At 56.3% G+C, this 209,816-nt stretch overlaps 13 protein-coding genes across 23 annotated transcripts; 6 read left to right on the top strand and 7 right to left on the bottom strand.

Moving 5' to 3' along the window:
• The first annotated feature begins 1,534 nt into the window (after positions 1-1,534).
• ADAM11 (ADAM metallopeptidase domain 11) lies at positions 1,535-15,965 on the top strand. Of its 4 annotated transcripts, XR_008508860.1 has the most exons (29): positions 1,535-1,677; positions 2,378-2,410; positions 2,916-3,115; positions 4,334-4,410; positions 4,747-4,813; positions 5,176-5,261; positions 5,339-5,405; positions 5,527-5,575; positions 5,665-5,732; positions 6,183-6,257; positions 6,347-6,418; positions 6,911-7,077; positions 7,153-7,237; positions 7,320-7,410; positions 7,508-7,559; positions 8,187-8,286; positions 8,553-8,624; positions 8,708-8,800; positions 8,906-8,986; positions 9,067-9,117; positions 9,864-9,927; positions 9,997-10,096; positions 10,783-10,902; positions 11,000-11,168; positions 12,356-12,470; positions 12,896-12,986; positions 13,378-13,395; positions 13,710-15,353; positions 15,554-15,965. XR_008508860.1 is itself a non-coding variant. In XM_054517444.1 (28 exons), the coding sequence occupies exons 1-28, from the start codon at positions 1,620-1,622 to the stop codon at positions 13,723-13,725; spliced, it is 2,337 nt and encodes a 778-aa protein (XP_054373419.1). In that variant the 5' UTR covers positions 1,535-1,619; the 3' UTR covers positions 13,726-15,965. The 4 variants fall into 4 exon arrangements, 3 of the variants coding, with proteins under 3 accessions (XP_054373419.1, XP_054373418.1, XP_036254611.1); XM_054517444.1 differs by having other exon boundaries at positions 13,710-15,965; XM_054517443.1 differs by lacking the exons at positions 13,710-15,353; positions 15,554-15,965 and having other exon boundaries at positions 13,378-13,703.
• Positions 15,966-32,489: 16,524 nt separating this feature from the next.
• Positions 32,490-61,847, bottom strand: GJC1 (gap junction protein gamma 1). Of its 4 annotated transcripts, none has more exons than XM_036398723.2 (4): positions 61,765-61,847; positions 36,262-36,375; positions 34,247-34,316; positions 32,490-34,133 (listed from the first exon to the last, which is right to left on the bottom strand). In XM_036398723.2, the coding sequence occupies exon 4, from the start codon at positions 34,112-34,114 to the stop codon at positions 32,933-32,935; it is 1,182 nt and encodes a 393-aa protein (XP_036254616.1). In that variant the 5' UTR covers positions 34,115-34,133; positions 34,247-34,316; positions 36,262-36,375; positions 61,765-61,847; the 3' UTR covers positions 32,490-32,932. The 4 variants fall into 4 exon arrangements, with proteins under 4 accessions (XP_036254616.1, XP_036254617.1, XP_036254615.1 ...); XM_036398724.1 differs by lacking the exon at positions 61,765-61,847 and adding an exon at positions 59,523-59,665; XM_036398722.1 differs by lacking the exon at positions 61,765-61,847 and having other exon boundaries at positions 34,247-34,319; positions 36,262-37,654.
• A 5,148-nt stretch (positions 61,848-66,995) lies between these two features.
• On the bottom strand, positions 66,996-90,802 carry EFTUD2 (elongation factor Tu GTP binding domain containing 2). Its single transcript, XM_036398918.2, is given in 29 exon segments — positions 66,996-67,540; positions 68,062-68,169; positions 69,014-69,167; positions 70,645-70,739; positions 71,096-71,214; positions 71,545-71,632; positions 72,071-72,197; positions 72,440-72,526; positions 74,099-74,181; positions 74,741-74,842; positions 75,275-75,415; positions 76,640-76,751; positions 76,859-77,052; positions 78,054-78,181; positions 78,458-78,593; positions 79,302-79,392; positions 80,129-80,192; positions 81,734-81,858; positions 82,841-83,007; positions 83,473-83,523; positions 83,525-83,556; positions 84,388-84,478; positions 85,361-85,396; positions 86,307-86,372; positions 86,892-86,967; positions 88,655-88,733; positions 89,325-89,490; positions 90,102-90,207; positions 90,716-90,802. Coding segments are annotated over 28 exon segments (2,919 nt in total). The 5' UTR covers position 90,207; positions 90,716-90,802; the 3' UTR covers positions 66,996-67,444.
• Positions 90,803-91,050: 248 nt separating this feature from the next.
• On the top strand, positions 91,051-94,341 carry CCDC103 (coiled-coil domain containing 103). The gene is made up of 3 exons (XM_036398917.1): positions 91,051-91,475; positions 92,295-92,427; positions 93,812-94,341. The coding sequence occupies exons 1-3, from the start codon at positions 91,327-91,329 to the stop codon at positions 94,247-94,249; spliced, it is 720 nt and encodes a 239-aa protein (XP_036254810.1). The 5' UTR covers positions 91,051-91,326; the 3' UTR covers positions 94,250-94,341.
• A 3,656-nt stretch (positions 94,342-97,997) lies between these two features.
• FAM187A (family with sequence similarity 187 member A) lies at positions 97,998-99,242 on the bottom strand. Its single transcript, XM_036398637.1, has one exon. The coding sequence runs from the start codon at positions 99,240-99,242 to the stop codon at positions 97,998-98,000; it is 1,245 nt and encodes a 414-aa protein (XP_036254530.1).
• A 929-nt stretch (positions 99,243-100,171) lies between these two features.
• Positions 100,172-110,590, bottom strand: KIF18B (kinesin family member 18B). Of its 2 annotated transcripts, XM_036398853.2 has the most exons (11): positions 109,959-110,590; positions 107,773-108,271; positions 106,708-107,069; positions 105,201-105,355; positions 104,655-104,759; positions 104,310-104,420; positions 103,592-103,780; positions 103,343-103,519; positions 102,318-102,436; positions 101,562-102,073; positions 100,172-100,763 (listed from the first exon to the last, which is right to left on the bottom strand). In XM_036398853.2, exons 2-11 carry the CDS (start codon positions 107,796-107,798, stop codon positions 100,174-100,176), a joined length of 2,346 nt encoding a protein of 781 aa, XP_036254746.1. In that variant the 5' UTR covers positions 107,799-108,271; positions 109,959-110,590; the 3' UTR covers positions 100,172-100,173. The 2 variants fall into 2 exon arrangements, with proteins under 2 accessions (XP_036254746.1, XP_036254745.1); XM_036398852.2 differs by lacking the exon at positions 109,959-110,590 and having other exon boundaries at positions 107,773-108,898.
• Positions 110,591-111,886: 1,296 nt separating this feature from the next.
• Positions 111,887-118,051, bottom strand: C1QL1 (complement C1q like 1). The gene is made up of 2 exons (XM_036399139.2): positions 117,299-118,051; positions 111,887-112,498 (listed from the first exon to the last, which is right to left on the bottom strand). Exons 1-2 carry the CDS (start codon positions 117,860-117,862, stop codon positions 112,319-112,321), a joined length of 744 nt encoding a protein of 247 aa, XP_036255032.1. The 5' UTR covers positions 117,863-118,051; the 3' UTR covers positions 111,887-112,318.
• Positions 118,052-125,180: 7,129 nt separating this feature from the next.
• DCAKD (dephospho-CoA kinase domain containing) lies at positions 125,181-134,463 on the bottom strand. Of its 4 annotated transcripts, none has more exons than XM_036398844.2 (5): positions 134,207-134,463; positions 130,662-130,784; positions 128,542-128,745; positions 126,674-126,761; positions 125,181-126,231 (listed from the first exon to the last, which is right to left on the bottom strand). In XM_036398844.2, the coding sequence occupies exons 2-5, from the start codon at positions 130,771-130,773 to the stop codon at positions 125,946-125,948; spliced, it is 690 nt and encodes a 229-aa protein (XP_036254737.1). In that variant the 5' UTR covers positions 130,774-130,784; positions 134,207-134,463; the 3' UTR covers positions 125,181-125,945. The 4 variants fall into 4 exon arrangements, with proteins under 4 accessions (XP_036254737.1, XP_036254740.1, XP_036254738.1 ...); XM_036398847.2 differs by lacking the exon at positions 134,207-134,463 and adding an exon at positions 134,042-134,150; XM_036398845.2 differs by lacking the exon at positions 134,207-134,463 and adding an exon at positions 134,047-134,150.
• Positions 134,367-157,274, top strand: NMT1 (N-myristoyltransferase 1). The gene is made up of 12 exons (XM_036398843.1): positions 134,367-134,754; positions 141,134-141,248; positions 142,395-142,539; positions 146,788-146,906; positions 147,910-148,001; positions 148,592-148,708; positions 149,379-149,549; positions 150,458-150,566; positions 151,557-151,727; positions 152,739-152,906; positions 154,028-154,165; positions 155,930-157,274. Exons 1-12 carry the CDS (start codon positions 134,552-134,554, stop codon positions 155,948-155,950), a joined length of 1,569 nt encoding a protein of 522 aa, XP_036254736.1. The 5' UTR covers positions 134,367-134,551; the 3' UTR covers positions 155,951-157,274.
• Positions 157,240-170,880, bottom strand: PLCD3 (phospholipase C delta 3). The gene is made up of 16 exons (XM_036398842.2): positions 170,728-170,880; positions 167,990-168,151; positions 166,121-166,349; positions 165,913-166,042; positions 164,750-164,975; positions 163,692-163,893; positions 162,970-163,114; positions 162,631-162,783; positions 162,407-162,556; positions 162,138-162,173; positions 161,390-161,549; positions 160,497-160,613; positions 160,265-160,413; positions 159,197-159,332; positions 157,904-158,053; positions 157,240-157,823 (listed from the first exon to the last, which is right to left on the bottom strand). The coding sequence occupies exons 1-16, from the start codon at positions 170,828-170,830 to the stop codon at positions 157,735-157,737; spliced, it is 2,337 nt and encodes a 778-aa protein (XP_036254735.1). The 5' UTR covers positions 170,831-170,880; the 3' UTR covers positions 157,240-157,734.
• Positions 170,881-176,646: 5,766 nt separating this feature from the next.
• Positions 176,647-183,875, top strand: ACBD4 (acyl-CoA binding domain containing 4). Its single transcript, XM_036399138.2, has 10 exons — positions 176,647-176,756; positions 176,825-176,945; positions 177,439-177,523; positions 177,603-177,723; positions 179,874-179,978; positions 180,761-180,858; positions 181,348-181,498; positions 182,462-182,610; positions 183,391-183,426; positions 183,657-183,875. Exons 1-10 carry the CDS (start codon positions 176,687-176,689, stop codon positions 183,765-183,767), a joined length of 1,047 nt encoding a protein of 348 aa, XP_036255031.1. The 5' UTR covers positions 176,647-176,686; the 3' UTR covers positions 183,768-183,875.
• A 1,472-nt stretch (positions 183,876-185,347) lies between these two features.
• Positions 185,348-186,596, top strand: HEXIM1 (HEXIM P-TEFb complex subunit 1). The gene has a single exon (XM_036398977.2). The coding sequence runs from the start codon at positions 185,496-185,498 to the stop codon at positions 186,402-186,404; it is 909 nt and encodes a 302-aa protein (XP_036254870.1). The 5' UTR covers positions 185,348-185,495; the 3' UTR covers positions 186,405-186,596.
• An 11,433-nt stretch (positions 186,597-198,029) lies between these two features.
• On the top strand, positions 198,030-204,122 carry LOC118696708 (myosin light chain kinase, smooth muscle-like). The gene is made up of 10 exons (XM_036398976.2): positions 198,030-198,177; positions 198,494-198,637; positions 198,966-199,056; positions 199,158-199,361; positions 200,278-200,495; positions 202,565-202,688; positions 202,770-202,922; positions 203,063-203,183; positions 203,555-203,645; positions 203,928-204,122. The coding sequence occupies exons 2-10, from the start codon at positions 198,622-198,624 to the stop codon at positions 204,050-204,052; spliced, it is 1,143 nt and encodes a 380-aa protein (XP_036254869.1). The 5' UTR covers positions 198,030-198,177; positions 198,494-198,621; the 3' UTR covers positions 204,053-204,122.
• Positions 204,123-209,816: the final 5,694 nt, after the last annotated feature.

The following is a 209,816-nucleotide window of genomic DNA, read 5'->3' as shown; positions in this document are numbered from 1 at the left end:
TGGGCACCCTGTAGGCCTTGGATGAGATGTTCAGGCTGGAGATGGAGAATCTTGGAAGAGACTTAAAGCTCATCCATCCCCCTGCCCGGGGCAGGGACATCTTCCAGTGAACAGCTGTTCCCTGCTACCAGGTATAGGTGCACCCTGCTGAGCACCTCATTGTCCCTGTGGTGCTGAAGAGCACCAGAGGGGCACCGGGAGGGACTGTCCCCCTCGGGCTGGCAGCCTCAGAGCTCCTGAGGAGCCAAGCAGGTGCTGGATCATCTCTGCTGCACCTGATGCTGCAGTTCCTCCCCTCGCTGCATGGAGGAAGAGGAAGGTCCAAGGGCAGCAGGTCCCAGTGTGGGAGCCCTGCCTGCCCCATGCTGATCTGCCTGGAAAGGACCATTTGCCAGCCAGAAACCCCCTGAGTGTGGCTGAGAAGGTGCTGGAGCCCCTCTTGTGCAGCTGCCTCTCAGGTTCCAGTTCCTGATGGCTCTGCCAGTACTGGGGATAACAGGCCGAGCTCAGAAGGGCTTGGAACCATAACACAAAATGGGCCAAAAAGGTCCAAAAAAGTTGTCCTGGAGGAGGGTGAGGGATGTGAACTGGGAGTTCAGCCCCGTGTGCCCACTGCTGTGGGCACCAGCACTCCCTGGCTCCAGCACCATCCCCTTGGCACAGGGGGCTGCCACAGCCAGCACCAGCCCTGGCACCAGGCAGGGCTCAGTTCCAGCTGGGAGGGTGGTGCTGGTTGGGGGCTTCAGTCCCATTTGGGGGGGTCTAATAATGGTGTGGGTCCTGGTACTGGTTGGCAGCACCAGGACAATCTGCAGGGGCTCTGGGACTGGCTGGGGACCAGCTGGGGACAAGTCAGGGACTCGGTACCAGCTGAGGGGGCCACGGTGCAGACTGGGGGCTTCCAGTCCCAACTGGAGGCCCTGAACTGGCTGGGGAGCCTGGTACTGGTGTTGGGAGGGTTGGGGCTGGCTGGGGAGCCTGGTACTGGTGTTGGGAGGGTTTGAGGCTGGCTGCAGGGGCTGGTACTGGTGTGGGGATCCTGCACTGGCTGGGGGGCAGCAGTGGCTGAGGGGGATTTGATTCTGTCCTGGGGTTCCAGTATTGGCTCAGGAGCTCTCGTCCTGGTGTCCCTGTGCCGGTGGCTGTGGGGGGACACAGTCTGGTCCGGCTGGGGGGGGTCTGACACCGGCGGTCGCTGCTGGTGCGGGATGCCCAGCGCCGGCCCGGGGGGCTCCGGTACCATTCCGGGGGGTGATGGCACCGGCTCCTCCGGTACCGGCCGGGGTGCTGCCGGTTTGGGGGCGATGCCAGCGGGGCTCCGGTGCTGCAGTGCCGCGGGTGCCAGCGGCGCTGCGGCAGCCGGGGCGGGGAGGGTGGAAGGGGCCGGTACCGGGGGCGGCGGGGCCGGGCGGGGCGGGGCGGGCCCGGGGCGGCGCTGCCGGTGCCGCTGCCGGCGCTGCCGGTGCCGGTGCCGGTCCGGTCCGGCGGGCCCGGGGCCGCGTGCGGGCGGGGCGGGGGCGGCGCTGCCGGCCCGGCCCGGGGCGGGGGGGCCGGACGGGACGGTGACGGTCCCCGGCGCGGCGGGCCCGGCGCGGCCGCTGGCGGAGCATGAGGGAGCCATGAGCCCGCTGCGGGGGTGGCTGCTGGCCGCGCTGCTCTCGCTCGCCCCGCGGGCAGGTAGGTCCGGACCCGCTCCCGCTCCCGCTCCGCCATCGCCCCGGTACCGGCTCCGGTACCGGCCGCGCATCGCTCCCGCCGCGCTCCCGGCCCCGCATCGCCCCGCTCCGCTCCCGGCCCCGCCGCCGCCGCTGCGGCTTTTTCGCTGCATCGACACATTTTTCCGCAGCGCCGCCCCGCAGAGCCCCGGGAGGGGCCGGGCCCGCGATCCCCCCGCACCTGCTCCGGCCCCGCAGCCCCGGCCCCGCACCTGCCCCGGCCCCGCACCTGCCCCGCAGCCCCGCGTTCCCCCCCGGCCCCGGCCCCGCGCCCTCCACCGCGCTGTCCCCGCAGCGGCCCCCGCCGCGCTCCCTCTCCGGAGGTGGCCGCATCGCAGCCCCCCGTGTCCCCTCCGGGATGTGTCCCCATCTCGCATCCCCCGTTCCCTGCATGCCCCATAGATGTCCTCGGAGCAGCCCTCCACGTCCCCTTGGGATGTGTCCCCATAGCGGCCACGCACCGTGTCCCCTGGCTGTCACCTCCAAAGGTGTCCCTGCACCATTCCTGCTGTCCCCTCCTTGTCCTCTCTAGGGGGATGTCCCCATACCAGTCTTCCATCTCCCACTCGGTGGGCCCATCCCGGCCCTCTCTGTCCCCTGGGTGTCCCCTCTGAGATGTGTCCTCATTCCAGCCCCCTCTTTTCCCTGCATGCTCTCTCTAGGATATGCTGATCCCACCCCAACCTTTCCTCCAGGTGTGCTGGCATTTCTGAGCCCCCTCTCCCCTGCATGCCCCCTTCCGGAATGCATCATTTTATCAGCCACCCATGTCCCCTGTGTGTCCCCTTCAGGACATGCCACTGTATCTGAGACCTCCTGAGCTTCCCCACCCCGCTGTGTTCCCCTCCTGGTCACCCCCATGCCCTGGGCACCCCTCCCAGCCCGTGCTGCCTGGCTGTCCCCTCCTGGGCACACCTGGATGTTCCCCAGCTGTGCACCCTGGGACAATCCCTGTACCCATCCTCCATGTTCCCTGGCCATCCCATCCAGGACACGAGTGTCCCCTTCTTGGGCCACCTCCTGAGCACCTTCACCAACTCTGTCCCCTCATGCTCCCACCCCTGCGTGTTCCCATCTCCCTGTCCCTCCTCATCCCCTTGTCCCCAGGCCGCTGTGTCTCTGTCCCTCGTCCTCCCCAGGTCCATGTCCCCCAGCCCTCCCAGGGTGGCCGTGACCCTGTCCCTGTCCCCTGTCCCGCAGGTCCTGCCTTGCAGGCCGGAGCGCTGCCGCGGAGGCTCCCGCGGGCCGCATGGCAGGAAGGGCGGGTGCTCTCCCAAATCACCCACCCCAGCAGGCTGGTGGGGCAGAGCTCGGGAGGAGAAGTCCCAAAGCATCAGCTGGACACCAGGGTCAGGCATGAGCCCGGAGAAGGAGGAGGAGGAGGAGGAGGAGGAGGACCCGTAAGTGAACGAGAGCCCCCAACCCGCTCCCTTTTCAGGGTCCCTGGCAGGAGGTGGCACCTCCAGGTCCCCAGGCAGCGCCGTCGCTGGCCCAGCCACACCCCAGCGTGTACCAGCACCCCGAACCGGAGCCCTGATCCCCCCAGGGACCATCGCGCTGCCGTGCTCCCCGTGGGGACACGGACTTGTGCCGCAAAATCCCATTAAATCTGGGAACGGGCGGCGCGCGGGTGTTGGGAGAGACGAAGCCAGGAACAGACTCGTGGGTCCGGCAAGGACGGGCTCAGGCCCCCAGATCCCAGCCGGTGCCGCTCCCCAGCGCAGCCCAGGCTCGGGCAGTGCCCCCCACCCATCCCCGCGTTTCGGGATTTGTTTCGGGGAGCAGCACACGCGCCCCATCCGGCCCGGGGGAGTTGCGGCGCTGGCAGCCGCGGAGGCCGGCGCCTATCGATCCCCGTGCGCGCCGGAGAAAGGCGAGAGGAGGAGCTGCTCTGGCCGCAGAGGTGATTTACACCGGGCTGGAGTGAAACCTCCGGGAAGCGCCGGCAGCCGCCGCGCTGGCGAGGGGCCAGGGCCGTGTTAACCCGGGGTGTCCCGGCGGGAGGAGCTCGGGGCTGGCTCCGGTGTCGGAGCCCTCTCCGGCAGTGCTGCCGGGATGCGAACGGGGCCCGGGACATCCCTTCCCTGTGATGACAGACAGCTCCTCGTCCCGAGCTGCGCCGGCTTCCCAGCAAGGGCACGGGGCACGCCGCGATGAGTTTGGCTTTTCTGCCGTTTCCCCGGTGCGCGCCGAGTTTGCCGGGCGTGAGGCCGCGCCGCAGCGCTCGGCTCCCGCTGCCGGCGGCAGGAATCGGGAATTAGGAATTGGGAATTAGGTCAGGAGCGGCGGCGCCGCAGGGCGGGAGGAGCGGTGGCTCCGCTGCCGCGGCCGGGCTGGGCCCAGAGCAGGGGGGACCCTCCGGAATCCCCAACACGGCAACCGGGACGCAGGTGCCACCCCAGGGCTCCAGGGGTGATGGGTTTAAACAAAAAAAAAACAAAAAAAAAAAAAAAAACAAAAAAAAAAAAAAAAAAAAAAAAAAAAAGGTTTTATTTATGCTGAATTTTTCGGTTAAAAAAAAAAAAAAGCATCTTCACAGGCTGCGTATTTGGGTTGGGGTTTTAATGATTATTTGAGTTATGAATTTTTTTGGGGGTTGACTGCTCTGCCCCCTGCAGGGGCTGCACCTGGCACAGGTGAGCTTCATGGTGCGTGCCTTCGGCTCAGCCTTCACCCTCGATCTCCGGCTGAACCAGTGAGTGACCCGGGGCTCCTGGCAGGGGAGCCGGCACCAACCAGGGAACCAGGGGGCTGCTGCTGCCCCCCGGGCGGAGGGGAGGAGCTGGGGGTGCCCGGGGATGGGGGAGCTGTGCTGAGCCATCCCAGCAGTGCGGGTGGAGCAGAGGGGACAGGGAGCCCAAACCGGGGGGTCCCGTTCTGGGGTGGTACCTTGTATGTGGGTGGTGGGTGGTCTCCCACACCGGGGTGGTGCCCTGCACGTGGATCGCTGCTGTCGTCTCCTTCTTCCTCCTCTTCCTCCTCTCCTTCCTCCCCACCCCACGGCCTCTTACCCCCCACCCTCTCCCGGCAGCCACCTCCTCGCCTCCCACTACGTGGAGCGGCACCTCGGCGCGGGCAGCAACGGCAGCCACAGCACGGTAAGATGTGTGCCAGGCCGTGCCAAACCGTGCCGTGCCAAACCACGCTGTGCTGTGCTGTGCCAAACTACACCATGCTGTGTAAAATGTGCTGTGCCAGTGCAGGGGTTGTGGTGGCCAGTTCATAAATCCCACAAAAGCCCAGGAATGGTCCCCAGCAGCTCATTATCCCCCCACCCACCCCTGAGTGCCCCTGGGTGCCCCTGGGTGCCCAGCCCTGCCTGGCAGGGTGCTGACAGGGTTCTGGGGGATGCTCCTCGAGCAGGGCATCCTGAGGGTGCCTGGCACCGAACCCCAGAGCCCTGAGCCCGGTGTGGGGCAGGGCGGCACCCCCGAGGCTCAGCGCCTTCCCCGCTCCGCAGGGCGCAGGGGAGCACTGCTACTACCAGGGCCGGATCCGGGGGCAGCCCCGCTCCTTCGCCGCCCTCTCCAGCTGCCAGGGCCTGCGGTGAGTATCCCCCGGGCCGGCAGGGGGGCCGGGGGCTGCACCCCTCTGCACCCCGACACGGCCGCCTCTGTTTGCAGCGGGGTCTTCTCGGACGGCCGAGCCACGTACCTGATCGAGCCCCAGGAGGGCGCCGAGCGCGGGCAGGTGAGCGCTGCCACCGCCCCAAGGTGGCTCTGCCTGTGGCCTGGGGACAGCCATGGGGACACGGGGACATGGCAGTCCTCCTGTCGCACGCATGGCCGTGACACGCCTCTCCCCGCGGCAGGGTCTTCGACCGCACATCGTGCAGCGCATCCCCAGCTGCCCCCGACTGGGTGAGCGTCCTCACAAAGCTGTCCCCCCTGGCGGCCACCTCGGTGGCCCTGTGTCCTGCTGTGCCACCAGCTCTGTCCCTTCCCTTCAGGCTGCCTCTTCCCTGCGCTGAGCCAGCGTGTCCCGGCTGGGATTCCAAAGCTGCGGCGGCGGCGGCAGGTCAGTGGGGACAGCGGGGTGCACAGGGGACAGAGGACACGGGCAGGGGACCGTGGTTGATCTGTGCTCGGTGGCTGAGGGTACAGCCAGACGCCTCCACCACGTCCAAGAAAAGGACCAGCTAGCGTGGCAGAGCTCGGAAATGCAAAAGGCTTAAGTCCTTTAACTCAGAGTTCAAACCCTCTCCCTAGCTTAACTCAAATCATCTCCCATGACTAACTACCCTCTCTTAACCAACCTCATCACAGCCCTCTCCTGTGCCCTCCCAATGTTAATTGCAGTAGCCTTCCTCACGCTCCTCCGTGGGTGTTTGCAGAGTGCTGTTCCTGCCGGGAACACTGATGGGGCCGCATCCCAACCTCCCCGTGGCTCTGTCCGCTCCCTGCATCCCAAACATCCCCGGAGGGCTCGGGAGCTCCATCCCAGCTCAGCCGCGGGTTCCCCCTGCAGGTCCGCCGAGCCCAGCACACGGTGCACAGCGAGACCAAGTACATCGAGCTGGCCGTGGTGAACGACCATGAGCTGGTGAGCGGGGGCGTTCCGGGGCTGGCGGGGGCGGTGAGGGGTCGGCCTGGCCCCCGTCCCAACCCCACCTGGCCCTGCTGTGCCCCCAGTTCTTGCAGCTCCGCAGGTCCGTAGTTCTCACCAGCAACTTCGCCAAGTCTGTGGTCAACCTGGCTGACATGGTGAGGGGGGACTCAGGGAGGAATTTGTCCCTGGGGGGGTTGTCCCTGGGAGGATAATCCCCGGCATCTGAAGGATTTGTCCCTTGGGGGCTTCATTACCCTTCATTCCCAAGGGATTTATCCCCAGTGGGCAATTCCTGGGTTTATCCCCACCCTGGTGGGTTTGTCCCTGCTGGGGTTATCCCTGAGGGGACTGTTCCCAGCAGCTGGTGGATCTATTCCCAGGGAGTTTGTCCTTAATTCCTGCTGGTTTATCCCGGGGTTTGGTCCTCAGCACCTGCTGCGTTGGTCCCTTGAGATTTTGACCACAGGGAATTTGTCCCGCTGTTGTTTTTCCTTTGGCACCTGCTGAGTTTGTCCCTGGAGAATTGTCCCTGGTGACGGATGTGCGTGCCCAGCTCCTGGAGTTGTCCACACGGGTTTGTCCCCAGGAGTGCTGGGTTTGTCCCTGGGAGGGGTGGCGTCCCCCGCACCGTCCCTTTGTCCCCGCAGATCTACAAGGAGCAGCTCAACACCCGCATCGTGCTGGTGGCCATGGAAACGTGGGCGGCCGAGGACCGGATCCGGGTGGGACAAGACTCCCTGGAGATCCTGAACGAGTTTGTGAAGTACCGGCGGGAGGGGCTGGCAGAGCACAGCGACGCCGTCCACCTCTTCTCGTGAGCGCTGCGCCCACGCGTCCCCCCCGGGGCCGGGGACAGCGTCCCCCGTCCCCACCATCCTCTTCCTCGCAGGGGTCGGACGTTTCTGAGCAGCCGCAGCGGCACCGCCTTTGTCGGGGGCATCTGCTCCGCTGCCCGCGCCTGCGGCGTCAACGAGGTGGGTGCGGTGGGACCCCCCCGAGGGGCGCTGGGGACAGGGACGGGGGTGCCCGAGGTGACACCGCGTCCCTCCCGAGCAGTACGGCAACGTGGCTTCCATGGCGGTGACACTGGCACAGACCCTGGGGCAGAACGTGGGCATGATGTGGAACAAGCACCGCACGGCCGCAGGTACCGCGGGGACAGTGGCGACAATGGGGACACGCCGCGGTGCCACCGGGCTGGCAGCGGGACATTGTGCAGCCTCAGCCCTCTCCTCTCCTCGCAGGGGACTGTCGCTGTCCGGACCCGTGGCTGGGCTGTATCATGGAGGACACAGGGTGGGTGCCCGGTCGGGGTGGCGCTGCCACATCCCTGCCACATCCGTGCCACATCTGTCGCATCCCTGCCACATCCTCTGCCACATCCCTGCCACATCTCTGCCACATCTCTGCCACATCCCAGCCACATCCGTGCCACATCCGTGCCACATCCTCTGCCACATCTGCCACATCCGTGCCACATCCGTGCCACATCCCTGCCACATCCGTGCCACATCCCTGCCACATCCCTGCCACATCCCTGCCACATCTCTGCCACATCCCAGCCACATCTCTGCCACATCCCAGCCACATCCGTGCCACATCCGTGCCACATCCTCTGCCACATCTGCCACATCCGTGCCACATCCGTGCCACATCCCTGCCACATCCGTGCCACATCCCTGCCACATCCCTGCCACATCCCTGCCACATCTCTGCCACATCCCAGCCACATCCGTGCCACATCCGTGCCACATCCTCGCCACATCCTTGTCACATCCCCTGCCACATCCCTGCCACACCTCGTGTCACCGCTGCCGAGCTCCTGCCCGGGTTGTTGTGTCCGGCAGTGCCCCCGGGCAGGGTGTGGCGGTGTGACAGTGACAGTGACAGTGACAATGAAGTGACAATGACCCCACCCCTCAGGTATTACCTCCCGCGGAAGTTCTCCCGCTGCAGCATCGATGAGTACAACCAGTTCCTGCAGGACGGCGGCGGCAGCTGCCTCTTCAACAAACCCCTGAAGGTAAAGCGGCCCTCCCGGCCCCTCTGGGGGTCACAGCGGGGACCGATGCTCTGGGGGCGCCTCCCGGGGTCCCTCGAGGTGTCCCCAGCCCCGGCTGAACTGGCGGAGCGGGGGAGCCTCGTGCCTGGCAGCAGTTTGGGGGTGCTGCCATTCCCGGGGATGTGATGCCCTTTTGGGGGGCTCACGGCAGGGGATGGCTCGGGGTCCCCAGCAGCTCCCGTGTGTGTGTGTGTGTGTCCTGTCCTGTCCCCCCTCGGTGCCGGCAGCTCCTGGATCCCCCGGAGTGCGGCAATGGCTTCGTGGAGGCGGGCGAGGAGTGCGACTGCGGCTCGCTGGCGGTGAGCAGGGCCAGGGGCTGCTCCCCCCGCCCGGGGGGGCTGCAGGGCTGCCCAGGGGCTGATTCCAGCCGCTGTCCCGGCAGGAGTGCGCGAGGAGCGGCGGAAACTGCTGCAAGAAATGCACCCTGACCCACGACGCCATGTGCAGCGATGGGCTCTGCTGCAAGGGCTGCAAGGTGAGGACATGGGGGCACCCGGGGGGCTCGGGGGGGGCAGGATCCGGATGTGGATCCGCTGGGGTCTGTCCCCTTCCTGCTGAGTGGGGTTTGTGCCCCGGGCAGTACGAGCCACGTGGAGTGTCCTGCCGGGAGGCTGTGAACGAGTGTGACATCCCTGAGACCTGCACCGGGGACTCCAGCCAGGTCAGTGGGGCCAGGGGACACTGTGGGACACGTTGTGAGGCCTTGTGGCATCACCCAACCTCTTCTCCATGTCCCCACAGTGTCCCCCCAACCTCCACAAGCTGGATGGGTACTTCTGTGAGAACGAGCAGGTGAGTTCAGCCCAGGGCTGGGCTGGGCACATCCCCACAGGCTCCTTGTGCATGTTAAAAGTGCATTTGGGACTGTCCAAGGCTTGGGGCAGCCTGGCCTGGTGGGAGCTGTCCCTGCCATGGCAGGGGATGGAACTGGATGGGCTTAAGGTCCCTTCCAACCCAAACCAGTTTGTGACTTTTTTGTCAGCAATTGCAGCCACAGCTGAGCCATGCACGCACGCCTGGGTGTGGGTTTGGGGGTTTTGGGGGTCCTGAGCCCCTGGGTGTGGGTTTGGGGGTCCTGCTGTCCCCTGGCTGTGCACACACGTGGCTTTTGATCCCTACACCACATGAGCTGGGGCAGTGCTCCTGGGACCAGGCATGGGGGGATGTGTGTGGGGGCTCATTGTCCCTGCAGGGCACGTGGGTGAGCCCCTCTGCAGCCTCGACACCTCTCCCCAGTCCCCTGACCCCTGTCCAGCCCCTGATCCTCCTCCAGGACCCCTGACTGCTGTCCTGTCCCCTGAGCCCCTTCCAGGATCCCTGACTGCTCTCCAACCCCTGAGCCCTCTCCAGCCCCTGAACTTCCCCCAGCCCTGACCCCTCTCTAGCCCCTGAACCTCCTCCAGACCCCCGATCCCTCTCCAGCCCCTGAGTCCCCTCCAGGACCCCTGTCCCCTGTCCAGCCCCTAAACCTCCCACAGCCCTGACTGCTCTTCTGTCCCCCGAATCTCCCCCACCCTGACCCTGTCCCCTCCCCGCAGGGCCGATGCTACGGCGGGCGCTGCAAGACCCGGGACCGTCAGTGCAACGCGCTCTGGGGCCGCAGTGAGTGCGGGCGGGGCCGGGAGGGGACGCGGGGGTGACGAGCGGGTGACACTCGCTCCTCTCTGCCAGGCTCGGCCGAGCGCTTCTGCTACGAGAAGCTGAACGTGGAGGGGACGGAGCGGGGGAACTGCGGCCGCGAGGGGCTGGGCTGGCTGCAGTGCAACAAGCAGTGAGTGTCCCCTGTCCCCTCACACCGCCCCTCCCGCTGCCACCTGCCCGCCCTGGTTATTGGAATACAATCCCAATATTGCTGGATGGAACGTGCCTGGGCTTGGCTGGCCCTTGCTGCTTGGCCAAGGGCAGCAGCTGTGGTGGTTTCACCTCAGAGACACCTTTGGCTGGCTGGATGCTGCAGCCGGCACTTGGGACAAGTCCAGGCCTGCAGGAGCTCAGGTTTACCTCTGGAGGAAAGGCTTTAGGCCATGGGGAAGGAAAAGGGAGATGGTTCTGCTGGAGGGTTTTGATCCAGAGCTTTATTCCTGGCACACAGGCCTCTGAATCCAGCAACAGCTCCAACAGAACGGCCAAACCGTGTGGTTGCTGTGTCTTTTAACCCAGGGAGAGGGGGAGGGAAGGGGTAGGGATCCCACCAACCAGGTAAAGGAGGGGAAGTCTCAGGGGACAAATGACACCTGGACGGCCCAATGTCCCCAGGGCTGAGAGGCATCTTTTGAACTCTGCCAATCACACGATGCCCTTGCTGCCATACTGAGACTGATGGACAGCTCTCAGCAGGAGGCAATGGGAGGGGAAGGGAGAGGGTATTGGCACACCTGGGAGAAGAGCTGGGATAGCTGAAACAGGCAATTACATCACACTGCAACACCTGGTGACACCACGCTGTCCCCCTTGAAGGGACGTCCTCTGCGGCTTCCTCCTGTGCGCCAACATCTCGGGCTCGCCGCGGCTGGGGGAGCTCAGCGGGGAGATCGCCACCACCACCTTCTACCACCAGAACCGCTACGTGGACTGCAGGTACCGGCAGCGCTGGCACCGGCACCGGCCGCGGCTCCTCGGGGCGCCGGTGTCACCCGGTGTCACCCGGTGTCACCCGGGGGCTGTCCTGCCACAGGGGCGGCCACGTGCAGCTGGTGGATGGCTCGGACCTGAGCTACGTGGAGGACGGGACGCCCTGCGGGCCCGGAATGCTCTGTCTCGACCGCAAATGCCTTCCAGCCACCGCCTTTAACTTCAGCTCCTGCCCCGGCAGCTGGGACGGGAAGATCTGCTTCGATCACGGGGTGAGGGGCGCGCTGGGGACAGGGGACACCCTGGGGGTGGCACAGTCCGTCCTTACGAATGGGATTCGTGATGGTTCGTGGAGCGATGTCAGGGTGCAAAAAACCGACACGGCACAAGGGGGTTTGCAGTGATAATCAAAACAAATGCACCTTGATTGAATGACCAGAGCAAAATGCGATAGAGGGATTAAGGGAGAGAAAAAGATAGAGAAGAAGAGAGAAAAAAGGGGGGGGGGGATATAGCTACCAAACATAGCAATATCCCCACACTCATGTGGGGATAGTTTTTCTGAGTCAGGGTTTATTTGGGCGAGTGAAAAGTTTAGTGCAGTCAGGAGGATACTTAGGGTTAGTATGAATAAGGTTATGTTTATTATTCTTCTCTGGATTTAAACCAGATTCTAAGGATTGGAAGTCAATTGTAATTAATATACTAGAAGAGTAAGATCCTCATCAGTAGATAGAAATGTAGAGGAACAGACCTTTGGTCCAGTCCAGTCAAGGATCCACCTGTTATGTCAGGGAGATCTCAAAATCTCTCACTAACTCAGAGGTTTTTATTATGATAACTCTATTGCAAATTGCTGTGGGTGGAGGGGGGAAACAGATACAATAAGGAATAGATGTAACAGGTAGTCCATGCTCTCAGCAGTAAACCAGAGCCATTGTGTTCTTGGTCCAGCGGTCACAACCTGCAGGCAAACATCTCGCTCTGGTCAGCTTGCCTCCCCCACACACCTGCCCCGGGCTGGGGGTTTCAGTCCCAGTCCTTGGAAGGAGCAGAGGGGCCTTTTCACATGGGGGTTTCATGTCTCAGTCCTTGATGGAGAGGCTCCTCACATCTCAGTCTGTCTGTCACGGTGGTTGTAAAACAGGCGAGGGTCTTCTGTGGGGGGACCACCCAGAACTCAGGAGAATCCAGCCAGGCCGAGAGGTGGGACAGCTCCCAAGGCTGTTGTTGAAAAAAGGGCACAGTGCCCCCTTCTTTGGGCTCATACAGCAAACAACACCTGTGAAAACAATAACTTAGCAATGCTCTCAGGTCTCTGGGCCTTGCTGGCATGTGACTTTGTCCTTCAGAGCCAGAGATTTTAGACAGGGGGTTTTCTCTTCAGTGATCCCCAAATGAGGCAGATGAGGGAACATTCGGACAGACTCTGACAGGGGGTGGCACTGTCCTGTCACAGGTTTGCAGCAACGAGGGGAAGTGCATCTGCCGGGCGGAGTGGACGGGCAAGGACTGCAGCGTCTACGACCCCATCCCGGAGCCGAAGCCCACGGGGGAGACGGAGCGATACAAGGGTCCGTGTGCCCGCGGGGACAAGGCTCCCTGCTGTCCCCAGGCCACACAGGCTGTCCCGCTTTGTCCCCAGCCAGAGTGTCCCCCACCCGCCCTGGTGCCGCAGCTCAGCCGGGCAGGGCTGCGTTTGTCCCCTCTCCCAGGTGCCCACAGCTCTGGGCCATGCCTGGGGCCGTGTCCCCGTGTCCCCGCATCCTGTCCCCACTGAGGTGGGTCCCTGTGCTGGGTTTGCCTCCCTCCTGGGTCCCCACAGCGCTGGGGCTGTGTCCTGGTGTCCCCATGTCCCCTCCCCACTGACGTGTTCCCTGTGGCTGGGTTTGTCCCTTTCCCGACTCCCCAGGGCTATGTCCCCATGTCCCCATGTCCCCATGTCCCCTTGCCACTGACGTGTGACCCTGTCCCCTCCTCCCTGTCCCGTCTGTCACAGGTCCCAGTGGCACCAATATCATTATCGGCTCCATCGCGGGGGCCGTGCTGGTGGCTGCCATCGTCCTAGGGGGGACAGGCTGGGGATTTAAGTAAGCAGCCACCGCATGGCTCGTCCCCTCTGCTGCTGCTGTCACCGGCCACGTCCCCTCCGCACAGCGTCACCGCCGGGACACTGCCAGTCCCCCCGCGGTGTGGCCTCGGCTCCCCTGGCCCTGCCTGGTCCCCTGGCCCTGCCTGGTCCCTTGTCCCATCCCCTGCCTGCCCCCAGCCCTGCCTGCCCTGCCTGCATGTGCCATCGGGGTGTCACTGTCACCCCGAGCCCGTGGCTGTGTCCCCAAGCATGGGGTGCTGGGTCGGGGCCCCCCCTGGGACACTGCTGCTGCCTGTGGGGGGACCGGGGACACCGGGGTGGGGACACAGCGGGGACACGGGGGTGGTGGCACTAACGCTGCTCTCCTCTCCCCCTGCCACCCCCCCAAGGAACATCCGCCGAGGAAGGTACGACCCGGCGCAGCAGGGAGTGTAACCGTGTCCCCCCCATCGTCCCGTCACCGTCCCTGTCACCGTCACCGTCACCGTCCGGCAGCCCGACGGCGTGGGAGCCTGTCTGTCCGTGTGCTGTGTGTCCGGCCGTGCTGTCTCCATCTCTGTGCCCCCTCGGCTGAAGGGGAGCAGCCCCCAGGGGAGGGGGCCTGACAGCTTCCCCCCCCCCCCCCCCCCCCCGGTGCTGGCTCATTTCAGCTCAGTGTCCCCCCGTGTGTCCCTCCCGTGTCACAGCCCCCCACTAAACGCTCCCCACTTCTGTGTTTCAGGTCCGGGGGGGCCTGAGCGGGGCCGCTCTGCCCCACCCCCCCAGCGCCTCATTAACACCAATTAAACGGGGCGGCGCTGCCGAGGCTCCGGCCGAGGAGGAGAGCGCGGGGGGGGCACCCGGGAGCGCCCCCCGGCCCCCCCAGCACGGCCACGAATGTACGGGGACCCCCCGGCCCCCCCGGCAGGCGGCACGGGAGCCATGAATGTACCCGCGGGGCCAGGGGACCCCCGGCCACATCCCCACATCCCCCTGCCCTCCAGCAGCATCTTCCAGCTGGGCCCTGGCACCCCAAAAGGCAGGGCAGTGTCCCCAGGACAAGGCCAGTGTCCCCAGGATGGGGCCAGTGCCCCAGCACCTGGCCAGTGTCCCCAGGACAATGCCAGTGTCCCCAGGATGAGGCCAGCATCCCCAGAATGGGGCCAGTGCCCCCAGGACAATGCCAGTGTCCCCAGGACAATGCCAGTGTCCCCAGGATGAGGCCAGCATCCCCAGAATGGGGCCAGTGTCCCCAGGACAATGCCAGTGTCCCCAGGACGAGGCCAGTGTCCCCAGGATGAGGCCAGCATCCCCAGAATGGGGCCAGTGCCCCCAGGACAATGCCAGTGTCCCCAGGACAATGCCAGTGTCCCCAGGATGGGGCCAGCATCCCCAGAATGGGGCCAGTGCCCCCAGGACAATGCCAGTGCCCCCAGGACAATGCCAGTGTCCCCAGGATGGGGCCAGTGCTCCCAGGACCTGGCCAGTGCCCCCAGGACAATGCCAGTGTCCCCAGGACAATGCCAGTGTCCCCAGGATGAGGCCAGCATCCCCAGAATGGGGCCAGTGTCCCCAGTACCAGACCAGTGCCCATCCCCAGTTCAGGGCCTGGAGTTGTGCCCCCCCTGCCCAGTGCCCAGGCTGGGTCCCACAGGGTCCTGCACCCCAAATGTGCCTCCCCACCCCCCAAAGCAGTTCAGTACCCCCACGTGGGGTTTGCCCCCTCAGATTGTCCCCCCATCCCCCAAGCCATGGGACTCTGAAGTCCCCAGTGGTGGGACAGGCACCCAGGGGTGTCCCCCAAGGCTTCCCCCACTTCCCCAGCTCAGGCAGGTGAAACCCAAACTGGTGGCACTGGGGTTGGGGAGGACAGAAGGGTACAGGTGAGCCCTGGCCTGGGGACACGGGGCAGCTTGCTGGGTGGCACTTGTCACCCCAGCCCCAGGACAGGCTGGTGGCACCCCAGGCTGGCTGTCCCTCACCCCCTTGGCAGGTCAGGGGGAGGCATCACACCCCCCATGGCACGTGGCACTTGTCACCCTGCATGGGGTGGCTCTGCAGGGCCACCCAAAGCACAGCACCACGGAGCACTGGGGGCCACACTGGTCCCTGTAACCACTGGTGACACTCAGCATGGAGGGGACATCCCCGGTGACACTTGGTGACACAACCCAGTGTGTGTGGGGACGCTCCTGGGGACACCCAGCACGGGGACAATGGGGGACGATACCCACTGTCCACAGCAGTGTGGGGTGTCCCCTCTGTGTCCCCTCCCTGCCCACCACCAGGTCCCTTTGCCATGGAGAGTGACCAAAGGTGTCCCCAAGCCCAACCATGGCCGTGTGGTGGCACCCAGGCTGGTGTGACACCCACTGGACACCCACGGGTGCTGTGGCTGTGGTGGCACCCCAGGGGACAGGGTGGGAGGTGACAGCCGGACAGGGGGGGGCTGGACATCCCCAGGCTGGGATCTTGTCTGGGCTGGGCCACCTGGGGGCCTGGGACCACGGTGGGCATCAGGGTCTGGGATCAACCCCCATCTCTATCACTGTCACCAGAGTGTCCCCACAGCTGCCACAGCCACAGCGCCGGGGCGCTCCCTGCGGCGAGGGGACACCCCCGGTTCAGAGCAAGAAGCCACCGTTGTCACTGGGTTTGGGGACATAAATATATATATATATATATAAATATAAATACTGGGATTTTTCTTAATGATTTTAACGCTCTCAGGGTGGCGGGGGAAGGGCGGGGGGGGCACCCGGTGCTTCCAGAGCCAAGAGAGCGAAGCCCCCCCGGCCCCCGCTGCTGCCACGGGCCCGGCCCGGCCCCGGCGCCGCCGCCACCCCCGCACCGCCCGCTCCGTCCCCGGCCCTGAGCCCCGCTTTGCACGCGCTGGGAGCCGCCACCGGAGCCGCCGGAGCCGCTCGGCCCTGGCTCCGGCCTCGGCCAACTCCTGCAATGTCGCAGAATTTATTTACAATAAAGATTTGGAAAAGGATGGGGCTGTGCTGCTCACCCGAGTGGGGAGGGGGGGACGCGGCCAGGGGGGCGGGAGGGTGCCCGGATTTCATCCGTGAGGATGCTGCGGCCCTTGGGTCCCTCCAGCTCATCCCAGTGATGTCCCCAATGTCCCACATTCCAGCCTGGCCTGTCCCCCACCATTGCCACGCTGAGTCAGGAGCATGGAGCGTGTTAACTCGACTTAGCCATAGCAAATGTAGTGTTGGTAAATCCTGTGCCAGCCCCCGCGGTCATACAGGAACCCAAATTAACTTTATAGCGGCCTAAAGAGTGGTCACAGGTTATCCAAGTATCCTCCCGGCATGGAGAAGATGGCACATGGTGAGTGTCACCCAGCTCCCTCCTTCCCGCCTGGCTGGGGACCCTGTCCCACCGTGGGGACACGTGGCTGCTCCTCGTCCCAGCACAGGGATGCTCAGAACCTGTGCAAGGACACGGATCCATCTGTCCCAGCACAGGGACACTGCCACCCCTGTCCCAGCACGGGGACACGGGTCCATCTGTCCCAGCACAGGGATGCTCAGAACCTGTGCAAAGACACAGCTCCATCAGTCCAACCATGGGGACACCGCTGCACCTGTCCCAGCACGGGGACACTGCCACCCCAGTCCCAGCCCAGAGACATTTCTCCAGCCCTGTCCCACCATGGGGACTCTGCAACTCCTGTCCCAGCATGGGGACACTGTTCCATCTGTCCCAGCATGGGGACACTGCTCCATCCCTGTCCCACCATGGGGACACAGCTCCATCCCTGTCCCACCATGGGGACACTTCTGCATCCCTGTCCCACTATGGGGACACTGCTCCATCCCTGTCCCAGCTCGGGGACACGGCTCCATCCCAGGAACAGCACCGTCAGCTGAGCGAGCACCCTGCAGGTCCTGGCAGGAGGGGATTTGGGACAGGTCCCGGCAGGAGGGGATTTGGGACAGGTCCCCAGCCCCCAGAGGGACCCGCGGGGACGGAGCACGGCAGCAGCCCGGGGCAGCGCGGTCACCGGCACGGCCAGGCTCGGGCACACCGGGCTCATCTCTGGGAACACAGGGCTGATCTCTCCCCTCACACCGGGCTGATCTCCGAGCACACCGGGCTGATCTCTCCCCTCACACCGGGCTGATCTCTCCCCTCACACCGGGCTGATCTCTGAGCACACCGGGCTGATCTCTCCCCTCACACCGGGCTGATCTCTCCCCTCACACCGGGCTGATCTCCGAGCACACCGGGCTGATCTCTCCCCTCACACCGGGCTGATCTCTCCCCTCACACCGGGCTGATCTCTCCCGTCACACCGGGCTGATCTCTGAGCACACCGGGCTGATCTCTCCCGTCACACCGGGCTGATCTCTCCCCGTCACTCCGCTCTCCTCGCACTCCGACCAGGAGAGGGCTCTCCCAGCACGGCCCAGGGACGCGCAGGAGCCGCTCCAGGTCCCCAGGACGCTGCAGGGACACGCGTGTCCCCGCGGTGCCATCCCCGCACATCCCTGCTCGGGGTCCTGCGCTGGTCAGAGGGCACCACACGAGCGTCTCTGCCCGCCGGGCACAAGGGGCAGCATTCAGGACAATTCCTGCTGTGCCACCTCCCCCGGAGCCCGCAGAGTGGGGCTGGCGGTGCCCCTCTCCCTGCGGGTCCCTCGGTGTCCCCGGTGGTGGCAGGAGAACGCACCGGGCCCAGCTCCTGGCGGGGATGAGCTGAGCTCCAGGGCTGCTGGGGGTTCCGAGCATCTCGAGGTGCTGGGGGTGCCCGAGCGCCTTGTGGTGCTTCTGGGCGTGCCCGAGCATCTCTGGGTGCTGCTCCCTCCGGAGGACACCCAGCCCCGGGCAGGGGCCTCTCTCTGGCTCCTGCCCACCTTATTAAAGCCATCACCCTGAGCCTCTTCCTCTGCCCCCGTGGCAGGACAGGGCAAGGTGTCACCCTCTGGTGACAGTGACCAGGGGGTGAGGGGGGTCCGCACCAGGACCTGCTGACCCCTGTGTCCCCCTGTGTCCCCCTGTGTCCCCCCTATTCCCCCCTGGGGGGGCTGCAGGGGCAGCTCTGCCCCCCAGGAGGGGTTTGGTGCAGTTTTGCTCCATCCACAGCAGAGCTGTGCCACAGCACTGAGTTATTTTGGGCTGGTGTCGAGATACCAGCGCGATGAGTGAGTCAGAAACGTTCCAGATGCACTGGCTGCTTCTGAATCTTGAGTTATTCAAAATCTTTGGGGTCAGGAGGGCAAAAAACAAGGAATTCAAGTGGGCCCAGCTGAGGCTGCTGCCCTGCAGGGTCACACAACACCCACAGCTCTTGATCAGGGCAGGGCTCCTCTGCCAGGGGCTGGGACACAAGGACACCACAACGTGTTGGATGTGCCTGGCAGAAGGGAGATGGTCCTTGGCAACTGCCCAGGGCCACAGAAGCTGCAGGAGGCAGCAGGTCTGGTGTCCAGAGACACCCAGCACCCCAGGCTGCCCTTTCTCTGCATCACAAACTTTCCTTTCCTGCTGCCCCCGTGGCTGCCCCAGGCACAGAGCATTCCTGCCTGTCCTCAAGCTCCTTCATCCTCCTCATTCACCGCTGCTGTCAGGGATTGTCCCCGTGCTCAGCTCTGATCTCGCTCCTCACCCTCTGCTCTCGCTGCACCTGCCAAAGGCCAAGCACAGCAGCCCATGGGGGAAGCCACAGTCTCCTGTTCCTGTGCTGAAACCAGGGAATTGTTCAGCTGGAAATTCCCTCTAAGATCATTGAGTTGAACCATTCCCCGCACTGCCAGGGCCACCACTCACCCCTGTCCCCAAGTGCCACATCCACATGGCTTTTAAACACAGCGACTCCAGCACTGCCCTGGGAAGGTGTGACAATGCCTGACACCTTTCCACAACGCAATTTTCCCAAGATCCAGCCTAAACTTCCCCTGGCACAACTTGAGGTAATTTCCCTTGTCCTGTCCCTGTTGCTGGGAGCAGAGCCTGACCCTCCCAGCTGTCCCTTCCTGTCAGGAGCTGTGCAGAGCCACAAGGGCCCCCCTGAGCCTCCTTTTCTCCTCAGCTTTTCCTCATCAGACTCCTGCTCAAGACCCTGAACTTGAGAATCAAAAATCCAAGCACATCCCTCATTATTAGTAAACCCAAAGCAAGAAGGAGCCAACGCCTCCCCCACGCTGTGTCTGTGCCATTGCATAATGGGAAACCCTCAAACCTAAAATATCCCAGCTCCTCTGGTGCTTGGAGCTCATGATTGACCATCTGGCAGGAGGCAGGAGCTGCTTTGGGGTGAGCTCGAGGACAAAAGGCCCCAAGGAGTCCCCAGGAAGGTGTGGGGGGCCAGGCTGGGGGTGCTGAGGGGGCTCAGATGAGCAGAGGGAGGCTCAGGTTGCTCCCCCATCTCGGAGCTGGGAGATTTGGGGCACCCCAGGAGCATCAGATGGTTGGGAAGCACCTCTGCAGTGCGATGGGGAAATGTGAGCCATGGGGGACATCCACGGATCCTTGGGATTACCTGTCAGGTGAGGGAAAGAGCACCCCAAAAAGATTCCACAGCCATGCAAATAAAAGGAAATTCTGAGCACAGAGAAGGACAAAGGGGTTGATTGCAGCTGAGAAACCCTCCCAGGGCTGGCACCTGCCTGGCACAGAGCTGCCACAGCACTCACACCTGGAGTAATGAGAGCTTCCTGCTCCAGGAGGGATCCTGGAACACAGCAGGGCTTCACCCAGCTGTGCCAGCTGTGCTCCAGGTGAAAAACAGGAGAGGAGAGGTCAGGACAGGACAGGACAGGACACTCTGATCTCTCCCAGAGTCCCAGCACAGTGTGCCCTGTGATGGAGCATCTTCACTGAGCCTCTCTCAGTCGAGGCCTTTCTCTGACACATGGCAGATTCAGGGAAATGGATGGGTTTGTCACCATGGAGAAGCTCAGCAGGAGGAGTTTGCACACCTCAGGTGGAAGCAGATCCCAGCTCTGCCTCGCCCACGATGGGAATTTTGCTTTTTAGGTTCCAGATGGAAACAAGACACAAAGCCAGGCATGGGGAAGAGGCCATTTGGGGAAAGAGCTGGCACTGCACAGGGCACTGCAGAACAAACAGCCACGGGGGCAAGGACAGAGCCAGCCCCCACTGCCAAGGCTCTGCACATCCCCAGGGGCGGGGGCTCCACCTCTGGGTGCACCAGGAGGAGCCAGGCAGGCTGGACTGGAATGAGGAAGGGTCACAGGAGCTTTAGGAAGGGCAAACCCAGCAGGTCCTGGTGGCTGCAGGGACCTCCCAGGCTCTCCCTGCTGAGCCATTTGGGCTGACCAGAGAATCACAGGAGATTAAAATCAAACCCATCTCACTCCAGCCCCCTGCCAGGGGCAGGAGCACCTTCCAGGCTGCTCGGAGCTCCATCCACTTGCAGGGATGGGGCAGCCACAGCTTCTCTGGACAAGCTGTGCTATGCCTCAGTAATAAAAATATAGTAGTAGTAGTAGTAGTAGTAGTAGTAGTAGTAGTAGTAGTAGTAATAATAATAATAATAATAATAATAATAATAATAATAATAATAATAATAAATGTAATTATAATATATAATTATATATATTATAATTATATATGATATATAATTATATATATAATTATATATAATATATATTATATATAATATAATATATTATATTATATTATATTATATATATGATATTATATATTATATAATGTATATAATAATATATATAATTATAATATATATTATATATAATTTATATAAAAATTATATATATATAATATATAATTTTTATTATATAGATAATATACATGATATATAATAAAATTATAATTTTATTTTAATTATTATAATGAATATAATTATTATATTTCTTATAATAGTATAATTATATTACAATTATAATATATAATAATATATGAGATCTATTATTATATATAATATCTACAAATATATATATAAAAATATAATAAAATATTATAATAATAAATAATATAGTAATAAAATTCTTCTTTCTTAAATTTAATCCGAATCCATCCTTCTCCAATATAAGGAGGAGGATCGATTTAGATTAAATTTAAGAAAGAAGATTTTTATATTCCTTGTCCCCCCTCATCCTGTCACAACAGGCACCACTGAAGAGTTGGTCCCCATCCTCTTATCCCCTTAAATGCTGAAAATCCCAGAGTTCCCCAGTGCTCAAGGAATGTGCAGGGGGATTGTTCAGCTTTTAGGTAAAGATCCCTGAGCTGAAACCTTTGCTGACCCCTGACTCGATTTCTATCAGCAGAGGGGATCCCACAACAGCAGAGAATAAGGACATCAGCAGAAATTTGGGTTTCCCACAAAACAGACCCAGGTCCAGCACCAAATCCCTTGGAAGGATTTTTAGAGGCTTGAGGAGCTCAGGGGAGGGACCAGGCAGGAGCACTGGGAATGGAGCATCCCCCTCCCAGAGCACTGAACGTGGGGGGAAAGGGAAAAGGAAAGTGTAGGATTGAAGGGGGTGCATGGTGGGGATGGACAGAGACCAGAGATCTCTGCAGCCAGGGCTGGAACTTGGGGTTTATTGCAAAGGGCCTGGGTGCAGGGCCCTGCTGGGAGCTGCCAGGCACAGCTCAGAGCAGGGCTGAGAGAAGAGAGGGGGAGAGAGGATGAGAGGATGAGAGGGTGAGAGAGCAAAAGGGCAACAGAGCAAAAGGCAAGAGCTGAGAGACAAGAGGTAAGAGCATAGAAAAGTAAGTGCTAAGTTCTTGTTACAACACCATAAATCTTCTTCTGTGTTGAATATTCTGATTCTCACTAACCAATCTAATACAAGATACAAATCCTACAGCATTTCCATACAGCCTATAAGAATCATTACATTACCACACTGGGTTACATTTTAAACCCTAAAAACTCCTCTTTGGGCCCCTTCTGCCAAGCTGGCAGGGTCTGCTCTGCCCCTTGGGCCTGTCTGCAAGCAGAGAGTGTTGTTCCATCAAAAGGGGATCACCTTCAGTGGCCACACCATTGTTTTCCAGCTGTTCAGTAACTGAGGGATCTCAAAGCTTGTTTTCATTTCAATCTCACTGATAGTTTCTATATTCTCAAAATCTTTTGCCAGACAATCATATTTATAAGGCTTTCCTGTTTCATATTCCCCAACAGGAAAGAGGAGCAGAGCCCCGGGGCCAGCTCAGGGACTGAGCAGGAGGAGGAGCAGCCCCAGGGCACCGGGGATCCCACGGGACAATGGGGAGGGAGCTCGGGGGTCAAAGCTCAGTCACACCAGCGCTGTTCCAGCCCAGACGATCGGGGAAGGGAAGGATTTTCACCAGGCAATGGCCCGGAAACAGCACTGAAGGCTTTGGTGTCCTTTAACTTCGCCAGCTCCGGAGGGAGGGCGCAGAATTCCCGGGGAAAACGGGGGAAACCCAATTCCCTGGCTAGAGCGAGCAGCAGCATCTCCCAAACGCCCTTTAAGGAGCGCTGTCCTGCTGCCAGGCGTCCCTTGGAGCTCTTTTCCAGCTCTTTTCCAGCTCACAGCCCGTGGCATCCCAGCTCGCTTTAACCCCTGCGCTGCCAGGTGTTGGGAAGGATGAAAGTTTGACAAGAAAGTCTCACAGATACGGATGCTTAGCAGAAAGATTTTGGAATATAGAATATGAAGAAGGAATAGAAATGAAAGCAAGTTTTGATAGAGAAGAAAAGAATTGCTGAGCCAGTCTCACTGGATAACCAAGGAGGCAAAGAATCTGTAAGTTATAAGGGGTTTTTATGGCTTAGAGCAAAGGATAAACCCACCCCAAACAAGAAGATGTTTTTACCAAGCAGAAAGAGAGCACAGGCAAAGCTGCAAGTAGAAAAAAGGTCTCAGAATTTCCCACTGCAGGAAAACTGAAAAACAACTTCTGGCTTAAACTGTGATGTACTGACTTTGAGTGATTGGAGAACAGTAACAGGAATATGGTAATTACAGTAGTTATGATGGGCTATAGATAATAGTTAAGGTATAGATTGGTTCTACTGTATGGATATGCTCAGCAAAGAAAAGTAAATAATGCATTGTGACCAAAAGGAAAGTATAGAATGCAATGTAACCTAAACTAAGGGTCTCTGGAGCTGACAGCTGTGGGCACAGCTCTGTCACCCACAACCCTGGGCTGCTGTAACCTCTTGGATGGAATAAACTGCATTTTGTATACAATAAACTGCATTTTGGTTGGAATAAACTGCATTTTGTACACAATAAACTGCATTTTGGATACAATAAGTTGCATTTTGGATGTAATAAACTGCATTTTGAATACAATAAACTGCATTTTGAAGAGCCACCTGGAGTCCCACATCTCTCATTTAGGCTCTTACAGCCAGGCATCCCTTGGAGCTCTTTCCCAGCTCCCAGCCCATGCTATCCCAGCTCGATTTAACCCAAAGGGAGGGTTTGTTTTCCCCATTTCCTGGCTTTTCTTCCTGGTCTTTGGCGATTTAGAATGAGCAGTTTGTTCAATCAGGTCTCCTGAGGTCCTGGCTCTCCTCTCTGGGATGTTGGTGGTGCCTCAGCCTCCAGGTCAGAGAATTTTATGTAACTCTCTCCTCACCCTGCTCTGACTCTCCTTTCTTCACAGGGATCCTCCCCTTCCTCCCCTGGATAGCCAAAACCCCAAAATGGCTAAATTTGGGCACTGCAGAGCATCCTAATGCACTGTTTTGTTAAAAACCCAGCAGGCTCCTTATGCTGCTCCATCCAGCAAGGGGAGGCAAGAGGGGAAAAGAAAGCAGATTTCAGAGGCAACAATGAAACCAGGATTTCATTTCACAGAATCACAGAATCACTGAGGCTAGAAAAGACCTCTGAGAGCATCAGCCTTGGACCCAGAGCCACACAGGGTGTGCCCCTGAGTGACATTAATCCCACCCTGCTGAGCCATGGGCTGTCCCCCTCCTCTGTGCACAGGGCACAAGCCCCAGGGACAGTGTGGCCTCTTGGAGACACTGCCAAAGGGAACTTTGGGGCAATCCCAGGTTCTGGGTGAGCCAGGGGATATCTCTCACCACAAATCTCCATCCTTTAGGGTGAGGTGGTTGATTTATTCCCGTTCCCAGCCTGCCCAGCAGCATCCATGAGCCCCTGGCAGCACCAGGTGGGATTCACTGCTCAGCATCCCCACATGGGCTCATCCTCTGCTCCCCTCTCTGCACTTTTCTCCCTGCCTTTCACCCAATAAAGTCACTTTTTCTGAGATACAGAGAATGCATCTGGGTTTGTTCTCAGCACTGCCCAGCCCCACTCCCAATTTCCTCACTCTCTTCTTACCTGTCTGCAGCAGCAGCTCTGGTCACCACCACTTTTCCTGGCACTGGGAGGGTCCCAAACTTCCCATTAACTCTCTTTGAAGGCAGCAGCACCTGCAGGAGAGCTGGAGATTATTATATTATGTATAATATATAGATAATATAAACCCATCAATATACATATAGCATGTATGTTATATATGTATATTATATTATATTATAGATCAATGTAATATTATATAACCACCAATATACATATAATATGATGTATATTATATAGATATATAAAACCATCAAAATCAGACTGGTTTGTGTTGAAAAGGCCTTTTTAAAGCCCATCCAGTGCCACCCCAGCCATGGTAGGGACACCTTCCACTGTCCCAGGCTGCTCCAAGCCCTGCCCAGCCTGGCCTTGGGCACTGCCAGGGATCCAGGGGCAGCCCCAGCTGCTCTGGGCACCCTGTGCCACCCTCACAGGGAAGAATTCCATCCCAGTATCCCATCCATCCCTGCCTTCTGGCAGTGGGAAGCCATTCCCCCTTGCCTTGCCACTCACAAGGGCCCTGCTGTGTTCCCAAAGCTGTTTTCAGTACAGAACAGGCTTTTTAAAGAGTTTGTTGATCACACTTTTTCAGGTGATTTCAATTTAAATGTTATGAAAAGTCTGGCAAACATTCATAAATGGGAACATCAATTTTCTAGGATAAAAAACACTCGGGGGGGGGGGGGGAAATAAATAACTCCCCTCAGTCATTACACATCTTTAAATGAGAGCAAGACAAGAGCTGAGGAGCCACCCTGGTGCTCCTGAAGCAGAGCAGGGTTTGTTTGCTGGCTGAAGGAATCCCACTCCTCAGCAGGGCTGGGACCCTCAGTGCCATGGGAACCCCCAGAGGAACCTCCAGGCTGAGCACACCCAGACCAGTCTAACCAGACAGCCCCACTATTAGATTGAGTCAAAACAATTCACATGAAACCAATCAAACAACCTCCTGTTGGTAAAGAATGTCCAAACTACATTCCAGAGCAGCAAAGCACAGGAGAAGCAAATGAGATAATTATTGGTTTCATTTTTCTCTCAGGCTTCCCAGGAGAAACATCCTGGGCAAAGGGATTTGTCACTATCCTAACAACAGCTGGGGCTGCCCCTGGATCCCTGGCAGTGCCCAAGGCCAGGCTGGACAGGGCTTGGAGCAGCCTGGGACAGTGGAAGGTGTCCCTGCCATGGCAGGGGTGGCACTGGATCATCAAAAAGGATTTCCAACAGAAACCAGTCTGATTTCTATGGTTTTATAGAAACAGCTCCCAGGAGGGCTTCACCCCGACCTCACCCACCTCTGCTGGGGCTCCAGGGGAACCCAGGACATTGCTCTGGCTGCCCTGGAGGACTCAAGACCCTGGCAGGGGGCTCAGAGACCTTGGCACAGAGTCACAGACACCTGTGCCTTTGATTTTAACCCATGGAAACAATTCCCAACTTTGTGTGAGGAGTTACAAGCCACAAGGGTTTGAGTAGAATGAGAGAGAATTTATCACAGGGTGAAAATGTGGAATTTTGGGGATTTAGAATGGGGGTTCAAGAGGCAAGATGGAGGAATCTGGGCGTGTCCTGTTCACCTCCTCCTCCTCCTCCTCCTTCTTCTTCTTCTTCTTCTTCTTCTTCTTCTTCTTCTTCTTCTTCTTCTTCTTCTTCTTCTTCTTCTTCTTCTTCTTCTCTTTCTTCTTCCTCTTCTTCTTCCTCTTCTTCTTCTTGTCCTCCATCTTCTGCTGTGATGGTGGCACTTCTGGATTGGTTCAGAGTAGAGACAGACTGTCTAACATAGGTGATGGGTATTGGAAAATTATTGTAAATAAAGTACAGGTAGTTTTTAGTATAAAAAGTTAACACCACCTCAAGGGCAGGGACTGTGCCACAACCCCAACTGCTGGACAGATCTCAGCAGGTCAGAGAAAGAACGGAATAGATTAGAGAAAATAAACAACCTTGAAAAGCAGAACTGATGAATCTCGACTTCTTTGGTCGTAGGGCTGGGTAAAAAGAGACTTTAACACCTCAGGGGTCATCTCAACACAAAACCCAAGAGGGCTCCAGGAGAAAAGTGGGCTCCCTGTTCTGCTCCTGCTCCTGCTCAGCCATGCTTCACCCCACAGAGGGAACCCAGGCCTGGGGCAGCCACAGTCACAGCTCAGGCACAGCAGAAGGGCTCAGTGTCATCTTCCCAGGGTCCACGTGGAAGCAGCCACAGGCGTTCCACTGTCTCTGTCACATTTTCAAAAAAATCCATTCGCCAGGATTTCTTCTCCTGGGAAGATGAGGAGCCTCAGAGAAAAATGAAAACAATCATTATCTGATTGCTTCTCCTGTGTTTTGCTGCTCTGGAATGTGCTTTGGATATTGTTTACCAACAGGAGGTTGTTTGATTGGTTTCATTTGAATTGTTTTGACTCAATGACCAATCAAGCTGTGTCAGACTCTGGAGAGAGTCACAAGTTTTCATTATCATTCATTGTAGCCTTCTGCCTGTATCCTTTCTCTATTCTTTAGCATAGTTTTATAGTATATATATAAAATATATAATTATAGAATACTATATATTATATATATATAGTATATATAATATATAGTATTATATATTATATATAATATATATAATATTATATTATATATAATATATAGTATATATATATTATATATATATAGTATATATAATATATAGTATTCTATATATAGAATATATTCTACATATAGAATATATAGAATACTATATATATATTTTATATATTCTATATAAAATATAGAATATTTTATATATATTATATATATAGAATATATTTTATATAAAATATTCTCTATATTATATAGAATGTATAAATTATATATTATATAGTATTCTATAAATATAATATAATATAATATAATATAATATAATATAATATAATATAATATAATATAATATAATATAATATAATATAATATAATATAATATAATATATACAATAATAAATCAGCCTTCTAAGAACATGGAGTCAGATTCATCATTTCCTTCCAACAATGGGCACCCCAGAAAATGCCACAGCACCACTCCTTGGGTCCTCTGCCCCAGAGTCACCAGAACATCCTGTGCAATAAAAACAACAGGGAGGAGGACAGCAAATCCTGGCCTGCACAGAAATGGCTCCCAAGTCCCAAAAAGCACTGATCAGATGTCTTTAAATCCTCCTTCCAAGGCATTTTGCCCAGCTATCAACATGGAATTTACACAACAGCGATAATGTCACGTTGCAGAAAACAAAATGTCATTTCCCCAGCAATGATGAGCTGGTATTTGGAGCCTCCTCTGATACACAGAAAATGAATGACAATTTCCCTGGGAGCAGAAGCCCTCAGGCTCCTTCCCCTGCTGCTTTGGAGGGTGGATTACAGCGAGTTATGGATTAACAGAGCATCCTTTAACTCATGCAAACGGCTCTGCCCTTCAGGAACTGCTCCACGCTGTCCCATTCACAGGGATCAGGCTCTGAGCACATCTCAATGAACAGCTCCTTTGGATGGAGCCTCACAGCAGCAAATTGTGTTCCTGGGAGCAGGAATTCCTGAATTATTAACAAATCAAGCTACAGGAATGTAACACACTTCCACACAAGCGTAGCTGAACTACAGGCAGGAACATTTAACGTTAGCAATATTTAACACCCAACCTATGCCTCCAAAGGGAAAATCACTCTGCAGAGAGAATCTTGTACTGGCAATACCCTCATCCTCACTTCCCAGCAGAGGAAAAGCACGTGGAGCTGTCAGCAGGCACCACAAAGGCTCCTCTGGGACCATGTCTAGACGTGTGGTGCTGGGAGAGCTCCTCAGGCACCCCAGGCATCCTCCCAGGGCTGGCAGATGTGACAGGGACCCCTGGGAGCTGCTTTGCTCCCTCCTGGAGCTGCAGCTGGAGGCCACACAAACACCCAGGGGCACCTCCAGCAGCTCTGCACATCTGCCCACATCTGCAGTGCTGGGTGTGATCCCAGCTTTGACCTCTGCTTCTCCTCCTGACACAGGATCAAACACAACCACCACAGGATGGGCTCCTACCCAACCATTGTCCCCCAAATGTCTCACCAGGGCAGGGTGCTGGGGCTGTACCCACATTTCAGCTGTGGTTAAAATAATTTCAGTCCTGCTCACTGTGAATTTGCTGTTCCACAGAGGCTTCTGACCCTGAAACCAAGAGGCTTCTGTACCTAAAACCAAGAGGATTCTGTACCTAAATCCAAGAGGCTTCTGATCCTAACACCAAGAGGCTTCTGACCCTAAAACCAAGAGGCTTCTGTATGTAAATCTCACCAGGGCAAGGCTGAGCTGGGGGCTGTGGCTGCCTGCAGGGACTCACCCAGGGATAACCACGAGTGTAAAGGGGGGTCTGGGAGCAGCAGGAGCCCAAATCCTGGTGGTCCCTGCACTGGTCCAGCAGCAGCCCTGGCCACAGTTATCCCTGTACTGGAACCATGGCTCAGGTTGGTGCTGCCCTTCCCAGGCATGGAGCTGGCAAAGGTACTCCCTGACCCTCTTGGTTTTAGGGTCAGAAGCCTCTTGGATTTACGTACAGAATCCTCTTGGATTTAGGGTCAGAATCCTCTTGGTTTCAGGTACAGAAACCTCTTGGTTTTAGGGTCAGAAGTCTTTTTGTTTTAGGTACAGAATCCTCTTGGTTTTAGGTACAGAATCCTCTTGGTTTCAGGTACAGAAACCTCTTGGTTTTAGGGTCAGAAGTCTTTTTGTTTTAGGTACAGAATCCTCTTGGTTTTAGGTACAGAATCCTCTTGGTTTTAGGGTCAGAAGTCTTTTTGTTTTAGGTACAGAATCCTCTTGGTTTTAGGTACAGAATCCTCTTGGTTTCAGGTACAGAAACCTCTTGGTTTTAGGGTCAGAAGTCTTTTTGTTTTAGGTACAGAATCCTCTTGGTTTTAGGTACAGAATCCTCTTGGTTTTAGGTACAGAAGCCTCTTGGTTTAGGGTCAGAAACCTCTTGGTTTTAAGGTCAGAAGCCTCTTGGTTTTAGGTACAGAAGCCTCTTGGTTTTAGGTACAGAAGCCTCTTGGTTTTAGGGTCAGAAGCCTCTGTTGAACAGCAAACTCACAGTAAGAAGCTCTGAAATGATTTTAACCACAGCTGAAAATGTGGGTAGAGCCCCAGTACCCCCTCTCCCAGGCTGTGCACTCTGTGGGCTGCCCCGGCAGTGGAGAAAAGGGAATTTGTCGTTGCTGGAGCTGGCCCGGGTGGCCGCCACCCCTCCTGCCCAGCAGGCCGGGAGCAGGGCAGGGACAGCCCCGCTGCCCTTTCCTCCCTCCGGACAAACAGCCCTTGTTCCAACCTCCGGAATAAAGCCCAGCTCCCTCCCAGCTCCCTGCCAGCTGCAGGCAGGACAAACACCCCGTGCCTCCTTCCGCAGCCCGGGTCAGGCTGGCAGCGAGGGGACAGCGGGGACACCGAGCGGAGCCACCCTGTGACAGCCACAACCGGGGCAGCAAATCCTGCCCGGCCCGCCTCTCATCCATATGCAGAAATGCACATTTCCCTCTTTGCCGCCCTTTCCAAGGTCTGGTTTCCCAGCTTGGTGGGTTTTTCCCTTTTCTAATGTGGTTGTTCTCATCCCATTCTCATCTCGTTCTGAGCTAAACAAGGTCACATCTATAAAAATTCCAAATTGTGGCTTTAAGACAAATTGTTAAATATCCCTCTCCCTCCCCACCCCCCCATATTCTATTGCTGGAAAAAAGAAGTCATCTCACTCAGACTGGAGTAATCCACTGGATTTAATACAATTTTTTTTTTTCAAACCCAGAAAATGTCACCACAAATCCAAATTCCATCCAGCATTTTTTGTCCCAAAGTCTCTCCTGGATGTTTATTTCAAAATGGTCTAAATTAAGCCAAAGCAAGAGCATTTTAAAGCAAATTATTGTTTCTTCAAAAGGAAAAGCAAAGTCTGATATTCCAAAAACAGCCACAGCCAGAACAGAGCTGGGACAGACCCCACAACCAGCAACACACGCTCAGCTCCAACCCAAATGTGCACTTTGTACACAATCAAAGTGAAAATAAAAAGCAGCAACAGAAACAACTCCATTACTTGGGATTTTCAGAATGAATGCAGCGCTGGGATTGGAATATTGTGGACACTCTGGTCATTAACAGGGATTTGCTGGGTGGGCAGAAGCCCACAGGATTGCCCTGAGGCAGCAACTTCACACAAAATAACAGGAGAGCAACAGGTGGGAGCCTCCTTTCAGTCCTTAACAGGAATTTGCTATAGATTGGGAAGAGAGCAGTGAGATTTCCCTGCTCTCACTGGGGAAAGGCTGCTCCCAAAGCACCACATGGGGTTAAATGTCACCTTTTTGGGCCACTGAACAGAGTTCAGGACACTGAACAGAGGAACTGGAATGCTGGGGGTGATGAGTGCCCTGTGGCCTCCAGCCCTGCTTCTCTCCAGGCTCCAAGCTCCCCCTCATATTTTCAGACCTGGTTTCCACCCAGCTCCCCAGCCACGCTCAGCTCACTCTGGCAGAGCCCCTGCCCATCACTGTGACTTTCTTCAGGCCAGTTCAATCAGAGGAGCACAAAACACAACAACTGAGCTGCCCTGGACCACACAGCTCAGCGGGCCACCCCTGCCCACATCCATTTGCCACACACGTCCTGGGCCACTCACACTTCCTTGGAGCCACCACCCTGGCACTCCTCCACCCCCGGAGCAGCCCGGGGGCAGTGCCAAAGGCCAGGGGGGCAATTCCCTTCCCAGAGTCCTCCCAGCTCCAGAGGGGCTCCCACAGGGGCTGTGCTGGCTCTGGGCACAGCAGGGTTGCTCAGGGACAGTCTGGATCCATGCCTGGCCTGCATGGTGTCCCAGAGGGAAAACAGACCAAAACAACTCAGCACAACACCCATTTACAGGAGGTGTTCAGGCAGAGGGGAACAGCAAGGACATGCTGATGTCCCCTTGGAATGAATTTAATGTGGGGACTGCCCCTGGATGTTCTGAGGGACAGGAAGAGGGCAGGGATTTTTCTGTGTCCTCATCCCTCACTGCTCCCAGGCTGCCCAGAGCAGCTGTGGCTGTTCCTGCATCCCTGGAAGTGTCCAAAGCCAGGCTGGACATTTCTTGGAGCACCCTGGGATAATGGAAGGGGTCCTTGCCCATGGCAGGGGGTGGAATGAGATGCTCTTTAAGGTCCCTTCCCACCCCAATCCTTCTGGGATCAATCCTGCTCCTGACCCAGATCTGATGAGGGACAGAGGTAGCCTTGAAAGAGAACAATCCTGCTTGAAACAGGCCCCCAAAAGATATTTAAATGCATGGAAACCTGAAAAAAAAGAAAGGGAGCAGAGCAAGGTCCTGAATCCCTTATAAATAGCAGCAGAAAGCAGAGACATTTATCAGTGTCTCTCCCAGAAGAGCCGGCTCCCTGCCAGAAAGACAGAGCCAAAGGCATCAGTCCCTCACTCCCCTTCTGCTAATTGTAAATTCAAGTTTAATGCCAAACCCACAGAATGCCAGCTTGGACTGGTCTGTCAAGCAGAAAGCTAAATTATACATATTGCTCTGTCTGAACAAAACTTGGACAGAAGGGAAGGAAGAGGGGTCTGGAATAAGGCAGAATCATTGATATTCTGAGAGGGCTGGGAGTCCCCAGCCAGCTCGTGTGTGCTGCTGCAGGAGAGGGAGGGGATTCCAGCCAGACAGAGCTACCAGGGCTCCATCTGACCCCATTAGTTTGGAAAGCACAGGAAACCTCCCCAGAAGGTACCATGGCCTGCCCTTGGGCACAGGGTGTTACACAACAGGAGGCCTCACAAATTTCTCTTCCCATCACTCTCACAGAAACACGCTGAGTTACTGAATCCAGTCATTTCTATTCAGTTTTTTCCTGGATGTTTTGTAGGAATTTGAAGTGTCTCCTCCCTCCTGCTGCACAAAGTGTGTGAGGAAACCCGAGCCCTCTCTGCCCCACAACTGGCACTCCTGCTCCCTACACACACAAACACACACACACACACACACACATTTTTCCTCTAAGTCATTTTCCATAAAGGAAAGAGCCTGTAGGACACAGGAGCTTCTGGGATGACACCTCCAGGTTGCAAGCAACACATGAATTTAGTAAAGAAGCACCACTGACAGAGTTTTCCCAAATCTTTCCCCACCCATGAGCTGCCCAGAGACTCCACTTCTGCACGTTCAAGGCACTTTGGAAACGCAGCATAGAAAAGTTTTATAAAAAGTTTTACTTGGAAAACAAGGAAGAACAATGACATAACTGCAGACAACAATAATAAAATTAACAAAATGCTAATGGCTATCCATTGCTTTGTCCTTGTTGATATAAAAAGTGTAACATCAGATCCAGTGTACAAATACAAAAAAAATTGTGCATAATAAATGTACTATAATACTGTACATACAGCATAAACCGTTCAATGAGAATGAATTAAATATAGCTATTTGTCTCCTGACTTGGAAGACAAAAGAATAAAGTTCTAAAGTCCTAGAGTCAGTGTATAAACCCTTTCTTGGGCTGAATCACGAGCCAACGGTATCCCTGAAAATCAGCAGAGTCAAATATTCCCTTAATGGAAGCCATTATTCATGGGACTGCTGGTTATGATAAACTAGGGGGAAAAAAACCACAGCGTATCAACTGAGTCAACATTAAATCCAGACCGAGTTCTTCCCATCTCCTGACTTGCTACTGGCACTGCTTTTGTTGGAGCCCGCTTTGGATTTCTTCCCTCTGGAACTGCTGGGGTTGTTTTGGTTGTTGTAAGCCTGGATGGCAAGGTCCAGGCGGTCCTGAGCCACTTTGATTTCCCTCTGCAGGATCTCCAGGTCGCTGGGAATGTTCCCCTCGTTGCTGCCATACTGCTGTTCCTGAGCTATGTTGGCTTTGTTCTGCCTGTAGGCCATCTTGGCGTTGGACAGCTCCGTGCACTGCATCTGCTCCGGCTTCAGCGCGATGTTGTAGCCCGGGGGAGCCGAGGGCGTGTTCCAGGTGAAGGGGTAGTTAAAGGTCCCAGAGTCAACCAGCTCCTTCTTCTTGGCATTCAAGGTGTCCCGGATGGTGCCAAAGCCCAAGTGCAGCATCTCCCAGACGTTCAGGAGCAGGCACATGCAGCTCACCCCGTACATTATCAGCAGGAAAATGGTTTTTTCCGTCGGCCTGGAAATGAAACAATCGACGTTGTGCGGGCAGGGCTTCCTGCTGCACACGAACACGGGGCTCACCTGGAAGCCGTAGAGGAAATACTGCCCCACCAGGAAGCCAACCTCAAACAGGGCCCTGGCCAGGAGCTGCAGGACGTAAATCCTCATGAGCCCGTCCTCCCGGATCTGCCGCCGGCCGTCGTGCTTGGCTTTGGCCGGGCTCTGCTTCTCTTTGCTCTCCCTGACGCTCTCCACCTCGATCTCCGGGTACATCATGGGATCTTCCTCGTGGTCACCCTCGGCTTCCTCCAGGCCCCGGTGCTGTTTCCAGCGGATGGGCAAGCTCCTCCTCCTGGCTCTCCTGCTGGCCTCGCTGTGCTCCACCATCCTGGCGATTTTATGGATGGCATAGCCTAAGTAGAGCACCGAGGGAGTGGCCACGAGGATGATCTGGAACACCCAGAACCTGACGTGCGAGAGAGGCGCGAAGGAGTCGTAGCAGACGTTCTCGCAGCCGGGCTGCTCCGTGTTGCACACAAACTTGCTCTGTTCGTCGTAATAAATGGATTCTCCCCCCACGGCAATCAGGACGATCCGAAACACAATCAACACTGTCAGCCAGATTTTGCCAACAAAGGTTGAGTGGTTCTGGATCTCCTCTAACAGGCGGGTCAGAAAACTCCAACTCATGGTGGTCAAATGAGTTTATCTAAAAAACAAACAGAACCCCCACATATTTATGAGTTTATCAGCTCGAGCCTCAATGGTTCAAACTCAACTTGACTTTTACACCCAACACCCCTCCACGTTTGTGACCACCACCTGCTATCGGGATCCAGCTGCCAGAATTTGCTTGAAGATCCTACGTCTCCTCTGCAGGCTTTTGAGGAATCTGCTGGAAGAAAAAGTAACAGTTCAGTATCATTTAATTTAAAAAGTGCTCCCAAAGCTACTCCCCAGCCCAAGAGAGAGACAAGGCTGTTCTGTATGTCACAGGTTGATAAAAACATTTTAAGTGGAAGCTGAAGACTCCAAAGCACAATGGATGGGAAGACAAGTGGCCACGAGATTTTTGGGTACTGTTGGCTACATTCCACCACTGACAAGAGCATTTATTTTAATTTGTTAAAGCCTGGGCTGGTGATCATGGTCTCAGCCACAACCCACGGGACACACTGCTGTGTCCAAGGGCAGTACCAGCTGTCCTAATTCAGGAAGGGATGGCTCAGCCCACCTGTGATGCAAAGGCAGGACAACCTGGTGGCCTGAGCAGTGTCACCACCCTGCAGGGCCAGCCTAAGGACAGGGCTGGGCCAAGGAGCTCCTCACTATGCTCAAACCATCCTGTGGATGGATTTGGGTCCAGCCTCTCTGGGAGGCTCAACACCTTCCTCCCAGGGTCAGAAAAGGTTTCAGTGTGGACTTTGTAGTGAAAATCTGGTCAGAAAGAGTTACCTGTCAAAACTTTTAGAAGAGCAGGGAGTGGTGGGGGGTGAGGGGAGAAGGGAGGGCGCTGGCAGGAGCTGAGCGAGCGCCGGAACTGCCGGGCCTGGCCGCGCTCCCAAGCGGGGCTGGCACAGCCTGCCAGGGGCAGCCCTGCCAAATTCCAATGCCCAGGTTGCCCAGAGAAGCTGTGGCTGCCCCTGGATCCCTGGAAGTGTTCAAGTGTTCAAGGTTGGAGCGAGCTTGGAGCAAGCTGGGGCAGTGGAAAGCGTCCCTGCCATGGCAGGGGGTGGCACTGGATGGGCTGCAAGGTCCCTTCCAACCCCAATCATTCCAGGACTCCAGGATAAATCTGCAATCCTAACAGTAAAATCCCATCCTTGGAAACTCCAGCCTGGCAACCCCAGGTGCACTATAGGCTCTCCTGGAGCTCCAAGGAGTGAAACTGAGAAAACACTGTTGGACACTGTTAGAGCAACAGGGGATGAGGCATCTTTCAGACTTTGGATGATGTCAAGTATCAGTTTGACATAAAGATTATTAAAAGAAATTATTACATCAGGAAAACATTTGGTGACAGATCTTGAACCTAGACCTGGACAAATCTCTAGCACTCTGATCTTAACCTGAAGAAATTCTTATTTTTAGAATAAAAATTAAGAATTCTTATTCTTAACCTGAAGAATTTCCAGGATACTGGAGGAAAACTAATTCTTGGAACTATTCAACTTCTTCCATGTAATTACAGAGTTGTTTATAGGCAAAATAATGAAATGTGAGGAGATGCAAGCAATGCAGAATTAAAGGATTTCAATGTGATCTCCCTCTGGTGGAATTCAGTGTTTCACTGAAAAGCCAAGAGCAGGGATATGGTGTGGATGGGCTGTACAGGACATTTGATTTATCACTTCATGACAGTGGGAGAAAAAAAATAGCACAGGAGAGTATTAAAAAAGGCCATATTAAGTGATCAGAAGTAACACAAGTCTTGACAAATGATTCCCATATTAGGTCCAAGATCAGTTCCATAATTACAGCAGTTCTGAAAATCCCTGGCAGCCAGGCTGATCTTCCCAAGCTCAGCTGGGAAATGGGCTCATGGGACACGAGTTTGCAGGCTAAGAACTGGAGATGAGAGTTACCAGTACAGGAAAACACAGATTGCTGGGGAGGCTGGAACAGCCCCACTGCCTGAAGCACACTCGGGGCAGCCCAGGACCAGCAGAGCAGGGTTTTGTAACAGGGGGAGAGGCTGCTGTGGGTGTTCTGTGAACAGGGAAGGGAATGAGGCCCCTGAAGGATCAGGGTCTCAGGGAGGGCTGTTGATAGAGGGCAGGGGATGGATGGACCCTGCCTGTGTCACCTGCAATCAGCAGCCAGGGGGGTGATCTTACCTCCTTGTTAGCGAGACAGCCCCGGGCGCCTGCGGCTGCATCCTTCAGCACTTGCTCCAGCATCAGAGAGTGGGGACAGGAGGCTCAAAACCAGCTGAGGGACAGGGAAGATGCCTGAAAGTGAGTGATTTACAAAGATCAATTTGTTTAGTTGGGAAACATAGGAGGAAGATGAAAGTGAATCCCAACAGCAACGAGTCAGGATGATGATGTGTCATTAAAATTACCAATTAGGACAAAAATCCCCAGCCCTCCCTCAGGTGTTCAGGCCACCTGCACTCAGCCCTGAAGAAGGACATGTTTGAATCAGATGTGTTCCATAGATAACAGCTATTAGAGCTGCATGCAATCCTCCCAAGGCTTCCTTCCAAGCTCTCCCTGCTGCCACCATTCCATAGAGCACTGGCTGAAATAACACATTTTTAACAGGCAAAGGGACCAGAGGTTCCAGTCCCATTGCAGCCCCTTCCTGCAGCCAGGGCTTGGCACCCCCATTTCAGAAAGGCACCCAAGAGCACCTGAGCTCTGTGTTAGTGGGATGAGACAGTGCTTCAGACACCCCACAGTCAGCATTTCCCACTTGGATTTGGGGTCCAGATGAGGGGCACGTAAGTGTTGGGGTCCTGCACGTGTCTGAGAAGGGCAATGGGCAGCAAAGGCAGGTGAACCCCACATCTGGAACAGGAGGTTAACAGAGGGGAGGAACCCCAAAACTCCTCTCCCACCCCACCGCATCACCCTGGGCACTGACTGGACAGGCACTGGCACCTCGTGATTCATCAACTAAAAAAGAGACAAAATCCAAAGGAGTTTTAGAGGCTAATTCTTATTCTCTGAAAATGTCAGGGCCACACTTTTCACTGAAAGTAAACTACTAAGTAAATTTGAAATTAATTAAACACTGTTGCCAATGTAAATTTGGAGTAACAGCAGGAACCAGCCTTTAAATTTTCATATACTGTCACATTCCTCAGGAGTTAAGGACAGGGAAGTTTGAAATGAGTGCAGATTTCAGTAAGAGAATCTTTACTTTTAGACAAGCTGCTGCCTCCCATCTAAGACATTTCTTCAAGGTACGTGCCAGCTTTTCACAGTGCATTTTCTACCTGCAGACAGGTACCAAAAACACCACAGGAATCATTCCTGTGATTCCCAACCTGAATTCCAGCAGTTGTATCAATGCACAGGGTGCCAGATCTATGTGCAGACATATGCTGGGGCTGCCACAGCTCTGGGATGCAGGAGGATTTACCCAATGTGTGTTAACAACCAGGAGCTGCCAATTAGTGGGTCCTGGCAGTGGAGCTCTGAAGCTGCCCAAGAGCTGATTGTCTTTGCCAAGAAAGTGTCACTTTGTCCATTTAGTCCTAACCCTGAGCAGAGCTGCTGGGACAAACACAGGAGGACCCATGAGCAGGCAAAGAACTTCCTGGTCTTTAAGGAAATGTTTTGGTTCAAGCAAAATGACAGTCATTAAGTCTTGGAAAGGCTCAGCCCATCCAAATTCAATGCAGTACAAACCCAAGAACTTCCAAGTGGAATTCCGGTGGTGTCCTTCCGTCCTGTGGGATCAGCCAAGGTCAGAGGGGCACATTGTGCCTCTCTTCTGTCAGATCCTCCTGTCCTGATCAGCCAAGGTCAGAGGGGCACACTGTGCCTGTCTGATCCTCCTGTCCTTGGATCAGCCAAGGTTAGAGGGGCACATTGTGCCTGTCTGATCCTCCTGTCCTTGGGATCAGCCAAGGTCAGAGGGGCACATTGTGCCTCTCCTCTGATCCTCCTGTCCTTGGATCAGCCAAGGTCAGAGGGGCACATTGTGCCTCTCCTCTGATCCTCCTGTCCTGGGATCAGCCAAGGTCAGAGGGGCACATTGTGCCTGTCAGATCCTCCTGTCCTTGGATCAGCCAAGGTCAGAGGGGCACATTGTGCCTCTCCTCTGATCCTCCTGTCCTTGGATCAGCCAAGGTTAGAGGGGCACCTTGTGCCTGTCAGATCCTCCTGTCCTTGGATCAGCCAAGGTTAGAGGGGCACACTGTGCCTGTCTGATCCTCCTGTCCTGATCAGCCAAGGTCAGAGGGGCACACTGTGCCTCTCTTCTGTCAGATCCTCCTGTCCTTGGATCAGCCAAGGTTAGAGGGGCACACTGTGCCTCTCCTCTGATCCTCCTGTCCTTGGATCAGCCAAGGTGAGAGGGGCACACTGTGCCTCTCCTCTGATCCTCCTGTCCTTGGATCAGCCAAGGTGAGAGGGGCACACTGTGCCTCTCCTCTGATCCTCCTGTCCTGGGATCAGCCAAGGTTAGAGGGGCACATTGTGCCTCTCTTCTGTCAGATCCTCCTGTCCTTGGGATCAGCCAAGGTCAGAGGGGCACATTGTGCCTGTCTGATCCTCCTGTCCTTGGATCAGCCAAGGTGAGAGGGGCACATTGTGCCTGTCTGATCCTCCTGTCCTTGGATCAGCCAAGGTCAGAGGGGCACATTGTGCCTGTCTGATCCTCCTGTCCTTGGATCAGCCAAGGTCAGAGGGGCACACTGTGCCTGTCAGATCCTCCTGTCCTTGGATCAGCCAAGGTCAGAGGGGCACACTGTGCCTGTCTGATCCTCCTGTCCTTGGATCAGCCAAGGTCAGAGGGGCACACTGTGCCTCTCCTCCACTGTGTGCTGCAGCACCCAGACCCATCACAGTAACCTTCACCCAATGTACACCCACGCTCCTGCAGCTGCTGTTTCTGGCAACATTTAACTCAATAATTTTCCAATGTTTGAAAGGAAAGTCTATGGACACTGACACGCATCTGAGAAAGGCAGAATGTCAGCAATTTCAGCTAATTTAAGTCATGCCAGAAAGTGCATTTGAGAGAGACTTTCATTTCTTGTATTTGTCATAGGTTCATTTCAGCACTTCCAGCTGAGGAGGGTCCTTGGAGCAGGCAGATCCATGATGAAATATCAGGAGGCTTATCTCTGACAGTGGGCTGGCTCCTGAATTAAAGCTTTGTAGGCATTGACATCCAGAGAGAATGAAGAAAAATTTGGAGCAGGTACATGGGAAAAAAGAAATCAGCTTCAGGTGAAGAATTTCTGCAGTTAACACAGCCAGGGAATGGCCCCTCAGGTGTGCCCCCTCCTCTACCCAGCCCATGGGGGGCTGGCTATGAATTTAAACATTTTAACACTCAAATTTTCACCTCCTTTCAGCTTCCTTCTCAAACAGAGATGACCTCCTGCCACTCAGGGTGGGAAGAACTGCAGTGTGGAGCAGCAGTTATTGTAAAATGCTCCAAATCCAGCCCTTGGATGGGACAGCTGAGGTGTGGCAGGGACAGCAGTGGGGCAGGAGGAAACTAAAGCTGCTCCAGCAGTGCCCCCATTCCCCTGAGATGGAGGGCACCTGGAGGGCAGGACAGCCAGCACCAGGTGGGTGCCAAGGCAGCCTCAACACCTTCAGAACCATCTCCTGACCTTGTCTTGGCACAGACTGGGCCCAGCCCAGCACAAACTGGAGCCCCTTAGCCCCAGCCCAGTACAAACTGGAGCCCCTTAGCCCCAGCCCAGTACAAACTGGAGCCCCTTGGCCCCAGCCCAGCACAAACTGGAGCCCCTTGGCCCCAGCCCAGCACAAACTGGAGCCCCTTAGCCCCAGCCCAGCACAAACTGGAGCCCCTTGACTCCAGCCCAGCACAAACTGGAGCCCCCTGACTCCAGCCCAGTACAAACTGGAGCCCCTTAGCCCCAGCCCAGTGCAAACTGGAGCCCTTGACTCCAGCCCAGCACAAACTGGAGCCCCCTGACTCCAGCCCAGTACAAACTGGAGCCCCTTGGCCCCAGCCCAGTACAAACTGGAGCCCTTGACTCCAGCCCAGCACAAACTGGAGCCCCTTGACTCCAGCCCAGCACAAACTGGAGCCCCTTAGCCCCAGCCCAGTACAAACTGGAGCCCCTTGGCCCCAGCCCAGCACAAACTGGAGCCCCTTAGCTCCAGCCCAGTACAAACTGGAGCCCCTTAGCCCCAGCCCAGCACAAACTGGAGCCCCTTGACTCCAGCCCAGCACAAACTGGAGCCCCTTGACTCCAGCCCAGCACAAACTGGAGCCCCTTAGCCCCAGCCCAGTACAAACTGGAGCCCCTTGGCCCCAGCCCAGCACAAACTGGAGCCCCTTAGCTCCAGCCCAGTACAAACTGGAGCCCCTTGACTCCAGCCCAGTACAAACTGGAGCCCCTTGACTCCAGCCCAGCACAAACTGGAGCCCCTTGACTCCAGCCCAGTATAAACTGGAGCCCCTTGGCCCCAGCCCAGTACAAACTGGTGGAAGGTGTCCCTGCCCTTTGATGGCAGGCAGTGGTGGAGGGTCCCTAAATTTTCATATTTCACCAGCAGCTCCTCAGACAAGGCTTCTCTGAAGGCTTCATAGCCTCCAGGTAGTTGTTAAGGAGAATGAATATATCTACAGAAGACTTTTTTCCTCCCTAAATTATGTCTTCCCAGGTCATGCTAATGAAATTTGATTAATTTATTAATGATTTATTTGTTTTGTTTTGTTTTGCTTAAAAAGACATGTGCTGAGCAGGGAAAATAAGAAGAAATGCATGGCAATTCTGTTGTTAATCAAAAGAGGTTTCATGCTGCATAAAAGTGAAATTGGGCCTACAGGCTAATTAAAATAGTATTTGAATTAGGATGAATGAATAATTAGCATTATTCATTCAGATCTCATTTACATTGAAAAGTAAGAAATTACATGATTTACAAGTTCTTTTGAGGAAGCAGGGGGGTTCCTTTTCTTTTTTTTTAACCTGGAAAATGAGTAAGACTTTACAAGGAAGCAGAGAGCCATGGCCAGACCTGGCACTGGAATGGTGCCAACAGATCCTGAATCCTGGTGAGTGCTGTGCTGATGCCACCTGCATTCCCTGAGCAGCAATTCCAGTGTCCATTGTCCTGAGTGACACAAGAGCAAGGATGTGGGGACATCCCTGGGATAACAGAACTCACAGCCACCGCCCTTCTATGCTCTGTGAAGGAAATGGGTTCAATCACCACCAATTTTACTCCTATTTTCAGCAGTAAAGATAAAAAGGAATAAGAAGAGTGCACTGAATTTTATTTTTAATCTTATAAAATACTTGGGAAGGAAAAGGCTGGGACTTTTTGGAGAGCACACAGTGCTCTTTCAAATAAATCCTCTGTCATCTGGCAGGGCTCACGTGGCAACAGCAGAGAATGGTTTGGAAAAAGCCACAATGTCAATGTCAATTTGGAAACCATTTCTGAATGGTGCCTTCCAATCCCAGGCATGCTAACAAGGCTCTGCTGATTCCCAGACCAATCCCCCGAGTCTACAAAACCCCACGCTGAATGATGAGACCACAGCTCCTATGTGGGATATAAATAGAACAGCAAAATATGGGGAAGAGGTAGGGATATAAATAAGATTCTTGCGCTGTCAAAAAAATAAAGATGTCAAGTACGTATCTCTTTGAAAATCAACATATACCCACTGCAGCATGCAGCTCACAGATAAACTGGAATTTGCAGCTAAGACACGAAGCTCCGGCCGCCCCGGCGTGCCCTCTAGGTACTGCTAACATGGGAAGCCAAGTGACAATTTTAGCAACACTCCCCCGCAGTGACAAAATTCAGATGAAATCACGACGTGTTTTGTGCTGGCCCAAACCAGCTCTTAGTGCACCTCCAGCAAGAAGAGTGCTGCTGCAGGAGGCAGCGTGTGCAGGGCAGGGCAGAACCCGGGAAATCTCAGAGCCCAGGAAATTCCTCTGGCTGCCCTGCAGGGCTCGACACCCTGACAGGGGGCTCAGAGTCAAAGACACCTGTGCCTTTGATTCAGCCCTTGGAAAAAACAATTCCCAACCTTGTATGAAGATGCACAAGCCATTTAAAAAGTTTAAGTAGAATGATAGTTTGTTCCGAGATAGAAAAGTAGGATTTTGAGTTTTTAGGATGGGGGTTCAGAAGCCAAAATGGAGGGATTTGGGCATGCCTTGTCCTTCTTCCTTCTTCTTCTTCTTCTTGGCCTCCCTCTTCTGGGTGATGGAGGCACTTTGGGATTGGTTTAGAGCAGAAACTCACTGTCCAGTGTGTTTCTACTCTAGGTGAAATTGGTGATAGGTATTGGGAAATTATTGTAAATCAAGTACATGTAGTTTTTAGTATAAAAGACAACACCAATGTGCCTCAACCCAACCTGCCAGACAGACCTCAGCAGGTCAGAGGAAGAATGTTCTAGATAAGAAATAATAAACAACTTTGAGAATGAGAACAGAAGAATCCTGACTCCTCCTTCAGCTGCCAGGCTGGGAAAAGAGACTTTCTAACACATTTTGGGGTCATCCTGACCACAGAGACCCCTGAGACTGGCAGGGACAGCAGGACCACCCCAGCAGCACCAGGACAGGACGAGCTGAGCCTGACTCGAGTTCATCTGAGAGCAGGAGCCTGCAGTGCCAACAGGCCCCAGGGTGTAAGAGCCTGAATGAGGGATGCAGGACTCCAGGTGGCTCTCCAAAATGCAGTTTATTGTATGCAAAATGCAGTTTATTGTATCCAAAATGCAGTTTATTGTATACAAGATGTTCCAGCAATCCAGGGTCATGGGTGACAGAGCTGTGCCCACAGCTGTCAGCTCCAGCTGCAGGCAGGCCTGGAGACCCTTTGGCTTTGGTCACAATGCATTCTATACTTTCCTTTTGGTCACAATGCATTCTATACTTTTCTTTTGGTCACACTGCATTATTTACTTTTCTTTGCTGAGCATCTTCATACAGTAGAACCAATCTATACCTTAACTGTTATCTATAGCCTATCATAACTACTGTAATTACCATATTCATGTCACTGTTCTCCAATCACTCAAAGTCAGTACATCACAGTTTAAGCCAGAAGTTGTTTTTCAGTTTTCTTGCAGTGGAAAATTCTGAGACCTTTTTTCTACTTGCTTGTTTGCCTGTGCTGTCTTTCTGTTGGTAAAAACATCTTCTTGTTTGGGGTGGGTTTATCCTTTGCTCTAAGCCATAAAAACTTACAGATCCTTTGCCTCCTTGGTTATCCAGTGGGACTGGCTCAGCAATTCTTTTCTTCTCTATCAAAACTTGCTTCCATCTCTATTCCTTCTTCAGATTCTACATTCAAAATCTTTCTGCTAAGCATCCATATCTGTGAGACTTTCTTGTCAAACTTTCATCCTTCCCAACACCACAGGAAATGGACACTGGGCTCCACAGTCTCTGTCACCTCATGAGATTTTTGGAGGCCCACGGTGGGGTCTGTGTCAGCCTGAATCCCTTCACACAGGCTCAGCAATCAGCATCCCTCCAAAGGATGGGAATGAGGTGTTCCAGCTCAGAGGCTGAGAGAATGAGCTCCCAGTTTTGGCACTTCTTGGAGCCTAACACCAGCCTGAGGCTGCTCCTCACCCCATGCTGCAGATGCCAGGGATCAGGAGGCAGAAGGAGCCGCAGGTGATGGCAGCGCTGTGGTGATGTGAAATGTGATCGAGGAGGAAACAAAGTGATCAGAGCCCTGCGTGCTGCTCCAGCCTGCACTGAAACCTGGCTCCACAGGCAGCCTGGGCCACTCCAGCAGCAAACCTGGGCATCAGCACAGTGCTGCCACTGCAGCCTGCAGCAGGAACCAACCCTCTCCTCCACAACCTGCTGGCAATGAGGAATAATCCAAGGAAGAGCTCAGAACCAACCCAGTGTTTCCCAGCGCTGCTCCAGCCTCACACATCTCACAGCTCTTCCCCACCACAGTTTGACCCCACTGAGCTCAGGGGGTTTGAGCAGCTCCTGGAGGAACTGGGCTCCTGCAGCCCTGGGTCAGGCTGGAACTGCCAGGTGCAGCCTGGAGAAAAGGAGACTCAGGGCTGCCCCCATCACTCTCACAGCTCCTGAAAGGTGCCTGTGCTCAGCTGGGGCTGGGCTCTTTCCCCAGCAGCACTGACACAACCAGAGCACACAGCCTGGAGCTGTGCCAAGGGAAATACAGGTTGGAGAGCAGGAAAAAGTTTTTTACAGGAAGAGTGATAAAGTTCTGGAATGGAAGTGGTGGAGTCCCCATCCCTGGGGGTGTTTAACAAAGCCTGGATGTGGCACTGGGTGCCAGGGTTGAGTTGAGGTGTTGGGGCTGGGTTGGACTCGATGATCTTGAAGGTCTCTTCCAACCCAGTGATTCTGGGAATTCTGGGAATTCAGTAAAGCACAGGGAAGCTCTTCCCATGTAATTCAGCTGGATGTTGAAAACAAGGAATGACAGGGTAGGTAAAAGACAATTTTAATTTTTTTTAAGAATTTGAATCTGAAGTTCAAGCCACACTAGGGAAAACACCCAACACTGCTGTTCTGGAATCAGGACCAGGTGTTTAACCAAATGGCAGCAAACAACAGGTCTGGGGACTGATACCCTTAAAATCCAAAGATCCAGAGGGCATCCTTGAGAAACACTGCTCCCACCAGCTGAAGTGACCATCAGACTGGGTGAGAGTGGCCTCAGGTGCACAGAACACTCCAGAGTGTGAGCTGGCAATTCCCATTCTCCCACAGCACAGGCAGCCTGCAGGCTTTTCCATGATCACACCCAGTCAGCACCATCTCCCAAACACCAGAGTTCTCCTTCCCAGGAGCAGCTCCTGGACCAGGCAAACATCTGCTGAGGCACCACGTGCTCCTCAGTCAGGGCCACTAAACCCTGGCTCACACACACATTGTGCTACCTCTACAAAACATGAGACCAAACACCCCAACACTGACTGCTCTGAGGCTCTGACAGCCCCTTGCAGTGACAGAGCTTTATTTCAGTCACTTCTGAAGGTGCTTAACCCCAAAGTTCCCTTGTGCCAAATGCTTCCCTTTCAGAAATGTGCAATGTTCTGGTAACTGGTAACATATTTTACATCCCAGAGCAGGTTGGAAGGCTCAGGTCCAGCCAGGGTTTAAATAACTCCACACAAGCTCTCTGGGCAGCCTGATCCTATTAAACTCCTCCAAAGACAGAAGAATTGAAAAGTCAGATTGGGCAGTCTGATCCTACATCTGATCATGCTCACAGGAAAAAAAAGGTTTTCTTATGTTTAAGTGGAATTTTCTGTGTATCAGTTCCCTGGGCACCATGGAGAACAAAAAAAAAAAAATAGCAACAAAGCAATTTAGCAATTTTTCCTGTAAGAATGAACATAACAGAGAGGGGACAAGTTGCAGGGACTTGAGAAAGAAAAGAAAGAGAGAGAGAAAAGGGAGGGAGGAAGGGAGGGAAGGGAGGGAAGGGAAGGGAAGGGAAGGGAAGGGAAGGGAAGGGAAGGGAAGGGAAGGGAAGGGAAGGGAAGGGAAGGGAAGGGAAGGGAAGGGAAGGGAAGGGAAGGGAAGGGAAGGGAAGGGAAGGGAAGGGAAGGGAAGGGAAGGGAAGGGAAGGGAAGGGAAGGGAAGGGAAGGGAAGGGAAGGGAAGGGAAGGGAAGGGAAGGGAAGGGAAGGGAAGGGAAGGGAAGGGAAGGGAAGGGAAGGGAAGGGAAGGGAAGGGAAGGGAAGGGAAGGGAAGGGAAGGGAAGGGAAGGGAAGGGAAGGGAAGGGAAGGGAAGGGAAGGGAAGGGAGGGAGGAAGGGAGGAAGGGAGGAAGGGAGGAAGGGAGGAAGGGAGGAAGGGAGGAAGGGAGGAAGGGAGGAAGGGAGGAAGGGAGGAAGGGAGGAAGGGAGGAAGGGAGGAAGGAAGGAAGGAAGGAAGGAAGGAAGGAAGGAAGGAAGGAAGGAAGGAAGGAAGGAAGGAAGGAAGGAAGGAAGGAAGGAAGGAAGGAAGGAAGGAAGGAAGGAAGGAAGGAAGGAAGGAAGGAAGGAAGGAAGGAAGGAAGGAAGGAAGGAAGGAAGGAAGGAAGGAAGGAAGGAAGGAAGGAAGGAAGGAAGGAAGGAAGGAAGGAAGGAAGGAAGGAAGGAAGGAAGGAAGGAAGGAAGGAAGGAAGGAAGGAAGGAAGGAAGGAAGGAAGGAAGGAAGGAAGGAAGGAAGGAAGGAAGGAAGGAAGGAAGGAAGGAAGGAAGGAAGGAAGGAAGGAAGGAAGGAAGGAAGGAAGGAAGGAAGGAAGGAAGGAAGGAAGGAAGGAAGGAAGGAAGGAAGGAAGGAAGGAAGGAAGGAAGGAAGGAAGGAAGGAAGGAAGGAAGGAAGGAAGGAAGGAAGGAAGGAAGGAAGGAAGGAAGGTCCTGCTGCAAACCCTGCCTGTGTAGGCAGGCCCAGCACCAGCTCTGTCACTCAGGGCTGCACTTGGGGACACACAGGGGTGAGCAGAGCCTGGACAATGCAAACCCTCCTGTGACACCCAGGGAATGGCAGCACCTGGGCCCACCCCAGGCCTCACAGCACAACCCTGAGGCTGCAGTGAGGCAAGGAGGAACAATCTGCTTCCCCAGGAGGACCCACAAAGGTGCAAAGGGAAGGAGGCACAGAACACAGAACTCTGGGGGCTGCATCCCTGGGAAGCACTGAGGGACAGGAGCCTTTGGACAGGCTGCACATCCATGTGCTTACCTGGATCCCTGCAGCTCTCTGGCCATCCTCACTGCCAGACCCTTCCAGTCAGGCATCCTGGACACCTCCCTCCCTGGATGTGATCAGAGACTCCAATAACCACAACACCCCTGTAACTACACCCGATTCCAGCGCAGCCAACAGCTCCACAGCGTTTCCCCAGGGCTCCTCCTCTGTGCTCACAGGGATGAGTGTCAAAAGAAAATGACACACTGGAGGCAGCTGACCCAAATATCACTCTCATGGCCATTTCAGGGAAGGAGAGAGAAGCCAAAAGAGAGCAATTCTGTCGGCTCCTGTACATCAAAATCCAAGGCTCTCACTTGGCTGAGCAGGATGGGGATGAACACCTAATGCTCCCACCACCATCTTATGGCAGTCAAGAGAAACCATGACAGTGTTTGCTCCATAGATAAGCCTCAAAACCTCCCATGAACAGCTTGTAAATGAAACAGATACCACAGAGCCCGACACAGTCCACCACAACCTCCCCAGTCACCCATCCTGCAACATGGCAGCTGCTTCTCTGTGACCTACATTCAAAAAAAAAAAGAGTTTTATTCCCCAGCTCTGTCTGGTCTAGTGGGAGCCACCGCCTCAGCCTGCAACTCCACCTAATCCACATCACATTTTCTACAGGAGCAGCTCTGCAGAGAGGGAAGGATGTTCAGAGGCAGAGGAGGACACTGCAAACCCTCCCTGCCCTGCTGGGCCCTCCCTTCAGGGCACCCAGCACTTGGAACAGCTCTGCTAAACTGGGCCTGGATTGCTCCCATTCTGGGACAGGGAGGAGCAGAGAGCCCTGCAGCCCCTTGGGACTTCACCAAACTGTGCATGTCCCCAGGTGGAGAGCACTAAACTGAGCAGAACAGCAGCCAGCTGTGCCAAATGGCACAACAATCCATGAGGATGGTGAGAGGAATAGTGGATTTGTCTTTCCAAACAAGCTGTGGGTCTGCTGGTAGGTAAAACTAGCACTGGGAGACAAAAGAAACAATGGAAGGATTCCACTGATTGATGAATGGAAAAAGAGATTTGCTTTTACAAATAAACTTTAGGTTTGCTGTAAAAGAAATTAGACATTGAAAGATGAAAGAAACAATGGGGAAGAAAAACCCCTAAATTCAATAAGAATTAAAAATTGAAAGGGAGTGTTAGGAAAATTAATCCACAAACAACAGAGGTTTCTGTCCAAAAAGGAGACAGAGGAGTCCTTTCTGGCTTTATTGGAATAAAGGGAGAGATCCCAGTGGAATGTGCCATGGCCTCTCCCTTTATTCCAATAAAGCCAGAAAGGACTCCTCTGTCTCCTTTTTGGACAGAAACCTCTGTTGTTTGTGGATTAATTTTCCTAACAGGAGGGTTGTACATTAGAGGGAAATCTTTGGTATCAGGTGTGCTGGGAAGTCTGAACCTCTCAAGTACCTCAGAAATGGGGAAAGAGAGAGGGAAATGTGGGAAATTGGGATAAAAAGGAGGCTGCACCCTCCAAAAATTTGAGAGATGCCAGGGGAATGCCCCATGGCCTCTCCCTTTATTCCAATAAAGTCAAAGGACTCCTCTGTCTCCTTTTTGGACAGAAACCTCTGGTGTTTGTGGATTAATTTCCCTAACAATGGTGTTGGGACAGACAGCCAAGGACAGCACCTTACCAGAGAACCAAAACAAGCCAGCACCTCACTCATTTTACAGCTGCTTCAACTTCTCCCAAGTTGCTGCTAAAGCACAGAAACAGCTGAAGAGTTTTGTTTCAATAAAGTTGGTTTTACACACAGTTTATTCTGAGACAAGGAGCAGAGTAAGGCAGCAGATTGCCATATTGGCATTAAAATGTTACTCCAGCTTGAGTTCAACAGGAGTCTTAACAGCTTTATTTTGCCAAAGATAAAATTTAGAATATAAATATGCATAGATTCACTAAGTGACTTATTTGTTGGGAAAAAAAATATCCCTGTAATGAAATAAGAAACATAAAACTGTCCATTTCTGAAAGACTTGAATACTTTGAGACTCCCTTGGGAAGAGACCTGAAGCACTGATGAACTCCATCACTCCAGCTGGGAAACACACACACCAACTGGGGCTTTTCCCCTGAGAACAGCTGGAAATAACTCCTCTTTTATCAGAGGAGGCCAGAAGCCCTTTTCCCAGTGACAGGCGCTCTGCACCAAGCACACAGTGGCAGACGGGTCAGTTTTTCCACCTGACTGCCCTCCCTTGGCCAAGGATTTTATCTGACTTCTTATCGACACAGCTTGGGACAATCAGCAGCAAATCAGCCTCCCTGTGCTTGAGCCAGCCGTGAGACTCGACAGGGGAGCGCCGAGGGACCAGGGCATGCTGTGCACTGAGCTGTGGGGCTGCTGGAGGCAGGAAAAAGCCACTGAGCCACTGCAGGCACAGCTACGGTCAGGGCAGCAGTGCCAAGCTTCCCCCAGCTGCTCATTTCCAAGAGTTTAGGAGGCTGGTGACATCTTGTTAATCACGGAGTGAACTTCATGCTCCAACCAGGAGCCAGCAGATCACCTCTACTGGGTGACTTCCTAACACAGAGCCCAGCAGGTCTGCTCGCAAAACCACCCTAAAAACAAAGGGTAATGGAGCATCTGCCGTGTCACAGCTCGTTCACCCTCACAAAGGGGAATCAGCTGCAGATAAGATCGTTCCTGATAAGGAGCCGCTGCCTGTTTGGTGGATTGTCTCATTAAGGCCATCGCACCCACTCTGCCAAGCACAAGCACAGACTGGGCTGGGAAGGGGCTTGAGAGCTCTTGCTCCTCCTCCTGCCATGGCAGGGACACCTCCCACTGTCCCAGGGGGCTCCAAGCCCCGTCCAGCCTGGCCTTGGGCACTGCCAGGGATCCAGGGCAGCCCCAGCTGCTCTGGGCACCTGTGCCAGGCCTGCCCACCCTCATGGTAAAATATTTCATTTTAATGCCCCATCTGTGGGCACTCAGGGGGATGTGACAGAGTGACCAGAGCCACACCATGGGTGAGCCGTGGGCACTCAGTGGGGACACAGCAGAGTGACCAGAGCCACACCATGGGTGAGCCATGGGCACTCAGTGGGGACACAGCAGAGTGACCAGAGCCACATGCCATGGATGCATGTCACAGGCACATGGTGGCACAAAGAAAAGTGTTGTCCCTTGTCCTGTCACTACAGGAGACAGCAGAAAGTGCCCATTTTTATTCTAAGCCCCTTTATAAGCTGGAAGGCCACAGTAAGGTCAGGTCTCCCCAGAGCCTTCTCTTCTCCAGCTGAACCCCCCCAGCTCTCCCAGCCCATCTCCAGAGCTGTTCCAGCCCTCAGACCACCCCCACTTCAGGCTCCCACCTGCACCTTGACGGAGTCTCCCTGCAGAAAGCCACCATCAGGAACAGGCTCAGCTTTAATGTCACTGAAAGAGATGACAAACCCATCCAGGGAAAATGATGTGACTCCTTTACACACAACTCACAGCACCAGGAGCAGTTCCAGGCTCTCTGTCAGCCCTTTCCTCTGGGATTCACTGGGAAACTGGTTCCCACTGCTGGAGGGACTGGAGGGGAGCTTACAGAGAGCCAAACTGAGGAGTCACAGCAGGAAGGGCTGGATGGATCCACCAAGGGGTTAATGGAGCATGGAGTACAGCCATTCCTAAAATTATCTTGGGACAGGGAAGCAAATGCCATGTCAACTCTGCAAGACAGGGGTTGTGGAGAAAATCCTGGCAAAATGTAGCTGTCCAAACCCAACATTCACACAGGACTAATTACACAGCAGAATTAGTGGGCATTGATTCTCCGTATAAATACAATAAACCAGGGGAAAAGTCAGCATGGCTTCTGGAAAGGCACCTCCAGCCCCACAGAGGGCTCCAGATCTTCTGGGTTTTAACCTCTGTGAGTCTCCCTCATCTGAGGCTTTCTGTAGGGACCCCAAAAGGCCACTGGAAAAGGGATTGTCCCTGTATGGAGACGGCTGGGTGGGAGGCAAGGGAGCAGGAGTAAAGAATCATTTCCTGCAAGGGAGGGAAGGCAGGGCAAGGGTCACAGGGAGGGGCTGGCTGTGCCACCCTAGGACACTGTCTGGATGTGACCCAGCATCCTGAAGGAAATATTCAAGGGGGGGGTGGATAAGCAACCATGAAGAGCAGCACAGGGACCATATGAGTCTATGCAACCTGGAAATAAAATGGCAGATGGAATTCCACATGGATAAAGTGATGCATACATCGAATAAAAAGAATAAATCTCAATTTCACCTAAAAATAGATGTGCCCTGAGATGGCCTCAGCAAGCAGGAGGTCTTGGGGCTGTCAGGCTGCTCTGTGAATGCTCTGGCAGTGCACAGCACAGCCCCAAAACAGCGTTTCACCAGTGTCAGAGGACAGGCACACCCAGCACACGCTGCTGTGCCACCATGTGCCTGTCACATGCATCCATGGCATGTGGCTCTGGTCACTCTGCCATGTCCCCAAGTGCCCATGGCTCACCCATGGTGTGGCTCTGGTCACTCTGTCACATCCCCCTGTGTGCCCACAGCTCACCCATGGTGTGGCTCTGGTCACTCTGCCATGTCCCCAAGTGCCCATGGCTCACCCATGGTGTGGCTCTGGTCACTCTGTCACATCCCCCTCAGTGCCCATGGCTCACCCACGGTGTGGCTCTGGTCACTCTGCCAGCTCCTATCATGGGAACAGAGGAGAACAGGAGCTTGGAGAAGAGGTATGAAGTGGCTGGTGGGGGAAGGACAGTGGAAAAAAGCCAGAAGGCTGAGGGGGGAAACAGGCAGGGATCTGTGACACCTGGAGCAGCCTGGAGAAGGAAAACCCCTCAAAAAAAGCCAGAGCAGCACCTGAGACAAGGGTAAGTCTGTAGGCACAAAGCAGAGCATGTTGAGAGTCCAGAACTTCTCTCCTGCTCTGCTGCAGCCCCACACGGGGCAGGTCAGGAACAGGACCCTGGAACAGGCAAGATTCCATCTGACCCACGTGGCTGCTCCAAAGGAGCCAGGAGGGAGTGGCTCCAGGTGCTGGGGAAAAGCCCCTCCGTGAACCAGCAGACACCAGAGAGAACAGAACTGGCTCAGGGGCTGGTAATCACTGCTCAATTCCAGCCCCCTGGAACTCTGCATGTGCCAGACAACCCTGGGCAATGGGAACACCTGAAGGACAGCCACGATTTATTTCTGTCCAGCACAGCCCTCCAGGGAATCAGACTCCACCCGGATCGATGGGCTTTGGTCACAGATTGCAAAGAGAGCAAGAGCAGGCGAGGAATACAAACCAAGCTGGGGACAGCACTGAGGAGGAGGCTCCAAGTCAGCTCCAGAAGGAGCAAAGACTTCACAAGAACCATGGAATAAAGATAAATTCCATATGGCTCTGTGGAAGATCGCCATGTGCTTCCTCCCAAACACTTCAATTTTATTTTGCTTTATAATATCTCAGGAATCACAGTTTCCACCATGAAAATTCTTCTCATTTCAAAATAGTTTAACTCCATATCTGAGCACAAGCTGAGTAACTCCTGCAAATGAATGTGCTGCAAGTAAAATCCAGTCATTTCTCAACTACTTCAATGTTTACCCTGAGATTCAGGAGATTTTTAGATTTTTAGGAGGACATGCTGCATGCAGGGCAGCACAGCTGCAAGACACATTAGGAACTTCTACTATTTTTAATTTTATGCCATTAAAAAATGTACTGCCACCAAGGGCAGCCCCACGTGGGCTCCACCCACCCCCTTGCCTGCCTACAGACACATCTCTAACCTCAGGATTACACAGTGCTGGGTGTCAGCCCTGTCCCTGCATCCACAGCAGAGCCAGGCTTCCAGGAGTTAACAAGGAGTCAAAACTCCCCCTCAAGGGAACATGGGCACACACAAGACATACAATCACCCTTCCAGGCTCTTGACTATTTTAAGCATGAGAGAGAGATACAGAACTTCACAGGCAATGGCTCGTTCTGAGTCTGGCAGGGCTGCACCACTCATGCCAGGATGTCACCGCAGGCAGGAGCTCCATCCCCTGCTGCCACCAGCATCAGCCCTCATCCTGCAGGAGCTGCATTCCCCAGCCAGACCCACGTTCAGACCCACAACTCATTTTTCTACATCCCTTCATCAGTGGACAGCGTTCCCAAGATGTGGCACTTTTGGGGAAGATTTTGGGAATGTTCAGAGGAGATGGAATGCTGTGCACAGCCACCTCCAAGGCAAACCCTGCTGCCACCAGCATCATCCCCCATCCTGCAAGAGCTGCATTCCCCAGGCACACCACAAGTCATGACCCACAAGTCATTTTTCTACATTCCTTCATCAGAAAAGCAAAGTGGACAGCATTCCTAAGATGTGGCACTTTTCAGGAAGAGGTTCAGAGGAGAGGGAATGCTGTGCACAGCCACCTACAAGGCAAACCCTGCTGCCACCAGCATCATCTCTCATCCTGCTGCATTCCCCAGGCACTCCCCAGCCAGACCCATGTTCAGACCCACAACTCATTTTTCTACATTCCTTCACCAGAAAAGCAAAGGGGACAGCATTCCTAAGATGTGGCACTTTTGGGGAAGACTTTGGGGATGTTCAGAGGAGAGGGAATGCTGTGCACAGCCACCTACAAGGCAAACCCTGCTGCCACCAGCATCATCCCCCATCCTGCAAGAGCTGCATTCCCCAGGCACACCACATCCAGACCCATGTTCAGAACAACAACTCATTTTTCTACATTCCTTCATCAGAAAAACAAAATGGACAGAAGCATTCCCAAGATGTGGCACTTTTCAGGAAGATTTTGGGGATGTTCAGAGGAGAGGGAATGCTGTGCACAGCCACCTACAAGGCAAACCCCGCTGCCACCAGCATCATCCCCCATCCTGCAGGAGCTGCACTCCCCAGCCAGACCCATGTTCAGACCCACAAGTCATTTTTCTACATTCCTTCATCAGAAAAGCAAAGGGGACAGCATTCCTAAGATGTGGCACTTTTGGGGATGTTCAGAGGAGAGGGAATGCTGTGCACAGCCACCTACAATGCAAACCCTGCTGCCACCAGCATCATCCCTCATCCTGCAGGAGCTGCACTCCCCAGCCTGACCCACAACTCATTTTTCTACATTCCTTCCTCAGAAAAGCAAAGGGGACAGCATTCCTAAGATGTGGCACTTTTGAGGAAGATTTTGGGGATGTTCAGAGGAAAGGAAATACTGTGCACAAGGCAAACCCTGCTCCCCAGGAGAGCAGACGAATGGCTCAGAGGAACACCAGAGCAGGGACTCGATGGAGAATAATCCAATGCAGTCGCAGCCTCCTCAAGCGCCACCGCCTGTGAATTCGACATTGGGACTGGAAAGGACACGAGGCACAATCTGCTGGTCATCCATATGGATGTTCCCTCCCTCCTTCCCTCCCTCCTCAGACCTCCTGAGTATCTCAATCGAGGTCAGGCACGCACACTGAGACTTGTGTTCTGACAAATTTGTAACTAAAAAGCTGGAACTAATAACTGTAAGAGCCCAAAGCTGGTTTCATGGACTTGTTTAGGTAAAAAAAGCTGCCTGACTCCACCAATTTCCATCTAGGCAAGGTAATAGAGAGAAATCCTTCATTCCCGTGTAAAAATGTAAATCCCAGCTCAGTGAGTCATTTAAACACATGCCTAATGCAAAGCTTGAAACAAATCCTGCTAATAATCCGGGATGCTCACTTATTTACAGCTAGGCATGGCTTAAGTGCCTATTTACAGCTAGGCATGGCTTAAGTACCTGGATGATCTGGGGTGCTTATTTAAAACTAGGCACGGTTTAAGTGCCTGGATGATCTGGGGTGCTTATTTAAAGCTAGGCACAGCTTAAGTACCTGGATGATCTGGGGTGCTTATTTAAAACTAGGCACGGTTTAAGTGCCTGGATGATCTGGGGTGCTTATTTAAAACTAGGCACGGTTTAAGTGCCTGGATGATCTGGGGTGCTTATTTAAAGCTAGGCACGGCTTAAGTGCCTGGATGATCTGGGGTGCTTATTTACAGCTAGGCACGGCTTAAGTACCTGGATGATCTGGAAACACCCCGGAGCCCCTGAAAAGAGCCTAAACCAGGCTGGTCTGGGAATTAATCACAGTGGTATGAGCAGAAGTGCTAATATGAACCGGGGGACGACTGTGTGTGTGTGTGTGCTGAAGCATCTGTTCAAGTTTAGGCATATAAAACATTTTTCAGCCCAATGACTCCAGAGGGAAATGCTTCATACATCAGCTCATCTGACTCAATTTTTCCATCACATTTCCTTTAATACAGTTTTGTCCATAAATACGCTATTTGTTTTTTTTCCAAATATAGATTTTTTATTTATAGCTAGAAAACCTTGTAACTTGTGTTATTGCTTGGGTTGTGCCTGGGTTCTGCTTTGAAACAGAATCACATTCTTCCTTAAAACAGAATCACTGAGGAATTAGTGGCCAGTACTGAGCTATGAAACCAAGCTCTCTGTGTTTGCAGAAAGAAAAGAGATTTCTTTTTGCCATTCTCAGTATTTCCTTCACCAGGAATCACCAGGAAGATCACAACTGCCCAGCCACACGTTGAGTATGTCAATTATCCCACATCACATGCAGGAACTTTCACCTGAAATCTTCATTTTACACCAAAATGAAGTCAAGTTTTTAAAAATCCCAGCCAGATCTTCCAGACAGTCCTGAATTTGGGAAGAACTGTGTGTCACTAACCAAGCAGCAATAACAATTCACATTTATGGTATGAGGAGGTCAGAAAAGGAAATGCTAACATTGCCCTTTCCCCTCCAAGAAGCATTTTGGAGATAAATTCTTTTTTTTGTAGCTTTTAATGGAAAGCAACGAGCTTCCCAAAACCAGGACCAAGAATGGGCAGTGAATGGGAAATTTGATGATATTGGCATTTTAAAAACATGGGTTTATTCCAAGAGCGGAATTTACGTACTGAGCAACACTGAACACAGCAAGCGAAACGCGATTTAATAATTTTGACCATTATTAAGCACAATTTCAGTCAATTAAAAGCACAGCCTGTTATTCCATGGCACAAGCACGGGACAGTGTGGAATTGCACTCCTGCTGCTCGCAGGAAGTGCCCGAGAGCAGCTGCAACCACTGATAAATGCTGCAGAATAAAACCTTCACTCCCTTCCAGAGCAGGGGACACAGAGGTGGCCGTGCAGCCACCCGTGAGAGGCTGGCAGCAGCGCCCAGGAGCCATCTGCAACTCGGGGAGTCTCCCTGCTGGCTGGGCAGGGATGGGCTTCCTCTGGACAGATAACGTGCAAGTGATGCAAATACTGGTAAATAACTGGAAATTTGGGTCAAGGACTGAGAGCACAGGGTTTGCTTTGAACAAGGCACAGAGGGTTGGGAATGTGAGGAATTCCTGGGGTCCCAGCTCTTGGTAGGGGGAAAGTTAAAACTCAGAGGTTGGGGAAATTGAGATCAACTTTAAGAATTTAGCAAATATTATGGTACACCCTGGAGATTTTTAATTATAGGCACAGTTTTTCTAAAGAATTCTGTGGTTCTAAAGGTTGTTGGTGTGGAAATTATACTGCTTAGGTGAAACTTCATCTTAAAAACTCTTTTCTGGGTTTGGATAGTCCTAGAGTTTACAAGAACAAATTTCTTTAAAGCTCTGAAATTTAATCACTCATGGAGAGTTTGTGATGAATTTTAACACCTAAATTTGTTGATTTAGTAATTTGCTGACTGCCAGCAACTTCTGTGAGTCAAAAACAATCCCCAAACTTTCCTCATCCACCACTTTTGCCAAGGAAAGGATGAGATCCAGTGCCTGAGGTTGCACCTAGGGATAATCCAGAGGATCAACAGAGCAGTTCAGGAGCACCCAGTGAGGAGCTGGATAATCCAGCTCAGCAGCTGTGCAGCTCAGCAGGGACACAGCAGAGCCACCATAAAAATCAGGGAATTGCAGTGGAACTTTTTCAACGGCAGTAATTTCCTTCCTATGAAGCAGATGAAAAATCCCGAAATCTGGAGCACAGGTCAGCTCCGTGGCAGCACAGAACACAAAGTGTGGAAACAGGATGGGAACAAAGGATCACCTTCCCCCTAATGAGGCAGCAGTGCCCATTCCCCGGGGGGACAACAAAGGGTTGTTGTTTATCCATTATCCACCAGGGTTTCACTCCAAGTGTTTAATGATCACCACCCTCGTCCCAGTTCCTGCTGGGATTCAGGGAATCCTGTCCCAGCAAGAAGGGAGAGGCACAAGAGAGGTGCATTGTACAAGGCAACGTTCCTTGGGGTTTCCACCTTTAAAAAAGGGGCTGAAAATGTGAAGTGGTGAAAGGAAAGAGCCCCAAGATCAGCCCCCTCTGATGGTGAGGCTGCAGCCTGATTCCTGAGAGTCACAGAATATCCTGAGCTGCAAAAGAGCCACAGAAATCATCCAACTCCTGATTCCATCACTTCTTTACTCAACCAGCAGCGCCGTGCAGGTGCCAATGACCACAAATCCCCAAAATTCACCCCTGTGTGAGCAGGGGCTGCCTGGGCTCACACACTCTGTGGGGCTCCATGGAAAGCTCAAGATTCCATAAGGACTCCTCACTCTCCTTGGAAAAGTCTCCATTCCACAGCTCATTCTCCAGCATCACAGCTGGGTCAGGAATGAAGCATCAGCATCCCCACCAAGCCCTTGTGGCTCTGTGTGGAGAGCTTTGTGGATAATTGGCTAGCTGAGAAAGGCCACTTCCATGTGATACCGTTGGATAAGGTTAAGGGAAACAAGCTGGGGATGAAGTAGTCAGTGTCCAATCACTGACAAAGGTCATGGTGACCTTGCTGCAACATGAAGATGGGGGAGAGAATCTTTTGCCAGAAAAATGAAGATAGCCTAGGTAGAATAGCCACAGGAATGTAAACGTAGAAACAAAATAATCATTAGAGCATAGAAGTAGGTGTGGTTGATTCATGTGTGTTTTAACCAATAATGAGCTCAGCTTTGCAATATGTACAAGCTTCATTAACACCAATATAAATATGTGTGAGCTGTCAATAAACTTTGGGATTTGTTGTTCACACGTATTGTGTGCTGCAATTCTTCCGCCGTTCCCGACAGCTCTGGATGCTCCAGCTCCCCAAAGCACTGGATTTTCAGTGTCCCAATCCCAAAGAAGGAACTTTCTGGATTATCCAGCTCCTCACTGGGTGCTCCTGAACTGCTCTGTTGATCCTCTGGATTATCCCTAGGTACAACCTCAGGCACTGGATCTCATCCTTTCCTTGGCAAAAGTGGTGGATGAGGAAAGTTTGGGGATTGTTTTTGACTCACAGAAGTTGCTGGCAGTCAGCAAATTACTAAATCAACAAATGTAGCTGTCAAAATTCATCACAAACTCTCCATGAGTGATTAAATTTCAGAGCTTTAAAGAAATTTGTTCTTGTAAACTCTAGGACTATCCAAACCCAGAAAAGACTTTTTAAGATGAAGTTTCACCTAAGCAGTATAATTTCCACACCAACAACCTTTAGAACCACAGAATTCTTTAGAAAAACTGTGCCTGTAATTAAAAATCTCCAGGGTGTACCATAATATTTGCTAAATTCTTAAAGTTGATCTCAATTTCCCCAACCTCTGAGTTTTAACTTTCCCCCTACCAAGAGCTGGGACCCCAGGAATTCCTCACATTCCCAACCCTCTGTGCCTTGTTCAAAGCAAGCCCTGTGCTCTCAGTCCTTGACCCAAATTTCCAGTTATTTACCAGTATTTGCATCACTTGCACGTTATCTGTCAAGAGCTGGGTGTTTGCTTTGAAGTGAGGGGCAAAAAGAATCCCTTAATGAAGGGCTGAGGGTGGTACAAACCTAGAAAAGAGATATTTCATGACAATTCCTTGTCTAGAATCCTGCATTCAGACTTATGAGTTGTTTTTAAAAAACCAAAAAACTGTAATATTGTTCTATAAATTAAGAAAACACTTAGATTTGTACATGGAAATGTTTTCATTAGCAATAACTCAATAGTCTCCTCCATCAACGGAAGGACAAACTCACAAACTCTAGTCTAAAGCACTAAAGGCAGTCAGACCCATCGGCAAGGGGTCAGAAAAACATTTTAAATAACTTTTCATCACTCCAACTGATCTAAACCTTGATAAAAAAGACAAAAGGTGCTGGGTGACAAACTCCAAGGAGCAGCTGTGTTTCCAACACAGTCCAAAAACCAGAGATGCTCCTGTAAAACACGTTGCTTTAAAAAACCCCAAAAATTGTAATTTTGTTCTATAAATTAAGAAAACACTTAGATTTGTACATGGAAATGTTTTCATTAGCAATACTCAATAGGCTCCTCCATCAATGAAAGGACAAACTTACAGACTCTAGTCTAAAGCACTAAAGGCAGTCAGACCCATCGGCAAGGGGTCAGAAAAACATTTTAAATAACTTTTCATCACTCCAACTGATCTAAACCTTGATAAAAAAGACAAAAGGCGCTGGGTGACAAACTCCAAGGAGCAGCTGTGTTTCCAACACAGTCCAAAAACTAGAGATGCTCCTGTAAAACAAGTTCCGTGTGATGTGACACCTCCAAAGGGACCTGTCACCGTGCTCCTGCTGGCATTTCCATCTGGCAATTGAAATTGAATTGAATTGCAGTTTGGAAATGTCAGACAAGCTCCTGGTTCTGGAGAAACACCCTGCAAAGGGCTCTTCTCAGCAGAGAAAGGCTCAGAGACCCCCGGGCCAGCCCAGCCCCAGCCCCTCAGCTCTTACCTGGCAGCCTCGGTGCCCGCAGACATGCCCAGAGCCCCAGCCCCGGCAGCCACGGGGACAGCCAGCGCTCCACTGCTGCCACCTCCGTGTCACCCAGGGCCAGCCCCTCGCTGGAGCTCTCTGTGCATTCGCCAGGCACAGAGTGTGACAGCTCAGCCCACCCCCAGGAGCCACCAGTGACCACAGAGCTCCGTCCCTGCTGGAAATGCAGGACTTGCCCTCCGAGTCAAACAGCACAATAAGGCTCAAATTCCATTTTCAAACTCCTTACCCATCCTGCTTTCCAGTGAGCTGATCTGTTCCTTCAAGAAAGCATAAGCAGAACTTTGGAACAGAATTGAAAGTATCAAAAATACAGAGTATTTGAATTGAAAGTATCAAAAATACAGAGAAAGGCACCTTGCATTTTCCTAAATACAAGTCTTGACAGAAAGCAACATTTTCCCTTAAATGACCTGAAGAAGGGAGGGTTTGGTAACTGCACTGACAGCTGGTTCATTGAACATCCCCAGGACACAGATTTCTAACAGGAAGGGACAGTTTGGGGCTTTTTTTAACCAATTATCCTGACTTAGAGCAGGCAGGAGACATGGAAATAATAACAGCAATCAACGGTCTGTCAGATAGAAGGGTTTTGTTCTCCCTCTCATCTCCAAATACCAATCAAACACCCAAAGAAAAATCAGAACCTGGTGGTACCAACTGTTGCTCCAGAATCCATATGGTACATCCATGCCCTAATTAATCCCTATGAACCATCTCCTATTTGTAATTAATTTGACGGTGCAACAAAATCAGTAATTCACTAGGAAGCAAGGTCACACTGACCAGAAAGTGTCAGGACTAATTCCTACCAACAGAAATGAGAATTGCCTTTAAAAGGCCAGTAAAAATAGCTGCACAAATGTCACTCCTGTGAAATTTTATGACGCTGGGTGAAAGTTGGGCCCAACGGAGGCCAAACCATCTGACACAAGAGCAGGATTCCTCTGATGGTGCTCAGAGAATCACAGAATGTCCTCGGTGAGAAGGGACACACAAGGACACCAAGCCACACTGATGGCCCTGCACAGAGCACCCCCAGCAGTCCCCCCACGTGTCTCAGAGCTTTGTGCAAACACTCCTGGAGCTGCAGAAGAATTTCCTCAAGCAATGCCAAACCGCAGGGCTGCGGCCCCTCAGCTCCAGGCAGGGCTGGCTCCGGCTGCCAGCGGCGCTGGGGAGGCTTAACCGGGCAGGGAATTGGGAGCAGGAGCTGCTGCTGCTGCTGCTGCTTCAGGGACCGCGCTGGGGACCCACTGGGAGCCCCGTCCTGCCCGGAGCCGGGAGGGGGACAGGGTGACACCGGAGGGGAGGTGGACATGGGGTGACACAGGAGGAGAGGTGGGCACGGGGTGACACTGGAGGGAAGGTGGGCACGGGGGTGACAAGGGAGGAGAGGTGGGAACGGGGTGACAATGGAGGTGGGAACAGGGTGACACCAGAGGAGCGGTGGGCACAGGGGTGACACCAGAGGAGCGGTGGGCACAGGGTGACACCGTATGGGAGGTGGGCACGGGGGTGACACTGGAGGAGAGGTGGGCACGGAATGACACCGGAGGGGAGATGGGCACGGGATAACACCGGAGGTGGGCACGGGGTGACACGAGAAATGGGCACAGGATGACAATGGAGGTGGGCACAGGGTGACACTGGAGGGGAGGTGGGCACGGAATGACACCGGAGGGGAGATGGACACGGGGGTTGACACGGCGGTGACAGAGGTGGCGTCTCCCGGTTCCCGCGCTCCGTTCATCACGGAGGGGCTCGACACGTGCAGCCGCGGGCGGGCACCGGGCGCTCCGCCCGGGAAAGCCCTTCGGGATAAACACCCCGGGAGGCCCGTCCGGAGCGGGGAAAGCAGCGGGGAACGGGGAGGACGCGGGGACCCGGGGGTGACACCGGCCCCTCGCGGCGGCACCGTTGGCGGAGCGCGCCCGGCTCATCCCGGGATGCTCAGGGATTCCCCCGGAGCGCCCGGCTCGGTCCCTCGGGGCTCCCGCCTCCCTCAGCCCGCCGCGGCTCCGTCCCCTCGGGGCCCGCGGCTGCACTCCCGCCTCCCGGTGCCCCCGGAACGGCCGCTCGGTCCCCCGAGCCCCCCGCCGCCCCACCCCGTGGCTCCGGCCCCTCGGGGGGCGCCGCTCGGAGCCCTCAGGCCCCCGCCGACCCGGCCCGGTCCCCCCCGCCCTCAGCCCCCACTCACCGGGTCCGGCCCGTGGCGGCGCCGGGGCCCCTCGGCCGCCGAGCCCGGGCGGGGGGCGCGGGGCGCATGCGCGGAGCCCCCTCAGAGCGCGCGGGCCGGGGCGGGCGGGGACGGGGGGAGCGGGACAGGGACGGGGACAGGGACAAGGATAGGGACACAGGGACAGGGACAGGGACACAGGGACAGGGACACAGGGAGAGGGACACAGGGACAGGGACACAGGGACAGGGACACAGGGACAAGGATAGGGACACAGGGACAGGGACACAGGGACAGGGACACAGGGACAGGGACACAGGGACAAGGATAGGGACACAGGGACAGGGAGAGGGACACAGGGACAGGGACACAGGGACAGGGACACAGGGACAGGGATAGGGACAGGGACACGGGACTGGGATAGGGAGAGGGACAGGCATAGGGACAGGGACACGGGACTGGGAACCACGGGGGACAGGGACCAGGCACAGGGACACGGGACAGGGGACTGGGGACAAGGACACTGGGGCCAGGAGAGGGTACAGGGACAAGGACACGGGACTGGGGACAGGGACACAGCGGGGACAGAGACAGGGACACGGGACTGGGGACAAGGACACTGGGGCCAGGATAGGGTTCAGGGACAAGGACACGGGACTGAGGTCAGGAGAGGGGATAGGGACATGGGACACAGTGGGGAAAAGGGACAGGGACACGGGACTGGGGTCAGGATCGGGGTCAGGGACAAGGGCACGGGACAGGGACACAGCAGAAAACAGACAAGACACACGGGACAGGGACACAGCAGGGAACAGGGACAATGACATGGGACTGGGGTCAGGATGGGGTATAGGGACAAGGACACGGAGTGGGGTTAGGATGGGGACACAGCAGGGGGATAGGGACAAAGACACAGAGCAGGACAGAACATGGGGAGCAGGACAGGAATAGGGAGAACGATGGATCAGGGCTGTGGACAAGGACACCATAAACAAGGTGGGGACAGGGACATTGGGAGCAGAATAGGGACAGGAGCAGAGTGGAATGGGGACAGTGAGAGCAAGATGGGGATGGGGAAAGCAAGAATAGGATGAGGACAGGGACACAGGGAGCTGGACAGGGACAGGGGCAGGCTGGGGATGTGGAGACCAAAACAGGGTGGGATGGGGTCATTGGGAGCAGGACAGGGACAAGGACACAGGGAGCAGGACAGTGATGGGGACAGGAGCAGGATGGAGGCAGTGGAAGCAAGAAGGGGACAAAGATACTGGGAGGGGGATGGGGACATAGAGAGTGGGACAAATATGGGGGCACTGGCAGTAAAATGGGTGATGGGGACACTGGGAGCAAGATGGGGATGGGGAGAGCAGCAGGATGAGGATGAGGACAGGGACTGGGGCATCAGGAGCAGAAGGGGAACACAGGAAGCAGGATTGGGACAGGGACATGGAGAGCAGGATGAGAATGGGGACAGTGGGAGCAGGGCTGGGGACGGGGACAGCAGGAGCAGGATGGGGACACTGGGACAAGTGTGGGGATAGGGGCATCAAGAACAGGGTGGGGACAGGGACATGGAGCACAGAAAAGGGACAGGATGGGGACAAGGGACACCAAGAGCAGGGTGGAGGTCTGGGACAGGGACCAGGACACTGGGAGCAGGATGGGAACAGGACAGACACACCAGGAGCAGGATGAGGATGGGGACATCAGGAGCAGGGAGGAAACCAAGGACATTGGGAGCAGTAAAGGGACAGGAGGAGGGTGGGATTGAGAAATCAGAAGCAGGACAGGGACACAGGCACTGCAAGGAGGATGAGGTCAAGGACACAGGGAGCAGGACAACGATGGGGACAGTGTAAACAGGATGAACAACAGGGGCAGGATGGGGGCAATGGGATCAAGAAAGGGACAAGGACACTGGGACATGGGGAGTAGGAAAATTATGGAGGCACTGGGAGCAGAATGGGTGGTGGGGACAATGGGAGCGAGATGGGAATGGAGAGAGCAGGAGCAGGGTGGGGACAGGGACATTGAGAAGCAGAACAGGGACTGGGCTGGGATGGAGACAGGGACACCAAAGCAGAGTTGGGAATCAGGAGCAGGACAAGGACACAGGGAGCAGTGGACAGTGGGAATGGGGCTGTGGACAGGGACACCAGGACCAGGGTGGAGGCACTGGGGACAAGACAGGCATGAGGAGAGTAGAAGCAGGACTACAGCCAGGGTTTCCAGGAGCAGGATGGAGACAGGGACACGGCACAGGGTGGGGGCTCATCCCCCAAGGATGCTCAAGGTGCCAGATCCTGTGGGGACCTCCCAAATCCCTGGGAATGGGGGCGAACGGGAACAACTGAGGGGGTCAGCACAGGGTCACTCATTGTTGATGACCCTGCTGAGGGTGGGGGCACGTCCCAAAGCTGAGCTCAACTCGTGCCATAGATGGAGCCCCCGGTTTCCTAGGGAGTGATTCCACGTGCCTCAGTTTCCCTGCACCACGCCAGGGCGGGCACATCCCAGGCACATCCCCTGGGGCATCCTGCACCCGCACAGACCCTTTGTGTGGGGAAATTCCAGCCGCACGGCAGGAGCTGGGGTCAGGGCAGAGCACTTTCCGCGGAAAATCCCCAGCTCCCCGGCGCAGGGCCGGGCCGGGCTGGCGGCCCCGCTGCGGGTCAGCGTTTTCCAGCTGCTGGGAAAAGCCTGCGTGAGAACCGGCTCCTTCCCACGGCCGCGTCCCGCCGCCCCCAGCGATGCCCGCACCCACGGGCACCGCAGCCTCGGGGCTCTGCTCTCCCAGCGCAGGCGCGATGGCACCGATGCCCATCCACGGGTGGCTCCAGGGCTCGGTCCCGTCCCTTATCCAGCCCTGGAGAGCCCGAGGCTGGGATGACGGATGCGTTCTTCCTATAAACCCAGCCTGAGCAGCAGCCGGCTCCGGAGGCAGAGCCAGCCCCGAGCCCCGGTGTTGGAGAAGATGAAACAGGAAAGCCTTAGAAATATGATTGTCTGGCAAAAGATTTTGAGAATATGGAAACTATAAGTGAGATGGAAATGAAAGCAAGCTTTGAGATCCCTCAGTTACTGAACAATTGGAAAACAATGGTGTGGCCAGCTGAAGGTGATCCCCTTTTGATGGAACAACACCCTCTGCTTGCAGGCAGCTCCAAGGGTCAGAGCAGACCCTGCCAGCTTGGCAGAAGGGCCCAAAGAGGAGATTTTAGGGTTTAAAATGTAACACAGCATGGTAATGTAATGATTCTTATAGGCTGTATGGAAATGCTATAGGATTTGTATCTTGGACTAGATTGGTGAGTGAGAATTAGAATATTCAACACAGAAGAAGATTTATTGTATTGGAACGGGAACCTCACTCACCCCTTTTACTCTCTCCCCCTCTCATCCTCTCTCCCCTCTCTTCTCTCAGCCCTGCTCTGAGCTGTGCCTGGCAGCTCCCAGCAGGGCCCTGCACCCAGGCCCTTTGCAATAAACCCCAAGTTCCAGCCCTGGCTGCAGAGATCTCTCATCTCCATCCATCCCGACCATCCTACCACCCCCCAATGCTCCGACACCCCAGGACCAGAGCTCCAGAGGCAGAGCCACCCCCGAGCCCCGGGACAGGCAGGGCAGCACCACAAGCCCCGGAGGCTGATCCCGCTGCAGCACCCCAGGGTTTGCTCCAGGAGATGCCTGGTCTGATCTCTGGGGGCCCAGTTTGGTGCTGGGCTGTACTGGGAGGTGACAAGCACCCCCAGCGTGGCCATGTGTCACAGACACATTTTATGAAAAATCCTTTCCTTGGGATTTTTGTCTCCTGAGAAGCTGAGAGGCCTCAGGAACAAAATGTAACCAATGGTTATCTGCTGCTGTGGAATGCAACAGGTGCATCTGGGATTGGGCTCATGTGGTTGTTTCTAATTAATGGCCAATCACAGTCAGCTGGCTCAGACTCTCTGTCCCAGACACAAGCTTTTGTTATTCATTCTTTCTTTTTCTATTCTTAGCCAGCCTTCTGATGAAATCCTTTTTTCTATTCTTTTAGTATAGTTTTAATATAATATATATCATAAAATAATAAATCAAGCCTTCTGAAACATGGAGTCAGATCCTCATCTCTTCCCTCATTCTCAGACCCCTGTGAACACTGTCACAGCCTTGGGGGTGCCAGGGTTGAATTCTGCTTGCACCAAGCCACAATTTAGCCTCACTTTACCCCAGGACAGAGGGGGGACACGCCATCAGTGAGGCCACGGTGCCAGGGCAGACGTGGGAGGTGAGGGGCACTGCCAGCAGGAAAGGCTGAGCCTGGTGCCAGGGCTGGAGAAGCAGATTGCATCCCTGGAAAGGCTGAGCCTGGTGCCAGGGCTGGAGAAGCAGGATTGCATCCCTGGAAAGGCTGAGCCTCCTGATGAGGCCAGAGCCCTCCTGCTGGCCATGGGGTGGGGCAGCAGCACGGCCTGGGGGGTGATGCCCATGTGGCTGGCAGGAAATCCTTCCCCTCCCTGCTTTTGATGCTCCTCTGGCCTGAATTATCCCCCACAACATGCAGTTTCCACAGAGAGCCAGCACCTGCTGGGATGGCTGGATGTGCTGTCCCATGGATGTTTCCTATCCCGTGCTTATGTCAGCCCAGTGCCTCCCAGTTTCCACCAGCAGCTGGCAGGTTCTGGGAGTGGGGGAGGAGGTTGTCCTCAGGTTGTTCTGCTGCCCCAGAGCCATCTCAAGCCCCTCTGAGCACAGGGATGCTCTGGGACAGGGTCCCAGGGGTGTTGCTGAGATGAACGGGGCTGTCAGGGCCAAACTTGGCCAGGCCAGCCCAGGCTGGGGGCAGCCAGGGGACAGGGAGGGCAGGAATGTCCCCAGCAGACATTCATCCCCATAAATCAGCCCTGGTTTCACAGCACACACTTGGGACAGGACTGGGGCAGAGTTCAGAGAGAGACAGAGCAGGGGAATGGAGAGGGAGCACCAAAAAGCTCTCAGAGAATGAGCAGCTGAAGAAATCCCTGAAAACTCTGCAAGATTGAGCGAGAAAGGAAAAAAATAAGCCTGGGCTGGCTGGTCCATTCACTGCCACAGGCAGGAGTGGGATAGCTGGGAGACAGGGAGTCCTTGGGAGTGGCACAGGGCTGAGGGCAGGGGGAACTGGGGCTGAGAGTGGGAGAAATCCTGGCAGTGTGTATTGGAAGCACTGGGAAAGCAGAGCCTCCCCCAGCACTGCCATGTCTGGGCACAATCAGACCAAGCCCAGCCTGGAAGTTTGTACTAAACATTTTAAAGGGTTCAAAAAAAGGGTACAGAAAGGTCAAAGCCACATTTCTCCTCCTGGGGAGGCTGGTAAAGCACTGCCCCCCCAGCATCCCCCCTTTCTCAGCTGCCTGAAATGCTTGACACAGTTGAGGCCCAGTCCTCAGGAATCCACACTGACACTGCTCAGCTCTGGGAGCTGGAGAGCCCATCCAAAAGGAAAACCTGCCTGGAGGCAACAGCAGCTGGAGACCAACAATACAAAATGGATCAGGGCTCTGGCTCTGGGCTGCTCACAATTGGTCCATGGAGACTCCTACAGCCATGGGAGTGACCTGAGGAGCAGCTCCCTGCCTGCCCTGGAGCCTCCAGGAGCCAGACTGGGCAAGCAGGGATGGGGAGGGACCAGCAGGTGCCAGCCAGGGCTCGGGTCAGCCCCCATGCCAGGGCAGCAGGGTTACATGGGGTAGTTGAGAACAACGTCCTGCTTGGCCAGTTCCAGCAACATGGGGTCATCAAAGAACTTGCTGATGCTCACGTCCTCACTGAGGCCCTGCAGGTAACACAAACCAGGGTTATTCCCCACACAGCCACTACCCAGACCTTGTAAGATAAATTTTCAGGCTCCAAAAAAGGCATGAGGTGCTTCTCTGCAGTTTGAAGGCATCCAACACTCCTCAGGAACCTGCAAACATGTGGTTTCTGCTGCTGAGCACATCTGCCAGCTCACTGCTCCCCACAGCAGAGCTTGATGCCCTCTGCAGCCCCTCAGTCCAGCTCACTAAACCAGCACAGAAAGCAGTTCTGCTGTTTCTGCTGGACAAGGGGGCTACACCAGGCCTCTGAGGGCTCAGAGGGGCTGGGGAGGGAGCAGGGCTCAGCAGAGACCACAGGATCCTGTTCTGGACTGGAGTCACTGGTGGGACTGGCAGGTTCTGACGGGCAGCACGGGGGAGGTCCTGGGGCACAAAGGCCACCAGACCACAGAGGGGATGTGGCACAGCCAAGGGACAGCACAGCAACAGCTCAGCTGCTGGGACAGAGTCACAGCACAGGGATTTGGCCCAGACACACCTTCCTACGCCTGGTCTTGATCATGAACTCCCTGGCCAGGTGTGGGGCTGGCTGTGGCTCCAGCGGCCGGATGACGATGCTCTTGTCCAAGGGGTCCCCAGGCACGATCTGAAACACAGGGCCAGGGTGTGAGAGTGATGCTGGGGCTGCTTCAGCCTCCTGGAGACACATCCCTGGGTCCCACAGACACCCCAACAGCCCACCTGCTCTCCTGGCACACAAACCCATGTCACTGCTGGTGATCATGCCTGTGAGAAGTCAGTGCTGAGAACTCAGGCCAAGGACACGTCCCTTCCCCAGGGAGTACTGCAAGACCCCACACCACCTCCTAACAGAACAATCCATGCAAGTCCTGCTCAGCACAACCCCCTCCACAAAGCAGGAGTGCTTATTGTTTCAGAGCTGAGCCTTGGGCTTTGACACACCAGCCTTTAGGGCAGGGCTCAGCCTGCAGCTGCTGCTCTCATGGAGCTGCACCCCAAAGCACTGTGCACCTCACAGCCATGGCTCCCACAGGACCTGATCTGCCCCAGACACAGAAGTGGCCAGAGAACAGTATTTTGTCCCAAACTTTGTTTCCTACAGGTTTAAAACACCATCTCTGAGAGGCAAAGCTGAAGTGTGGCACAGATCAAACTTCCTATGGCAGATCAGTGAAACTGAGCCTCAATCCAAGACTTCTGCTGCATGAAGTGGACCCAAACAGGTTCCTTCCTCCCAAGGGGGATGTCCTCTCTCCAGGCACTGCAGGACCCTGACACTCAGCCAGCAGCAGCTTCCAGGGCTCCCTCACAAGGACTGGGAGTGATGGGACTTGGAACAAAGCCTGGCAGACATGGAACAGCTGGTGCACAAAGCCTCCCCAAGATCCTCCAAGGATGCTCTCCAGAGCTTTCCTGCTCTGTTGGTGCCTGATCCTACCTGTCCCTACCTCCCCAGGGCATGGACTCACCTGCCAGTGGTGGAAGACAGAGAGAGAGAAGGCTTGTCCCTGCGTGTGGGTCCTCAAATCTGTCTCAAATCCAAAGGAATCAATGGCTGGGATGAAGGCTTTGATGGTGTAGAGGGGAGAGCCTGGGATTGGAGCATCCTGGGTCACGTGGCCTCTGCAAAAGTGTTAAAGGATCAGCATTCCAGGTGTCACAGAATCATGGAAGGCACCTCAAACCCCACACAGTTTCACCCCCTCTACCATGGGCAGGGACACCTTCCACTGTTTCAGGTGGAATCCAACCTGGCCTTGGACAGTTCCAGGGATGGGGCAGCCACAGCTGCTCTGAGCAACCTGTGCCAGGGCCTCTCCACTCTCACAGCCAAGAACTTCTTCCCAAAATCCCATCTAACCCTGTTCTTTGGCAGTGGGAAGCCATTCCCCCTTGTCCTGGTGTGGCAGCAGAGAAAAACAGACAAGTTCCCCAGGCATCATTCTGGGAAAGGCTTGAGAAGATCAGAGAAAAGAATGAGAAACAATTCTTATCTTAACTTGCTGCACCTGGTGTTGTGAACATGTGGAATGTGTCATGGAGATTTGTTTACCAAAGGGTGGTTTCTTAATTAGCTAATGGTGATGGTGTTTTAAGTAAGGACCAATTTATATTTTTTAAACTTGGCTATAAGAAACCCATTGCTTTTTTATACCCAGGCTCACCTGTAGTGAACTAGGGTATAAAAAAGCAATGGGTTTCTTAATAAAGAAAATGATCAGCCTTGTGTAATACACAGAGTCTCTGTCAATCATTACCCAGCTGGGGACTCATTGTGCTGACACCCTGGCACTCCAGGCCCTTTCCAGCTCTTTTGGAGCCCCTTTAAGCATTAGAAGGGGCTCTAAGGTTTCCCTGCAGCCTTTTCTTCTCCAGGTTGAACCACCCCAGATCTCCCAAGCTGTTTTTAGTTGCTCCAGCCCCCTGGGCATCTTGTTTGGAGCCACTGAAGGAGGTCCAAGTCCCTCCTGAGCTGGGGCCCCAGGGCTGAGCACAGTGCTTTGCACATTCTCCTCTCTGACACTCAGCAAGAACCAGGCACAACCCAAAGGCTGCGTGTGATCCTCAACATCCCTCCCCACACTGCTCAGGGCCAGGATCAGTCAGGAAGCTTCCAACTGTCACTTCACAGAGCCTTCACCCTCTGCACCAGTGGCAGGAATTCTCCAAGAGCCCAGATGCCAACAGCTTCACCCCCTGCACCAGTGGCAGAATTCTCCAAGAGCCCAGATGCCAACAGCTTCACCCTCTGCACCAGTGGCAGAATTCTCCAAGAGCCCAGATCCCAACAGCTTCACCCCCTGCACCAGTGGCAGGAATTCTCCAAGAGCCCAGATGCCAACAGCTTCACCCTCTGCACCAGTGGCAGGAATTCTCCAAGAGCCCAGATCCCAACAGCTTCACCCTCTGCACCAGTGGCAGGAATTCTCCAAGAGCTCAGATGCCAACAGCTTCACCCCCTGCACCAGTGGCAGGAATTCTCCAAGAGCCCAGATCCCAACAGCTTCACCCCTGCACCAGTGGCAGGAATTCTCCAAGAGCCCAGATGCCAACGCTGCTGCTCTGCAAGCCCCCAGTGCTGGCAGCAGGAGCAGCTCACCTGCGCCGGGCCAGCACCGTGTACACAGCAGACACACAGTCAGCAGGAGCCTGCACCTCCACAAAGTAGTAGGGCTCCATCAGACGAGGGGTGGCCTGTGAGGGGACAAGGACATGAGTCTCTCACAGCTCAACAGCACAGTCAAACTCAGCACTTGATGAGATGACAGGGTTCCTGCTGTCCCATGGCTGCCCAAACCAACAGCACAAACACTGCAAGGACCTTTTCTCCCTCTGGGCATGAGTCACACGCCTCCCTCTCCCCCGTGCCCACCCTTCCCAGCAAGCCCAGCAGGAGCAGGAAGGGGAGAGCGAGCAGATGCACACCAGGCCTGCAGGACTCGTGTGCCAGCCCACAAGGGTATGCAGACATTGATGGGTGAATGAGTCAGAGTGCACCCAGAGCCCCAGGCAGGGCTGTGGGGATCAGCCCAGCTCAGGCAGGCCCTCACCATGAGGAAGGCAGAGTACACCACCCTGCGGGCCGTGGGGATGATCTGCCCTCCACCCCTGTGCAAGGGCTCCTGAGCAATCACTGCATCCAGGATCTTGAACTTCACGTTGCGGATCACTGCAGAGGGAGAAATGACAAGCAGTGACCTCGGGGGATGTCCTCTGCCAGCACCAACCACATCCCCAGATGCCCAAACACCCAGCAGTTCTCCTAAATTTAATTCCAGCATCACCACATCATAACCTTGCATATCACAGAATCATGGAGTGATTCGGGTTGGAAGGAGCCTTAAAGCTGATCCAGACCAACTCCATGCCATGGGCAGGGACACCTTCCACCAGAGCAGGCTGCTCCAAAGCCTGCTCAGCCTGCAGCACCTGAATGCTTAGAGATGGAAGAATTTAACCAATCTCTCATTGTTTCAATTTCCCCACAGGTCCCACTTACATTCATCACAGAGGGGCCCTTCCCTGGTCCCCCACTGGAAGCCCTGCACGATGCTGTCCTTCACTGAGCCCAGCAGAGACTTGTCCACCTAGAGACAGACAGACAGCTTCAGAGAGCACCCCTCATCACAGCCAGCATCACCCAGTGTTTCAAAGCCAGTTTCCAAACCAGCAGCAGTGTTGCCCTGTGCCCCCATGTCCACCCCTCCCTCTCACAGCCCAAGAGCATCAGCACTATGTAATTTCTAGAGCACTAGAAATTAAGAGCCCACATTTTGGGGATTCTGAAAGGCAAGGCAAAAAAAAAAAAAAAGGTTTTTTTTTTTGCCTTTTGGCTCAAACAGCAACACCTGAAAAATAACAGGTGACCTGGTAACCAGTGTAGGATCATTGTGGGGAAAGTGCAGCAGATCTGAGGCAAACAATGAACACCCCAAAGGCACCAGGGCCTTGCTGAAAGTTCTGGGAGCAGTGGGCACCTCCTGGCACCACAAAGGTGTCACTGAAGAGTGGCCCCCACTCCTCACCTCTGAGGGCAGTGTGTCATCTACCAGGATGTTTGGGCCAGTGGCATCTGGCCCAAAGGCCCAGATGGAACGGGCAGCCAGCAAATCCCAGTCGTATTTGGTCTGGAAGAATTCACCCAGCTTCTTTCTGAGAGAGAGAAAGGGAAGAAGCTTTAGAAAACAAGAATCTGACCTGAACTCACTATGTATTTACAACCCTGTTCCCTTCAGGCACAAAATAGTCTCAGCCAGAGATGCTCACAGACTGGCTGGCAGGAAAACCAAAACAGGATCCCTGCCTGATCCTGTGCACCCTGCAGGTTCCAGCATTCCCTTTTTCCCCAGTTCTTTACTTCCAGCTGCACTCCTGCCCTCCCAGATTGCTCATACCTGTTCCATGTTATCTGCACCACTTCGTTCTCAATGTCCTCTGCCAGTCCCTTCTCCAGGGGCTCAGCAATCATTGTGATCTTGTTCCTGAGGAGAGACAGTCATCATCAGCCACAGTGATGGAAATGGGGCTGACTGGGAAGACTGGCAGCCCTGGAGGGGCTGGATGTGTCCAGAGAAGGGAACAGAGCACCAGGAGCAGCTGAGAAGCTGGGGGAATCAGCCTGGATGGAGAAAAGGAGGCTTAGGGGGCACCTCTGGCTCCCCACAACTCCCTGACAGGAGGGGGCAGCCAGGGGTGGGGGTCAGACTCTGCTCCCAGGGAACAAAGGACAGGGTGAGAGGAAGAAGCCTCAAGTTGAGCCAGAGGAGGTTTAGGTGAGATATTAGGGAAAATTTTACACATAAAAGGTTGCAAAGGCCTGGCACAGCTGCGCAGGGCAGTGATGGAGTCATCATCCCTGGCTGGAACTGTTCAAAAACCATGTGGATGTGGCACTTGTAGATATGGTTTAGTGGTGAACACAATGGTGGTGCTGGGTTGACAGCTGGACTTCATTTAGGGTCTTGTCCAACCTTAATAAGTCCACAATTCTGTGATTCTCTCACTGCACCCAGCTTGGATGCAGCTGGGTTGATGAAGCCACCTGCAGCCACTGCTGTTCCTGTGTCCCTGTGAACACAGCCCAGGTGCTCCCCACAGCCTGCTCAGCCCCAGAAGGGGACAGCTGAGGGACAGAGTGGCTCCAGCCCTCCTGTCCCACATCCAGGGCTGCAGGAGGGAGCCCATGGGCTGGGGAAGGTGCCCCTGGGAGCTGCATCTGACACAGCAAATGCTACCTCAATGCCTGAAACCTGCCCCCAGCACAGGTCATCCCATGTGCCTAAAAGGTGCCTGACCTAAGACTGGGAACAACCTGGTCTGGTGGAAGCTGTCCCTGCTCACAGAAGGGCTTGGAACTGGATGGTTTTTAAGGTTGCTTCCAAGCCAAGCCATCCTGTGATTCTGTGAAGATTGGAACATCTCTGTTCCCAGAAATAAGGCTGCCAAACATGGTGAGATTGTTTCAGAATAAAGGAAAGCAAGAAGAACCAGAAACCACAGGGGAACACAGGAGAGGAGAGTCCACCTCAGCAGACCATGATTTCTCTGAAAATTCAGGTATGGGAACATGCTGTGCACACAGATCTCCCCCATGGTCCCTGCCAGGCCTCCCTCTCCAATCACATGCACTGTGAGGGGCTGGAGGAGGAGATGGGAGCAGCTGCAAGGCTCCAGGGCATCACCAGGAGAACAAACCCAAGATTACATATGGATAAGAGAACACACAGCTCTTGCTCATGAAACTCTTGGGGGAATTATTGAAGGCAGCACTTTGGCACTTGCTCCAGGATCCCAGAACACCTCTCAGAACTGCTGAGAGGGTGTGACACTTAGGGAAAAGGAGGATGTGGATCTGGCTTTATTCCCTTCATTCTCAGAGCTCCTACACAGCACAGGAACATCCCTGGGACTCTGCTGTGTCCCTGTGAGCTCAATGGGACATTGCTCACTCAGGAATGTGTCACTTGGTGGACAACAGCCAGTGGGAACAGCCCCCCTGCAGGGATGGACCCTCCCTCTGCTCCCTCCCATCCCAGCTCACCCACAGCCCTTACTTCTTGTTGGGTGTCTCAGCAAAGCACTTCAGGGAGGATGTTTCCACCACTGTCTCACAGAATGTCACCACTGGATCAGCCACCTAAAAGAACAAAAGGTTTGTAAAGTTTTCAGTACTTTTCTGCTTGTAAAACAACTGTTTGAAACCTCTGAACACCTACAAGGAAAAACAAGTTCAACTGGCAGTGTTTTAATCAGGGTTGTGCATGAAGCACTGAGGCTTTCAAATGAGACAGGAAAATTTAAATCTAATTCCAGGTATGAAAAATCCTGCTCAATTTATTTATTTGATGCTAGCTAGGCAACAGCTAGCATCAAATGAATAAATTGAGCAGGCAATGCTCTGAGCACTGGGAAGTCTGGAATAAATAAATTGCTAGCCAGGCAATGCTCTAAGCACAGGGAAGTCTGGAATATGGAAAACTCCTCTCCAAGCCAGTGTGCCACTCTCAGTCCCACTGGTGTGACAGCCATGCTGGAAGAGCCCCTTTTACACACAAACAACTTTTTCTTACTTTTATAGGAATGTGACAAAATCCATGCTGTGTATTCAGGCAAGTTCTTTTTCTCATCCTTCTGAGAGAAGGGACCAAAACCCTGTCCAGGGTTTCCAGTGGGAAATCCCTCTCAGATTGCCTCACCTTGATGTCAATCTCAGAGTACATCTTCCTCAGGTCGTGCATCACACAGTCCAGGTACAGCTCTCCTGTGCCCAGGATCACATGTTCCCCAGATTCTTCCACCTGCAAGAGAAAAGAGGGATTCAGTTGGCAGCCCCCCTGCTCACAGCTCCTTCCTACTCAAGCCTGAGGAAGGATCAGCTTTAAATAGACTTAGTTAGAGTCAGAACACCCCAAGGAAAGCCCCCAGAGCCTTGTCCAGCAGGAAGTGCTGCTGGGATCTTCCCTGGCACAGCAGGGTGTGTGTTTTTCTGCTGGATTTACATTTTTCTGCTATTTCTACATAATTGATGAGATCAACTGAAACAGCATGAAAAGACCCACAACAAACATAACAACCTGTGGTAAAAAACCTGATTATTTTGAAGATCAGCCCAGAGGCTGTCCCCAGCACTGGCTGGAAACAGCCACACACACCCCCACAGAGAAATCACAGAACAGTTAAGGCTGGAAGGGAGCTCTGGAAATCATCTGATCCAGGTGCCCCAGCAGTACCTTGGTTGTAAGTGAGGGGTAGCTCTTGTTGACTTTACGAAGACCATCCAACATTTTGGGCAGCTCTGAGGGGTTCACTGGCTCCACAGCTATTTTGATAACAGATGTGGTGTTGAACTTCAGGGGACGAAAGATCTGAGCCTGGAACCAGAGAGGACAAAGAGCTGAAACTGCATCCCTGCACGTCCTCAGGTAATACACAGCATGTGGAGCTCTTCTCTTTCCCTCAGCGTGTCACAGACACATTTCATGAAAAATCCTTTTGTTAGGATTTCTTCTCCTGAGAAGCTGAGAGGCTTCAAGAACAAAATGTAACCAATGGTTATCTGCTGCTGTGGAATGCAACAAGTAGATCTTTGATTAGTCTATGTTAGTTGTTTCTAATTAATGGCCAATCACAGTCAGCTGGCTCGGATGAAGAGATGAAGCTTTTGTTATCATTCCTTCTTTCTTATTCTATTCTTAGCTAGCTTTCTGAAGAAATCTTTTCTTCTATTATTTTAGGATAGTTTTAATGTAATATATATCATAAAATAATAAATCAAGCCTCCTGAAACATGGAGTCAGATCCTCATCTCTTCCCTCATCCAAAAACCCCTGTGAACATGGTCACAGACCAGAGTTTGTACCTTTATCAGATGATTAAGTAAAATTCTCTATTTTATTTAGCAAATTTCTGTAAAATGGTGTTGACTGGCATCAGTTTTGTTCATATAATTTCCCAGAATTTTATCCTTTGGAAGTTCAGTGGTTATTTTGCCTGAGATTAGTAATGGCATAGAGCTCTATAATTACTGAGATCATACTGCTTACCATCCTCAACCATTAGCAGAAAATGCTAGCAGCCTTACTGAATTTCTCTGGTGCTCCAAAATGTATTGAAAATTAGCATCATTGAAATGTTCCTCTCACAAACATTTTGAAGAAGGCCTCAGAAACAAAATGTACCCAATAGTTATCTGCTGCTGTGGAATGCAACAGGTGCATCTGGGATTGGGCTCATGTGGTTGTTTTTAATTAATGGCCAATCACAGTCAGCTGGCTCAGACTCTGGTCAGTCACAAGATTTTATTATCATTCCATTCCTTTTCCTTTCAAGCCTTCTGATGAAATCCTTTCTTTTAGTATAGTTTTAATATAATATATATATCATAAAATAATAAATCAGCCTTCTGAAACACGGAGTCAAGATTCTCATCTCTTCCCTCATCCTGGGAGCCCTGTGAACAGCACCACACTCAGTGGCTCTTGTGCCCTGCCACCATGTCAGCCAGGGATTCTTTAACCCCACTAGAGGAGCTTTTGGGCTGTACAGCATCACCCTGCCTCCCTGGAAGGCTGAGCAATAGCAGCCATGCCTGGTACCTCCTCATTGCCCCGAGGCTCTGTCACAGTTGCTGTCTTCACTATGGGCTGGTCCACGCCCTCAATCAGCACCCAGTTGCCAGCAGGAACTCTGTTCACCTCAATGTGATATCTGAAAGGCAGGAGAGCACCACTGCAGCCTCAGACCTTCCAGGACCTTCTTCCTCCCTCCCAGTCCCTCCCCAGGTGACTCCTGTCCCAGTAAACACATTTCTGTACCTTGCAACTGAGATCCAGAGGCGTCCAACGGTGCAGATCTGGGAATCCTCCTCATCTTCCAGGGTGTAGTTCTCCCCAAGGACCTTCACAGGCTGCCCAGCATGGATGGTGCCACTGAGCACCCTGCCAAAGGCGTGGAACTGGACACCATCATCAGTGCTGTACATTTTGGTGGTGTGACACATCAAGGGACCCTTGCCGTGACACAGAGAGACAGAAATGAGCTTCTTGCAAAACAGAGTAAAGAAACAGACACAGATCTGGCAGGACTGGACTTTGATGATCCTTGTGGATCTCTTTTAACTCAGAATATTCTATGATTTGTGGATGAAAGGGATGAATGGGCTGGAATTTAGAAATAATTGCTAAGTCCTTCAGTTTCTGCCACTAGAAGCCCTACATCTCCTTGCCCTGTATGGAAAGCTCTGGAATGACCATGGTGGACTGTTCTGGAGCTCCTGTAGAGCAGCAAATGGTGGGTGGGACAAAGCCATGAGGAAAAATGTCACCTGCTGGCCTGCAAACCTGCTCAGGGCAGAGCACCTGAGCTCCCCAAGATCACAGCTTCCAGTGCCACAAGGTCACTCCACACTGGTGATGTGGTGACAGTCACCACTGTGGAGTTTTATGTGGATAATCACAACTCATTAAAATAAATTTTTCTGCAGACATCAGAGCAAAAGTCACAGGCAAATTTCTCACTCAGCTGCCAGCGTTGGTGGCTCCAGACAACTCCAAATGACAGCTCAGTGCAAGCTGTTGGAGGAGGAAGGGTTTGCAGGGCTGGGAGAGGAAAGGTGCTGACTAACTAACACAGGGTTATTTTTATCAGCACCATGCAGCTTTTTAGAGTTTGGAGAGAGAATTAAACTTCAAGGAAAAGAGACAAAAAGACTGCAAAAGGACACAAAACTACCCTGCAGCTCCCACGTGCTCTGGAGTCCTGACCTAGTCCTGTTCTTCTCTGAACACAGTGAAACAATTCCCTCTCTCCAGGGCTGCCCTGGCAGGCAGTTGAAGCTCCTTGGAGTGAAGAGATTTGTTCCAGTGTCGGATGAGAGGTTTCAGAGTGCTGCAAGTCAAATCTGTGCAGATATCTATCTGGCTGGGAGGCAGCAGCCCTGGCAGGGCAGGGGGAGCAGAGCCTGCTGGAATTGGTTCTGCACACTCAGAGCAAAGACAGGAGTTTCCTTACATCAGGGTCACACTCGCTCATGGCCTCGCCCAGGTCGGAGTCCACGCCGCCGGTGTAGGTGTGCTCAATTTTGGTCTTGGCCCCCACTTTTGGGGAGGGAATGTGCTGCACACACATGTCCACAAAGCCTGCAACAGGAACAGGGTTAAGCAGTGTGGAGGAGAGAAATGGACTCCATAAACACAAGGCAAGCCACGGTGACTGCAGCACCCAGAGCAGCAGGGAGAGGTGAGCAGTGCCTCAGGCTGTCCTGTGGGCAAAGTGGTGTCACAGTTTAGACTTGGGAAGCTGAGCAGGATCTGTGCAAGTTAGCACTCCTTGGCCAAAATATAACCCTCAACTCTTGGTGTGAGGCTACTGGGGATCTAAGGAGGATTGTGGAGGGGAAGACAAAGAGCTTGTACCTGTGAACTCCCCAAAGAACTTCTTGCAGACGAGCCGCAGGAGGGGCCGGATGTTCAGTTTCAACTCCTCTTTGGTCAGGTGGATGCCAAGTTCATCCAGAGTCCTGGGCAGGGTTGTGTCCACATCCCCCACCACCTGCAAGACAAGTCCCACTCTCAGGTTCACTGTGGGGGTCTCAGTCAGCATCACACACCAGCCACCACCCGCAGGGCTCTGGACCTGCACTGGGTTACAGCTCACACAAGAGCCAGATGGGTCAAATCATAGATTTGTGGAATTATTAAGGCTGGAAAAGCTCTCCAAGATAATTTCCCAGCACTGTTAAGGCCACCACTAAATCATGTTAGTCCCCAAGTGCATTTACATGGCTTTTAAATCTATCCAGGCATGGTGACTCCACCACTGTCCTGGGAAGCTGTGCCAGGACTGGACAACCCTTTGCGGGAAGAAATTTTTCCTAAACCTCCCCCTGCACAATCTGAGGCCATTTCGTGTCCTCCTGTCTCTGCTCCCTGGGATCAGAGCCCAACCTCCCCCAGCTGCCCCAAGCAAGAAGGTCCCCCTGAGCCTCCTTTTCTCCAGGCTGAGCCCCCCCCAACTCCTCCTCATCCGACTTGTGCTCCAAGTCCAAGCTCTGTCACTTGGCTGCTATCAGAGCACACAAGGAAGAGCAAGGACTGTTCTATACACTGCAAATACAGCACTGCACTTGCAAGAAATAATGATTACTGTGTGCACCCTCCTGTGCAGATCCCACTGCAGAACAGGACAGGACCAGACCCAGTGCCCAGCCCCAGCTGCTCCTGCCTGGAGCTGGGGGAGGCAGAATGACCCATGACAGACCTGAGCCAAGATCTTGTACAGGGGCTCCAGAATGAACTCCACGAAGCTGCGCTGGGAGCTGCTCGTCGGGGCCTTCTTGGTGAACTTGCGGCTGTTGGAGAGCACAGAGGTGAGGAGCAAGAACTGCAGCCCTGCACAGCCTCTGCTCCTCCCAGCTTCTCCTCTCCTCCCTCCCATCCCCTGGGAAGCTGGCAGGGACACATGGGCCAGGTTTACTCCAAATGAAAGCCAGAGGAGCCTCTTTGCTGCTGCTTGTGGGATTCAGGTGTGAATCCACATGGATTCACATGAGCCAGGAGGGCTGACTCAACCCTCCCCAGATACTACTCCACTGTCACAGACACATTTTATCAAAAATCCTTTCCTTAGGATTTTTCCTCCTGAGAAGCTGAGAGGCCTCAGGAACAAAATGTAACCAATGGTTATCTGCTGCTGTGGAATGCAACAGGTGCAGCTGGGATTGGGCTCATGTGGTTGTTTCTAATTAATGGCCAATCACAGCTGGCTCAGACTCTCTGTCCGAGACAGAAGCCCTTTGTTACCATTCCTTCTTTTTCTATTCTTAGCCAGCCTTCTGATGAAATCCTTTCTTCTATTCTTTTAGTATAGTTTTAATGTAATATATATCATAAAATAATAAATCAGCCTTGTGAAACATGGAGTCAGATCCTCATCTCTTCCCTCATCCTCAGACCCCTGTGAACACTGTCACACTCCACCACAGGATCACAGGATCAGGGAGTGACCTTGGGTCCACATTTTACAGGGAAAGGAGGAGAAAAACCCAGGAATAAAGCAACATTTAAACATTTAAACAGGGTTCTTACGTCTTCGGGTTGAAGTAGATGTCGCCCCAAAGCCGCTTGGCAAACTCCTGGTAATTGATGTCTCCTAAAGGAAAAAGCAAATGAAAAGGCCTCTCAGATGTCACTGCTTTTTTCTTAGCTTAGAAATCTTTGTATTTTGGCTTTTAAAACAAGCCTGAGGATTGAATTTAATGAACTGATGCTGATGAGTGAATGCCTCGTCCCAATTCTGAGTGAAAGATTAAGCACTGTCCTGGGGAGAGCAGGCAGAGATGAGCAGAGAGAGTCCAGTGGGGATGTCCCCAGCAGCCCAGGGACACTGCAGCTCACAGAGTGACTGCCCAGCTCTCTGCTACCCACAGGGTCAGAGCTGGGAGTGCTGCAGGAGCCCAGCCTCATCTGCTGCACCTCCAAACAGGAACGCTGTGACTGCTGCTGCAGTGCAAAGGTGCTGGGATGGCCTCCATCCCTCAGCCCTGCAGGCTCAGCACCAGCATCTTCTGCCCTTCTGAACATCTCCAGGCTCCTTCCTCTTTCTCAGGGAGCACACAGCCAAACACCCAGCACTGAAGGTCCTGTCATGGTGAATTCACAAATCTCAGGATGGAATGAGAACCTACAGCAGGTTCCAAACAAGCTTTTGCTGTGGGCAGGTGTGTGAACACAAGGAATTGCCTGGTGGCTCCAGTCTGGACACTGATGCTGCTCTAACCCCTGTCAGTGACACGTGGTGGCTGCACACCCAATTCCTGGGGACCAGAATTCACTATTCCCAATTCCAGGCTCCTGCCTTCCCCACCTGGTTGGCATCTCCTGCCAAATGTGCTGTCCTCAGCTCCCTAAGGATGGGTGTCACCCTAGCAGGCTCTGAGTTAATGCTGTGACACTCAGGGAGCTCATTTATTGCTCCAAACTCTCAGGACACGTGACAGTCCTGGCACCATCAGTCCCTGACCTCAACAACTTCATCCTCCCTCAGGCCAAGTGCTCTGCAAGAGCTGGCCCAGCTGCTTTACAACCTCCTTCTTCCCCTGCTCTCAGCTCCTCCAGATCCCCAAATTCCCCAGTGGGGCACTTCAAAAACCTGGGCTGTGCAGCTGCTAATGCCAGCACAGAGCCCACTGCTACATGCAGCAGATTGCCTTGAGTGGGCACCTGGGGAGCAGAAAATTAAATCCAGGCCAGAAAAAGACAGTTTCTTAAAAAAGAAAGAGGGCAAGAGTGCAAAACCTTGTGGGCAAAGCTTGTGCCCAGCTGCAGCTGTGTCTTGGACTTTTGGGAAAAGGCAGGAAGAGCTTAACTGCTTCACTCCTGAGCTGCTGACAGGGAGGCAAAGCACAACACACACACACCTGCCTTCAACTGCTTGCTATTTCTGCTCAGGGTATGAAAAAAATCTTGGCTTCTGACTCAAGAAACATTTATCAGGAGAAAATATCTTTGCTAAAACTGTGCTTGTGCTTTTTAACCCCCGAGGTTCAGCTCTGCAGCACCACTCAACTCTCAGCAATTCCAGAACACAAACACTGGCCATGTGCAGGGGAAGCTGAATGGCTCAGAAAACCCCCACAAGAAAGGTTGGGAAATGAGATGTTGAAGTGCACCAGGTTTCTGGCTAATCCTCACCATATGTGTCTGCATAAATCTTTGCAAAAGACCCCAGTGTGAAGCAGATGCTGTACTGAGAGCTGGAGAAGCACACATTCCCCAGAAGGGGAGACAGCACAAGGTTCTCATCAGTGGAATACATGCTGTGAGGAGAAAAATAAAATCAAATCAATGTTATGAACCACAGAAGACACTTCAGCCCACTTCCCACACCCTACAGCAGTGACAGGCAAGGAGGCTGCATTGCCAAAAAGCATCTTTAAACAGGCTACAGCTTGCTTGCCATCAGAATCTCAGGGTCAGGAACATTTTCTGCCTATAAATTTCAAGCATTAATGCAAAGATTTAAAGATTCTAGAAGTAAAAAGTCACCAGCACAAATGCTTCAGATTTTTTATCTGGGATAACTTTTCTTCCTCTAAAAAAGCAGCCAAGTTGGTCAACCAAGTAAGGGAAAAGATAATAGAGGGATATAATTTAATGCAAACTGGTTTAATGAGCTCACAGCCATGCTAGGCAGGGTGAATTACTCTGCTCCCAGCACACACTGAACAGAACAGAGACATGCCAGGGAGCTTGTGTGCAAACACACACACACTTGATGGGCAGAATGCTGTTAAAAAACCCCTGGGTGCAGAAGAACCCACAGAAATGTCTAAGATGTCCCTCCCCTTCCTGAGCAGGGCTGCCAAGGAGATTGGACTGTGTCAGGTATCATAATCCTTGTCCAGGAGTTGAGACAGCAAATCCTCTTTTAGTTTTGTAGCAAGTATTTAGGAGCTTTGAGACATCTCAACCTCCAATTTGGAATACAACCTGGATCATTTCAGTGTATTTGAGACATCTGGGAGCACAAATTCCCTGCTCTGGTCATATGTCCACCTTCTCTATTTTTTAATGGAGGAAAAATGAAATGGGGCGGGGGAAATGAAATCCCTGGAGTTTGCCAGAAGAGCCAATCCTGCTTAATTCAATGTATCAGCTGAGATGAACTCCCAGTGGTTTTTCCTGGCCCATTTTCTATGACTCAACACATCAAGAGACAAACTGATGACTTTTCAGGCACGTGCAGGGCTCACAGAGAGCCATGGGACAGGGACAGCAGCACTAACAATGCAGCCTCACCTGATCAGACCATTAACTTCATCCACAATGTGTCTGAGCTTGTAGTAAGCATCTGTGGGGGGCAGTTTGAGCTCCAGGATGAGTCTGTCAATCTTGTTGATGCACACAGTCACTGCCAGCCTCTCCTGCACAGCGTGCTTGATCAGCCTCTCTGTGTTCAGCATCACCTGCAGGGAGCAGCAAGCTCAGAGCCCCAGGAAAGGACCCCCAAAGTGTTATCTGGGGCGTGAGGGACAACCAGTGACCCTTACTCTGCTGCCAGGCTGCAAAACAGCCCAAGCTCAGCAACCAGCTAATCCTCCTGAATTTCACAAATAGGTGCTAACCCAACCAAATTCCTTGAATCCAAGCCTGGGGACATCTCTGATATAAATAACCTGCTCAGTTTTAGGTATCATGGGGATGGAGACGCACACAAGTCACACAATCAGCCTGCAGGCCACAGCATCACATCAGTCTGGACACAGCAGCCACAGGCTTGGCTGCCTGTTCAGATGGAAAACACCCTCAAAACGTCCTCCAAAAACCCTTCACCCAAAAAAGCTGAACCCAGCCCAGGCCTTCATGCTGAGGCAGGAGCACAGAGTGCAGAGGCAGGGATGGAAGCCCCAGGAGGAGGAGGTGGCACTCACCCCCTCGGCCGCGTCGATGAAGAGCACGACGCCGTCCGAGATGCGGAGGCCAGGCCGTCACCTCGTCAGAGAAATTCACATGACCTTCAAAACCACACAGAGGGGGGCAGTGAGAGGCACAGAGAGCCCTGGTGCAGCAGCAGCAACACACAGGGTGGGAAGCCATGGGGCTCTGCAGATTCCTCTGGTTGCTGGTACCCAGAGAGGCAGAATGGAGATGGCTCCTCCTCAGACGGGGACCTGGGAGCAGCTGCCACAGCTCCCCATGGAGGTTTAGCCTCAGCTGTTTTTTGAGAATGCACACAAGTTGTTTAACAGGCACTTTTCCTCACGTTTGTGACTGTTTTTCTCACAGCTCTGTGCAAGGACTTTGGGAAAAGGAGGAAGATTTCTTCTCAAAGACAACAGATGTCTCTCCCCCAGCCTCCTCCTGTGCTCTAACCTCCCTCATCCTAAGCTGTAGCTCAGCAGATGTGTCCCAAGACCCTCTTCCCTGAAGTTTCTTAGAAATTCATCTGTGATCATGTTCCCTCCACAGAAGCTTGAGGAACTTGCTGAGTCTCACTGTGGGGCAACAGCATTTGAGCAAAGCAGGGTCAACACTGCACATGGCAATACCTGGGAAAGAAAATTCTACCTGTGCTGCTTAAGAAACATCTCTGCAGCCCCACCAGCCCTCAATCACAGACATGAGCCTGACTTGTCCCTGCCCAGGGCAGGGGGCTGGAACTGGATGGACTTTAAGGTCCTTTCATCCCAAACCACCCTGGGTGATTATGGGTCAGTACTGCTGGAAGTGACTTCACAGGAATGAACTCGGCTGAAGGCTCAGGACTAGGCTGGAGTCAGCATACAAAAAGTACAAAACAAAGGCAAGTGCTTCCCACAGCAGGATTTTCAGGACTGCACAATCACCTGGAGTGTCAATGATGTTGAAGAGGAAAGATTTTCCTTTGGTGTCTGGCAGAACAATCGTCACTGGGGTGCTCTTGATCCCCACGCCCCTCTGAAACACAGGAAATCAGGGTTACAGGTAAAAAAAATAAACAAAAGCATCAACCTGTACAGAAACACAAGGATCACCCTGTACAGAAACACAAGGATCAACCTGTACAGAAACACAAGGATCACCATCTAAAAAAAGATCAAGGAAAAATCAGAAAGATGGAAAGAAGTGAACATTCATCCTGGAAGAGAGTAATAACTTCAGCTCACCAAAGTAACAACCTCAGATCACCCAGCCCAGCTCCCCCATCTGTACTGGTCAGACTGGGGAGCCACCACTGCACCCTCCACAGCTGATTTCAGCTGAGGAGGAACTACAGGCAACACCTGAGACAGAATGTGGGTGTTTGTTTGTGCTTTCACCCTCTGCTGCCACCAAGTTACACCTCAAAGCACAAGATTTGATCACATAGAGTATAAAATATAAACATTGAGAGGAGAAAAAAAATGCTTCAAAGGATTGTTCTGGTCATGACACAAAATAACATTCCCACTCATGCCCAACCACATGGAGTCAGAGCTAAGGAAAACAAGCAGAAATGTATTTATTTTGAAATATTTTTTTCCTCATCTACCACTACTGCAAATCCCTTCCTCCTTTTTCTCTTAAAGAAAGTAAGAATTAGCCCCAGACTGGGGTGACTCTGCTGTAGATTTAACATTACACAAGTTATAAAATCATACATGGAGATGAGGGAAGGAAGAGGAAGTTGGATCAGGAATCTTCCTGAGGCAAACAAGAGGAGCAGATTTTTTTATTGATAAAGAAAATAACCAAAATGTGGAAAGCACAGAAAGGCATTAAATGGACAAGGAAACTGCCTACAAAAAACTGTGAGTAAAGCATGAGACAACTGCATAAAATCACTACAAGACCACTCACCTCCTGCTCTGTGAACAATATATCAGTGTAGCAGAGCTGCAAAGGCAAAACAAAAATCAGACTTGCATTTTGGTACCAGATACTCAGTTTGAAGCAGGACACAAAAACTCTGACACCTCACTAAGGTGACAAGTAAGGGACAGAAGCAGGAACATTCTCATATAATTCATATCTTCATTTTCATATAATTCATATGTTCATTCATATAATGCTTTATGTGTATATTATATACATTTCACATATTTATATACATTTTCATATAATTAATATATTAATTTTCATATAATTCATATATTCATTTTCATATAATTCATATACTCGTTTTCATATAATTCATATATTCATTCACATAATGCATTATGTGTATATTATATAGATTTCACATATTTATATACATTTTCATATAATTCATATACTCATTTTCATATAATTCATATACTCTAATATAATTCATATATCCATTCATATAATGCATTATGTGTATATTATATAGATTTCACATATTTATATACATTTTCATATAATTAATATACTCATTTTCATATAATTCATATACTCATTTTCATATAATTCATATACTCATTTCATATAATTCATATTCATTCATATAATGCATTATGTGTATATTATATAGATTTCACATATTTATATACATTTTCATATAATTAATATATTCATTTTCATATAATTCATATACTCATTTTCATATAATTCATATCTTCATTTTCATACAATTCACATATCCATTCATATAATGCATAATGTGTATATTACATACTCCCTTAGGGTGTATATAACACATAATGCAGAGCTAGGACTGAGCTCTGCCTTCCCAATCCCACATTCCAGTCACAGAACCACCCTGTCCCCATGCAGTGTCCCCTCCCTAAGGGTGCAGAAGCCACCCCAGGGTGTCCCCAGGGTGGGAATTCCCCAGCTCACTCACGTCCTGATCGTCGCGTTTCCGGATTTCAGGGTGCGTCTGCTCTATCAGGCAGTCAACAAAACACGTCTGGAAAAGAGCACAGAGAGGAGCTGCCTCTCTCCAGACAGACACAAACACAGCCCCATCCCTCCAGCAGCAGCACAGAGCACGCTGAAAATCTGCTCATTCAACCTACAAAAAGATCTGTACAATTCACAGGGAAACCTCCTGCCAGGACAAGGGGGAATGGCCTAAAGCTGGAGGAGGGCAGGGTTGGGTGGGATATTGGGAAGAAATTCCTCCCTGGGAGGGTGGGCAGGCCCTGGCACAGGGTGCCCAGAGCAGCTGGGGGTGTCCCTGGACCCCTGGAAGTGTCCAAGGCCAGGTTGGAGAGGGTTTGGAGCAACCTGGGATAGTGGAAGATGTCCCTGCCATGCCACTGGATGAGCTTTAAGGTCCCTTCCAACCCAACCCATCCTTGGATTCTGTAAATAAGTGCAGGAGCAGAAGGTGCTGCTGCAGAGAACCAGGGGCCAGGAGGGCTGGCAAAGCAGCAGGTCACCCTCACTACTCCTGATTTTGGATTCTTTTGGACATTGACAGCACCTTGCCGTGGTGCAGGTGCCCACACAGAGTCACATTCCGGATCAGCTCCGAGTTGTCCATCAGATCTGCCAGGAAACTGCAGGAACAAAAACACAAAAGGCTGTTGGAGGGCTTCTGCTGTGTCTAAGAAAAGTAGGTGCTGCTTTTCAGCTCCACTTTCTATCCAAGGTGCCCCCTGAATCTTTGCCAAACTTTTATCCTGGCAGTGCCCTGCGGAGGAAGAATCCCACTTTCCAGATGGGGAGGACAAGAGAGTTGGAGTCCCAGACAGATGGCAGTGGGTGGGAGGATACAGAGCTGGTAAAGCTGCCAGCAATTGAATATTATTGAATATTTTTCTTCTCTTCTAGTCAGTACTGGAGCAAAAATCACATCCATGTACTCAGATGATGAAGCACTTCCACTCAAACCAAGGCAGACAATCAGTTAATGGTGGTGGTGGATAACAAGCACACCATGGAGCTCTGAAAGCAACCACAAACCATTAATTCTGATTTTCAAGCCTTAAAACAGTGACATTCCAGGGACTTAAAGAATTAAGTCTTTTTCAAATTAGCAGCTGAGCTGGGTAATGATGAGCTGGTCACTTCTGGATGGATGCTGGCCAAGAAATAATTGAGATCCTAAATTACCACCCCTAAAAAATAATGGGAGGCTGTAAAACATGCAGCCACTGCCAAAGGCCTGCAGAGAATAAATGCTGTCAAATAATTTCCTTTTTAAACAGATTAAATTTTCACTGATACAATAGACTTCTTAATGTAAAACATTTTGATTAAGAGCTAAAAAATACAGCAATCAATACTAACCCCGATTAGAACCTTCCTAATTGGTCTGAAAATAAGGCTAAATGGGAAATCAATACCAAGCTTGCAGGTTTCTGGCTACATCCCACAAGGAATTTCTCGTGGCCCATCCTAACCATTTCTATCAACAAATAGGATAAAAATGAATTAATTACAAATGGAATGAGCAGAGCACACAGGGATCAGGGAAGTGGTGGATAATGCAGAGCCCAGGTCAGGGACTGAGAAAAACCAGCCCCAGCAGCTCCTGGGCTCTGCTCCAGCTCTGCTGAATTCCCCCTGGGCAGCTGAGGAACCCCTGAGGGAACACCAGCTCCAGGAACATCTCCAAATTTTAATGTAAATTTTTAAATGCATTTGGGATTTTTTCCAGGAGGTTTTCTCCCAGCCCTGGTGTCCAAGAAGCTGCTTTGGGACACAAGGAATGGACCCACCCAGCACAGCTGCAGTGTCCTGCTGACTGCACAGCACTCTGCACTCACCTAGAAGCAGAAAAATTCCCAGTGGAAACTGGAATAGATGGGATCTAACCTGGGATGTGCCAATATGATGTGTGCTACACAGTGAGCATGTGGATATTTAACAGGCTGTCCAGAGCAGCAGATGTGGCTGCTCCATCCCTGGAAGTGTCCAAGGCCAGGTTGGACAGGGCTTGGAGCCACCTGGGACAGGGGAAGGTGTCCCTGCCATGGCAGGGGTGGCACTGGATGGGTTTTAAGGTCCCCAAACCATTCCAAGAAGGTTTCCTGAGCCACAAGCTGTTGCTATGGAGCTTGATCTCAGCCCCTGAGGTGAGATTCCTTTTGTGTCCAACCTTACCCTGTGCTCATTTTCCATGGGGAGGGAAAGTGAAATACTTTGACCTGCACTTCTCTTGTTTTGGGTTCAGAACCTGGGAACTGGCTGCTCTCAGGTCAGTGAGACCCCCAGATCTGCCTCCCCCAGCCCCACACTCACTCCATCTCGTAGACAGTGACTGGCAGTGTCTGCTCCATCAGGGAGAACTTCTTGGTTTTCACAGGTTTGATAATGGGCTCTGAAACAAGAGACAGAACAACAAACTGTTCCCAGAGCCCCTGAACCAGCAGGGTCAGGAATGGCCCCAAGGAATGGGGACTTCAGCTGAGCTGAAAGATTCTCTCAGCTGTTTGTCAAAGCTGCAGGAGATGGTCACTGCAGGGCTCTTCCAGCTGAGCCACTCCAGCATGCAGGAATAAAGAAGACAATTTAAATGCATTTATTTCTCCCTTAAATCAATTTCCCATCTCTGCTGATTCCTGTTCTTCCAAAGACACCTTTGTTTGTGGTTTTTGCAAACCAAAGTGCCCAAATCTGCACACACCAGGCAGAGCTCCTGAGGCTATGAGGGGGTTCCAAAGGGGCAGGACAGAAGGGAAATTATATTATATTATATTATATTATATTATATTATATTATATTATATTATATTATATTATATTATATTATTCTTATAATATATATAAATACAATATATCTTACAATACATTATTATATTATGCTATGTTATATTATATTTAAATACATAATAATTATGCATTAATATTAAATAATATTCTATATTATTTCCCCTTTCTAAGGATCCATGAAGAGCCTTCTCCCCACTCACCAGTGAGTGGCTGTGTGTCCTCCTCCTGCACAATGGTCTCCACCTCAGGCCCATAGACCTCCTCTGCTGTGGGGTAGTACTTCTTGTCCTCATGCAGCACCACCTCCATCCCAGGGTGCTCCTCGTCGTGCTCTCCCATGTCATCATCATCATCATCATCCTCCAGCTGCAACCAAGGCTTGCCCTGAGCTGCTGTGGAGCCTCCCAGGAGGACAGGCCTGGGCTTACCCAGGGACCCCCAGAGCAGCCCCAGCACCCACAGGGGTGCCCTGGGAGCAGCTCCTGGGTCAGGAACAGCCCCTGGGCTTGCAGGGACACCACACAGCCCAAGAACCACACGTGGTAACACAACACAAACCCCACCCACAGACCAGCAGGACACGGGAAGGGGCTCCCCCAATCCCCCCTGTCCCTGGGGTCTTGCTCTGCCTCCCCTGTGGGGATCTGGCTCCCTGTGGCAGCCTCAGCTCCCTCCTGAGGGGTTCCCAAGGGGACACAGACCTGCCATGGCCGTGGCACCAAACCCAGTCCAGCCAAACCCAGTCCAGCCAAACCCAACCCAGCCAGACCCAGCCCAGCCACAGCAGCTCTCCTTCCCTCTGCCATCCCAGCAAGATCTGGGTGTTTCTCTTTACCACAGGCACAGATTTTGTGAATTCTTCAAACACCAGCCCCACTCGGACCCTCGGCATTCAGGGCCCCGCTCCGAGCGAGGCGCGCGGGGCGGGAGCAGCTGCGGGCCCGGCTCTGGCCCCGGGGGTCGCTGCCCCTCCTCACCTCGTCCAGATCTTTGGCCTCCCGGCCCAGCTCGTCATCGTCATCGTCCGAGTCCAGCTCGGGCCCGATGTAGTTGCCAAACTCGTCGTACAGATCGGTGTCCATGCTGGGGGGTGGGAAGAGGCTCGGTGGGGGCGCAGAGACCGGGGCCGTGACAGAAACCCACCGAGGCCGTGACAGAAACCCCTCGTGGGCCGTGACAGAAACTCCTCAGGGCCTGTGGCACCGGGGGCTCGGCCCTGCCCCAGCCCCAAGCCCCGCTCCCGCTCTCCCTCCCCGGCCCCTCTCCCCGGTCCCGTCCCCGCTCTCCCTCCCTGGTCCCCATCCCACTCTCCCTCACCCACCCCGGCCCCAGTCGCGCTCTCCCTCACCTGCCCCGGTCCCGGTCCTGCACTCCCTTCCCGGCCCCGGCCCCGGCCCAGCCCGCTCTCCCTCTCCCGCCCCCCTGGTCCCGCTCTCCCTCCCCGGCCCCGCTCTCCCTCCCCGGCGCCTCCCGGTCCCGCTCTCTCTCCCCGGTCCTGGTCCCGGTCCCGCTCTCTCTCCCCGGCACCGCTCCCGGTCCCGCTCTCTCTCCCCGGTCCTGGTCCCGGTCCCGGTCCCGCTCTCTCCCACACCTGCCCCGGCTCCGCTCCCGCCGCTGCTCTCGCCGGCGCCGCCGCTGCCGAAGGTCCCCGGGCTGCCCTCGCCGCCTGTCGCGACAGAGCGTCCCGCGCCGCCGCCACCGCCGCGCCCTCTGCAGAAGCGCCGGGTGGGTCCAGGGGTGGGTCAGGACCGGCTCCGGAGCGTCCCGGGGCCCGCGGGGCGAGCGGGGCAGCGCGGGGCCGGTTGTGCCGGGCGCGGCCGGGGCAGCCCCGGGGGCCTTGCGCGGTGCCGGCGCTCCGGCGGCGGGAGCGGCGCTGTCGCGATAGAGAGCGCGGCCCCGGGGCCCGGGTGTTCATCACCGGGCGGGACTATCACGATAGAGAGAGCGGCCGCGGGGCCAGCAGCGTGTCAGGGGGGTTCGGACAGTGGAGAGGCTCCCAATTGTCACCCACGTGCGCGGCCTTGCGCTATCACAGCGGGGGTTACAAGGCGGGACTGTCACGATAAGATCGGGGCGGTCGGGCCCGTCCTGGCAGCGCTGTTGTGACAGAAGTCTGTCCTCGAAGCCATCGCAGGCAGGGCTGTCCCACAGGGGTCCCTGTGCCCCCGCGGCCCGGGCACGGAACCGGGCACGGAACCGGGCATGGATCCGGGCATGGATCCGGCCGGGGCGTTCCCGGTGCTGGAGCGGGAGCTGCGGGCGGCGCTGGCGGAGGACGAGCGGCGGCAGCGGGAGGGCGAGGCCAAGCTGCGGGCGCTGCGCCAGGGCGTCCCCGACTACGGCCAGTTCAGGTCCGGGGCTCGGGGACCGGCCCGAGGGGGCTCCGGGACCCCGAGCGGTCTGATGGCCCCAGCACGGCTCGGGGGACCCGAGGGGCAGCAGCCTCGGGGGGCCAGACAGCCCGAGGACAGAGCCCAGTGGCTGAGATTTGTCCCAGAACTCCTCAGGTGGCTCCTTGTGGGCTGAGATCTGTCCCTGCTCCCGTGGTGGCCTGGCTGTAGCCAGCAGTGGAGTGGCACTGTCCCCTCCCCAGGGCACTGTCAGCTCCTCCCAGTCCCACCCCAGCCCCCGTTTCTCCCCCAGGCCATGGTGAGAGTGCAGAGCAGAGGGTGACTGTCCCCTGTGTCCCTGTCCTCCAGCCTGTCCCTGCTCCCAGGTGTGTCCCTGCTGTGCCCAGGGGGTGTGAGCAGGCTGGGATGGCAGAGCTGCCCCACAGTTGGGCACTGCCAGTGCCCTCCAAACTCCAGGAATCCCCAGGGATCCCTCTGGAGGCTCCTTGGCCATCCAGGTAGATCCAGGACTTTGCCCTCACTTGGGACATGGTCTTAGATGCTGGGACCAGCTCAAATTCCATTCATGAGTCACATCTGTCTCGTTCCCCCTTGCCACTGATCCCTGAGGGGCAGGAAAACACCTTCAAGTGGCTTCTCTCCCAAATACCTCGATGGGATTCCTGAGGGATTTCAGGCTGGTTTATCCTTGTGCTGCTCAGGACCTGCTCCTCCAGCCTGTCCAGCCCCTCTGAGTGCTCACACAGCCCAAAGTCAGAAATTGGCCCAGAGCAGCAGCCTGGAGCCTCAAAGTGTCCCTCCTGTCCCTGTTCCCTTCAGGGAGATTGTGCTGGCTTCTCACCTGAAGCCTCTAGAGAAGAAGGACAGGCTGGGACAGAGGAGGAATGTGCTGTGGAATCCCTGTGCAGCCCCAGCTGAGACAGCGCCTGCCTGCACTGTGGACATCCCACAGGTGAGGGAGACCCCACAGGTGAGGGAGAGGCTGCTGGGGCCTCACCCACAGCTGGAAATTCCTCAGGAATCACCTGGTGTTAATTGGGATGCAGGAGTTACTCAGGATTCACTCTGGGTGTGAGCCAGCCCTCCTGGCCCCTGGAATATCAGGGTTTGGATCAGGCTGGATTCTCTGGCTGCAGAGATTCCCTGAGCACAGGGATTAATTTAACGGTTTAATGAGCTGGGTTGGGTTAATCCTGCCCAAGCCTGATGAGCTCACTGGGTCCCTCAGCAGTGGGAGACAGGGACAGGATATTTTCTGTCCCTTCATTTATGGTTGGAGTCACCTCAGTCCTGTCCCTGCTGTGGGCTCTGTCCATGCTGGGGTGTCCTGGTCACTGAGTGTTTCCCATGGGTGTTTCCCATGATAAGGAAATTTCATGGATTGCCTTATAAACAATCTTAGGGGTTGTTTGTGATGCTGGGGTTCACTGACCTCTGTTTATTGTAGCATCTTTTGCAACTCTCCTGGCTGGGGCTGGGGTCACTCCACAGCCGTCTGTGCTCACACTGGGTGTCACAGCTCATCCACACTTCCCTTCCCCCTGGGTTTTCCTGGTTTCTCAGGGTTAAAGGCACCTGGCATTTCCTTGTCTCCCCTTTCCCCCCTGGAATTCCCTAGTTTCTCAAGGTCAAAGGTGCCTGGCATTTCCATGTGTTTCCCTTTTCCCCCTGGATTTTCCCCCCTGGTTTCTCAGGGTTAAAGGCACCTGGCATTCCCTTTTACCTCTGGATTTTCATGGTTTCTCAGGGTTAAAGGCACCTGGCATTTCCTTTCCCCCTGGATTTTCCTGGTTTCTCAGGGTTAAAGGCACCTGGCATTTCCTTTCCCCCTGGATTTTCATGGTTTCTCAGGGTTAAAGGCACCTGGCATTTCCTTTCCCCCTGGATTTTCATGGTTTCTCAGGGTTAAAGGCACCTGGCATTTCCTTTCCCCCTGGATTTTCATGGTTTCTCAGGGTTAAAGGCACCTGGCATTTCCTTGTGTCCCCTTTTCCCCCTGGTTTCTCAGGGTTAAAGGCACCTGGCATTTCCTTGTTTTTCCTTTCCCCCTCTGGTTTCTCAGGATTAAATGCACCTGGCTTTTCCTTGTCTTCCCTTTTCCTCCTGTTTCTCAGGGCTAAAGGCACCTGGCATTACCTTATCTTCCCCTTTTCCCCCTGGATTTTCCTGGTTGCTCAGGGTTAAAGGCACCTGGCATTTCTTTGCCTTCCCCTTTTCTCCCTGGATTTTGCCAAAGCCCTGGTAAAAACATCCCAACTATCCATGGGCTGATTGGGGTGAGGGAATCAGAGTCTTCAAACAAAACAAAAGGAGCTGAGTGTCCCTTTCCCCTCTAGGAGCTGGATCGGCTGCCCGGCACCGCTGCGGAATTTCACCGCGATTGGCGCCGATGCCTGAAAAGTGGGACAGAGAAATACCAGTTTTTGCTGGAGCTTGGAGGGGAAGCTTTGGGCAGGATTTTCCAGGCTGATGTGGGCTTTGGCCTCCTGGGGGAATTCCTGACAGTGCTGGCAGAGAACATCCATCCTGGGGACAGAGCTGCCATCCTTCAGATCCTGCAGAGCCTGGCGGGCACCGAGCGCTTCGGGCTGAACGTGGCTCTGCTGAGCCAGGCAGAGAAGGAGAGCAGCCAGGATTTGTTCAGGAGGCTGCAGAGCAGGGATGGGCAGGCTGCTGGCCAGGGGGAAGCCCATCCCATGGAGACCCACCTGGAAAAGGAAACTGAGGAGGAGAGGACAGTGGTGGAGCTGATGAAGCGTTACCAGGTCAGCTGAGGCAGCAGGAGCACCAGGATTGAGCAGAAACCTCAAAGTTGCCTTTGGCATCACCCAGGGCACAAGTTGTGCACAATAAAGTTTAGCTCTCAGGCTGTGGTGCTGTGATCTCTGAGCTGGGTGTCCTCACAGATGGGTATGGAGAAAACCAAGGGAAAGAAAACAAGGTGGTAGTTTTGAAGGAGAAACCCAAACCCAAATAGTCCCTTTCTTCTTCCATCCCTGCCCACCGTTACTGAGGGGTTTTAGGAGATGTAATCAATGACAATGACAACTCAGGTCCAACCAGCAAATGGCAGAGCCACCACAGCAGACTGGAGGCACCTCTCCCACCTGCCCTGGAGACACCACCAGGCACCTGATGGCAGGTCCAGGTTCATCCCTGAGGTCTGCAATGGGAATATTGGCCTTTGTGGCACCACTTGAGGGGACATGTGTGTCCCTGCACTCTGCCGTGGTGCAATTCCTCCTCCCTTTGCGCACCTGATGGCAGCTGAGCACTGCAGACTTCAACAAAAAAAGATCCTGGAGTTACCCAAGATTGGGATTGTCTTGGTTTGGAAAGCCAGGAGTCTGCTAAGGAAGGCAGGAACCTCCCCTGAGATGGAGAATGTAAACCCTCCCCACCCCTCCGAATTGGTGTAAATTTTAAATTAAGGGGCTCTCAGGCAAAAATATGGGAGCAAGAAATAACAGTTCTTTAATAGGGAAAAGAAAAAAAAAAGGGTAAAATAAACAATGCAGTACAGTAGAACAACAGTGCCAGAGTCAGAACCCAAGCTGACACCCTGTGGGTCAGGCTGTTGGCACAGTCCCATTGGAATTGTGGCTCAGCCCTCCTGCAGTGTCAGGGGTGGCTCTGTTGGAGCAGGGATCCTGTAGAGAAGGATGGATTCTGCCTCTGAAGATCCAGTGGAGGAAGAAGCAGCTGCTGTTCCTCTGGGGAATCCAGTGCAGAAGCTGTGCTGGTGTCTCCAAACCTCTGGATTATATCTGGGTAGGAATGCTTGGCTCCTCCCTCTGGGATCACATCTCCCAATGGGATGCTGTAGTTCTTATCAGCCATGCAGTGACATTCAATGGCTGTTATCAGCAGTGTCCCCTCCTGAGGGAGGTGTGAATGTGGTCACTCAAAGGCAAACTGCCCACTTGACAAAGATAATCTGCCATACAGAAACAGGGCTGGAAACAAAACCTGCACACCTGGGCCAGGACCAACACCCCAGGGCTGCCCCCCTTAGCCCTGAGCTGGGGATGTGTGGATGCCATGGGACAGAGAGAGAGAAACAGGAATAGTTTCTCACAGCGACTTGTGAGAAGTTTTAGGGAGCTGGAAAGATGTGATAACTTGTTGAGTATAAACAATTTGCAGGTGGTGTTTTTCTACTTTATTTTTCTGTTCCTCTCAAGTGTCACAGACATCTTTTATGGAAAATCCTTTCCTTAGGATTTTTCCTCCTGAGAAGCTGAGAGGCCTCAGGAACAAAATGTAACCAATGGTTATCTGCTGCTGTGGAATGCAACAGGTGCATCTGGGATTGGGCTCATGTGGTTGTTTCTAATTAATGGCCAATCACAGTCAGCTGGCTCAGACTCTCTGTCTGAGACACAAGCCTTTGTTATCATTCCTTCTTTTTCTATTCTTAGCCAGCCTTCTGATGAAATCCTTTCTTCTATTCTTTTAGTATCGTTTTAATGTAGTATATATCATAAAATAATAAATCAGCCTTCTGAAACATGGAGTCAGATCCTCATCTCTCCCCTCATTCTCGGACCCCTGTGAACACTGTCACACTCAAGGACTGCATGAGAAAGATGTTTCTGTTACTTAGCCAATAGAATAGTGTTGGGGAAGATGAAACAGGAAAGCCTTATCAATAGGATTGTCTGGCAAAAGATTTTGAGAATATGGAAACTATAAGTGAGATGGAAATGAAAGCAAGCTTTGAGATCCCTCAGTTACTGAACAACTGGAAAACAATGGTGTGGCCACTGAAGGTGATCCCCTTTTGATGGAACAACACCCTCTGCTTGCAGACAGGCCCAAGGGGCAGAGCAGACCCTGCCAGCTTGGCAGAAGGGGCCCAAAGAGGAGTTTTTAGGGTTTAAAATGTAACACAGTGTGGTAATGTAATGATTCTTATAGGCTGTATGGAAATGCTATAGGATTTGTATCTTGTATTAGATTGGTGAGTGAGAATCAGAATATTCAACACAGAAGATTCAAGGTGTTGTAATGGGAACCTCGCTGTTTTACACTTTTACTCTCTCACCCTCTCATCCTCTCTCCCCCTCTCTTCTCTCAGCCCTGCTCTGAGCTGTGCCTGGCAGCTCCCAGCAGGGCCCTGCACCCAGGCCCTTTGCAATGAACCCCAAGTTCCAGACCTGGCTGCAGAGATCTCTCATCTCTGTCCATCCCCACCATCCCAGCCCCTGACACTCCTACAGACAGAATCTATAGCACCACTCTATAAAAACCGCGCGGTTCTTTTGAATAAAACCTTCTTTGCCTTTTCTACCATCCTGCCTCTCGCCTGTTCCTGCCTCAATCTTGGCACAAGAGTGACAGGGATGTTGCTCCCCAAGGGCTCTGTTCATGTGCTCTCTGCTGCCTGGCTGCAAAGCTGCCCCTGGATTTCAGTTCCAGACAGGTCCTTGCCCAGTTCCAGGGCTGTCACAGACGGAGCCTCTGGCTGTCACTTCAGCCCGTGCTGCTGCCAGGGGAGCAGCCCAGGTGGCTTCATGCTTTTCCAGCCAGCTCCCAGCTGGGCTCCTTGGTGGCTCCTGGATTCCTGCCTGCACAAATCCCTGAGCTGTGCTGGAATTCTGCCCTTCCTGCTGCCAGCTCTGCCTCCCAACAAGCAAACCGCGGCTGCAGAGGGTACAGGAGCAGCCCTCAGCTTCCAGCACCTCTGGCACTGCAGGGGTTAATCCTGGGGGGTGAGGGGGTTACAGGGCAGTGGGGGAAGCACTTTGGGTTCTACTGGAGATTTTTAGGGATTCAGAGGGGAAGGCACGGGGCAGTGCTGCCAGGTGAGTCTTGGTGGCTGTGCTCCCCCTGGCCTGCACCCACAGCCCTGGCTGGTGCCACCCTGGGGACACTGCCACCATGGGGACATTGTCAGGCTCTGTCTGGGGACTGAGTTTGGTAGCAAAATCTCCAGGCCTGGAGCTGCCTCTGTGTGTGAGCCCCTCCCAGCTCATGCTGGGGCTTTGTTACCCTTCAAGGACCCAACCAGCTGCACCCTGCTCCATCCTGAGTGTGGGAGATGCAGATTGTTTTCCATAGCTCTGTCCCTCCCTGGTTTTGCTTCTCATGTCATCACCAGGTGTTTGGCTCACCATCATCGACAAGGTTGAAGTGCCAGAGCATTGCTGGCACTCACAGAGCCCTCCCAGACAGCAGGATTTCCCTTGGGAATGCTGAAATCCTCAAGTCACATCCTCAAACAAAGGAGATGAACCTGGAGGTCACATCCTGCTCCCTGCTGAAACCCTGCAGAGATGCCACCACCTTTGGGGAATGTGTAAGATAATTCTGGTAGGCACAAATATTGACTCCCAATTCTGTGCTGTTAAAAACACCTCAAAAACCGAGACAGTTCTGAAAAAAATTGCCAGATTATTAAAAAAGAAACCCAAAACACTTTCCCTTCAAAAAGTCAGAACCAAATGTTGAAACTAAAATGGTCCTCACATTGGACATTTCCTGCACGAGGGTGAGCCAAGGTGTCCCAGTGTGGAGCTGCTACAACCTGGCCACTTTCCTGAACACCTCAGATCTGCAGTGGGACAGGTGGACGAGGAAGAAGATGCCAACAACGACAGCAAAGCTGATGCCCACAGCCCTCATGACGAAGATGGACTCGGGGTCGCTGGGGCTGCGCTGGCGCCGGGGCTCGAAGGTGACAGTGAGCTGGAAGCCGGCCACCAGCTCGCCCTCCCGCCAGCAGAAGTAGGTGGCTTTGTCCCTCCTGCGCAGCCGCTGCAGGTGCAGGTGGTTCCCGTGGTCGATGAAGAGCCTCATGTCCTTCCTCACCCCCACCAGGTAGTGGGAGCGGTAGAGCCGGACGGAGCCCTTGTCCCAGGCCACGGCGTGCTCCGGCCGCGCCCCCGGGCACGAGATCACCAGGTCAGTTTTGGGGGGCTGGTTGTGGTACTGCATGGGGACACGGGGCAGCTCCGGCTTCTCGCCCAGCTTGTAAACGACGTTGGAGATGGACTGCACGCCCTCCTCGGGGGCTTCCTTCTGCGGGCAAGGGGCCAGGCAGCTCCTGACGGCCACCTCGGAGCTGCGGAGGCGGATGAGGCGGCCGAAGGGTTTGGGCACGGCCCTGGAGCCGCAGGAGCTGACGTTGGGCAGCGCCGTGCGGTAGCGGGGCTTCAGCTGGGCACTCTGCACGTAACAGAGCCCGATCCGCCGCTGCTCGCCCCGCACCCCGCAGCGGTCGCAGCGCGTCCAGTCCCAGAAGGTGGTGAACAGGGTGAATTCCTTCTCTTTGTGGTCCTCTTGGACGTGCTGGTCTTTATCCAGGAAAGCCACGGTGATTTTCCTGGTGGGCTGCACGTCCACGTCGTAGCCGTAGAAGAAGAGCCCTTCCTTGGTGCCGCACAGGTAATGGCCAGAGTCCCTCACCTGGGCTCGGAACACGATCAGGCTGAACAGGCGGATGCTGAAGCGCTTCAGGAGGTCGCTGCCCGCGCGCACCTGCTTGGAATCCACGATCACGGTGCCGTTGAAGTCTGTCAGCACCGTGGTTTCGTGGCTGTGCAGGTTCTTCTGGAAGTACCAGACCACAGAGGAGGCCTCCTCGGGCTTGCACTTGCAGGGCAGCTCGAAGGTCATGTCCGCCAGGTAGGCGACGTTCTCGAACACCAGGAAGGCGGGACACGCCGTCTTCTTGAACACATCCCCTTTCTTCTCAATGGCAAAGGCCTGGAGAACATCCAGCAGGGAGAGGAGAATGGTGGCTCCCAGCAGCCTCATCCCCATCACTATGGGTGCTCTCTGGCCCAGCAGAACTCTCACAGCCCAAGCAGGGATCTGCTGGGAGCATCCTGCCCTGGAACAGCCCAGCCTTTGTCACCCTCTCTGAAAGCAGCTCTGGAGCGTTGTCACCCATGTGCCTGGCAACAACGGAGCTGTGCTGGGGCCAGTGGAATCCCCAACATCTCATCATGGTTTGAGTTGGATGGGAACTTAGAGGGGATCTCTAGTGCAGATCAACATCTTCATGGCTGGTGCCATTGGGAAGGTATTGGCTTTTGGGGCGGAGAATTTTTGGGTTGTGCTTTAATGATGAGGTCAAAGAGAACCTTCAACCATGGGCTGTGGCCAGTCTGATGAGAGGGAAGGCTTGGGGGGTGGGTTCCAATGTGGCAAGGTTTGTGCCATTGCTTCCTCCTGGGGAGGAGACCAGGCCAGCCTGATGTTCCTTGGCCTGAGATGAGAATCACAGGGCAAACCCCATCAGTGCTGTGTGTGGCTGTGGTGGAACCTCTCACACCCCACACAGCTTCTTGATCCCCTCTCTGAAGTGCCTGGACACAAAAAATCACAGCATGGGGAACAAACAAGAACTAGAAATGTGAGTGTGCAGTGGCAGGGCCATGACCCCACTGCAATGACAGTGACACAGAGGGACAGCTCACCTGACTGGGATGTTGTCATGGATGGCTATGGCCATGTGCCCCCACAGCCCTCACCTGCACCCTGGGACACTCAGGCTCCAGCCCTGGCCCCCTGCCCAGGCCCCTCACAGCAGAGGCACCCACAGGCCCTGGGATGATGGAGAAGGAGGACAGAACCCAGCCTCAGAGCCAGAACCTTTTCCAGGCTCCCCACACGAGGAGGAGGCAGGAGAGAACAGCTGCGTGCTGGCCCTTGGGTTTGGGACAGAACAATTTATTAAAAACACAATAACCTATCTCCTAAACCCACTCATCACCTGCAAACACACATACAGCACTGAGCCAACAGAGGGGGCACAGACGCCGGCACGCTGCTGGAACCACGGCCAGAAGGGCGGCACGGGACAGGAGGGGATGCTCGGGGAGCTGGAGGAGGAGCTGGAGGCCTTGGGGGTTTGGGCGCTGGGAGAGGAGCTGGGGGGTGGGCTCGGGGAGGCTTCCCGGAGCTCTGGCTGCTGCTGCTGCTGCTCAGCGCTCGGGGGAAGCAGCTCTGGAGCCGGCCCGGGCAGGGGGCTGGGGGTCCGTGCTGGTGCCGCGGTGCCCGGGCTCTGGGTGCCCGGCGGAGGGGAGGGCTGGCGGCTGGCACAGCGGGGCTCCGGGGACACGGGGGAGCTCTGCTCTGCCTTCCTACAGCCCCGCTGGCGCTTCCTCCGTGTTCGGGAGCCGCAGGAGTTTTCTGATTGGGAATCGCTGCTCGACTCGAGCATCCTCTTCACCGGCCAGACAGAGATGGGCTTGGGAGTGGAGCACGGAGAGAGCTCCTGGCTGCATTGCGGGGCCGTGCTGGGCACAGGGTGGTCTGGCATGGTGACAGGAGCCTCGGCTAAAAGAGCAGACAAGAAAGAGAATCACCTCCGTGTCTGCAGCTCGGGAGCACCCCCAACCCCCGGGGCACCCCGTGTGCCCCCAGCTCAGTGCAGAGCCGCCCTCCCAGCCCCGCAGGAGCCCTTTGCCCGCGGCTGTTCCATCAAAGCACATCCAGCCCCGAAGAAAAGAGCCAGCACAGGCGCCGGGCCAGCCCCACAGCCAGCGCCCCGGGGCAGTGCCTGCGCTGTCCCCGGGTTCTGGAAGGTCCAGGGGGGTCCAGAGGGGTCCTGGAAGGTTCAGGGAGGTCCCGAGTGGGTTTGGGAGGTCCCGGAGAATTCCGGAGGGTCCGGGAGGGTCCAGGGGAGCTCCCAGGGACTCCCCAGGGCTCTGCAGAACCGCAGCGCCCCGCCAGGACCGCGCCGTGGCACGGAGGATGAGGAGGAAGAGGAGGAAGAGCTCAGCCCTACTCAGAGCCGGCTGAGGCTCCATCCCGGCTGGCTCGGGCAAGGGAACCAGGGAGGAGGAACGGAGACGGGAGAAACGCGGCTCAGAGCGGCTGCTTTGGGCTCCTGGGGCCGGGACAGCCCCTCCCGTGGGAGCTGCCTCGCACACAGGGGCTGAGCTCCCCCCGAGCCCCGGGCTGCTCCCGGCTCCTCCCGAGGAGACCGAGCTCGGATCGCTCTGCACAGCGAGGCCACTTGGTGACACTGGGGACACGCCCGTCCCCTGCCCCCTGCCCACCGCGGGCTCCTCCAGCCCCCATCGAGGCACAGGAGAGGGGCCAACCCTCACTGTCCCCATCCCAAATCCTCACCTGTACAGCTCAGCTGCATTCCTGGGGCTGGGGCAGCCTCGCTGGGCTCTTCGAGGCAACAGGGGAGTGCAGCTTCCTCCAGCCCCGGGGACTCCTCCAGCCCTGGGGACTCCTCCAGCCCCGGGGGCTCCTCCGGCCCTGGGGACTCCTCCGGCCTTATGGATTCCTCCAACCCTGTGGACTCCAGATCTTTGGGCTCCTCCAGCCTTGTGGTCTCCTCCAGCCCTGTGGTCTCCTCCAGTCCTGTGGTCTCCTCCAGCCCTGTGGTCTCCTCCAGTCCTGTGGTCTCCTCCAGCCTTGTGGTCTCCTCCAGTCCTGTGGTCTCCTCCAGCCCTGTGGTCTCCTCCAGCCCTGTGGTCTCCTCCAGATCTTTGGGTTCCTCCAGCCCTGTGGTCTCCTCCAGTCCTGTGAGCTCCTCCAGCCCTGTGGTCTCCTCCAGTCCTGTGGTCTCCTCCAGCCCTGTGGTCTCCTCCACATCCTTTGTCTTCTCAGTAATTTCATCAGGGCAGAGGCTGTGAGTAGAGATTTGGAGTAAGAGTGTCAAACTTGGAACATGGGACATTGCCAAGCTGCAAATCCCCTCCTGGAGAGCCTGAGCTGTGAGGTGTGTGTGCACTTGTGGGTGACAAGGGACCCAGGGACAGGCCAGCATCTCCAAGCACAGCCGTGGTCCCACATCCATCCAACCATGGACAGCCCGGTCTGCCCAGGCTGAGAGGAAGGAGTGGGACATGGAGAGGACACAAGGACACTCACTTCTGCTCCTGGTCCTGCAGGTCCTGCTGAAGGGGACTTGGTGTCCTGGTCTGGAACTGCAGATTGGGTGGGGAGGCTGTTCTGGAGCTGCAGGGAGACACCCCGGGGTCCTGCAGGGACTGGGATCAGGCAGGGGTTAAAACACAACGGTGCAGCACAGACCCATCTCCGGGGCTGCTCGTCAGCCTCCTCCAGGCTCCAGGGCCCCTGGTGACGCCGGCAGGGGCTATTTACAGACCATGAATGGGATGGGGCTGCTGGGAAAGTGCCTCGAGCTGGTTTATGTTTCAGCATCAGTCTCATTCCATGGGTATGACAATGGGAAGATGCCAGCAGCTCACACTCCAGGCAGCAGGCCGAAAAACTTAATGTTCCAACTCACTTTATAAACTTCTTGAGCAATCACACAAAGCAAAAGCACATTGACAGTAGTTCTATCCAATCACCATAAGCACAGGTGGCTTTAGTTACAACAATGCTTGCTTATTTCGAATAATACCTGCTTGCAAGCCTCAACGCACAGAGCTCCATTATGAAGCTTTAACCTTCCTAATATCTTGCTAGATAAACTTTCTGCAGCTTAGAGAGCTATTCAGACAAGCATTAATACACAGGCTTATTGTTCCATTTACCCTTGCTTTTTCTACAGTTTAAATAATTTTTCTGCTGATCTATCTCATGGCTGCTGCTTTAGCTCTACTCACAATTCTGCCGTATCTGAGGCCTGCCTTTTGCAGCTTTCCCAAACCCCTCTGATTTTATGGATTCCCACACCCGGGTGGCCGCAGGGGACACGATCTGTGCCCAGAGACCTGGCAAAAGCGCCGCGGGCTGTGGGCTGAGCAGCTTCAGCAGCAGCGCAGGCACACTCAGCTGCACCTCCATCGGCACCTCCTGCCCTCAGCGCACCCCCGCGCTGGGAGATTCCCTCTGGATATGGAAAGCACCCACCAGTGCACCCCACCACGGCCCCTCCTGCCCGCAGGCGGCAGCTCCCGAGCCCGCGGGGCCCTCGCGGTGCTCACCGGCAGCACGACGTGCCGGGCGCGGCTGGCGAAGCGCAGCGTGCTGTAGGTGTCGGGGCCGGCGGGCGCCGCGGGGCTCACGGCAGCGATCACGGTGCTGCGGAAGCTGCCCACCAGCGAATCCTTCAGCAGCAGCGTCAGTTTGCTGTCCCGGAACGGCACATGGCACTGCCCGCCCTGTCCGAGACAGCGCTCAGCTCCGGGCCGTGGGGACACCATCCCGGAGCCGGCCCGGGGAACCAGACTCACCTTGGCTCCGGCCAGAGCACGGACGACGCTTTTGAAGGCCAGCAGGGAGCGGTTGATGCTGGTGCCCTCCCACATCCCCTCTCCCCGGCCCGGCGTGTCCCAGGCTCGCTCCGAGCCCGCCAGGTCGATGAAGCTCAGCTTGGCCACGCGTGGCTCCCCACCGGTGAGGTCCCAGTGCTTCACCTGGATCTGGGGACAGAGGGGGCTGAGATGGCTCCACGCAGGTGCTCTGGGCTCTGTGCTTTCAGGGCAAGAGCCAGGAAATCCAGAGGGAGGAGAGGAACTTGGCATGTTGAAAGGATGAGCCAAACACCCGGTGATGACACAAAGAGCAGAGCCAGGGAAGGGATGTGGCAGGGAGGGACAGCTATGGGAACAATCAGCACCTCCCAGACTCGATGGTAGAGAGGGGTATGGCTGGGCAGGTCCTCAGAGGGACTGGAAAAGCTGCCCTTTCCCAGCTCCACCTGGGCTGCTCCCCTGGCAGCAGCAAGGGGCGAGGCCGCAGGCTCAGGTTGGAGCGACAGCCCTGGAACTGGGCAAGGACCTGGCTGGAACTGCAATCCAGGGGCAGCTTTGCAGCCAGGCAGCAGAGAGCACAAAACAGAGCCCCTGGGGAGCAACATCCCCAGCTCAGGGCTGGGGGGACAGCCCTGGGGCTGCCCAGGTGTGCAGGTTTGTTTCCACCCCCATTTGCAGCAGAGGCAGCAGCCCTCACCTGGAAGATGGCGTGGGAGCGGGAGGAGGCGGCGTTGGCCTTGGTGGAACGCTGGGCCCGGTTTTTATTGCCTTTGGCCAACAAGTCCAGGAGCTGCTCTGGTGTCGTGGGCTGGGGGAGAAGGGGCAGGGGCTGGGTCAGCACCTGGGCAGGGCAGCCCGAGGCTGAGCAGCCCCAGGCAGTGGCAGCTCTGTGGGGCCCTGGCAGCTCAGGGCCACCTCTGCTGCCAGCCAGGAGCCAGGAGCACCTGGGACCTCCCCAGCCATGTCCCCAGGGCTCCCAGCTGCTCCCAGCACCGGTGCAGATGAGTCTGTCCCAGCCCTTGTGCCTTCCTTGTGCCCAGACCTGGTGCAAGGAGAGGCCCTGTGCCACGACTCCTTTCCCGGGCTGCTCCCAGATGTTCAGAGGGCCCTGGGGCTTCAGCAGGTCATAGACACGCTCCTTGTACACCTGGAGCAGGAAATCGAGGTCAGGCTGAGGTTTCATTCTCTGGGAGGGAGCTGGGTACCCCTGCAGGATCTGGCACAGCCAGGGGTTCCCCCTGACCCCACCTCTGGCACCTCATTCCACCAGAGCAGCTGATGGGGCTCAGAAGGCAGGGCCAGCTCCCAGAGCTTTGCTGGGCACTTCCCCCAACCCTGCTCCTCTCCAGCCCTTCCAGCCAAGAGGCCCTCACTGCTCTGTGGAGCACAGCAAGGGAGAGAAAAGCCCCAGCTCCAGCTGAGAGGGAGGAACAGCAGCAGTTCTCTCCTCCAGGTCCTGCTCCCAGCCTGGCTGTCCCCAGGCACAGCAGGGGACACTGCAGGTACCCCGAGTGTGGCTCTGGATCAACCCCAAATCTCTTCCCTGGGGACCCTGAGGCAGGAGGGGACACACTGAGCCACAGCAAACCTGCTGGTAGGAGACAAGGACCTCACAGCTCCTGTCCTTCATGGCCTCGAGCCTCTTGTAGAGCTCCACCGTGGCCAGGTGCACAATGCCAGGAGTGCTCTTGGTGCCCATCATGGTGTGGGTCTTCCCAACCCCTGAAGCACCGTAGGCAAACACTGGAGGGAGAAGGGATGGGAGGTGAAATGATCAAACAGCAGGAGAGGAGAGGAGAGGGAGGAGGAGGAGGAGGAGGAGGAGAAGGAGAAGGAGAAGGAGAAGGAGAAGGAGAAGGAGAAGGAGAAGGAGAAGGAGAAGGAGAAGGAGAAGGAGAAGGAGAAGGAGAAGGAGAAGGAGAAGGAGAAGGAGAAGGAGAAGGAGAAGGAGAAGAGAGGAGAGCTTATCTGCTTCCCACAGAGATAAGACACAAGGTAAAACTCCTAACTTTCCCCACTGCTCCTCAGGGCAGTTTTTCTCCCTGGTTCCAGCCTCTCCAGTGCAGCAGGGACAGAAGGAGTCTCCAGGTGAGTGCTGCTCCCTTGCTCAGGTCACCTCTGACCCTCTCCCCACGAGGCATTTCTGTTTCCTCTCTTTCACCCCCATCTTCCAGCACCTCCTCTGAAGCCTCCCCATCAGGGTGGGACGCACTGATCTGGATTTTCAGCCCTCTCCCAAGAGCAGCACTCAGTGCTGGGGCCTGGGGACAGGGGCAGCCCTTCAGTGGCTCTCAGGAACCACCGGGAGCTGGAACAGCATCCCCTGGTGTGAGCTCCTGGTGCAGGGAGAGCCCGGGGAGTGCTGGGCTCCTCCTGGGAATGCTGCTGTGATGTGCAGTGCTGGGAACAGCTCTGGGGCTGCAGCAGCAGCAGCTCGGGGCTGTGGGAGCTGTCCAGAGCCTGTCAGACCCAGCTCTATGGAGCCATTCCAGCCTGGAAAGGGATGGCAAAGCCAAGGGGCTCTTTCTCCATGCATCCACCACATTTCTACCCATCCTTCCTGACCCAGGACACACAAGAGCAAGTAATCCTTTTTCTCAAAATGCCTGGCCAGCTCCTGCCCAGGGAGGAGGGCAGGCTGTGGGAGGGGGCTGTGTCTCAAAGGGATTTAGGGTCCTTGGGGAGTCTCTGGGGGTCCAGGGGAGCAGTAGGAGCATGAAGGGGTTTGTAGGGTCGTATGGGGTCCAAAGAGACCCAAAGAGAGGCCAGGGTTTGGGGAGAGGCTGTGGGAGTCTGAGGGAGTTCAGGCTCATGGGGAGCTCCAAAGGGGCACCGGGATTGGCACAGGGAGGGGTGGGCACAGACCCTGGGGAGGGATCTCTCTCCTCCAACGCCCATATCCATCCTCTGCACCCCATTCCCAGAGTGCTGAGCACTGCTGGAACCAGCTCTCTTCAGGCTGTGTGATTTTGGGGTTGTGGCACCCCATTCCCAAAGACACACGGGGGCTTCCAAATCCAATCCTGAGCGCCCCCAGCCCGGGAGGGGATGGGGCAGGAGCTCCTGCAGGGATCAGGGCTGTGTGAAGGACTCACCGGAGCAGTTGTAGCCAGCGAGGAGCGTGTCCAGCAGAGGGAGCGTGGTGTGCTGGAACACCTCCTCCTGCGTGGCCCTCTCGCCAAAAACGTGGTCGAACTCAAACTCGAGGTTCCTGCGGCGGCGGCCGGGGCCGGTGCCGGTGCCGCCGGGCTCCTCGGAGGTGAAGAGCACGGCGTGCTGGTTCAGGACGTGCAGGATGGAGGCTGCAGCTCGCTCCCGGGGGTTGGGGGGCCTCACACGCAGCACCACGGCCACGGAGCCCTCCTGGGGCGGGGGCTCTGCCCCCCAACAGGCACCTGGGGCTGGGGCATCGGCCTGCTCGGGGCTCCCCATCCACTGATCCCGGTCCTCGTGTGGTCTGGGGGGGATAATTTCAGCTGTAGGGTGCAGTGGGGGAGAGAGATCCCCAGGCTGGGCGAGGTCTCAGAGCCTTCCGCCCTCCTCAGGGTCTGTGCCCACCCCTCCCTGTGCCAGTCCTGTGCCCCTTTGGAGCTCCCCATGAGCCTGAACTCCCTCAGACTCCCACAGCCTCTCCAAAACCCTGGCCACTCTTCGTGTCTCCTTGGATCCCAAACGACCCTACAACCCCCTTCATGCTCCTACTGCTCCCCTGGACCCCCAGAGACTCTCCAAAGACCCTAAATCCCTTTGAGACACAGCCCCCTCCCACAGCCCAACATCCCACTTCCAGCCCTCTCAGCCTACCCCTCTTTTGGCCCCCACGGCCCCTCTCACGACAGAATCCCAGAATCCCAGAATCCCATAAACACAGAATCCCAGAATCACATAAACACAGAATCCCAGAATCCCAGAATCACAGAATAATGAGGTTGGAAGAGACCTCTAAGATCATCAAATCCAACCCATGCCCTCACACCTCACCTAGACAATAGCACCATGTCCAGTCCTTTTTTAAACACATCCAGAGATGGTGATTGTGCCACCTCCCTGGGAAGAGCATTCCAGTATTCATTACTCTTTCCACCCCCCTATCACTCCTCAGAGCCCCATCCCACAGCCCTGCAGACCCCCGTGTCCCTGTCCCGGCCCCCAGAACTGACCCAGCACCCACGCCTGGGGTCGGCATGGCCGGGCAAGGGACGAGGCAGAGCCCCGGTCACCGGGAACGCCGAGAGCGGAGCGCGGCTGAGCGGGGACAGCCCGGCCGTTGTCACTCGGGATCCGCCGGTGCCTGGCAGCCCTGGAACGTTGTCACTTGCGCCGCTGGTGGCCATGGCGCCGTGCCGGGAACAACGGAGCCCCCGAGGATTCATTGCCGTGGAATGACAGCGTCACTGACGCTGGGTTTTGGCTGGACCCTGAGCGGTGATCTCGGCACCCCCTGCCTCGCCCTCCTCTGGCCGCTCCTCTCCTGCTGCAGCCCGGGATGTGTTTGGTGTTTGGCTCGGGTGCAGCTTTTCCTCCACCAGAACCCCCCAGTCCTTCTCTGCAGGACTCTCAGCTCTTCTCCCACTCTGTGCTGGTGCAGCCCCTTCCCTTGGCTTTACCGAACATCCCTGCGTCCTCTTGGTCCCACTCCTCGAGCTTGTCCAGATCCCCCTAGATGGCACCAGCACTGCAGCTTCGTGTCACCTTTGTGAACGCGCTGAGGGTGGCCTTGAGCCACTGTGTCAGTGAGGAAGGGACTGCAGGGACACCCAGAGCCCTCAGGGACATCCTTGTCACCAGCCTCCCCCAGGACAGGGAGCCACTGCATCCAGCCAGTCCCTGACCCCCCTCTCACAGCCGTGTCCCCCCAGCTCGGGGATGAGGATGGATTTTTGAAGGGGATGAAGGCAGCTCCAGGCAGAGGGTGCAGCTGTGGATTGGGGTGCCTGGGGATGGGGATTGGGGTCTCTGGGGATTGGGGTGCCTGGGGATGGGGATTGGGGTCTCTGGGGATTGGGGTGCCTGGGGATGGGAATTGGGTGTCAGGGGATGGGGATTGGGGTGTCAGGGGATAGGGACTGGGGTATCTGGGATGGGATTGGGGTGTCAGGGGATGGGGATTGGGGTCTCTGGGGATAAGGATTGAGGTCTCTGGGGATTGGGGTGTCTGGGGATGGGGACTGGGGTCTCTGGGGATTGGGGTGTCTGGGGATGGGGATTGGGGTGCCTGGGGATGGGGATTGGGGTGTCTGGGGATGGGGATTGGGGTGCCTGGGGATGGGGATTGGGGTGCCTGGGATGGGGATTGGGGTCTCTGTGATGGGGATTGGGGTGCCTGGGGATGGGGATTGGGGTCTCTGTGATGGGGATTGGGGTGCCTGGGGATGGGGATTGGGGTGCCTGGGGATGCTGCTCTGTCACAGTTTGGGGTGTGCAGTGAGGGTCCCTCGTGCTGAGGAGCACATTTAGGGCACAAAGCTGGTGGGGCAGCTGCCCTGGGAGCTGCAGGGAAATGCCAGAGCCCCCAGCAAGTGGGCAGGAGCTGGCACTGACCCAAAGGGCCCTGCAGTGCCAGGCAGGGCACTGGGACACAGCAGGAGAGGATGGCTCAGCAGGAACACCCCACTGCCAGGAGGGGATGGAGGTTCTTTGTTGGGATGAGCCCCAGAGGCTCCATCTCAAGCTGTTACTGAGCTGCTGCAGCACAATAAAATTCCTTAAAGGAGCCAGAGCCTGGGACTGCTCTCTGGGAGCCCTGGGGCTGAGCTGGAGAGGAAACCAGGAGCAAATGTGGGATGGGGTGTGGGGGAACCAACAGGGCCCCCAGGGCAGTCTGGGGAGGGAGTGCAGCTGCCAGAGCAGCTCCAGGATGGGTGACAGGGAAGTTTCCTGAACAGTTTCTGACCCAGATGCACCTCAGGTCACCTTCCTTCTCCAAACATCCAACTGCAGCACCAGGTGACTGACCCAGTATGTCGATATGGAGGGAACAATCAACTTTTTTTTTGTGATTTTATATTGATAATCTTTTCTGGCCTATGGCAACCCTGTTGACCTTAATTTTATTGCTTGGTACCTGCAATAATGATGTGTATCAGGGCAGTGTTAAATCCCTTGAAACTTTTGCTTTTGACTATATTAGCAGGAATGCCCTGTTAAAAACAATGGAGGAATTCCTGGTGAGGAATCTCTGGAGCTGCTGCTGTGAAGGGGCTTCAGTCCCAGTCTGGAGGGGCAGGAATGTGACTGCCAGAGGGGCTCTGGATGGATGGATGGATGGATGGATGGATGGATGGATGGATGGATGGATGGATGGATGGCCAGAAAGGTTCCTGAACACTTGCTGACCCCAGCCCACCTTCCTTCTCCAAACACCCAACTGCTGCTGCTGGATGAGTTCACCTGGCATCCTTGAAGCAGGGAGGAAACAAAAGGAGAGTGTTAAAATTTCCTGAGCAGATTCCACACGAATTCTAAGAGCGGCTCTGAGTCTCTCCATTGTGCAGCATTTTGCTGCAGTTCTGCAGTGGATGGAGCACAGGGCTGGGCTGTGGGTTCGAGGGAGCAGGCTCTGAGGCAGGCTGGAGCGAGCCTGGAGCTCTTTAACCATTTTATAGAATGCAGTATGAAATGTTTACAATCCTGGGCTGTACCGTGTGCTGGACACTGTGTTTGGTGCGCGGTGATTCCTTCCCGAGGCACGTCCAGGGAAGAGCTCCCGGGCCGGGCTGGGCTGGGCACAAACCCCGGGGAAGGAGCCGCTCCCTCGGGAATGCTGCCGGTGCTCAGGAAGGGGGGAAGGGGATCCCAGGGCAGGAAGAAGGGGATCCAGGGCAGGGAGAGGCGCCCCGGCTCCAAGCCGCTCCTGTAACTATTCAGGCCATAGAGGTGACACCGTCCCCTCAGGGCCCGCTCAGCCCCTCACGACCTGCCGCCCCCTTCAGCCACGGCCTGCGCCTCTTCTGGGGCCCCAAAACACTTCGCACTGTACCCACTCAGTGCACTAACACTAAATCCGGCCCCGGCCCCGGCCCCGGCCCCGGCCCCGGCCCCGGCCCCGGCCCCGGCCCCGGCCCCGGCCCCGGCCCCGGCCCCGGCCCCGGCCCCGGCCCCGACGTTTTCGGCGGGTTCCCGCTCCCGCGCCGCCTTTAAATTGCCCGCGAGGCCCCGCCCTGCTTCCTGATTGGCCCCGCGCCGCTCTCCGGCTCCCATTGGCTGCGCCCCGCGCGGTGCCTCATGGGGGTTGTAGTTCCGAGCCCCGCGCGATGCGCTATGGGAGCTGCGGACTCGGCACCGCTTGCGCTCCCTGCTGGCGACTGCAGCGGCTGCAGCTCCGAGCCCCGGCGGGCGGCGGAGAGGGGAAGGTGCCGGGGGTCCCGGGGGGGTCCTGGAAGGTCCAGGGGGATCCCGGGGGTCTTGGAAGGTCCCGAGGGGGCTTGGGAGGTCCCGGAGGGTTCCGGAGGGTCCGGGAGGGTCCCCGGGTTGCGCTTCGGTCGTGCCGTTCTCGGGGACCTTCTGCTCGAAGCTGCGATCCAGCCCGGCCCCTCCGGCGCCTCCAGCCGGGATCGGTGCTGGGGAACAGCGCCGGGAGCCGCAGGGGCTTGGGACACACACGGAGAGCTGGGGGAGGGAGCACAGCTGGAACACACACACACATCTGGAACGAACATACACATCTGGAACAAACACACACACATCTGGAACATACACACCTCTGGAACACACACACCCCTGGAACACACACACACATCTGGAACGAACACACACACCTGGGGGCACGCACATCCCCGTGACACAGACAGACTCACCTGAGGGACATACGCACACACCTGGGGACATGAACACTCATTCTTGGGGACACACGGACACACACATACAGCCAGGAGGACACCCAGCCCCGTCCTGTCCCCAAGGCCACTCCGTGTCCCCAGGGCTTCCATCCTCTGTCCCCACCACAGCCGCTGGCCCCAGGCTCCCGCTGTCACCTCGAATCGCTCCACGAGGCAGCGGTGACGGGCGCGAGTGCCCGGGGGTCCCGGTGGCTCCATGTGTCCCTCCCCCAGCAGTGGCCGTGCTGTGTTTCGCAGGGGACACCCCCTCATGGGGACAGGGCTGGGGTGAGGGCGGCACCCAAGCGTCGCCATGACGTCGGTGCAGGGACACGGAGCCGCTCGTGGCTGGGCCGGTTTGGTAAAGAAGCGGCCTCGGGATGGGAGGTGTTGGTGGTGGCACAAAGACCCCGTCCCCCGCTGTTGGGGACACTGGGGACACACACAGCAGACCGGGACAGATCACAGCTCTGCTTTACCATGTTGTCACCCCGGCGGGCGCGGGGGGGGCAGGAGGGCGGCTCCCCCCGCCCCAGCACAGCCCCCCCGGCCCGGGGAGCCCCGAGAGCCCCTGGCAGCGCCCCAGGGCGGGCGGAGAGCAGCGGCGGGACGGGGGGCACAGCTGGACATGGGGGGCAGCGCGGGGGGCACCCCCAGCCTCCTGCCACCCCCAAACCTCTGCAGCCCCCAGCCCTTGTGCGAGCTGACGGGAAAAGGAGGGCTTGGGGCAGCCGGGAGCGCGGGGAGGGGGATCCGGGGGTAGGCAGGGGGTGCCGGAGGGGATCGGGGGGAGCTGGGGGGCAGCAGGGAACAGAACCACGGCCCAGGGACGCCGTGGGACTGCGGGGTCACTGCGGGGAGGCCGGGGGGGATGCGGGGGGCGCCGGGCTCAGTCCGAGTAGATGATGAAGCCGGAGAAGGTGCTGTACTTGTTGTTGTTGCCGCCGTGGGCTTTGCCCCCGTCCAGCTTGATGAACACCTCGTCCCCCGCGTCCAGGTGCAGGATGACGCTGTTGCTGGCGTAGTCGTAGTTCTGGTCGGCGTCCTGAGCGATGGCGCTGGCCCGGACCTGCCCAGGGAGGGGACACGGCGGGACCGGCTCAGGGCACGCCTCGGTCCCGCCTCACGCACACCAGATCCACCCGCCCCGGGGGAGCCAGGGGTGCCCGGGATCCCCCCCGTGGGTGAGCGGGTCCCGGGGGGAGGCGGCTCCGCCAGCACCGCCCGGAGCCCCCCCGGACCCGGCGGGCACCGAAACGGGAGCGCGGCGCTGGGTTCGACGGGGACGGTGCCACTGGCTGTGACTGCGGGTGTGGGGTCAGGTGCGGGATTACAGCCCAGACACAGGACCCCACTGTGGTACAGGAGCGCAGCTCTGACACAGAACCCCAAATGCAGGTTTGGATCCAGGATTGTGGGTCAGACACAGCACCACAGCTCTGACACAGAACCCCAAATCCAGGTTTGGATCCAGGACCGTGGGTCAGGCATGGGACCATGGTCTGACACAGAACCCCAAATCCAGGTTTGGATCCAGGACCGTGGGTCAGGCATGGGACCATGGTGTGACACGGAACCCCAAATCCAGGTTTGGATCCAAGTTTGGATCCAGGTTTGGACACAGGACCGTGGGTCAGATGTGGGACCATGGTCTGACACAGAACCCCAAATCCAGGTTTGGATCCAGGTTTGGACACAGGACCGTGGGTCAGATGTGTCACCAGAGCTCCACATGGGACCACGGCTCTCCCACAGGACCCTGACTCCAGGTTTGGATGCACAGCTCAGACACAGGACCTGGTCTCTGGGTTTGGATCCAGGGCCGTGCCTGGGACACAGCACCCCATCTCCCAGCCCAGCCCCGACCCAAACCCTGAACCCTGCACCCCGCAGCGCTTCCCGGGAGCTGCACGGGGACCGTGAGCGTGTGGCGAGGGCTGAACCCCCATCCCCGTGACACAGACCCGCACCCACCGCGGGACAGGATGCTCCCCCCAGAAACCCCCAAAGGTTTCCTGGGTGCCGGCAGGGCCGGAGGAGCCGTCACCGCCCGCAGGAGCGGTTCCGTGGCTGGAGCCGCTGCAGAATTCTTTGGGTAATCAAATCTCCGCCGGAGCCTCGCGGGGAGATCGCGGCGCTGGGTGACAGTGACAAGGCGGCTGCTGAAATCCCAAGTGAAATGCAGAAGCGCTGCGCCGGGAGAAGGTGCCGCTAATTACGAGCGACGAGAATCGGCTCTTAATTGGCTCGCATCGGCGAGCGGCTGCGGTGTCCCGGAGCGGTGGGACAAGGACGGCTGTCCCCTGCAGTCCTGTCCTTTGTCCCCAGGACAGGAGTCCCGGGGGATCACTCCTCACCCAGCTGCACCTCACCCGCAGCCTGCCATGCTGGGGCGGGACGCTGCAAACTCTGGAACCTACAGAGGGCCAGGCTGGTGGTGCCACAGGACTCACTTTTAACATTCACCCCGTTAAAAGTCACCCTGTGCCCACCCTGCCACCGCTGGGTCCCCATTGCAGGTGGGGGACCCCGAATCCCGGTCAGTCACAGCGCCCCAATCTCCTGGGCAGTCCTGCTGCGGAACGGGAGCGAGGGAAGAAGCCGTGAGGAAGAAGAGCCAGGAAAAGCCATTTGGCGGCGTCCCCCCCGCCACAGCTGGAGCTGCCCGGTGCCATCCGTCTTCCCTCGTTAAGGAGCCGCCTCATCACGGCGCGCCCGCCAGCCCTCGCTAACCAGGGAAGATAAATGGCAGCGCTGGGCCCGGGCTGAGCCGCTGCCGGCACCGCAGTGGCACAGGAGGGGCGCTGCCACCACGGCCACCCGCGATGGCTTCACCCCTTTGTGCTGTTCTGTGCCTCAGTTTCCCCATGGAGCAGGCGGGAGCTGGGGGCGGCATGGCCCCAGCCTGGGCTCTGACCCCAGTGACAATGCTGGGGGTGTCCCCGGCGCTGGGGACACTCTGGAGGGGTCCCCAAGGTGGCTGCACCCGGGAGCTTTCAGCAGCCAGGGGACAGTGGGGCGCTGCCATGGGCGGTGACACCTGGGGCCTCGGGGACACCACGTGCCCCATGTGCCACCATGGCCCAGCAGCTCAGGGTGTCTTTTGAGACCTCAAATGCAGCGGCAGATGCTCCTCAGGATCCTCGGGCCCAGCTCTGGGTGACCCCCAGGGCCCTTGGGTGCACCAGCAGCTGCCCCCCCACCCCCGGACAGGGCAGTGGGAGCCCCCAGGGACCCCCCAGCACATCCTTGTGTACCCTTGGGGACTGTCCCCAAGAGTCCCCTGGGGCTGTGACCCTCCCTGAGCCTTCTGGGGGATGGCCTTCTGCAGCATGGGGACCCCAAAACCACCTGGTACCAGCCCTGCCCATCAATCAATCAATTAATCAATCAATCAATCAATCAATCTGTCCCTCCATCCGTCCACCTCTCACTGCCCTTGCCTCAGCTACGGGCTAATACAAATAATAATTAATGCTAATTAACCACCAGCAGCAGCTCCCCTGGCTCTCATTAACTCCAGCCCCGACTCAACGGTGATGGGCAGCCCCCAAACCGGCAGCACCGAGGGGATTTTTGGGGGGCCAGAGGGGGCCCCCCAAATTCTGACTGGCTCTGAATATGCCAGGATCGACCTTTATCTGCAGGGAAACCCACACCATGCCAGGAACGGGGGATTTTTGGCAGCAACCCCCTAAATAACCCCGTTTTTCAATTATTTGGGCCATTGAGGGGGGATCTTCTTTCTAGATATCGATGCGGCAATGCCTTGTTAGTAATTAACAAGCCGTTAATTAAGTTGCATCGCCCGCCCGAGCGCAGCTCCTCTTGACAAGGGGCTCCATAGCTCCTGGAAATTCATCCAGAAATGTCGATGCCCCACAGATCTGAGGGGGTAGGAAGATTTGGGGTGGTCCCCAAAAAGATTTTGGGGGAAGCCAAAGGGTTGAGGGGACTTTTTGGGGTGCTCAGTCCGGAGTGCCTGGGAGAAAGAGTCAGAAGTGCCAAGCGGTGCTGGAACCCCCCAAAATTTAAGGCTGGAGGGCGGGGGAGGACAAAAATAATCTCAATAAAAGGAAATTGGAAGTGTTTGGATGGAGAAAAGCTGCCGAGCGAGCGGCTCCTGCTGTGCTCCCGCTCGGAAGGGCTCGGGGAGGGTGACAAAGCTCCCGCTCCTCCTCACAGCCCGGCTCTTTTTGGGGTGATAACTCAGTTTTGGGTTAATGCGGGGTCCTGGATCCTCAGGACAAGATGCATCGCGGGCTGTGGCGCCGGAGGAAGCGCCGGGAAGCGGGAGCAGAGTGGATGGACCCGCGGGAATGCCGGCTGCGGTGACATCCAGGGGAACTGAGCCCGGTGACATCCCCGGGGGGACACAGCCACATCTCGTCCCTCGAGTCGCGGCCGGGAGGGGGACGCGGCGTGGAAAGGGGCACCCCAAACGCGTGTGGATGGCGAGGCTGAGTCCTGGCATTGGGGGTTCCAGCGGGATGAGGTGGTGGGGATGCGGGAGAGGGGAGGGGAAAGGATGGAGCCACCCTCGGGGTGTCCCCGCGGGGTCCCCACGCAGCCCCTGGGGTGCAGCCCCCCAAAACCGGGGCAGGCGCTGCCCCCCTCGAGCCACCGCGGACGCTGTCCCTGCCGAGGAGCCCTGTCCCCGCAGGGACCTCCGTGGGGACAATGGCATGGCCGGGGAGGGACACCCCGGGGACCCCAGGGAACATCTCCGTGGCCAAGGAAAGCGCTGAGGGAACCCCTGGGGACACGCCAGGGTGGATGGTGACTGTCCCCAGCACTGGGAGAGGGACAGGGCACACAGAGCAGCATCTGGGAACGGGAGGAGGAGGAGGATGGGACACCCCAGGGTGCGCCCAGAGCCCTGCTCTGTCACTGGGAGAGGGACAGGGCACCCCAGGGTGCACCCAGAGCCCTGCTCTGTCACTGGGAGAGGGACAGGGCACCCCAGGGTGCACCCAGAGCCCTGCTCTGTCACTGGGAGAGGGACAGGGCACCCCAGGGCTGCTCCTTCAGGGCGGGGAGTACCCCGGGGACACAGCCAGAGGCTGTCATTGTCACTGGGAGGAGGATGGAGCATCCTGGGGGAGCATCTCCAGCACTGGGAGGAGGATGGGGAATCCTGGGGATGCAGCTCCAGAGATGGGAGCAGGACAGAGCCCCTCGGGGGCGCACCCTGAGTCCATCACGTCACTGTGAGGAGAACAGGGAACCCTGGGGTTACACCTCCGTGCCCAGGAGAAGAACGTGGCACCCTGGAAACGCACCCAAATCCCATCATTGTCACTGAGAGAGGGACAGAACATCCCGGGGTGCATCCCTGGGGGTAGGAGAAGGACAGGGCGTTCTGGGGGTGCACACAGAGCCCATCTTCAGCACTGGGAGAAGGATCAAGCACCCCAGGGGTGCGTGGCAGTGTCTGGGAGAAGGATGTGCATGGACCCAGAGCCCATCACTGCCGCTGGCAGAAGGATGTGACACCCTGGGGATGCATCTCTGGGGCTGGGAATAGGATGGGGCCCCTGGGGAAGCACCCAGAGCCCTTAATCTGCCCTGGGAGAAGGATGTGGCACCCTGGGGGTGCATCCCCAGGGCCAGGAGAAGGACGGAGCACCCAGGAGCGCATCCAGGGGCCGGGAAAAGGACGGGGCCCCTGGGGAAGCACCCGCGGTCCATCATCAGCACGAAGAGAGGATGTGACAACCTGGGGGTGCATTCCCGGGGCCAGGAGAAGGATGGAGCACCCATTCCGAGGCCAGGAAAAGGACGGGGAAGCACCCATCGCCCTTCTCCCGTGCTGGGGGACGGCAGAGCTCCCGGTCCCGCGGAAGGAGCCGGGATGGGCAGCCCTTACCTGCCCGTTCTTGCAGAGGTCGGCCCACATGCTGGTGCCGTCTCCGCCGCGCATGAGGACGTGGTAGGTGAAGAAGTAGGTGCCGGGGATGGCGCAGGTGAACTTGCCCGAGGCGGCGTCGTAGCTGTTGCCCAGGTTGGTGACCACGTCGTCGAACTTGAGCACCTCGTAGCCCTCGTGGGGGTTCTTGAGGCCGGCGTAGAAGGCGACCCGCGGCACCGTGCTGTAGGTGGCCGCGCTCACCGCGCCCGTAGCGCCCGGTCCCGGTAATCCCGGGGGTCCCGGTCTTCCTGCTTCACCCCGCGCCCCCACCGGCCCCGGCGGTCCCGGTTCTCCGGGCGGACCCGGCGGTCCCGGTTTGCCCGGTCTGCCCGGTTTGCCTTGGGGACCCTGCACCAGGGTGGAGGGCGGCGGGAGGGGGCCGCGTTCGGCCGGTTGCTGGGGGGGGGCGGCGGGGCCGTAGGGCTCGCAGACCATCCGGCAGGTGCCCAGCATCTCGTACCGACCATCGGTACCGGCGGAGCTCACCAGCACCGGGATGAGCACCACCAGCACCAGAACCATCACCACCCCCGCCGCGGCCGCCAGCAAAGTTTTCCGGCCCAGGCTGAGCCGCCGCCCGGCCGGGGCGCGCTGGCGCCCGGGGGAGGGAATGGTGCCGGCGGGGGGGAGCAGGGCGGCGGCGGCGGCGGCGGCGGCGGCGGGGGGGGGGCTCGGGCTGGCGGCGGCGGCTCCGCTGCGCTCCGCTGCCTCCGGTGCGCCCCGCGCCGCACGGGCCACGCCCACCCCGCCGGAGCCCCGCCCATCTCGCGGCAGGACACGCCCCCTCGATGCCGCCCATCCAACCCAGGACACGCCTCCGTCGGTGTTGACCACGCCCCGGGAGGGAAACTGAGGCACGGAGGTGGCATCGGCCCCGGCTGCCCCACTGACCCCTCTCCTCCAACGGGGGGATCCCTCGGTGACTCGGCCCCGCGTGTCCCCACGCCAGACCCCGAGCACTGCGAGCGTCCCCGTGGAGCTGGGGACACTCCTGGAACCCGTCACTTGTGTCCCCACAGCAGAACACCCCCGGGGGTGATCCCCAGGGCCCGCCCCTATTCCCTGCCTCAGTTTCCCCTCCCACACTTTGGGACAGCGCAGGTGACACCCAAGCGTCCATCGCGGTCGCGGTCAGCCGTGGCTCCGTGGGATGGGATGTCACCGCTGGTGGCACGGTGACAACGGGACAGCCGCAGGTGCCACTGCCGGCGTGGCCGGGCTGCCCGAAAGAGCCGTGCCCGGGGCCGAGCCCCGGAGGGCTCATGGCACGGGGACACGCGGCTGCGCCCGCTCCGTCGCCTGCCATCTCCATCAGCCTCGGCGGGGACAGCGGGACGCGATGGCAAGTGACAGGCGCCGCCAGCGCCGGGGGTGAGCGAAGGACGCGGGGATGGGGGAGGGCGACACGGACACACGGGCAGAGAGCGGCCCGGGGCCACTCCCAGTGCCGTCCCCCGCAGCGCTTGGGTGACAACGCCGAGGTGGCATCAACCTCAGTGGCACCTGTGAGCTCCATAGGGTCATCAACCCCCTGCCCCCAAAAACGAACCTGGGGGTGCATCCCCTCATCCCCCTCGCTGCCAAAGCCCAGGGGACACACGGGGGACAAGCCCCAGCCCCGCCCCGAAAGAGGGGGAACCAAGGGGACTTTTGACAGCCATCGATCGCCCCCGCATGTCCCCCGGCTCCCGCAGAGGCTTTAATCAGCGAGCAGAAATCAATTAGCTACCTTTAAGGAGGCAATTATTCCTGGGGGCTTTACAAGGCTGGGGAGGGGGAGAGTATTTTGGGGTGGGGGTGCTGCCAGCTCTGTATCCCCTCCTCAGAGTTTGTTACCATTGTGTCACCAGCTGTTTCCCTGATGCTTTTCTCCATCATTTTTTGTCACCCCCCCCCCCCCCGCACACCCCCCCCATTCCTCGTTATCTTTCTGTTTTAACAAGTGCCTAAAAATACGCCTGGCGAGGTCACGGGCTGCGTGAGTCACCAGCAGCACGGGGACAGGGTGGCCCAGGTGGGCAGGGGGCTCTGCGTGGGGACAGGGTGGCTGTGGTGGGGACACAGAGGGAGGACAGGCCCACTCTGGCTGCATCAGGGCACTCGTCTCACCTGGAGGCTCAGGGGACATCCCTGGTCCTGGCTGCTGCATCCTCGTGGTGGGGACACAGCCCCAGGTCACCTTGTTGCCACAGGACATTGTGTCCCCTTGGCATAGTCACCACCCCAGGACACTGCATCACTCTGGGCCATCCTGTCCCCATGGCAAGGCCACCACCCTCGGCCACCATGTCCCCAAGCTGTGGCCCTACAGCCACAGAGCCTGTGGGACAGCAGCACTGTATGGGGGGTACAACACCCCGGGTGACACTGGGGTGCTCCCTGTCCCCAAGTCCCTTGAACCAGGTCATGGGCACAGGGAATGGATGGCAAAGCTCCAAATGGTCACGGTCGGGAGTGCAGGAGGTGAGAAAGGGACAAGGGACAAGGAGGTGGCAGCAGCTGTGGCTGCCGTGGTTGTGGTGGCAGCGATGGCAGCAGCGATTGCAGTGACAGCAGTGACTCCAGTGGGAGTGGTGGTGGCCACAGTGGCTGTGGTGGCAGTGGTGACAGCAGTGGTGACAACAGTCAGTGGCTGTCACAGCTGCAGTGGTTGCGGTGGTGGCTGCAGTGATGGTGGTGGCTATGGTGACAACAGTGGCAGCGGTGGCTGCAGGGCTGTGGTGGCAGGGGTGGCTGTTGCAGCGGTGGGTGCAGAGGATGTGGTGGCAGCAGTGACAGCGGTGGCTGCAGGGGTTGCAGTGGTGGCTTCAGGGGTTGTGGTGGCAGTGGTGGCTGCAGAAGCTACGGTGACAGCAGTGGCAGCAGTGGCTGCAGCTGTTGCACTGGTGGCTGCAGAGCTGTGGTGGCAGTGATGGCTGCAGCAGTGGCAGTGGTGGCTGCAGAGCTGTGGTGGCAGTGGTGGCTGCAGCTGTTGCACTGGTGGCTGCAGAGCCGTGGTGTCAGTAATGGCTGCAGCAGTGGCAGTGGTGGCTGCAGAGCTGTGGTGGCAGTGATGGCTGCAGCAGTTGCAGTGGTGGCTGCAGAGCTGTGGTGGCAGTGATGGCTGCAGCTGTTGCAGTGGTGGCTGCAGAGCTGTGGTGGCAGTGGTGGCTGCAGAGCTGTGGCAGTGGTGGCTGCAGAGCTGTGGTGGCAGTGATGGCTGCAGCTGTTGCAGTGGTGGCTGCGGCGGTGGCGGTGGCGGTGGCTGCGGCTCCTCTCGACGCCCGCCGCTCCTCTGCAAAGGTTAAGCAAACAGCAGCTCCCGCAGAATCGATGCCGGCCCAGCCCTCGGCTGTTTGCTTTGGCAACGCGGGCGGGGGCGGCTGGGCCGTGCTGGGGACGCCGGCAGCGGGGACGGGGACAATCGATGCTCCAGGGGCGCAGCTTGGGCCGGGGGTGGCTGTGCCCGGCACCTCCTGCTCGCTGTGGAACTCATGGAGGAGGATTTGGGGAAGGGCACGGGTGGCCGGGCCAGGGCAGGGGGTTTGTGGGGGCTGGCACTGTGCCGTGCCTCAGTTTCCCCTCCTGGCATTGTGGCAGATGCTGCCCATAGGATCACGCTTGGCCAGGGGGGACGGGGACATTGTGCCACCGTGGCTCAGCCCAGGCGTGGCTCAGATGGAATTAAGACAGAGCTGGACACAACCAACGAGCCCAATGTCGTCTCACGGTGACGAGCAGCCATTTGCAGGCCCCAAGGAGTTTGGATGATGCCCCAAATTCCAACTGTGTCCTCAGGATGGGCTCTGGAAGGACATGGGACAGGGGAGAGGGGACATTCAGCTGTGGGCAGGGAGGCCCAGCTGCCTGCTGGCCTTGAAGGACACGTGGATGGCCGGGTGGTGAGCTGGTGCTTGGTGGCCAGCTGGCTCACCAGCAGTGAGGGGGCTCGTGGGACATCCAGGCGGGCTGGGCTGGATGGTGGCTCGGTGTCCTGGCCGGCCAGTTGGCTGATTGGCTGATTGGCTGGCTGGCCAGTAGGCCACCAGTCTGTCCAGCTGTCCATCTGCTTGTCTGGCTAGCTGAGCAGTTGGCTGGTGGCCAGCCAGCACCATCCCAGCATGTCCCAGCCCAACGCCAGGCACTGTCCCTTGCCCAGCGGGGAGAGCCCGGCCGCAGGCAGGGGGAGGGCACAAGGTGTGGGTGGCACATCCCCGTCGCTGTCCCCGTCACGCTGCCTCTCATTACGGACACGGCGGGGCTGTCACCCTCCCACCGCGCGGCAATTAAGGGCTGCCAACACCGGCAGTTAATTAGCGCCGGCGGTGAGCGCTGCGAGGGGACGGCGCACGGCTGGCGGAGGGGACGGGCTCGGGGACGTGTCCCCAGGGGGAGCAGCCCTGGGGGATTTGGGGTGCTGGGACAGCTGTGCTGTCGCGGGGGCGGGGTGTGACACGGAGGGGGTGCGCAGTGACAAGGGGGTGCCGGCGATGGGGTGTGCAGCGGTGGCACCGGGAGCGTCCTGCACGGTGACGGTGTGTGGCACCCCGGGCTGTGCAGTGATGGTGACAGTGGGTGACACGCCGTGGGCCGTGCAGTGACAGTGAGACTGGGTGATCCACTGTGGGCCGGCAGTGACGGTGACAGTGGGTGACACCCCGTGGGCCACGCAGTGACATAGCATTGTGTGACAGCCCCAGCACCAGGCGCTGACGGTGACTCTGTGTGACAATCCACAGGAGCTGCGGTGACACTGCGTGGCACCCGGCGGCCCCACAGTGACAGTGACACCCTGTGCACTGCGCGGTGACAGTGACACCATGTGACACTCCGGGGAGCAACAGTGAAGCTGTGCAGCACCGCAGGGCTGCGCAGCAGCTCCGTGTGACACGAGTGGGGCTGTGCAGCCACGGTGACACTATGTGCCACCCCAGGGAGGTGTGCAGTGACACTGACACTGTGCCACACCTCGGGGGCCGTGCAGTGACAGTGACACCTGTGACAACAGACGCCATGCAGTGACACTGGTGACACCACACTCACCCCAGCCCGACCTGTTCCCCCTTGTGGCTACTGAGGCGCCCGCCCAGTTCACACCTGGGGACATGTCCCATGGGGGGACATCACCCTGTACCTGCAGCTTCATGAGGGGACATCTGACCCCACCCTCTGCCCCAGCGGCTGTCCCATGGAGGGTGTGCCAAGGGAGGGGGGCTCCAGGAAATGGGGTACACCAGGGAGGGGGGATCCAGGAATGGGGTACAGCACGGAAGGGGGGCTCCAGGAATGGGGTACACTAAAGAAGGGGGGCTCCAGGAATGGGGTACAGCAGGGAAAGGGGGCTCCAGGAATGGGGTACACCACGGAAGGGGTGCTCTGAGGAAGGGGGTACTCCAGGGAAGGGGGATCCAGGAATGGGGTACACCAGGGAGGGGATGCTCTGTAAAGAGGGTGCTCCAGGGATGGAGCTCCAAGAAAGGGAGGTTTCAGGAATGGGGAAGGGGATGCTCTGAGGAAGGGGTGCAGAGGAGAGGGGGTGCCCCAGGAGAGGGGTGCACTGGGGAAGGAAGTGCTCGGGGGGGCTGCTCCGGTTCGGAAGGGGGTGCAGGAGCAGGGGTGCGGCAGGAGGAGGGTCCGTCTGTCACGAGCCCCCGCCAGCCGCAGCAGAATCGATCCAATTTGCACAGTCAAATATTTGGCTTCGCGGCGCGGGGCCGGCTCTGCTCGAGCTGCCCCGGTGGGCGCGGGCCCGCGGTGACGGTGGCGGCTGCTCTGCGATCGATGGCGGGACCTGCGGGGAGCTGGGGCGGCCTCAATGCGCGGGACCTGGGGCTGGGGCCGTGGTGCAGCACCCATAACCCTCCATCAGCACCCGTGATCTTCCATCAGCACCCGGGATCCTCCATCAGCACCTGGGATCCTTCATCAGCACCCGACAACCCTCCATCAGCACCCATGACCCTCCATCAGCACCCAGGGGCCTCCATCAGCACCCGGGATCCTCCATCAGCACCCAGGATCCTCCATCAGCACCACGGTCCTCCATCAGCACCCGGGATCCTCCATCAGCACCCAGGGATCCTCCATCAGCACCCTGGGATCCTCCATCAGCACCCGGACTCCTCCATCAGCACCCGGGATCCTTCATCAGCACCCAGGGGCCTCCATCAGCACCCCGGTCCTCCATCAGCACGCAGAATCCTCCATCAGCACCAGGGGCCTCCATCAGCACCCGGGATCCTTCATCAGCACCCACGGTCCTCCATCAGCACCCAGGATCCTCCATCAGCACCCAGGGGCCTCCATCAGCACCCATGACCCTCCATCAGCACCCAGGGGCTTTGGGAGCCCACGTGGAGCCCACTCAGGGGGCAGAACCTGTTCCAGGAGCGCAGGGCTCAGCCAGGGTGTCCTCCAGGCCCCCTCATGGCCACTGATCACCGGTCCAGGGAGCTGAGCCATCTGCCACCGACAGTGGATGGCTGAGGCTTGGCCACACGGCCACTGTCACGGCCACAGGTGGCCATGGAGCTCCATCCCTGGAGCACCCCCTCCCTGGGGAAACCCCTTCCTCAGAGCACCCCTTTCCTGGAGCCTCCTTCCTTAGTGTACCCCATCCCTGGAGTCCCCCCTTTCCCTGGTGTACCCCATTCCTGGAGCCCCCCTTCTTTGGTGTACCCCATTCCTGGAGCCCCCCTTCTTTAGTGTACCCCATTCCTGGAGCCCCCCTTCTTTGGTGTACCCCATTCCTGGAGTCTCCCTGGTGTACCCCATTCCTGGGGCCCCCCTTCCGTGGTGTACCCCATTCCTGGAGCCCCTCTTCCTTGTGCTTGTCCCCGAGGGGGTTTGGGATGTGCAGGAGTGGGACTGGTGCAATCCTGGGGCAGCTCCCACGGACACAACTCCAGAGCCCTTCCCCGTGGGTGCAGCCCACGCAGGGGGCTCAGCCCAGGCTCCCCCGGCCTCAGCGAGGCCCTGGATCCGCTCGCTCTCCCGGCCCCGCTAAACTCGTTAGCGGCGGGTGAACGTCAGCCCAGCCGGGCGGGAGCGAAGCGCCAAATGCGATTACGGCTCCGTCTCGCTCCATCCTTCCACCCCGGGCTCCATTTATCCGAGGGAGGCGGAACTGGCTCTTATCTCGGCCGAGAAATCGCGCTCCGGCTCTGATTGATGGCTGGCTGCGAGGGACTCCAGCGGCACGGCGCAATTACAGAGCGTTTAGAGCAGGAGGGGTCAGCGCTCGGGTACAGCTCAGGGAGGCTCCCTAGGGACTGCACAAGGACCACCAGGTCTCTCCTCCCTCCAGGTGGGTGAGACATGGGAGCTGTGGGTGCACACTGGGGCTCAGGGGAGGATGGAGGTGGATGAGTGCCTGGCCCCAAAAAGGGGCACATGGTGGCTGGGGACACCCCGGGCTAAAGGATGGCACAGGGGACAGGCAGGACAGGCCCAAGGCCAGGCAGGAGGGTGGGAACACCTCTGGAGAATCCCAGGGATCACCATAGTCAGGGGCTGGCAGCACCCATCTTTCTCAAAGTGTGGGGACAAGCAGTGGCACTGGGGACAGGGGTAGCCCAGAAGGAACAGAGAACCACAGCAGATCCAGGATCACATCCCAGCAAGCCAGACCCACCCCGTGGGGTGCCCAGAGCCAGCACTGAGCCACAGCCCCCCCAGAGGAAGGCCATGGCAGGGCTGAAGCTCCAAGCAGCTCCTGGAGCAGCTCAGGGATGTTTACTGGGAAAAGCAGGAGCAGCCAGCAGCTCTTCCTGCGTGTGCTGAACTTTACAGAGTGCAGCCGTGCCCCGGCATAGGAACAGCCTGGGAGCAGGCTGGGAAGAGCCACGGGATGTGGAGCAGCTGCTTTCAGTGTTTTATTAAAACAAAAGTGAAGACCCAGCACCCGCCTCGCCCAGGCTCGGCTCTCCCACCGGGGAACTGCTGCCAAAGGAAGCTCAAACAGCAGGAAATGAGTTTGAATGAGGCAGAGCCCAGGTCTCAGCCTGCTCCAGGGTGGATCACACCCTTGGATCCAAAGCCAAGGGTGACCCATGAGTGATGGCCACAGAGGCAGAGGGGAGGAGCAGCAAGCTGAACACCCCATCCATGTGAATGAGGTGCTGTCCTCCCCCTCGCTGATTTTACAGCTTTTCTTTAAATCAACATCAAAGAGGGGAAATCCAAAATCTAAATCTGGATGAGGAGGGCTGAGCTATGGGGAATCACCCCAGGGGACACTGCAAGCAGTAACAGGGCCTGAGAAGGCCTCAGCCCTAGGGAGGAGATTGTCCTGGAAGACATTAAAGTGAGATTGTACCTGATTAAAGTGAGATTGTACCTGATTAAAGTGAGATTGTGCCTGATTAAAGTGCCTCAACTCAGTGAAGTCCCACAATGGACCCACATGGGAACAAGGGCATCATCCCACAGGCACAGCTGGTGGGTGAGAACCTGAGCAGGGAGAATATGCCTGAAAAAAACTCTGGATGTGTTCACCTTGGGAAGTGTGCAAGGAGACACCGCTGTCTGCATTCAGCTGGCAAAGCTCATTAACAGAGGTGGCCTTTCACTGCCCTTTTCAAACGGGGAAATTCAGGCCCCTTCCCTGCCTAAGAGAAAAGGTGAATTAAGAGATGAAATGCCGGATGAGGAGGAACACCAGCCCGCCGAGCCCGGCAACGGCCGTGCCCACCACGAGCCGTGCCCAGAGGAAATCCAGGGAATCCTCGAGGCGGGTGTGCAGCTGCAGGACCTGCCGGCGAGTGCTCTCCCAGTCCCCGGAGTTGTCGATGACGTGCGTGGCCCACCTGCGCTTCTCCTCCAGGGGCAGCTGGGAGCTGATCCGAGCTTCGGCCTCGGCCACGCCCAGCCCGCTCCTCTTCATCAGCCGCGCCAGCTGCGTCGGGGGATCACTGCCGGGGGGAGCACTGGGCTGAGCTGGGCGTGGGAGGGAGGGAAAGGGGGATCTGCCCTCCTCGGGCACCGGGGGGAATCGCTGGGATAAAGTGGGAATGAGAGAGGTGCCCCCTTGTCATTTCTGACACAGTCAGCCTGCACTTGGAGCAGCAGAGCCACTGCTGCCTGGGCTGTTCTCAGCATTCACAGAGCCTGTAACAGTGCCCCAGATCCTGCCCTGATAGAACATGGGCTGTGGAAGGCCCAAAGGCAGTGAATTCCCCTCTGTGATGGTGCCAGGGAAAGCTCAGGAAGGCCCTCATGCACTATAAAGGGAGGAGGTATCACTTCTCTCAATTGCACCAGGGCTGAGGCTGAACCTCCAGAGTGGAGGCACATGATGGTCCCATCTGAGAGAGGTGGCTTTGTCCCTGTCCTCGTGGCTCCTGGAGCACTTACCAATAAACCAGCACTGTGTATTTCATCAGCCTGGCCAAGCCACGGGTCTCGAAGAGCAGAGGGATGTCGAGGATCACGTAGCGGTAACCTGTGGAAATGGCAACATTCCCCAAAAAAGGGAACAGAGTTAACCCCCATTCCCAAATCCCTCATGCTGCACACACACCATGGTCAGCAAAAGCAAAGCAAGCAGGAGCTCTTCAGCTCCATGATCACAGCCAAGCAGAGCAGAGCCTGCTGGCCCGCCTCCCTCTCACAGGGAGGAAATGGTTTCATTCCAAGTTTCCAGAGGAAAAAAAAAAAAAATCAACCCTAACCTGGCTGCTCCAGACCAAAGGTGAAACTGCAGAAATATAATGAGGAGCTGAAACGAGGAGCTGAAATGAGAGCAGCAGTGCCTGGCTGGCAGGAGCAGCAGCTGTGTGCTGTGCTGGCCTCTCCCGGGAAGCAGTGCCCACAGCAGGATCTGCTCTCCTCTCCTTCTCTTGTCCAAGACTTCACCAGGCTGCAGCCATCTGAGCCAACATTTCCCAGCTCAGCTTTCCTCCCTTTATGAAAAGCTTTGGCTAAACAGCTCCATTTTTCCAAGGGGAGCAAGGAAATCCCCACAGACCTCCTGCAGCTGTGACACTGAAATGTGAGGGGAGCCTCCAGGCACAGCCCAAGGGCTGAACTCTCACCAAAACGGGCTGAGTTTGGTTTAAAACCTCTGACAGCACAGGGAGCAGAGCTTCTCACAGTCAATCACTGTCCCCTGGTCCTCTCCATGCCCCTGCCCTTGGCCAGTGTTTGGGGAGGTGGGAGATGCCCTGCTGAGTCTGGGGGAGAGGGGAAAGCTCTAAGTCAGGACTTCACTCTCTGTGTGTCCCCCAGTCATGGGGACATCTCAGGCTGGTGTCCCCTCTTTATAACCCCCCTAAAACCAAGCTGCCCACAGCAAGTAAAGTCTTGACAAAGACATCCTCATCCAAGGAGCCACCATTCCACCGGCACCTCCATCCTGAGGGGCTTCTGGCTGCCCTCTGATTGGATCGATCAGAGCTTTCCTTACACAGCCATCCTCAGAGACAACATCCAGCTATCCCAAATCATTAAATCCTGACTAATGAGGACAAAGCAGCCTGCTGAAGCCACACAGAGCTCTAGCCAAGGGCCAGGACAGCATCCGCCTCCTCAGCCCGCAGCCCCGAGTTCAAGACTCCATCTCTGGCTCCTGGCATTCCTGCCTGTTGCTTCCTTTGTGCTTCCTCCTCCTCCTCCTCACCCCGCAGCAGAGCTTGGCCCCGTGGTGCCCTAGCCTGTTCAGCTCTCTCAGGGCTCAGCTCTGATAAGCACCACCAATCCAGACTGACTCTATTAAGGCATCCTTCTGTCTACATGGAGACCTCTGGAACAGCTGGTGATCTTATCTGGCATTTCCCCAGCCCAGCCTGACAGCTGCATTTGTTCCTTTTATCAGGGGGAATGTGGCACTTTGGAAGCCACAGCTGTCAGCCCATTCCTCACCTTATCGACACTCAGAGGGCTCCAGAGCTTGCAGTGAAGCTGGAGCAGGCAGGGGGCAGGGAGGGACATGTGGCCATGTCAGCAATGTGGCATTATCTGGTGGGGAATCTCAGCAAAGCTGCTCCCAGGCCCTACAGATACACTTGAAACCACAGAGGAAAGCAGTGAAGGGCAGCAGTGAAAGGCAGGAGTGAATCAGGAATGAATCCTCCAAACACTGACACCAAAGGCCACGGCAGGCAGAGCACAAAGGCTGTCACTCAACGTCCCTTCCCTTCCCCTGTCATCCCTGCCCCTCTCCTCACATTCAAGGGAGCAGGGATGGCTCCTACTTGGGCAGGAGCCTGGACAAGGCCTCTTACCAAGTACAAAATACTTCAGGATCTGCTTCAGCATCTCCTTCAGGATCTCAGGGTGGGTGATGGAGTTCAGCAGCCGCCGTTTCTCTGGCTGGGAGAAGATGATGCTTCCGAGAGCCTCACGATTTATCTCGCCGTTCTCCAGGAGGATCTCGGTGCCAAAGTGCTGCAGGATCTGCTGATGGGCCTTGGAGTGGGGCTGCACCACTGAGAACATCAAAGAGCTGGGGGTGAGAGCCAGTTTTACAGCACAGTTGGTGTTGTATCAGCAATCACCCTCAGACGGGGTTTGCTCATTCACCACAGAGCTGATGCTCGCCGTGGCAGCACATCTGCCTCTAGCACATCTGTCCTGGCACCACCTCTGCAGCTCCTGCCAGCCCAAGGTCCCTTTGAGGGCTGACACCTGGAAGATGGAAGCCCTGCAGACATTAATTCAGCAGCACAACCCTGGTGGCACGTGCTGCTGCTCAGGGTGACCGGTCAGCAGGGAGGACACGGTGACGGCCACAAGCCAGGGCTGGGGGAGCAGCTGGGCTGAGCCAATTCCCACCAGGGATGGAGCAGGGAGATCCTAAAGGAACCAGGACCAGCTGGAAACTTCAGCACTGTGTGGATGTCACTGCTGTAACGTGGCCCTGGATGCTGCTGATGTGGTTTTTTTTTATTGTCTTTCACATCAGTCACTAAATTCTTCAGGAAAATGAACAGAAAAAGATTCTGAAAGCTCAATCCCCAATCAGCCCTTGCAGGGGCTCTGACGTTACAGGAGTGTATAAGTTGAAAGCCACACACAAAAAAAAAAATCCAACAAAAGGGATGAAGCAATAAAACCATAATTAAGCTCCAGCTGAGGGTAACCACAGCAAGGACAGACCACAGATAATCATCTCTCCCAAATCCAGGAACATTGCCACAGGTTGTAACCTCAGGCCAACCTCATAAAAGTCTTTAAGACCAATTTTTTTCTCTGTGGAAGGCAGTTTCAGGATGGGTGAAATCCATACAGTAAACAAACACATATAAAAAAGGAATTGGTGCAAAACAAAGTGATTGGCAGAAAACTTTCACAGAGTATCTGTAGTGTTTTCCTACCGTCTCCGAGGGCTTTTAGCACCTCCAGCAAATTTCCTGCACCTCCAGGGGAATTACAGTGCAATAAAATGTTAAAGCATCACAGCTTTGAGTGGCTACACAGTAAGTTCTTCACCAAACAGAAAAGCTCAGGCACTTCCAAATGACACCACTGCACCATTGTTCAACAGCAGACCCCAAACCTGCTGCATGCAGGGGCCACAGCCCTCAGAAACCCAGACTGGTTTGGGGAGAAACCTCACCCAGTGCCACCCCCTGCCATGGCAGGGACACCTTCCACTGTCCCAGGCTGCTCCAAGCCCCATCCAGCCTGACTTGACACACTCCCAAGCATCCAGGAGCAGCCACAGCAGCTCTGGGCACCCTCTGCTCTCCTCATTGTCCTGGTGGGGTGAAGGGATTAACACCTCACAGGTAATCAGGGAAAACAAGGTCTGCTCTGGTCCTACTGAGTCAACAGATCTGGGATTTTGGGGTTTTTCTCCAGCCCAAGCAGCACAAGCCTTTTTTTTGTTGTTGTTGTTTGGGGTTTGTTGTTTTTTGTTGTTGTTGTTTTGTACTTTTTTGTTGGGTTTTTTGAGCACATTAATTTTGTGCTCTGATCTCTCAGTATCACCAGAAAAACAACATCCAGCACAGAGGGACATTCTCTTTCAGCCACCAGTGTAACTGAGTGACAGGATGGGTGTCCTGGGGCTCAGGGGGCATGTTGGACTCACCAAGGGATCCCACTTGACAGGGAACCACATTTCCTCTTGCCCAGAGTTGGCTTTCAGACCTGGGAATCACCACACTCCAGGGGATGGACACTCAGAGTACAACATCCCCACGGTGTTTATTAGGTCATGATCTTCTTTTTTTTTCCTTTATTAAAAATACATCCCCGTTCCAATCCCCCCTCCCGGGGCAGCTGGGACTGGGAAGCAGGAGGGAAAACCTTTCTGCGATGTACCCAGAGCACCCTCTGCCGTCAGCGATCCCGGTTGTCAGGGGAACCTCAGGCAGCGGGAGGAGCGCTGGAAACTCACCCTGCCTGGCGATAACATCGGCATCGACCACGGCACAGCCCAGCTCCCGCAGCACGGCCACCACCGCGCTCTTCCCCGACGCGATGCCACCCGAGAGTCCCACCAGGAACATGGTGCCCGTCCCTGCAAGGCAAAGAGAAAAGCTGCAAAGCATGCCAGGATATCGTCTGAATTCTGTTCATGCTGAGCACATCAAATATTTAGTCCCAAACAGGCAACTTCATTCAAAGCTCATTTTCCTACTTTCTCAGGGTGTCACTGAGACAGCAGCAGGATTTTGGCAGCCTCTGAGCTGGGTGTTCCACAGGCTGGAGGACAGCGTTGGATTAAAAATGCTGCTCTGGATGTGCCACTTGAGCCAGCCCTGAGTTCCTCCAGCTGGTTTATCTGCAGCTCCAGCAATTCATTCCCCTTTAGCATCTCCAATCATCAAACCACAGCCCCACCTACAGCACCTGTCACAGGCATCTTTTATGGAAAATCCTTTCCTTAGGATTTTTGTCTCCTGAGAAGCTGAGAGGCCTCAGGAACAAAATGTACCCAATGGTTATCTGCTGCTGTGGAATGCACCAGGTGGAGCTGGGATTGGGCTCATGTGGTTGTTTCTAATTAATGGCCAATCACAGTCAGCTGGTTCAGACAGAGAGCCCGAGCCACAAACCTTTGTTATCATTCCTTATTATTCTATTCTTAGCCAGCCTTCGGATGAAATCCTTTCTTCTATTCTTTTAGTATAGTTTTAATATAATCTATATCATAAAATAATAAATCAGCCTTGTGAAACATGGAGTCAGATCCTCGTCTCTCCCCTCATCCTCAGACCCCTGTGAACACGGTCACAAGCACCCTGACCATGGAATTATGGAATTGTTTGGATTGGAAGAGATTTTAAAGCCCATCCAACTCCACCTCCTGCTATAGACAGGGATTTCCACTATCCCAGGGTGCTCCAAGCCCTGTCCAACCTGGTCTGGAACATTTTTAGGGATGGGGCAGCCACAGCTGCTCTGGGCACCCTGTGCCTCTCCACCCTCACAGGGAGGGATTCCTTCCCAATATTCCATTTCCCCTTATCCTGTCCCTCCATCTCTTGTCCAAAATCAGGGAGGAATTCCTTCCCAATATTCCATTTCCCCTTATCCTGTCCCTCCATTTCCTGTCCAAAGTCTCTCCTGGAACCCCTTTAAGCCCTGGAAGGGGCTCTGAGCTCTCCCTGGATCCTTCTTTTCTCCAGGTGAACACCCCCAGCTCTCCCAGCCTGGATCCAGAGCAGAGGAGCTCCAGCCTTTGATGCATCTCCAAGGCCTCCTCTGGATCTGCTCAGAGAAATCAGGAAATTTCTGGGCAGGTTTGTTGTGGGTGACCCAGGAGCAGGGAAATAGGGCAGAATTCAGATCTGAGCCAGGACTGGGACACAGGAGGAATAAAAAAGGGGCAGAATTCAGAAAATATCTGAACCAGGACTGGGACACAGGAACAGTGAAAAGGGGCAGAATTCAGACAATATCTGAGTCAGGGACAGAGAAGCAGTGAAAAGGGGGAAATTCAGACAATGTCTGAGCCAGGACTGGGACACGGGAGAAGTAAAAAAGGGGTAGAATTCAGATCTGAGCCAGGACTGGGACCCAGGAGCAGTGAAAAAGGGGCAGAATTCAGACAAAATCTGAGCCAGGCCTGGAAAAAGGGCAGAATTAGACAATATCTGAGCCAGGGACACACAAGGCCCAAGAGGGAGAGCCCTGCTCAGTCCCTGCAGCCAGGTATCAAAGCTCAGCCACCTCTGACACCACCAGAACCCACAAGGCACTCAGGAAATCCCATTCCCACACCAGTGGCAGCCCTAAGGACAGGGCACTCACAGCTCTGAGCAGCACACTGGTGTCTGGGAGCTGCCCTGAGCACACATCTGTGATTTTGGGTTTTTGTTTGGTTGGTGACACTGCACAGACCCTGCAATCCTCTAAATCCTGCTTGTGTGCTCTCCAGATCAAGGGATTCAGCCACACAGAGGCAGCTCTGGGGAGCTGAGGGCACTGTGAGTATCTGAATCCCACAAACAGAGCAGCCCCAGCAGGGTACAGAGCCCAGTGTCCCTCCTGCAGCCCAGCCCAGAGCCCTGCAAAAAACTCTGCCCATAAAAGAACCAGGTACAAACTGCCCAGGTGAGCACAGAGGATGGCTGGGAACACAACAAAACAGAAAACAACAACAAAAAAAGACATTTCAGTCACAATTCAGTCCTCAAACAGGAGCCAAACCCACAGTTTGGAGGGAGGAGGAGGAGGTGGGTAAGGCCTGTGGCAGCTGGAGGCAGAGGGAAGGGGCAGAGCTGGAGCAGACACCAGGACAGCAGATGGGAACATCTTCCCTTTTCCTTCCCTTTTCCAGACACCAGGACAGCAGATGGGAACATCTTCCCTTTTCCTTCCCTTTTCCAGACACCAGGACAGCAGATGGGAACATCTGCTCCCCTGCAGCAACAAGGAAAAACAGAGGGCCAAAATATGACCAGCAAACAGTAGAGACTGTGGAGGTTTATCTACATCCCAAACAGGACCTGGCCCCCATGAAGAGCCTTTCTGGTGTCCCAAGGGGCTTGGAGTGACACAGAGGCTGGTTATTTATTATTTATTTGCCATCCCACCAGGATTTTATCCTCCCACTGCTGCAGCCTGTAGGAGGAGGAACCAGGAGGAGCTGGATCACGGCAGTGCAGGCGCCTGCTTTGTAAAAATACCCTGACATAAATACAATTTGTAAAAATACACTGAAAATTCTCCTGCCCTTGTAAACAGGGTTTTAACTGCAGTAATGCCAGAGTTCTGGCCTCCAGCCTCAGCTGGGACTTGCTCCCAAAACCCTGCTATTTCTGTCCCTCCTCCACAGGAATCACTGCAGGGGAAAGCAGCCCTTGGAAGGGTTGTCCTGGAAAGCAGGGCCAGGCAGGGATCTGAGCACTTGTGCTGTCCAAGGGCCTGCACAGATCTCACACATCAATATTTAACAAGCTCTGGTTTGAACTGTACACGAGGGGAGAGGGCAGCTTGCTCCTGCAGATGTTACTGGCAGGAGCCAGAACTAGTTTTCCCCAAAATACAGCATTTTTGGGGGATATATTTGGCCTGTTCCAACTAAACCAGACATGGGGAAAAATCAGAACACCACCCAAAGAGGTTGCTCAGGAAAACTTGGTGAGCTGTTATGGGGAGACGCAGCCAGAGCATTGAGGAAATGTCTTTCAAAGAATTAAGTGCCCAAAAAATTCTCGTGCCCCAGCTTCTAGAGGGTTTTGAGCACAACACAAGCTGCCAGCCTCAATCCATCCACGAGGCAAGCACAGGGAGTGGGGATGAAGCTGGAGCGTGTCCTCCAGCACCAACCTCACCCGGCCCTCCTCATCTCTGCTGGGGCTGAGAGCGCTGGTGTTTGGTTGGAGGATGCTACAGCCAAAGGGAAGAATCATCGTTAATTAGCGGGGAAAGAACCGCCGCAAACACCGTGACCGACCCCGCGGGCGCCGCCATGGCCGCCGCCCTCACACTCACCCTCCGCCCGGCTTCACCCACGCCGCAGTGTCCGGCGCGCCCATTGGCTGGCGGGAAGAGGGGGCGTCTCTCCCAGCCAATCAGCGCCGCCTTCATTAGACTCGACCCATCCCTCAAGCATCCCTCCCATCCCTCGCGGCTGAAGACGCCACCACCGTGGCTTCAGCGGGGAACGGGTCGCGGCTCTCCGTCCGCCGGGGCATCCACGCGACTGCCCGGTTTGAGGGAGCCCTCCCGCCAGCGGCGGTCCGCCCCGAGACACCACCTGAGATCTGACGGGAATTGTAGTTCCCGGTCCCAGCGCAGCCCGGCCCCCGCAAGCCCACGCGGACTACCACTCCCGGCATGCCTCACGGCCCGCCGGCCAATCGCGGCGCGCTTTGTTGCGGGGGCGCGGCACGCGCGGAGGCCCCGTTCAAGATGGCGGACGACAGTGAGACAGCAGTGAGGCGGCCACCGGCGAGGCCTTCGCGGCCGACGGCGGAGGAGAACGACCACGAGCATTGCAGCGACTGCGAGAACGAGGCGGAGCATGGCTCCAACCGGGGGTGAGCGGCGGCCGGGACCGCGTGCCACGGCGGCGGCCGGGCCCATTGAGGCGAGGAACGGCCGGGAAGTGAGAGGCGCCCCGCCCCTTGCGTGCGCTGATTGGCCGCTAGGCAGCATCCCGGGCAGCTATTGGTCGAGGCGCCAGTCAGTCTGGCGGGGGGGCGGTGCCGCTGGCGCCCATTCACGCCCGCTGCGGGAGCGTGTCCGAAGCTCAGCAGGGTCGGGCGCGGCCCGGCGTGGATGGGTGACGGCTGCGGTGCTGCAGGGCGGCCGGGATGGGGCCGTGAGCGTCTTTTTGGGGCAGAAATGAGCCCATTTAGCAGCTCTTCCTGCCCTTGCGTTAGGGTGTGTCTCCCCGCATTCCCTCTGCCCTCCCGCAGGAGCCTCAGCCTACTCGTGGCATCTCCATCCCCGCGGTGCCACCCAGGGTGGTGGCACGCGTGATGCCGCTTTCCGGAGCATGTGGCATCCCTGGAATAATCCCGGCTTTCTGCACACTCATCCCGTCGCTATCCTAAACACAGCCCAGGGTTTTGAACAGCTCTGGCTACATTGTCTCGTGGTTGGAGGAGCGCAGCCTCCAGGGCTATGGAATGGTGGAATAACAACAACAAGGCAGGGAGCGAGCACAGGCAGCCAGGCAGGTCCTTATCTCAGCAGGGAAGAGCTGGGATGCTTAACGTAGCACCCTCGTTACTCACTGCCTTAATTAATACGGTGCAGAGCTGCCTCACTATGCTTGGGATTTGGGGGAGAGGCTCTGTCCTCGTTCCTGCTGGGAACCCAACACCGATGTGTGGCTTTCCAGAGGTTCCCGGTGGTTTTCACTTTGTTTTTCCTGCAGCTGAGCCTCCTTGGGCTCCTCTTTCTCTCCTGGTGCTGCTTCCCCAGCCCTGCAGAGCAGAGACCACAGGCTTGGAGAGCCATTCTCCCTCCAATCCTGCCTGCCCAGGAACCAAAGTGAATAAAAGGTCACACAAGAAATATCACAGAGGCTTTTTTTTATGACAGCACAGCTGCCCATTTATATTTCATTTGCCTCCCGGGTGTGGCACCGTGTCTCACTTTAATCGGTTTAGCTGTGCTTGGGGGAGATTTTTATTTTCTTTCCCTCTGACATGATTAGGTTTGTGGAAGCCAGAGCTGAGCACAGGAGACACGGTGCTCAATCACTGCTGCTCCTCAGCCCAGCAGTTCCTCCTGCCCTTTGCCAGGAAATGGTGTGGCCTGGAGCCCTCCTGGGATTCTGGGCACCTCGAGGAGCTGGGCCACCACAGGCAGCCTGGGGAATATCCACTAGGAAATAGTTTGAATGACTTGGGAAATAACACCAAAAGTGTGGCTGGTGGTGGGCACATAAGGAGCACGAGGCAGGGAGGCTTTGGAGCTCTCTGGCAAACCCCCAAAAACCACCAGGGAGAGACCAAGTGGTGGGAAGGAGGATGGATTTCTCACTGGGTGCATGAATTCTGTTGATTCCATACCATCCATCCCATTAGAGCAGGGTGTGGGAGTGTTTCCTGTCACCCCAGTGACACTGTCCCCAAAAACAGGGCAAGGGAAGGGCTTTGAGCTGCCAGGCTTTGCAGAGCCACACTCAGAGCCCTTCCTGTGCCAGTTTGTGCTGGGACTCACTGGATTTTGGCCCTGAGGTTTAAAACATAAAAGTATTCCTCAGTGAAAGCAATACTTCCTTTCCTTTTAAGGACAGGAAAGAGGAATTGAGTTTCCTCAGCCTCAGTCCTGTGTCAGCACGGGGAGGTGGCTGCAGTGCTCTCTGCTGTGCCTATCCAAGCTGATTTTCCAAAGAAAATAATCCCACTCGGTTGTTTTTCATATTTCCTTTTGTGTGGAGGGAGCTTCTGCTGTGCAGGATTTATTCCCTGGTTCTGGAAGGGCGTGGGCTCAGCCTGGTGGGGTTTGTCACCTCCCAGGCACTGGTGACACCAAGGATGGGAGTGTCCCAATCCCCTGAAACAGTCCAGAGCCACCTGGGGAAGCTGTTTCAGGCTGGAAGGGTTTGGGAGTGCCACTGTGTGAGGGGGCACAGGGGCTTTTCCAGAGGGGTTTGGCAACCCCTGCCTGCTCTTAGCCACAAGAAAGGGTTCCTGGGACAGGCACTGGTGGCATGCTGGGCTCTGGAGCTGAGCTCTGCCATCTGGAGATCCTCCCTGCCACAGCCCCTAACGAGATTACAGAGATTACAGCCTAAGCACTGTGCCTGATTAGCCCCTGGCATGGCTGAAGGATTTGCCAGCACGTAAATACAGAGCAGGGATCTTCTCATCTGACACTTTCAGCCTCCCACCAGGCTCAGGGAGCTGCCCACAGCTGGGGCTGTTCCCCTTGTGCTCCCTCCCTCAGCTTTGGGGGCACCCAGGGATGGATGAGTGGGTGCTGATCACCAGTTTGTTACTGGGTGAGTCTAGAGGCTGTTTTCCAGTTTGCACCAGTTTGTTACTGGGTGAGTCTAGAGGCTGTTTTCCAGTTTGCACCAGTTTGTTACTGGGTGAGTCTAGAGGCTGTTTTCCAGTTTGCACCAGTTTGTTACTGGGTGAGTCTGGTGTTTTCCAGCCTCTAGAGGTGCTGAGTCAGTCTGAGCAGGTCTCACCCTGAACAAGCCCGGTTGCTGTCTTTAAATGCTTCCAAAAATCAATTTTCAAGTTCACTCTGTTCACAGGGGTTGTTTGCTGGGCAGTGGTTGGGGCTGGAGCCTTTGCAGACCCCTGGAAACAGAAAAGGAGGGATTGGAGCAATGGCCATGGTGGTAGGGATGCCTTTCTCAGGAGAAAAGTGTTTTCCTTAGCCAGAAAAGAGACCATGGTGATCCCACAGGGAGCTGGGAGATGTTTGCAGCCAAGGTGCCTTTGTCCTGCTACTTCATCTCTCAGTGCACCTCAGAATGCAAAGGGATATGAGAGGAAAAAAAGGGCCTTAAATGCAGCTGGGAAGGCTGTGGGATGTGGGCTGTGGGCTGTGGGATGGGCTGGCAGCTCACCCCTCCTGGGGATGAAACTCCTCCAGCCCTCTCAGCTTTGTCAGGCCACCTGCAGATTTTGGGTGGTGGTGATTTGTCCCACACATTGTCATTAATTTGGGGAGTATCTGGGTGGTGTAGCTGGAGAAAGAAGATATTTGCTTTCCTTTAAATAGAAGATATTTGCTTTACATAGATTTAAAATAAAAAACACCTGTAATTGTTGCTTCTCTGGGTGTGGTGAGTGGGGTCTTTGGGTTTTCCAGCATTTCCCTACATGCTGGTGCCTCCTCTGCCAGCTTGGTTTTCATCTCCTGGCTGGAGCAGGGCCCTTCCCCAGGCCATGCCACCTGGAATGCAAAACCTCATCCCACCTTCTGCCACCCTGATTTCTTCCAGGTCACGACAGCTTTGCTCATAAATCAGGGAGGAATTTTCTCAGAGATTTCACCTGCAAGCTTGGGCTGAGCTCATTAGCACCAAGCTGGGAGTTGGCAGCTCTGATTTATGAAGCAAAGCAATGCTGACACAGTATGAGGGGAGCATTTTGTCTGTCACAGCTGACACCTGCAGCATCCCAACATGCAGGTGAGCTGGGAACTCGTGTCCCTCCCCTTTGGAAGGGGCAACTTCCAGTGTCAGCCCTTGAGGTGTGCTCAGGAATTCTCCCGGTGCTGTCAAAATTGATAGGAAATTGTTTGGATGTGTTTATTGCAGCTCCAAGGTGGCTTTGCTCATCCCAGGACTTCAGTGTGACCAGGATTTGCCTGTGCTCCTCCCCAGAGAGTTAAAAAAGCCATCACACATTTGTCACTAAAATCAATAGTGGTGTCAGCAGCGCTGTGCTGCCATTGCTGCTGCTGTCATGTCCAAGCAGCATCTCCCAGGGGGAGCAAAGCCCTTTCCTGGCAGTGGGAAGGAAGGTGAGATTCCCCCCAGGGCTGCTGGACCTTGGAGCTTTGTTCCTGCTCCTCTCCCTTCTTGTTCTTCTGGAGAAGAAGGGGGGTTTATCTTCACCCCCTTTTGTGGGGCAGCTTGCCCTGAACCACTGCTTGTTCCCACACCAGGAATGCTCCATCCCCAGGTGTCCCTTCCATCCCCAGGTGTCCCTTCCATCCCCAGGTGTCCCTTCCCTCTCCAGGTGTCCCTTCCCTCTCCAGGTGTCCCTTCCCTCTCCAGCTGTCCCTTCTATCCCCAGGTGTCCCTTTCATCTCCAGGTGTCCCTTTCATCTCCTGGTGTCCCTTCCCTCTCCAGGTGTCCCTTCCCTCTCCAGGTGTCCCTTCCCTCTCCTGGTGTCCCTTCCCTCTCCAGGTGTCCCTTCCCTCTCCAGGTGTCCCTTCTATCCCCAGGTGTCCCTTTCATCTCCAGGTGTCCCTTCCCTCTCCAGGTGTCCCTTCCATCCCCAGGTGTCCCTTCCATCCCCAGGTGTCCCTTCCATCCCCAGGTGTCCCTTCCATCCCCAGGTTTCCCTTCCATCCCCAGGTGTCCCTTCCATCCCCAGGTGTCCCTTCCCTCTCCAGGTGTCCCTTCCACCTCCTGGTGTCCCTTCTATCCCCAGGTGTCCCTTCCACCTCCAGGTGTCCCTTCCCTCTCCAGGTGTCCCTTCCATCCCCAGGTGTCCCTTCCATCCCCAGGTGTCCCTTCCCTCTCCAGGTGTCCCTTCTATCCCCAGGTGTCCCTTCCCTCTCCAGGTGTCCCTTCCCTCTCCAGGTGTCCCTTCCCTCTCCTGGTGTCCCTTCCCTCTCCAGGTGTCCCTTCCCTCTCCAGGTGTCCCTTCTATCCCCAGGTGTCCCTTCCATCCCCAGGTGTCCCTTCCATCCCCAGGTGTCCCACACAGGCTCTGCTGGTGGATGAGGATCCTTTTCCCCAGCATGTGCTGTCTGCAGAGTCTCTGCTGCTGTTCAGGTGTTATCCAGAGGAAAAGCTTCCCCAGTGTCCTGCAACCCCTTCTCTGCTCCCCATCATGTTGGCTTTCTATTCTACATCCCATTTCATCCTTCCAAAACCATTTCTCCATCCACTTTTCCCCAGTTTCATAACCTTGCTGCTCAGCCCAGGGATTGCACAGAGTGGTTGGGTTGGAAGGGACCTTGAAGATCATCCAGGCAGAGACACCTTCCACCTTCCAAGCTCTGTTTTCCTCCCTGGCCTTGCTGAAATAAATAATTGGATGCTGCTCCAACACATTTTCCAACACATTTCTTATGTTTTTTTCCTGCTCCACCCTCTTTACCACTTCTTGTGTTTGTAAAGACATCAAACTGTGCTTTTGTGGGGGGATTCCAGGCTGGTGCCTCTGGGCAGGTCAGATCTGTGGGGTTTCCCTGTTTTGGGGTGCAAGGAGGGGGACAGCTGTGCTGTACCCTGACCCTGCTGGGCAGCACTGAGGGGCAGGACAGAGCTGAGCCATGTGCTGGCAGCTGGCAAAGCTCTCCTGACCCTGCTCCTTCCCCTCAGACCTGCTCCAGCCTCTCCAGGACTGCATTTCCCCCTGAGCCCTGAGTGCCTCAGAGGCTCCCAGCTCCCCCATAACGCTGAATGTCCTGTGTCAGGTCATTCCATGCAGGATCACAAGACCATCATCATCATCATCAGTTGCCCTCTGCCATGCTGGGAGCAGGAACCTCTCCTGGGTTTTGGCACCAGGATGCCAAACAAAGGCCAAGCTCAATGAGGGGACAAAGCTGGAACAAAAGCCAGGTTCAGTGAGGGGTTTCACACCAGCAGCTGTTTGGGGAGGATGATGATGATGATGATGATGATGATGATGATGATCTGGATGTCCAGGGATGCCCTGCAGCTCTGGAAGGAGGAGCTGTGCCCTGGTGTGGGCACTTCCCACCCTGCACTCCCAGAAATTTGCTCTTCACTCTCAATTTTCCAGCTCCAGCATAACAATATGATAATTTTCCAATAAACAGCTTCATCTCCTTAGAGCATCACCTCTGCAGGAGAGGTGACACTTGGCACAATGTCCTTGGCCAGTGACCTCTCTGTGGTGCCTGAACCTGCTCTGGGGCCTCATCCCTGGGGCTGGATCAGTTATTTCTGCTTCCACATCCATCCTTGGGCTTGGAAAAGAGGGAAAAGCCAAAGCTGAGCACCCCAGCACTCCACAGGGTGGGTTTGGGCACGGGTGGCAGAGCAGGGATGTGGTCACCTGCAGCACAGGGCACAGTCCCCACTGCCCAGCACACCTGGGGGTGGGAGGTGTTGGTGCTGTCCCTTTTTGGGGACTCCCAGGGAGTTCTGTGCCATGGAGTGTGCACAGAAGATTCCCCTTCCTGGAGACTTGGACTCAGCAGGAGCCTGCATTTTCATCAGAGTGCCTCAGAAACCAAAGAAATGTTCTCCCAAAAGAAAACCCCAAGGCTCCAATGATGTTTCTTTTGTTCCTCAGGGGCCTGAGTCCAGCAAATGACAGCGGAGGCAAAAAGAAGAAAAAGAAACCCAAAAGGAAGAAAGAGAAGGGAGGAGGAGACCAGGCTGACCAGGCTCAGGACCAGCCAGTGAAGGTGAGCACCCCCTACCCAGAATCCAGGCCCCTCCCAAACCCCTCCTGTGTTACTTAGGCCCAGGAAGGAGTTCCCAGCCCTGGTTTTAGGCACTTGTTTGCTCAAAAAACTTCAGATTTTGAGCGATTTCTCCATGTGTGGGAATTCCTGTTGGTGCAGAAGGTGTTTGCAGAGCACTCCAGGGGTAATGCAGTCCTTGGCTGGATATCTCAGCCAGTTCCAGGCTCAGACTGGCACCTCCAAGTTACTCTTCCCAGAGAGCAGCTGCTGTCACAGGCAGGAGCTGCCACTGCCAGGTGGGTCCTGCCTTCAGCAGCACAGAGGGGACATCTGCTGGTGTTGATTTTTTGCTTGATGATCCCAGGAACAGCAGCTGGAGAGAGCAGGGTCTGTTTTATCCCTCTGGGCTTTGCCTGATCCTCTCCAGCAGCCACTGATTCAGGAATGGGACACACAGGGTTTGACCCTCCTGGCCCACTTGTCCCCTCTGGTCCTGTGGCAGAGGGGACACATCAGCAGAGGCTGTTTTCTGTCTGATGCCAGTACCTGTCCAAATATTTTGAATATTTTGTCCATCTGACACTGCAGAGCTTTAAATTGGGGCTTTGTGTTTTTCAAATTAAATTCCTCAGGGAACAGAGAGGAGCTGGGGTTGGGAATTCAGTGCAGAGCCATCCCCCCTGAGGAAGAGGAGGATGAAAGTGTCTTTCATCTTGACTCAACCTCTCTGCCTTGTCCCAGTCCCTGGGGTCCAGGGACTCCTCTGGAAGCTGCAGTTTGTGGATACAGATCCAGCTTGGAGGGAGGAGGCTGAACAGTGAGAGAAAAGCCACTGAAAGCATCTCAAGTGCTGGGTGTGGGTTGATCCATCTGTCTCTGCAGGATGTCAGGTGGGGAGGTTTGCTCCTGGGGCTCACAGCACCCACTTAAAGCATTTTTCAGAAAATTCTGCCATCCCCTTTGTCCTGGGAGTGCCTGGAACCAGTTCTAGATGAGGGGCAGGGGGCCTGTCAGGGACTGAGGATGGGAAGGGAACTTCCTGCCTGCTCTCCATGACAGGATCAGCTCCACATTCCCCTAATGAGGAGGAGCCCTGCTGGCTCAGCTTACTCATTTTGCCTTTCCACCCTCCTTCTGTGCCCTCAGGTGAACTCTTTACCTGCTGAGAGGATCCAGGAGATTCAAAAAGCCATCGAGCTCTTCTCTGTAGGTCAGGGACCTGCCAAAACCATGGAGGAAGCCAGCAAGAGGAGCTACCAGTTCTGGGACACACAGCCAGTGCCCAAGTTAGGTATGTGCAGCCTCTCAATGTCCTGTGGGCCCTGGGGGAGGCCCTGTGGTTTCCAGGAAGCCCTCAGAGAAGCCTGGAGGTGCTGATCTGTGGCCACCAGGTGAGTCCCTGCCTGGCCTGGGCTTCAAAGGCACCAAAACCACTTCCCCACCATTCAGCAACGTGGGCTAGGAGGGTGGGGAGGGTCTGAAGAGCTGTGCAAGCACTTCAGGGGTACAGAGGGACAAGGAACCCCTTCAGACATCTCACCTGATGCTTCCTGCATTTGTGCATCCCTTAATCCCAGGCCTGGTCTGGGCCTGGAATCACCCAGGGCAGCCAGAGCAATGTCCTGGGTCCCAACAGGTCTCCTCCAGCCAGGTCTCATCAGCTCTTGGAGATCTATTTCACACCCAAGATAGCTCAGCTACCTTAGAAAACATAAAATCAGCAGCATGGCTTCTGTGGTAGTGTTGGAAACAAAAAGGTTTTAATAAAAGGCAAAGTAACAAAACTCTTTACAGAGAAAACCTGAGCCACCTGCTAGAGGTTCTCGCTCCTGCTAAAACACCTCACAAAAGCAATTTAGTTCCTTTGTTTTCTTATTTCTCTAGTGAATTGCTCAGGCAGGACTTTTTGGCTCCTGTCCAATTGGCCATCCTTAATTTTGAGGTGAAGTCCCCAAGGTCCTATGAGGTCTCTTTTTCACTCACTGAGGAAAGAAACTTCTGAGCTTTTTTCCTTTTTAAGGAGACAAAAGACAGTTTTGTCAGTCTGTCACCATGGGCCACACTCCTACAGGAGTTCTCTGCTGTGTGAGGCCTCCACAACCCCTCAATCTCACCTCTCCCACCCCTGCAGTGGCAGACAGGGATTGTCACTTCACCCACCCACTTTGGGATGTGACAATGGGCAGGCAATCAAAACTTCCAGGGCAAGCCTGGAGCCCATTGGGTGAGCAAACACAGCCACAGCTGCATCCTCCAGCTCCACACTGGTGGTGCCTGATCCTTCCCCATCCCCACCGTCCCAGCCTGGGCCAGCATTTCCCTGGGAGCCCCTGCATAGGACAGTGATCTCCTGTCAGCCCTGCAGTTGTGTCTCCCCAGCCTTCTGTACCCAAGTTTTGTGTGTGGTGTTGCCACATCCTGAGAAGGGCTCAGAGCTGTCCAGCTCTCCCTTTCCTGGGGGTTGGAGCTTCCCAGACAGAGATCCTTGGTGGGGAAGGTAATTTGGGGTGAGTTGGGGCAGGGAGCAGCTCTGGGAAGCAAATCCAGTGCTGAGCTGCCACATCCTTGTTCTGCTGGGCTCACATCCCTCCCTGGCACAGGCAGGAGAGGGGAAGCACAAACATAAACAGCTCCACCCCAAGCTGCCATGGGCATCTAAGGATGGAGAGCCCCATCTCTTGTCCCCTGTAAATATCCCAGTGGTGCTTCCCAGCTCTGGGCCTTGCTCCTGACAGCCTGTGGCAGTGATCTGCCACTGAAAGCATGGCAGGAGCTCTCAGAGCAGACCTGCAGGAGAGCTGCCTGTCTGGAAGGCTCATTCCCAGGCTGATTGGGGTGCCTGGGATAGCTTTGCTTCAGTCTCTCCTCATCTGCATCCCCCAGAGCTCAGGGGAACTACAGAATGAGTCCAAGCCCACAATTTTCTAGATTTATCTAAAACTTGTCATGGCTTCAGATTTGCTGCTGTTCAGGATTTCCCTTCATGAGTTGTGACCGTGTTCACAGGGGTCTGAGGATGAGGGAAGAGATGAGGATCTGACTCCATGTTTCACAAGGCTGATTTATTATTTTATGATATATATTACATTAAAACTATACTAAAAGAATAGAAGAAAGGATTTCATCAGAAGGCTGGCTAAGAATAGAAAAAGAAGGAATGATAACAAAAGCTTGTGTCTGGGACAGAGAGTCCAAGCCAGCTGACTGTGATTGGCCATTAATTAGAAACAACCACATGAGCCCAATCCCAGATGCACCTGGTGCATTCCACAGCAGCAGATAACCATTGGTTACATTTTGTTCCTGAGGCCTCTCAGCTTCTCAGGAGGAAAAATCCTAAGGAAAGGATTTTCCATAAAAGATGTCTGTGACAATGAGTTTGTATCCCCTTTGCTGCAGGTGCAGTGTTTGATTCCCATTCCATGTTGTCCACACCACTTTTTTGAGGCTTTTTTGGGTCTCAAAAATTTTCCTGGGAGCACCAATCTTGGCTTTAAGTTGGGAAAATCCCAGTGAGATGGGACATGGTCATGTGAGACAGCAAAGTCTTGCATTTGCCCTTTTTTCCAAGGATCCTGGGCTTGGAAAACATAATTTCTGCTTGGGAAAACCCTGGGGAAAGGGTGGAAAGTGTCTCCTGGGGTGTGGGGGGCACACAGCAGCTCGTTACTCCCAACACCAGGCTGGTGGCTGTGCCCTGGCCACTCACAGTGTCCCAGTGCTCCTGCAGTGCTCTGACACGTGGGCATGGGGCTATTTAGGGCTGGGATTTTTGGGGCCAGATCTCCAAACAGTTCAGCACCTGCTCAGAACAGAGAGGGTAGCCAGGGGTGAGTGTTTCTGGAAGCTGCCTGGGGTGGGTGTGATGGGGGAAGTTCTTGCTCTGGGCTTTCATCACCTCCCCATTGCTTGGAAACCTTTTCAAAGCCTTTTTAAGGGAATTCCTAATTAGCACAACTCGCTTTTCTTGACAGCACTGAAATGATGCTGCTGGACTGACATCCCTGAGACAGCCAGAGCTCGAGCTGACACCTCCTGGCTGAATCAGGGCCTTTAGGAGTCAGTGGTTTTACAACAAAAGTTGTGTTGCTCACTTCTCTAGGCACAGTGGGCAGGAAACCCTGACACTTGCCAAGTGGCAGTGGCCAGAACTGACAGGAGATCACTGTCCCATGCAGGGGCTCCCAGGGAAGTGCTGGCCCAGGCTGGGATGGTGGGGATGGGGAAGGATCAGGCACCACCAGTGTGGAGCTGGAGGATGCAGCTGTGGCTGTGTTTGCTCACCCAATGGGCTCCAGCCTTGCCCTGGAAGTTTTGATTGCCTGCCCATTGTCACATCCCAAAGTGGGTGGGTGAAGTGACAATCCCTGTCTGCCACTGCAGGGGTGGGAGAGGTGAGATTGAGGTGTTGTGGAGGCCTCACACAGCAGAGAACTCCTGTAGGAGTGTGGCCCATGTTGACAGAGTGACAAAACTGTCTTTTGTCTCCTTAAAAAGGAAAAAAGCTCAGAAGTTTCTTTCCTCAGTGAGTGAAAAAGAGATCTCATAGGACCTTGGGGACTTCACCTCAAAATTAAGGATGGCCAATTGAAAAGGAGCCAAAAAGTCCAGCCTGAGCAATTCACTAGAGAAAGAAGAAAACAAAGGAACTAAATTGCTTTAGTGAGGTGTTTTAGCAGGAGCAAGAACCTCTAGCAGGTGGCTCAGGTTTTCTCTGTAAAGAGTTTTGTTATTTTGCCTTTTATTAAAACCTTTTTGTTTCCAACACTACCACAGAAGCCATGCTGCTGATTTTATGTTTTCTAAGGTAGCTGAGCTATCTTGGGTGTGAAATAGATCTCCAAGAGCTGATGAGACCTGGCTTGAGGAGACCTGTTGGGATCCAGGACATTGCTCTGGCTGCCCTGGGTGGTTCAAAACCCTGGCAGGAGGCTCAGAGACCTTGGCATGGAGTCACAGACACCTGTGCCTTTGATTTTAACCCATGGAAAAAATTACCAGCTTTGTGTGAAGATTTACAAGCCACAAGAGTTTGAGTAGAATGAGAGTGAATTTATCACAGGGTGAAAATGTGGAATTTTGGGGTTTTAGAATGGGGGTTCAAGAAGCAAGATGGAGGAATCTGGGAGTGTCCTGTCCTTCTTCTCCTTCTTCTTGTCCTCCATCTTCTGCTGTGATGGTGACACTTCTGGATTGGTTTAGAGTAGAGACAGACTGTCTAACATAGGTGATTGGTATTGGAAAATTATTGTAAATAAAATACATGTAGTTTTTAATATGAAAATTAACACCACCCCAAGGGCTGTCACTGTGCCACAACCCCAACTGCTGGACAGATCTCAGCAGGTCAGAGAAAGAATGAAATAGATGAGAGAAAATAAACAACCTTGAAAAGCAGAACTGATGAATCTCAACTTCTTCTTTGGTCACAGGGCTGGGAAAAAGAGACTTTCTAATCCCTCAGGGGTCATCTCAACCACAGAAACTCGAGGGAGACCCCAATTTCAAACTTCTTCATGCTCCCTGCTGTGTCTTACAGGAGAAGTGGTGAACACCCACGGCCCAGTGGAGCCAGACAAGGACAACATCCGCCAGGAGCCCTACACCCTGCCCCAGGGCTTCACCTGGGATGCCCTGGACCTGGGGGATAGAGGTGTGGTGAGTACAGGCAGCTCAGCACATCCATTCTGGAGTGTCTTGGGTGGCAGCTCAATGCTTGGGCTGTTGGAGATGCTTTTGGGGATGGAAATCCCCAGCACAGCAGGTGACTCTGTGGCTCTGTCACATCTTGGGCTTGGGTGGGTCAGGCAGCTCAGCACAGCTCCACACGTGGTGCCTGATCCTTCCCCACAATCCCAGGCAGCTCAGCACATTCGTTTTGGAGTGTTTTGGGTGACAGTTCAATGCTTGAGCTGTTGGAGATGGTTTTGGGATAGAAAGGGTCCTTCAGCACAGGAGGTGACTCTGGGGCTCTGTCACACCTTGGGCTTGGATGGGTCTGACTCTCCCCTCTGCAGTTCCCTCCTACACTGGGCAGCTTGGCCTGGTTTTTCCAAGGGGATGTAAGGATGCCTGAAGCCTGGAGTTCTCCTGTGAGGGCCCCTTTTAGAGCATGTCCCACCTCCCTGGGAGGTGACACAGGGCTTACCTCACCACCGGCCTCCTCCTATCCACTGTCATAAAACTCCCTCCAGTCACACTACTCTACATAACCTCACCCTCATTAAACCCTACACTCCTAACTATCCTGGCTATCCTCTCAGCAGCCCTGGGAGGATGAATAGGACTCAACCAAACACAAATCTGAAAAATCCTAGCCTTTTCTCCCATCTCCCACCTAGGCTGAATAGCAATCATTATCATCTACAACCCTAAACTCACCCTCCTCAACTTCTACCTATACATTCTAAAAACTGCAACCGTTTTCCTCACCCTAAACACAATCTAAGCCCTAAAGCTATCGACCCTAATAACTGCATGGACCAAAATTCTGTGTCCTGCTGCTCCCCTGCTCTGTGTGGCACCGCTCCAGCACCCCGCAGCAGGGCCATGGCTGCACATGGTGCCCCAGTGCTGTGGCCACACGTTCAGTGCTCAGGGTCCTGTCTGGGGGCAGCTGATGGCTGAGTAAACTCCTTAACCTGAGTGTTCTCTGCTGCAGCTGAAGGAGCTGTACACTCTGCTCAACGAGAACTACGTGGAGGATGATGACAACATGTTCCGCTTCGATTACTCGCCCGAGTTCCTGCTGTGGTGAGTGGCAGCAGCACTGCAGAGCAGGGGTGTGGGGTGCTGACAAGCCTGATCCCTGTGACAGAGCTGCAGCTGCCTTTGCTTATGCCATCTCCCTTCTTCCTGAAGTGTCCCTTCCCCATCTGTCACTGTGTACGGTGTCCCAGGGACACGGTGAGAGGGGCTGTCACCCAGCCCCGCCTGCTTCTGGCTCCTTGGAGATGTGGGAGCTTAAAAGTGGATTTTTCTCCTCTTTGGTTTGATCCCTCAAGTGTTTGTGAAAATCCCAGTAGCTGAGGGACTCCTCAGTGCCCTGGAGCTGTGGGATGAAGGCAGCTGCCAGCAGTTCCCCTTGGAGTCCAGTTGCAGCAGAGCTGCTGTTTCCTCAGGGTGTTCCTAAATCCAGGAACAGATTTCCTCTTGTGTCCCTAGTGAGGACTGGCTGTGGGGTGCAGGAATTGCCCTGGATCCCAACAGTCCCTGTCACATCCCTGTCACTCTCTCATCCTCTTGCTGGCCAGCAGGACTCAGGGTGTCCCAGGGCAGGGTGGGAGGCAGGAGCAGGTACACCAGGGACCTTGGGTGTGTCCTGAGGTGTGTCCCCTCCCCAGGGCACTGCGTCCTCCAGGCTGGCTGCCCCAGTGGCACTGTGGGGTCCGAGTGGTGTCCAGCAAGAAGCTGGTGGGATTTATCAGCGCCATTCCAGCCACCATCCACATCTATGACACGTGAGTGCTGCTGCATTTCTCATCCTGCCCCTTGCTGGGGCTCTGGGAGTGCTCAGGGGCTCTGGCTGCATTGTCTTCCCCAGCACACAGCCAGACCTGCACCCTGCAGCTTTGGAGGTGTTTTGCTGCTTGGAGGGGAGGGTGGGGGATATTTAAGGGTTGGCAGGGGGGTTCTGGGCAGGAATATCTTGTAGTTAACCATTGTGAAGGCTGTTTTCCTCAACGAGGTGGGTTAACTTAGGGCTCTGCCTTACATAAATCATCCAGGGTTAGATGGAGATGTAGAATCATAGAGTATCCTAAGCTGGAAGGGATCTCCAAGGATCATCCAGTCCAGCTCCTAGCCCTGCACAGGGCAGCCCAACAATCCACCCTGTTCCTGAGAGCATTGTCCAAACTCTCCAGCAGCTCTGGCAGCCTGGGGCTGTGACCATTCCCTGGGCAGTGCCCAGCCACCCTCTGGGGCAAGAACCTTTCCCTAATATGCAACCTGACCCTCCCCTGACACAGATTAAGGGTGGGTTCTCCAAAAGCAGCCCCTGCCCCTTCCCTGAGGTGTTGGTTCCTCATTCCCTTGAAGGGGTTTGGAAGTAGATTGCCCAGGGCGTTGGTCTGACCCTCCCAGGTCAGGACAGTCAAGCCTCATGCTCTGCATTGTTTCTTCCCCAAGAGAGAAGAAGATGGTGGAGATAAACTTCCTGTGTGTGCACAAAAAGCTGCGCTCCAAACGGGTGGCTCCGGTTCTGATCCGTGAGATCACCAGGAGGGTGCATCTAGAGGGAATCTTCCAGGCTGTTTACACTGCAGGAGTGGTGCTGCCAAAGCCTGTGGGGACTTGCAGGTGAGTGTCTGTGGCTCTCCCCAGGTTTCTGTCTGCAGATCTTCCCTCTGTGGGATTCCCCAGGACAGGGGAGTGTAATCCCAGTCCAGGTTTCTCCTCCCAGCATTAAGGGCAGTGGCTTTGCTAAAGCTGCTCATGTAACACAGGAGAGGAGGCTTTGGCAGCAGAATCATATCAGAACTGTTGAGGAAGATGAAACAGGAAAGCCTTATAAATATGATTGCCTGGCAAAAGATTTTGAGAATATAGAAACTATAAGTGAGACTGAAATGAAAGCAAGCTTTGAGATCCCTCAGTTACTGAACAACTGGAAAACAATGGTGTGGCCACTGAAGGTGATCCCCTTTTGATGGAACAACACCCTCTGCTTGCAGACAGGCCCAAGGGTCATAGCAGACCCTGCCAGCTTGGCAGAAGGGGCCAAAGAGGAGTTTTTAGGGTTTAAAATGTAACACAGGATGGTAATGTAATGATTCTTATAGGCTGTATGGAAATGCTGTAGGATTTGTGTGTTGTACTAGATTGGTGAGTGAGAATTAGAATATTCAACAGAGAAGATTTATTGTATTCTAACGGGAACTTTGCTCTCTTAGCTCTTACCCCTTTTACTCTCTTACCCCTTTTACTCTCTCACCCTCTCATCCTCTCTCCCCCTCTCTTCTCTCAGCCCTGCTCTGAGTTGTGCCTGGCAGCTCCCAGCAGGGCCCTGCACCCAGGCCCTTTGCAATAAACCCCAAGTTCCAGCCCTGGCTGCAGAGATCTCTCATCTCTGTCCATCCTACCCCCTGACACTCCCACAAGAACTGTGTTGCTCTCTGTGGGGAGCTGCTGGCCTGATGTTCTCACTTGCCCCTGCAGCCACCCCGCTGCCCCAGGACGAGTGTCCCACTGCCTGTTTGTGTCTGCAGGTATTGGCACCGCTCCCTGAACCCTCGGAAACTCATCGAGGTCAAGTTCTCCCACCTGAGCAGGAACATGACTATGCAACGCACCACGAAGCTGTACCGCCTGCCCGAGGTGGGTGCCAGCCAGCCAGGGCTCAGGGCTTGCTCCTTCCTGGGCAAAACACACAAAGGAGGTCGAGGTCAAGTCCTCTGCCTGGAAACCCAGGGTTTGTTCCATGTAGTAAATGGCTCTGTCAAGCAGTTGTGCTTTATTTAATCTTTATGTATTTTTGCCTGGGTACCTGCATTTTAAGGGCAAATTCTTGCAGTTAGAGGAGCCTGTGAGCTTTTGTTTGCTGGTGAGTCACAGCCTGTCATTCTGGTAAAACAAGCAGGCAGATGTGACAGCCTTCATCTGTCCAAACACAGCCTCAGTGTGACCTTGCATCGAGTTAGTCCCTCATTCTTCAGTCACACTGATCACTTCTGGCACTGCAGTTGTCCTGCTGGGGAAGTTCCCCAGCTGGAGATGGAAGAGAAAGAAGCAAACTGCATTAAAATTGCCACCACCTTCCCTGACCTTGTTGGCTCCTTTCTGTCACCCCTTTGGGGTGGGAAGTGCTGCTTTCATGCTGGGCAGCTCTCAGCTCCTGCCTCCCACAGCCACACAGACAGCAGTTGCTGGGCTGGAGCTACTGGTTTTTGCACAGAAACTCAGCCCCAGAGCAGATCTGGGCTTGCTGAGCCATCCCAACCCTAAATTAGTAATTGAGGCCAACTGGGAATAACATCTTGTGGAGCCTGGGACACATCTCCCAGCCTGTGCCTGCTGTGAGTGGGAACAGGAAGCTGCAGGGAAGCAGAGTTTGTGTTGTTAGTGGGTAGGAGCACTTCCACTGGGACCTGACCTGGCACCTGGGGCTTTGGGATGTGCTGTGCTTTCTGTGATCTTTGCCATCGGTGTCACAGCAGATCTCATCCATCCTTTGCTGGGCACACAGGGCTGGGGGGCTGGAAATGGGCTGATCTAAGCACAGAGTGTCTCTGTGCTGCTCATTGGAGAGCCCTTGGGTGATGAAAACCACTGTGCAAGCAACAAAACATCTTGTCCCACTTTGTGCAGACTCCCAAGACTCCTGGCCTGCGGCCCATGGAGCACAAGGACATCCCTGCTGTGCACAAGCTCTTGACTGAGTACCTGAAGCAGTTCCACCTGACACCTGTGATGAGCAGAGAGGAGGTGGAGCACTGGTTTGTACCTCAGGAGAACATCATCGACACCTTTGTGGTAGAGGTGAGGGCAGCAGCAGCATGGGAGGGGTGTTCTCCTGGGCTTTGGCCTCTCCTGGAGCTGTGGGAGCCATCAGGGAGCAGCTCCTTGGCCCTCCAGGATGGGAATTTGCTGGAGATGGTGCCTCCATCCTGAGCCAGGAGTCTCCTTGCAGCCACCACTCCAACTGGGAGCCCCTCTAAGGCTCTGGCCAGGCTTTATCCCAGCCTGACATGTCATGAGTGGTATTTTCAGGATCCTCTGTGGCAGGGAGGAAATTATGAATCTGACTCCATGTTCTTAGAAGGCTAATTTATTATTACATTACATTACATTACATTACATAATATCTTATCATATAATCTCATACTATATCATCTCATACTATACTATATCATACTATACTATATAATATCATATATCACATATAAATTATATCATATCATATCATATCATGCTATATCATATATTATATTATGCTATATTATATATCATATTATATGATGCTATATTATAATGTGTTATGTTATAATATGATATAACATATATTATATCACATAATATCATATATCATATTATGCTATATCATATATTACATTACATTACGCTATATTATATATTATATTATATGATGCTATATTATATGATGCTATGTTACATTATAATATGATATATATTATATCATATCATATTATATCATATTATGCTATACTAAAACTTTACTAAAGAATAGAGAAAAGGCTTAACAAGATAATAATGAAAAAACCTGTGACTCTCGCCAGAGTCCCAACACAGCTGATGGTGATTGGTCATTAAATCAAAACAATTCACATGAAACCAATCAAACAACCACTTGTTGGATAAACAATCTCCCAACACATTCCCACGTGAGCAAAACCCAGGAGAAGCAAATGAGATAATATTGTTTTCCTTTTTCCCTGAGGCTTCTCAGCTTCCCAGGAGAAGAATCCTGGGCAAAGAGGATTTTTCAGAAAATGTGACAGTGACAGTCATGATGTCACTTCTGCCTTCCAGAGTGCCCCAGGAGAGGTGACAGACTTCCTGAGCTTTTACACCCTGCCCTCCACCATCATGAACCACCCAACTCACAAGAGCCTGAAAGCTGCTTATTCCTTCTACAACGTCCACACCAAGACGCCTCTCATCGACCTCATGAGCGACGCGCTCATCCTCGCCAAGTCGGTGAGTGCTGCACTGAGCCCTTCCCCGAGCCACAGATGGGGCAGCTGAGGAGTGTTTTAAAAAGCTTTCATTCCATTTTCAGTCTCTTGTGGAGGGTGAGACAATACAGATGTTAGAATTCACGCTATTGCAATTAGAAGCCAACTATTTCCTAATTACATTTTAAGTGTATTTTGGCCTATCAGCTTTTGTCACATCATGCTGTAAATGCCTTAAAGCCAATCATCTCAAATTACCCTCAAAGCCTTCTTTCAGGCTTTGAGAATTCTCTACAAATCCATTTTTCACAGAGGTGAGGGATGCAGAGATGGGCTGGCACCATGGGACACTGGGCAGCTCACAGGAAACTCACTGCAGGCTGGCCACCCTTGGGTTTGTGGGAAGGGCTTGATCCCAGCACTATAAAACCCCAAATCCAAAAGGATCTGCCACCCAGGAGAGGGATGCTGGGGTACCTTGAACCTTCCAGCTTGTGGTGGTTGCTGATGTCCTACAGCAAACAGTCTGTGGTGGTTGGATTGAGGGTGAGAACACCAAGGCATTATAATTCACGCCATCACAATCAGAAGCCAACTATTTCCTAATTACAATAAACTATAAGTGTTTCTTGGCCTATCAGCTTTTGTCACACCATGCTGTAAATGCCTTAAAGCCAATAATCTCAAATTACCCTTCATGGGTTCTGCTATGTGAGCCTTCTGTCAGGCTTTGAGAATCCTCTACAAGTCCATTTTTCCCACAGGTGAGGGATGCAGAGATGGGCTGGCACCATGGGACACTGGGCAGCTCACAGTAACTCACAGGAAACTCACTGCAGGCTGGCCACCCTTGGGTTTGTGGGAAGGGCTTGATCCCAGCACTATAAAACTCCAAATCCAAAAGGATCTGCCACCCAGGAGAGGGATGCTGGGGTACCTTGAACCTTCCAGCTTGTGGTGGTTGCTCATGTCCTACAGCAACCAGTCTGTAGTAGCTGGATTGAGGGTGAGAACACCAAAGCTGAGCTCTTCCATTTTTCTGGGATTCAAAACCAGTCAGGAAAGGGGGCCAGGCTGCTCACAGGTGGGAGGAGCTGCCCAGCACAAAAGCAGGAACTGATGGCCTCATGTCTCCCTGTGCAGAAAGGATTTGACGTCTTCAATGCACTGGATCTCATGGAAAACAAAACCTTCCTGGAGAAGCTGAAGTTTGGGATCGGGGATGGGAACCTGCAGTATTACCTGTACAATTGGAAGTGTCCCAGCATGGCACCAGAGAAGGTCAGTGCTGTGAGGAGGGGTCTTGTCCCCACAGCCCTGGGGACAGGAGTTTGCTGTCACCTCAGCTTTCCAGCCCAGCTGGTGTCCTTGCAGTGTCACACACAGTGAGGGTGGATCCCTCTGTCATCTGTGCCTGCAGAGTGTGTCCCTGGGGAAAACCCCTCCACATTCATCTTCCAAAGCCAATTTTATTCCTGGACTAGTGCAGGTTCAGTCCTCCAAAGCCAATTTTATTCCTGGGCTAGTGCAGGTTCAGTCCTTCACACCAATTCTTTCCCTCTAAGGAAGGAAGCCAAGCACAGAGGAGACAGCAGAGGGCTGCAGGGTGACAGATGTGACACTGGGGGTTGTGACAGTCACCTGTGATCCCTCATGGGTGTCACTGTGTCCTGGTGGGCTGGGAGGAGCAGCCACCCCTCTGGAGAGAGCAGGCAGGCTGGAGCAGGATCTGTGACAAAGGAGCTGAGCCACAGGATCCCAGGATGTCCTTTGTCCCCAGGGCCAGCAGCCTGTTCCCCACTGCTCCCAGAGCTGTGCTGGGTCCCCACCTGCCTGCCCTGGGCCATTCTGAGGCAGCCCCTGGTTGCTGCTGTCCCTCCACACCAGAGATGTGATTCAGCCCCTCTCCAGTCCACAGGCACCTTGCAGACCAGAATCTGTCCAGCTACATCACAGCTAATTAATGCCTTGATGGCAGTCACAGGGCTTTGGGTTCTCTGGTGTGAGGCCAGGTCTGTCCCTGGGCACAAGCTCTGTGCCCTAAACCAGCCTCACTTGCCTGCTAGGAAGTCCCAGGAGGTTCCCTGGAGGTGTCCCACCTGGCCTTGGACACTTCCAGGGATCCAGGGGCAGCCCCAGCTGCTCTGGGCACCCTGTGCCAGGGCCTGCCCACCCTCACAGGGAGGAATTTCTTCCCAATATCCCATCTAACCCTGCCCTCTGGCAGTGGGAAGCCATTCCCCTTGTCCTGTCACTCCAGGTCCTTGTCCAAAGTCCCTCCTGTGGCCCTTTTGGCACTGGCAGAGGCTCTGAGGCCTCCCTGCAGCCTTCTCCAGGCTGAACAACCCCACCTCCCAGCAGGGATGTTCCATCCCTCTGCTCATCATGAGCTGAGAAACACCCTTGGCTCATGAATCGAGGCTGCCTCATAACCTGATGGGGCTTGTCACACCCCAAACATTGGTCACCTCCCCAGATCAGAGCTGGGCAGGGCCTGTGTGCCCTCTCAGCCACAAACCCAGGGCTTTGCTGCTCTCAAATACCCCACAACCAGTGGGGAAACCTGTGACAGCATTCACAGGGGTCTGAGGATGAGGGAAGAGATGAGGATCTGACTCCATGATTCAGAAGGCTTGATTTATTATTTTATGATATATATTACATTAAAACTGTACTAAAAGAAAGGATTTCATCAGAAGGCTGGCTAAGAATAGAAAAGGAGAGAATGGTAACAAAGGTTTGTGGCTCAGCTCTCTGTCTGAGCCAGCTGACTGTGATTGGCCATTAATTAGAAACAACCACATGAGCCCAATCCCAGATGCACCTGTTGCATTCCACAGCAGCAGATAACCATTGGTTACATTTTGTTCCTGAGGCCTCTCAGCTTCTCAGGAGGAAAAATCCTAAGGAAAGGATTTTCCATAAAAGATGTCTGCGACAGAAACCAACACAGACAGCACCGAGCTGGGCACAGAGCAGAGGGCACCTCCTGAGCCCAGTTTCTGTCCTGATGAGCCCAATCTCTGTCCTGATCCCTATTTCCAGGTTGGATTGGTGCTGCAGTAAGGGAGCCCTTGCCAGGAGAGCGTGGAGGAGCCGGGCCTGAGGAGGTGCTGCCCTCATCCTTTCTGCCAAAGCCGGAGCCACGCCGGGAGAGAGGGGCACCAGAGCCCCCCTGCTGCTGCCAGCCACCTCCTTGTTTGATTTAACTGCATCCTCCTAAAGACATGATCAAGGGAATGTAACTGCTGAAACTAGATCATGATTGGCATATAATGGATTTAACGGGTGAATAATAAAAGTATATATTATATATATTTTAAATCTTTCCTGTTCCCAACTGCCATGAGTTACATTCGGCTGCTGAAGGTCACCACTGGGCTGCTGGACTGGGACTTTTCTCCGTGGGGACAGCTGAGGTTGATGCTGATGGTGGCTGCTGGTCAAAACCCTCCTGCCTGCCCCGAGGGTGCTTCAGGCTCTTTGCCCCAGGTTTGCTCCTGACTCTGTTTAACAGGGGGAGATTCCTTTCCAAGGGCTATTTGTGCAAGAGATGCCTTGTCCCACCTCCTGCCCAGCCACAGAGACTCCAACCCTTCCTGCTGGACAGCAGTGCCCGAAGATCCAGAGGGGTTCAGCTCCAGGCACACCCTGCTCTGCTCAGGCTCCTGGGGCTCCTTCCCCTCAGCCTCCCCACTGGGGATGCTCCACTGCCACTGCCACAGCCTCTCTGCTCAGCTGCTTTTCTCTGGAAGCATGGAAATCTGGATACTCCATTGGCATCATCCTCCCCGGTGCCTCCAGCACCAGCTCCCGGTGTCACCTCGTGCTGTGGGATCCTCTGAGAGAAAGGAAACGTTGTCATGGCAACCCTCCATGCCATCCAGGAGTGCCAGGACATCCTCCTGCCATGTCCCGAGCCCAGAGCTCCGAGATGCTCCTGCCCGCCCAGCCAAAGGTTTCCAAAGCTGCACACCAAGGCCAAGACCCCGTCTATGCACTGTCACACCTCCCTGTGCTGGCGTGTCCCTGTCACACCCCGTGGCACCACGGACCCTGAGAGCCTGTGCCCGCCCCAGCCTGGACCTGTGGGGCCTCAGAGGGGACCAGGAGCCCATCACATCCCCCCTGGCAGTGCCATCACATCGCCCTGCTCGGGGTCCTGTGTCACCTATGCAAGTACCTCTGTGTCCCCCGCTGTGTCCCTGCTGTCCTGGGTGTGGGTGGGGGACCCTCCCCTTGTCCCCATGGCAGGTTTGAGGGCTGCTCCCCAGGGCACTGCTGGTTTGGGGGTGGGCTCAGCCCTGATCCAGCCACGATGGGCCCCGGAGGGTGACAGGGACACTGGGACAGGCTCTGTTAAAATAAAACCTTTATTCCACTGGCTTGATCCCAGGCTGTAAATCTGTGCCTGTCACTGGTGCCAGAGCTTGGCAACGTGTGCCCACCTGGGCACAATGGAGTGTGTGCTGGCAGGGTCCCCTCAGGGACTCCAGGGTGATGATGGCACCATCCTTGCACCCCAAGAGAGGGGCTGGGGTGGCCCATCCTTGCACCCCAAGCGTGGCCAAGACTGGTGAGATTTGCTGGTTGCTGTCACCCATGTCACCCCTGTGTGGCTGTGCTGGGCTGTTGGCCCAATCCTGGTTGTCACAGCATCTCTGTCCCCTCAAGGACAGGACTGGGACACCAGTGGGTGGCACTGGGTAGGGGAGCCCCCACCCCTCTGGGTCCTCCACAGACAGGTGAGCAGTGTCCTCGGGCTGTCCCCACGCAGGGAGGAGCCTGTTGTCCCCACAATGTCCCTCATGGGCACCTCGGGGACACCAGGCTGTCCCTGCCGTGCACCCTCACAGGCTCTTGGCTCGAACGTGCACGAAGAGCGTGGCAGGGGCCAGGGAGGCGCCGTCCTTGGAGAGCAGGTGGATGTGGCGGTACCCTGGGGACACACAGGGGGCTCAGCCCGTGCCAGGCGCTGTCCCCATGCCCGGGGGGCAGCGGGGTGGCACCTGCCCCCACCTTGGCGCATGCTGGGCAGGGGCAGCGTGAACTGCCCCACGAAGTCATTGCAGGAGGTGCTGTCGTAATCCTCCACCACGAAGCGCACCAGGGCCAGCTCGGGCACCCGCACCTGGAACCGCAGCGTCTCCTCCCAGCGCGGGTTGAAACCTGAGGCACCGGCAGGGGGCTGGGTGGGGCCACCGGGGACAGGCAGGACCCCCGGGCACTGCCCCTGCCCCGGCTGAGCTGCCGCGCTGCACTGGGGGGTGTGGGGATGGGGGTGATGCTGGGGCTACAATGGGCTGGGCTGGGGCAATGGGGGTCATACTGGGGCTGGACTGGGGCAATGGGGGTCATACTGGGGCTGTACTGGGAGAATGGGGGGTGATACTGGGGGTGTACTGGGGAAAAAGGTGTCATACTGGGGCTGGGGTATACTGGGGAAATGGGGGTCATACTGGAGCCCTGATGGGGTATACTGGGGAAAATGGGGCCAAACTGGTGCTGGACTGGGTTATACTGGGAGAAGGGGGGTTGTACAGTGACTGTGGTGGAGCAGACTGGAGGGATGGGGTCATACTGGGAATCTGATGGGATGTACTGGGGGAATGGAGATTATGCTGGAGCTGGGCTGGACCATACTGGGAGAATGGGGGTAACACTGGGGCCATGGTGGGGTATACTGGGGTAATGGGGTCATACTGGTCTTGGGCTGGGTGTACTGGGGAAAAGGGGGTCATACTGGGGCTGTAGTGGGGTGTACTGGGGTAATGGGGTCATACTGGGGGGAATGAGGATCACACTGGGCTTGGGCTGGGTGTACTGGGTACCATGAGGGAGCAGCACTGGGAGAACTGGGACATGATGAACCCTGCCACTGGTGTGGATCTGGCTGTGCTGGGGAGGGGACTGGGATGTGCTGGGCACTGGGATTTGCTGGGCACTGGGATATGCTGGGCACTGGGGTGTGCTGGGCATTGGGATGTGCTGGGCACTGGGGTGTGCTGGGCACTGGTTCAACTGGCAGTGAGTGCTGGGCTGTGGGTACCCATGTCCCTCATGGGGATTAGGGTGCCCCTGGTATCAAGGTGTCCCTGGATCAGGGTGCCCTGAGGTGTCCCTGGAGCCCCCCTGGAGATCAGGTTCCATGGGGTGTCTGCAGGGATCAGGGTGCTCCAAGAGACCCTGGCTTGTCCTTGGGCATTTCTGGGATTGGGGCAGTAATGGGGTTGTGACTGGATGTCCCTGGGGGCTGGGGTGTCCCCAGGGTGCCCAGGGGTGTCCCCAGGGTGCCCAGGTGGCAGCACTCACCATTGTTGAGCTTGTGGTGGGTTTGTTGCTTGGCACAGTCGGCCGGGACCCCGTGGATCTCCACGCGCACGAAGGGATCCACGATGGAGCTGCCCTTGTCCCTGTTGAGCTTGGGCAGCTGCTGGGCTGTGATCACCTGGGCACAGGGACCAGGGCACAGGGGACATGTGGGTGTCCCCAGAAGGGACCTGAGTGGCACTTGGCTGGGGCTGGGGACACGGTGAAAGGAGGGAGGTGGCTGATGCCACCCAGTGGTTGGCAGCAGCTGGATTTGGGGACAGGGGTGGTGTCACCCAGGAGATGTGTCATGGGTGGCACAGTCAGGAGTGGGGATGGGATGAGGAGGGGGGAGATGGCTGGTGCCATCCAGGAGAAGGTGACACATGGCTGGGGACAAGGTGGTGTCCCCAGAAGGGAGCAGATGGCACCCAGCCAGGAGTGGGGATGGGGTGAAGAGGAGGGACATTGTTGGTACCACACAGGAGAAGGGACATGAGTGACCTGTGGCTGGGTCCTCAGGAGGAGGGATGTGGGTGGCCCTTGGCTGGCACTGGGGACATGGTGGCTGATGCCATCTCAGAGAAGGGACATGGCTGACACCAGCTGGATTTGGGGACAGGGGTGGTGTCACCCAGGAGATGTGTCATGGGTGGCACAGTCAGGAGTGGGGATGGGATGAGGAGGGGGGAGATGGCTGGTGCCATCCAGGAGAAGAGACATGGGTGGCACATGGCTGGGGACAAGGTGGTGTCGCCAGAAGGGGATGGAGGGAGGTGGTTGGTACCACACAGAAGGAATATGAGTGACATGTGGCTGGGTCATCAGGAGAAGGGATGTGGGTGGCCCTTGGCTGGCACTGGGGACATGGTGGGGAAGAAGGAGGTGGCTGATGCCATCTCAGAGAAGTGACAGAGCTGATACCAGCCAGATTTGGGGACAGGGTTGGTGTCACCTGCGAAAAGATGCAGGTGGCACCTGGCCAGCCATTGGAATATCAGGGATGTCACCCCGCAGGGACCTGGGTGGCACTCAGCTGGCCTTGGGGACAGGCGGGTGGGGTGTCCTCACCCTGATGTGCAGGGCCAGGCGCCGGGAGCCCTCGCCGGGGGGGCTGTGCAGGCAGGGCGGTTTCAGGACGTAGCCACAGCGCCCGTTGGGCAGGAAGCGCCCGGCGTTCAGGTCCATCTCGTAGCCCGGCGTCTGGAAGTTCAGGGCCACTGTGGGGACAGCAGGAGGGGCTGTCAGGGGTGGGTGACACCTCCAGGAGTGGGTGCCAGGTGAGAGGGACCCGGGGTCTCACCCAGCTGGCAGCCAGCGTTCCACATCTCCTGGGGGTTGTAGTTGGCAGAGTTCATCTTGAGCCCCAGCGGGTACACGCGGCTCAGCTGGCGGGCGTTGTAGCGGACCAGGGCTGGGCCTGGGGATGGACACGGCTCAGGGGGGGGCTGCTGGAGCCTCCAGTGCTGCTGGGGGACCCCAACAGAGGCTGAGGGGCCCAAGGACATGGACAGAGCCTGCCCAGATGGGTGGGCCTGAGCCTGATATATGACCCTGAAACCAGACCCCAAACCTGAACCTTGACCTTGGATCCCTGACCCCAAACCTCTGACCTTGATCCTGATCTTGACCCCACACTTGGACTTTAGACCCCTGACCCTGGACCTTGACCATGGAACCCTGACCCTGACCCTGATCCCTGGACCTCAGACTCCAAACCAAAACCCTCAAGCCTATGCCCTGACCCAGATCCTAATCCTTGACTCCAGACACTGACCCTGGACCCCAGACCCTGAACACCCAAGATCTGACTCAGATCTTAATCTCAGGCCCTGCCTGACCTCAGATTCTGACCCTGACCCCCAGCCCTTGATCCCAGACCCCCCCTCCCTTGATCCCTGGACTCTGACCCAGACCTTAATACCAGCCCCAGGCCCTGGACCCAGATGCCACATCCCAAATCCTGATCCCAGACCTTGATCCTGGTCGTGTGACCCCAGTCCTGGCCTCTGGCCCCAGTCAGGCCCTGCCAGCAGACCCCAGTCCCACCCATCCAGGGCAGCCTGGGTGAGGCTGGTGTGCCCCTGACCCCTCATGGAGCCACCCTAGAGACCGAGCCCATCCTCAGCCCATCCCAGTGGCTCAGGAGTAGGGACCCACCCTGTCCCCACCCTGTCCCCATCTGGTGACCCTCACCTGCCTCCTTGATGAGCTTCCGAGCCTTCCTCTCGCTGAAGGAGGACACGTGGCAGGGCTGGGGGTGGCGCAGGGCCTGGGCCAGCCCAGGGAAGGGGACAGCCTGGCAGTACACCACCAGCGCCGACAGCTCTGGGGACACCTGCGACGCGTCCTTGGCCTGCAGCGGGAGCCACCGTGGCAGCAGGGACAAGCTGGCCCTGGTGGCCATCTGCCAGTCCAAGGGGCTACAGACCCCCTCCCCTGCTAGTGCTGAGTGCTGAGACCCCCAGGGCTGTGGAGACCCAGAACCCCAGGCAATGGAGTGAGGGACCAGGGGCTGATGGAGAACCCAAGGAGGTTGAGAACCTGCAGTCATGGAGAACCCAAGGGAATGGACAGCCCAAGATGTTACAGACCCCAAGATGAGGGAGACCCCAAAGTGCTGGAGACCCCAAGAGGATGGGATACTTGAGGTGGTGACCCCAAAGTGCTGGAGACCCTGAGGTGATGGGCACCCCGAGAGGGTGGAATACTTGAGGTGACAGAGACCCCAAGGTGGTGCTGACCCCAACAGGTCACCCTGGATGTGATGGAGGCCCAACACAATGGAGAACTTGAGGTGACAAAGAAATCAAAGTGTTGGAAACCCCAGAAACAGGAAGAGGGAGGCACATCTGAGCGGTCCCCAAGCTCTGTCCCCTCTGGCAGCCACTCACTGCCCCCACAGCACCCACCCTGTCAGCCCCCCCAGCTCCACATCACCCACCTGCAGAGGTTTGATCTCCTGCAGCGACTGCAGTGACTGAAAGAGGAGAGAGCAGGGCTGCAGAGGGCATGGCAGAGCAGGCAGCGCTCAGCTGGGACAGCCCCAGCATGCCCTGGCACCACCAGGATGCTCTGATCCATCAGGACCACCAGGATGCCATGGTCCCCCAAAACTACCAGGATGTTGTGGTCCCCTGGCACCACCAGGATGCTCTGATCCATCAGGACCACCAGGTCCCCCAAAACCACATCCCTGGGGAAATCTCTTACTCGCCGGGGGCTTCTCTCCTGCATCTTCTCCTCGTCTTCCTCCTCTTCCTCTTCTTCCTCCTCGGGGTCCAGAAGGGAGGTGACACCCCGTGGCTCCTGCCACAGCTCTGGCAGCTTCTTGCCCTTCACCAGGATCTTTTCCTTCAGCTGCTGCAGAGGGCAGGTGCGAGCTCAGGGCTCGGAGGGGACATGGGGACGCCGTGGTGGCACACGGGTGGCCTTACCTCTGGTGAGGGGAGGTCGTGGGGGTCCTGCCCCTGCAGGGGCTGTGTCAGCAGCCTGTCCCCAAGGATGGCCTTCATGTGCCGGGCCATGGTGGCCTGCTGCTCCAGCCCGCAGTGGTTCTCCAGGGACAGGATGACGGGGTAGGGCGATTTCTGGGCATGGGGAGGGTGCCCTCAGCAGCGGGCACCGGGCACCCCACACTCGGCACCGGGCACCCCACAATCCACACTCAGCACTGGGCACCCCACACTCCACACTCAGCACCGGGCACCCCACAATCCGCACTCCACACCAGGCACCGGACACCGGGCACCCCCGGGGCTCCCGCCCGGTCTCACCTCGAAGGCGGAGTCGCGGATGCTCTCGATGACGTCACGGAAGAGGATTTTGGAGGTGAGGGTGTGCCCGTGGTACACGACAGGTTCCCCGTCCGGGCCCTCCCAGCAGTCCAGCTCCACACAGCGGCACCCGGCCCGCAGAGCCCTGCCCCGACACCGGCACCGGGTCAGCCCCTGTGCCCCCGGAGCCACGGGAGCTGCTGTGCGTCCCCGTGTCCGTGTGTCCCTGTGGCTGTGTCCCCGTGTCTGTGTGTCCCTGTGTCCGTGTGTCCCCGTGTCCGTGTGTCCCTGTGGCTGTGTCCATGTGTCCCCGTGTCCGTGTGTCCCTGTGGCTGTGTGTCCCTGTGGCTGTGTGTCCTTGTGGCTGAGTGTCCCTGTGTCCATGTGTCCTTGTGGCTGTGTGTCCTTGTGGCTGTGTGTCCCTGTGGCTGTGTGTCCTCCCACCCATCTGTCCCTGCACCTCTATATCCACACATGCATGTGTCCATCTATCCCTGTTCCTTTATATCCACACGTCCACGTGTCCATCTGTCCCTGCACCTCTATATCCATGTGCCCACATGTCCACATGGCCATCTGTCTGTGCACCTCTATATCCACACATCCACGTGTCCATGTGTCCATCTGTCTGTGCACCTCTATACCCACACACCCACGTGTCCATGTGTCCCTGCACACCCACGTGTCCGTCTGTCCCCATTGTGTTCCCCAGGGACACACACCTGACGTAGGCCTCGGTGCTGCTGCTGCCTCCGACCTGGTTGCGGGTCAGGTAGGTGTTGTGGGACGAGGAGATGAAGTAGTGGCTCAGGGGCTGGCTCATGTCCTGGTGCACCTTTGTGTGCTCCTGGTTGAGGATGTCCCCAGCAGCTGACAGCAGGTACATCATGAACCCGTCCAGCATCATCAGGTCCTGCTGCTTGGCTGTGGGACACGGTGGCAGGTGTCACACAGTGGCAGGTGTCACACAGTGGCAGGTGTCACACGGTGGCAGGTGTCACACAGTGGCAGGTGTCACACGGTGGCAGGTGTCACACGGTGGCAGGTGTCACATGGTGCTGGCAGGGTGGCACCCTGAGGACTTTCCCCACTTGAAGGTGCCATGTTCATCCCTGACCTGGCACTGTGGCACCCAGGGGACGTGTAAGTTCTCTTGAGAGTCCCATCTCCATCCTGATGTCACCCAAACTGCTGGTGCCACATTCACTCTGGATGTGGCATGGTGACACCTATGAGCTGTGGAGGTTCCCTGTCCCCACCCTGATGCCCTCTGTCCTCCCAGTGCCGTGTCACCCCAGACCTGGCACTGTGGTACTCAGGGGAGGTCCCCTTTGTGTCCCATCTTCCATCTGATGTCCTCCATCCTCCTAGTGCCACATCTACCTTAAGGGTACTATTGTGACATGGAGGTCCTTCATCCCCACCATGATGTCCCCTGGTGCTGTGTTCACCCTGCACCTGCCATGGTGGGACCTGAGGAGGACAGAAGTCCTTCATCAGTGTCACATTCATAGCAGAGCTGGCATCACACCACCCATGAGACCTGGAAGTCCACGACCTGCCCATCCCCACCATTCCCAGGGAACGTGCCCTGTCCCCATGGTGTCACATCCACCAGGTGCCAGCCAGGCCATGTGTAGGATGGCAGACACTGGGAATGGGCACCAGGACAGCAATAGAAACCTTGGAGGACCCCATACCCATTTGGGGTGGTGATACCCCAAATCAGAGCCCCATCCCTACATCCATGAGTGCCCAGCCCACGATCCCCCAGCCTCACCCTTGTCGTTGAGCTCGTGGGTGCGGATGATGGCGCGGGCCTGGCGCAGGCTGCTCTCCTCTCCCTGGTCCCGCAGGAAATCCTGCAGCTCCTCGGCCGACAGCACCCGGTCCTCGCCCGAGTAGCGCCCAAAGAGCTCCTCGAGCTCGGGGCGCCGCAGCAGCCGCCGGCAGAACTCCTCCAGCTCCCGGCCCTCCAGCCGCTCGTTGCCCGAGTGGTCGCACTCCTGATGGCACAGCCCAGCCTCAGGGACTGTCCCCTGCCCGTGGGGACGGGGTACAGCCACCCCCCGCCTTGTTCTGCCTGTCCCTGGAGCGGGCAGGGTGAGTGGGGTGAGTCCTGACCCCTCTGTTCCCCCAGCCAGAGCCCCCGACCCCCAACTCTGGGATGGAGTAGAGCAGAGCTCCGCGCCTCAGTTTCTGTCCTTGTGCCTCTATGTCCACACATCCATGTGTCCATCTGTCCCTGCACCTCTATATCCACACACCCATGTGTCCACGTGTCCATATGTCCTTGTTCCTCTATATCCACACACCCATGTGTCCATCTGTCCTTGTTCCTCTATATCCACACACCCACGTGTCTGTCTGTCCTTGTTTCTCTATATCCACACATCCATGTGTCCATCTGTCCCTGCACCTCTATATCCACACACCCACGTGTCCATCTGTCCTTGTTCCTCTATATCCACACACCCACGTGTCCAACTGTACTTGTTCCTCTATATCCACACACCCATGTGTCCGTCTGTCCTTGTTCCTGTGTATCCACACACTCACATGTCCATCTGTCCCTGCACCTCTATATCCACACACCCATGTGTCCGTCTGTCCCTGCACCTCTATACCCACACACCCATGTGTCCATCTGTCCTTGTTCCTCTATATCCACACACCCATGTGTCCGTCTGTCCCTGCACCTCTATACCCACACATCCACGTGTCCATCTGTGGGAGATGCCCAGAGGAGCAGCTCTCCATAGGGGAGAAATGTCCCACCTTGGGGACACAGAGCAGTGGCTGGGACAGCTCAGACCACCTCACCCCTCTCCACCACGTGCTCCTGGTGGGACCCAACCCTTGGTGGCTTTGGTGTGAGGGGTTTGTCAGCTCTCTGTGCTGGGCAAGGCAGAGAAGGAGCCACTGCTGGTGCAGCTCAGGTACCTTGAAGAGCTTGGAGGCGTAGACATCATCCATGTCAATGTTGAGCATCCTCAGCATGCTCTTCACCTCCCTGAAGGACATCTTGTTGTCCTTGTTCCTGTCTGCTCGCTGCAAGACCCCGTGGATCCAACTGCACCGGGCTAAGGAAACCTCTGGGTGTCACCCACAGCCGTCCCCACCCTGTCCCCAACCCCTCCTCGAAGGATACTGGTCGAGCTTCTCCATCTGGCTCATGGCCTGCAGCCTCCCCATCAGCTTGCCGAGCCCCTGCACCCAGTGCCGGGCGTCCTCCTCGCCTCGGGCGGCCAGGTCCAGGTTCTTGCGGCGGCCCTTGAAGGCCAGGCTGAAGCAGTGGCGCTCGGGGAAGGCGGCTCCGTGCTTGCGCAGCCCCTCGGAGCGGCGACCCTCGCGCACCGCCTCGATCAGCGCCACCGAGACTGCGGGGACAGCGGGGCAGCGTGGGCCGGTCACCCACCCGCCAGCATCCCTGCAGGACACCTCGTTCTGGTGACGGACAGACACCCCCCGGGACAGACAGACACCCCCCGGGACGGACAGACAGCCCGCGGGACGGACAGACAGCCCGCGGGACGGACAGACACCCCCCGGGACGGACAGACAGCCCCCGGGACGGGGCTGGGCTCCGCTCGGTGCCGCTGCCGGGCTTATCCCGCTAATCCCAGGCGCGACAGGAGCCGCTGTCCCCGCGGGGATGGGGACGGGGACGCTGCCAGGGAGGGGACGGAGCCGCCGTGCTCCAGGCACCCATCCCGGCTGAGGGTGGGAAGGGACGGGTGACAGCGGGGATGGGGACAGAGTCTGGCCGGGGATGGGGAATAGTGGGGGCTCTCCCAGCTCCATGTACTGGGAGGCATTGGGAAGGGCTGGAAGGCTCTGGGAGCCACTGAGTAAAGGGTGCTGGAGGTCAGGTATTGGGTGGGGGTCCACATTCTGGGTTGGGTTCAGCTCAGCTGAGGGTCTGGACCCCAGGCTGGGGTGCAGGTTTGGGGTCTGGATGCTCAGCTGGGGTCTGAGTGAGGGGGGATGTCAGAGTTCTGGGTCCAGGTCACAGGTGGGGACCCAGGCAGGGATCTGGGGCACAGGGGGCATCTGGGGCACAATTGGGGTCTGGATTGTGGAGTTCCATGCCCCAGGATTGGCAATCCCCTGGTTCTCACTGCGGGATTTGGGTCCTGGGCTGGGATCTGGGTCCTGGAACTCAGGGGGGGTCTGGGTTCTGAGTGGGGATCCAGGTCTTGGGTGGGGATCTGGGAACTGGGCTGTGGTCAGCATCCAGGTGGGGCTCTGGATGCTGGGAATGGATCTGGGTCCCGGGGTAGGGTCTGGATTCCACGTGGGGGTCCTGGGTTGGGGTCTGGGTCTCACACAGACATGTCCACATCTGGATTCTGTGTGGGAGTCCAGACCCAAGGCTGTGGATGAGGTCCTGGATTGGGATCGGGGTCCCAGGTGGGGTCTGGGTAAGGGTCAGGTCCTTGGTGGGGTCCAGGGGTGTGTCTGGGGCAGTGCCCGGCTCCTGTTCCCTGCAGCTGCTGACAGCCCAGGCTGTGTCTGGTGTCCCCAAGCCCCAGGGGACAGGGGCAGCACTCACAGCTCTGGGATGGGGCAGGGGCAGCACTCACAGCCCCGGGGTGGGACAGGGGCAGCACTCACAGCTCTGGGGTGGGACAAGGGCAGCACTCACAGCTCTGGGGTGGGACAGGGGCAGCACTCACAGCTCTGGGGTGGGACAGGGGCAGCACTCACAGCCCCGGGGTGGGACAGGGGCAGCACTCACAGCCCCGGGGTGGGACAGGGGCAGCACTCACAGCTCTGGGATGGGACAGGGGCAGCACTCACAGCTCTGGGGTGGGACAGGGGCAGCACTCACAGCTCTGGGATGGGGCAGGGGCAGCACTCACAGCTCTGGGGTGGGACAGGGGCAGCACTCACAGCTCCAGGGTGGGACAAGGGCAGCACTCACAGCTCTGGGATGGGGCAGGGGCAGCACTCACAGCTCTGGGGTGGGACAGGGGCAGCACTCACAGCTCTGGGGTGGGACAGGGGCAGCACTCACAGCTCCGGGGGGCGCGGGCGCGCCGGAACCGTCCCTCGAAGCTCACGGTGACCCCGTCCTCCTGCAGGCGGAACAGCCGCGCCCTGGAGCCCCCCCGGGCCTTCACCTTCCACAGCAGCGACCCCTGGAGCATCCGCTGGACGTCCTCATCCTCCGTCAGCCCTGCGGGGACAGCCCTGGGCTACCGGGGGCACGAGGGGCACTGGGGGCATGGGCTGGGCAGGATTGATGCACATCTGGGTGCACATCTGTATCCTGTGGGATGGCATGGGACAAATGGGACAGGAGGGATGGGATGGGATCTATGGGATGGGATGGGATGGGATAGGATGGGATCCATGGGATGGGATGGCACAGGACAGGGTGAGATGGACAGGAGAGGCTGATGGGGTGGGACGTGAATGACACAATGTGACAATGCAGATGGGACAAGATGGGACAAATAGGACTGGACAGGAGGGGGTGGAGCAGACTGGACTGGATGGGACAGGGTGGGATGGGACAAGATGAGGCAGATGGGATGGGACAGAGTAGATGGGGTGGAACAAACAGGTTGGGATGGGATAGGAATGGGAATGGGAATGGGAATGGGAATGAGACAGGACAGGCAGGAGAGGACAGACAGGAAAAGCCACTGCCCTGGCCCTCTTTGGAGCACAGTGTGGCTGTTCAGGGGGCACAGGGCACAGCAGTGACACAGCCCAGCTGCTAAATCCCAGCAAAGCTGCCCAGATCCTGCATGGAGAGTGCCAGGATGGTGCCAGCAGCAGAGCTCAGGCTGGGAACAATGACAGGGTGGCCTCAGGGGACTGGCAGGCCCACGCCTCAGCCAGGATTTTTCCATCTGTTCACAGAATGGTTATTTCCTCCCTTTATTGTTTTGGCAGCCATTCCTAAGATCTCCAATGACCACGTCCTGCTCTGGATGGAGATTCCACTCCTGGGCTGGGAAAGGGTGGTTTGGGGGCTTGGGGACATTCTGAGCCACCATGGCCTCGGGGGTGCAGCCACCAGCTGCCAGCATCTCCTGCACCGTCACATCCTGCCCAAGGTGCAGGACAGAGGGCAGGTGAGGGGACATGGGGACACAAACATGGGGCTGCAGGGATGTAGGGACACATGGATACAGGGATGGACACATGGATACAGGGATGGGCATGAGGATATAGGGATGGGCATGAGGATATAGGGATGGACACATGGATACAGGTCCATGGGCACAGGAATGTCAGATCTGTGGGCACATGGAATGTCAGATATCCATGGGCACAGGGATGTAGGGACACATGGATACAGGTGCATGGGCACAGGGATGGGCATATGGATACAGGGATGGGCACATGGAATGTCAGATCCATGGGCACAGGGAATGTCAGTTCTGTGGGCACAGGGAATGTCAGTTTTGTGGGCACAGGTGTGTGGATGCACAGACACCAGGACACACGGATGATGGATACAGAGATGCAGGGATGTGTGGATCCATGGATCTGCTGATGGAAGGACAGACAAACAGACGGACATTCAGGTGGGTGGGTGCATGCACAGGTGCATGGATGCAGGGATGCAGGCACATGTGGGTGCATGGACACAGCTCCTCAGTCACACAGACACAGGGGACACAGGGATGCACTGACAGGATGCAGGGATGCATGGACCAGCATGGATGCACTGCTGCAGGACACACGGACATGCGGGCACATGGGGGCAAGAGCATTGGGATGGACAGACAGACACACGGACATGCATGGACATAGAGGTGGGTGCTCCCAGACACAGCCCAGGGGAGGCATGGACACACAGGTGCTGGGAGGCAGGGACAGATGGACACATGGATGTGTGGATACTGAGGTGCAGGGACAGATGGACATGTGGATATGTGGGTATAGAGGAACAAGGACAGATGGACACATGGACACGTGGATGTGTGGATATAGAGGTGCAGGGACAGATGGGTGGGAGGACAACACAGCCACAGGGACACACAGACACACGGACACATGGACACACAGCCACACGGACACATGGACACACAGACACATGGACACACGGACACACAGACACACGGACACACGGACACACGGACACACGGACACACAGCCACACGAACACACGGACACACGGACACACAGACACACAGACACACAGACACATGGACACAGCCACATGAACACACGGACACACAGACACAGAGACACAGGGACACACGGACACACGGACACACGGACACACGGAGCTGCAGCAGCTCCAGGCACTCGGCCCCGTGTCCAGGGCTGGGGGCACAGGGCCGGACCTGCCCCTTCCTGCTGCTTCCTCCCAGGACCCGCCCTGACCCTGCCGGGCACCCCCTGCCCTGCTGGGCTGCTGAGCCCCGTGTGCCCCCTGTGCCAGGGCAGCGCCCCTGGGGCGGGGAAACTGAGGCACGGTGTTGGGGAGTGGCACTCGAGCCTTGGGGACAACAAATGCCCCGAGCAAGGGGGCTCCTGTCACCTGTGATGCGGCCAAACCCTGATCCTGCTGTCCCCCAAAGGCCGGGGTGATGCACAGATATTTTGGGGTGGCCTTGGGGACCCCTGCCTGCTGTGGGGGACCCATCCCAGCCATGGGGACCCCCCTGCCCTGGGGCCTGTTCCCGTCCCAAGGAATATTCCTGTCCCCCCATTTCGGGCACCCCTCCCGGACCCCCCTGGCCCAGCCCTGCCGGGGTTTCTCGGTTTCTCCCCGGTTCCCCCCGAACTCACCCATTTTCTTCAGGGCTCTCCCGGGCCGGCGGGAGCCCCCGGCACCTTCGGACGGGGCTCGGAGCTGCTCGGCGGCGGGACGCGCCCTCCTGCCGCAGATCATGGCCCGGGACCCCCGGTACCCCCGGTACCCCCGGTACCCCGGGTGTTTCGGGAGTGTTTCGGGACTCCGGTGCTCCCGGTGCCCCGGCCGGTTCTGTCGCTCCCGGCGCTCCCGGTGCCCCCGGCCGGTGGAACCGGGCTGGGCGGTGGCGGAGGTCGGGGCTGGGGCTGGGGCTGGACGGCCGGGCCGTGACCGGGGCCGGCCGCGGGGAGGGACCGGGAGGAGCCACAGGGCAGCCGGGCTCTGTTAACCGTTTGTGCCGGCCCGGGGCGAACGGGGCTCACCGGGGCTGTCCGGGGCTCACCGGGGCTCACCGGGACGGGACCGAGCTACACCGGGCTCGTTCTGCACCGCGGCTGCCTCAGCGCCGGGAACGGGCCGGGTCCCGACGTGTCCCCGGTTCTGTGCAGCCGGTCCCGTTCTGTCCGAGCCCGGGACAAACCGGTGGTGCCCGCTGTCCCCCGCCTGCACCGGCGGAGAGCCCCCTCTGCCCGGGACCTCCCAGTGACCGTCCCCAACGAGGGGACACCCGGGGACCTCCCGGTGACTGTCCCCAGTGAGGGACACCTGGGGAGCTCAGGGTGACTGTCCCCAGTGAGGGACACCCAGGGAGGGGCAGCAGAATGAGCCGGGAGGTGCCAGTCCCAGAGCCCCGAGAGTGTGAGTGTGAGTGTGAGTGTGTGTGAGTGTGAGTGTGAGTGTGAGTGTGAGTGTGTGAGTGTGAGTGTGAGTGTGAGTGTGTGAGTGTGAGTGTGAGTGTGCAGCCACACTCACACAGACCCCAGAAGGGTTTAGGGTGGGAAGGACCCCGGGATCATCGAGGCTGTGCCTGACCCCCCCCTTGTCCCCAGCCCGGGGCACTCAGTGCCACATCCAGGAATTCCTTGGGCACCTCCAGGGATGGGCACCCCAAACCTCCCTGGGCAGCTTCTCCCAAGGCCTGGGCACCCTTTCCATGGGGAAATTCCTGCTGGTGCCCGCCCTGAGCCTGCCCTGAGGCCGTTTTCCCCCTGAGGGCGGTGGGGCAGGAGGGGATGGGTCACTGGAGGCTTCTCCAAAATTCCAGAGTGTCCAGGGGAGCAGGGAGGGCACCCCAGGCCTGGCTGGGCTGTGGGAACCAGGAGCTGCAGGACAGGAGGAGGAGGTGACTGTCCCCAGCCCCTGGGTGGGACAGCTGGGCATGCAGGGGTGAGAGCAGGGCAGGCTGGAGCAACATCTGGGCAACATCTGGGCACCTGGAGTGACACCTGAGTATCCTGGGGTGACATCTGGGCTCTTAGGGCAGCATCTGGATACCCTGGGGGATGTTGGAAGATACTGAGGGAACATCTGGGCACCCTGGGTGTGTCCTGAGCAACATCTGGGCACCACTGGGGACTCCTGGGACAATCTCTGCTTATCCCAGAGCAACATCTGGACACACAGGGAAACATCTGGGCAGCACCTGAGCAGCCTGGGACAGAGTTTCAGTGCTGTATTTCCAGACCTGGGCAGTTCCTGCCACATCTGGACAGCTGGGAACACATCTGGGCTGTGTTTGGGGGGGATAAAGCTCTTCCTGAAGACTTTGGGGACAGGGTGTTGAAGATTGCAATGCAAGATGTTTTCCATTACCATCTGTATGGCAGATTATCTTTGTCAAGTGGGCAGTTTGCCTTATCTCTCTCTGTGAGTGACCACATTCACTCCTTCCTCGGGAGGGGACACTGCTGATAACAGCCATTGAATGTCCCTGCATGGCTGATAAGAACTACAGCATCCCACTGGGAGATGTGAGCCCAGAGGGAGGAGCCAAGCATTCCTACCCAGATATAATCCAGAGGTTTGGAGACACCAGCACGGCTTCTCCACTGGATTCCCCAGAGGAACAGCAGCTGCCTCTTCCTCCACTGGATCTGCAGAGGCAGAATCCATCCTTCTCTACAGGATCCCTGCTCCAGCAGAACCAGCCCTGACACTGCAGGAGGGCTGAGCCACAATTCCAATGGGACTGTGCCAACAGCCTGACCCACAGGGTGTCAGCTTGGGTTCTGACTCTGGCACTGTTGTTCTGGTGTAATGCATTGTTTATTTTATCCTTTTATTTTTTTTCTTTTCCCTATTAAAGAACTGTTATTTCCTGCTCCCATAATTTTGCCTGAGAACCCATAAATTTAAAATTTACAGCAATTCGGAGGGGTGGGGAGGGTTTACATTCTCCAGTTCAGAAAAGGCTCCCGCATTCCTTAGTGTGAAAAATGCATGTATTTTATGATTGGCTTTTCACAAATATTCAAATGAATATTATATGTGTTGTGTTAGAAAGTGATGCTGTATTAATTCTCTTAAGTACTGTGTTAAATATAGTTTTAGGTTATAAAAATTGTTAAAATAGAAACGATGCTATGTAGGATACTTTTTTTAAAGAAAGGACTCGCAGTGAGATAGCAGCCACAGGACACCTGAATCTTTCAGAGAATTAGAATTTATTGCTCCATTATCAAAAGAAATGAACTTCTTCCTGCCTCGAAGGTGCTGTCAGGATTCAGAGGAAGAAGCTGACACTGACCAGAGAGAATCCTGTGTTTGAATGGAATTTATGCATCATGTATGGAGTGTATGAATATGCAACAGGCTGTTGTTTTTAAGGGTTAATCCTCTGTTGACGGGGGTCCTTTTTCAGGCTGGTGCTGCCCAGAAAAGGTACCTGGACTGTCCATAACTCTTTGTTTCTATTGTCTCATATTGTCCTAATTCAACTTGTCTAAATTATTATTACTCTAATTGTATTATTATTTTTAATAACTATTTTATTACTATTAAACTTTTAAAAATTTTAAAGACAAGTGATTGGCGTTTTTCACACTTAGCAGACTCCTGTCTTTCCAAACCAAGACACAGGAGGTCACCGGAGTCACCCCAAAAATGCAATTTCAACCCACATCAGTGGGCTCTGCTCCAAGCTCTCTTCCTTGCAGGAATTCAGCCTCGCCTGGGTGGGATGAGCAGGATAAACACCTCTGGCTGCAAAAACCCCGTGGTGTAGGATTGACGGGGGGTATGACAGAGATGAGAGATCTCTGCAGCCAGGGCTGGAACTTGGGGTTTATTGCAGAGGGCCTGGGTGCAGGGCCCTGCTGGGAGCTGCCAGGCACAGCTCAGAGCAGGCCTGAGAGAAGAGAGGGGGAGAGAGGATGAGAGGGTGAGAGAGTAAAAGGGTAAGAGAATAAACGGGGTAAGAGTGTAAAAGGCAAGAGCTGAGAGCTAAGATCATAGAAAGTAAGCACTAAATTCCTGTTCCAATACAATAAATCTTCTTCTGTGTTGAATATTCTAATTCTCACTCACCAATCTAGTCCAAGATACAAATCCTACAGCATTTCCTTACAGCCTATAAGAATCATTACATTACCACACTGTGTTACATTTTAAACCCTAAAATCTCCTCTTTGGGCCCCTTCTGCCAAGCTGGCAGGGTCTGCTCTGAGCCTTGGGCCTGTCTGCAGGCAGAGGGTGTTGTTCCATCAAAAGGGGATCACCTTCAGTGGCCACACCATTGTTTTCCAGTTGTTCAGTGACTGAGGGATCTCAGAGCTTGCTTTCATTTCAATCTCGCTTATAGTTTCCATATTCTCAAAATCTTTTGCCAGACAATCATATTTATAAGGCTTTCCTGTTTCATCTTCCCCAACCCTGCGGCACAACAAATCCCTGCTCCGGTTCCTCCCCTCCCTGGCGCTGCTGTTTTCTGCCAGCTTGGAAGGGATCCCGCGGGATTCGGGATCGCATTCCCGGCCGATTATAGCACAGCACGAGTGCCGTGAATCAGCGCAGGAATCCTGAGTCAGAGCTTGGAAATGGCCGGGGAGTTAAAAGATTTTACTGCTTTTGTTTCATTTTTTATTATTATGATTTATTTCTTTTTATTTATTTGTCTTTAATTGGCAAAGGAAATGTTTCCCCAGGCGATGTGGATGGGATTTAGAAGGGTTTGGGGGGTGTTGACCCACTTGGATTTGGGATTTGGAGGTGGGGTTAAGGTTGGAAAACCAGAGTGGGAGTCAAGGATGAAACAGGGATGCTGAAAGCTGCTCTGCATCCCAACCCCAGCATCCTGGGCCAGGCTGGATCCAGGGAGTCCCCATGGCCCCCTAGAACCTCCCACAGCACCCCAGAACCTTCCATGGCACCCCAGAACCTCCCACAGCACCCCAGAACCTCCCACAGCCCCCCAGAACCTCCCACCCCTCAGGGCACCTTGTTCTGCCAGGTCACACACGTCCCCATGTCCCCACAGCCATTGGAGCAGGGGGGCTTCACCCCTCAGAGACCCCAAATTCTGCCCCTTCCTTGCTACCATAATTAATGAAGTTGGATAATAATTAACAGTGGTTAAAAGTATCCGGTGAATAAAAGAACAGTGGGTGCAATTGGGTAATAATTAACAATTGCTCTGCCTGACCCAGCTGTCCCCTCTCCTGCCTGGTGGCCCGGTGGCACTGTCCCAGTGCCATGTTCCACATCCCAGTGCCCTGTTCCAGACCCCAGTGCAGTGTCCAACCCACCCAGTGCAGTGTCCCAGTCCCTGGGCCCTTTCCCTGGCACCTTTGGCACCAGTGTCCCTGTCCCCACTGCAGTGTCCTGGTGTCACAGTGCGTGGCCCCAGTGTCCCCATGTGTGGCCCCAGAATCCTGGATGATTGTCACAGAATCCCAGGATGGTTTGGGTTGGAAAGGACCTTAAAGCCACCCAGTGCCACCCCTGCCATGGCAGGGACACCTTCCACTGTCCCAGGCTGCTCCAAGCCCCGATGTCCAACCTGGCCTTGGGCACTGCCAGGGATTGAGGGGCTTTGGGCACCCTGTGCCAGTGTCCCAAGCACCCCTGTGCCCTGGCACTTCCAGCACAGCCCAGGTGGCACCCCCAGCACTGTCCCCGTGCCTGCTGCAGTGTCACGGCTCTGCCACCACCCCACGGCACTGTGCTCCTGCACAGGGTCCCTGTGCCAGGGCTGGGTCCCAGAGCTCCACACCTGGGGACAGCCTGGGTGCTCTGAGGTGCTGGGCACTGTCCCTAGGCACCACCTCACTGTCCCCTCTCCCAGGGCACTGTCCCTGTCCTGTCTCTCACTGTCCCACTGTCCCTGTGCACTCTCATTGTCCTGGCTCACTATCCCTGTGCACTGTCCCACTGTCCCTGCCCCCGTCCCTGTCCCCTGTCCCTCTGTCCCTGTCCCCCTGTCTCTGTCCTTCTGTCCCTGTCCCTGTCCTTCTGTCCCTGTGCCCGTTCCAGTCTCACTGTCCTCATCCCCCTGTCCCTGTTTCAGTCTCCCTGTCCCAGTCCCTCAGTCCCTCGGTCCCTCTGTCCCTCTGTCCCTCTGTCCCTCTGTCCCTCTGTCCCTCTGTCCCTGTCCCTCTCTCCTACTCCTTCTGTCCGTGTCCCAGTCCCTGTCCCTGTCCCACTGTCCCTGTCCCAGTCCCTGTCCCCATCCCCATCCTCATCCCCATCCCCATCCCCATCCTCATCCCCATCCCCATCCCCATCCTCATCCCTGTCCCCCTGTCCCCCTGTCCCTCTGTCCCTCTGTCCCAGCCCTGCAGTCCCTCCCGTCCCCGCCAGGCGGCGCCTCCCCTCCCCGCTCTCCGCGCACTGCCCGCTCCGGCCGGCAGGGGGCGCCAGGAGCGCAGGGTGGGCGGGGCCCGTTCCAGGAGCAGCGCGCTGATTGGGCGCAGCTCAGAGGGGGCCAATGTAAGACAGGCGCTGATTGGTCACAGAACGGGGCGGCCGATGTAAGGCGGGCTCTGATTGGCCCCGCGCTGTCCCCGCACGGAGAGGGATCGGGAGCGGAGCCGGGGCCGGTGCGGGGCCGGTCCCGCCATGGAGGAGCCGGGCTGTGGGGCGCAGTTCCGCGCCGCCGTGCAGGTGATCCAGGGGCTGCCGCGGAGCGGTGAGTAGCGGCCGGGAGCGGGGCCGGGCGGCCGAGGCGTGGGCGGCCCCGCTGACCGTGCCCCGCAGGTGCGTACCGGCCCTCGTACGAGGAGATGCTGCGCTTCTACAGCTACTACAAACAGGCGACGGCGGGGCGCTGCCAGGGCCCGCGGCCCGGCTTCTGGGACCCCATCGGCCGCTACAAGTGGTAAGGGGGGCGGAGGGGTCCCGGTCCCAGTCCCGGTCCCGCTCCGGGTGCGGTCCGGGTCCGGTTCAGGTCAGGTCCCGCTCCCGCTTCCCCTCCGGTTCCGGTCAGGTCCCGGTCCTAGTCCCGCTCCAGTTACGGTCCGGTCCCGGTCCCCCTCCGGTTCTGGTCCAGTCCCGGTCCCGCTCCGGTTTTTGTCCCGCTCCATTCCCGCTCGCGCTCCGGTTCCGGTCCGGTCCCGGTCCCAGTCCCGGTCCCGCTCCAGTTACGGTCCGGTCCCAGTCGCGGTCCCGCTATGGTTCTGGTCCCGCTCCGGTCCCGCTCTGGTTCCAGTCCCGCTCCAGTTCTGGTCCGGTCCTGGTCCAGTCCCGGTCCCTGTCCCTATCCCAGTCCCCCTCCCGGTTCCGGTCCCGCTCCGGTTCCGGTCCCGCTCCGGTTCCTCTCCGGTTCCGGTCCGGTCCCGGTCCCGGCCCCGCTGACGGCCCGGGCCCCGCAGGGACGCGTGGCACAGCCTGGGCGCGATGTCCAAGGAGGAGGCGATGGCCGCGTACGTAGCGGAGATGAAGAAGGTGGCACAGAAGGTACCGGGGTGGGCGGCGGGGCCGGGCCGGGCGCTGCCCGGTGCTGCCCGGTGCCCGTGCCCAGCCGCGGCCTCCGCAGGTCATTGACACCGTGCCCATGGACGAGAGCACGCAGGAGATGTTCCGCTACTTCGAGCCGCTCTACGAGGTCATCCACGACCTGCCCCGGCCCCCCGAGTCTTTCTTCAGGAGCACAGCGGGTGAGTGGGGCTGTGCCCGGTGCTGCCCTGCCCTGGAGCTGCCGTGCCCGGTGCTGCCCCCGGTGCTGCCGTGCCCGGTGCTGCCCCCGGTGCTGCCGTGCCCCCGGGTGTGACACTGGTGTCCCTCTGTGTGACACCGGTCCCCTTGTGTGAGACTGGTGTCCCTGTGTGTGACAGAGGGGTCCCTGTGTGTGACACCGGTGTCCCTCTGTGTGAAACAGGTGTCCCTGTATGTGACACTGGTGTCCCTGTGTGTGACGCTGGTTTGCCTGTGTGTGATATTTGTGTCCCTGTGTGTGACAGAGGTGTCCCCTTGTGTGACACTGCTGTCCCTGTGTGTGACAGAGGTGTCCCCTTGTGTGACACCAGTGTCCCTCTGTGTGAAACAAGTGTCCCTGTATGTGACACTGGTGTCCCCTTGTGTCACAGAGGTGTCCCTGTGTGTGACACTGGTTTGCCTGTGTGTGATATTTGTGTCCCCTTGTGTGACAGAGGTGTCCCCTTGTGTGACAGAGGTGTCCCTGTGTGTGACAGAAGTGTGCCTCTGTGACATTGCTGTCCCAGTGTGTGACAGAGGTGTCCCCTTGTGTGACACCAGTGTCCCTCTGTGTCCCAGGTGCTTTGTTCTCCATTTTGATGCTGAATCCCTTTAAAAGGCAGATTTGGTTTTTCTCTGAAATTTAAAATCTATGTCTCAACGGGTCATTATCCACTTGGAAGTGTCACTTACAGGTGACATTGTCACTTAAATCCAAGCCTGGTGGAACAACGAGCCCAGGGTGGCTGGAACTGAGGTGCAAAGCACTGAGCTCCTCAAGGTGTTGAGTCATTTGTGTTAAAGGCTCCTAAATCACCTTCAGACCCTGCAATCTCAGCTTTGGTGGAGCAGAAAGGAGATTTCAGAGTGTGGAGCGTGGCAGGTGCCTCCAGCAGCTTCTGGTGTCCCTCTGTGTGACTCTGGTGTCCCTGTGCATGACAGAGCTCACAGAGCTGGGGGTCTGGGCAGCTTTGGGTTTGTTTATTTATATATAAAGTTATAAAGCAGCACTTGGAACCCAAACCATGGATGGATCCAGGTCCCACCAGGTCTCTGCTTTCAGCAGAGCCCTGTGAATGTGGTGGCTGCAGCCAGGTCTGTCCTGGTGCTCTGGGAGGTGACAGGAGCCACACTCTGGGGGTCACAGCACGCCCTGAGCAGGGTTTGGGGATGGGGAGGAAGATTTTGGGAATCTGAGGAGGATTTGGGAGGATCACAGAGCAGTGGCACTACCCCTGTGTGGGGTGCAGCTGCCTTGTCCCCCTCAGTGTCCCCTGTGATGGCGAGGACAGGCTGGGGACAGCAGAGACTGAGGGAAGGAGCAGCAGGGCAGCGTTGCCACACACCTGCCCAGGAGCAGAGAGCAAAGTCCTGGGGGCTGCTGGAAATCTGGCTGGGATTAACCCCTTGGGCTCCAGGGGGTGCTGGGGAGGGCTGGGGCCTGTCAGGACCTCTCAGGGTGCTGCTGGCCCAAGTTCTGGGGTGCTGCTGGCCCAGCTCCTTGGGGTGCTGCTGGCCCAGATCTTGAGGTGCTGCTGGCCCAAGTTCTGGGGTGCTGCTGGCCCAGCTCCTTGGGGTGCTGCTGGCCCAGGTCCCTGGGGTGCTGCTGGCCCAGGTCCCTGGGGTGCTGCTGGCCCAGATCTTGAGGTGCTGCTGGCCCACGTTCTGGGGTGCTGCTGGCCCAAGTTCTGGGGTGCTGCTGGCCCAGATCTTGGGGTGCTGCTGGCCCAAGTTCTGGGGTGCTGCTGGCCACACAAGGCTCCTCCAGCCAACACCTCTTGCCCTGGGCTCTGTTACCATGGCTGTGCCCTGGGCTGTGGGCACTGCCAGGGGACAGCAGTGTCACTGTCACTCAGCAGTGCTGATCCCTCTGCCTGCTGCCCCAGGGGACAGGGACACCCCACCACCCCTGGGTGAGCAGGGTGTTGTGCACAGGGTGAGCCCAGGTGGGTTCCTGGGCTCTCAGCAAACAAACCTGGCTCCTCTCCTTCCCTGCCAGCTGCTGGCACCTCCCTGGCATTTCCATGGGCAGCCCAGCCCCAGGGAGCCAGCCCAGCCAGGACAGCAGCTCTGAGCCACAAAATGACCCAGCTGTGCCTTTCCCCCCATGCAGAGAGCCAGGGACAGCAGGATGGCACCAGCCAGGATGGCACAGAGAGCAGCCCAGCTCCAGAGAGCCCCAGGGACACCCTGCCTGGGCAGCAGCAGCAGGGGCCAGGTTGGTGTCCCTGCCTTGCAGAGCCCTGTGCAGCACAACCAGGGCTGGGGCTCCATCCATCCATGGAGCTGTTGGCACCTCTGGCCCAGCCCTGGGTGCTCTGGGCACTGCCCAGGTCAGGGGTCCAGCTCTCCCTGGACTTGTGGGGTTGGCTCTGCCTCACTCCTGCTGTGCAAAGGGGCCAGGATCTGCTAAACTGCAGGGACAAGGGGAGGCTGGTGCCCCATGGGCTGGGAAAAATCACCCTGGAAGGTCCCTGATCCATGGGGGGATGTTCTCCCGTGGCTCAAGCCACGTTTGCTGCTTCCTTGGCACTGAGATTCACAGCACCAAGCCCTGGTGGTGCCTCAGCCCTGGCTTTTCTCTCACCCCCTGCCTCGCTGTGCCCCCCTCGAGGGCCCCTGGCTGTGCCCTGGGGTGGGCAGGGTGCTGCAGGGAGGTTCCTCCTCCTCCTCCTCCTCCTGCTGCTGCTCCAGCCTTCCCCCAGGAGCAAATATGGTCACAGAGCGAGTGCCAGTGTGCCAGCCTCGAGTGCTGCCCAGGGAGCTGGGCAGTGTCCCTGCCTGGGCCACTGCTGCCGTGGGGCCCTGGGGTTGTGCAGAAGGGGAAATTCAGTCCTTGGCTTCATGGCCACGTGAGCAGAGCTGCTCCCACCCCTGCAGTGCCTCAGTTTCCCTCTCCAGCCTTGCCTTGGGCATGCTCATCCCCTGTTCCAGCTGTGCCCTCTACACAGCTGGGCACTCCTGCCCTGCCCAGGGCTCAGCCCTGTGCTTCCCTTCCAGGACCTGGGCTGGCTCCTGCCCCCGAGGGGACCCAGGGGACGAGTGACTCTGATGGGGACACGTTCAGTGAAACCCTGGAGCAGATGGAGCCTGAGAAGGTAACGGAGGAAGCGCTGGAGGCTTTGCCACCCCTGCCCTGCTCGCTCTGCACAGCAGCACCAGCCTGGGAGCTTCATAAAACCAGCAGGGACACCCTCCTGCAGCTCTCTGTGCTTTGTGTCACTCCTGGAGCCTGTCCCTGTCACTGGGGGATGCTGAGGAGCCTCCCCAGCCCCCCATTGCTGTGGTGAGGCTCCACCATGTACATGGGTGCCACCGCCTGGATTGTTCCCCTGCCACATTTGGTGCCATGCTGAGGCCTGGTGGGTCTGGTGGAAGGAGGAAGGAAATCCCTCCCCCGCTTTTTCCACCTCAGATCTGGGCACTCACTCCCCTCAGATGTCACCTCCCAAACCAGAAATGCCACCAAAAATGCCTCCCCAAAAATGCCACCCCAAGAGCAGCACTGCACTGCTGCCCTGGCATTGCCCCCCCCTGCCCTGGGGAGGGGAGTGGGGGTCTCAGGGCCCTTCTCTCCCATCTCACAGGCCAGGCAGATGCGGGGGCTCATCCCAAAAACCCCCCAGGCTGGGGCTGAGCCCCCAGAGCCCCTCAGTGCTGGGCAGGGCGAGTGGGGCGAAGGCAGAAGAGCCGAGGGGAGCAGCAGCACAGACCTGCCAGCCCTGGGCTCCGACACAGGTGGGTGCAGAGCTCGTCCCTGCGCCCCTTCCTGCTGCTGCTCACCTCCATGGGCTGGGCTGGGGGGTTGTGGGACCGAGTTTGGCTCCAGCACCCACAATTGGGTGCTCAGTAGCTGAAAGAAGCCCCAGACGTCCTGTCTCTGCATCCCTTGGTCCCTAAGCAGCTCAGCCCCTCCTTTGCCCATTTCCTGCTGTGGTACTGAATTGCCCGAGTTTGGAGGATGCTCTGCTGGCCCTCCAGCAGGGCCCTGGCTCCCCATGCCCTGCCCCTTGTCTTTCGGATGTGGGTGGTGCCAAGGGTGAGCTGTGCCAGCAGGGCAGGGGTGAAGCTGGGCCCTGTGCCCTGGAGGCCTTGGGGACAGCAGTGCCACTCCCCTGGGCACCACCAGGCCTTGAGCTGTGCCACAGCACCCTCTGTGCTGTGCCCAGACACTCTGGGCTGCCCTGGGGTGGCATTGCCACCCTCACCCATGGGACTGGTGCCATGGCTTCACCTGGGCACAGCCCACGTGTCTCACCCTTTCCCCTGTTACTGTTCCCTTCCGGGCTGCCTGACCTTGGCAGTGAGCTTGTCCCCAGGCCGGGCTCGGCTGTCCCCAGGGCTGGCAGCGAGTCCCTGCTTGTGTCCTGCTCCCTGCCTGGATTATCCAGGGGTTTGCCAGCCCGATCTGGGGCCTTTGCTGGGCCCAGGGATGAGCTGCCCTGGCCCTGGGTGTCCTGCCCAGTGGTGGCACCTTTACCTGGTGTCACCAGGTGACCCACAGCACCCACCCCACTGGTGGGCTGGCCACCCTCCCACCACCAGGCAGTGTCACAGTGGTGCATGGCCCTGGGGACATCCTGTGGGTGGGCAGCCCACGGCGGGTGCCCCGTGGGAGTCGCTGCCCAGCGGTGGGTGGCAGCGCGGGGCGGGCAGCGCCAGCCTGGCCTGGCAGCCGTGTGCCCGTGGCTGTGCCCGCAGATGTGCGGCTGCCCGTGGGGAGCAGCCCCGAGCCGGGGCTGCCGGCGGAGCTGGAGGCGCACGTGGCCGGCGCGGTGCGGGCGCTGCAGGAGGAGCTGCGGCGGGTGCGGGAGCGGCTCAGCCGCCTGGAGACGCTCGGGGCTGCCCAGGTACGGCCGGGGACAGCGCTGGGCTCGGCTCCGGGCCCTGCCACAAGGCTGGCCCCGGTGTGGGGACACCCCGGTGCTTGGTGGTGACAAATCCTGGCGGGGCCGAGGCTGGTGGTGCCCAGGGCTGCCCCTCGCTGCCACTGCCCCCCTCATTTCATTGCCCCACTTACTCCTGCTGCCCCCTCATTCCCACTGCACCCCCCATTCCTATTTTCCCCTCATTCCCACTGCCTCCCTCATTCCTCCTGCCCCCCTCATTCCCATTGCCCTGCTCACCCCCATTGCCCCCTCATTCCCACTGCCCCCTCATCCGTTTTCCCTTCATTCCTGCTGCCCCCCTCATTCCCATTGCCCCCCTCATTTCCACTGCCTCTTCTTCATTCCTGTTTCCCCCTCATTCCCTCTGCTCCCCGCATTCCCACTGCCCCTTCATTCCCATTTCCTCCCTCATTCCCGCCCCTCTCATTCCTGTTTTCCCCCGCATTCCTGTTTCCCCCTCATTCCCACTGCCCCCCTTGTTCCCAGTGCCCCCCTTATTCCCACTGCCTTTTCATTCCTGTTTCCCCCTCATTCCCATTGCCCTGCTTACTCCCACCGCTCCCCTCATTCCCATTGCCCCCCTCATTCCCATTTCCCCCCTCATTCCCACAGCCTCTGGGCTCCTGGCCCAGCTGCCCCCTCTGATCCCTGCACGGCCTCTCCAGCCGTTCCCTCCCTCTCCCAGGGGCTGGCAGGGGGTGCCAGCCCCAGCTGCACCCCAAACCCTCTCCTGTCTTTCAGAGGGAGACAGACCCCGGCCCGGCACTCGCTCCACAGGTGAGTTGGGGCTGAAGGATGTGCTGGGGGTGGCCCTGCTGTCCCCCTGCCCACCCGACAGCCCACGGGGGTGTGGGGACACAGCTGGGGGAGGTCAGGGGAGGGACATCCATGGGGACACTGCCAGGGACAGCGGTGTGATGCACACAGGAGGGGGAATGTGACCGAGCAGTGGCGGTGAGGGGGTGTCGCTGCCATCAGTGCCACCTCTGTCCCCGTCCCCTGGCCAGGCCGTGTCCCGGTGGCGCCTGCCCGTGTCCCCACGCACGCTGCTCTTCCTGGCCACCTGGCCCTTCGTCACCCAGTGGCTGCTGCGCCACTGGCAGGGCAGGAAGAGGTGACCCCCGACCACCGCCACTGCCAGCCCTCCTCGCCATCCCGCTTCGCACGGAGCCACGCGGGAACCGCCTCAGCAGCCACCGGGACACCGGCACCGGCACCGACACTGAGGGCCAGCACCGGCCCCCGCGCCGCCACCACGCACAGCCGGAGCCGGAGCAGCCCCGGGCCCGGCCCGGCCTCACCGGGGACATCACCGAGCCTGCCTCAATTAAAGTCGCATTTTCGGTTCAGCCCCGCTGCCTGTGCCCGCCTGCCAGGGGAGGGGAGTGCGGCCAAACACTCCGGCCCCAGCCACTGTCCCCAGCTGGTCACCCCCTATCCCTGCCTGGTCAGCCCCTGTCCCCCGGCCGGGTCCGTCTCCAGGCCCCAGCCTGTCCCCCCGGCCGGGTGCAATGCCCACCCTGAGGGTGCCACCGGGCCCTGTTCGGGAGGAGGCGGTGGGGAAGCCCCAGGGCTCCCCGGGACCTCCGTGAGGGGGTGCCCGGTGCGGGGCTGGGCAGGGCGGGTTCCACCCGCGGGTTCCTCCCCCCGTGAGGCCGCGGCTGCCCCGGGGCCCCCCTGTGCTGCTCCCCCTCAGACACGGAGCCCCCCCCGGCCCGGCCATGGCTTCCCCCGCCGTGTGTCCCTCAGCGGGGCCCTCAAACCCTGCCAGCCCCCCCGAACGTGGGGCCCGAGGGGGACATCGCCACCGTGGCTGGGGGTGGCAGGGCCGGGAACGGGATCGGGACCGGGACCGGCACAAGGCCCGGGGCCTCCCCATCCCCCTCCTTCGCCGTGCCCCTCCCCCCGCACCCCCCGGGCTTCGGGAGCGCGGCCCCGCACCGCCCCTGCGAAAAGGGACGCGGCGCCTTTAAGAGAGGACTTCTTTCCGCTTCGGTTTGTTTACATCTCCCTCCGCCAACTGCAGCATCGCCGCACTCCACACAGCGCCGGGATCCTTCCGCTCGCCCCCTTCCCCCCCGGGCCCGCGCACCCCCGGAGCCCCTCCCGGGCCCCCTACAGTCCAGCCTAGCTCGGCCCGGCCCGGCCCTGTACAACCCCCCCGGTCCCGGGGCCGCAGCATGGTCGGCGGAACCTCCGCCGCGCGGGGACTCTTTTCGGACCGTGCCACAGCCCCGCCGCGGGGGGGGCGCGCGCGCTGCCCTCGGCGCGGACCTGAAGGTCGCGGGGCGCGCGCGTCCCCGCGCACGGGGACTCCCCCGCCTCGTGGTACGGCCCGGTCCCGCCTTCTCCCCCTCGCGATTGGTGGCACCGCGCAGGAGTGACGGCCGTCCCAGCCAATGGCGGCCAGTCCCCGCAACGGCCAGGGGCGTGTCCCGGCGGGCCGGCCCGCCCCCCGAGCCCGCTGATTGGCCGCGAGGCGGCACCGCCCGCGCGCTCGGGGCCGTGGCGGCGGCGCGGGTTGCGCGGCGGGGGCGGGTCCCGACGCGCGGCGGGGCGGGGCGCGCAGGGCGCCTGCGCGGGGCGGGGCGGGGCGCGCGCGGCTATAAAGGGAGCGGCCGCGGCCGGGGAGAGGCAGTCGGGAGCGGGCGGCGGCGGGCGCGGGTTGGGCCGTGGGGTGGGATTGCGGCGGGAGCGGCGGCGGCGGCGGCGCGTGCAGTGCGCGCGGGGAGGCGGGCCCGGCGGCGTTAAACCTCCCCCGGGCCATGTCCCGGGCGGCCTGAGCGGGGCCAGCCCCCATGCGGCGCCGGTAGCGCCCGTCAGCGAGCGTAGCCGAGCGCAGCGCTATGGCCGACGCGGCGCCCGCTGAACCGGGGCCGGAGCCCCAGTGCGAAGCGGAGCCTCGCTCCGAGCCCGAGGCGCGGCCGGAGCCGCAGTCCGAGCCCGAGCCGCAGCCCGAGCGCGGAGAGGCGCCGACGGAGGACGGCGATGCCGGGCGGCTGCCGCCCCCCGGGGCGGAGGCGGCGGCGGGCGGCGCCGAGGGGCGGCCGCCGGCGGGCGGAGCGGGGCGTCCCGGCCTGGGCCCGCGGTACCGGGCCGTGGGACGCACCGAGGAGTGGCCGGTGAAGAAGAAGCACCGTCGGCGGCCGTCGAAGAAGAAGCGGCGCTGGAAGCCGTACTCGAAGCTGAGCTGGGAGGAGAAGCAGCAGTTCGACGAGCGGCAGAGCCTCCGCGCCTCCCGGCTGCGAGCGGAGATGTTCGCCAAGGGGCAGCCGGTGGCTCCCTACAACACCACGCAGTTCCTCATGGAGGACCATGACCAGGAGGAGCCCGACCTGAAAACCGGGCTGTACCCGCGGCGAGCGGCTGCCAAGTCGGACGACACGAGCGAGGAGGATTTCCTGGACGACGCGGCGGACGAGGACGGGGGCAGCGACGGGATGGGGGGGGACGGCAGCGAGTTTCTGCAGAGGGACTTCTCGGAGACCTACGAGCGGTACCATGTGGAGAGCCTGCAGAACATGAGCAAGCAGGAGCTGGTGAAGGAGTACCTGGAGCTGGAGAAGTGCCTGTCGCGCATGGAGGAGGAGAACAACCGGCTGAGGATGGAGAGCAAAAAAGCCGGCGGGGAAGCGGCGGACCCGGCGCGGGTGCAGGCGCTGGAGCGGGAGGTGGACAGGCTGCGAGCCGAGAACCTGCGGCTGCTGCGGGAGCTGCCCCGGCAGGAAAAGGGCCCCTGCAAGCCGGGGGAGTGACACTGGGCAGGGGGGCGCGGGGGGGTTTTTACAGTGCTGGGTGGAACATTCGGTCCTTGTACAGAATCGCCGCGGACCCTTTTTACGGGCTAAACTGCAGCTGGGTGGGCCGAGGGCTCCCCCTTTTTTAGGTGGCTGTGATGGGGTGAGGGGGGGGTTGATGTATTGGTGATATCTGGTTTATGATTTTGGGGTTTTTTTTTGTTTGGTTTTTTTTTTTTTTTTTTTTTTTTTTTGTGTCTAAACCAAAAAAAGAAAAAAAAATTCCCCAGGAAAGCTGTAAATTGGCCAAAACTGACTATAAAAAAAATACAGAGGTCTAATAAATTTAATTACTTGTAACTGTAATAGTTTTGGTGTGATTTCTCGAAAATAATCAGAATGACATTCCACCAGGGAATCCATCCTGGATTATTTTCATGGTGTTATAACTGTTGTTTGATTAAACTTAGTTGTAATTCCCCGCTTAACCCTTTTTGTTATTATTTTACCCCATTTGTTTTCAATTTTAATTCTGCTTAATGTGCTGAAATAGTTAAAAGTACCTGGAAGGGGGGGTAAAATGGTGTGTGATGGACACAGAGGAGTAGGAGTAGCCTCAAGTCTGTCTGTTTGCCTAAGGCTCACTTAAACTTGACTCTGTTTCCCCGCAGCTCTGCAGGAATCCAGGTCATTAACTGAAATCTGGGCAAAAACTGCCCCAAAATTAAAAAAAAAAATACTTAAAGCTACAAGTGAGAGGAAAAACCTTAAAGTTTTGGAGCAGCCCAAGGAAAAGTTTCGGTAGTCAGCACTTGGCCTCTGAAATGGCTGACGAGGGAAAGGCGATGGCTCAACCTCCCTCCTGCTGCACCTGAGAAGGGGAGGAGGAGGGAGAAGCTCCGAGCCTGGGGCTTTTTTTGGGGGCGAAGAGATCCATGAAGGGGTGAAGCAGGGGCGGAGGGGCTGAGGTGCAGCCAGAAGTGGGGATGGGGCTGGGAGGTGATGAGAGCTGGACCTGGTGAGGCAGGAGCCGGCATGGGCCTGGGAATGGGAGAATCGGGCATTTCCACAAAACCCGAGGGAGGGGACGGGGCTGTCCCAGCGCTCCGGGGACAGCAGGAACCGGAATGGGCCCGGGCAGCTGCCCGGGAATGGGGGAATCGGGCATTTCCACAAAACCCGAGGGCTCGGGAAGGGCAGGGGAGGGGGACGGGGTTGTCCCAGCGCTCCGGGGACAGCAGGAGCCGGGATGGGCCCGGGCAGATGCCCAGCAATGGGGGAATCGGGTATTTCCACAAAACCCGAGGGAAGGGACGGGGTTGTCCCAGCGCTGCCGGGGCAGGATCGGGGCTGGAACGGTCCCAGCAGGTTTAACCCCAGCCTGGCCAAACCCCTGCGGCTCCACGGGGGAAAAGCAGCCTTGTTCAGGCGGAGAGGACAGCGACGTCCCCAGCGCAGGTGGGGCGGTGTAAAACCGGGGGTTAAAGCGAGGGAGCCGCTGGAGGGGGAACGACACCGATTTTAACTCCCCCCAGCCCCCAGCCAGCTCTGGGGCACGGCGGGGGGAAGGAAACGAGCCAGGGCCACTTGCTCAAGAGCCCGGGAGCCAGCGGCTCCTTCTCTGTGCCATGACATCACCGCAGCGCCGGGGAGGGGGGGCCGTGATCTGCGGGGTCCTGCGGGCTGGGATGGGGCCGAGCCCCCGTGCTCCTCCGGCCCGGGCCCGGGCGATGCTTCCCCGCTGTTTATTTCCCTGCAGAGCGATTTTGTGTCCGCGATTCCCACAAGAGGCGTTTTGTCCCCGGGTTGATGGCACCGATGGGGGTTCCTGATGGTCCCAGCTCTGGGAAATGCAGCTCCCGGTACCTGCTTTGTGGGAAAAGCTCAATCCAAGGCGATATTCTCAGTCGGGTTTTGCCCTCATCCACTCACCCCACACCTGTCAGCTAGGTTCAAGTCCCTGGAATAAATGTTTTCTCTGCAAATGCTTTTAAAAAAATACAACTTAGAAAAACCCACAGCAAACAAACCAACTAAAAGGACCATAACCATCAACCCTCCAACCTCCTCTGCCCCCACCAACTTCTCCTGCTTTATTCCATCTGTTTAAACCAGGTTATCCTGATCCCAGGGGCTCAGTGCAGCTCCTGCAGACACAGACCAGGGACATTTGGGGACCTTTGGAACCTCGGAGTGGATCAGTAATGGACAAGGAGTTCCTCCCTGGCTGGAGACAGAGCTGCCCATCCCAAGGCTTCCCACAAATTCCAGGAGTTGACTGGAGCTCAGCTGTGTGAGCACAGAGCCACAGCAGCAGGGATCAGCCTGGCACAGCTCAGCTTGCAACCAGAGGCTGCAATCATGGAATGGTTTGGGTTGGATGTGACCTCCAAGACCATCCAGTGCCAACCTTGCCATGGTGGGGAGGGCCTGGCAGAGGTTCCCAGAGTAGCTGTGGCTGGTCCTGGATCCCTGGAAGTGTCCAAGGCCAGGTTGGACCAGGCTTGGAGCAGCTGCCATGGCAGGGGGTGCAATGAGATGGGCTTTAGGGTCTCTTCCCACCCAAACCATTCCATGATTCTCTGGACAGGCAGGAATCACTTCCCCGGCGCTCCATGGCTGTGGAAAGGCAGCACCAACGCTGGATTTGGGGCACCAGGGAACACAGAGCATTGGGAGATCCTCTGGCAAAGGGTCCCCCAGCTCCTCCCCTCCCAAGGGTTTTGTTTTCAGAAGAAAGGGCTGAAATTCTGTCAGCACCAACACAAAAATGGACACTGCTCCATCCCATGTGCAGGAATGGCCTTTCCCCTTGGACAGGAGCAATGCAGGGACACAGCAGATCCCTGGAAACACTGCAAATCCAAGAAGGAAGTGTCTGTTGGGGTGAGGTGAGCCCCAAATCCTGCCCTGGGACACAGCAGCCCCTTGGAGCTGCTCCTGGTGCTCCTTTTGTGGCAGTGGCTCCATGGTCCCTGCCAGGGTTACAGGTCTGGCATCCCACCATGCCCTGCCACCACCTCACCTGCCCCAGCTCCCCCTCACTGGCCCCACCTTCCCAGCACACGTTGGTGACTGGTGATTCTAGGTGACACAAGTGGCATTTTGGTGAAACAAGAGGTCAATCTGCAGCTGGTGGGGCCATCACAAAAAAACCTGGCAGCTCCAGCCCCTCAGGATTGTTCCCCTTCTGCTCCCCACAAACCCTGTGACACCTGGGCAGGTGCAAAGCTCACAGCTCAAACCAAGTGTGACCCTCACGAGTTCGGCAAAATCAGCTTGAAATTGCATTTTCAGCTGCCACAACCATTTGAAGACACAAACAATAAACATCCCAGCCCTGGAAATGCAGCTGGGATATAAAATATAATGGAATGACAGAATGGATGGGGTTAGAGGGACCTTAAAGATCAGTTCCCCCCCACTGCCATGGGCAGGGACACCTTCCACTCTCCCAGGTTACTCCAAGCCCTGTCCAGCATGGCCTTGGACACTTCCAGGGCTGGGGAAGCCCTCACCTTTCCATATGATGCTTTAGAATTCAGGACCTGCTTCAGCAACATTTGCAGAGTCACAACAACAAATACAATTAAAAAAAAAAAAAAAACAAAAAAAAAACCAAAAACCACCCCACCCACCAAGTGCCTAAATGTAAAATAATCTGGTTTTAACTTGCTGACCCACGTCTGACAGCACAATCCGCACTTAGAGCGGAAGGCTCCCAAATCTCCCTGTTTTAAACCTAAACCCAGCCCCACAAATACCAGGGGATGAGCTGGTGTTATCGAGGCAACAACGGGGCTGGCAACTGGAGCTCCACTGAGGAGCCGTGGGGAGGCTGCGCCAGCTCAATCCCTCCCCCCAAAAAAAGCCATTTTTAGTTTTTAAAGAGGTTGGTTTTGACTTTGCACGGGGTAAACAACGCAGCAGGTGCTTCGCCAGCCCCGGAGGGGCATCGCTCCCTGCGAGCCCGGGGTCGCTCGCGTTTGTTACCGCCCGAGAAGTTCCCCCGGGCCCTGGCAACAGCCGAACGCTTTTGTTTTTGAGTCTCGGAGCTCCCCGCCGGGGAGGCCATGTTAGCTGAGATCCACTGGATCCGGTCGGGATCTCTCCGGGAACCCCGCGGGCTTTGGCTGAAATGTGTGAAACAAAGGATTAAAAAAATATCAGGGATTATCTCCCCCCACCCAAACCGCGGGGTATGAGGGACCCCGGCACATCCAGCCCCAATTTCCCTCAGAACTGCGCTGTTCCTCCCCTCGCTGCTCCTCACGGGGGGCAGGCAGGGCCAGCCCCGCACGAGATCGGGCTGCGGCCGTGACAAATGTTCAAATACCGTTTAACGCTAATTTTGATCGAAAAACAGCCCCGGCCCCCGCCCAGTAACACAGGTACAGCCGGAGAGCTCCGGGCGGGGCTCCTCCACCCCACCGGCTCAGCCCCGTGAGCTCCGGTCCCAAAGCGCTGAGGGAGACACGGCCGGTGCCGCCGCGGCACCGCTCCCCATTAGGGCCGACGAGGGGCCTCACGCTCCGCTCGCGGGACAGAGCCCCGGCCGGGCCGCCCCTGCTGCCGCCTCGGGGCCGCGGACGGGAGCGGGCCCGGCCCGGCTCCTCACACACAAAATGGCGCCGGCGGCACCGCTCCCGCTCCCGCTCCGCCCGCCCGGCCGCCATAGCCGCCGTCCCGGCTCCGTCGCTCTCCAGCCAATCAGAACCCGCCGTGCCGCTGCGTGACGGCCCGGCGGAGCCAATGGAAACGCGAATAGTAGAGGAAGAGGCGGTGCCTGTCTCCACCGTGAGGCATTATGGGGACTGTAGTCCACCAGCGCGTCGCGGTAGTGGGGCCGGGGCGTTTGCGGACTCGCCGCCCCAGGACGCTCCGCGGCCGCACGTGGCGGGCGCTGTGTCACGGCGGGAGGCGGAGAACCAGGCCCGGTTCCGCCGCGGGGGCGGAACAGCGAATACCGAACACCGAGGCCTCCGCAGGCCCCGATGTGCCCAGGGAGGCCTTGCAGGGCCCGTGGGGCTCCGAGAGGAGGATTTTGTCCGGGATGGCGACACCGAAAGCCCTGAGGGCTGCTCGGCCGAGGCGGCCCAGTCGCCAAGGCCTTGCTCAGGCGGGGGCGGGGAAGATCCAGGGACGGGTCGAGGGGGTGACCCCAGCGCCTCAGGGGGGTGTTCGGCACCAAGTGAGGGTGCCTTTCTCTTCAGCCGTCTGAATTTAACTCCCCAATGCTCTGTCCTTCTCCAGAACCGTTCCAGCAGCAGCAGCCACAGATCAGGATCAAAATTGGCACACAGAGATCGCAGTTAGATGGATCACAATTAGCAGACACAGACCACAATTAGCAGAGACGTATCCCCTCAGCACGTTGGGAGCTTGGTGTGCTCAGGAGGTGACAGTTCTGCCCTCAAATCACCCGTCTGGTGACAGTTCTACCCCCAAATCACCTGTCTGCCCAATTCCAGCTCTGCCAAGGGCTCCTCCCAGGCTTATCTGGCCTCCATCTCACTTCTCTCAAGGAGAGAAGTGACCCACAGTGCAAAGTCCATGAGCTTTCCCCAGGGTTTCAAGGGGGGTTTTTCCCCACTGGTTGTGCCCCTTGCTGGCTGAGCCCTGTGGGGTGTGGACAGGGGGGTTCAGTCAGCAGGAATTTGGAGGGAATGTGTCCTTGGGGAATCAGGGCACGTAAAAGGCAAAAATAAGCAATACAGTTTGCAAATAAAAGGAAAAAAAAAATTAAAAAAAACCCTTACTACCAACCTAAAATGTCTCTCCCTTCAAAGTTGGTCATCTTGAACTCCCATTTTCTGGGGCAGGCTGGGCCCTGGTCCTGTCCCTGTGTGATTTTTGGGAAGGAACAGTTCAGGGAATGAGCCTGAGAAGCCACTTGAAGCATGTGGAATTAAGTTCTGATGTTCCAAAAAGACAGGAATTTGCTGGGGGGGTGGGAGGTGTTTTTATTTTTATATTGTGTTGGGTGTTTTTTTGGGTTTTTTGGTTTTTTTTTTTTTTGTTTTGTTTTGGGTTTTTTTTGTGTTTTTTTTTTTTTTTTTTTTTTTTTTTGTGTTGTTGTTGTTGAGGTTTTTTGGGGGGGGGGTTGGTTTTGTTTTTTGTTTTTTTGTTTTTTTGGGTTTTTTTTTCTGGGCTGATAAATCCCCAATCATAAATTTTCCTCCCCATTATGTATTTTAATGAGTGGGGGGTTAATTGTGCCAAACGTTTTCTGGCCAGAGGGTTGGTGTTGGATATGGCCTGGCTGTTCCTAAGTGGGAAAGGGGATGGGGAGGTGTAAACAGAGGGTTTGTCCCTGTCCCCCACCCTGGTCTGATGGGATCTCCCCGGGAGCCAGAGCCAGGAGTTCTGTGGTGCTCCGGGAACAGTGGGGCTGCTCCTGGCACCCTTGAGCTCTCAGATGTTCTCCCTGTGCTGACCCATCCCTCCAGGCCAGAAAATACCCATTTTTGGGGATTTCTGTATCAAGCTGTGACATCAGTCCCCAGCTAGTGCAGGTAGGGTGTGACTCCTAGCATGTCCCATCTCCTGGGATTTTGTGCTGTCAGAGGGACAGAGCCTGATGACTGCCTCAGCCATGGGATCCTCTGCTTGTTCCTGCTCTTCCCTGCTTGTTCTGCCCTTCCCTGCCTGTTCCTGCCCTTCCCTGCCTGCTCCTCCTTTTCCCTGCCTGTTCTGGTTTTCCCTGCTTGTTCCTGCCCTTCCCTGCCTGCTCCTGTCCTTCTCTGCTCCTTCCGTTTCCTGCCTACTGTTCTCCTTCTCTGCCTGCTCCTTCCCTTCCCTGCCTGCTCCTTCCCTTCCCTGCCTGTTCCTGCCTTCCCTTCCCTTCCCTTCCCTTCCCTTCCCTTCCCTTCCCTTCCCTTCCCTTCCCTTCCCCTTCCCCTTCCCCTTCCCCTTCCCCTTCCCCTTCCCCTTCCCCTTCCCCTTCCCCTTCCCCTTCCCCTTCCCTGGGAGCCCGCAGGGCTTTGGAGGAGGCAGGAGCAGCCCGGGCTGCTGATAAAGCTGATAACCCCTCGGGGCGTTGTGCTTATCTCTGAGCCCAGCTCCGGCACTCCCCCGCCGTGCCTTTAGCCACCGGGGGCTCTCTGAGGTCCCACGGGCCATTATTTGTCACCTTGCGGGATTTTTGTGAGGCTGCAGAGGCAATTCCCCCTCCCCAGGGCGCTCCCCAGTCCATCCCTGACTCCCTGCACCCTCCTGGGGCTGCAGGAGCAGGTCCAAGGTCCCGAGGCTGCCTGGAGGAGCTGGATCAGCCAAGCCCACACAGGGACAGGCTGATTCCCGAGCTGGTGCCAGAGATACTGTGGTTTATAGATCCAGATTGATTTATTTGCCATGTATTTGGGTCTTTTCCAGCCATATTTTAGCTCCTCCACACCCTGACGTGTCTGGCTGAGCACTGCCACCCCTGGGTCCTCCCACCCTTTGTGGCATCCCAAAGCCAGGGTGCCACAACTCTTTCCACGCTGTCAGGAATAATTCTGGGGCGATGGATGTTTGCACAACCTTGATCCTGCAGAACGGGGTTTGACCCCAGCTCCCAACAGCCACAATCCCAACTCCCAGTGCCCTACACCCAGCACTGAGCTGCCAGCACCCAGAGCTCCACCTCCTGGCATCCATCCCCCAGCATTCCCTTGTCCCCTCCTCCCGCATCCATCCCCCAGCATTCCCTGTCCCAGCATCCTGCATCCATCCCCCAGAATTCCATATCCCAGCATCCCGCATCCATCCCCCAGGGCTCCATGTCCCAACTCCCGGATCCCAGTGTTCCCAGCGCTCCCACCATGCATCAGCCATGACTTCCAGCACCCAACACTCATCTCCCAGTGCTCCCATTTCCACCAGCAGCCTGCACCCAGCTCCAGTGCTCCCAGCAGGCATCAGCCATCACTCCCAGCACCCACATCCAGTCTCCAGTAATTCCAGCATCCCTAGCACTGATTTCCCAGTATTTCCAGCACTCCCAGCACCAAGTTGTCAGCGCACCCAGCTCTCCACACCCAGCTCCCAATGCTCCCAGCACCCAGTTCCCACTGCTCCCAGTGCTCCTATCTCCCAGTATCCAGCTCCCAGCATTCCCAGCATTCACTCCCAGCGCTCCTACTGCTCCCAGTGCTCCCATCTCCCAGCATCCAGCTCCCAGTGTTCCCATTGTTCCCAGTGCTCCCAGCACTCCCAGCGCTCCCAGTGCTCCCAGTGCTCCCAGTGCTCCCAGTGTTCCCAGTGTTCCCAGTGTTCCCAGTGTTCCCAGTGCTCCCAGTTCCCGACCGCTCCCCCTCCCGCGAGCGCTGCGGGGCGCCAGAGCCGCACACGTGCGCCCCGCCTGGCCCCGCCCACATTTCCCAATTAGGGGATGACCACGCCCACATCATTACGCAACGCGCCGGCCCCGCCCAACCCGGAAGCCGCGCTCCGAACGTCCCCGCCCCCCGTCGTAGCCCCGCCCCCAGCGCGTGCGCAGTCGGCCCCGCCCAGCAGCGGTACCCCCCCCCCCGCTTCTGGCCCCGCCCCCGTGTCCCCCTCAGTGTCCCTCTGTGTGCCCCCGTGTCCCCCAGGTGTCCCCAAACCTTGCCAGGTCCCCTGTGTTTCCATGTCCCTCATCCGTGGTGTCCCTGCTGTCCCCACCGCTGGTGTCCCCCTGGAGTCCCCCCTTGTGCCCACATGTCCCCTCCCGCCCCTCCCGTGTCCCTCTGTGTGCCCCCGTGTCCCCCCATGTCCCCTCCTGTGTCCCTCTGTGTGCCCCCGTGTCCCCCAGGTGTCCGAGCCCTTGCCATGTCCCCTGTGCCCCCATGTCACTCCATCCGGGCTGTCCCTGCTGCCCCCACCATGGGACTCCCTGGAGTCCCCCCGTGTGCCCCCATGTCCTCTGTGTCCCCGTGTCCCTCTGATGTCGCCCACATGTCTTCTGCTCCATGGCCTCTGCAGGCCCTGTGGGCCCTTGTGGCTCCCATGTCCCCCTGTCCCCAGTGTCCACTGCCTTCCCTGTGTCCCCTCCATGCTGCCCTGGTCCCCCCAAGTCCCCCTGAGTACCCCCCTGTGTCCCCATGCCATGGTATCCCCTGTGCTCATGTCCTTCATGTGCCCCTGTGTTCCCTGTGCCCCCCAAGTCCCCAGTGCCCCCCATGTCCCCATGTCACTCATGTCCCCATGCATGTCTGGCACATGTGCTGAGTCTTCCTTCCGGGGAAAATGGGGAGCAGGGACTGTGTCACCCCCTGGGTGATGGGAACAGGGGTTGTGTCCTCTGGGTTATGGGAACAGGGGCTGTGTCCCCTCTGGGTGACAGGAACGGGGGCTGTGTCCCCCTCTGGGTGACGGGAACAGGGATTGTGTCCCTTGGATGATGGGAACAGGGACTGTGTCCCCTCTGGGTGACAGGAACAGGGGCTGTGTCCCCCCCTGGGTGATGGAAGCAGGGACTGTCTCTCCCTGAGGTCATTGAGCCCTTCCCTCAGGCACAAGGGGCTCAAGGACAGACGGACATCCAGCACCCACTGATGTGACCCTGTCCCTCCTGCTGTCACTCAGCACCAAGGTGACACCGTTTATTCTGGGACATACAGAAAAGCAGAGGCAGCTGAACCTGCCCAGAGGGTCCTGATTGAACCCAAAGGGGAAGGAGGGGATGCACGGGGGGTTGGGATGAACTGGGGGGCTCTGGTGGGCATCCCATGGGCAGCACGAGTGGGTTTGGGGTTGGGGGAATCACCTGGGAATCCCATCCCGGCCGTGCCAGAGGATCCCTGGGCAGATGGGGACACCTTGATTCCCAAAGCAGAACACATGGCTGCCTGGTGTGACCACGAATGATTAATTAATTCGATTAATTCATTCATTTTATAAGGCACAAGGAGAGGGTGTCAAGGCACGAGGGAGGGGACAATTCCGGAGGCAGAGGGGTGGGACAGGGCCGGTAAATGGAGCTGGCAGCCCCAAAGGATGGATTGATCTGCTGTCGATCCCTGCAGCAGCTTTCCCTGCTGCCGCTGCTGTCTCATGGCTGCGATGCTCCATCCCCCGGGAATGCGGCTCCCGAGGGGCTCCCCTCCAGCCAGGCACTCCATCCCGCAGGACCTGGGCTCTGCCAGCCCTCCCCAGATCCCCCAGACCCCTAAATCTTTATTTTTCTGCTCGTTTCTCCGCTGCCAGCGTCGGGCCGACACTGACATCCAGCGGCTGCCGGCATCGCTCTCGCTCCGGGGCTGTCTCCGGTCCCGGTGCACCGGGAGTAGCCCAGCACCGCCTGCCCGGCCTCGTCCTGCCCCGGGGCTCCGGGATGCACCCAGCCGTGCTCCAGCCGCCTGTCCCCAGCTCGGCCACCCCCGTGTCCTGTCGTGTCCCCGCAGTCGATATCGCAGCGGGGTCCAGCCGAGCGCCGAGCCCGGAGCATCCGCGCATCCCTGGGGGTGACTCGGGGACACCCCCGGGCTCCAAGGTCGCGGTGACAAAGGCACGGCGAGGTCGTGGTGACCCCGCCATTGCCCTGGGGACTTTTGTCACCTACTCCCTGCCGGAGCCCGTGGACTTTGAGCCGAGCCTGGGAGCGGCGCTGGGACGCGTCTGGAGGCGCTGGCATCGCCCCAAAGGTCCCCGAGAGGTGCTGCGGACAGCAGGTAACCCCAGGTGACCCCCCCCTGTGTCCCCACTGCTCTGCCACCACGGTCCCCAGGGGTTTCATGTCCCTGTGAGGTGCCACTGCCTGATCCCGGGTCTGGAGTCAGCTCCGGGAGGAAATCACGGCGTTCTTCCCATTTCAAATCTGGGCAAACCGGGAAAACCAAACGGCAGCACCGGGCACAGAGCAGCTGCACGCTCCCGCTTTTGGGGGATAAAAGCTGGGAAACACATTTTTCCTCCAAATCACCGGCTTTGGAGGCCCGGAGGAGTTTTGTAACTCCCCATTCACCTGGAGCATTCCCGGGAAGCCGAAGCCCTGGGATGGGATATTGGCTGCAGGTGGAGCAGGGACAGGGGGGCAGCTGTGGGTGCTCAGCCCCTCTGCAGGAACCCACCCATGGGTGGGACGGGGGCGGGGGCTGGGTGGGCTGTGGATTTAACCTGTGAGAGACCCCAGATCCTGCACAGAGGCTGTGTGGGCTGTGGGTTTAACCTGTGAGAGCCCCCAAATCTTGCACAGAGGTTGGGAGGGCAGAGCTGGGGTCTCTGCTGGTGCTGAGGGTGTGTCAGCCTCTGCATTCCCCCTGCCCTGGGCTTCCACAGCTCTGTGTTGCAGACCTGGGGCCCAAAGGGGGCGTTGGGGACAGGGTTTGGTGACACCTCGTGGATGGTGGGGGTTGTTTATCCCCCAGAGTGGGCTGTGGATTTAACCCGTGAGAGGCCCCAGATCCTGCCCAGGGGCTGGGAGGGCAGAGCTGGGGTCTCTGCTGTGTGCTGAGGTGTGTCAGCTCTCTGCATTCCCCCTGCCCTGGGCTTCCACAGCTCTGTGTTGCAGACCTGTGGCCCTGCACGGTGCCGAAGGGGGCGTTGGGGACATGGGCTGGGGACAGCTCGTGGGTGGTGGGGGTTGTTTATCCCCCACGTCCGTCCGGAAGCGCTCTGCTGGGAAGGAAAGGGAGGGAACAGCCGGGGCTGCTCCCAGCGCCGGAGTGGGAGGGATGCTCCCAGCTGGACCCCGAGATATCCCCATTTGTGTGGTTCCAGTTGTGGTTCCTCAACCTCCAGCATCGCCCCTTCCCTCCCTCCCCAGCTTTTGTGGCTCTGCAGTCACTGGAAAGGGCAGCGAGCTGCAGGAGGGGCTGGACAGTGCCAGGTCAGTGCTGGGGGTCCCGGGTTGGGGGTGGGTGTCACTGCCTGACACCCTTGAGTGTCACTTTCTGTCCCCCCAACCCTTCTGGGGATGGACGTGTAAGGAAGCAGCTCCTTTGCCCTACAAGTGAGGCTTTCCTGGGGATTTCCTGCCTGATGTAAGACAGTGCATGGGAAAAACATCGGCTTGGAGCCTGGGAAGGGGCGTCCCCATCCAAAAAGGGGCCTTGCTTTAAAATCTGGCTTGGTCCTTTTGGATCCATTGGAGAGATGGGGAGTGTGGGTGCTGGTGGAGTGATGCCAGTGGTCTCCTGTGGCAGGGAGAAGGTGCAGAGCCCCAGGGAGCAGCTGGAGCAGAGACACGGCCATCACCTGTCCCAGCCTGGGGGACACATCCAGAACGTGTCCTGACTGTGCCAGCACCCTGTGAGGAGCCGGTGGCACCACCATGTCCCAGCCAGGAGGTACAGCAGAGGCACAGGGAACACCAGCAGTGGTGTGACCCCTGTCCACCCCCCCATCAGCACCAATCTCCATCCCATCCTGGCCCCATTTCTCTTGAATTCTTGATCCTAAAAGCACCTTTCACCCCAAACCTGACTTGCAGGGTGCTGGGCTGCCCCAGCTCCTGTCCCCATGTCCTCCCCAGGTGCCATCCACACTTGGTGCAGAGGGTGGTTGGTCCCAGATGGAGCAGGGGGGACACAGAAATCATCACTGGAGGGGCAGACAGGCCCCTGCTCCCCAAATCAGGGGAAATCCCTGCATGGCCCACCTTAATCCATCCCCCAGGAGCTGAGGAGCCCTTTGAGCACCGTGACGTGGTCATCAACAGCCAGGACAAGGTTTCAGATGTGTACACACAGCTGGAGAAGCTGGGGGAGTGAGTGAGGCTCCCGTGTCCCACCCTGGGCATTGCCCTGGCTGTCCATGCACAGCCCTGGTGCTGCTGGTGGCTCCTCCATCCCTCCTCCTCTGTCCCAGGGGGAAATTCGGGACCGTGTACAGGCTGCAGGAGAAGGCCACGGGCAGGATCCGCGCTGGGAAATATTTCCGGGCACGCACGGCCAAGGAGAGGCAGGCGGCGCGCACCGAGGTGGAGCTGATGAACCTCCTGCACCACCCACGCCTCGTGCAGTGCCTGGAGGCCTTCCAGGAGCCCACCCAGCTGGTGATGGTCATGGAATAGTGAGTGTGGAGCAGGGCTGGGGGCTGCCAGGGGGCACTGAAGGTGGGGAGGGGTCCCTGTGCCAATGGATGGAGAGCCTGGAAATTCTGGAGTGGTGAGGTCCTCCCAGAGCACTGGGTTCTCTGCTGGACTTCTCCTCTTTGGGGCTGGTGAGACCCTAAAAGGATCCCCAGCAGCTCATTGTCCCCACAATGGCAGGTGGGGAGGGGTCCCTGGATGGATGGATGGATGGATGGATGGATGGATGGATGGATGGATGGAGAACCTGGCAGCTCTGAAGTTATGAGTGGTGAGGTCCTCCCAGAGCACTGGGTTCTCTGCTGGGCTTCCCCTCCTTGGAGCTGGTAGATCCCAAAGGGGTCCCCAGCACCTTTTTGTCCCCACAGTGGCACATGGGGAGGGGTCCCTGTGCCATGAGGTGCTGCTGTGGGATGGATGGGGAATCCACAGCTCCTGGAGATAAGGGTGGAGAGATGCTCCCAGAGTGCTGGGTTCTCTGCTGGGCTTCCCCTCTTTGGGGCTGGTGAGACCCTAAAAGGGTCCCCAGCAGCTCATTGTCCCCAGCGTGGCAGGTGGGGAGGGGTCCCCGTATGGATGGAGAACCTGACTACTCTGGAGTTATGAGTGGTGAGGTCCTCCCAGAGCACTGGCTTCTCTGCTGGGCTTCCCCTCTCAGGGCTGGTAGACCCCAAAAGGGTCCCCAGCACCTGGCTGTCCCCAGCACTTTGTTGTCCCCGCAGTGGCAGGTGGGGAGGGGTCCCTGTGCCATGAGGTGCTGGTGGGATGGATGGGGAACCCACAGCTCCTGGAGATAAGGGTGGAGCGATGCTCCCAGAGCACTGGGTTCTCCACTGGGGTTTCCCCTCTTGGGGCTGGTGAGACCCCAAAGTGTCCCCAGCACTTGGCTGTCCCCAGCGTGGCAGGTGGGGAGCTCTTTGAGCGAATTGTGGACGATGACTTTGAGCACACAGAGCCCAGCAGTGCCCAGTACATGCAGCAGATCCTGGAGGGGCTGCAGTTCATGCACGGCCAGGCCATCGTGCACCTGGACCTCAAACCTGAGAACATCGTCTGCGTCAGCCCCGGCAGCCACCGCGTCAAGATCATCGACTTCGGCCTGGCACGGAGGCTGGGTGAGTGTGGGAACCCATAAAATCAGAGGAGTTTGGGGGTAGGACAGTCGGGGTGGATGGAGATGAGAGATCTCTGCAGCCAGGGCTGGAACTTGGGGTTTATTGCAAAGGGCCTGGGTGCAGGGCCCTGCTGGGAGCTGCCAGGCACAGCTCAGAGCAAGACTGAGAGAAGAGAGGGGGAGAGAGGATGAGAGGGTGAGAGAGTAAAAGGGCAAGAGAGCAAAAGCTTAAGAGAGTGAGGTTCCCATTACAATACAATAAATCTTCTGTGTTGAATATTCTAATTCTCACTAACCAATCTAGTCCAAGATACAAATCCTACAGCATTTCCATACAGCCTATAAGAATCATTACATTACCATCCTGTGTTACATTTTAAACCCTAAAAACTCCTCTTTGGGCCCCTTCTGCCAAGCTGACAGGGTCTGCTCTGACCCTTGGGCCTGTCTGCAAGCAGAGGGTGTTGTTCCATCAAAAGGGGATCACCTTCAGTGGCCACACCATTGTTTTCCAGTTGTTCAGTAACTGAGGGATCTCAAAGCTTGCTTTCATTTCAATCTCACTGATAGTTTCTATATTCTCAAAATCTTTTGCCAGACAATCATATTTCTAAGGCTTTCCTGTTTCATCTTCCCCAACATTTGGGAAAGCTGCAACAGGCAGGCCTCAGAGATAGCAAAGTTATTCTAGCCAAGCCTTAATACACAGGCCATTGTTCTATTTGTCCTTACTTTTCTATATTTTACATCATTTTTCTGCTGATCTATCTCATGGCTACTGCTTAGTTCTAATCACATCCTGCTGTCTCTGCAGGATGCAGAGACAGGCCTGCCTTTTGCACCTTTCCCAAACCCCTCTGATTTTATGGATTCCCACAGGTGAGCACCAAGGGGCTCCTGGGGGTCCAGGGCAGGGACTGGCACTGCCACAGGGACACATCTGGCCTGGCACAGCAGTGAGGAGCTCGGTGTCCTCCTGCTTGGGCCCTCCCTGCCATCCACCAATGCTCTGTGTGTCCCCAGCCCTGCTGCAGAGGTGGAGATCCCCCTGTGCCCATGGGTGGGGGCACACAGAGAGGCTCTAGGAGAGCACCAAGAGCTGCAATATCCCTGGAGGGTGGCAGCTCCGCTACAGGAATGTGTCCCCTGTTGATGGAGTGAACAAATTATCCTTTGTCTCCTTAAAAAGGATGAAAGCTCAGAAGTTTCTTTTCTCAATTAGCAAAAAAGATGCCTCATAGCACCTGGGGGACTTCACCTCAATCTTAAGGACAGCTAATTGGACAGAAGCCAAAAAGTCCAGCCTAAGCAACTTACTAGAAAAAGAAGAGAACAAAGGAACTAAATTGCTTTTGTGAGGTGTTTTACCAGCAGCAAGAACCTCTTGCACCTGGCTTAGTTTTTCTCTGTAAAGAGTTTTTGTTATTTTGCCTTTTTTCAAAACTTTTCTGTGTCCAACACTACCACAGAAGCCATCCTGCTGATTTTATGCCCTCTAAAGCAGCTGACCTATCTTGGGTGTGAAATAGATCTCCAAAATCTTATGAGACCTGTCTGGAGGAGCCCATCCATCCATCCATACTCCACCTGGGCGCAGAGGCTCCTCCACCTGGGCTGTGTTGGTGTGTCCTGTGCCCCAGGACCATCCCAGCTGGGCCTCCTGCCCCAGGAGATCCCAACTCCCCAGGACCATCCCAAACGGGCCTTCTACCCTATGGAGATCCTAAATGGGCCTCCTGCCCCAGGAGATCCCATGGAGATCCCATCTGGGCCTCCTGGCCCATGGAGATCCCAACTGACCCGATGGAGATCCCAGCTGACGCCAGGACCATCCCAGCTGGGCCTCCTGGCCCATGGAGATCCCAGCTGACCCCAGGACCATCCCAGCTGGGCCTCCTGGCCCATGGAGATCCCAGCTGTCCCCAGGACCATCCCAGCTGGGCCTCCTGCCTCATGGAGATCCCAGCTGGGCCTCCTGGCCCATGGAGATCCCAGCTGACCCCAGGACCATCCCAGCTGGGCCTCCTGGCCCAGGGAGATCCCAGCTGACCTCCTGCCTCCTCTCTGCAGCTCCAGACACCCCTGTGAAGGTGCTGCACGGCACCCCTGAGTTCATGGCTCCAGAAGTGGTCGCCTTCGAGCCCGTGAGCTTCTCCACGGACATGTGGAGCGTTGGTGTCATCTGCTACATCCTGTGAGTGCCCTCACAGTGGGCAGGGCAGGCTGGGCTGCAGGGGGCTGAGCTCTCACTGATGGCCTGGGCTCCCCTCTCCAGGCTGAGCGGGGAGTCCCCCTTCCAGGGGGACACGGACATGGAGACCCTGAGCAATGTCACAGCTGCCCGGTGGGGCTTTGAGGAGGAGACCTTCTCAGAGATCTCCCAGCAAGCCAAGGACTTCATCAGCCAACTGCTGCAGAAAGAGCCCAGGTAGGGCCTGGGGGCTGCTCAGCTGGAGCTGGGCTGGGTTCTGGAGGGCTGAGGGGGTGGGTGAGGGAAAGCTCTGCCTGTTTGGTGGAGGGGATGCTCCAGAGAGGAGGAGCCCCCCGTGACCCCTGTGTGTGCTGCAGCCGGCGGCTCCCCAGTGCAGGGGCTCTGCTGCACCCCTGGCTGCAGCACCCCCAGCCCAGCAGCCCCAAGGCGCTGTCCAAGGAGAGGATCAGGCAGTTCCTGGCACGGAGGAAGTGGCAGGTACCTGCTGGGGACAGGGGGGTGGCTCTGTCCAAAGGCTCAGTGCCCTTGGTGGGGACATGGGGATGGCTCTGCTGAAGGGCTCGGTGCCCTTGGTGGGGACATGGGGATGGCTCTGTTGAAGGGCTCAGTGCCCTTGGTGGGGACATGGGGATGGCTCTGCCCAAGGGCTCAGAGCCCCTGGTGAGGTGATAGGGACAGGGGGGTGGCTCAGCGCCCTTGGTGGGGACAGGGGGGTGGCTCTGCTGAAGGGCTCAGTGCCCCTGATGGGGGCATGGGGATGCACCTGGTGAAGGGCTCAGTGGCCCTGGTGAGGTGATGGGGACAGGGGGTGGCTCTGAAGGGCTCAGTGCCCATTCTCCTCCCTCCAGAAAACAGGGAAAGCCCTGCTGGCTCTCAAGAGGCTGACCCTGCTGTCCCAGAGCCCGGAGGGGAAGGCATCAGAGGCTCTGGATGAGGAAGGTGATGGCACCCCCAGCCCATTCTCTCTGCTTTGCCATCTCCACCTTGTGCTCCTGGGCAGTCTCCTCCTCTTTTTGCTCCACCCTGGGTGTCCCTAAACACCCAGGCATGGCCCCACGGTGGGATTTCTGCTCCAGGGCCTGAGGTTCTCTCCATCCCCATTCCTGGGGGGGGGGGTCTCTGATGCAGCCCTGGAGGGGCTCATCCTGCTCTGTGTGACCCAGAGCTGCCTCCTGCACCTCCAGCCATCTCCTCACCGTTCCCTCTGCCCATCTCCTGCAGGCCTGGAGGAGGACCAGCCCTCCAGAGCTCTGTCCATACGAGGTGCCAACCCCTCAGAGCTGCTGCCAGACCAGGAGGAAGAGGAGGAGGAGGATGGTGGGAGCACTGCAGCCACAGGGCAGTGACAGCATGGCCCTGTCACCCCACCCTGGAGCACCTGGAGATGGGGATGGAGCCCCCCCAGCAGCTCCCAGTGTGACCTGGCCAGCTTGGGGCACACCCAGACCCTCCTGGGGTCCCTGGTGTCCCTTGGTGCTGTCCCTGTCACCAATAAAGCACTGACAATCTCTGCACTCCCTGTGCTGCTCCCATTTCCCCCAAACTCACTGGCACAGGTATAGGAAGGAGCTGCTCAAGCTGTGCCCACCCTTTGGGAGCTGGCATCAGCCTCTTGGCCACCTGGGCCACCAGCCTGGTCATCTCCAGCAGCGATGGGCACAGCAGCCATGGGTATTCCTTGCTCAGAAGAGAATTTTTTCCTTATCAGAGGGGTTGTCATCATTCCTGAGCTCACATGGGCCAGGATCAGCCTTGAGGCCTCTGCTCTGTCCAATTCTGGGCTGTGGGAGCTCCAGGCTTGGCCTGAGGAGGCAGAACTTGGTGTTGGGGAGCCCCGGGGGAGGAACAAGCCCAGGAACACCCTGAGGGACACCCAGCTGGGACAGGGACTGGGCTGGGCTCCTGCTGGGCACTGGGGAGGCCACTGAGCCTCAGGGTGCCCTTGGTAAGGGTGGTGATGGAGCCTGGGCTGCAGGAGGAGGGGGGGATAATTCCCAAAGTCAGGGGGGGATAATTCCCAAAGTCAGGGAGGGATAATTCCCAAATTCAGTGAGGGATCACTCCCACATTCAGTGAGGGATAATTCCCAAATTCAATGAGGGGTCACTCCCACATTCAGTGGCCTCACCCTGCAGGGCTGTGCTGTGTTCTGGGGCCCCACTGCAGCATGGACACACAGGGGAGAGTTTGATAAAAAATGAGAGAAAAACTGGAGTTCCTCACCCACGAGGAGTGTCTGGGAGAGCTGGGGTTGTCTGGGGAAGAGAAGGCTCTGAGGGACCTCCTCACCTCACCTGAAGGAAGGGTGAAACCAGGTGAAACTCAGCAGTGCCCAAAGCCCATGGGCACCACCTGAAACACCATCTTATCCTCAGGAAAACACTTTTTTTTTTACTGCTGATGGAAATCAGGGAAAATTTCTTTCCCCCAAAGGCTTCTCCAGGCCTGACACAGCTGCCCGGGGCAGGGGTGGGGTTTAAAAGTGGATGTGGCACTTGGGGACAGGGGTCAGTGGTGGCCTTGGCAGCGCTGGGTGATCTCAGAGGGCTTTCCCAACCTCAATGTTTTTTACTGGCACACAGAGGCTGTGTGCTCTCCATCCTTGCAGATCCTAACACTCTGTCTAGGCACAGTCCTGGAGCAGAGATGGGCACCAGGTGCCCTCCAGAGGCTCCTTCCAGCATTAACCACGGTGTGATTGCATGAAAACCTTCTCCTGCTGGATCAGGGCTGGGTGCTGCTCTCCTCCAGCACCTGTTTATGCCAGAGGGGCCTCCTGGAGGTGCCCTGGGTGGGGCAGAGCTGTGCCCAGTGCCAGGCTCCAGCTGTGCCAAATAATGCACAGCTTCCACCCTTCCTCCTCCTCCTCCTCTGCTTGGAGCAGGGGCCAGGAGGAAACTGCTCTTTTTATTAAACAGAGCCCAATCCAAACCAGAATCAAATTAATTATTTAAAATAAACAGAATTAAATCAATTATTAAACAGAACCAAATCCAAACCAGAAATTAATTAATTAAATTAATTAAACAGAATTAAATTAATTATTAAACAGAACCAAATCCAAACCAGAATTTAATAAATTAATTAAATGAAATTAATTAAACAGAGTTGAATTAATTATTAAAGAGAACCAAATCCAAACCAGAATTAAATTAATTAATTTAATTAAATTAGTTAAACAGAATTAAATTAATTATTGACCAGAACCAAACCCAAAACAATTAAATTAATTAATTAAATAAATTAAACAGAATTAAATTAATTATTAAAGAGAACCAAATCCACCCACTCCATGGGGGGACACGTCTGAGAGCTCTGCCTGGGACCCAGCTGAAAGGGACACCAAGCCTGGGAGCTGCTGCTGGAGCAGAGGTGACAAATCTGCTCTGGCCACTTTGCTGAACCCTCTGGAAGCTGGTGGCCATCACAGCAGGAGGATCCAGGCAGGATTTGGCATCCAAATGCCAACTTGGCATCCTGCAGCCTCCCGAGATGGCAGAGCAGCCCCGGTGCCTGCACCCTTGGGCTGTGGGGAGGGATGTGTCACCTCCCTGTCCCCTCCTTGTGGCACAGACTCTCCAGCTGCCAGGCCTGACTCGAATTTTTGTGGCCAAAGCCTGTTCCTGTTGCTAATTGTCCTTGGCTGCTGGGTCCGTGTGACCACTGGGGGGTGGCACCAGATTGTCACCTGGCAAGGTTTTGGTGCTCTTATCTCCTGTTGGAAATGGAGGACGGAATTTAAGGAGGAATTTTATTTGGAGACTTGTGTATGGACCTGCTGCTGGTGAAAGGGGAGCCCTTTTGGAAATCCCCAATGTTCCCTGGAGAAAAGGGGCATCAGGGGGGGCCTTGTGGCTCTGCACAGCTCCTGACCGGGGGGAACAGGGACAGAAGGAGAGGGAACAGCCTCAGGCTGGCCCAGGGCAGGTTTGGATTGGATATTGGGAAAATTTCCCCCAAAGCGTTCTCCAGCCCTGACACAGCTGCCCAGGGTTTAAAATCCCTGTGGATGTGGCACTTGGGGACATGGGTCAGGGGTGGCAGTGCTGGGGAATGGCTGGGCTTGGTCTCAGAGGGATTTTCCAACCTGAACGGCTCCGTGACTCCTCACAGGGTGCAGCAGCTGGGAGAGACATCCTGACAGAACTCACCTGCTTCCTCCCCTGCTCCCAGCAGGAGCTGTGGATTCCCTGCTCCTAGCTGGAGAAGAAACTCCTTAGAAACAAACAAACAAACAAACAAACACAAATATTCCATATTCTGCCCTCAGCATTTCCTGTGCCAGAGCGGCAGAGGGAGGCTGAGGAGCCCCTTTCCCACAGATCACATCCCAGTTTTTACCCTCCATCTGTTCCATGTTTTCCTCATTACCCAGATTCCAAGCCCATCCCTGGGGAACAGGCTGAATGTGCTCAAGCTGCAGATGATAAGCAAACACCAAGTTGGGTATAATCAATCCCTTGATGAGCTATTTACCATGGGACATTACCAAAATATTTCTGGTTGGGAAGATGTTTATCTTCCTCTGCTTTCCAAACTCCTCATAGCCCTGAAAATCCAAGTCCCAGGACTCCAGGCATGAACTTTTTCTCTCTTAACCTATATTTATACTGTAAAAATCTGATTTATCTACAGAAGAAGCTTATTTACTGACAGAGCACACGTGTTCCTTCTCCTTCTGCTGCTTGCCATGGTTTAACACATTAAAATCTGTAATTCAGGAAGGAATGGAGAGTGAATTATACCTGGAACTCATTACAGCCACTGAGAAATTCAGCAGTGCTGAAAATAGAATTCTAATCTCAGGATCTCAGAGGCAGAGGAATTAAGATCTTGTCCTTCCACCAAGACAGGCTCTTGGGCTGATCTTCACTTCAACCACACAACCCCAGAAAATGTCCTCAGATCCCCAGGGATGCTCCATGGGGGTGGAAAGGATGAGTGATGTTCACCTGGGGAATTTGAGAAGGGGTTCCCACCTTATCTCAGGTATTTCAGGCACCCCCAGGTCCAGCTCCTTGAGGAACACGAGGTGGGGTCAGCTGTCCAAACACCCTGGAGTTTCTGGAACTTTATGGAACTTCAATCTAAACTGGGAATTCTTGTTTGGATGAGGGAATACTGCCTGGGTGGCTCTAACATCAAGAAATAGGGTTTGGTTTTGTTTTTTTGGGTTTTTTTGGTTTTTTTTGTTGTTGGTTTTGGTGTTTTTTTTTGTGGACCTGCAAATTCAGGAAAAAAACCCACCCCATTCCTGCTTGTGTTTTCCAGGGAATTGAAATTAATTAAGAAAACAAACTTAAGTGTCTAAAATCACCTTTAATGTAAGAAATGTAGCCCTGGGCACTCACTGAAGATGATTATTTGAATGTGCAGGTTTTAGAATGGTTTTTTAAGGACTTTTATCACAGGAATTGACCAGCCCTGGGCTAACTGGGGTTGCCAGGTAAACACCCTCATGTTCCAAACACCAGGAAAGCAGTGAAAGGAGAGAAAACAGGGGACAAGGAGGACAGGGTGGTGACAAGGATGTGGTGCCAGGGACCAGATCCTTGTCCCCATGGACAGGCTGATGTCAGGGTGGCTCAATGGAGGGAGAAGCTGGGATGCACTCACCCCCCAGCAAAGCTCCTCAGGTGAAGAGCTCCTCACTTCCCAAAGCCCCAGCCAGGTTCTGAGGGGTCAGGAGGCTCTTGGAGGTCACAGGAGCTCAAGAACCATCACCCTGGAGAAGAGCAGTGAATCCTCCCACCAGCCACGGGCAGTCTGGCTGCTTTGGTTTGGTTTCCCACCTCCAGAGACATCCCAGTGCCCAAAGCAGGGATGAGGAGTGGGCAGGATGCCCCTCCAGAGACATCCCAGTCCCTGAGGATGGGATAAGGGGTGGCAAGATGCTCCTGCAGAGACATTCCAGTGCCCAGGAATGGGATTGAGGGGTGGGCAGGATGGGCAGGATGTCCCTGCAGAGACATCCCAGTGTCTGGAGCAGGGATGAGGGTGGGCAGAATGTTCCTCCAGAGACATCCCAGTGCTCAGGGATGGGATTCAGGGGTGGGCAGGATGGCAGGATGCCCCTCCAGAGACATCCCAGTGCCCAGGGCAGGGCTGAGAGTGGGCAGGATGGGCAGGATGCCCCTCCAGAGACATCCCAGTGCCCAGGGCAGGGCTGAGGGTGGGCAGTTTGCTCCCCCAGCTCATCTCCTGCTGCCATTGATACCAGCACTGCCCTGCCCCAGCTGCACCAAACACCTCCAGCAGCCCAAATTCCAGCCTGGCTCCCTGTTTCCATCTCGGTGGGGATCAGCAGGACCCAAACCCCTCACAGAGCACCCAGCCCTGCCAAGGACGTGTCTCAGGAGGCTTTCCCAGCCCTGCCCCTCGCAGCCCTCCCCGCGGCCAGGAGATGGAACTGTTGGCCTGGCCCTGGTCCTGCTGGGGCTCCGGAGCTCCAGATCCTCGGAGCCTTTTCCAGCTGAGGGCAGGGAGGTGCTGCCTGGATCTAGAATTCTAAAATGAAATCTAAAATTAAATAAAAATAAATTGTATAGAACAGTAATAAACCCCACAGCTCTGGGGTTTTGTGGCCAGAGCAGCTGTGGCTGCCCCACCCTGTCCAAGGACAGGGCTTGGAGCAGCCTGGCCTGGTGGAAAATGTCCCTGCCCGTGGCAGGGGTGGCACTGGGTGCTGTTTAAGGCCCATTCCAAACCAAACCATTCCATGATCCTGGAGGTCCCAGACCTTGGAGTCCCCACAGCAGAGCCTGTCCCCAGTGTGGGATGGAAGCCCAGGTCCCACCCCTGGTCCAGGGGACAATATTCACCCTAGACACAGCTCTGGGACCACACCAGGATGTCCCTGTGCCCACGGAGGGCTGCAGTGCCTTCCCTTAAAAACCTGGATCGGGAGATGAAATCTAAAATATTCAACGAGAAGCTGAAATATTTAACAGCAGAGATTTTGACTGCAAAATTCAGCCTTGGGATATCAGAACAACCCCAGCATGGGTGACCCCAAATCTGGTGCTGCTGAGCTCTCCATGGGTCCTCTCCCAGCTCCTGAATCCCCAGAGATGATGAGGATGGGTGCCTGCTGTCCTGGCGTGTCCCTTG

The sequence above is a fragment of the Molothrus ater genome, chromosome 27 (genome assembly GCF_012460135.2).
Source record: "Molothrus ater isolate BHLD 08-10-18 breed brown headed cowbird chromosome 27, BPBGC_Mater_1.1, whole genome shotgun sequence".
In the NCBI taxonomy this organism is placed as follows: Eukaryota; Metazoa; Chordata; class Aves; order Passeriformes; family Icteridae; genus Molothrus; species Molothrus ater.
This window is presented reverse-complemented; position numbering and strand designations above follow the sequence as displayed.

What these genes read in the sequence shown, in the direction of transcription:
- ADAM11 (XM_054517443.1), top strand. Translation starts at nt 1,620, where the DNA reads ATGAGCCCGCTGCGGGGGTGGCTGCTGGCCGCGCTGCTCTCGCTCGCC. An exon ending in CTCGATCTCCGGCTGAACCA is followed by an intron (nt 4,411 to 4,746) that starts GTGAGTGACCCG and finishes CTCTCCCGGCAG; the next exon opens with CCACCTCCTCGCCTCCCACT. An exon ending in GGGACAGGCTGGGGATTTAA is followed by an intron (nt 12,987 to 13,377) that starts GTAAGCAGCCAC and finishes CACCCCCCCAAG; the next exon opens with GAACATCCGCCGAGGAAGGT.
- GJC1 (XM_036398723.2), bottom strand. Translation starts at nt 34,114, where the DNA reads ATGAGTTGGAGTTTTCTGACCCGCCTGTTAGAGGAGATCCAGAACCAC.
- CCDC103 (XM_036398917.1), top strand. Translation starts at nt 91,327, where the DNA reads ATGGATCCGGGCATGGATCCGGCCGGGGCGTTCCCGGTGCTGGAGCGG. An exon ending in CCCGACTACGGCCAGTTCAG is followed by an intron (nt 91,476 to 92,294) that starts GTCCGGGGCTCG and finishes TGTTCCCTTCAG; the next exon opens with GGAGATTGTGCTGGCTTCTC. An exon ending in GCACTGTGGACATCCCACAG is followed by an intron (nt 92,428 to 93,811) that starts GTGAGGGAGACC and finishes TTTCCCCTCTAG; the next exon opens with GAGCTGGATCGGCTGCCCGG.
- FAM187A (XM_036398637.1), bottom strand. Translation starts at nt 99,242, where the DNA reads ATGGGGATGAGGCTGCTGGGAGCCACCATTCTCCTCTCCCTGCTGGAT.
- KIF18B (XM_036398853.2), bottom strand. Translation starts at nt 107,798, where the DNA reads ATGCCGACCCCAGGCGTGGGTGCTGG. An exon ending in AGGGCCTCTCCTTGCACCAG is followed by an intron (nt 104,421 to 104,654) that starts GTCTGGGCACAA and finishes CTTCTCCCCCAG; the next exon opens with CCCACGACACCAGAGCAGCT. An exon ending in AATGCAGCTGAGCTGTACAG is followed by an intron (nt 100,764 to 101,561) that starts GTGAGGATTTGG and finishes CTGCTCTTTTAG; the next exon opens with CCGAGGCTCCTGTCACCATG.
- C1QL1 (XM_036399139.2), bottom strand. Translation starts at nt 117,862, where the DNA reads ATGGTTCTGGTGCTGGTGGTGCTCATCCCGGTGCTGGTGAGCTCCGCC. An exon ending in ACCTCTGCAAGAACGGGCAG is followed by an intron (nt 112,499 to 117,298) that starts GTAAGGGCTGCC and finishes CTCCCTGGGCAG; the next exon opens with GTCCGGGCCAGCGCCATCGC.
- DCAKD (XM_036398844.2), bottom strand. Translation starts at nt 130,773, where the DNA reads ATGTTCCTGGTGGGACTCTCGGGTGGCATCGCGTCGGGGAAGAGCGCG. An exon ending in CGATGTTATCGCCAGGCAGG is followed by an intron (nt 128,746 to 130,661) that starts GTGAGTTTCCAG and finishes TGATGTTCTCAG; the next exon opens with TGGTGCAGCCCCACTCCAAG. An exon ending in TACACAGTGCTGGTTTATTG is followed by an intron (nt 126,232 to 126,673) that starts GTAAGTGCTCCA and finishes TCCCCCCGGCAG; the next exon opens with TGATCCCCCGACGCAGCTGG.
- NMT1 (XM_036398843.1), top strand. Translation starts at nt 134,552, where the DNA reads ATGCCTCACGGCCCGCCGGCCAATCGCGGCGCGCTTTGTTGCGGGGGC. An exon ending in GAGCATGGCTCCAACCGGGG is followed by an intron (nt 134,755 to 141,133) that starts GTGAGCGGCGGC and finishes TTTGTTCCTCAG; the next exon opens with GGGCCTGAGTCCAGCAAATG. An exon ending in ACCATCCACATCTATGACAC is followed by an intron (nt 148,709 to 149,378) that starts GTGAGTGCTGCT and finishes TTCTTCCCCAAG; the next exon opens with AGAGAAGAAGATGGTGGAGA.
- PLCD3 (XM_036398842.2), bottom strand. Translation starts at nt 170,830, where the DNA reads ATGATCTGCGGCAGGAGGGCGCGTCCCGCCGCCGAGCAGCTCCGAGCC. An exon ending in CGCCCGCGCCCCCCGGAGCT is followed by an intron (nt 166,350 to 167,989) that starts GTGAGTGCTGCC and finishes CTGTCCCCGCAG; the next exon opens with TCTCGGTGGCGCTGATCGAG. An exon ending in GAAGCTCATCAAGGAGGCAG is followed by an intron (nt 160,614 to 161,389) that starts GTGAGGGTCACC and finishes GTCCATCCCCAG; the next exon opens with GCCCAGCCCTGGTCCGCTAC.
- ACBD4 (XM_036399138.2), top strand. Translation starts at nt 176,687, where the DNA reads ATGGAGGAGCCGGGCTGTGGGGCGCAGTTCCGCGCCGCCGTGCAGGTG. An exon ending in TGAAGAAGGTGGCACAGAAG is followed by an intron (nt 177,524 to 177,602) that starts GTACCGGGGTGG and finishes CGGCCTCCGCAG; the next exon opens with GTCATTGACACCGTGCCCAT. An exon ending in GCCCGGCACTCGCTCCACAG is followed by an intron (nt 183,427 to 183,656) that starts GTGAGTTGGGGC and finishes TCCCCTGGCCAG; the next exon opens with GCCGTGTCCCGGTGGCGCCT.
- HEXIM1 (XM_036398977.2), top strand. Translation starts at nt 185,496, where the DNA reads ATGGCCGACGCGGCGCCCGCTGAACCGGGGCCGGAGCCCCAGTGCGAA.
- LOC118696708 (XM_036398976.2), top strand. An exon ending in CGGCCTGGCACGGAGGCTGG is followed by an intron (nt 200,496 to 202,564) that starts GTGAGTGTGGGA and finishes TCCTCTCTGCAG; the next exon opens with CTCCAGACACCCCTGTGAAG. An exon ending in TGGCACGGAGGAAGTGGCAG is followed by an intron (nt 203,184 to 203,554) that starts GTACCTGCTGGG and finishes TCCTCCCTCCAG; the next exon opens with AAAACAGGGAAAGCCCTGCT.